Below are 284,259 nucleotides of genomic sequence, written 5' to 3' on the forward strand. Positions count from 1 at the left end.
TTTGTACGTGGCCCTCGCCCTCAGCGTGGACGTTTGAACCCTCAGTTTTGCTACATATTTGAAGCGAGGGTCAGTTTCACACCTCGGAGCACGTCAGGCATCCTTGGCAGTTAACCCCTGTCAGTCAGCTGTCAATCCCAGCCCCTCTGAGACTATAGGCTCATATCTCATTTCACACAGATCCATCTCGGGGTCATTGATTTCTCATTCTCCGAGTGAGAAATGGATTCTCTTTCCTTCCGCGCTGTGAGGAGCAGATCCTGGCAGACAGTCGCCAGAAGCCTGATGGAGGCATCAGTTTAATACAATCTGTTTCAGGACCCCTCAGTTATTTTGTTCACCTTCAACTGAATCGCTGCCTTTTGTCTCTGCTCATCAAAGGCTGATAACAGGAGATAGGGCACTGATGTGTACGCCTCAGTTCAGACTTTGCTTCGATATGCAAATGAGCTCGATCCTTACTCCAATAACAATCATCGTCTGGTGGAGCTCTCCTGTTGACACCTTCATTAGCTCGCCTTTTCTTTCACTCCTCTTCCTCACACACCACAGAGGTATGTTAGGGTGCAAATCAATGTCTTAGATAATTAGCAGGGAAGCCTCGGGTGAGCATGATGTTGGCTCGTTGTTCTGCTCTAGCTTTCCAGAAAGAAACTACTGATCTTGAGGGAAAAACACTTCACTGTGAAATAAAACAACAGCATACACACAAACACGCATAAAGACATACTGTTTTCACTGTACTGTCAGTGTTTAGGCGTTGAAGCATTAGTTTCCTCAGGCTGCGCTCATTCTAATGACAGGTCAGAAGGTAAAGCTCCGGGAGTTCTTCATTTTTACTGTCAGTTATGATTAAAGAAGCTCTTTTTAACAGTTTATTCGGTCATTTTCCTGTATCTAAAACTGACACTAATGAGTATCGATTTTGAAGATCCTATCAGGAAATAAACACGGAAAGATGGCAAATTAAAAATCCTGTTTTTATTTTTCACATCAAAGAATTTCCTCTGCTTTGTGTGATAAAATATCACCAGAAATATTAATTATTCATCTGTTTTGTAATTCCAAGTGTTTCAAGTGTTCAAGAAGATAAATTAAAAGCTGCTAAACCAACAAAATGCAGTAAGTGATACATATTGAATATAGTGTAATGTAATACATGCATGCAATACGATGGTCCAATGTCAACATTATCGGAAATCTATTTATCGAGAACCTATTTCCGTTCATCGAACAGGACGTTGCATCCTATACTCAAATGTGATAGAAATTGTAGAAATAGTGTGTACGTTCAATATTCTTGCGTTGATTTTTATTAGTTAAGACATAAAGAGGTCATATTTTGCTAAACCCACTTTTATTAGTCTTTGGTACATTTATTTGTGTACTTGGACCCTAATAGTTCATAAAATTTGAATTTTCCAGGTACTGCAAAGCTATCTTTATGTTCAATTTAGGCAAAAATCAAGTGGATTTCTACAACCTGTTTCAATTCCTTTTTAATTTGTTACGTTTTATAACTAGTTACATCATGACATTTGCACATATAAGGTCAAGACTTTCAATGAACATTTCTCTGAGTATGGCGTATTTGTTTATCAGCAGCAGCAGTTGTAGTCCATTCTGAAAATATGTCCAAATTTCGAGCCGATTACCTAAAATGTTCAGTTGTTTGTATTAACTGTGTCTGTGTTCCCAAAGTCAGAACTAAACATGGAGAATCAGCGTTCAGTTTCTATGCTCCGTGTATGTGGAACAAACTACCAGAAAATATCAGGTCTACTGAGAGTCTGAGTTCTTTTAAGTCAAGGTTAAAGAGTCACCTGTTCACTGCTGCCTTTGACTAAAAGGCTTTTGACTTTTTAAATTTTATATTCTCTTTCGAAACTCTGCACTGCAATTCTTACTTTAATGTGTGTGTTTTTATTTTATTTTATTTTATTTATTTATTTTTTGATTTAATGTCTTGTTTTCTTGATGTTTTTAATCACCTTTTACATGTTTCTTTTATAATGTTTTAAATGTGTTTCTTTTTCCCTGTTGTTGTATTTCAATGTCCTGTGTGAAGCACCTTGAATTGCCTTGTTGCTGAAATGTGCTATACAAATAAACTTGCCTTGCCTTGCCTTAACAAACACATGGTTAAATGGGATAGAAAGCACGGACAACCTGGAAGGGGGTGGAGTCATGTGCATTTAAAGGGCCGGTGTTCAAAACCCCCTTTTTCCTGTCATTACCCAGAAATAGGGTTGAAGATGGATATGTGGAGTTGAATTAATGAAGAATTCAGACCCAAGCATAGCATTTACAGTTTATGTAGGCCACAGGGAAATGTTTTAAGATGTATAATTCCATTTAAAAAAGCAAAATATTACTCCTTTTCGATAAAAATTTACCCCGATGTTATCAGAGTATATGAAATTTTAAAATGTCCTTTCTCATTTGTACAGATGTAATAACGTTTGGTCTGTAATATGAAATTCTCATTTTGTTCTGTCCAGGTGAAACTGACTCTGTTTAGAGCGTACTGCACCCCTATGTACACAGCACATCTGTGGGTGAACTACAAAAAGGCCAGCTTCCACAGACTGACAGTGGCATACAATGATGCTCTAAGGCAGGGGTGTCAAACATGCGGCCCGGGGGCCAAAACCGGCCCGCCAAAGGGTCCAATCCGGCCCCCGGGATGAATTAGTGAAATCCAAAAATTACACTGAAGATATTAACAATCAAGGATGTCAAAATAAATTTAGTTCAATTCCATCTAAAGTGTGTCAGACCAGTAAAATACTATCATAATAAAGTATAAATAACGAAAACCACATATTTTTCTCTTTTTTTTTAGCGGAAAAAAAGTAAAATTACACAAAAATTTTAACATTTACAGACAAGCCTTTCACAACAAATGTGAAAAACCTGAACAAATATGAATAACCTGATATGTCTTAAGAGATTTAAGAGTAACTTCACCAATATTCCGTCCGTTATTAAATGTTTTGTGCATTTGTAGATCCACTGTGATCTGTACGTTGTAATGAACATTTAAAAATGAGAAACTGAGGCCAAATAATGGCAAAATTGTTAAGTTGCCCTTTTTTTCTTAATAAATTTTATTTTGGTCATGGTTCACGTTTTTCCATATTTTTTTTAAAGGATAGTTTGTAGATGTAGAAATTTTGATAATATACAGGGTGGGGAAGCAAAATTTACAATATTTTGAGGCAGGGATTGAAAGACAGTGTATGACCAATTAGTTTATTGAAAGTCATGAGAATTTAAATCTTCAAATCATATTTTACTGCATTTCTAACGGTCTTGTTGTCTACCTCAAGTTCAATTGCCATTTTTCTCATGGATTTGGTTGGATCCTTTAGGATTTTGGATTTGAGAGCTTTAATAAAAGCTTTGGTACGTTTTTTGTTGCTTCCTCCACTTCCAGACTTTCTCGTAATAGTTTTGCTCATAGTCATTCTCTTCTTTCCATTATAAACAGTCTTTATGGACACTCCAACTATTTTTGAAATCTCCTTTGGTGTGACGAGTGCATTCAGCAAATCACACACTCTTTGACGTTTGCTTTCCTGATTACTCATATGGGCAAAAGTTTCTGAAAAGGTATGGATAATAGTGTTAGGTATGATTATGACATCAATATATGTTTGGTTTCAAAACAATTGATGTAGTGCCTGCTGAGAAAAAACAACTAAATTGTCATTGTAAATTTTGTTTCCCCACCCTGTAATCTTACTTTTTTCACTCTAAAACATCGAAATTAGAGAAACAAATTTTGGAAGTGATATTATTTTTGTATTATTATGTCATTATTTTAATGATCCGGCCCACTGCAGGTCATATTGGGCTTTATATGGCCCCTGAACTAACATGAGTCTGACACCCCTGCTCTAAGGCTTTTATTGAAAAGCCCAGATGGACCAGTGCCAGTGAATTGTTTATGTCTAATCATGTAAATTCATTGTGTGCTGTGTTGAGAAATCTGATGTTTAAATTTATGTGTCGCCTGAATCACTCAGAAAATACTATAATTTTATTGCTGACAAATCTTACACATAGTGCTGTACGTTACACATCTCTGTTCTGGAAACACTGGTATGACTGCCTCTTGAAAGTATAGAGCAGGGGTGTCAAACATGTGGTCCGGGGGCCAAATCCGGCCCGCCAAAGGGTTCAATCCGGCCCGTGGGATGAATTTGTGAAATACAAAAATTACACTGAAAATATTAACAATCAAGGATGTTAAAATAATTTTAGGTCAATTAATTCTAAAGTCGATCAGAACAGTAAAATACTATCATAATAAACGATCAATAATGAAAACTGCAAATTTGTCTCTTTGTTTTAGTGTAAAAAAAAAGTAAAATTGCACAAAAATGTTCACATTTACAGACTAGTCTTTTACAAAAAAAAAGTGAATATCTGAAATGTCTTAAGAGAAGTATGTGGAATTTTAGTAATATTCTCCCTGTTATTTAATGTTTGGTGTATTTGTAGATCCACTGTGATCTCTAAGTTGTGATTTACATGTATGAATGATAAACTAAGGTGTAATATTGTTAACATTGCACTTATTTTACTAAATAATTTTCAGGTTGTTCATGTTTGTTCATGTTATGTTCAAGTACAGTTCGTAGATGTAAACATTTTAATTACAGAATTTGAAGTGTATTTTTACGTGTATTGCAGGATTTTTGGCATAATTAAGTGTATTTTTGCATGTATTGTAGGATATTTAAGCATATTTAAGTGTATTTTTGCGTGTATTGTAGGATATTTAAGCATATTTAAGTGTATTTTTGCATGTATTGTAGGATGTTTAAGCATATTTAAGTATATTTTGCATGCATTGTAGGATATTTAAGTATATTTAAATGTATTTTTGCATGTATTGTAGGATTTTTGAGAATAAGTAAGTGTATTTTTGCATGTATTGTAGGATTTTTAAGCATACTTAAGTGTATTTTTGCATGTATTGTAGGATTTTTGGACATAATTAAGTGTATTTTTGTGTGTATTGTAGGATTTTTAAGCATACTTAAGTGTATTTTTGCATGTATTGTAGGATTTTTGGCATAATTAAGTGTATTTTTGCATGTATTGTAGGATATTTAAGCATATTTAAGTGCATTTTTGCGTGTATTGTAGGATATTTAAGCATATTTAAGTGTATTTTTGCATGTATTGTAGGATGTTTAAGCATATTTAAGTATATTTTGCATGCATTGTAGGATATTTAAGTATATTTAAATGTATTTTTGCATGTATTGTAGGATTTTTGAGAATAAGTAAGTGTATTTTTGCATGTATTGTAGGATTTTTAAGCATACTTAAGTGTATTTTTGCATGTATTGTAGGATTTTTAGACATAATTAAGTGTATTTTTGTGTGTATTGTAGGATTTTTAAGCATATTTAAATGTATTTTTGCATGTATTGTAGGATTTTTGAGCATAATTAAGTGTATTTTTGCATATATTGTAGGATATTTAAGCATATTTAAGTGTATTGTGCGTGTATTGTAGGACTTTTGAACATAATTAAGTGTATTTTTGTGTGTATTGTAGGATATTTAAGCATATTTAAGTGTATTTTTGCATGTATTGTAGGATATTTAAGCATATTTAAGTGTATTTTTGCGTGTATTGTAGGATTTTTGAACATAATTAAGTGTATTTTTGCGTGTATTGTAGGATATTTAAGCATATTTAAGTGTATTTTTGCATGTATTGTAGGATTTTTGAACATAATTAAGTGCATTTTTGTGTGTATTGTGGGACTTTTGAACATAATTAAGTGTATTTTTGCGTGTATTGTAGGATATTTAAGCATATTTAAGTGTATTTTTTGCATGTATTGTAAGATATTTAAGCATATTTAAGTGTATTTTTGCATGCATTGTAGGATATTTAAGCATATTTAAGTGTATTTTTGCATGTATTGTAGGATTTTTGAACATTATTAAGTGCATTTTTGCATGTATTGTAGGATATGTAGGCATATTTAAATGTATTTTTGCGTGTATTGTAGGATTTTTGAACAAAATTAAGTGTATTTTTGTGTGTATTGTATCATATTTAAGTGTATTTTTTACTTTACTGGTCCCAGATTGGGATCAATAAAGTCTATCTATCTATCTATCTATCTATCTATCTATCTATCTATCTATCTATCTATCTATCTATCTATCTATCTATCTATCTATCTATCTATCTATCTATCTATCTATCTATCTATCTATCTATCTATCTATCTATCTATCTATCTATCTATCTATCTATCTATCTATCTCAGCCTCATTTATCTCACATCTGAAACATTTGATGAAAATAGAATGACAGAATATTTATTTAAACAGTGTTACATGTTTCATTTTAGACATATTTTCTACACATACCTATTGCTGTATTCATATATTCAACTACTTTTGTTAAGCTGAGACTTTGGTAAACCTATTTTAAGCACCAAAACACTTCGTCCACATGTGTTAAAATGTTTTCATAAGAGATTCGATCATTTTCACAACCCTGACTTCACATTTTCAGGATTTGGACTGAATTATTTCAACCTGCAGTTCGCTAGGACAAAAATAGGGCTCAGGTTACATAAAGCTGAGATTATCCTGAGCATTTTGTTGTAAATCGTTTGGGTATTGTGTATCTGAAAATGGTGAATATAACAAAGTCTGTACAAATTGAGAAAATACCCTGAGACCTCTGAGAGTTAAAATATCATCAGTGTGTCTTAGTGCTCCTCTTCTCATTCTTTTAGTTGTTCGAGGTTTGTAAATGTCCATTTCAGGTCTGACCCCTCTGTAGTAGACCACCATGTGATCCCTCTTCCCACCTAAAACCCAGCCGTTGTGTTTGTTGTAGCAGCTTTCAGCCAAACAGGAGGCAACACCACTGCCAAGAATCCAGCTCAGGTCTTTGCAGTGGTGGGCGAGGGTTTTACTACCTCTTTGTCAAAGAGATTTACTGCTGGTATTTTACACCAATATTTATGCCAAGACAGATGAGAATTTTGTGTTCCTTCTCATAAATTTGATTCTTGGCAGTTGGAAAGGCACATATGAAGATCACCATGGGTAGTAGAGTTCTAGTGAAGCAATTTAGTTTTCAGCAACAAACTGTTCACATGGTTTTTATCAAATTCTTCATTCTTTTAGGTCACTAATAAGGAATGAAGTCATTTTCATATCAGTAAATGTTTTTTTATGTCTGCGGCCATAACTACCAGGGTGGTAGTGTGCTGGGTTTGTAGTGTGCCTTAAGGTTTGCAGTGATTCGTTGTAGTGGGTAATTGTAACAAAGGGTGAGTGTGTGGGATGTATGGCCAGGTTTAAATCTAAGGAGTAAGGGCTAAATAGTGTTCTATCAGGTGTGACAGCAAACTAGTAGTGACCAAGGCTGCAGCAATGATGTGTGTACAACAAAGTTTATTCCCACTAATTTAAAAGCGGTAATAAAACACTAATAATTACAATTGGGCCGCTAAAAAGTCTCTTAAAATGCCCTTTAAAATGTGGGGGAAAACTACTAAAAACAACTAAAGTAAGGGTACAAGGTTTCTTCCACACCGTCTAAAATCAGGGGAGGGGGAACGGAAGTTTATCAGCATCAAACTGTTAACATGGTTTATCAAATTCTTCATTCTTTTAGGTCAATAATAAGGAATGAAGTCATTTTCATATCAGTAAAATTTTTTTATGTCTGCAGACAACTTTTTTTTAGTAAATACAGGGTGGGGAAGCAAAATTTACAATGAACATTTAGTTGTTTTTTTCTCAGCAGGCACTATGTCAATTGTTTTGAAACCAAACATATATTGATGTCATAATCATACCTAACACTATTATCCATACCTTTTCAGAAACTTTTGCCCATATGAGTAATCAGGAAAGCAAACGTCAGAGAGTGTGTGATTTGCTGAATGCACTCGTCACACCAAAGGAGATTTCAAAAATAGTTGGAGTGTCCATAAAGACTGTTTATAATGGAAAGAAGAGAATGACTATGAGCAAAACTATTACGAGAAAGTCTGGAAGATACTATTAAAGAAGAATGGGAGAAGTTGTCACCCGAATATTTGAGGAACACTTGCGCAAGTTTCAGGAAGCGTGTGAAGGCAGTTATTGAGAAAGAAGGAGGACACATAGAATAAAAATATTTTCTATTATGTCAATTTTCTTGTTCCAAATAAATTCTCATGACTTTCAATAAACTAATTGGTCATACACTGTCTTTCAATCCCTGCCTCAAAATATTGTACATTTTGCTTCCCCACCCTGTAGTAGGGATGCACCGATATCACTTTTTTCCAGACCGAGTACGAATACTTACATTTGAGTACTTGCCAATACCGAGAACCGATACCGAGTACTTAATAATCCCATTCCAGTTCTTAGTTCCTTTTGTAAATGTGCTTTATTGTCGTTGTCTTTAGTCTGACTGGAACAAAGTGCTGCTACTGACATTTAATGTGTTGGAATGAGCGTTTCTCAATTAATCCACCAGGGGGCGCCGCTCTTAATTAACCATACTGGACAAATACCACGAAGAAGAGTAAAGTTTTTTGAGAAGAAGAAGAAGAAAGTCAGTAACAGCAAACATGGAGACGACAGAGGCAACACTAATGTGGATACTAATATTGCAGCGTTTTCACTGGTAAGGTTTAAAAGTGAAGCTTCAGCAGGTAGAGAAAAGAGAAATGAGTAATAAGTTTCGTTTTCACTTCCACTGGCAGTGATCCGCACCGCTCCATACCTCCATAGTATTATAAGTACAATGGAAACCGGCCCAGCCCTGAGTAGTTGTCATAAATCTGTCAGTAGTTTTTCTCTAACTCACACAGTCGCTCTTTGAACAGATCCTCTACCTCCACAGTTCCTGGTGGTATTCTCCGTCTGGGTACACATCCGCCAGCACCTGGAAAACGGATGGAAGGTACGCAGTGGACGGACATAACGCTGCGTCCGTATCTGTCTGTGTCTTTAATGTTACTTGCAGTCAGTGTTACTTTTATCACCGTCATTTATTTTGAAAAATCTCCACACTCTTCACACTCTTCACACATTATTCCTCCTCCTCGTACCTGCTGCACTGAACTGTGAATGTCACACAGCTGTAAGTGGTATCGGTGCATTTGTATCGGATTACTTTTACGAGTACGAATACGGGTACACACACTGAGTATCGGAGCCGATGCCACATACTGGTATCGGAATCGGTGCATCCCTAGTAAATAGCCATAGAACAGGCATCCGTTTACAGCCCCAAAATGTGGGATGCTTCAACTTTTCTTTTCTTAAAACTGTACAAGTTAAAACAAACCTCCACTATGTAGCATTCAAATAAACAAAACATCGACCAAAAGTGATTTAAAAGTGCTTAATTTTTCTGCTCTTTTTTGTCAGAGTAGAGACTGTACTTTTATTGGAATATTTTCATTTTGTTATTAACACTTTTTAAGAGCTGCTCATTTCAGTTTTGTTTGAGCATGACCTAAAAAAGACTTTGGTGGTGTTTGTCAACGGGGGATGGTGTAACAATAAAACTATTTTTGCAGATCTATTGTTGAATCCAACTACATAAATATATATCTACCATCCTTCCATGCTAACCCCTGATGCAAAACATGCAAAACTGTCTAAATGCACTATTGGATAATGGAATGAGCAAATCACTGCATTCTGTTTTGATGTACATTTTATATACACTGTAAAAAAAATCTGTAATTTAACAGAATTTTTACCAGTTATTTTACTGACTTTTTCCCTGTATTTTCAAGATACAGGAAAATATCAATGAAATTACAAAAATAGACTGTGATTTTACATGTCAAATGTAAAATAACATGAAAAAACTGTAACTGTGAATAAACATAAAATTTCCATTTTTTTTTTAAAGATTTTTTTTTTTTTCACAGAAAAATACAGTTAAAATACATTTGCAAATATACCGTAATTTCACAAATATTTATTTTTTATTTATGAGATAAAACTGTTAATTTAACGTTTAATACTTTAAAAAATAATAAAAATGAGATAAAATTACTGACAATTAACCGTAAAAGAAGTATTTGTTCTGTACGTTTAACAAGGCTTGTTTGTCAATTGACAAATATCTTGTGTAATTACAGGAGGTTTCACAACAAAAATGTTAAATGTGTTTTTGTGAATGTATAACACGTAGAAGCACTGATAAACTGTCCAAATACAGTTTTTATCAGTGGATTGTACAGCTGAGTCTCACTGAAAAGTATATGTCATTCAACCACAACACTTCACATATTCTTAAATTAGCAGTAGAATATTGTACATATAAATGGTTGGTTATCTGTATTATGACAGTTTTTAAAAGTAAAGATAATGTTGCGGTATGTTTGCTGCATTGCATTGTGGGTATTGGCATGTTTCTGTGCTCTTTTTCTGTGCAGGGGTTCAGCAGGGTTGTGGTGTTAGTGTAAATGTGGGGTTAATACTTGTATGGTAATGGTTATTGGCTCTTTTGTGTTTGTTTAGCGAAGTTAAAATCAGCGCTAAGCATAGAATTTATCAAAATAAAAACACATTATGTGCTACTAAAGATGTGCTTTGGCTGACACCCTATAGTTTTATAATCTGTGTGACTTGATGTCAAAATTTTACTTCTGTCATAAGAAGTAATCTAAGTAAGCCACATGAATGAATGCAAAGTAACCCATAAACATAATGTTTATAATAATGGTAAATTGCTGGAATAAAAAATCCAGACAACTAGTTTATTAACAGGTAAGTGACAGGTTTTGAAAGATAAATCAGATGTTTTTATGTGTGGTATATCATTTTATTACATTAAATATAAATTGATATACAAGTTTTTAACAAAATTATGTGATAAACACCAACTAATAACTGAACTTTTCTGCAATTTTAAGCCCTATTATTTGTTTTATAACAATGTTCATCCATATTTATAGGTAATTTGATTGTTTTAATACATGTAAATATTCTTTACTAAACATTAAAAAGTAAAAAAAAAAAAAAAAAAAGCAAAATCTCATGTAAATTTAGGGCAAAAAACAGTATTTTAATTATGGAAAATTACTTATTTTTATGAGATGGTTATTTTCCGTTATTTAATTTATTCGGCACCCCTGCTGCCGGAATAATACAGTTTTTTTACGGGTTTTTTTTTTATAGTGTACCATCCCAACATTTTGGAATTAACAGCTGCCAAAGACATCTGAATGACCCCTGCAAAATTTAACAGGACACCGTACAACTGCCAAAAGTATGATTTACAACTTTTTATTCAGCTTAGTAGGACAAGGAAACAATGTTCAGATATTTCCCCCCTCTGTTACCATGGCAACACCACATTTGAAGACCAAATTAAGGCTAAATATCAAACATCTCAAAAACTAGAGGATGATTTCTAGGAACTGAACCTCAAATCAAGATGGATCTTCTTCCCTATCTCCTCCAATGTGTTGTTTTCACCCTCTCCCCTTTCTATTTCCCTCTGCTGTGAAAGAGCAGTTTCCATTATGCCACAGGTTCACATTAAGGAGATGGGAACAGGCTGGTACCTGCAATTATCCTTGCTCACCCAGCCGTGGGCCTGTAGGTTCTGAGCAACAGCTGGCTCTCTCTATCCCTTTGCTACTCACTCACACACACACACACACACACACACACACACACACACATGCACCTGTACACTCCCCTCCTCTTCCACTTCCTCCTCCTCCTCCTCCTTCAGACACTTACCCACCCATTCCTCACATTCACCTGCCAAGCAGCTTGATTAATAAGGCCAATGTTCACAGGCAGGGGAGGGCACCGAGGCAGAGTGGGGAAGGAGACCGAAAAGAGAAAGAACAAGTACAAAGAAGCCTACAGTATGTGACCGTGTACTATGTAATACATTCATGCAGAGCAAAAAAGTAATCAGTCATCCTGTAAGAGGAGAAACAAGAAATGTGTGCAAACATGTTAAGTATGGTCAGAGGGGCAATCGTAAAAACATAAAAAAAAAAAAAAAAAAAAGAACCCCGGCTGTAATTTATCTTGATGTCCCTCATGGCGCCTCTCCCTCTCCCCATCCCATAACATCAGCAGACAAGTATTAGCTTCTGTCAGGAGCAATGGATCCTCTAAAGGTAAAGAGGTTCTGTTCTCTGTTGTGCTCTCATTTACACAAACACACAAAAGTACACTATCATCATAAACACCACAGGTGTCAAACATGCGGCCCAGGGGCCAAATCTGGCCCACCAAAGGATCCAATCTGGCCTGTGGGATAAACTGTGAAATACAAAAATTACACTGAAGAAATTAACAGTCAAGGATGTCAAAATAATTTTAATTCAGATTCCACATACAGACCAATTAGATCTCAAGTGGGTCAGAACCAGTAAAATACTATCATATTAAACCTATAAATAATGAAAACAGCCAATTTTATCTTTGTTTTAGTGTAAAAAAGTAAAAATACATGAAAATGCTTATATTAAAAAAACTGTTATTTACAAGAAAAAAGTGAAAAACTATGTCTTAAGATAAGTAAATGCAATTTTACCAATATTCTGCCTGTTATTTAATGTTTCATTCATTTGTAATTGTAATGTAAGTTGTAATGCACATGTGTAAATGATAAACTGATAATCGGAGGCAGAATATTGGTAAAATTGGACTTGTTTTTCTTAAGATGTTTTCAGTTCGTGTTTTTCAGATTTTTGAAGATGTTACAAAAAAAAAATAAATCTTGAATTAAGCTAAAAAAAAAAAAAAAGATCTTGAATTAAACAAAAAAAAATCTTGAATTAATCCAAAAAAATCTTGAATAAAGCAAAAAAAAAAAAAAAAGTTGAATTAAGCAAAAAAAAAAAAAAAAATCTTGAATTGAGCAAAAAATATCTTGAATAAAGCAAAAAAAAAATAAAAATCTTGAATTAAGTTTAAAAAAAAAATCTTGAGTTAAACCAAAAAATCTTGAACTAAGCAAAAAAAATCTTCTAATAATTATATATTGTTAAAATTGGACTTGTTTTTCTTAAGATGTTTCCAGTTGTTCATGTTACTCAGATTTTTGTAGATGCTAACATTATCATAATTTAATTTTACTTTTTTCCACTGTTATTATTTTAGTGGTCCGGCCCACTGGAGATCATATTGGGCTAAATGTGGCCCCTGAACTAAAATGAGTTTGACACCCCTGATATACACAGTTCAACTTATCATGCTCTATCAGTATGAGCATCATGGTCAGCATTGTTTTAGATAAATATAAATAGTTTAATTTTAATAATTTTGTAAATTTTAAAAATACGTGCCTGTTAGTTAAAGTCTTGCATGGACTTGCCCCTCCTCCCTTGACAGATGTTATCAAATCCCACTCTGTCAGTGGGATGGTCACCAGGGCCACAGCTCGAATAGACTGTGAGGGGTCACGCAGGTGCACTACTTTTGGACAAACTACACTTTCAGTCACTGGAACTGAATATTGGAACAGTTTACCACTCAACATAACAGACTCAGTCATATGCCTCCTTCAAATCACAACTTAAACATTAGATGAAGGAAAACCAAGTCTGTGACCGTCAGTCGATTGTCCTCATTGTGTTCTTCTGTGTGTTTTTATGACGTTTACCTTTTTGTCAGCTGTCTTTCTTGTCACCTGCCTTGGGACTACAGATGGAAATTAGCACTGTGGTAGAACTCCTTGACATATGAAAATGGTGGACTCAAATGCACAACTCACAAAAACTGAAGATTTAACAAAAGTATTTTAATAATGAAAAAGTGATTAACAAAAGGTGCTCACAAGGAGGATATAAAAGAAAAAACTACAAACAAATCTCTATGATGAACAAAACAGAAAACCTGAAGCAGAAAACTTGACAAACATGGAAAAACCTGGTAGACAGGTTGACGCGAACACTATGACAGAGTCAGACGAACTGGCACAAGACAAAGGGAGACAGGGACTATTTATACATGAGGCAGGGGAACACAGGTGACAACATTCAAGGGTGGGGCTAACAGTCACACTGGCAGGAAAACACACAAAGGGAGGAAGTCAGTAGTGATGTGACGTTCACGAACGAATCGAATCTTTTGAACGGCTCTTTGAAATGAACGATGGGAACCGAGTCTTTGTCAAGAGCTGTTCTTTTTTTTTTTTTTTTTTTTTTAGATTAATAACAGTGATTAATCACTGTTGTGTTTTGTGCAATTTTTTCCGTATGTTTACACACATTTATTGTTTTTTTTCTGAGGGAAAATGCACTACAGTTGTTAAGGTATTTAAGTAATTGCAATGATAAATCGCTTTTGTGTTTTGTGCATTTTTTCCCGTATGTTTACACACATTTATTTTTTTTTTCTGAGGGAAAATGTACTACAGTTGTTAAGGTATTTAAGTAATTGCAATGATAAATCGCTTTTGTGTTTTGTGCATTTTTTCTATATGTTTACCAACATACTGATCTTGTTCTGAGAATTGCACTATAGTTCAGGTATTTAAATAATTGCAGTGATTAATCACTGTTGTGTTTTGTGCAATTTTTTCCGTATATTTACCCACATTTATTGTTCTTGTTTTGAGGAGAATAAAATGTTATTTCATAAGAAAATGTTTTATTTTCTTCTTCATTTTTAGGCTACAGACTAGTCCACATAATGTACCGGGATGTTTTTTGTCAAATTCCAGCATTTGCCTAATGTCACCTCTCATGTCATGGATTTAGCCCACACATTTTTACTAACTTTTCTTTTTTATGGTAGGATAATATTTACTGCCGTGCCAATTGAACACCTTTAAAATGTAATGTCAATCATCACATGTAGCCTAGTTAGTCATTAAAACATTGGTGTTTCAAAATAATGCAAAAAACTTGAAAGAGCCAGTCTTTTGAACGACTCTTTTCAGTGAACGGCTCCTGATTGAACGGCTCCCTTCAAAGAGCCAAAAGTCCCAACATTAGAAGTCAGGGTCTGAAACAAGAGGGAAGAGATGTGTATAAAATAAAACAGGAAGTGCAAGACAGGACCAAACGTGAACAATTCTAACATAACATAAAGTGATTAATCAAACAAAGACAAAACACTGAACACCAAAGATGAGACATGAAACACTAAACATTAACATGATTAACAGATCTGACGAGCCATAACACACTGCTGCTACAATCTGGTATATTTACAGCTGCAGCTGTTGTAGATGTTCATTAATATGCACTGTCCCTAATAAATAAATAAATAAATAAATAAATACAGGGTGTCCATAAAGTCTTTTTACAACTTAACACATTTATTACAAAAGTAGCCCTGTGATGGACTGGCGACATGTCCAAGGTGTACCCCGCCTTCACCCATGACCCAGCCAACATGTCCATGTGGGCCCCAGAAGGGTTACAATTGGGCTGCATATAAGGGTCCCATGTGGGTTTGTCCGCAGTTTCCATGGTGGCCCCACACGTGTTTGCCCATATCAGAATCAGAATCAAAATTAGAATCAGAATCTCTTTATTGTCATTGTACCATGTACACCGAAACTGAGGTAAAGTTCTCCATTTCAGTGCAAGAATTTACAGACAGACAAAAAATATCAGTAAAACAACAACAAATATCAGTAAAAGGCACTATTTACATTAAAAAATAAAAAGTATTGCAAACTAAGATATTTGTAAAACAGAATTTAAGTAGTGCAAATAACATGAGAAGTAGTGCAAATGACATGAAAGATAAATATCGTGGGATAAAATAGTGTGAAGATTAAATAATATGAGATATTCAGGTCTCTGATTCTGATTCTGATATGGGCAAACACATGTGGGGCCGCCATGGAAACTGTCGACAAACCCACATGGGACCCTTATATGCAGCCCAAATGTAACCCTTCTTGGGCCCATATGGACATGCTGGCTGGGGAGTAGTTGGGATAAGCTCCAGTGACCCCCATGACCCTAGTGAGGATAAAGCGGGTTCAGAAAATGAATGAATGAATAAATGAATGAATGTTACAAAAGAAAATTAATAGATAAATCTGTGGAAATTGTTACAAAATGAGAAGTAGATAATGAACTTTTTTGCACCTCTATAAGGACACCATTAGTTGCACGAAGCACATCCAGACAGTACTGGATTTGTTTCCACATTGGCTGTAGCAGAACCTCATCAATGGTGTCAATAGCATCATGTGATCTTCTACTTCAGGTCGCTAATGTCCTGTATCTTTGTTCGATACATGATATTTTTAACCCTTTCATGCATGACGCTCACATTTATGGACGCATAGTTTAAGTTCACTTCCCAAAGGGTTATAAAAGCAATATTCTCCAAACTATATGGGGGCAGTCTCTATAGACCTGAAGCAATACAATGAAAAAAAGTATCATCTTAGTTTTAGAATTTGGACTGCTCTGTGATCTCATAAAGTTAACCGCCTAAGACCCAGCTATGTGGGCAAGTTTCACAGCTTGAAAAAAAAAAACAAAAAAAAAAAAACCTGTTCACCTTAAAGGACATTCCATAACAATAATTTTCAAAAAGAATGCATCTGAAAAAAGTCTTGTATCATGATGTTTCCAATATGGACAATTATTTAATTAACTAAAGTCAAAACATGTACTTTCCTGGGTCTCAGGAGGTTAAATATCTTCTAAATAAAACCATATTAAAAAAAATAAATAAATAAATTCAAAATGCATTTCAACTTTAGCCTAATTTTGAGTAATAAGAAAAAAAAACTCTAGATATTTTTTTTTTTTATTATTCATGCATGGAAGGGTTAACATAACCCCATAGAAAGAGATCTAGGGGAGTGATATCTGATGAACGAGGTGTCCAGGGAATTGAACCATCCCTTCCAATCCACCAGTGTGTAAATGTTGGATTTAAGAACTCACTCACATGCAGTCCCCAGTGTGGTGGTGCACCATCTACCTGGAAAATGATGGTTGGTTGAAGGTCATCCAGTTGTGGTGACACATATTCAGTCAAAAGGTCAAGGTGAACATTTGCAGTAATTGATCTGTTGTTGAAGAAAAATGGACCAATGATTCTATTGCACATGATTCCACTATGTGATTCAAAACTTTCATAACCACTGAGTACAAAAAACAAATCTGATTAACACATCTCATCAACTGCTTTAATAATATAATATTTTCATTTTAAATTGTAAAGAAACTTCGTGGACATTCTGTACTTTTATATCCTCAATATACACAGATTGGGCAAAAGAAAAGTCCCACACTGATATTTCATTCAACAATAGCTCTGATTACACTGGTCTACAATTTTTTAGAAATGATTTGCTTCAGACATTAAATGTGCTAAATGTTACGTATTTTAATAAGATTAATTGGAAAATAAATGACAAAAGTGCCGGTTTGCTAATGTTTTCAAAGTATATGATTAAGTGTTATTACACATATATTTTGGTTTATGTACATTTATATAATAGTTTTATAAATCTTCCACTAAATAGAACCTGTAAAGTGAATGTATTCTAATGTGCAGACAGTGTTTTGAAGTAGATCTTGTAGCTCTGAGACAAATATTCCTTTTGAGTCAAACCCATTCTCTAGTTAATTCTTGAGTTTCACATTTTGACCCAAGGCTGTATCTTGGAAAGTTCAGCCAACCAGCATTTTTGACTTAATTTTTCTTTATCAGTGACTCTCATGTGGTAAAATTTCATTACTTTTATTCTGGAAGCATTTTCCTTGTAGACCAGTGTTATGGCACATGCTCCACAGGTCATCATTTTGATAAAACTGTGTAATAGACCGGACCAACCAAAGCAGCCCTACATCACAACACTGCCCCCACAGGCTTATACTGTAGGTACTAGGCATGATGGGTAAATACTCCACCCGTCACTCTAGAACAGGGTCAGTCTGGACTCATCAGGCCACATGACTGTTTTCCATTGAAATACAGTCCAATCACTTTATCTTCACTCTAGCAAAGAGCGTAAAGTGATGACTTATAGACTTTCAACTTAAACCCATAAAGACCCAAACATCCACTGGTGACCAAATCCTCTACTGATCTAAAATGTTTAACAGCTGTTCATCCACTAATCCTATCAACACATGTAAATAATTGGTGTAAAATTGGAGTTTATCATCTTTTCATTGTCATCAGATATGACCCATTTGGACGTTCAGAGGCTCCCAAATAAATGTGGAAGCACCGTCATCTTCTACAACATTGATTCACCAGTAAAACCCATGGAGTTGGATCAATGACAGTGGATGGAGACACTTAGTCTATCTTCAGTTAATAATATATTTTACCAAAAAAAGTCAAGTTTTCTTCAGTTTTCTCCATTTTTGATATAATAACCCTCAACTTTGATCTGACGTTTGTGAATATCTACTTGATCAGTGAATTAAATATAGGAAAATACCTGATTTATACTTAAAGATGCAGAATACAGAGGTTATGTTAGAATAAATGGTGATAAATCAGTTAAGAAAGGTTAAAAACTGAGAAAAATTTATTTGGGAAATGCCACAAAAGTAGTACTGGGTTTTTATGGGTTAATTCAAGGGGTTTAAAAAAAATATTGCATTAACCATATAGAAATTAAAACCATTTTTAATGTAACTGGACATCAGTTGTTCAATTAGGTCAGTCATAACTGGACAACTAACTCACAAACATGCCTCCTGTCCAGATGAGGCCTATTCCCTGGTTATTCAATGACAAATGGAGCAGATAAAAGGTCTGGAGTTGATTCCAAATGATGAATTTGCATTTGGTAGCTGTTCACTGGAATTGTCAATATGAGATGTCAGTGCCAGTGAAGGAGGTTGTCATTCAGCTGTTTTCCATAACTGGGGCCTGGAGTCTTTCCAAGTTGACGCTGAGCAAAGATGTGGTTCGCACCGGACGTGTTGCCAGTTCATCCTTTTTGAGCAATACATATTGAATTCATTTTGTTATTGCTAGCGTACATGGCAATTGCTATTTTGTCTTGATCACCTTTGTTACCTCTGCCAAGCGTAACAGTAGAGGTTACATTTTCATCTTCTGTTTGTTTGTTTGTTTGTCTGTTAGCAAGATAACTCAAAAAGTTATGGACAGATTTTCATGAAATTTTCAAGAAGTGTTGAAACTGGCACAAGGAAAAACTGAATACATTTTGGTGGTGATGGGGGGGGATTTTTTGTTTGTTCATCTGTCTGTTAACAAGATAACTCAAAAAGTTAAGGATGGATTTGGATGTAATTTTCAGGAAATGTTGATACTGGCATAAGGAACAAATGATTAAATTTTGGTGGTGATGGGGGTGGGGGGACTGATCTGCCTTGGCGGAGGTTTGCGCTCTCCGAGTGCTTTTCTAGTTTATTAATTTATTTGTTCTGCCATTAGTTTCTTGTACACAAAGGATGTTTGATTTTTTTCTTCTGCTCAAAACAAATGAATAAATGAATGAATGATCGCGTAGATGACATACAGATGAACGGTTTACTTTCACATTCACTCTACTGGCAAATTACAGCAACCAATTAACCCATTAAGGTGCATTTTACATTTAATAACTGATATCAAAATGCCCATTGCACGATTCCACAGCTGTCAGTTGTACCTTTTGCACTCACTGCTGTATGACACACTGAGTGTTTCTGTATATAGAATGAAGTGAATGAGTGAATAAGGAAATTATTTCAGGCGAAAAGCTCTATCTCAGCATCTTGTTTCATACATGGGATGGTATGTTGTTGTGGCAATTTGGCAGTCTTAATGGAAATCTGCACTCTGGGGAGTTTCTAGTTATGATGTAGGTTACAACATTTTCATCTATTTTCACTTCAAACTGCCTTTTCTGCAGCCATTCCCATGAAAACTAAATATAAATTCATATAGTTTCGCTTTCAACTTTGTTTACTCTTTCTTTTGCTCCACATTGATGCTGGCAAAATAGTAATAGGGCAAGAAAAACTGAACGTTCATGCTTTATGCTGCTGCTTTTCTGTTTGCATATACATAGTGTGCTTTATCTGTACAGCAGGTGCTCATATACAGTCAGCGTGACTCCTGGGTTCAGTCTATTTTAAGAAGCAGCATTGTGTGAATGACACATTCATTCACACAGTTTCATGCACTAATAATCTGAGACCAAGGTAAAGTAATCCACAGTGTTTAATACATGTTACTCATACAGTCATCTTATAGCATATGTTACAGAGGAGTATATTCAGTTATTTAGTGCAATCTAGTGAATCAACATGCATCTGTTAAAGCGGAAGGAGACTGTGGTGGGTACACACAGCTTGAAACAGGAGTCAGACAGGGGTAATTAGTTTGTTATAATGATATTTAAAGGATTGGAGAAGGAAAGATGGTTTCGTGCTGGAGGATTCAATGTCACAATATAGACAATAACAAGTTGAACTAGAAAAGCACTCGGAGAGCACAGACCTCCGCCAAGGCAGATCACCCCCCCCCCATCCCCCCAATTACCACCAAAATTTAATCATGTGTTCCTTGTGCCAGTATCAGCATTTCCTGAAAATTTCATCAAAATCCTTCCATAACTTTTTGAGTTATCTTGCTAACAGACAAACCCCAATGAAAACATAACCTCCTTGGCAGAAGTAATAAGTGTAGGACATGCAGAAACTAAAATTTTTAACCCATAAAGTGCAAGAAGACAAAATGTTTAGTATTTTATAAGATGAATCTGAGACATTCTCTGACAGTGGAAGGTAAACCATCCAACAACTTTCCTCCTTCAGTTAAGGATTCCAGATGTGAGGGGAACATTAAAAGAGGGATCATCTTCACAAAATCTGTTTTCTGAATTGGATGACATTTTGACAAATGAGCATGAGAGCCAGGTTACATGTACTGAACTGGAATATCTACCCTGTGTTCATTTAGGTCTTTAACATCAAAAACTATCTGGAAAGCTGTGAAGCACAGTTTCCAAGGAGAATGATAAGAATTTCCTGGGTAAAGACAACAACAAGGATGTGCTTAGGAGAGCTACTTTGTGAGCCAAGAATCAAGCAGAGGAGGGTTTTAGATCATGTGATGTGGAAGGAGGAGTTGGAGAGTTTGCTGCTGGTAATAAAGAAAAAGGGGAGGAGGAGCAGAGGAAGGAGAAGAAGAGTATGTCTAGTCTGAATGAATGATGTGAGTAAAAGGGGCGGAAAACATTTAGAGTTTGACATATTGGAAAAAGCTGAAAACAGAGAACTGTAGTGTAACATGACCCCCCCCAGTCAAACAATATGTCACAGTGAAATGTATTTAACTTGACATGTCCTTTGACCTGGGAAATCCTGCCTTGAACATCTAGTGGTGCAACCCTTCATGATATGTTCAGTAACTCTGAACCCCCAAATATCCTTCCATGGGATAATTACTGCAGTGATTAATATGTTTCATCTACAGGTTCTTTAACCCTTTAACTAGCTGGGTTATTGACCCTTTGCACGTTACGTCACGCTCTCTTCGCGCCGCAAGCGAGCACCATGACAGACGGCGGAAGTGCCGGACTGCACACTGGACGGCAAACAGGTTAATATTGAATTTGATCTGAACTTTCTCCCTTTTGTTTGTTTTTAACCCTGCTTTACACGTACAGTGGTCGCACACAACAGTTCCATCCTTCTTCACAGACACCCATGGTTTCAGCTGGTTCCAGACAGAGCCTGGATATGATGGACCATATATTACAGATAGAACCGGCTCTGTTTGTGTCCATAGCACATTAGCTCCACCAAAACGCTAGCTAGGAGACTAGACTGGGTTAACTACTATGAGCCACTATGTTCCAGTGGCTGTCATAAGTAGCCTTCAATATTAGCTCTGTTGTAGTGTCTGCCTTTGTACCAGCTACTCTACGTTATATGTCCTACTGTTATTGTCATTATGCTGTTCCATATGTTCTAGTGGTGGAACTGTGCATATGACTGTGTGTAGATAGTAGAAAGGCAGACACTTCAACAACAGAGCTAATACTGTAGGCTACTTATGACAAACACTAACATTGTTGCACAATGTTAGTTCATTAGAGCTGCTTTTGGTTACAGTCTATTTGAGTTTTGATGGCATGCTGGGGGAAACATGCTAAAAACATACACAGCTAACATTAGCTGCATCTTTCCTTCCATTATAAGATACATTCCTCGGACGTGAGCGCAGTACAGCGACTCTGTAATCTAACCTGAGACTAAGAACTGGTATCATCCAGACTTTTGTATGCTTTTAGATCAGCACCTGTGTATGGGGACACTCCATTTAGAACCAAATAGGACAGATCGTGTGCTTTAAACTCCGGTAGACTGGAGGATTTTGCTAGATCCATAAACACATCAGGAGGCAGAAGGTATGTGTCGGTAGCTAGCTAGTGATACTAGCTTCTCCAAGTAGCGCTCTTTGTGCCGTCCAGTAAGGCGAGTCACTTCACAGGACAACTCCAAAACATTATTTTCAGTGCTGGTAGACATAATCTGTTGCTCATTCGTTTGTTTGTTGTGTTGCTTTTGCCGTCCACTGCACTCCTAGTCACGTGATAACTATGGCATTGGTGCAAAGGGTCAATAGCGCAAAAGTGTAATGGAAACACATTTTGCACATTTTCACACATTTGTGGTTTTGCTTAGGCCAAACGTCTCACCTATGACCCTGTGCTCAGAACAGGTGGTTCTAGTTTGTACAAGGCAATACACTCGCTTTTCTCAAGGTCATGACCAATCTGGTGCCATGAGAGGATCAAAAACATCATACAGTTCATTAAACATTGCCCGGGTCATTTGGAAATTCTGGATCCACAATTTGTTGGTGAATTCCTACAATTCTCTCCCAGAAATCCATTCTGCGTGGCCGCTGCCATAACTAAGGACTTTGCCTTGGGACGACGATATGTTCCCTTCTTCTTTTGTTTAAGACAGTCACTGGAATAGCAGTAGATATAACTGATACTACAGCACCAACACCATGGAGGTTTGTCATTAACTTCAGTGTGTCCATCTTCCTTAAACAAGTGTCTTTTGAGAACTATACAGTATTTCACAAGAATTAAAACATGTCAGACTTTATTAGAAACACACATCAGAAGCCAAACACTCTTCAATGAAAACACCTACTTTGTTGAAATTATAGAAATATCCCTTTTATTTTGTGGAAAACTGTAATGGAAACCCAACTAATGATGCAGTGAGCAGTGTCTTGTGTTTCAATGGAAAAAGGTCATGTGGTCTGATGAGTCCAGATTGATCCTGTTCCATAGTTAGATGAGAAGCAGATGAATTGATTACCCATCATGCCTAGTGCCCACAGTACAAGCCTGTGTGATCAGATGAATGCATCTCATGATCAAAGCTAAAAGTGAGCCAATGAAAAATTGTACTACATTAGTTGACCAAGCTGTTTATTGATGGATAGAATGTTTTAGTTTCTATTTGTTCCCAATGTTCTACACACATTGTAGCCATTTATCGTTAGATGTTTATCCTGTTTATGGATCTTGTAAACAGCGACAGATGTTATTCAATTGAGTACAACCACATAAAATGTTGCAACAAAATAACATTCAACATTAAGAAATATCTTAACAGAAATTCTTTCAACTGCACTGGAATGATTCAACTCATTTTTAGCTAGAGCTTTAGTATATCTAAAATTAATTTACAAGTAAATCTAAGAACTTTTGATAGGTATTCATGTGGAATTAATGTAATTATATTGAATATTTCAGTTGCATAAAGTTCATTTGATTAACTTTTTGGTTTTTTGTTCATATTTTCATTTTAAATCTACTCAAAAATGTGCACAATTTGTTTTTTTTTTTGTGGTTTTTTTTATTCTTTCAAACTGTCTGGTGTATTTTCATTGTTGGTTTTTGTTGTGACTTTCTTCCATTATTTTTTACTCAACAGAAGTATATTTGAAAGAGGAATAAATAATCTGAAGAAGATAAGAACAGGTTCCTTCTCACAACCTTGTGTAAATTAGGAGATAATAAAAACACTAATGTTAATCATGTCTATAATTCTACTTTTTTGCATCTGTTACAACAAGCGTCACCACATACACAGCAGGACTGAAGTTTGCTCTAGGGTAATATTCCATCCCTCCACGTCATACCATCCACAACAGAAGTCCAGAGATGAATCCTGTCTCTGTGACCATCAGTCGAGTCATTTAAATCCAGGTGCTGCCTCAGCAGCTGTGGTGAAGAGGAGGTAAGAAGATAAGTTTCATAGATCTCCAGGATTGCTTATGACTGCAGTTGTTAAAATAGATGGAAAGTCAGGCTCGATTTGACAAAGCACTCTGCTAGCATGCCCTCTGATCTGGATCACTGTCTGTCTGTCTTTGCCAGAACTGAACGCTGAGACTTTGCTTTACTTTTTGGTTGTGTGAAAAACTCTGACATGTTACATATCGTTTTCCTGTGCATAAAGTAAGATCCAAATAGATTTTTACCAGTTTGATATAGAAAATATGGACTGACAGCACAGAGCCCAGCCTAAACAATCCAAACAAAACTGCTAACATGGTCTTTTTGCAATTCTTATTAAAAAAAATTATTCTGTATATGTTTTACAACTGGGTTAAATCTTAAAGTTAACCCATAAAGACCGTTGCAGACTGTTCTGCAAGTTGAATTTTTTTTCGATCCATTTAACCTTTCTTGAGCAATTTATCACCATTTATTATAATATTATCCTCTGTATTTTGCATTTCTTCAATAAAATCAGGTATTTTCCTATATTTAACTCACTGATCATGTAGATGTTGATAAAAACTCAGATTAAAGTTAAATGTCATAATATCAAAAACAGAGAAAAAGGAAGAAAATGTCAAATTTTCAACAAAATGTATTATTAACTGAACATAAACCCAGTGTCTCCATCCACTGTCATTGATCTAACTCCATGGGTTTTACTAGTGAATCAGTGTTGTAGAAGATGACGGTGTTTCCACGTTCACTACGAAGCCTCCGAACATCCAAATGGGTCATATCTGATGACCATGAAAAGATGACAAACTGTATTTTACACCAATTATTTACATGGGTTTATAGGATTAGTGGATCAGAGTTTTTAAAAATTTTTATATTGGTAGATGATTTTGGTCACCAGTGGATGTTTGGGCCTTTATGGGTTAATATATGCTATCTTATTTTCTGAGATGGAATGAGTAAAAATTAGTTTGCTAGTTATATTAACCTGTTTAACCCTGACCATATTTTCAAAGGAAAAACACCAAAAAAGACATACCCAAAGTAAATGAAGAATTACTCCACAATAATAAGGTTCATATGGATATTCTTGGTGTCTATGGGCATTTAGAGACCTCACAGAATCTATTCCCATTGTCTAAAATATTGTATCTATTCCTATGCCTGAGTAAACTGTAACAAACTAAAAGAGAAATTAGAATTTTTTTATCCTCACCTGTTTTTTTCCGGCTGGATTGACGATGATATGCATAAATTAATTGTTCGTGTCAGAGATTTTTAATAGCATATATTTCACCCCACAAAGATTAAAAATCATGTTTGAACATTAAAGTTTGCACTAAAATACACTTTTGATGTACTTTTATTAACATTAGGGTCTAAACTTTGAGCAAAAGTTGAAAAAAACATCCATTGTCCTGATTTATTATATTTTTATAGTAGATGAATATTAATATAATTTTTTCGGCCCACGGGTGGGCTGATCGGGCTAAAGAGTCGATGTTCTTGATGATGCCTGTAATTGATGCAGTTTTTTGCACAAGTTTGAAGTTCAGGACCAGTTAAAAATGTAGAAATATGAGATTGATTTTCAGGTTGTATTTCCAACCGAATACACCAGGTCATTACATTAACCCAGTCTTTGGTTGAATCTGTCTAAACCAGGTATAATCCAGCTTCGACCTTGGCCTTGAACCCAGAGTTTGACTTATAAAGTGATGATATACTTTTCTTTCTTTCTCATTAAAAAGACCAGCCATAAAGATATCTAATACAGATTTTTTTTTATTAGATATCTTATAATTAGAAATCTTATTTCTTATTAGAATAACGTCTGACCCCAGCATGATTACGTCAAAAAAGTAAAAAAAAAAAAAAGTCAAAAGTTAATCCATATCAGAAATGCCTCTGTTTCAGGTAATAAAGATAAGTCTCACTCTACCGTAATCCTATGACTTTAGCAGGGAATTCAAACATGTCACAAAGCTTTATTAACACAATGGTATTTAAGTTTTCAACAGTGATAGTAGTGACACTATAACCCAAATAATCAATAAAAAGAGAAAATATCAATCCAAGTCATTCATACTGGGAGATTTTTCTTAATACCACCATTCAAGAGAGAAAGAGAGAGAGAGAGAGAGAGAGAGAGGGAGGATGGGAGCCGTTTTTGACAGAGCAGTTTTAAATGTGAGCTGTACGATGGTGAAAAAGGCCATGAACGGTGTGACTCAGACAGCTTTCTACCTTACTGAAGCCTAGTTAATGAGTCATTGGACACTGACAGGAGGATTGTGAGAGCTACTCCAACTTCACCTGGTAATTACTGGCCTGAAAACCTCACACAGATCTCTTCATTCACTGGATTTTAATGTCAAGCTTGGAACTCCAGTGGTTACAATTATTATTCATTTAATGTATTTATTGATCCTCGTGTCTTTATGGAATTGCTGTGGACCTGAAGTGATATTCATGAAATAAACACTGCATACATGCCCTGTTACAGTACAGTACAGTATCTCACTGCAGATATTGACTGTATCGCACTTTACACTAGTTCATTTAACCTTCTGATTGAGCCGGTAATTAATAAGACCATATACTGTTTCTGAAATGCTGGCACCAGTGTTTCCATATGGCAACGTCCAAGAGGTAGACATCACCATCTAGTGGACCACGGCTCTATATAAAATGATGCAAAGAACTGTTCCATAATGAAGGCTTCTTAAAGGTACAGTGTGTGGGATTTTCTTAGTGTTCTTTCCAATAACCAATTTACTTATTGATTAAAATAAAAAAAAAATAGTATCCAATCAGTCAAAAAAAACAATTTATTCAATTACATTCAACCTAGAAAAACCCTTTTAAATATACATAGTGCGGGTACTGCTTGCTGGACGCCGCTGTGATAGACACCATTTTTTTCCCTACATGAGCCGACAGAGGACAAAATTCGAAGTAGGCGCCTGCAGAATGGGGTGAACTTCTCCATTGGTTGTCATGGCAGCTGGCGGTAGAAAAGGGTGGCGATGTAACCCCTATGTAACATTTCGAGGAGAAGAAGGAGAAGAAGACTGAATAAAAGTGAAGTCTGAATGAAAGTAGTGATGGGAATTTCAGCTCTTCTCAGTGATCCGGTACATTTGGCTCAGTTCACCTAGAAGAGCCGGCTCTCAAACGGCTCTTCATTTTACCACTTTCCCCCTTTGTAATTTAGTCAAATTTTGCGCTGTTTTGACTTGTGATATGTGTACACATAACTTAACCCAGTGTTTTTCAACCTTGGGTTCAGGACCCCTCATGGGGTCACCTGAAATTTCTAGTAATTGATAAAAAGAAAAATTTACTAACAAAAAATACACTGAACAAAAATATAAACACACCACTTTTGTTTTTGCTCCCATTTTTCATGAGCTGAACTCAAAGATCTAAAACTTTTTCTGTGTACACACAAGGTTTATTTCTCTCAAATATTGTTCACAAATCTGTCTAAATTTGTGTTAGTGAACACTTCTTCTTTGCTGAGATAATCCATCCACCTCACAGGTGTGGCATATCAAGATGCTGATTAGACAGCATGATTTTTGCACAGGTGTGCCTTAGGCTGGCCACAATAAAAGGCCACTCCAAAATGTGCAGTTTTATCACACAGCACAATACCACAGATGTCACAAGTTTTGATGGAATATGCAATTGGCATGCTGACTTCAGGAATCTCCACCAGAGCTTTTGCCTGTGAATTGAATGTTCATTTCTCTACCATAAGCCATCTCCAAAGCTGTTTCAGAGAATTCATGTAGAAGACTGTGCGAGGAAAATGGGGGTCACACCAAATACTGACTGGCTTTCTGACCCCCCTGGACCACCCAATAAAGTAAAACTGCACATTTTAGAGTGGCCTTTTATTGTGGCCAGCCTAAGTCACACCTGTGCAATAATCCTACTGTCTAATCAGCATCTTGATATGCCACACCTGTGAGGTGGATGGATTATCTCAGCAAAGGACAAAGGAGAAGTGCTCACTAACACAGATTTAGACAAATTTATGAACAATACTTGAGAGAAATAGGCCTTTTGTGTACATAGAAAAAGTTTTAGATCTTTGAGTTCAGCTCATGAAAAATGGGAGCAAAAACAAAAGTGGTGCGTTTATATTTTTGTTCAGTGTATATGGTGAGTTGAGAGAGACAATCCCAATACATAAAAGACATGACAAACTGAAGCACTGTGGTACTGTTTATCTTTCAAATGTTCATTGTGGTCAGTTTCAGATGCTGCAGCTCTTTCATAATTCATAGTTTGAGTTATTGTTTGTTCAGTATTGATTGTCAGCCTTGTAAATCCAAGTTGGACTGACTGTACATATCCTGACCAAGGAAAATAAAATTCTCACTTTGTGCAGTAATCTACACCTGGCTTTTCTGCCTCCATCCATAATAATATACAGGGTGACCCAAAAAAACGGGAATTTTTGAAGTGCGTATTGGCAGACATGAGCAAGTGGCAGCACTGCGAGACAGTGACCTTGAGCAAGTAAACACACCCCCATTTTAGTAACCATGGATCAGTGGAACGGGCAACAGCGTGCGTTAGCCATAAAAATGTTTTATAAAAATGGTGATAGTTTGACAGCTGCGCAGAGGGAGTTCCGACGTTTTTACAACTTAGGAACTTAGGACGTCATGGTGCTGTTCCATCAAAACACACGATAAAATGTTGGATTAATAACTTTGAAGAGACTGGATCTGCCCTAAAGAAGAAACCAACAGGACGACCAAGAAGTGCTCGTACTCCACAGAACACTGATGTTGTACGCGAGACTGTCTTACGGAGCCCACAGCGTTCAATTTGTGTACACGACTCGACCAAGAACTCTGGATGAGTTGAAACAGAGAATTCAGGATGAAATTCATAGTATCCCAGCTGAGATGTTGCTGCGGTCAATGAGGAATCTCAACAGCAGATTTCAAGAATGCATTCGTACAGGAGGACGCCATCTACAGGAAGTAATTTTTTTAAAAATGAAAATTCCATCATTGTTTCTTAAATGGCATGTTTTAAGGTTTCAATTACTATGAATAAAATATTTTTCTTCCATCACTCTTGGTTTTATTGGATTGTTAAAAAGTTCCTGTTTTTTTGTGTCACCCTGTACATTATATAGACTAAATGCTGTCTAAAAGTAACATATTTGCAACATAGTATAGCAAACTATTACAAAATTAAAAACAAATTAATTTTATCAAAAAAAAAAAAAAAAAAAAGTCTCCGTTTGGAATGTCTGGGGTCACCAGAAATCTGTGATGTTAAAATGGGGTCACGAGCCAAAAAATGTTGGGAACCACTGACTTAGCCCGTTTCATAAATTCATTGTACTGAAGTAAAATTACATGTTCCAATATTAAACTACTGCAGCCAATTGTCTTACTGCGTTTACATACTTAACACTATGAAACCAACCAATTAACCCACCAACTTGCTTGATAAACTACTCTGTCACAAAGTAAACAGACATTTAAGAACAGTGGAGGAGCCCCACCACCTGACATCCACACACACAATGTTATTGGACTATTCAGTTCAGTATAAAGTTGTTATGAATTACTAAAATATGATAATATGTTAATATAATGTGTCATCTGTGTTTTAACATTAAAGTTAATTTGATTGTTTTATCTACAATTATTGTGCTTTGCAACTTCAGTGTCTCATTTTAGGTGAACACGACCCATTTTACCTGAAGACAGCTCATCTGAAAAATGTGGGACAGCTGATGTTTCAAAGAACCTGAACAATTATTTTTGTTTTCATCAGTTCTACACAAAAATATTTAATATCTTCCTTATTTCCTACAAAAAAACAACAATTCAGTGAAATACATTGCTTTTTGAAATTTTCCTAAGCGATTAACCAAAAAGTGGCCCAATTTAGCTGGTGTCACCCTATTCAATACCCGATATCGATACTTTAAGTGATTTTTTAAAAATTAAAATGTTACACTTAAAAAACACCACACATGACAAATATTGTACATTTAACTGATTTATTGAGCATAAACTTTGGTGGCCATTGTTTTTACCTAAGTCATTCTGACTCCAGGAAGATCGTGCCGGGTGATATGGCCAGAAATGTTACCATGATTTTCATATTTTCAGTCCATATCAATAATTATCACAATAAATGTCAAATCAATATTCTTTTTCATGAGTGAAAGTTAAAGTTCAAGAAATCTGTCTCCCTGTCTTCAATGTTGGGGTTTTTCTGCACTAAAAACAGTATTCTGGTTTGAATCTCATGTTGAAATCTCACCAGGCAGTGGAAAATGTGATGAATATAACGGTAGAGTGGTCAAACAAAATTACCATTATTATATGCTTGAGTAAAATTAATGAAAAAACAACATATCACTGAAAGATTTTGTAGTTTTTTAACGGGCCCAAGTCTACAGTGAAAACCACCAAAACTGAAATCCAAGTCCTGACCAGTGCCAGTGTGTATTGACACCCAGAAAAAATGTTGGGGCGTTGAGACCAAGACCAAAACCAGTCCAGAAACACAGAGAGGGTAGTGTAGTCTGCCTGCCTCATTTTGTTTCATACAGCTACCACTGCATTAGCATTAACATTAACTGCATTGCTACTAGCTAAATTATATGGGTTGTGTACCTAGTTGAAAACAACATAAACTAGTGCCCTGAGACATACGGTATACCCTGGTGGTTACTATGTTCAGTTAATATTCACTGAATGTCTTTGAGTGAAGGCTGAAGAGATTTCTGAAGACTTTTGTTCGAAACAGAAGGCTAATGTTAGCCAATTAGCTTAATTAGCATCACCCAACCCTCTTGGTCTTTTTGCTAAATACAGATAAAAGCTAGACTAGACCTCAGCGCTTTCAGGGACCACTGCATATTTTATACACTTTGACAGACACAGCTTCGTCTTCATAAATAGTACATTACAAACATGTAATCATCAGATTTGACAGTTATATGCTGGACTGGTCTTGAAATAATGTCCTGAGTCAAAATTTTAGTTTTTAGTTTTTATGTTTTTAGTTTTTATGTTTTATTGTGATTGATTTTACATCTGTACAGCACTTTGATTGAAAGCGCTTTACAAATAAATTATTATTATTATTATTATTATTAAAATCAGCACCCTAAAAAAGTGGTTTTAAATCCGGTCTCATAACTAAGACCAATCTCGAGTACTAGGTTACAAGACTAGTTACCAATGTTAATGAAAATAATTTATAAAACATGTATATTATGCTAGTGACAATCACTGCAAGATAAAATTGTGTTGCAAAATTATTTCTTTTTGAAGCGTTTAATAATGTTAGTTATTTATTCATAAATTTTGATTGACATTAGCAAAATCCTACAGAACCTTTAAGAAAGAGTCCTGTATCATACTCTCCACCTGTTCCACCATCACACTGTAATCTGCCTCACAAACATTGTGTCCCTTTGTGCTGTTTGCCTCCAGACATTTCATCAGGTCCCTGTGCATTTCTGGTCTGGATGCAGCAGATTCCAGCTTCTTCAGCTGCTCAAGTGGATCCTCTGGAATACTGTGGATTTGTAGAGCTTTGAACACAGCGGGGGTAAATTTCCCATAGTGCGCAGTGGAACAAACCACCAACGGACATGAACCGTCCTGCAGGCTGTCAGCCACGACTTTAGCCACGGCAGTGTGTGTGTCCATGACGTAGCCGGTCTCTGTGTAAATGGTCTGGATGGCGGCCAAACAGTCATCCTCAGAGCACCAGCCAGCCAGCACATCCTGCTGGATCTTGCCAAGAAGAGGCTGGGGAACCTGAAAGTGCTGCCGGCTGTCTAAGCTTGTGAATAGGTCCTTGACAAGATGACTGTCTCCATTTGATACATGGTAGATAAACCTCTCCAGGTTGGAGGATTTCAGGATATCTATGGCCGGGGAGTGGGAGAGCATCAGAGGCCGTCCTCGGAGATCGTACATACCGGTATTGATAAAGTCTGTGATGATGCGGTTGTGATTAGAGGCACAGATGATTTTTCTTATTGGGATGCCCATTTGCTTGGCATACACAGCTGACATGGCATTGCCAAAGTTACCAGTAGGGATGCAAACATCAATGGGTTCACCAAACCTGATAACACCACCTCTGCACAGATCCAGATAGGAGGAAGTATGGTACACCACCTGCAAGAGGACGGAGGGTTAAAAACAAAAGGCTAAGTTCATTCAGATGCATCCATTATCCCTGACATCCCTAACATGTTCTCTCTGTTACTAGCGACCCACAATTAGTGAATGATTTTGAGTAAGTGACACCTGATTCAGATTCATTAAATAAACCCAGATTCAGAATACTTTATTAATCCAAGAAGTCCCAGAGGAAATAGTGTGTTGTTGCTCCATACTAGTATAAGAAAAAGTAGCAGCATACCTGAGTGTAGAATGCAGTGGCTATTATTTGTTTGAGTTTTTGATCATGTAAAATTTAGTTGTGCAGACAGAAATGACATCCTACACAGTAAAATGGTAAGAAGAAAAAAGGATCTGCACAACACAGTGATTTCACACATAACACATAGGAAACATGCTTTCTGAGCTTACAGAGTGTTTTCAGAGGATGATGAGGGTGAATGGACTTGAGTTTTTTTTCTACCTTAATTAATCTACACACATTCAGACAACAGTAGCAATTTGGAGTTCAGTGTCTTGTCCATGGACACTTTAACACACAGATAGGAGCTGGGGATCAAAACACCAACCTTTCAGTTTGAGTGATTGACATGTTCTACCTCCTGAACCACAGCTGTCCCTTTGTTCTACAGGGTATTTATACAATACTTTGACATGACAGAGAACACCATTTTGTGGTTAACCATCCTGTTATTATATTATATTATATTATATTATATTATATTATATTATATTATATTATATTATATTATATTATATTATATTATACTATATTATATTATATCTTCCTGACACCCAGGAAAGTGAAAGTTTTAGCTTTTTTACATTAAACAATTGTCTTAATTGGAAACTGCATAATGCAACAATTTTTTCAGATACATTTTTAAAAATATTTTTATTTATTTTAGAATATAATGGAATGTCTGTTGCAATGGACGGCATTTTTTAAGTAAAACTGTCAAACTTTTGTCCCCTTCATAGGACAAAAATGCATTACTGGGTCTCAGGAGGATATTATATTATATTATATTATATTATATTATATTATATTATATTATATTATGTGAAATATAGAGTTATGGCTAAAACTGTGTTCTGTGAGCTCACAGTGACCCTGACCTTTGACCTTAGGCCACCAAACTCTATTCAGTTCATCCTTGAGTTTCAGTGAATGTTCCCATTTCAGCTAACAAGAACTTTTATTTTACTTAACATATAAAACAGAAAAAATTGGGTTTATTTTCTTAACTACATGGCCAAAAAAATCACAATGAAAACACTGAACACAAATAAGATGAAACTAAAATGTTTTGTATTCAGTGCCATTATAATAAGCCACAAACCAACAGTATGTAAAGGCTATGTAATGCAATATAACATAATAAAATTGTTTTTTTTAAACGAGTACTGCTTGCTCTATCAAGAGTACAGTTTTCTTTTCAGAATGTAAAGAATCAGTCAGTCATGTGTAGGAGATAATCTTGTGTTGTTTTTACTGAGTGATCGCCTCACCTGTGGTAACAGCCGTGCCCAGTTGATGGAGTTGGCGGTGCTGAGGACGGTGCCGTACTCCACAGCCAGGTGTCCAGTCAGTCCAGACTCTCCAAACATCCTCTTTATACTTCTCTGACAGAAGTCAAAGTCTGAGTGGATGCTGACGGCCCTGGCATTGCCTTCCCATGAGCTCGTCATCTGGAGCTTCTGGATATCGCTCACACCATCTTCAGGGAAAAACACCAGCACGCCGGTCCTGTGTGTGTCTGCACCGCTGAGCCTGCTGAAGCCGCTGAGCACAGCGCTGCCGGTGTCTCCAGATGTGGCGACCAGGATGAGGTAGTTGCACATGGGAGGGAGGCAGTACGCAAAGAGCTGGGGCATCAGCTGCAATGCCAGGTCCTTAAATGAGGCTGTGGGGCCATGGAAAAGCTCCTGAATGTACTGATTGTGGATCAGGTGTTTTACAGGTGCAATTGCCTCACTGGAGAAGTTTGACCCATAAGCCTTGAATATCATTGACCTGAGATCCAAAGTACAGACATCCGCTGAGTGGATGCATTTTTCTAATAGAACTAAAGCTCGCTCTTGGTATGACATGTCTACTAGTCTGAGCCATTCTCCAGCATCAACCTTTGGGAAGCCATTTTTAGGCACATAAAGGCCTCCATCTGGGGCCAAACCTTCAACTACCACATCACTAAAGTACGTGCTCTGACTGGACGATCCTGTGGTGTCACTCCTTGTTGAAGTGAAGGTTTCTCTGTCATGGTTCTGATATCTTTCCAAAGCCTTTAACACCTTTTCAGCAACTTCCTCCACTGTGTCCCCCATTCCACACAGAACCCGGACATCCAGCCACTTCTCATAAAACTGTTTCCTATAACACAGTATGTCCCTCATGGGCACCCCCGCCTCCTGGCCCACTATCCTGTTCACCTTCATCCTGGTGAGTCTCTCAATGATGTCCTCACTGTCCACATCCAGGTAAATAACCAGTCCACTCTGTCTGACATGCTGCATTGCAGTGGTGTGAAGAGGGTTGGAGCCAGTCAGGGAGATGACGCACCCAGAAGTGGAGAAGTTACACAAAGCTTCACCTTCCTCCTCCAGGAAACGCTGTCCTCCGAGCGCTGCTAGTTTTGCAGCAACAGGCATCTTCCATGTAGGCTCCAAAACATCATCATCAACGTCAATGGCAGGCAGTCCCAGTCTCTGAGCCACTATCCTCCCCACTGTTGTCTTCCTGCTCCTGGGGGACCCATGAGCACAATGTTCCTGTCCCCCAACAGGGACACTCTGGTGGACAGACATAGTTTTGATGATGAAGCGAGACTCAGGTGGAGCCTGACAGCTCTGAGTCCAAGGTGGCGCAGAGTCAGCAGAGCCATGTGGGAATGAAGGGACAGTTGTTTATTCTCCTGCAAAACAGAGACAGTGGTTGCAGAAAGTATGCAGTGCAAGGTTACTATCATAATGAAAACAAATGAACAAAAAAATAGACGTGAAAAAAATAATTACAAACAAATAAAGAAAAAGCAACAGAGAGAAATAGAGAAAATGTCTTTTTTCATGTTTGCCAATATATTTAATACAAATTTCTGATATTTTGCCTAGGTATGAAAAATATGTTACAATTACAGCAACAGCCAAGATATTTATTGCAATATGATTTCATATAATGATAAATATCATTACCATAATATTATTTCTGTCTTTAATTTCATTAAATTCTCAGCTAAAACAAATGTTTCAAAAATTTTGCTTTATATATTTTAGACATGTTGATAATTGACCTCTAACTCTTTAACAACCCACTGCTTGGTAAGCATTTGTCATGTTCTGATCAAAAAGAACAGTTAAAAATCACAGACGCTTGTTGTTTTCATCTGGTTGTGTCATTTCCATTTGATGAATAAGAATTCAGTTACAGAGTACAAATGAACATGAAAAATCTGAGAATAGTTAATATGTATTTCCTACATCCTGTATAAGATTTTACACCTTTCATAAATAGTTGACCCACCCCCATCTTCATCAATGGTAACTGTGTGGAAGTAGTGCACAGTTATAAATTTCTCAGCACACACATCACGGATCACCTCTCCTGGACTACAAACACCACAGCCATCATTAAAAAAGGCCCAGCAACGCCTCCACTTCCTACAGATCCTTAAAAGAAACAACCTCTGCAAGAGACTACTGGTGACCTTTTACCGCTCTGCTGTTGAAAGCATTTTAACTTACTGTATCAAAGCATGGTATGCAGGCTGCTCTGTAGCAGACAAAACAGAGGATTATAAGATCTGCAGAAAAAATCATTGGCTGCCCTCTTCCCCCACTTCAGGACATTGCAAACTCCCGTTACTACACAAGAGCCAGGAACATCAGCGCAGACACTTCCCACCCCGGTCATCACCACTTCACTCTTCTGCCGTCAGGGAACGATACAGGTCAATCAGATCACATACCACCAGACTCATTAACAGTTTTTTCCCAAAAGCCATCCACTCTCTAAACCACCAACACACAACATAGTCACCAGCATTTTAAAATCCAAGCAAGAGGACTTTTATACGGATGCACTTTTATAAAGTATTTTAATTTATATAGTTGCACTTTTATATAGAACTATTTTAATACTGATGTGTTTGTTGTGCTTGATGAATGTATTTATGAGTGGGAAGAGTGTAGTTTGAATGTTATTTGTGTTTTTTATATGGGGGGGCACGTGCAATTTCATTGTATTCACTATGCAATGATAATAAAGCTTCTATTCTATTCTAGTTTCATAAGCAAATAACATCAGGCTTTTTCAGGTTTCACTCAGGACCGAAAATCAGCATCTAAACTGGAAATAAAAAATGATTTCACATTTACAATAACAACAAAACAGAAACAAATGAAACTTGAAACACTTTAACCCTTGCAGACCTTGAATCATTTTTCTGGTATCTTCCAAATTATTTGTTTTTACATTTACATCTTTGTGATTTATGACTGATTTATAATATAACCAGCTACATTTTGGCATTTTTCAATAAAAAGCAGGTATTTTCCTATATTTTATTTCTCGATCATCTAGATGTTAATAGAAAGTCGCAGTAAATCAACCAAATACTCAAAACTGAAAACTAATTGATTGATATTATCAACATAAAAACAAGTATCTACAACCACTGTCATGTTATACTATGGAGTCAGTGTTGCAGATGATGGAGCCTCTGAACGTCCACATAAAACATATCCTACATCACTGAAAAGCTGAGAGACTGCAATTTAATTGAATCATTTCAATGCATTAATAGGGTTCAAAAGTTATTATATATTGCAGCAACTGCTTTTGGTTGGCTGTTCAGGTCTTTGGTTGTTATACATGTGTACTAGTAAAACTCCTTCAATAGCTTTGCATGTGTTTTACTGCTACCGCGTTACATTTGGTCAAAGTGACAGCTTTAAATGTATTTACACTCACGATAGGACTGTAGGACTGTGTTGTCTTCCCTTTACGCCTGATGATAAAAATAACGTCTGTGAAAACCTTACTGTTTCAATCCAAACACTTTACGGGGTTACTCTGTGCACTCTGCTCCATAGTCCATGTGTTACGCACAAACAACTATGGCACGGCTGGAGGGACAAATTAATACTTCGTTAATCGAGAATTTAAATATTTTATCTGTGAATAAACCTATCTGTACGTATGAGGTGGTCACCTAACATTCTGTCTCACAATAGTTCTTAAAAATTACTGATGTGTGAAAGCAACTAAACTATGAACAAGCGTTTATGTATGAAATAACTATGCTGCATTCACGTGATACCGTGATTTAAAGTTTTAATTTAAAAAAAAAATAAAATCATGTGAAACATATGAAAACAGTAATAGAATAAGCTATTTTAGCTCTAAATCTCTGGGAAAAGTAAAAATAAATAAATAAATAATTTGTATTCCCTGATAATAAATACTAAATCGGCATGGTGCTGGTACTGCAGCATAATGTAGAATAAATATGGCAAAAGGTATAAAGAAAGTAGTTTTCTTGTTAAACGTAGTAAGTAATTTAGGGGAAATGAGGCTGTAATATGACACTCCACTAATTTTACACGAATCGAATTCAGTCAGATATTACACGGAAATATAAAATTCAGAAAAAACTTCTTTACGACTGTATGTGAATGTATCATTAGACCTCCGCAGTTGCTAGGTAACGAGGCGACAGCGTGGTAGTAAACAAATCCAGGAGTTTTTCGGTCACACAAGCTCGGCCAGTTTTCATCGTTTACCAGCTAAACTTTGAGAATTGTTCCTTGGAAAGTTTAACATGAGTTCATTCAACACGTTTGAAGTTGTACATCCACAAGAACGCATCTACAATCTCATACCGAGGGAAGAAGTACACATAGAAAAGTCGCAAAGGTATTGTAATGTAGCTAACATAATGCTAAATTACATGCTAATTCAATAGCCGAATAAGTAAAGAGTTTTAAGCTAGTCTATTATGTTTTATAACATAATGCTAAACTACATGCTAATTCAATAGCCGAATAAGTAAAGACTTTTAAAGCTAGTCTATTATGTTTTATAACATAATGCTAAACTACATGCTAATTCAATAGTCGAATAAGTAAAGACTTTTAAGCTAGTCTATTATGTTTTATAACATAATGGTAAACTACATGCTAATTCAATAGCTAAATAAGTAAAGACTTTTAAAGCTAGTCTATTATGTTTTATTCAATGTGGAAATGTTGGTCGTTGCTGTTTCTAAAGGTGAGCTTTGTCCAAATTTAGGCCAACAGTTGTTCGTGAGAAAAAAATAACAAATCCTACAATGAAGACCATGGGCCCAGCGAAAGTGGAGGTGCCATCTCCAGACAAATACCTCAAGAAACATTCCAAAGAGCCGAAACTCCCTGAAAGTGAGTTGCTTTCCTGTACCAGTATCTTACACTGGTCTACAAGTACAATGCTTCCAGAATAAAAGTAGTTAAACTTACCAAACTGAGTAACAAATAAAGAAAAATAAGTCAAAAGTGCTAGTTGGTTGTCGTTTGTGAGACACAGTCTTGAGCCAAAATGTGAATTCTGAGATGAATGAGAGAATGGGGTTTTTGTCAAAAGGAATGTTTGTCTCAGAGCTACCAGATCTACCTCAAAACAGTGTCTGCACATGGCAGTACATTCACTTTTCAGGTTCTCTTAGTAGAACATTTACAAATTCATTGTAAAATGTACATAACCAACATATATGTGTAATAACACACCATCATACTTATTGAAAACATGAGCTAACCAGCACTTTTGTCATTTGTTTTCTGATTCATTTATTAGAGTATGTAGTGTGACACACAATGTATGGTCACATTTATGTTTTGTTTACTTTTGGGATGTTATTCTTCAAAGAAATGTTTTACATAGATTAAAATGGTTGAATTATATGTTGTGGGTTACAAAGACTATAAAAACAATGTTAAAATTGTGTGGTCGTTATTCTCAGCCCTGTCGCTAGGGGGCAGCTCTTCTCCAAAGGACCCCTATTGTTGCATGGACTTTCTTGATTTTGTCATTCTGCTGAGTGGGGCTGAACTGAGAACAAGCAAAACGTCACCACCTCATTATTTGTTATTATTAGTATTTGTTAACAGGTTGGTGAAAAAATCAAGTTGGAGGGGAGAAAAAGTCATGAAAAGTATATTTCACTTGATGTTAAAATCTATTTACATTTCATCGATAAGGTTATTATTAGATATTTTATTCTTTGTTCAAGCACTTTTAAAATATTAACTCAAGCCACCCACTGAAGCACTATTATTTTACCTTGTCAACTGTAGCATTATGCTAGTTTATGGATATGATAAATTTCTTAGGAATGAGGATTTATTATTATTTTGGCTTATGATGAAAACAAATGTGGAAAAACTAAAAGTGATTTTAATAACATGTTGACTGACTTGAAGAAAAGATAACAGATAAGATACAGAGTCAAAGAAAATAACACTTCTTAATAAGATTCTGCTGAGTGAAGCTGAACTGAGAACAAGCTAAGCATCACCATCTCATTACTTCTCCTGTGTTAACAGGTTGGTGGACTCTTAAGGTCATGAAGAGAACTATTATCTGATTACCGGTCATCATCGTGAGACCTGTAACATAAGATTTAGCACATTTAATATCTGTAGCAGATATTTCTAAGAAATTATAGATAGTGTTATTGGACTTTTAACCAGTTTTAACCTGTTATTTATACACTGACTTTCTTTTGTACTTGTCATCTTGCAGATAAAAGAGAGGGTCGTATCCACGTTTTGAGAAGCCACCTGTTCCCACGAGAACAGATCATCCAACAATGGGCATTCACACCAAGAGAGACTTTATAAGGACAACCACAGTGGTCCCAAAGAAGCCTCAACCTATCAGCGTAGACACTAACAGAGGACACAAGCAGCCCCTAGAAAACTCTGGTCTTGTCCCTAAGTACATAAAGAAGAAGGTATTTTCCCATAATACATAAAAAAATATCTTAGTAACAGTTTTTAAGGTAGTTACAATTTAGACTAGAAAATGAGACAAAACATGATAATAGCTTGTACAAAAATCTGCACCCTTCCATGAGTGGAATAAGTGTGTTGTGTAATGCCCTTTGTCTGTCTCTGTAGGATTATGGAGAAGTGCCTGTGTATTTGCAACAGCGCAATGAAGAACAGCAGCGAGCTCAGGAGGCGTATGACAGCTATGTGAGAGAACAGAAGGAGCAGGGAGCCATGAAACAACTGTCTGATGAGGAACGGCAATCCATCCTGGAGGTACACAAACATGACCAAACACAATGGCAGCTTCCTATAAAATGGGAAAAGAAATACTTGGTTAACACAGGATTAATTTGATCATTTCCTTGTCTGAATATCTGACTCTGAATCCTAACATTTACAGTGTTAAGATGACTTTATTGTCACATGAATTTTCTGTTGACTCCACAGAGACTGAAGGCAAACTGGGATAAGCTGCATCACGAGTACCAGAGTCTATCGCTTGTCACAGACATGTTGTCAAAGAAGGCTCACAAAGAGCGACTCGAAGCGGCAATGAAGCAGCTGGAGACTGACATCGAGTTCTTCGAGAGGTTCAAAATACTCTACGTTCCCAATAAATAGGTCATGAAACCTCCTGGACCTTGGTCAAGTGGTGTGACGACGACTATACTGTACTATACTGTACAAAGTGGAAGGACATTGAGAAGGCAGTGGCAGATATTCCAACCCAGGCCTTGATTAGCAACATTAAATTAATGAAGTCACTACAAAACATGATTGACCCGATAAGTTTGCACACATTGAATATGGTTTGATTGATCAAGCAACACAAATTAGAGAGAAATTTAAAATGGCTAAGTTGGTTGTATATGATGATAGATTTAAACCCAAACTTTAGTGACCATAATCAGGGACTGGGATAGGAAAGGGCTCCAGTCATGTGTAAATTAACAACAGAATGGGAGGGTAATGAACTTCTAAGAGTTAAAAATGAGATACGGACAGGGTTGTGATTTGTCAAAAAAACAGAGGGGGATGTTTTGTTTTTTTTGTCGGGGGGGGGGGGGCAGCACTTCTATACATGTGGGTATGGTCCATAACTAACATGGCGTGGAAACAAAAGTGGAACTTTTACATACTTTCAACATCCAACTTCCTGGGTCCTACTCCTGTTATGGACAAAATTTTCACAACTTCTAACCTGTATCGACTGGGACCCCCTCCATGCTCTGTGGGCCCCCACAAATGCTGGGCCCCATGAATTTGTCACGTTCACCTCCCTCCCTTATGCACCCCCGTGCCATGAGGAAATTTTGTGAATTCTGAGACTGCCGATACTTCGGTTCCGGTGAACGTTAGTGCCAGTAATGTAGATAAGGAGTAAGAAAAGTGTCCACAACCTGCTGTTATTTCAGTTTGTTGGTTTTCCCCCTGAGGAAGAAATTCCGTGAGCAGAAGTAGGGATGTGAAACCAGAGGGGGGGTTGATCCCCCCAACAAATCACACCCTGGATATGGATTAGAAAACGGGGACCATTTTAGATACTTACAGTTAAGAGACTATTTTATAAAGGAAATACAAACTGTGGAAACTGTGAATGGTGTACTTGATGTAATGATCAGGACATACAATGGAACTAAACTCAAGGCAGTCTCAGTACTGAACCGACATCTGAGAGACTCAGAAGCTGCTTCTACTCTGTACATTAAAGAGAAATGAGAAAGGGAACTGAATGTAAATATTACTCTGAAAGAATGGCATGATATGTGTGCAACACAACACACAACTACAAATTCAAGAACATGGAGGGAATTTGGAGGGAAAAACCTGACCTGTTACTTTATTACACCTAAACTGAAGAGAAGATATGTGATACCCAGGGAATGTAAAGTTATGTACCTAAGTAAGAAAGTTTGAACTAAGAAAAGCCCTTGGAGAGCGCAGACCTCCGCCCAAGGCAAATCAGTGCCCCCCCCCATCACCACCAAAATTTATCATTTGTTCCTTGTGCCAGTATCAACATTTCCTGAAATTTTCCTCCAAATCCGTTCATAACTTTTTGAGTTATCTTGCACATGGACCAGACAGACAAACAAACCAACGCCGGCAAAAACATAACCTCCTTGGCGAGGTAATGAGGAACTGGTGCCAGGCTAAACCACCCACTACAATTCAGTGGCTAGAGATCATAAGAGAAGGTCTACACCATGGAGAAAAGAAACCATCGCTTAGAATTGAAGAAGTGTTCCTGTCTCTAAGTGGGAGAAAATAGTATGACACAGTTGACGATGGCTTCCAGGATTGACAGACTCGAATGTATGTATCTTATTTGGTAATATCAGTTAACCATGACTGTTATTTCCTCTGTTTTGTTTCTTTAATTAACACAACTGTTTTATTCCTCTAACTCTACAAGGAATACATGATTTGAATATGTATCTCTTTTGTTAAAATGTGAAAAAACCTCAATAAAATGTGATTATCAAAAAAAAAAAAACACCGTCTTGGACCTGATTAGATCGACTTCACTAGGATCTGTCTCACTGATCCCTGAAACAAAGCTAAAAGTCGAATCTGCAGCCATTGTTTCTTTTGTTTTCATGGTTTAGAAATGTCCAATTAAAATAAAAATAAATAAATAAATTTAAACTGAGAAACATTAATTTGTACAAAATGCGATCGTTACTTTAAAAAGGTGATGACAATTAAGTAATATTACTGAGCAAATGTAATGTTCTGAAACAATGCAAATGCATTTTCAAAATATCTGAATCAAATATGGTTTCAGACTAAAAATGAATTTAAATTTTTTGAGTCCATGCATATTTCTGCTGTTTAGGTCAAATTTACTTAGATTTCCTGTTATAGTGTTATTCATTTGTCAAGAACAATTAATCATCAACTTTTTTTGCTTTAAAAAATATTGTAAAACGAAGCCAAATGTAGAGCAACAACGACACGCAAAACACAAAATTGGGTTCAAATGAGTTAAATAAACACATTGGGCTTCATGCAACATTTCTCTAACATTTTCACTTTTTTTGTTAAGAGAAAAAAATAAGAGGAATCAACTCTGGATGCACCAAACATTCTTACCATCTGTGACGAATGTTGAATCTCACTTGATTGTTAATGGAATGGGCGTGACCAATTAGCATATGTGACCACGCCCACTGATGGAAACATGTGATCTTTCAGTGTCAGTACTGGTGTTATAGGAACAGCAGAAACACAACAGTGGAAACACACATGTGACCAACAGAGGGACGACCAGTTACAGAGACCAAAAATAATCTGACAGGTTGTTAAGGGTTAGTGATATTCTGCTGTATTTTTGCAGTTGTTCTTTTCTTTTCTCTTCTGTGTATGGGTGTGTCTTTCTCTTTTCCTCTGTCTCTTTGCAGATTGTGTTTTGAGTAAGGATGAGTTGCAGGTGTGGTGCTGGAGTCCTCTGTGCTGATTGGTTCCTGAGCAGTGGGCGGGAAAATATAAATCTGAATCACCCTACTTCCTGTGGAATCCTTTCTTCCTATCCCCATCATTTGACCAGCAACCTGTCATTTTATTTGGAGAGCTTCTTTGTGATCAGACTCAAAAAGTGGGAATCTTTTCTTTAAGTTTTCTTCTGTTTCTTGTTTAGGAGTTTAGGTAAGATGAATGTAATTTGGTTTTTCTTGGTTTATGTTGATAAGTAAGCATAGGGGCTTAAACTATTATTCTTTTTTTATTCATCTATTTATCTATTTGTGTTATTTTCATTACTTTGATTCCCTTCCTGATTTCACTTCTTTTTATGTACTTGTACGAATAAATATCTCAAATTGCAGTTTTGTTGATCATTTCTTTCGTAACTTGCTCCTTTTTGTTAAGAGACATGGAAGGAGGGGAGTCTCACATCATGTCTGTGCCTCGGTAACCCCTAGTCTGAGTGCAACACAGGTGCTCTGGTACGTCAGGTGAACATGCTACTAAAGGTGGGATCCAGTAAATCCTGTCAGATCGTCTAGGAGAGGAAAAACTATGGTACTCCATCCTGCAGGGAAAAAAAAAAGGAATGTAGGCTGTAGGCAAACAAACAGACTAACGCATATGAATGATGTATTCATCATGGTCTGAATAAAGACTGTTGGACTGATTATTATGCTCAGATTTTTTATTTCTTTTTAAATTATTTTAAATTATACATTTACATAAACACGTACTTAGACATAAGGAACCACACAGACACAACACAAAAAAATAAACAAATTATACAACAAACTGACAAACCTATTTAACCCCTGAGAAAAGAGAAAAAAAAAAAAAACACGGCAAAAAACAACAAGATAAATAATATTATCATCTCCTCTTTACAGTGCTCAGGGCTGATTAAGAGTTAATATAATGTATACTAACAACAAATTTCTCTGTCAAAAGGACATAGGTGACAGCAGGACACTTGTTGACAGTAGAGAAAAAAGGATTCTATTGTTGATAAAACAAATTAATTTGTCCACGAACAGAAAACTTTATGCTCAGAATTTTTTAAAGAAGTACATACATTTTTTTGTCCTTTCCAAGATCTTATTGTAGCCCCCCCCCTCCCCTGTTTTTTTTTAAATTTATGGGACAAAAACAGATCTAGAGATAACAAATTAGACTGAAAAAAAAATATATATATTATATATATATATATGTGTGTGTGTGTGTGTGTGTGTGTGTGTGTGTGTGTGTGTGTGTGTGTGTATACTGTGCTCCAATGAGGTTCTTTTGATAAGTAATTTATTTTTATTTTTAATTTTTGATACAAAGGTGTTGGGTCAGACACTCCACATGACACAACGCTATGGTTCAATTCATGAATAAAACATTTTTCAACTACAAATTTAAGAATCAATCATAGAAATTCCTCTAAGGCAGGAGTGTCAAACTCATTTTAGTTCAGGGGCTACATTCAGCTAAATTTGATCTGAAGTGGGCCGAACCAGTCAAATGATAACATACATAAATAATGTCAACTCCAAAATTTTCTCTCTGTTTTAGGGCGAAAAAAGTAAATTTACATTATGAAAAGGTTTACATCTATAAACTATCCTTTCAAAAGATGTGAATAATATGAACAAATTGAAAAAATAATTGTAATTCTAACAATATTAAGCCTCAGTTTATCATTTCCACATGTACGTTATAACTTACAGATCACAGTGGATCTACAAATACACAAAACATTTAGTAACAGGCAGAATCTTGTTAAAATTGTACTTTTCTTAAGACATTTCAGGTTATTTATATTTGTTCAGGTTATTCACATTTTTTGCAAAATTATACTTTGTTTTAGTGTAAATACATGAAAATATTTATATCTACAAAGAGAAAGAATTTGGATTTGTCATTATTTCTGTTATTATGTTAGTATTTTACTGAATCCTGCCCACTTGAGATTGAATAAGTTTGAATGTGGAACCTGAACTAAAAGGCTTGTTAATATCTTGGCTTTTGGTTTCCACAAATTCATCCCAAGGGCTGGACTGGACCCTTTGGTGGGCCGGATTTGGCCCCCGTGCTCTAAGGCATAAAATGATCTGAATTAAGATTGCGTTATGTGTTTCAGTGTTCCTGAAATTCAAAACATGTGTTTCATTGAACAAATACTTCCTGGGCTGGGATGTTTTTCTCTTATCTTGGTAAGAGTGTATTTGGCCACTCATGAAATTTTATGTTACCTGGAGCAAGAACAAAAATAAGAAACTATTGGTGAATTCCACAAATCTATGGGTACTAACAAAATGATAAAAAAAAAAAAAAAAAAAAAAAAGAGAAAATGTGTTCGTTTATGTCTTCTTGCATGAAGCCTATTGTCTTTTTTACTTTACACATTATTATGTTAGATTTTTTTGGCTGAAAATATCCAATTTAACTGTTGAATTCAATGTAATAGTGCATTTGTCAAAACTATGTTCTACCACTTTGCCAAATTTAGTAAGAAAATTATGTTTTAATTTTAATAAAAACTAAAAGTATTAATTCACCATCTCACTCAAAGCTCCAGACTTATTTAAAATAAGTTTAAACAACCATCACCACCACACTAACTTCAGGTTTTATCCTCTTGAGCCTTAAATATATGTGCTTTTACCTTTTTGAGAAACATTTTAGAGCCCCAGATAATGACAAAACAAGTTTTTCCTTTCTTTCTTCTGATTTTTGTGGTCACTACTATTTGAGAACTATTTCAAACTGGCTACAAAATCTGTACTGCCTCAAATCTGGCCCAAACATTTGTTTTTTATGTCTTTTTTATTCATTTCTTTCCCTATGCAGTGACCTGTGATGCGGCCACAAGCCAGCAATAGCATCACATGAAGCTGATTATCCCTGTAATTCTCCGTGACTAAAACAACGCTGTCCTTTTATACAAATGACTCAGGCGTGATCCCGCAGCGCATGTGGCTCGTCTGGACTTGCGGATATGTTTTTTGAGTTTCTGCTTTTTCCTTTTTGTTATGTAAAAGATTGATTTTTTAAAAAGGCGACAAAACGGTAAGCAGAAATGTTGCACAGCAGAGTTCACACGCATGGAGAAGGAAATGCTCAGATGTGAGTGAATAATTGTGCTTCCAAGCTGCAGGAGATTTCCTGGTGAATTCCGTCTGTAGAGCTGGTGTTTTTTAGAGAAATGATCCTCTCAGTTTAAGACATTACACTTGTTTGCATGGATATAGTGTTGACAATGTAACTATTTAAGCTTAAGCTGGTCTGGTGTGTGTTATTTGTGTAATTCCACTCACTGTTATTTGCATCTTATTTCCATGACTGCTACAGATGGACAACTCAGGAATCAAAAGAGGCATTGTGGTATGTTCAATTTAAAGTCTCAAAAATATATTACTACTATTAAAATTCTGTACTACTGTGATGTATATGCGGTGCTGATACAGTCTTAACCCATAAAGACCCAAACAGCCACTGGTAACCAAAACCATCTACTGATCTGAAATAGGTGCTTCTCTGAAACTGGTCCTTAAAACAGGACATGGGGGCTAGAAATTCAAACCAGATGTAGACTAATGTTATGAAGAAAGTTTGGGTCTATTTTAAAAATAGATATTTAGAGATAAAAGAGAAACTTTTTCATAAAACACATTTTTATATTGTTTTACATTATATTTAATACAAAAATCTGCATGTAACACGGTCAAAAGGACACAAAAATTACACTCTACTATTTTTTTTTAATATCTCTGTATTCTCTCACAGGTACATTTTGGGAATTGAACTAATTAGTGTTTTACAAAAATGACCGCTGTTGCAAAATCATTTGAGATTTATATGTGTTTAACTGGGCAGGTTCTTTATGTAACGCAAGTGGACACGATGGGTTACACACAAAACCTGGAATGAGACTGACATTCCTTGAAAAACCCCACGTCTGAATTAGAAAAACCACAAGGATTGTCAAATTTAACACAGTGTCTTTATTTATAATGCTATAAAAGCATTTTGAGCAATGTTTTTAAAATAAAATGCACTGACACTTAGGTAGTTTTTCATGTCCCAATTTTTGGTCCTATTTGTAGGCCCCAATATTTTATTAAAAATTCATTAATTTTAGGATGGCTCAGAGTAAGTATGCAATTTTTTTTTTGTATTCATCTGAGGTCATTATTAGGTACATCCTAGGATAAATATTTCTAAATTTCTCTTTTATTATTGGGTCTAAAAAAGCTGGCAAAGTGCCAGGTACCAAAATGAACCCAGTTTCATAGAAGCACCCAAATGTTTCATAACTTCTGAGCCATTAAACCTATTAATATGTTGAAATAATTGGTGTAAAATACAGTTTGTCATCTTTTCATGGTCATCATATATGACCCATTTGGACGTTCAGAGGCTCCGTGGTTACCCTGGAAACATCGTCCTCTTCTACAACATTGATTCACTAGTAAAACCAATGGGAGTTGGATCAGTGACAGTGGATGGAGACACTTAGTTTTACATTCAGTTTTTGATATCTTGGCTAAAAATATAGTCAGTTCTTCATCAGTTTTCTCTGTTTTTAATATAATAAGCCTAGACTTTAAACTGAGTGTTTATGAACAGCTACACGATCAGTAAATTAAATATAGGAAAATAGAGGATTTTCACAGAAAAATGCAAAATACAAAGGATAACACATAATGAATGATGATAAATCACTTAAGAAAGGTTATATATATGGAGAAAAATTAATGTGGAAAGTGCCACAAAAGTAGCAAATTAAAAATAACTTAGATTTTTACTTGAACAATACAAATAAACTCAACCAGACTGCTCCCTGAGACAATATTTTTCCAAATAAAAATAGGAAATGTGCAAATATCTTACAACTATGACAATAAAGTTACTTTTTTTAGAACAACAAACACATTTTGGCAACAAAAATGAACATTTTAACAATATCAGTGGCTGCAATGAGCCCGTTTCCACTGCACATCTCAGAATATTAGTGCAAACTGTACAAACTGTGCAAAAACAGAAACATTGCACATTTTTATGTTCCAGTCCAATCCTTGTCCATTCTCCAAACCTAAACTCTTTGTCTGGTCTAGTGACAGATCACCATGGCATTAAATTTGTTTGTGGTACGTCCCTAAAATGAGTCCAGGGTGCTCCACGGCTAAAACATTAGTTCCACCTGCTACATGTTCTAATTTGAAGAAAAAAAAAACACCCAAGAGTGATCCCATGCCCCCTCTGGCAAGCATTCAAGCCTCCCCAAGGAAGCCTGCCCCACAGTTTGAGAAACACCATTTTACACCAATTATTTCAACACAATATTAGGTTTAATGGCTCAGAAGTTATTAAACATTTTAGATCAGTAGATTATTTTGGTTTCCAGTGGCAGTTTGGGTCTTTATGGGTTAATAATGAAATGTGAATAACCTGAACAAATATGAACAACCTGAAATGTGTAAAGAAAATTAAGCACAATGTGAACAATATAGTGGCTGTTACTAAATGTTTTATGCTTATGTTGATCAGATCTGTCATGCACATGTATAAATGATAAGTTAAGGCATAATATGTCATTATTTATACACTGTAAGACCAGATAAGTTGAGTTTACTTTAAAAATTTGAGTAAACCGGTTACCTTAAAAAATTTAAGTAATGAGTAACGAAAACTTGAGTGTATTAAACTTAAATGCTTGATTTGAATGGAATTGCTATTTTAAGTACAACACACTAAATGCCAAGTTAATTTAACTCAAAATTTGTTGCAATGTCAGTTGCGTCAGATAATCACTAACTTAATATCATCAGTGCATTGGACTCATTCCGAGTTGATTTAAATCTTCTGCAATATAAATTGCTTTATGAAATCATTCATCTTAATATACTGCAGCATGGATGGCATTTAAGCAGGAAGATAGCACAGTGTAATTTACCAGGACAGGAAGTGCTACTATTTTGGCATGGTATAAAGATTTGTAATAAACAAGTTCTAATCTAGATGAACAGTAAAGCCATTGTTCTTCCTATGGCTCTGACTCACGGTGCAGCTCTACAAAAATACAAAAACAAACACAAAAAGGCCAATAAACATTGGCATACACACATTAAGTCTAAATTAACACTAACACCACAACCCCACTGAACCCCTACACAGAAAAATAACACATTTTCAACAACATGCCTAATACCCACAATGCAATGCGGAGATGAAAAGGCGCTGTCATGACTAAAACTTAGTGATTTAAATCCATTCAACTTAAACTCTTTCGTACTTTCGACTATGTCTACAAATTAGTAGAATATACTTAACATTTTATAGTAATGGAATAAAACTTAAATCATTTAAGTACATTGTAATTAAAGCATTTTAGCAAATACAAAGTCCGGGCTTACAGTGTTGGCTATTTATGCTATTATTTTGCTGGTTTGGCCCACTTGAGATCAAATTAGGCTATATAGCTGGGATAGGCACCAACCGACCCCCGTGACCCTAGTGAGGATAAAGCGGGTTCAGAAAATGAAAAATAAATGTGACTCCTGAAAGATAATGAGTTGGACACCTCTGTTTTAAGGGATACTTTTGAATTTTGAGTCCATTTTCGAGTCTGCGTTTTGTCCCTTTTACTGCATTAAACAAGTTGAATCAGTATCTGTATTTCAATTGTCTCTGTACGTTTTCCATCTTCGACCATCGGTGGAAAAAGTATGCACCAGACCCTTGAAACCCCCCCTATTATTGGCTGTTACTTATCAAATTCATCTGTACAGATGATGCCTAACAGTTCCATGTGTGTCCCAGATAAAAGATGACTGGCCAGGGTACAGTCTGGACCTGTTCACCTACCCCGAACACTACCACCAGGACATCGATAGTGTCTACATCCCACATGGGGTCATCATGAACAGGTAAACCTTCACCTGCACAGAATCAGGCGGTCTAACTGTTTCCAGGGCGTCACTTTGGATTGATGATGGGATGTTTCTCCTGCAGGATAGAGCGTCTGGCCCACTACATCATGGAGGATTTCAGAGACAACAACATAATGGTTCTGTGTGTCCTGAAGGGGGGATACAAGTTCTGTGCAGACCTGGTGGAGTTCATCAAGATCCTGGGTCGCAACACCAACAACTACCTGGAGACACGGGTGGAGTTCATCCGCCTGAAGAGCTACCTGGTAGGTCGGCGATATGCAAAAACACAACAATATGAATACACGTTGTGAATTAATACATCTTTTGAGAACACATTGGTTTGTTTTTTTATTTGTTTTTTCTGCAAATATCAGATATCAAACCCTTCACCTGTGCTAAAATGTCACAATTCATCATCAGACTGATTTTAATAGAGTCTCAAGAAAAAGGAGAAGGTTCTTTTTCAGATATAATGCATTTGGATCATGAAAAACATATCACTTTCATGCATCTGCAGTAATTGTGGAAAGTAGGTATGCACAAATTGCAGAATTTTTGGCTGATGCTGATACTTTAAATGACATTTGGGCCAGTTGCCACTGCTGATACACATGTTTTTTTATTTTTTTGTTTTTGCTTTTGTTGTTATTCATGCCTCCTTCACAAAGAAATCTTTGTTAAAAAGTTTTTCAGCCCCTCAGCATTTTATCTTTGATTCAAACTTGCAAATTTATGAAAAAAAAAAAAAAGAAAAAAACATTAAGAATATAACATAACAGACAAACATCTGTCGCTGTGAAAAGTTATTTTATATATAATGACATGACTGATATCAGGAAATATCAGCCAATACTGATGATCTGGCCCATATATTGGTGCATTGTCCTGAACAATAACTTGTATTTTACTTGACTCTTACCTTTTTGTGCTATATCGTAGTTCAATTCCAACTCTTTTCACAGGCAAATACCAGGCTATTTGTTCCCATTTTAACCTTTTTTTTTAAATGAGGATTTTACACTTTATACGATATAACAAGCTTTTAACAAATAACACACTGTAAAAGTTTAAAACAGTGGTTTCCAACCCTTTTGTCTTCTAATGTACAAAAAGTTGTGATCACACTATGCCAAAACTCCACTAAACTGTGATGTTCACCTGTTTCCCCTCCATCAGTGTCTCTCCAGCCCTGATTCAAAGTCATTAAGTGCTTCCAGGTAGCAAGTCACAGTATCAAACACATCATTTCTAGTGTATTACCTTAAAAAAAAAGTGGTAATTTAGACCATAGGAGGACATGCATTTCAACACTGCAACAACAAACACCATTTTTTATTATAATGATGTTGATGTGTTATTGCATTGTTTATTACATGGTAATTACATGGTATTATTACATTACTACCTGCACATTACCAAACTGTTACCAAAAGGTAGAATGTAAAAGGCTACCAAAATTGTCTTTAGTCTGTAAAGTAGCATAACATAACATGCTGTAGCCAGTGAAGTTTCAGGTCCTGGATACCTTTTGGCCAATGCCGTATCCTAAGGCAACAAGCACATGTGTGGATTTTTAGTGCAAGTCACACTCTGCAAGATGGAGCACACAAAATTGAGTTTGCTATCTGTGTTAGGTCTCATTAACATCTATTTATACAAAAATGGTTAGAATACCAGTTAAGCATCATTTTGCATAATTTGTTCTATTTTTTTTTTCTAAGTTTTTACAATTGTTAAAGATTAAATTGGTGGTTAACAAAATTGTTTTCACCTGACAAAGTTGTGTATATTCAGTGCACATTTCACATGTGTTGATGAGTTGAGTTGTTAATTCCTTTATCAAATAATGATTTGTTTTTTTCTCTAAACGTCTCACATTTCATTTCAACAAATGATCATATTATTTAATGTATACCCAAAAATCAAAAGATTTGAGAAATAATCCAAAAACTGAGAACATTTTTGCGCAACATATCTTTGTTTTGTTGTTGTTGCTGTTGTTGTTGTTGTTGTTGTTTTCCTCACCCATCAATCATATGAAATCTCCTCACATTTATCTGATGTTGATGTTTATAAAACTGAATATAAAATACCTAAAACAGCAGAAACAGTGGTCACATTCTCCAACAACACAATATGTCATATTAACGATGATCATATATGTGCATCACTGTGACCAAACCAGTATTTTAACAATATTTTGCTACTAATGAACAATAATGTGGAACTTTTATTTGTCTGTGCATATGTTTTGGTATTTAATTTAAAAAAACGCATCAAGAATCTGAATATTTCTACTAGCCCATGAGACAGATTCCTCTTTAAAGAATCCCTTCCAGACACTGGCAGCAGTGCTTCAGTGTTGCCTTGGCCCCCAGATGTCACTGTTGTCCCTAATAAGTGAGGAGGGTGCAGTTAGGACGCCTCAAGGACAATTGATTCTGGAGCAGCTGCAGAGCTGAGGTTAGGAAAATACCAGTCTGATAATTGCTCCAAGACAAGGAGATAATGTCTAGCACCTGGAATGAATAAAAAGAGAGATGGTATAGAAATGTTTACAGTGATATGAATTAGTCACTTGATTTATACTGTGGTGTATTTGTCCAAAAAGATTTGCTCATGTCTATATGTGGCCACATTCCTTCTAGTAAAAAGGAGGACTCTTTATATTTCTATAAAAACAACGACAGTCTTTTTGCTCTACTGAACCAATTAAACTCTACTCAGGTCAAACTGTAAGTTCACATGGTTTCCTCAAATATAAATAAATTAAGCCTTTTATATCCCCCTCAGGGAAAATTCACCAAAATTACGTTTTTAGGGAGTTGACAGCACCATTGATCAATATAAATGGTTCTGGAAAGGAATTCAAATAACATCCCGTGTAAATATCATTACGTTTTGATGGCAGCAGTTGGTCTCCCTGCTCTGGAGGACAGTGTGAGTGAGTGATGGTGCTGTAAGTCAGTCTCATCATTCATGATGGAGTCATATGACCTGCCCCCAGGGCCAGGATTTCATCCATGTCACTGCTCCTCTTATCCAAGTGATGCATCTGCAGTTCAATCCAACTTCAAAGCAGTCATTCTGCTTCAAAGGTGTGATGCTCTGACCTCCAACTGAAAAAGAATCTGGTTTTGTCCACGTTTAGGTTTACGTCAGTGCCGCTCCATACAAGTGAGTCCTGAAGATGATGTAAGAGAGTCAATGTTTGAGGAAAACTAAATTATATGTCCTGGCAAAAACACTGTATATCAAATTTTTTCCTAATTATCAATGTCAAATTCATATTATGATGCCTGTTTTTGATCAGTAAAATAACAGCGCTATAGGCACACACAGCCATGTATTTGTATATCTTAGTGGTTGCATTGTCATGTTAATGTGTCTCTTAGTTTGTGAGTAATATATTACTGGCTAACTAACATTAGGTCACATGATTTGCCCATTTCCAGCTAAGATCATCATCATCTTAGCCACTGTCACTACCCACTTCATACATGAAACCAAACTTGTTCTACACATGCAAAAATCAAAATAAAATGTGTTTTTGACAAAGAAAATGAACCCATCAAGACCCAGTGCTACTTTTATGTCAGTTCCCAAATTAATTTTCCCCCCATTTAACCTTTCTAAGTGATTTATCACCATTTGTTAAAATATTATCCATCCATCCACGAATTTTTAACTGTAAATCATATATCTTACTATATTTAATTTCCTGTATTTCATTTAGATGTTCATTAAAACTCAGTAGATTTAAAGGCTATTATATCAAAACAGAGAAAACCGAAGAAAAAGTGTCTTTTTTAGTCAAATCTATCAATAACTGAACATAAAACAAGTGTCTCCATCCACAATCATTGATCCAACTCCATGGGTTTTACTGGTGAATCAATGTTGTAGAAGATGACAGTGTTTCCACGGTAACTACAGAGCCTCTGAACGTCCAAATGGGTCATATCTGATGACCATGAAAAGATGACAAACTGTATTTTACACCAATTATTTACATGTATTGATCATATTGGTGGATCAGCAGGTATTAAACGTTTTACATCAGTAGATGGTTTTGGTCAGTGGTGGATGTTTGGGTCTTTATAGGTTAAAGTAATATGTTTAATTTTATGGGTTTTACTTATAATAAATGGAGGATTACATAAATGAAATATTAAATTTAAGTAACTCTTTCTTTTCTATATGATTTATAGTAATAAAAGGTTAACCTTTCCTTGACATTTAAGTAGATGAAGCTCCAGACATTAAGGTTTTTTAAAAAAGTCAAATTTTACAAGTCAGGCTGTCTAATGTTAGCTGCTGTCAGCTCACTAGGTAAGGTTGACTGATTTTTACTAAATAAATAAATAAAGCTGCAAATGTTTGTTTTTTTTGTATAAAAATAATGTAATCTTGTATATCCTTTTCCTTTAACCCTTTCATGCATAATGGTCACTACAGTGGACAGCTACTCAAAGCTGTTCTCTTGTATATTCATGTATTTTGTTGTTTTACTTGCATATCAGCCAACACAGTGGACGCTTATGTGTCATCCCATACACTGCAATTCATACCATGACTATAACTTTTCAGTTTTTTATAAACCTGATTTGCCGTAAGACATTTAAGTGTAAATCAATTGCTATATTGTTATTAGACTGTAATTAGCAGGTTGGGTTTTTTTCCGTGTTATCTGAATGAGTAATAACTAGTATTGTAGTGTTTAAAAATGTAAGACAACATCAGATTAGCAGCATTAAAAATGTTTTATTTCATAGTTTTCACACAGTATGTCAGTAAATGCATGTTTCTTTGCTTCAAAAATTAAACGCATCATGTCCTACTGAGTTGACCTTTTTGTAACTCTGTGAAAAATACGTTCATAAAAAAATTTCAGTCACATTGTTTTTTTCATGCCTAATGAGGAATAAAACACTCAGAAAAAAAAAAAAAATCTTGATTAAAGTTCTCATAATTCATGCATGAAATGGTTAATTCCCAGAGACATTGTAAATTATAAATATCAGTGACAGGAAGAAGTTTTTTCACACATGCACATCAGGTTTCCACTACAGATATGGTCCTGACAGCTGCTGTGATTTGAAATGGTTTTGTTTGTGAAAGAATCAGTAAAACAATGCACACGCTATGGCAATGGATGCTTTATTTGTGTAAGTTTGGGTCCTGGTGGAGACACCAAATTTGGGTCTTGTGCTGTAAAATAACTTTAAGATCAAATAAATTCTTGTCTCATGTTTCCAGAATGATCAGTCAACAGAGGACCTGCACATCATTGGAAGCAGGGACCTGTCATTTCTGAGAGGAAAGGTATGTGAATGTTGATGAACTGAATCCTGTATTGTGATATAATGTGCACAGAGGGCAGTGTTTACTAGCATACCTTTGAATTATGGCCTCAAGAGGGAGCTGTCAGATTAGCGTCCAGCAGGTAAACACATTTGAACAGGTGTACAGTGGAGATCCGTGGAGGTTTCTTTTGAGAATAAACAGATTTTTTTTAGTAACAAAGTAAATTGAAATGATCTGTTTCACTCATTCTAATGCACAAGTAAAACAAGAAAGATACAATAAGATGAAAACAACAAACGATCAAACAAGATTAATAAAAACTATGTTGTAACCAGATTTGGTGAGTTAGTGCTTCAGTTTTCCACTTCTCCTGTAGCAAGAATAATCTTTTTAGCTCACATATCTATTCCTCTGCTCTTCAAGAGAGGCACAATACAGAAACTCAGCAGAACTTTGCAAAAATATTACACACATGAGTCAAAATCTGACTGATGTGAAATGACTGTATGAATAAACAGACTGCAAGGCACAGTGAGTATGAATCACTCCACTTTGTCTGCATCAGGAAGTTCGACGCTCTTATTACAATCTGTCACCTTGTTGAAATGATTAAACTCAAATTTCCAGCTGAGTCTCTTATATTATCACAAAACAAATATGTTAGTCATCGGCCTTGATAAGCCTTATACAAGAGCTCTGTTGAGTTTGCTGTTTTGGACGCTCCTTCTTTTATCCTGCTTGCATAATACAGAAGGGCAGTTTTCAGCTGCTCTTTAGAATTTCAATGCATTTGGGAATGAGCAATTATTTTATTATTCAGTTTTATTGTGTCATCCCATCATCAAGACTGACTTCAACCAGAAAGATAGAATAATAACATAGAAAAGAGTGTGTGTCATAAATGACAAATGTAAGAAGACAAAACCAAAGAGATGGAAAGATATGGAAATGATGTAGAAGATGAAACAAGATGAAATAAAACAAAAATAGTGTAAAGGATGTAACTAGACAAAAACAGCATAGGTGATAAAACCAGAAGAAACAATGCAAAACACGAAAAATGAAATGAAATGATTTGAATCAAGATGAAACCAGGTTAAACTAGATGGAAACTATATAACAAAAATGAAACAGACATGAAAGAAAACCTGGACTAGGACTGGAGAAAAATACATCATAATATTATAAAGAGACAATACATTAATTACATCAAAGGCAAAATTTCAGAATCTATGGGAATCCTTTATAAAACTAGGGAAGTTTTAAATTATAACGCACTCCGTACCATTTATTGTTAAATTTTTCAGCCTTACCTGTCCTATTGTGTGGAGCTATGGGGATCCACCTTCAAAACAATAACTAATCCCATAACAGCAGCAGAAACGAGCCGTACAAACCACCCATAAAGCTGATCGTTATACACACAGAACTCCACTGTTTCTAAATTCCCATGTTATGATATTCAATGACTTGTTTTATTACAAAACTGTTCAAATAATGCTCCAATCCAAACAAAGGTCATTCCCAGACTCTGTTCAAAAGTTATTTTTGGTACAGGAAAGCAGGTATGATTTCAGAGGTGTCTGTATGTTTACTGTAGAAAAAGCCGTTAAATGTATAAAAAGATGTATTTTTGTTATTGGAGTTAAATTATGGAATGACATAAATATATATTTTAAGATTTTTAATTCATTAACTGTTTTCAAAACATTGGTTTGTAAAGATATTTTTGAAGGATAGAAGCAAAAATGATTTTTGATGCATTGATTGGTTACATATCGATTGGTATCCTAAAACTGATTTGAATGTAGGCGAGGTGTATATAAGCATTTAGCTTCTGCCTAAGCCTGTTCAGTCTCAGCAGAATTCACTTAAAATCACCCTCATAGACTGTATGTTCTGTATTATGGAAGATGACTAAATAAACTTAAACCTATGTATTCTGTTTGTCAGTTGTGTTTTATAGAATATTTCAGAGTCTGTACTTTTAAGTTGAACCAGAGCTTGCACTTCTTTACATAAGTGTCTGTACTTACGACAGGATAGACAGCATTACCTTTTGTGCCACTTGTGATAAAATGACAAAATAAAAACAACATAGTTACATCATGTTATATTGAGGAGTGAAAAAGCATGAGCTGCTTCCATCAAAACTGTTGCAAATTACTAGTTCTGGTGTCTCATATCAAATGTTGCACATTAATTTAATCTGTTTGTAAAAAGAAATGCTTTAGTTCATATTCAAAATTTAATTAATAACTTTTAATTTTGTTTGCAACATATTCTGTTTTGTTTTTGTTTTTTCTAAAATACAGTGATTTATTGCTCAACTAGTTTTACTTACTCTATCTTATCCTTTTGGAATGTGCTTATAGTATGATACTTGCCAGTGCACTGTTGGCTCTACAGTGTGTTTAGTGTTCAGCATGCAGCATAACGGGTTGGTTATGTTTGCGTTTTCTTTGCATGTCCTCATCTGCTTTCTTCCAGTGTTATGTAACAGTGTTCAGGTGTAGACTGAGAGCATTGGCCGGGCGCCTGCATTCTCTCCAATCACTCTCCCCAAACCATAGATACTCTGGGCCGGCCTCACAAAGAGCCCCATACACCCCGGCCGAGGGAACAAGGAGTCATTTGAAACCCTGCAGCAGGGAAAGTGTGCAACACCCAGACACTTAGCACTGACTTTTGCTCACTGTAGACACAGATGTTCATTACTAGCGAGAATTGAAAGAGTCGTCTGTGTTTTTGTTAAAGGCCCTGAAGATACTGCCAACACAGTTGCTATAGACACCATCCCTAACAAATGTAAATTTCGCAGAGACAATCAAGTCTTTATTTTTGTTTTAGCAGTGAATATTTTAAAGGTGTTGTTTTACTAATGTGTTTCTCCCTTTTTTTCCCCTCATGTTATCAAGTGTGTGCTGATTGTGGAGGTGAGTGTCACATTTTATTAACATTGTGTATCTATTTTAAGTTACATTTTTAGCAGCTTTAAGAACATATGAAAAATTTAAGAATAGTGTCCTATCATGACAACAAAAATGCATGAGTGCAAAAATAAATAAATAAAAAATAATCCCATTCATTTCATGATCAAACCAAGATAGATGTTTCTGTTTTTTGCTTCTTTTCAGGGTGTTTTTATATTATTTTTTCTCCTGCTTTGCTGTCGCATTAGTATTACATCAATGAACCCCATGTGTACTTGTATGTTGTGGGTATATGTATAAGCATATGTATGTGTGTATGGATGAATGAGTTTGTGTGTGTGTTTGTATGTGTGTGTGTGTGTGTGTGTCTGAATAGACACATAAATATAAAACAGTAACAGAAAAGGAAGAGTGACATATATATTATTAATATTTTAGGGAGAGGGGAGGGGATGGGATTAAATAAGTTGCACTTTTTCCCACCCCTTTGCGGGCATGTAAATGGAACTATTGTGCTGTTCTTCTGTCTAAGATTGTTGATATTTGTATCATTATGGATGTTTTGCTGATTCGCATATGTGTTAAATTTCATTGCATGTTTGGAATAAATCACTAAATCACATATCACAAACCCTGCCCTGTACTGACTCTTGTTTCACGACCAAAATAAACTAACTAACTAACTAACTAACTAACTAACTAACTAACTAACTAACTAACTAACTAACTAACTAACTAACTAACTAACTAACTAACTAACTAACTAACTAACTAACTAACCCATGCTTTCTTTTCGGCCACATTACTGCATCATACTTTAATACAGAAACATGATTGAAACTTCTAACATGTCACAACACCTCAGGCTTTATTGGGCTCGATCTGTTTCCTGGTATCTAATGTGGTATTAATGTAATTGAAGTTTTAGTGTCACATTTTTTCAATGGATAAAGTTTAACTTGGAAAACAACTGTGCCATATTTATTACAAATACAGCCACATTTATCCTCTTTCACACAATATGACTTTAAAACCCCAGTGACTTATAGAATATGAACCATGAGCCTCAAAATAACAGTAATCCATCCAACTGTTCCATTAAACTAAAATAAAAAAAAAAACTAGAGAAGATCTTACCACTCTATTCCTGAAAATACTCACTTTTTTACATCACTAAACCTGTCTAAAATTTATATCATCTTGTCCCCTTTTTCACACGGTAAAAAGGTTTTGGTGATGTGAGGTACCACCTGTGACTGACAGGTCACATGAGCCAAACTTCAGTCACAGTCAGACTTGGGTGGTTGATTGTTATAGTTTATTCATGAAGCTCAGGAAAACCATTAAACTGAATGAAATTATAAATCAATGAAAGGAGTGCTGTGCAAATCTGCAGTAAGTAATTAATTTTTTGCTTTTTTTTTCTGTTTGTGACCTGGTTTTATACCTTTGTCATGTGCTGTTGCTCTTTTCATTGTTTTAGAGATCACTGTGTTTTGACAAGCCAAATATTTGTAGCTTCACAAATGTGCAGTATAAATTAACCCTTTATCGGGCAAGTGACTATTTTAGGTAATTTCTGCACACATTACAGGACAGTGACAGTAACAGTTACAGTGAGGACAGTGAGTCAACAATCTCAGGTCCAATGTGGTCTACAGGGTCTGTAAGGTCCACCTCTGCATGAACAGTGAGTGGACCTGCTTTGTTAGGTACCATGAAGTAATGGTACTAATGTAAGGAATGATGCTCAAAGAGATAATATGAATGTGGACAGGTGTCTGGGTCAGCACTTATGTAGGTCTAATGTTCTAAAAGTCATGTGCTGAAGTTCTAAAACACATGTTCCTTTCACTTTACATGTGTTTTTGTTGTATTTTTACCTCTGCCAAGTGTAACGGCGAAGGTTATGTTTCATCGGGGTTTGTCTGTTTGTTTGTTTGTCTGTTAGCGAGATAACTCAAAAAGTTATGGATGGATTTCCATAAAATTTTCAGGAAATGTTGATACTGGCACAAGGAACAAAATAATTACATTTTGGTGGTAATCCGGGGAGGGGGCTGATCTGCCTTGGTGCAGGTCTGCGCTCCTAGTGCTTTTCTAGTTGTAATTTTTTTTTTTTTTTTTTGCCACTTACAGAAAAGGAACCAAATATGGTAACTTCATTGACCTTGATTTTCTACATAACAATGAGAATTTTTGAAAAATTTCACAAAATTTTTCCAGGGCTGTCCACCTCCTCAACTCTGCACTTTACAAATACATCCACCAAGCACTTTACTTATGTGTGTTTTCTTGTCCTTGTGTGTGGCGACCCTGTACTGTCTCTTTTTAATGTCTTTTTTTAAGCTACTTTCATGCCCTTTTTAAATTGCCCCTTGGGGATAAATAAACTGTACTGAATTGAATTGAATTGAATTGAATTGAATTGAATTGAACTGAACTGAACTGAATTGAATTGAATTGAATTGAATTGAACTGAATTGAATTGAACTGAATTGGAAAATTAATAAAGTCTTGTACTGCCCAGTAACACATTCAGGTTGAATTTTGAATTTCAGAATATTTCTACAAGTGCCTTATAAAGGGTTAAACAATTTTCTTTGTATATTTTAGTTTGTTTCAGTTTTAATCTGTCTTGGAGTGAAGCAGAAATGTGTAAATATAATATCACAAGGGCTGTTTATTCTGAGAATATACAAACACTCATCCACAAACATTAGTTGAGTTATTCATTTAAAATATTTATAGTTTGTAAGAATTGCCCAGAGCCATAACAGCTCTGAGAGTGAACCAACAAGACTCACATACTTGATTTGTTAAAGTCATGCCACAGAAAACATCTACTTGTGTCTGTTATAGAAACTGATTTTTTTTAGTGTTTATGGGAAACAAAACCACTTTTCAAGATGAAAAAATGTGCATTGTTCATTATATTTGTACACCAAAACAAGAAAATGACATCTGCAGGGTTAGATTTGTGATTTGTCTCCTCTGTTATTCTATTTTTTTTTGTCTCACATCCCTCCCTCTTCATGCCTCCCTCTTCCTTTGCTCTTCCCTCCCCTTAGGCCATCGTCGACACAGGAAAGACCATGAAGGCACTTCTGAAGCATGTGGAGACCTTTGAACCCAAGATGGTCAAGGTCGCAGGGTGAGCCCGTTTTTTTTCTATTTTTTCTGGGTGTCGCTGTTTCATTCCACACAGCGGGGGGAAATGCCAAGCGTGTGACGAATACGAGAAGAAGATATCGCTTGTCTCTTAGTCCCTATCTCAAACCCATGGGCTGTTCCTGTGCGCTCAAAGATCACAGACACAAGATAAGCATCTCCTGTCACACATGGTTCATGTCCAAAGTTTATTTCCTTTTTTATGTCACATTTAAAAATAAAGATGTGGAAGAAGAGAAAAATCCTTGAGTATGGCAGGTTAGTGTAATATTGTAGAATAGAAACAAATAAAAACAAATAGAAACAAATAGAAACAAATAGAAACGAAACGAAACGAAACGAAACGAATAGAATAGAATAGAATAGAATAGAATTCGCTGTTGCCACTTTAGTTCACTGTTGCTGCTTATCCACCACCACTTTAACTGTTATTGTTGCTGCGTACTGTGAAATATTGTACATACTAAGAATTTTTTTTTAGCTTAATTTTTTTTTTTTTTCATATTTTGTATGGTAGTTTTATTCTACCCTACTTACTCTTTATATATTCTATTTTAGATTGTATTCTTTATCTTCTTATGCCACAAACTGAGACCTGGGTGACTACATTTCATTCTATCTTGTACCATTGATCGAATGACAAAAAAATTGAGTCAGAATAGAATAGAATAGAATAGAATAGAATAGAATAGAATAGAATAGAATAGAATAGAATAGAATAGAATAGATATTTATTGTCACTGTCACAGGAACAATGAAAATCAGTTTAGCAGCTCTGTTCTGTTTAGCAGCTAAAAAAGACTATAAAAACATCACACAAAATAGTGAAAAATGTAAGTATGTGCAAAAAGCTACAGGATAAAATATTAAATATATATATCCTTCTAAAGTACTACTAAAACTACTGAAATATACATAAGCTAACTCACACTACAGGTGAAAATATGTACAATAAATAAGGATATATACAGACAATATACGATGTATACAAGGTAAGATTTGGAAAACAAGGTGCATGTGTTGTGACTATTGCACTGTCCATTAGACTGTACTGTAACATTTCAGTAATAAACGTATCATTTCCTGTGTTTCAGTCTTCTGGTGAAAAGAGTCCCTAACATGGCTGAAAGTCTGACAGACTGTGAGTACTGATATTAAATCCAAAGCAAAGTTACTTCAGTCTGAAAAACAATTGTATTTTTTTTTATCCGTCAGTATTTTGCACACATCATGTTTCTCTACGTGTGCTTTTATAGATGTTGGATTTGAAATCCCCAACCGCTTCGTTGTTGGATATGCCTTGGACTACAATGAATACTTTCGTGACCTGAACGTAAGTCGTGAGTCTACCCCCACTGGCGCACAGCACATGACCTTTTGAAGAGCTAAAAGAAAGGGATGAAAGAGACACGAGGGAAGAGTAAACACATTAAATCAAAGAGATGCACTTCTCTCCCTGAAACCTAAACCCGACTAACAGGTATCCTCCCTGCCCGCGGACACAAAATTATGTACATCTCTGAGAACACGTGCGGCTTATGTCCTTAGTGTCAACATGCAACCATTTAGAGCGGTGTCTATTAAGAGCATTTCAACAGTTGTAAAGCCTTTATGTTCTTGTCACTTTTACTGTTAGTCAGAGAACAGAGTCACATTTCATTATATCAACAGAGAAATTCCCCAAAAGCACAAAGGTTTTGTTCACCTCCTTTGCCACTGGCAACCTTGTCACTAAGAAAAAATGTTGCCATTGTATATTTCTGCAAACCACAGATATGTATATGAACATAGATAAGTTTGTCATTTAATATTCACAACCTTTTGCCTTTATTCAATGGGCAGAATCTCTTTGGGTATACAATATACATACACGAAATCCAGGACTTTTCCACCAGAGATCCAATTTCCATAAAGCTCTTTCTTCAGCTTTAGGAAAAGGTTGTTTTTTGTCTGTTTTTAAGCCATGGGTCCTTTGTTTCCAGTTGGAATCATTTCAGTGTAATGCAAAACAAAATCAACTGATAGGAGAAGCTTCATTCATTTAAACCAACTTGTGATCAGAAAACAGTAAAGGCAAGCAGAGTCCTGCACCGGGTTGGGTACGCGCGGGTGCCCAACGGGTAACCCACAAAAACATGCAGGGACAGGTTAAAAAAAAAGAAAAAAAGAATTTTAACGAGTACGGACACTGGTAAAATTAAATGTAATGTAGGGGGTAGCGGGCAAGGAAGTGAAAAAATAACAGAAGATTTGTGGATGAAAATAATTTGCAGGACATTTAATGATGATGATTGTCTAATTTCCCCGTGGGTGATTCACAGCCATTTTTTTTTTTTTTTTTGTGAGGTGAGCTTCACCTCTGTTTACATCTGGCCACAGACGTCATTGAGCAGCACATATTAGAGATTTACTGATGGCGTGCATTTTAGCCAAAAATAAAGCCCTTAAAAGTAAATTGCTGTGTCAACAATGTGTTTAATCATGGGTCAGGTTGGCTTGTGGGTCTAATGTATGTGGGTACGAGTGGGTATGGATTGGACTCGAAAAAAAAAAATGTGGGTAGCGGGTTGGGTTTGTGTACTCAGCATTGAGGGCACAGCTTTGCAAAAGTGGACCAGTGCAGGACTCTGAAGCCAAGACATAATTTATGATCATAGCATCACAATGTGCCCTTTAGTTTTTGCTCTTCTGTGTCTCCTTCAGTGAGTTTTAGCAGTAGAGAAATCCTACTTGTACTGTTATATCTGCTTAGTTTTTATCTCACTGGTCTTTTGTTTTATTAAATTACTCATGACATAAGCTTTGCTCATTTTCAACATTAACTTATTTAAGTGCTTGTTGTTTGGATCGTCTTCTGTTGTCCAAAAATTGGTTTCATTAAGCTTTTAGCTGATATTCTGGTTAGATTGATGTATAGGATTTACATATTACTTAAAAGTATGCATTGCACAGCATTACCATGGCAACACAGACCAAATTGCGACTGCTGGGTTTAACTTCACCAAACCCAACTAACCCTAAATAAAGCAAATGACACCATGGATATTCCTGGAAAAATGGTGAATTTGGTGTCTTATTTTAGAGATAAATGTGATGCTAGTCTACAGGCACCAGAGCTTCGTGGAACCAGGATCTAGTGGCCGTCACTGGTATTACACTTAGTGATATTTACACATTGGCTTCACTTTGGGGCCTAATTTTTTACTCCTTGTTTTATCCAGATTGTGAAAGACTGTGCTTTGATATGATCTTAATGGGTGAAAAAGCTGACACATAGTTCATATTTTACATTTCCCCCACCTCCTTTTTTTTTTTGGGTATCACAAAATCCTGTGTGGATCTTAAATGTCTTTTTTCTGATACTTATATCATTATTTATTATGTATTATTTCCTCTGTACTCTTTCATTGCACTCCTGACAGTGTGTTTCAATCCAGGTTTTTTCTGTCTAAAATTAGTAGGTGCAAAGTTATGTGAGCTTCGTCATTTTTAAATGTGTATCTCTATGACCTTAAATTCACCCCTGACTCATGCAAAACACTAAGACTCCCATAAGCAGGGGGTGTATTCGCACCAGAGTGTATGCCGCATGCGCTGTAAATTTGTACTGTATGTCCTGAGTGCATTTTAAGGGGGGGGTCGGTATTCATTCCAAAACTTTGACGGGGGGTGACCTGTGGAATGTAAGGGGTTAAGATCTCATTATCAGCCAGACTTAAAGCTTCCCCTCTTATCTGTCCTTATCCTGCAGGAGAAATATGAGCTGAACCCCTGGGATGTTAAAACTGAGATTAATGAATGTGTCATATCTTTGTAGATTACCTTCCATGGTTTCAAATTATAACAAGCTCCATCTCCTCATATTGTACATGACAACTGAGGCGTTCAGAACATACCGGGATTCCCCAAAGTGGAGGATGTTAAATCATAGTAATCTTGCACAAATATTTTTGCCATCATAGAGATGCAAAGCAGGACTGCTTTTTTATTTTTAAAGTTGAAATATACCGCACTGGCTTTATTTATTTAACATTTACATGACCTAATCGTATTTTTTTTACATTGACCTTTCTTTTTTTCAGCATATCTGTGTCATCAGCAAGACTGGAAAGATGAAGTACAAGGTTTGAGAAGAACCAAAACCAGACATTCTCATCAGAAGCACAACATTTTCTACCAGAACTTTTTGTTGATAAGTGAAATAAGTCTGGGTTTAGTTTTGTATTAACAAAAACTAGATGATCTCACATTTTTCTGAATAACCGATAGGAAGTTTTGCAAGTGTTTAAACCTTTTCTCTAAACCAACAGTCACATATTCTGTAAAGTTTTCATCCAATTAAAATGTATTTCATGCACGTGTTGTCTCATCCTGCCTCTTTGTGTATGCGAGTGATGCACACTGGAACAAAGAAAAGGACACATGAAAGGAAGAATGACTGCCCACCAGGAGCAGACTTTAGTGACAGATGGAGAGAGTTTATGAACGTTGGCATCCCTTTGCCCAGATGACGCCCACTCTGACTCATGGAAAACACACAGTGGGCACACAGCAGGCCGGCTGAGCGTCTCCTCACCACACTGTATCTATTTGTTTCCAGCTTTAATCAGGCCTTAGTGGAAATTAGGGGGGAAAGCACATAACTATTCAACTACTGACCTAACAAAACCGTCATTTATTAGGTATTTGGCATGCATCATGGTGTAACATATGGAATTCAGTCAATGTGACAGTCACTTAAACTTGGTACATTTACAGGTACGTGTAACATTTATACATCAAAATATTTCAAATCAAACAGCTTATGTTGGCTTCTGTGCTTACATGATGCCAAATTATTTTAAAAAATGTTTGGATTTGTCAGGAACCATATTTCCATTTCCCTTCCGTTGCATGTTTGGTCATTCATGGCAAACAGCAGATGTGAGTTATGTCAGTTTACAACTATGACGTTAGAATGAAATAAACTGAGTTATCAAATATGGGCCAAAACACAGAAATGTCCCATCAGAGAGCAAACTTTAATTGATTACCATTCCAACATTTATTTCAATATAAAGTAGCTACTTGTTTTGGATAATCACTTATGGTCCAAGTAAAGTAAAAATGAATTTAAAAGTTAAAATGTGGGTCATTTAGGAACACTAATCTGTCAAATTATCTCTAAAATGTCCCGTCAGAGATATTTTGAATACCGTGTTTTGACCCATTAACAAGTAAACGAATGAAAACAACTTTAATACATGACCTCATCTGTAAACAATCATCATGTTATAGATTTTCATTCGTCAAAACATCATCATCATCCCCCCATACACTTTCATAGCATCATCACAATCAAGGTAATGGTTATTGTCTTAATCAAATGATTGTGTCAGTACCCAGTCCATACCAGTGCTTTGAACTAAAATTTGATTTAATGTTATCTTTCATATTGCTAGTGGTGACAAATTAAAATATGTCATATTAGATAAATAAACCTTTTTATGTAATGAATGTTTAATATGTGGTGCTAATGAAATAGCAAAATCTCAAAATCTTTTAGGTTTCTGACACACATTTCAACTTCAACTAAAAAAGCACTCAGAGAGCGCAGACATCTGCTAAAGCAGATTAGAGCCCCCCCCCAATCATCACTAAAATGTAATCATTTATTCCTTGTGCCAGTATCAATGTTTCCTGAAAATTTCACTTCCCCCCCCGCTCACCACCAAAATGTAATCATTTGTTCGTTGTGCCAGTGTGAACATTTCCTGAAAAAGCATCACCATTTCATCAAAATCCTTCCATAACTTTTTGAGTTATTCTGCTAACAGACAGACAAACAAACAAAAAATTCCCCCCACCCCCGATCACTACCAAAATGTATTTATTTGTTCCTTGTGCCAGTATCAACATTTCCTGAAAATTTCAGCAAAATCTGTCTATAACTTTTTGAGTTATCTTGCTGAAAGACAAACAAACAAACAGACAGACAAACCCAATGAATACATAACCTAATTGGTGGAGGTAATTAATGTCCTTCAAATCAGACTGAACTGTAAAGTTGTGGTTGGCTCACTGGTTATCACTAACTAAATTTAGTAGTTCAGTAGCTAATTGAATTGTGCATTTTGCTGTTGTTACATAGCTACCATAAGTCACTTCTGTGCTACATATGTAACAGAACAATGTTTGAGTCATTTAAAATATATGGAAACCGTACTGGTTCATTCATCAAAAGTTTATCAGTTGTGTTCTGTTCAATAAAAACGTCTTTCTTCCACTGAACAAAGACCAACAGTGGGGCCGTTGTGTTTTTAAAGACCTCTGGGGTGTAAAGTCTAGACATCAAAATACCTTCAGGATCTGTGCTCTGAACTCCAAACAGACATACATGCAACACATACAGAAGCATTTTGTAGGTTTTGTTGGCATTGTCAGGGTGACTAAAGGAGTCAATTGTGCATGTCGACAGACCAGAACATGCCTCACTTCACACGCCGCACTTGGGAGTGTTATCATGTGGCTATGCACTCTTGATTCTTAATCACCTGTAACTCCAAACAGCTGCCACATCACATAACAGACATACATAAACACACAGGCGTTATTTCAAGAGTGTAAGGATTTCACACGATTTCACTAACCAGGAAACCGCTGACATCTTGACTGAAAGATGGTAAAATAATTAGGGTGTCTTTTGTTGACCTTGCCATCCTTGTAACCATTAACTCTTCCATCTGCAAAGACCACCAACATCTGCAGGGACTGATGCCTAAGATAAACAAAACACATTATGGCTCTTATCGTTATTCCATTAGCTTTGTGTAATTCAAAAATAAAATTATAGTGTTTTTCTCCCAGTTCTCAAACAAGTTTCTGAGCCAAATGTAATGGTTCTGCTCCAGCTACAAGGCTTTTCCAAGTTAAATGACCTGAAAAATGAGTTTCTGTTTGGATAATATGAAAGACTGCAAATAAAGAAAGAGAGTTCTGAGAAGTTGAAGGGCTTTCAGAGTCCATGTTTCTCTCACGTATGCAGTGGTAAACAAAATCTTCATTAACCCAGTCAGAAAAGTCATAAATCAGGCTTTATCGCTTGCTCATGACCTGTAACATGCAGAGGAGTGGGATGAAAACGAGGCAAAAGCTCACACTCTACAAATTGCACAGCTTTTTAGTTGTGTGCTGTCTGTGCAGAGTAACACACAAAGAGCTCCATTGTACCTCCTGCTGCAGCTCCATGTGTTCTTATCATAAAACATCAGCATTTGGCAAGACTGGTTAACTTATCCCAGCGCTGATGCCCCCCCCCTGCCCTGGGAACCCAAAGGCCATTGTCTTTCACCTTGATGTGAGGTTTGGTGAAAGCAAGAAGGCACAAAAAGCCTTACAGGTTTCACATGCAGTGTCTTTGTAGTGCTCCATCGAGGGAACAGAGGATGGGGCTGACCACAGAAAGTAGGCTACAGGTAAACTGCACGACACACAAAAGGAACAAAACCGGAATTGTACAACTGAATGGCCCCGCATCCTTGCATTTGACATATGAAGCCTGTGGTTTGAGACAGAGCAAGAGGATTTCATTTCACATTACCAACACACCTGATATATGAAACGGACTCGTGAAAAATGTTATTTAATTGTAATAACTTTGTTTACAGCACCAGGAAATCTACAATGGACCATAAGTTTCTGACTATGTAGTTTAGGGTTTTACATACATAATAGGAAACATCAAAAAGTAGAAGAAACTAAGTTTGGACCTAAATTCAAAATGTTGTTTAAGTTTATACACTTTGCAATATGTAGTTTAAATTTGATATGGCTAAATTTACCACACAATAAATTCTGTAAGCCAATCTTAAACAAAAAATAATTTTTCCACCCAAATGAACTAGGTGAGTGCTAGGAGATTAACTGCTAACTAATTATCTATCTAGCTTTGTGTCCACTAATGTAATATAATGTTAAGCTATATGACACATGTAGCATATGAGGACCTCAGTTGAAATATGAAAACACATGGAAGTATCTTAATTTACAGTCCAAATAGAAAATCTCGGTCTGCATTTTACCCATCTTAATAAACACATAGTACCTAGCATTAGTTAATAGCATTAGCACATATTAGGAGTGACAGATATATAACAAAGCACTTTGTTATACAATGCTTGATGAAATTCATCATTTTTCTGAGTCAGCAAGCTAGCATTTAGCATTAGCTCATCTCTAACCTGTCCTACTCCCATAGCTCCACCTCTTTGTCCAAATATGGTCACTTCTTGCTCCAAGAAGCTACTGTGGTGATGACCAAATCACAAACTACTGGCTTCAAAATGGCAGTTCAGAAGCCAATGGGAGATATTATAGTTTGTCTGTCCAATGATTATACACAGTCTGTGGTTATAAAATTATGTTTAAAGTAATCTAACTACCAAACACATTTAGCCTTGTTTATTATGTAGCTACAACTGCTTGCTGCTGATGGCAGAATAAGCTGTTTTTGTTTGTAATACTCATGAATGTTTATATTCCTTTGTCACTTCTGTGCTTAGACACTCTACTTAACACATGTATTTTTACTATTTCCAAAGGATTTAAATAGTTTCTGTGTTTGTATGTATTTTAATAGACTTTAGTGAATAGTCCAGCAAGATTATAGTCTTCATTCCTGGTTTGGGAAATGCTTCTTCACTGACGCATCTCAGTTACACAAATAGAAAGAACATCTTCTCTAGTCTTCATTGTGTTCCAATTTGGGATTGGCTGGCTGGAGGCCTGCGTAGATCGACTAGTGCTGTGTTTCATCCAGTCATCACACTTGGTGCCAGATCCACTTGTGCAACCTGTGTTAAGTAGTGAACCTGATCCATTTAAACTCCCCTCATCTGCCTGCGTTTATAAGTTAATCAATGAATGAAGTCTTGCTTAATTACATTTAATGCACGCAGTGGTGCACAAAAACTTAAAACACACACACATTATGTGTGGTGTGTTGCAGACTCATATCCACCTGTTCCTATCCTGACGTTGCAGGGCTTTGAACTTGGACTTCATGTGATGTCCTAATCCAGCCAAACATTTTGCTGCCACGAGAGAGGGAGAGGGAGCTGGTAATCTCTCTTCTCTTGGATGTTTGAGTCACTGTGACTCTGCATCAACACCTAATATAAAACAATGATCGCACTTGCTGGTAAAATTAACTTGTAGGAAAACTGAAATCCACGTGATTATGTGACATGAATGCCATTATAAGTGCAGCCAGCAGCTTGACTGTATCTGTCTACTATGCTTTATTCAGCATTGATCCGAAATACTCTGTCTTTACTTTACCATTCATAAAAGCAACACTACCCTGCCTGTGTGCCTGTAGTAACTGAAGTGAGCCAAGTGGTTCTTTGGGGTTGTGGAAGTACTACAGAAATAATCTGCCACTGCTGGCTCTTACTTGGTGAGCCATTTTTATAGAGGATTTTCTGCACTGATTCCAGAGATAAAGGGTAGTTTTTCTCAGGGAGCAGAAAACACAAAGTTGGATAGTTTCAGTCTGGTTTAGTCCACTTTAAATTACGTGGTTTGGGTTGAATAATTGCATTAAATGAATATGAACCTCATGATTATGGCGACATAATGCATAGCAGCACTTACATCAGTTTAAGTTCCCCATTGTCTAAATGAGGGTGCAGCAGTTCTTATAGACAATAGCTCCTCACTGAAGCCAGGGAAACCTCGACACAGTATAGGTCAAAAAGAGTCCTATTGTCCTATCTTCTATTGTGCTGTTGGAGAAGCCTGCAAACAGAACACTGTCAGCCTTTGTCTTGGTCTAGATCAGCTGTGCAGCCTCTTTTTTTCATGCTCTGAGGAGTCCCATGTGGCCACCATGCCCTACATGTCACCATAATAAAGTTAAGGACACTGCTGTTACAGTTGATAATGGATAGGCAAATATGCTTCACCAGTTGAACGTTAAGAGATTGAAGAGCTGAGCATATGTTTGGGCCTCAGGGCTTTTCCCTGCCAGTCGTAATGCTGTCCCTGTGATTACTCACTTTAAAATACTAACTGACTTAATGACTGAGTGTGGGAACTGTGTCCATTGGCCCATGACTAGCTGTTTATTTGATGTATTGTATGAAAAAGTAAAAGTAGCAATACCACAAGGTGAATTACACTGTATTATACTTCATGCCTCTTCGGCTTCTCCTTCAATTTGAATATTTCACTTTAATAGTATCAGCCTCTTCACCATCTCCTTCACTTTGGCAAACTTTACCACTTGAAACTAATGTAACTTCTTTGACTTTTTTTCATCTTTTCTTGGTTTTGACAGTGATCTTCAAAGTAACCTATTTTGCCAACTTAATTTCTTCATTTTAACAGTATTTTTTATGTATGTAAGCTATATCAACCAAAAATCAGATGCCATTTAGCTGCATGTTAAAGCTTCCACTATTAGCAATTCTATCCCATCTCTTCTGAAATTACAATTTATCTAGTTCTATTTTACACCTCCTCAGTTTCTCCTACAACTTTTTTCACTTTGACAAACTTCTCTACAGTAAACAATTTCAGCTTCTTGAACAACTTTTTTTTTGCTATGACAATGACCTCTGAAATAAGCAATTATGCAACTGTATTTCCTCATTTTAACAATATTTTGTCATTTAAGCTATTTCAGCAAAATTCAGTCACCATTCAGTAGCAGTTCATTTATGTTCCAGCAAAGCTTCACCTATCAGTAATTACATCTTATCTCTTCAGAGACTGCAATTCATCTAGTTAAGATTAAACAACTGTCTGCTGGCTTATTAATTTATTGGACTTTATTGGTTTATTTGACAGGGACATTAGATGAGATTAGATAGAACTTTATTGATCCCATGGGCAAAACCACCGGGAAAATAAGATTCCAGTCGCAGCATAACACCGAAAGTACACTGTAAGAATTACAAGACAAAAAGGAAGAAAAAAAATGATAACAGTAATTACAAAACGGTAGTGAAAACTGGCAATTGCAGATTAGAAGTACTAATAGTGATAAATAATAAAATAATATGTGAACACCATAACCTACACATAAATCTGCTGTAAATGTGCTGTAATTAGCCAAAATGTTACTTTTCATCTGTTGTTCCTACACAGGCTGTACTGTGTCACCCTAAACACAAAAAAGGATTAAAGTTTCAGTTATATAGGTCATTTATAAGCATGCACAAGTAATAATAAAATAACAATGAAATACCCTTATGCCATATTGTGTGCTATTTACATATGTACCATTAATACATGCAACACAAACACATAAAATATGTGTAAGAAAAAGTTGAAAACTAACTGAATAAAAAAATATTGTTAATATTGATGCACTGACAATTGTAATAAACATATAAATCTTAGTTGAGTAAAATTCTGTTTAATTCTTTAACAGGAACCCTTTCAGTTAAAAACTACATTAACCCCTTCGTGCATACTGGTCACTACAGTGGACAGTTATTCTACAGCTGTTCTCTTCTATATTCATGGGTTTTGTTGTTTTAGTTCCATATCAGCCAACACAGTGGACGCTTGTGCATCATCCCATACACTGCAATTCATACCCTTACTGTAACTTTGCTGTTCTAGATAAACTTGATCTGCATTAAAAAGTTTTAATGTAAATAGAATAGAACAGAAGAGAATAGATCTTTATTGTCACTGTCACAGGAACAAATTGAAAATCAGTTTAGCAGCTCAGTTCAATTTAGCAGCAAAACACTTAGTGCCAAAGGGACTGTATAAGAAAAAATTAAATTAAAAAAATATAACAGTGTTAAGAAAAGTGAACTTTGCAAGGGGTTCAGAATAAAATATTATTACACTTGTGCTACTAAAGTAATGCTAGAACTCCTGAAATGAAGTTAAATCAATCATTAGTTGTTATTAGACTGTAATTAAGTAAGTTATGTTTTATTTATTTATTTTGTTTGTTGCATATTATCTCCATGAAGTGAGTAATAACTAATATTAGATTAAGTTAAAATGTGAGAAACATCAGATTAGCCGCATCAAAAATGTTCTTATTTCATAGTTTTCACACAGTAGATGAGTTTTCTGACATTGCGTTTTAAACACACGTTTCTTTGCTTCAAAAATTAAATGCATGCTGTCCAGCTGAGTGGACATTTTTGTAACTCCATAAAAAATAGGTTTATTTAAAAAAAAATTAAATCGCATTGTTTTTTTCATGCCTAAAGAGGAATAAAAACACTCAGGAAAAAAATCTTGACTAATGTTCTCATAAATCATGCATCAAAGGGTTAAAATATTGGAAAGCTAAAATTAACTCTTTCGTGCATAGTGGTCACTACAGTGGACAGCTATTTTACAGCTTTTCTTTCGTATTTTCATGGATTTTGTTATTTTAGTTCCATATCAGCGAACACAGTGGACGCCTATGCATCAGCACCACAGCAATTCATACCATTACTGTAACTTTGCTGTTCTAGATAAACATGATCTGCACTAACATGTTTGAGTGTAAAAAACAAAGTTAATTGTGATTAGACTGTAATTGACATTTTTTTTGTTTTTTTTTGTTTTAAGTTTTTGGGGTTTTTTGCATATCATTTCCATTAAATGACTAATAACTAGTATTAGAGTATGTTAAAATGTGAGAAAACACCAGATTAGCAGCATTAAAAATATTTTTATTTCATAGTTCTCACACAGTATATAAATAAATTCATGTTTCTTTGCTTATAAAATCAAATGCATGATATCCAGCTGAGTGGACATTTTTGTAACTCCATGAAAAATAAGTTAACCCTTTCATGCATACTGGTCACTACAGTGGACAGTTATTCTCCAGCTGTTCTCTTGTATATTCATGGATTTTGTTCTTTTTTTTTTGTTTGTTTGTTTTTCCACACATATCTTTATTAAAGTTTTAAGACACTACATATCTTTTCTGACATGAATTGGTAACATTATGTAGATCTCTCCTGAGCATAAACCCCCAGAATCACAAGCCCTCCCCATAGTTTTCACACAATTTATCAGTAAATACATGTTTCTGTGCATCAAAAATTAAACATGTGGTGTCCAGCTGAGTGGACATTTTTGCAGCTTCATGAAAAATAGGTTCATAATTTTTTTTTTTTTCATTGTTATTTTTTTAATGTATTTTTGAATTTAAAAAAAAAATATTTTTATTTATTTATTTATTTTTAAAATTTAGTTTTCAGAAGAAATTTTTCAATTGCATTGTTTTTTTCATGCCTAAAGAGGAATAAAAATACTCATGAAAAAAAATTTGATTAAGGTTCTCATAATTTGTGCATGAAAGGGTTAATAAAACAATTCAATCACTTTTTTTTCCATGCCTAAAGAGGAATAAAAACACTCAGGGGAAAAAAAAATCTTGATTATGGTTCTCATAATTCATACATGACAGGGTTAAAAATACAATATTACGTTGCAGAATAAATTACTATTGTGATGTTTTCCAGCCAAGGACCAGAATGGACCAGCTTCCACTCTTTATTGGGAATGTTATGTAACGTCAATTCCAATTGGCTGACTTTGAAATCCAAATTTAAACTGACTCTGTGATTGGATGACGCTCAACGAGGAGGCAAGCGGAGGGGCGTGGCTTGAGTGGAGTCGGGAGGTTCGTCAAAACTATATACAGATTGTCGCGCCGCCAATCGGGACCACGTAGGAGTACACGCTACTTTTTTTTTGTTTCTATTCCCACTCATTTAGCATCGAAGTGAGGCTCTCAAATGAAGGGAAATGAATGAAGACGAGATGTTTAATTGTCGTCGGTTCAGCCCGGCGAAGAAATGCACGCTGAAGGGCGGTTACCGTGTTTTTTTTTCCCTTGTGTTTTTCCTAACAGGTAGTGAGCGCGAGCGGTCAGTGAGTGTGGCTCTGAACGGGGACTGAAGATCCCGCTTTGTAATCTGTTGACAGCTTTTTCCACGCACCTTTGGACCCACCGAGACATTCAACGACCCCTCTCCTCTTCTAGCAAATATGGACAATGTGTTTGTTGTGTCGTATCGGGCTAGTTTTGTGAATTTGTAACAGGTAGGTTATGGTGTTCACATTACGGCAACAACCTGTCGTCCTCCTTAACTGCTATTTGTGAGTAGGAGCTGCTAGCCGGTGTTCTAGCTTGAGGGGGGAAAAATATAGAATAACGAGTCTGTTTTTGTGTTTTCCCATATGGATGTGCCTTGTCGTTGCTGGTATTCTATCTTGGCTGTTTATATTTGGCATATGGTTGGTTTCATGATGGCTGGTGTGGCGCTTTTACACCGCAGTCCCCTCCATGTCTTGTACCCCCCCCCCCCCCCCCCCCCCCTTCATAGACTGTAATTAATTCCACATTTATTTAACATTCATGTCACGTTTTTTGTGTGACAATAATACAGGAGTGTCACTTAATTATCTGATGCTTGTTATTGCTCAATACTGACAAGAATTGTTAATTTTGATATAATTCAATGACATCCAGTGTAATATTTGTCTTTTGTTTTTATACTAACATTTGTGTAAATATGGTATTATATTCTCAAATTTTAAAGGGTCGAATAAGGTTCTTTGGAGCCTGTATTTTGTTGTAGAGCCTTAGGATGTTTGGCTATAATGATTTCTGGTAATGCATCTAAGAGTATTTTTGCAGGTTTTGTTCATCTTGTGCTTGCTAATGTGATTATTTTGTGTAAAATCAGCAAAGTTTATCTTCACTTCTCTATGCTGACTTGTTCTGTTTGTGTCCAGATTTCAGCAGCTGGTGGACATGAAGAAGGAGGACGGTGTGGATTAAGACTTTTTTCTTTTTCCTTTTTTTTTTGTTTTTGTTTTTGTTTTTGGGCTTCATCCCCCTCACCTCAATGTGGGCTGCAAAGGACTTCTTCCCCTTCTGCGGTATTGATATGAAATGATGGCAGCAGCACGTTGGAGTGATTCACCGCAGGACAATGAGGAGAGCAAACACAGAGCCATAACTCCATCTTGTGAGGTAGGACCTTGGGACCAGATATGTGTGGGTGACAAGCTGTTAATGTTGGCTGTGCAGTCTGTTAAACCATTCGGTTATAAGTACATGATTGTACAGCTCCAGCATTGTGGCTTTCATGAGTATTCACAAGTTGCTCCTGACCTAAGAAAATAGAGTCAGAACAGATCTGAAGTGGTGCACAGTTTGGAAGTTTCCTTTTGGAACGTCTATTTCTGACACAATATGAGCTTTGTACTCCTTGACTGGAGTGCAGTAGGCTTATGTGCGTTTATAACTGTCACCTGGATACATAAAAAGCCTTCATGAAAACCCTTAGGTTACTTAGCAATTGTAACTTCATCAGCACTGTTTCAAAGGTGTTCTCTCTTGCAGGAAACTTGTGCACTGGTGCAAAAGTTAAAGAATGTTTGTTATGTATTCTGATTGAAAAACAGAGTGAGTGCCAGCTCTGTTGCAGTCCACAGCACATCATGTCTACCAGTGTGAGGGGTGACAGGGTTCATTTTTTCCCCACTCTGACAACTGTTTAAGTGCAAACACTGCACAAAGAGAGTTTTATTTTCGCACTGCTAATCATACTGGGCCTTTTGTGGCTGTGCATGCCAGCAGCTCAGATAAATGGCACATTGTAGAGCTCATCCTTTTCCTCTTACCGTGCGGTAGCTTCGTCTGTTACATCATTGTAATCATCATCAAAAGTCAGCCCGGCTTGATGTATGTCATAACAGCATTGCAGCAGTGGCATGTTTTGGATTAATCCATCATCAGAAAATGGCAACAGTGCTGCGTGTGCTGTAATCCTCTTACAGTGGCAGAACTAACTGAGGGTGTATGGCATAAATCTTTTGGAATAAGGTAAGGCAGAGTCATGACAGCGCTGAAGTTTCTCTAATAGTTGATGGAAGTAAAGGGTGCATAAGCAGAGGTGATGCAAAGGATAAAAAAACAAAAACAAATGAAAGTTAGTGTTTTCACTGCTCTGTTGTTCTGGCATCATTTAGTTCTTAGGGTGCTGCTGCTGTGCACTCTTCCTCACACCACTTTCTGTAGTCTAATAAATGCTGCCCCTAACATCACTGCACTCCTCCACATGCTGAGGAAACTACAACCACTACAGCCTTCAGAATTCCCAGCTGTTGAGCCGAAGCATTAAAATACATTTCCCAACACAAGCTTCTTCTCTGGTGAGATGTTAGATGCACTTTCACATGTTGTCCAGGCCTTCTGCCTTTTCAGTTTGATCCAAAACAGTGATGCAGACCAAAAAGAGGGGTTGTGGTCCGAATCAAAATGAACAAGATTTCCCATCCTAAGTTACCTGCTGAATTGACAATAGGCGAAAATGAGACACCTCTACCTAAGTGCAGTTGCAAAACTGCAATGTGGTTTGGGTTTTCAGGTGTAAAAATTGAATCAGACTTTTAAACCGAAGTTACTTATGAAATTGCCAACAAGTCAAAATAAGACACATCTGTACTTACATAGGCCATACAAGCTCTTAAAGTCAGTCCCAAACATGACTGGAATGTATATACGAATATGATGTAGCCACAAAACATGAAATTAAGACATGTAGGTGTGGAAAGGCCCTGGTACTATAGTGAACTTTAAACTAATAAGTCTTACCGCTGAGAGAAAAGAACATGCTTGGTTTTTTTTTCAGTACGTTTCTGGGTGCCTTGTCAGCATTATATGTCAAAACTTTGGCACAGGGAAGATGAGGATAGTGTATGCAGAAAGGATGTTGCAGGTGCACAGTTGCCTGCTGATTCATCGGCACACCCTGGAATGGTGAAATTTGATGCCATCAGTTTTTTAATGACCTGAAAAAAACAAACAAATTTTGACACACATCTCTGCTTTGCTGCAGAGTATGTGAATCACCTGTGAGTCAGTGCTGGAGTTTAGCCTGAGCGTTTTTCAGCCTGAAGCTTGACATGAGACTGAGGCAGGTCTTTTTTATCTACCTGATGCCGCCTAGAAAACACAAACACCCCCTTGCCCCCCACCCCCAACTTTCAAGCTTCAGCAGTTATGAACTGCTCTCCCCCTGGGGTCTAATGAGAGTCGGGACCCCAGGCGGGACGAAGCTCCCCTTTCCCTCCACTTCACTGCCCCACCTCCTCCCACTCCCTGCATCATCTTGCCTCGCTAATGAGGAAGATTGGAGTGTCTACTCTACCCCCCCCGACCCTGCTACCGACAGTAGATGGTAGCAATGTTGGGGTAATTTAGGCGCAGCTGCCCTGGTCATTAAGAGAAAAACACCCCACATACAACGTCTGTGTGTCTTTCTCTGTTGGCCTCATTCATTCTGTCCTGCTGTCACTGACATTGGCGGTGGGACTGTGAAGCAGATGAGACCCTGAGCACCAGGAAAAACACAGGCATGGAAAAGATCAATGAACCTGGCATTTCCTGTTGTTTCTTTGGTTGTTCTGATGGTTGTTGTATAATTTTCAACACCTGCTCATTTATTATGATCAATAATGGCTTTTATGAGCTTATGCTGTGTGTGCTTTAAGAATAGGTTTTTCTCTACGGCTGTGTGATATGGCAACAATATCAAACTGTCTGAGAAAAACCAGAGCAGTACAGTCAAACAGGAAAACACAACAGTGTAAAACTCCACCATATTATTGATCACATCCGTCCTCGTGGTGGGAGGGCATGGACCAATAGGGATGCTCTGAGTGTGGATGATGCTCTCTGCTTTGCTCTAAATATAGCTGCTCCCAACACCATAGAATCCCAGCTTTCGCTTTTCCTCCCCCGTCCGCATGCTTGTCTTTCACCCGTCCTTTATTCCCGTGTGTTTTTACTGATGCTATATTTAAACCATGGAAAGATGAATGTTGTGAGCATTCAGAGAGGGGAAAAATGGAATCACTGTACTGGAATCACTTTCTCTGAATACTAATAGGGATTATGTGAGCCCTGGCCGGGACAATATAATTTTTAAGGGTGGGGAAATGGGACCGTGGTCAGTTAGTGGCATGTGGAAAATATAAAAACCTATCTTAGTCCTTGTTTTTCCACATCCTTACCCAGCTGGACACACTTAGTGTCAACAGACGCCTTGGATTTCCAGTGTCACATCCCAGCCTTAATTATGCTCACTATGATCTCACTATTTAAACTTCTTTTGGTTAATTTGAATCACTGCGTGCAAATCTTACCAAAAAGATGGCAGTGTCTCCAAAACGAAACAACCTGCACGTTTACCAGCGTTTAGAGCCACAGCAGTTCATCAATCAAAGCAGTGACAAAACGATTTCGATTTGCATATATTTGAAAAGCAAATGTGGCTTGTGCAGCACTTCAGGGTTCTTTCATATTCAGCAAACAAGACACTGACCTGGACTTGACCTGGCTCCTGTGTTTAGCTCATACACACAGAGTGAAGGCGCCTTGGGAGAACAAGCACTCTCTCTGAAGGGTTTCCCCTGGTTGGAGAACTACTGTGCAATTTATCGCTATTAGAGTATTGTCTTGCCGAAAAAGGAGTATGTGTATTTTGGCATCTCTTATCGGAACCAAACTTCCCAGCTATTGTTGCTATTTGTTCCTGGAAAAGACAAAAAAGGAAGTATGAACACGTGCTGCATCGGATTCAAGGTCACCTAGAATATGTGTGCCGGCCGGTGTCCTTATCTTCTCCTGTTGTAGGGGAGTGCTCAGAATGGCTCTTCATCCTTTAGTGGGCTAAAAGACCAGGCTAGCTGCATAGTCCAGCCATTATTCTTTGGCTACAAACATGGATGGATGATTGATGGATGGGTGTGTAAATGGAGGAAGGGAGGGAGCAGGAAGAGGGCAGAGAAGTTGGAAAAAACTGCCAGGCTTTTTTTTTCGTTTTCTCATCTTTTTTTTTTTTTTTTCTTATTTACGCCTTTTGACAGTTGACTCAGTGTCACAGTCCCTTCTGCCTGGATGCCCCCAACCCTGCTTAAGAGAAAGGGCGGGCAGAGAGATGATGGTGAGAGGTAGGAGTTTTGGGGGGAAGGGTTGCAGATGCAGGCAGACAAGCAGAGCAGAACCAGTTTAATGCTCAGTGAGGCTGAGACACTATCCATTACACATGCCCAAGGCATCTCTGTCAACATTTGCTCGCTATCTGCCTCTATCTTTGGCTTCAAGTCATGACAAACACTAGTTGGGGGTGTGTGGGGCATAAAGTGCTCTGTGTATTGGGTTGTAGGGCTGCACGATATTGGAAAAAACTGACATTGTGATTTTTGTTTAACCCTGCAACATATATTGTGATATGAAAAAATACTCTGGAGGATATAATATCTGTGTGGTGCTGGCATAAATAGTCAAACAAATTAGTTGTATTACCTCTTGTTGTGGGGACAGGTGCAAGGCACTGTTGACACAGAACACGTGTTTCAGTATTGTCCTTCTTGTAGCTGAAATAATTCCAGATAACTCACATTGCTTTTTTTTTTTTTTGGCACCAAGTCTTCATTAATGGTGATTTTCTCTTGTTTGTTGCTCATTTTTCAATGTTGTTACCAGCGACTCACTCCAAACTGATTAAGAACGTTCGTGATTGGTGGATCGCTGCATGCAGTGTGTGTCACATACTCTTGAACTTAGTTGAGAACATGTTGAGTTCATTTGCCTCCTACATTGCAGGACCTGTGATGTGACTACTGCGCACACGTACATCGCGATGAAAATGCTCAAACAATATATTGTGCAGCTCTATTGGGTTGGCTCATTTCATACAGCAGAACTGAAACTCCTTTTTCTTCTTCCTGTCGTATTTACACCCAACAGCCTTTATAAGGCAAAGATTATATAATGCAGAGTGTGACAGAGAATGAATATATGGACAGTAGTGATGTATCAGTGGCTCATCTATACTATCTGGTTTCCATCCTGTTCAGAATAGATGCACTGATCAATTGACCAATTTTCAGCTTGATTGGTTGTGACCAGATACATCAGACTGTGCTGGTCATATTTACATGCATGAACTGCACAACGGCTCTGCATCAATAGCTTGGAATCATTTCATGTGGCTGTGATGACACAACCCTGCATTAACATGTCATTGGTGTGGAAGTTCTTCACCATTATTGAAGACAAAAAAAACCAAAACGCTGTTATTAAAGATGACTTGCCAAGCAGTCGTAGTATCACTTTTTTGTGATGCTGCTCCAGAATTTAATGGGGTCGTCCTTGGCCCATGCCCTACTCTTCCATCAAGTTTAGAAGAAATCCGCATACTAGTTTAGGCATAATGCTGATCTAAGACTGATAGACTAATGTGATTCCTTGGGAAAGGTAATGTGGGATATACTGTCAAATCAAAATCGTTCATTGTCGTCTGCACAGTTAAAAATAGTTTTCCTCTACAATTAAATTTGTCCTTTTCTGCCCACTTTTAATGCCAGGATATCAACATATAAGCAGTAATGCGCGATGGGGCACTTAATTTTGACATTTGTTGGAGTAAGTGTGAGAAGATCCTTTAACCTTTGACCTTTCGTCATGTATAAAAACTTGCGTGACTTGTGACTTTGTAAATACAGTGCTCATTTTTAAATGAGCCTTACGCAACAGGGTGTTATCAGCACATATCTTAACCAGCAGTGTTTGTTTCGGCTTTGAGGTCTTGACAGGAAACCACTTTATTTCCTGTCAACCTCAGCAATGGAAATGAACAAGGGCACCATGATGAAGGACTGATTTCATGAATGAGTTGCATAGAAACCGCTGAATGACAGAAACGCAGGGTTTGAGACGCCACTGCTCGTCATTGGATGTGGAAAACTTTTGAATGAAGAATCTGACTATTGCAAGTGGTCTCTGACAGTAAACACAATACTGCTAAATTGACCACAACCGCTTAATTGTGTTTTGGCTGTTAGTAGTAGAAGAACCACTGGATTTAAGTAATTAAGGAAAGGCCAGAACACGGTCAGTCAAAACTGATATATAGATTTAACATGATTCTTATTTTATACCCAATTTGCAGAGACAAAAATGTAAATAAGTAGCTTACTAAGTGTAGAATTTTATTGTAATTTAAATAAAGGTTTGGACAGCAGAAATACCACACTTGCTAGATCCAGTCTTTCAGATATTAAGATTTCTCCTTTGTTTCAGTTTTATATCATGGCAAAATTTGTTTTTGAGTTTTCTTACATCAAAACACAACAAAATATTATCAACAAAGGTTTGATCATAAATGTACTGCTGTACTGTAACTGTCAACTACAGTCTCAAACTGGAGTGCATAAAGCTTATGCAGTAACTTCTCATCTTCAGTGAATTTAATAACCAGACCTGTCTGTCGATAAGCTTCAGGTCCCATGAGAGCCATCTTGGGACCTGAAGCTGTGGAGGGGCATTACTCTGCGTGATGTTCTCATTTGTTGACTGTCAGTGAAATGAGGTAACCACTGCGTCCTTTGGAAACGCATGCGCTCTGAGTGTCGAAGTGGGTGTGTGGCATTGATGTGTGTCCAGAGAGCTCCACGAGATCCATAACTCACAATTGATTGGATTATATTGGCTTCAGTGTGGGGGCTGGGCACATGCTTTTACTGTTTACTGGTCTATTCCTGGGCTGTGACAAGGGGAGTTATGCGGCCGCTGCTTATACACATGTTGCTGCATGATGTCACAGCGATTTAGTGTGGAGTTGTTTTTCACTGACAGTCAAATCTTATTAATTCAACACTTGAAATAAGGAATTTTCCAACATGAGATAATTTGGACTACAGTGGGGTCTATAATTTTTAAAAGGTTGCACAAATTTAAAACAAAGTGAAGTCATTTTCATGAATAGTTAGCAAGTGGTTGCAGTTTGCACACTGCCAATACGTATTTTATAGATTTAACGATAACATTTACGTAATGTTTTGAATCACATTGTCAAGGTAGTTTGTCCTTATGAAACATTGCTGAGCAGTTAAATGATTTGTTTTTATATTTGCCTGGTCTAGATTTATTGGGAACAGTACAGTACTTTTGCCCAGCTCTGCAGAAGATTTGCTCGTATTAATGCCTTTGACTTTTTAAGCATTTGTCATGCTTTGTTTGACGTGTAAGATGACAAAACAAGGATTTTGAAGTTTTTCATTTTGCTAAGAGAGATCTGGCAACTGGGAGACAGTTGGGTGGTTCAGATTGGAATGTTGTATTTCAGAGTCATGGTCAAGTTGTTCATGTTTTTACCCACTGGTGCTATTGCTGGCATACCATTTCAACAGTGAAGGAATAAAGAAATCGTTGCACTGGATCTTTACCCTTTAATTTTTTAGTTGGTTTGCTAAGGTAGTCTTGTAGCCCAGAATAATTCAAATTCTAATCTATCCAAAAATTTTTTAACAGAATAAACACCTTTTTCCAGGCAGTATTTGTTGATGTATTGCAGGCTTACACACTCATACTTGTTGTTGCACTTATGCACTTCCCAGTTCTTTCATATTTCACAGTGTTTAAGATTGTCTGGTCACTTGACATGTGAGGGGAATCCCTGTGAATCAAACAAAGAGAGAAAGAGCAGACAGAAGTGACATGTAGCCTTAAAGACTTATAAAACATTTATGAATATCTTAAATCCTACCTCAGGCTAGTCTTTACTCCTAATTGGTTATGGCATTTCTCATTTGAAGTGAGCTCTGAGCAACTCATTGATGAAGCCGCCTTACAGCTATTGTCGCAATCGCAACCATCTGGTCGTCACAGCATCAAAGTGGTGGAAATAGCATAAACAAACCCAGACAGCTATTTACTGGCATCCAGTTGTTTCCTAACTCTCACGTCTCCGACATAGTTTACTCTCTCGGAAGCATGATTTCTTTGACATCCCACAGTGAGGTGGAGACACAAAGGAAGTCTTTAACTGATGCTCATTTACTTAACAGAGCTGACTTCCGACACGGTTTCTGCTCTGTGAACGAAGGAGGGGGCTGCGGTACTGCTCTACTCATGCATTTGTCAGAAAGTCTATAAAGTGGAGCAAAGGTGTTTTTTTTGCAGAGTAATGAAATGCAGTAAATAACGCAGGCAAGACGGAGTCCAGCATTACCGGCAAAGTGCAGACTCAGTCAGATAATGCACAGTCCTTGTCTTCTCCAGAGCTTCGCCCTGGAACACACAGAACTACAAACCTCTGAAGGAGATACAGTCCTTAGGTGTATTTTCACTTTTATGACATGTTTGGAGGAGGCGCGTCACAGAATCGGTTTAGGGGATCTTTTTTAACAATCTGAAAACCACCCATGTCCTGCAATGCGGCCTGGTGTGCTAAGATTTAGAGACATTGCTGTTGCGACTTTCAGCCTGCCTCAGCCTGGCACTGCTGCAGAGACGAGCGCAGGCAGGCACAGCCAGTCGGGACGAGACACCGTCACTGAAAGAGAGAGAGAGGGAGAAAGGAGAGAGACACTACACAAGAGGTACGCTTTCCAAAATGCAGAGGCAGATCTGCACCATCACACTGCAGGTTACTCCTGTACCGGACAACCTGCATTCTGCTGCGTAACCATGGTGATGCATCCCCTGCACTTCAATGATCAGGTGGATGTTTTTGCTCCGGACTGCTGACAACTCTTTCCAGCTGCTTCTCTCTCAAATAAACTCTAATTTGAATGTTATTTTTAGGATAATCCTCTGTTTTTGTGCAGCAGGAATCATTAACATATTAACATATAGTTAATGAGGCGCGGCGGGGTTGACGGCCACAGCTGACAGGATGCCTGCTGGGCTTGCAGATGGGCACGGAGATACGCCCTTCGCCTACTGCTGATGACTCCCTGCCGCCTCCTCGCACCCTCCTCTCTTTGAAGGTGGCATCGAAGAGCGCCAGTGCCAGCAGGGTGCCACTGGGCTCACAGCAGGGTTTGGTACACACAGCTGACGGGCAGGTGTCTGGACAGTGTGTATATCTTTTGTGCAAAACAACATGGCTCATCTTAAAGTTCTTGACTGTATGATCAACAACAACTGGAGCCTGATCTGCGACCTGTACTGCGCCTGGAGCAATCAGGTCAGTTTTCTTTCATTGTAAGATTGGATTCTGCAGTTGATTAGCTAACCAGTTTACGACAACCCATTTAGGGGCTAAGGTAGAAGTGATGTTCCTTTTCAAACGAAGTCTGATTCATGCATTTTGGCCTTTAGCTTCTCCTGTTATAACCCCAACCCTAAATGAACAACCTCCATGAACTTGTGCTTAGGGTTTTGGAATCCATGACATGAAAACGTTGGATCTTACTACTCCATACCCGCAGTGTTCTGGTTATAGGGCGGCCTTGCTAAACATCAGTCTACCTGTAGCATTCGTCACCCTTACTCACCCTTTATCGGGCTCCCATTCCTCTCTGTCAATTATTGCTCTCTGGAGTTTTCCAGGAAAGGCATCCCTGACATCTGGGGTATTAATAGCCAGCATTCATTCACTAGTACAGAGTGGAACTGGAGACTGGAGTGCTTGGCATGCTGACCTCTGAGTGTCCCTGCCTAGCCCCGGGTGGCTCACCCTCTCTTCACTTTACTTAGTAGTTAGAAGTAGTAAGATAATGTTGTTTTAAATGGATTCTTTTTTTTTTTTCTTCTTTTTTTACTCCTCTCTTGGTTTAGAGTGTAATATTTTCTGAAATCTAGAGGTGAAGTTGCAGATCCTTCCATACTGACCTCACCTCACCCTCCACTATGGTAGCTGCAGTTTTTGTTTTTCTCTGTTGTGAACTTTCAGTTTAAAACTACATGAACTCTTATCCACATGCAAACCTGGTAGGTGATGGTAAAGTGCCCTGTATTCTACACTAGATTCTACCCGCTATAAAATAGAAAAAAATTAGAAGAGGTCAGTTCTGAGCTACTGTAGAAATGTGGTAAAGTAACATGGTGGATTCTGTGGAGGACATCTGCACCCTTTGTAGATATAAATGGCTCATTTTTTTTCCTGACTATATACTAGTGAAAAAACACTTATGAATATTATATTCCATTTCTGCTGCTAGATCCTTCTAAATCCCCCAAAATCATACAGACTGGAACCCTACCCTATCTGGGATCAAAAGCTGTCTACTGACACCCAGTAGAAGATCTGCCCTTTTATCTTGGATTTGATGTTCAGGGTTGCAAAGGTCGATGTCTCTCCATGTTCAGAGAGTGACGTTATTGCATGTGCCTCTGAGTTTATGAATATGGACATCCTCTCTCCACAGTGTTCTTTGTGGCTGTATGTTGTATGCATCCATTTGTCTCTATAGACACAGTCGACTTGGCGTCCACTTGGACTCTCATATCTAACATGCTTTTTTTTTTTTGGTAGAAACTCTTACAGACAACCCATTGTTTCTAGTATTTTTCTCTCCTCTCCCCTTTTTCATTTTGCCATGGAATGCCTGATGTGAAAAGTAAAGAAACCTTCCCGTGTCAAGCAATGTGGCAGCGCTGCTGCTCTCTGGCCTGCCTCTTTCCCTAATTTAATTTTAGCAGTCCTGAAAATTGTTCGCATTGCAAGTTGAACTGACAGGCCTCTGTTTCCAGAGAGCTTGTGCTGTCAGAGGCGCTGAAAACGGCCTTTGTGCGCCAGTAGCTCAGCACTGAGGCCTCATGAAATATTTACAGGCCAACACCTGGTGTGAGACTGTGAGAGAGGTGCCAGAGAATCAACAACACTAGCACTAATAACTACAAGGCCGCAGCTCTATTAATATGTTGGACTCCCAAAAGTATTTGGTCTATTATTGTTTGATGTTCAGTTTTGTCATGAGTAACTGCATTCATTCAAGTATGCAACATCCAAAAACTCTCAGAACTTGTAAACTCTTACAAACATCTAATAATAAGAGCTTTGTCTCATTCTGTGCAAACATATGTAAATAAAAAAAAATAGCTAATTGCCTTGTTTTCCCTAATGATACATCCTCAGAACAAAGATTATAACATCAGTTCACTTCAGTTTGGTGATCTTGTTCATGGATATGTCTGATTCCCTCCACTTTGTTGTGAGCAGTTTTAACATGACACTGGGGGGTTAAACAGGAGAGCGTGTGTGTCAGGGGTTGCATTGTCATGACCCCACCCTGTCAAAAACCTCAAAGAACGACCTGGATTAATAATTCATAGATGAGGAAACCAATTATACAGGGTTTCACTCGCAACTGGGGGGGAGACCCTGGGGACTCTAATTGGCCCACCTGCTCTCTGTCTCTGAAGGGTTGGTTGAGGTGGCTGGGTGTACAGCTCGGTGTCCTCTCTTTGTCTGGATGCTTCTACTTTTTTTCCATGTGGGGGATGGATGTGTACATTAGTAGCTGCCTCATCTGAGAGTAACGGACCACACCCAACACAACAGGGGTCTCATAATATGTAGTTGTGGCTTAAACGGGGACAGGAATTCAAGTTTCAAGTTTCTCTCTTCCAATATAGACTTGTGTCTTGTTTTCAGTGTGGGTAAATCTTGTAGAACTGTCAGCTGTCACTTTCTGCATCACAAATATGCCAGAAAACAGTAGAAAGCATCATGGAGGAAAGTGACAATAAAATGGTTACTACAACTTTATATGCTCTGTTTGAGTCCTTCTTTCAGAGTCATTGCTGACTAAACAAAATGCATGAACAACTACAACACTGTTGCACAAAGCTCCCAACTTAAAAACTTAACAAAACAATAAATAGTATTTCTATGCACCAGTGCATAGAACTTGAGCAGGGATCATTGCACAGCCTCGTAAAAGGGTTGAAAAATAGCCTGTACATGGGTGTTGTATGTGGTGTATCACTGCAGACTGGAGCTGAAGCCAATTAATATCTGTGACTAATTTGACCAGGGAATGAATGCCGATTTAGCACTGAGGACAAAAGCAAGATTTTAGTGGGCCTTTTGTTGGGCGTTGAAGGTATGTAAGTTTCAGACTGTCATGGTCAGGTCATTTTTGGCTCTAGGAATTTCTTTCACTACTTCCAAATCAATCCATAGGCTGGACAAATGAATACGATTAAAAGCTGCAGATCGATCAATAATGAAAATGTTACTTGCAGCTTAAAGAAAGCTTCACTTGTATACTGTCAACTGGATGGCCTCAGCCACCTTTACGCTTCTTTGCTTTTCTTACTAACGTCTCTTTGCTCAGTGCTTTGGGCCTCTAATGTGCATCAGCCCAGTGTTGTCTCGTCTCTTTCTCTGTCTGTCTGTCCCTTTCTCTCTTCTCTCCTTCCACCTTTTGTGAAGAGGAATTCCAGACTGTTGGCCGTACAATTGGCGGTCCATTAGCATATGAAAGCGGCCAAGGGGCAGTGAGCGAGGCGGGAAAAAGGGAGGAAAAAGGAGAGTCATAAAACTTTCAAATCCTCAAAAGACATCAGTGCTTTAATGAGTCTCATACTTGCATATATGCTTATTTTGCACATTTCACCCAAAAGAAAGTTTTATTTCTATTTAACAAAATTACAGATTCAGTCTCCTTTTTGTTTTAGTGCTACGATTTTACTCGTGGATGGAGCTCTGTGTTCAACTTTTACGCCTGACAATTCAAGCACGTTACAGATAACTGACAAGCTTATCTTCTGACTTGAGGACTATAACGCCTGTGTCAAGATCTTTGTCTGCTCTCTTTATCAGGCATAAAATCAGTCAAAATAAAAGGATTATGGTGAGAACTTAATGCAGTCCATTTCCGTGTAACATTCTACGGTAGATAAACAGTTGAAAACAAAGTATCTAAGCAAGTACTTTATCGTATTCTGTTCATTCTTTTTTTCATGTCAACAATTAGTATTTGTCATGGAAAGTGAGCAGCCAGATTCAGGGGGTTCGTGAAGACACACACCATGGTGATTTTTTTTTTTTTTTTTTAGCCTCTTTTTTTAAACTGTAATCTGTTGTGGAGACAGTTTTTCTTTTTCACGTGGAATAAGTGAACATGTTAAGATGTACCCAGGCGTTAAACCATGAAGTAACACTGTGCCCCCCACTGTGACAGGTTAATGTTTACACACAGAGGGCAGGTTTAAACTCTATGGAATGGATTATCACCAGGTCCCCCATCATAATCTGCAACAAGTATTTTATTTCAACAGGATCTTATTTCAAGCAGCAGCCACCACTTGTATTAAGACATGAAATTTCATTTAGTTCAAATTTACAAAACAATTTTTCAGTTGCTGCAGAGGGCATCTAAATGTTCACTGTGTAATAAATAAACACGGTAATACATAAAAAGAATCTAATTTGATAATAGCCAAAGCAACTCAAAATGCCAGAATCATGTCAGACTGTAGAGTAAGTTTTTGCTCGCCTACATAATTAGGTCACATTTGATATCCTAATACTAAGAAATGTAATATATCCCTCCTTCAGGTACTACATGTTTGTCATTGTCCCTCCGTTCTGCATCTCTGTTGCAAACAACGAGGTTTCATTTCCTCCCCGACTGCCCGTGGTTGTAAATTTGAGCCGCTCTGTAGCCCTCATCGTTTCAGCTGAGTGTGTAGCAAAAAGCAGTGTGAACAGAATGCTGATTCACCTCATGCTGCCACAGTAACCCCCCTCCTCCCCTCCCCCCTCCCCATGCATCTCACACAGCCCCATAATCCCTCTGACATATGTGTATAGTGCCGCAGTAAACGTACAGTGTTTTCTGTTTTGTAAAGGTCACTCTGTGAGGCAGACAAGCAGTTAGAAAAGGCTTGTCTGAGCAAAACACAAACACGTCTCGTCCTTGGAGTGTGACCTTTGTAACTCAGAGGAGGAGGATATGGAAAGATGCCGCTTTTTATGTACAATTTTCCGAATATGACAGAGAAAGACCGAGAAAGTGGAGGATGTGTCTGCATGCGGTTGACTCTCCTCAGGATGGTTTAAAAAAAAAAAAACTGCCACAGAAAAGATGCAGCTCTCTTTGGTGCAATGCAGACAGGGCTGGGAGGAGTCTGGCCAGTGGGTGGAGCTGTAAACGTGTATGTATGTGTGCACAAGTCAGCGTGTGTCTGTTTTTGTTTTCGTCTATATGAGTGTTTACACATTGAGTCTTTCACGGCCCAAACCCAAACCCCCCCACCCCCCTTGAGGCTCTTTTGAGGTGAGGTTGTAAATATTTCTGGCACGCTGGAAGAGAACGGTGTTGCTATGGTGATCTTTGCATATGTTTGTTTCTCTCATGGCGTGGATGCCAGAAAACACTGGTCACTCGTCTGCATGGTGCATCCAAACTCAATCAACCAACTAAGAGTAGTTACGTCTTTCAAGACAGTCAGAGGGTAGACACGAGGAGGAGAAGGAGGGGGATAATCTCCTTGCAGAGCCCTGACGGAGAATCTATAGATCACTGGTGTGTGTCGGTCACCCTCCTTGCTGTTGTCCGCTCTCAGAATAAAACACTTGTCCCACATAATGACAGTTTGATCGTAATGGATCAGAGACTTTGAAGTCAATGTAAAGCAGCAATAAATACATGTTGTTGGTTCATTAGTGTTATTAAGTACTTTTAAATAATCTTACATAGATGAGTGTCTAAAGAAAACACAGTCTCTAGTTTTACACATTTACATGTGGACATTAGCAAAAAATACTCATTGATGAGGTGAGCACCATGTCAGGTAATTCATCTCATTTTGGAGTTCCATACACATGAAAATGAATGTGCATTACTGACATAAACTTGATGGTATTGGTAATGCATAAGTCATCACATCACAGAAGACTACCTCAGTTGTGATTTATTTTTGATATTGTTGTATGTACAGGAGCTGTGCATTCACATTCAGCAGTGTGAACATTTGACCAATCAGATGAAGATGCTAGCTGTCGGCTCCCCACAGATTAATTGGCTGTGAGGTTAGATTGTGGTCATTACAATATTGAACACTGTTATCGCACTTTGCAGATTTTCACATGTTGTGCAAGCCTGCTAGTCATATACACTAAGACTATCAACAATAAGATGCGTGTAAGTGCAAAACATTCAGTCACAGCTCAAACGTGTGATTACCCTCTGCATGTCTGATCAAGCTGCTCCAAATGTGGTCTTGTTTGTATGATGTTATAGTGTTAGGGGAGGGGGTATGTACTATATTTCACAGTTCATAGTCTTTCATCAACTGTTTTCTTTACATATGTACTATAATGTATAGAGATACATTAATTGACACAAATAAGACATTTTATCAACTGTTTGTACTGGATCATGGCTAATGGCCAATATTACATTTCTATAAAGGGAAACAAGATGATAAACAAAACAAACAAAATGTAAAAAAAAAAAATTGCACCTACTTTGATGATGTCTCAGTACTGTAACATTCAGTTCCAAAGATCCCCATTCACCCTCAGTTCAACAGTCATCCAGTTTTTAATCAAGTGAAACTGTTCATGTCAAACATGACTTTGTAGTTTTTTTTGGGATAGAGGTGGTGATGATACTAGCTGATGAATCATTTATCTGCTTTTTCAAGCATATTGTTATTATTGACCTTTAAAAATCCACCACCGGTCCATCTCTAATGTGTTTTAAACAAATCGCTGATTCGTTTCAGATTTTAAGAAAAGTGGTAAGGTGTGACAAATCAGGTTTAGGATTAAAGTAAAACATTAAAATTCTACTATTTTCCTTCCAGCTTCTTTCAAAAGTTGAGCCTGGCATATTTGACTGTTTTCCTCACACAGCCCGAGGTGTCCCAGTAAAAGAAGCATTAATAAGCTGCTCTGACAATGCCGATGCATGTGATTGTCTAGGTAGTAGAGGCTTCACCGCTAATGATAATGATGCCCTGTGTCCTGTGCCAGTCATGCAAACCTGCTGCTTTGTCCCGATGCTGATGAGACGATGTCACATGACAACAACCTACATTAGTATTCAGAGCACCTCGACAATGTGACAGAGATGGGCAAAGCACTGATTTATTAATCAGAGGTGACGAATTGAAAATAAAACCAATCTGACAGTGTTAGAGAAAGGTCACTAAGGATGAGGGTGTCAAATTAGCTATTTTTGCGAATTTGTATGACTCCGCCCACTCCAAGAAATCTGTTAAGTTGCCATCATCTGTCTCTATAAACCAAATGACATCCATGTGTTTCTCACTTGCTGTTTTTTTTTTTTTTTTAGGGAGCCTGTGTGTGCATGCCAGAGATAATGGCTCACTAGTTGACTAGAGTGTTTACTGTGGTGATGGAGAATGCAATGGACACTCCCTCTCTGTTATATGAGGCCCAGGGATGATTAGAAAACAGTCTGATGGGGCAGACAAAAGGAGGAGGGAGCAGTGCGAAAGGACAGATGGAAAGAAAAGATGTCTTTATAGGTGGTAAACGATGTGAGGTGCAGTGAGACAGGTTAACAATAAGCGGCAGCAGTGAAGGAGAAGGAAGAAGGGATGAGGGGTATGAGGATTTTAGTGTATCCAGCTGGGTGCGGGTGTGGTCACCGTGGCCTGGAGACCTGCTGGGTTCAGTTCTGCTCAGAGTCCTCCTTCAGAGTCTCTGAGCCATCTGCCAAATGGCTTCTCTGCATGTTGTTTTGTTTCTGCATATGGTCATGCAGAAACCTCAATGTTGCTGTTAATGGTGATTAAATCGAATTTGGTGTTATTATTGTTTGACGCTGAAATATTTACATTTCAGGGTTATCGGTGCAGATTGTGAACAATCACTAGAGGAAAGATATACACTGGCTGCTGCAGGAAGGTGATTTGTTAAAATACGTATGAGGAAAACCCAATATGAAAGTATGTGTTTCCTGGGTTCTTGACTTTTTATTGTTTGCTACAACCCTCATCAGTACTGTTTTTTCTTATATGTGTTATTCTCTTAGAGGCAGCATTAATATTGTGACAGAAAAACTTCCTATACACACTAGTGTAACTTTATACTCTCTCTTTGACAGGAAGACAAATTGTTCTCAATTACAAGGCACTTCATATAGAGATGTCTACATGAAGAAGAGTTTCTAAAAAGTGTCTGACACCTGCAAATTATTCTGTGCTGAAGTTCATTCACAAACACTGAATGTTGTTGTGTTGTGTTAATTCAACACAGTGTATGAACAGGATGAAAAGAAGCAACAGAGACGCCCAAAGCGGCCAAAGATCTAAACGGTTACGGGAAACAAACAGGAGGCCAGATGGACTGTGAAAAGGCCCCATTAGTGAAAACACCAGTTAACATGTCTGGAATTGGCTTAAATTAGCCAAACTAAATTATGAGGCATGGATTCAATTACATAACATGATGCTACACTTAAAAGTGCTTCTTCTCTGATAACTTTGATGGATAGAGTGTAACAATAGGAGAATATGTGGTCGGTGTTTTTACTCTTGTGGGATTGTCTTTTGGCATGTCTGAAAGATAATGAAACCATCACTGACAGACTCGTAGCCACAGTACTTAAAAAAAAAAGAAAAAGCCAGCTTTAAAACCAAAGTATTTTGGCTTTCACCGCATGAGCCGCCGCTGGCAGCCTTTTGGTGCAATCCTAGGCCGTGTGGTTTTTCCTTGTCTCTCATCGCTTCATTATTCAATTAAGGAGTAAAACACATGTTACGCTTAACATTAACCGCACTGAGGATCCCCTAATGGGGAGAGAGCAGTAAAGCTCATGCTCCATCAGCAGCGATGAGGCTCATGGCCTGGTTTCTGTTTGGGCCGTTGATGGGTGAGGGTGATGCCACTCCACGGGGGAAAATAGTAAATACCTTCTGGTTTAGAGGGTGTAAGTGCACTGAGCCTAGGTTTCCAGGTCTGGAAGCATAAATTAAAGATGAAGCCAAAAACATAAAACATCCTAGAACACAATGTTATTGTCATTCATGATAAAAAAAGAAGAGGAGAAATCTTTTTCTTATATATATTTTAGGGATGCATCAATTAGATGAATATGATCAGAATATAAGCTGTTTTCGTCTGTTTGACTGCCATCATCTTATCTGCAAATGAGATGGAAGCGGCCATTTTTTTTATGTTGTCATATGAGATCCATGTCTGATTACAACTCAGTCATGACATTTCACCAAGGCTACACTCTAGCCACTTGTGTTTCAAAAATGCTGCATTGAATTCATGCATTTTCTGAACCACTTAGTCCTCAAGAGAACCATTGATATCCCAGCTACCAGTGGTCATGTTTTATCATCAAACACACGACCTTCCTGTTGTGAGGTGACAGTGCTAACCACTTCACCACTGTGCTTCCCTATATGAAATGCAGTATTCCATCAAGTAGTAGTTGAGGTGTCTTGTCAAAGATGTTGACGCTGCAGATTCCTTCATCAAGTTTGGTGGTTTCTCCCCTGCTACATGGCAAGATGAAGGTGAGAAATGTCCACTGATCCACACTGTATCCACTTTAAATATTCACCTTTATTTGACTGTTTTGAGTTCCGTATTCGGATAACATAGTGGTTCAGTGGTCAACACTGTTGCCTCACAGTAAGAAGGTTCTGGGTTCGATTCCAACACCAGCCAACATGGGCAGACCTTTTTGCATGTTCTCTATGTGTTTGTGTCGGTTCTCTTCGCGTACTCCAGCTTCCTCCCACCATCCAAAGACATGGTGTTAGGTTAATTGGCTAACCTAAATTGTCCGTAGGTGTGAACGTGGGAGTGATTAGTTATTTGTTTCTATATTTCAACACTGCGATGAACTGGCAACACATCCAGGGTGTACCCTGCCTTCACCCAGTGGTAGCTGGGAAAGGCTCCAGCAGCCCCACAACCCTCTCAAGGACAAAGTGGTTCAGAAGATGAATGAATGAGTGCCATATCTGGGGCCTTAATATGGACAGTATTTTGCCATAATTACCAGAGTGAATACATCATGTGAGTTTGGATTGCTAACATTTAGCGTCCTGTCAGTTTGCAACAGTACAGAAAAAAGTAAACAAATGAATAAAAATATTTGTATTAGCATCTGCTGTTTGCATCACTATTTTGTATTTCAATTAAAAACTTGAATGTTGAGTATCAGTGTTGGGCATAAATATCAGAGTATAAATAAATAAAGTCAAAATATTGAGAAAGAGGTTGAAATACCATGGTAGTAATGGTTAAAGTGCACCATTATTCTTGATATTTTGTCTTAATTTTTCACATTTAAAATTGATCTTCAAACTAGAGAAAAACACTTTATATCTTTATATTTTTTATGCCTGGCCATAATACTGAACATTCAGCTTTATTCTCAACATTTTGAATTCATTCTCAAAATTTGAAATGCAAAATAATTCTGGCTTTTTGTGTGTATGTGTTTGTGTAGAGGCTAATGGGGTCAAAGAAATGCATGATCTATAGCTGTGAGTCAGGTGCAGAGATGCTCCCATCCAGTCATCCCATCCGCCCCATTGGAGACATCCATCAACTGGGCTTTTTCTTTGGATTTGATTGATTGCCGCTGATTGGCACTAATGGACATGTGGCTTCTTACTCTGAGCCACATGAGGTGCAGATACACGCATGCACGGAGATCAGCGTACAGGATATCACACACCTCTTAGACACACTTATTCTGGGCCTTTCCACAGTCTCCACATTCCACCGGCCATATCTCACCGAAGGCTCCAACTGCTTTTAATCAGCTGGGTCACGAGGCGCTCCAGATGGGCCTCAGCATTGGGTGGGACCCGCCGCGGACAAGCTGGAAGAGGAGGGGGCTCGAGCTCTTAATAGTCAACATATTTGTGCTCCCTCTCCTCTATCCTCAGACTCCCCTCCCGTCCTGTATTGCGTCACCCTCCTCAGAGACCCATGCTGGACAGCTCACTCTCCACTGGCCCTGCCGTGTTCGGCACATGCATTTCGAAGGCTCTAGCTTCTCCTGCGTTTTACTAGCTAACATTTTCCATCGTCAAACAAAATGTTTTGAAAGAGCACTGTGTGCTTTTTTGGAATGCGTCATTACAGGATGTGCTTTTTACAGTCTGAAGAAAAGTGTGGGTGTTCGTTGTAACTGAACAGAATGAGAGCATATTTTTCTCAGGTTTTTGTGTCTTTGAGTTCACTGGGTACAAGTTGTCTGTTGTTGAATGTATTGCAAAAGACATTCAGAAGTTGAGCTTTTCAGCAGAGTATTTATCAAACAGACTTCATGTGCGTACAAACACCAGTGTGGTCAACATTCCCACTCATCCTGTCAACATAAAATTAAGACAGAAAGTAGGAGGAAGAAGATGGGATGTCATCGAAGAATCTCCTGATGTTAAAGTACAAAATACCAGTGGTTTTTTGCTGAACTATTATGGTAAGGATCCTTTTGGCAGGTGCATGGGTCAGATGTTTTTTCTTACAAAGAGTAGACAAAACAAGGCAGTGTGCATACAAACATGTAGCGTAATTTCATCCCCCAAATACCACAATAGCTGGCCTTTGTCAGCATATCATTATAGGGTCTTGTGCTTTGATTCTCTTCATGTCCAGTCTTGCTTTGACAGTGTTTATGGCCGTTACCTGGATATTGTAGTACTAATCTCTCCTTTCCTCTCTTTCTCCCCTTGTCACCTCTCCACCTCCCTCTTGCCGCTGCAGTCTCTCATTACAGAGGCTGACGTTGCGTCATTCTTAGTGCAAGCCTGGTGGGTTAATACTAGCGGGCCGCACGCCTCGGGTGAAGGTCACAAACCATCCGCACTGCAGGAAACGTCTGGGATACTCTCGAATATTTTAAGCAGGATGGGATGTAATGTGGCCCTCATTTGTTCCTCAAAGCTCTTCCCAGCAGTGTGTCCCCGCTGAGATTGTGGTTTTGAGTTTCCAATAATGTCCTGGAAGCCAAAGGACAGAAGAAGTAATGCGGTAACCAGCACATGGGCATCTTAAGTCTGATTCCTCACCCCCTTAAGATTTTCCATCTATATCACAGCAGTACAGTCGACAAGACTGAGTCCAGACAGTGTGCTTGAACCTTCCTGTCAGTAGGATTGACTGACTGAAGTTTGCTCAGTTTAGCTGCTGATCTTAGCTCCCTTAAAAGGATTAAGAGCGCTTGTACATGAGAGGTAGACGCCTGGCCTTACCTTGATGGTTTATTGAAAGTTCAAAGTTGTCTGACTGTACATCTGCCAAGAGACCTGCTCTTACCTGCATCCTCTGCCACATTTAACACTGGCAAATTGCTAAAGTAATGAGCTCTGGATTAACACCCCTGCTACTTTCACTCAGCATGTCCTTATAAGTCCTTCAGGTTAGCCTTTTTGTCATGACTTGTTGCACTGTCAGCAGTTCCTAGTCCTCTTACTTGTCTCCAGTTGGTTGATGACCACTTGAGTTTAAAGTCCACACCATGATGAGACTGGAGCCATAGGGATATGTTAATCAGCATATATTTAAATACTTAATCCATTTTATAATAGTCATTTTATAAAGAAAAATGCTAACAGTTCATCAAGTTCAGTACCAAAATTTCTTGACAAAATGACCCTGTGTCACGTTCTCACTCCATGTCCATGCAGTGATGCAAGTTTTTTCTTGGATGCAAATATGCTGTCATAAAGAATGTGACTTGTGCCCCGTGGTATATACAGAGGAGCGTAAGTTGTACCGATTAACATTTTTTTCTGATTAACATTTTTTGTCATCACATGATTCATATCGCTCTATCACACGTGCTTTCAAAGTTTGCAGTTTCTTAGATGTGAAGATTTATGCATGTCTTTGGTAAAGCACAATTTTGTTTTGTTCATCCAATGAAAAATCACAATTTTTTATCTGCAGGCTGAAGGAAACTGGAATTTATAACATTTCTTCAAAGTTATTAATCGATTTATTATCAAGATGATTAGCATATTAATAGATGCAAAATGTTAGTTGCTCCATAGCATATAAACAGACTTTTTCAGCTATCATCACTGTTGTTGGGTAGAGAAGCTGTGATATATGTTCATGGAAGGATGCATTTATATCTGAGAAGGGGAAAAAAAGGATCTTGTCTTTTTGATGTTCAGAGGGATAATATAAAGAGCACTTGTTGTAGTCTCCTGTGGATTTATGACATGCAGTTTTCTCATTTTTGCCAAGTTGTCGGAACAGAAGCAGAAGACACACATGTTTTCTGATCTGAAAGGGCAGCTGCAGAGCCAGTACACTCAACAGACACATTTCCCACCTGGTCAGAGTCAGAACAGCATGACACAAGGAGCCAATAGCTCATCTTTCCCAGTCTCCCATTAAGTGTTGTCTCTGGTGCTACTCACATGTAACCCTCGACCTTTGGCTCTAACCTTGAAACCTAAATCCACTTTACTTGCCTGCAAAATCCCAGTATGTTTGTCTATCCTTTTTTAATTTTTTTTTTTAAACTTACGTTTGTAGAAATCCTCTCTGTCCTCAGTGCTATTCATCTCCCTACGACAGATTAGAAACAGATTTAATGCTTAATCAGTTGCTCCAGCTCAGCCTCATCACTGACTTCTTCGCCTGCATGACACACAAACAAACAAACACACACACTCGCTGCTCCTCCTCCCACCCTCATGAGCCAGTGACAGTCGATGCAGTTTGCCGGTAGAGCCATCTGGCCCCTCAATCTGTGTTGCTTACCACCAACAGGCCTTTCTTTCCCTCTTAGAATCACACTTAAGCTCACACGTGTGCCACATCTGAGCACAATCGGCACCAAGTCACAGTTTTTGGGAAAATTTTAGGCAGCTGCTGCATGTTCACAGTTTTCATGAATACTCACCAGCAATATTTTTTGTTTTGAAAGTGCACTTGAGTGATGGCCAATAAAAGAGCATCATGTCTTCTCCAGTGTGTATGAACGTTTATCATCCCTCTGTCATTTATTTGAAAATGACAGAATTGGTTACCGTGCTTTGACAAATTGAATTTAACACATTGAAGGCACACCAGTTGTGTTGGGTTAAGAATCGGTGATCAGAACACATATAAACTACTTCACCACCCAAATGTATTACTTTTCCAGTAGCAATATTAACCTTTAGTAACAGATACTTGGCAAGTACAATTTGACAGTACAAGTACAAGCTGGAGGACACTAAGAACAGTTGACATTTGGTGGATATTTTGAACTAGAGTGTCGTGATGTGCTTGGTGTCCTTTATTTTTCGTGGTACTTTTGCTGCTTTAAGCCCAAGTAGAATGTTGGGCCACAACTTGACCCATTTTAAAGGTTCATGGACAAGAAGAAAAACTTACAGCAGGTCAAGGACTCCACCATGTTCCCATAAAAGTTTTGAAGAAATTCAGCCAATTTTTCATTCAGTCAAAATGTGGTGTTTTTTTTTTTTTTTCCAAGTTTATCCAACAAGATCCATGGCAGCCAATTTTTCATGCAGGACCACATCACTGGTAAATATGACAGAAGTATGGTACTAGGCTAAATAGAATCAAAGTTTGACTGAAAGGAAAAAAAAATGGGAATAGAGCATTTATCTTTCCATGCATACATGTTAGAAATGACCTATTGAGTCTCCTGAATGTTCAGCACAGCTCTCACCCTGTCAAATGAAAAATAAACCATTGGTGAGATGTAGATTACACCTACTAATGCTGAGCAAACTTCAAAAACTCATGACTAAAGCAGTAAATCTTTGGATTCTCTTACAGTCATGTGAACACACATTCATTCTTCAGGGGTCTCTGCCTCCCCAGGACAAACACAGGAGAAAACATTCCCATAAAAAATGGCTGAGCTGCTTCATGCTTAAGGTGGAGAGGTAGAGTGCTAAGTAGGCTTTTCTTCAGCTCATCTGGCCCAGGTTCTTATTACATAACTGGGTTGTGTTGGACAGACACATGGGGAATGAAACAGGGGCCTAAGAAAAGCGAGGGCTCCTGTAGCTGTAAAACCCCTCAAATGTCAGCCCTTAGGTGAAGGTGCTTTGGTAAACGGTGACCAGTGAAAGAATGTTTTGATCCAGTCTGATATTTGTATGTCTGGCTCTTTGAATGAAACGAGACTAGTGAAAGATGCCCCTGAATATTTCATTGCATTTGCATGATCCTGGCATCTTGTCAATGCTCAGGCAGATGTGAAATAGTCTTGACTGTAAGCAGCAGCCGTAGAACCATACTCCACAAAGTGACGTTAGGGTTCTGTTCAAAGATGACATTCTTCTTGGTTCCACTAATACAGGACATTACTGTTCAGTCACACCTGCCCCACCCTGCAGAAACCCCACATCTGTCTGTCTCAATATATGTATGTCTGCCTCAGGTCACATAAACTCTCCTGAACACCGCCTTAAATGGGCGTCCTGGCTGACATCAGCAGTGGCTACAAACCCTCCACTCGATTTTCCTGCTCACTCCATCATCTCTCAGGCCTCCTCAGTTTATCTACATTCCCCTATTCCACCCAGAATTCATGTCCTTATCATACTTACCACTCCTGACTCCCCTTTTCCTCTGAGGACACTGACCCTTAGTGTCTAGCTTTCTCATTGTCTGATCCCAGCTGCTTATGTCATGTTCTTATCCCCACCCTTTAAACCAGTAGACCCAGTCCCATAACCCTGGGCTCCAGACCCTCTGGTGACTCTTTACTTTGGTGAGGAGCTCCAGCTGACTAAGACAGCAGCTCAGACATGATGTAAAATAACTGTGATTACAGTTGGGCTTATCCACAGAATTACTCTGGCTGTAAATCAGACCTGAATCCTCCACATGATGCTGCCAAATGGATTCAGAAGAAATGTTTTTTTCCCGTAGTAACACGAAAGCATCTGACCTGCCAGTAAATTTGTTCCCATTCAGCTGAGATTAAACTCTGAAACCATTTCTTGGGAATTTTGTTGGGTTTTCTTTAGCCAGTTTTATATTTTTTATTCTTTTTTTACTTCTTCAGGCTCTACAGACTGACTTGAGTGCAATGTGTATGTTGACTCTGCAATGATAACATTTACAGAAACTCGGGTAAATATACACAAACAGAACATCATCAGCACACATCCTCTATCTTCACTGCAATTGTTGTAGCAGTGAAGCCAAAAGAATGTATAGTTACATGTGCAACAAAACCTCTGAAGTCAAGGGGGGGGGGATCAATACCTTGTGACTTTGGAAAGCAGGCCAACTTTGGATGACCTTTTTAAAGGGCAATGACTAAACTGTTTTTAGCTACATAAATCCAGCATCATTTCATGTTTATTCCTATTGGTTGCCAAGTAGACACAGGTTGTTGCAACTTCACACTGAGATGATGAAACATGATTATTTCTGACACTATCAGAAATTTGTCCTTGGCTATCTTTGTTTACCAGACTGGATCCACCCCAAAATTGCATTGTTAATACTGATCTATAGAAGTTAATAGTTTTGACATTTGCAGCTTGTAACAGTCTTATTGTTAGTGTCATGATTAATTCATAATACAATTTTTTTTAATGAGTATGACATGAACGTATGACATAATTCTGAATATTTTTCCTTAGCTAAACTATATGAGCCCAAATGCTCATTTCCAACATAAGATAAAACACCACTACAGGCACACTGAAGGCACACAAATGAATCACACTTAAATAGGCTGCATTTTGAACTTTTATGAAACAAGAAAAGTCTCTAGTGGAAGTACTCGATTTTGCATTGTTTTCCCTCACCGTGTTGATCAACAATAACTCAACTAAAGAAATTGATTCGCTACATTGCTCAGTCCCAGACTGAAGAAATGATTAAGGGTTTTCTCTTGGTTGTCTAAGGGGTTAAGTGCTGTTTGGATTCTAGCACTTAAGTGTATGGTGGTGAAGTCTGGAGGTTCTTTGACAAGAAAAATCAATAATTTAACATAGGCTTATATTGGACCCTTGTAGTTATCATATATGTTAATGCATCTAAACTATCTAGAAAGCACATTGGGGGTTGTTAGATCCTGGAAAAGCTGTTAGAATCACAAACAGCCAACATCGTTGTCTGAGAGATGAAATGGGGAGAAAGCACAGCTGGAACCAGTGTGTCAAAAGAAAGAAACTTTCAAAGATTCAGAATTTTCAGTGACACATTGGTTTATCTGTAAAATAGGGATCTTGACCATACAGCGACTGTGGGTTTGCTGTGTCTTTTAACCAAACATCACTGTGGTCGTTCTGATGAGATGCAGCATGATGTAATGAAATGAGTTTCTGGGCGTGCATGTCAACGTCTTAATTGATGAAGCCGCAGCGGCTCGACTCGGAGGGCTGATGAAGTGCAGTGCAGGGCGCCTGGAAAAGGGGGGGGCTTAGAAGACACACCCATTGGCAGTAAAGTGAGGGCTGAAGGGGAGGAGAGGAGCCAGATCTGCACTATGCTCAGGCCTCACAGGGAAAGCACCATGGTGTTTTCCAAGGACCATCATTCCTTTCTGAGACACTTCAGGCATCCACAATGACTCAGAGTGCTTTTTTCCTGAACTCTTCCCCTCACATTGTCTGTTTCTCTCATTCCGTCCTCTTTCTCTCCATCTCTCTCCTCTTGCTGGGTCATAATAGCAGAGTAATTTACAGTTCTTGGTCAGCCTGAGGCTGTGTATGTGTGTGTTGTTTAAAGGGTGTGTCCCATAGTCCTCATCAGTGTTGGCTCCAATGCAGAGTGTCTCTCTTCATAACCAAGACCAGATCTATCCCATACCAAATCAGTCTGCAGTCTTCTGAATGCCTTCACAATTACGCAATAGCATTAGTATTGCACATATCTTTTCATGTATATGTGAGTATCTAATGTAATGTCACATTTAAGACTTTAAGATATCATAAATCCTCTGAAATCCTGGGGCTTTGCTACTTTTTTATGGAGAAGCATGTCAGTGGTGTGCAGGTGGATGTGTTTGGATGTTGGATGTTAGAACAAATTGGTAATTTAATCCCAAAATGTACCACAAGAGTCAGAGTTAACTCATCTCTTTTGCTCAAGGTGAAATCTTTCAGTTTTTGTAAAGAAATATATGTTCAGATACTTTTATTAATATTTAGAACATAACTTAAAAAGAATTGCATGTTGATTCAATATATTGAAGTGATGGATTTTTACCTGAAAATGGTTTAAACATATCATAGAATGACTTGGAGCAAGAGCGTAAAGCAGAAAATCCTCACATTTTAGAGCAGTAGATAATGTATTGATCATTTTCCTGGAGATTGATGATTTTAATTTGCAATCAAGAAGAATGCAGAACATCCTGATTAAAGATCCCCAAAAAGCCTGAAAAATGAGGCCAAATAGAAGCTGCGTGCCAAGCCTCAGTGAGGTGGAAGTGACTTTCAATAGTAGTAATTTCACGCAGGAGATTAACTGCTGTTCAGGCTGTAATGTGGACGGAACAGCTGCGACACATGCTTCCAGCCAGTGCACGTGAGAGAGGTAAACAAGAGCGCACCAGACATGGCCAACAGGCTCATATCAGGATGAATATTTCATATTCCATTTTGATGTAAAATGTATTTTTAGAGTTTGAGAACATCTCTGCAGTCGTTAATGAATTTTGCATAGATGTTGTGAATATTTCACCAGTTGAGGCTGAATGCAAGAGATGACATGCTCTGGCCTTTTCCTGAGTGGATGCAGTGAGGGAGTCCTCTGCTCTTTCTGCAACAGCCTCTCCGTTGACATGCCTGTGGGAACAACTGCTTATTGTCATTTTCTATTATATTTTCAGTCATTTTCCTATGGGATTAGTTGTTTACCCTGTTAAACAAGTAAATCATATTTTACATATAGGCAATTTTTTTTTTTATTTATTTATTTTTTTTTACAAAGATCAAGTTCACATTGATTACATCTCAGTACAAACGCTTTATCAACAGGGTTTAAGCTTAATAAAGGACCTTGCTGTGGTTTAGCTTTGTTTATTCTAAATGCTGGTTGCGTTAATTTGTTATTAAGCTTCTTATTGACCATATTAATCCGTATCAACCTAGTATTTAAGACAGATCTGTTAGCATCAGCTGCATTAATCAGGGTTTTTGTTAAGTTCCTGAGGGTTGTGGATGCTGTGGTCGTGGTATTAGGAGGGGGGTATGCGATGTTATTGGGCTAAATATTCATTATACATGTAAATTTACAGTGCTTCCATTAAGTTTAGTTAGCTTCAACTAAGACTTAAAAACACAGGTATGGGGTTTTAGAGTTTCAACAATGTCACATAATTCTGGATCATCAATCTAACCATAAGCTTGAGCAGATAATAAATCAAAAGCATACAGCCCTGAAACCATACAACCAAAGTATTACAACCATCTGGGAAAAGTCATTTAGTTAGCTTTGACACTTTCCACATTGACTGTACAAGAAAATTACAACAGTGCTGCACCTAAACCTTAAAATGGTAAGGAAAACCTAGTTGCCAAGTATTTTACTCCAGTTTTAATGAATCAGCATTTTAATGATTGAGCTGTCATTGAAGGTCTAGGTCTAGAACCATATGTATCTGCATCTGTCTGTGGCTTGGTGCTGCTCTTTCTCCCTGTGTGTTGTCACCCGTTACAGTATAATTATGCATCCATCAGGTATGTGTCTGGAATGATTGGACCCTCCACCCCTGCCCTCCCTCTGAGCCCACATACAGCTAGTCCAACCCCACAAACCCAGCCAAAGGAATTCCAAGATCAGCTTACACTGCTGTTATATGGGCTCTTTATGAAGCGCAGGTTGGACTCGCACTTTCTTAAAGAAGCCTTTCAGAGAGCTGAAAAGCCTGAGCGACTTAGTTTACATTTAGGGTGGACAGGTTGGTCTATACATCCTATTCTGGTGTTTTAAAAGCTGAGCTTCTTGAATCAGGTGTTTGTTTATGTGTGTCAGTGTCTGATTGATGATGTCTATGCTGAATTTCCAGACGTGGGCAGTTTCTGATGTTGGATAGCTGTAGGATGAACAGTGGTTTCTTATTTGAGGTGAATCTTAGCTAAACTTCATTTTTTTAATTTTATTTTTGCCCTGTAAGGATTTTGGCACTCTTTTAGAACCACCTTCACTTACATTTTGTATGATACTTTATAGGTGTCTCTGACCCATTCATAAACACCTTTTGAAGAGGTTAATCTCTGGCCATTCACCCACAGCATCTGCTGCCGATACTGCACCGCTAGACCATACCATCACATTAGATCTTATATAAGTGAAATTGTTTAAGAGTTGTCAACTTCAACTTTTATGCTAATCTAGGAACAGTATAATCTAGGAACAGTATATTTTTACCTAAACTCACAGTATGTAGCCTAGCACTTAAAATTAAAATGTATAAAAATAAGCATATGCTATATCCTGTCTAGAATTGTCTGCTTGCATTATATCAAATGTTTCCAACAGAGGTTTTCGGGACGAGGTATTTCTAATGTCAGTTCCACAATGTGCATTTTTAGAAATTCTTATTATTCTTAATGATAGAAGTGGTGGCATTGTCAGCTATTGTTGTAATTGAAGAACATGTAGTTGCAGAAAATACGTACACATTTAATAGTTGTTAATACTGTATTACAAATTTGGTCATTTTTCATATATTGATCCGCTGTGTCTATTGTCTTCCTTGGCCACTGTGGCATTGTGTAAAAGCATTTGTCCTCTGTAACTCCTGTACTGCTAACAAATTAGCATAATGGATTTGTTTTGAAGGGCTGTGGTTTGTACAGGACCTGCAAAGCTGCAGCTGGATATATTTGATGGTGGTAAAACGTGTTTCTGGGTGACAGTAGTTATGGATTTTAGAATGCAAAATTGGAAACGTAAGATAAGGAAAGTGCAGATAACGTGTTTAACTCTTCAAAAATGAAGTGAAAGGATACCAAATACCAATAACAAACGTCACATGCGCCACATGCTGCTGGCCCCCTACAGACTTTACTGGAGCAAATTTGAAGGGAGCTGGACCAATGTGGATTGACTTACAGTTGGACACAAACAAATAGATACACACAAATTGCTCTCTGGTTATAGTGGGAAGATATTGCAAAATTGTTAATAGGGCTGGGTAGGGCTGCTCGATTATAGGGAAAAAAAATAATCACGATTATTTTAGCAATAATTGAAATCACGATTATTAAAAACGATTATTTGTTAACCTTAAAGTTGTTTATTTTTTTTCTTGCAAAACAATGTAAAATATACCCTTTAAACATAAATAAAGCTTTTAACCACTAAAACAAAGTATGTTCACTTTTGTACGAAACAAAAAAATCTTTGAATGCAAATAAGTGTACTGTAAATTCAAGTATGTTTCCTTTTGTAAATAGTGCACTGTAATTAAACTGCTATAGACTTGCCATAGAACTGTAGCAATAAAAAAAACCTCACGTAAAGTGCAAATTATAAATTCAAGTATGTTCAATGTAGTATGAAACAGTAAATTCAGTGGCGTGCCGTGAGGTTTCAGTTAAGGCCTTCTGTATACATCAGCCATCTAGAATACACACGTTAGGGTTATACGGGTTAGGTCAGGTTAGGTTAATACGGGAGTTGCAGCGTAAAGAGATTCGGAGACTGAAGATTGCATTGCGGGCGAAGTTGTAAACGGAGTTGTTTTTATGTGTTTTAGTTTTTCATAAGATTATGATAACGGTGGCGGTGGTTAAACTTTAGATGGTTTAAAGCAGGGGCCTCAAACTCAGATCCTCGAGGGCCGGTATCCTGCATGTTTTAGATGTTTCCCTCTTCCAGCACACCTGACGGTCGTTATCAGGCTTCTGCAGAGCTTGATGGTAGGCTTATCATTTGAATCAGGTGTGTTGGAAGAGGAATACATCTAAAACATGCAGGATAGTGGCCCTCGAGGACCGGAGTTTGAGACCCCTGGTTTAAAGGTTTGTTGTGTTAGCGGTCAGTGTGGACACAACTACGAAACACTTTTTGCACGTGATGTGTTTTTGCTCTTCGTCTTCTTCATCAAACCCAAAGTGATTCCATACAATTGAATTTGACTTGCCTTTTTTGTTTACCAAGCACTTCTGCTGTGATTCTCCTGCCGTTTTTCCAGACCGCTAGGTACAACTTTCCTCTTGGGGTGGACCTGCCGGCTAGCAGGCAGCAGTAGCTTAGAGGGGGGCGGGGCAGAGCAGCTCATGGGAGCTTGCGTGCGCGTGAATTAAAACAACTCAAAATTAATAATCGTTTTTTCTCGATTACATAATTTTTGTAATCGTTGCGTGTAATAATCGAAATCGTAATCGAATTTTGATTAATTGCACAGCCCTAGGGCTGGGTGATCAAACTTAATTTGACATCTGAGCTACCTTTCAGAAGGATAGTGCAGAATGTGTCATTTCTACTAAACTGTAGGTTTGTAGCATTAATAATGCAAAGCTAGTAAGTTTATTTCAGTACATTTAGAATAATACTTTACATCTGTCTGCACTTAAGTGTTTGGTTACAGTTCACATTAACTAGAACGTTTGCATAATGTGTTGTTTCGCTGCTGTGGAAGAAATAATGCTAAAGAATTACCGTAAGGCTTTGATTGTCGGGTCCAGCTTCTAAGCACTGATTTGCAGTTAGTCTGACTTTCACAGATGCTTCAGAGTTTGGCCTATGCGTGAAACTTTTTTTGATTATTATGGCCTAAGAGTGGCTGGACAAATCAGGCCCCAGTCTAGGTAAATTAATGGAAAGCCAGCAGTTGTATGTAGAGGAAAATATTGTGTTTACTTCATCGTGGTATTGTCAATACTGAATTAAAGTCAGTTCAAAATGATGCAAAAATGCAGGGTTTCTAGTCAACAAAAAATGTCACACACAGGAAAAATTAAGTTTGGCTCTAACTCGCATTTTGTAAGAAAATAATGTTTTAGATCATGGATTGTGATTCAGTGTCAGAAGTTCATTTTAATTTCCACTGGCTAGATAACCCATCCCTAAATATTAGAAATCATAATTTGCAACGGAAGGAAATTTGTCTTGAAGTTTTTAGTTTTGGCTGATCAGCGGTCAAATATCTGAACACGTCAAACTGACATAATGTGCAAAAGGAAAATACACACATGTTTGACAGAATTCAGCTTTATTCTTTTCTACATACTTCAACCCAGTGGTGTTGCACATTTATTGGACAGGAGCCGGGTAGTAAAGCAGGGTCAGATGGTGCCTGATGACCCATTGAGACTGACCACAATCTTATCTCACATCACCATGTTGGGCTGAAAGGAGTGTAACTCTGTCTTTATTCGTGTTACAGACTGATAATTGGACAAACTGAGAAGCTGTGGTTCTCTTTTTTTCATTTGACCTTTCCCCTTCTTCAGCATGTTATCTTCTTAAAGGATACTGTCAAAGTGAGGGGCAGAAATACAATAATTAAACATCTTTATTTTGTGTTCAAGAAGAAACATATTTGCCTCATTCTTCTGTCTGATAGCAGCTGCTGAGGACTGAATGAGCCGGCTACTGAATGCTTGATTGGCAGAGGCATTTGTCTGGAGGTGTCAAGGGACCTCTGGAGACAATTGTCCAGATCAAGCCAGGCTCCTTCACTGGGGAGCTCACTAATACTCCAAGCTCTCGCAAACCCACCCCCTCTCCTCCCTTTGTCTTGCCTTGTTAGTTTTTGGGTGAGTGTCCAACCCACAACCTCTCCTGGCTTTAGCCACAGCTTTGGTTTGGAGGAAATCCCCTATTTTTTCCTCCTGCTGGAAGTTTGATGCTGTCGTGCAGTCAGTCCGTCCTCCTTGGTGCTACACAGATGGTCTCCATAGCAAACTGTGAATTTTGATTGTTGTTTTTGCCAGTGGAATAGAAGAGATGCACTGGCATATAAATATGTCGTGAGCATGAGTCACAGGGTGTTAAAGCTTTTGAAGGCCTTGCATCAGGACTTGTGCTTGGGTTGGACTCTATTTAACATGAGGAGAAAGTTCAGAATATATTTGTAAGAAAGGCTACTAATTGTTTTATCAATGTGGTTTTTTGCTGTTAGGTCAAGCTTTTTCTTTCATGAAATGAACAATCTAAGTGATTGTATTGTACATATACTCATTCTGTGTCCTTTATATTTACTGAAATGACTTAGAAAATACGATACGAAATTTGTTTAGACTGGTAGTGGTTTGATCCATGGTACCCTTGTGTTTACTAAGTTCATTTGTAAAGTGGCTCCGCACTGTGTTCATTAGTTTTCCCATTGTTGAAAATTATATAGAAATGTTCACCGTATTTTTTGGGGATTTTTTTCATGCTCTCATCCCAACCCCCGAAAACAACAATGAACTGAATTGTGGATTTGTAGTATTGTTAGACCACTAATAGAAGAGGATTGGACTTTGACTAGAGCTACCTGCCCAACATGTTCCAAAACAGACCAATTCTGAACTAGCTGTTTATGTGGCTAATGAAAATAAATATTCCACTATGCAGCCATGCATACTAAAAATAGGGTTTTTTTCCCCAGCGTTTCCACAGATCAGGTCAAGGTCAGTTTTTCAATATTAGCACAAACCGAAAAATCTGATAAACCTACTTTCATAATTAAAAGTTGGTGTGCTTAGCATCCATCCATCTGTACCTGATGGGATCATTGTCTCCATCCTAGTTGACCATAAACCATGTGTCACTACCTGTATGAAAACCTCCAAATGAGGCATTTTCTGAATGTACCACGTGTCCAACGAATCCTCTTAAAACAGCAATAATACCAGCTTATCCCACATTCCTTAACCCCTATTTGGACAGGACTAGTGTAACTTGGGGACCCCTGGTTTATTAGAAATTAACCTCCCCAGAATCTGTTTGATGCAGCATATTCAGATAGGATAAATTCTGTTTTTTATGCAGATTTATCGTAGCTATCATACATGTCATTCATCTCATTATCTTTTGAGATATTGCTTAATGAATATCCATACATTATCACAACATGAGCATCATGAATTTCACCAACAGTACACTTAAAACTTTGATTTGTCATCACCTGTTCAGCCTCCATGATCTGATCTGATCTGATCTGATCTTATCTTATGTTATCTTATTATACATTTATTTATCAAGGACAATTCAGTGAAACCTAGTGGACATTATAGAACACCTGATATTCTGCACAAAGAGTACATAGCAGTTAGCTAATTTGCAGCTCCTGTCCCTAGACAAACAAATCCAAGCAAAATGTGCCACATAATAGTGTGGATGCAGTGTTTCCTGTGGAACTGATATCTTGGTGTGGTGATGTGTAATGGTGGGGATGGGTCGGCCAGTTTCTGTCCTATAATTCCGTCCTTATAATGAAGGGGTGCGGACCGGCGCAACCGAGGAAGTAAAAGGGAAACTTGAGGCTCATTTATCTTTTCCCTACCTCCTGAATCTTCACAAGCTTTCATTTGAGGGGGCAGAACATTTGTCCAGGCTTATTATATGGTACACATATGTATAATAAGTCTAATGTGATGATGATGATTTTTTGCCATGGCAAACCTTACCAGCGGATACGCCATGATGTATTCATACATGTTAAGCGGCTGTTTTCAATTGTGTCTGTTTTATTTTATTTTATTTTTTTTTACAAATGAAGTCTAAATCTAATGTTATTCAATGATTTAATTATTCATTCATTTTCCGAACAGCTTAGTCCATGAGAAGGTTGTGGGAGTGCCAGAGTCTATCCTGGCTACCGATGGGGGAAGGCGGGGTACACTCTGGACATTGCCTGATTGATATACATTTATACACTTGGGCTGTGCTGTTGTATACTGAAAGCAGGGTTGTAGTATCTCAATATCGAAGATGCATTTAAAACAAAGTCTAATTTGAAAAGAAGTGTGAACACTATTTAAACACCCATTTTCACTAAACTGATCATTAATTGCATTTATTAATTTGATTTAATATTAAAGTATCTAAACACCAGCCCTGTGAAATCCCATTAGAATGTGTTCAGTCTAAAGTCATGCGGGTTTATTTATTTTTTTGAGAAATTAATCAAAGGTCCTCCCTTGCTTTAAGCATATTGTGTAAAATATTCTCAAACCTGACCATTATTTCTTTATTTACCGTCTTGTTTTTTTTCTCCCCTGCAGGGAAACAAGGTCTGGTTTTTTATGTGTACACCCAAATCATCCTCCCTCGTGAGTGTATTGGCAGGAGAGAGTGCAGTAAAATGATATTAAGGGCTTTTATGTACTGTACCTGACTCCACTATTGCCTGTTATGCTGGGAGCGACGCACTTATTGGTGTCTGAAACCAGAACAGTCTGCCCCAGTGTCTCTTTGAGCCCCTGGGTTGTTGATTGTGGGGTTCATACCCTTCTGTGCCCCCTGAGGGCTCTATGAAAAAGGGCATTATGGGTGTGCATTGGTGTGGGCGCACAGTGCGAGCAGTCTGTTCCCTGGCCCTCATTAGCCAGCCCTTTGTTACAGTAAGCCATACCTCGCGGAGCCCAGATGCAGCATGTCCAGATTAGATCTTACACCCGCCAGGAGTCCTGAAAAGCCACCCCTGAATCGAGCCTAATCCCCCTGCAAGACTTTCTCTTTTCTTCTGGTGCCACACACAGACACACACACAGCAACATGCAGCCGTAGATACATAAACTAAGTCACACACAAGCACCATTTGGAGACTTCAGAATTACTTGTGCCTTGTGTTTTTAATCCCCAAACAGAGATCCTGTCAGCTGGTTACAGACTCTGGGCCTTTTCTTTCATTGTTACACAAATCAGAGCTGTAGATAATCATCTAATAAATTTGAGACTCCAAGACTTGAGTGGATTAAAATGGAACCGCATCATGAAACAACCTGTTTTGAATTGTGCTGTGTTCTCCAAAAACATAAACATCTGAAATGAGTTTAACAACTTGGGGAACACAACTTTGGCTGTTACATGTTGGATTTTGGGTTTTCATCTGTGGTGAGTTTTGGACTACTGCTCACCAGGCCAGAAAGCAAATTACCCTCCAACCATTCCTCCTTTATCTTTTCCAAATCCACAAACTGGACTAGTGTCTTGTTCTGGTGTTTCAGCACACCACTAATGTGATTTCGGCTTAAAAACTAATGTATGTGTGGACTTAAAAATCTCCATTCTCATCTTTTATTTCACCACAGTCGTGGCTTGGATGTTGTCTTTGGCCCTGCATGTGATGTTGCGTGAAGCCACAAGGCCATTTGCTGAATTATCAGCAGGGGGACTCCAAGACCAGTGTGTGCTGTTTCTGGTCCAAACCCTAGTGGTAATAGTGTACAGAGAGGCAACAACAAGAGTCAGTTCCTCAGAGAACCACCCTCCACACCTGCTGGTAGAATTTCACAAATGTCTGTCCTCGCACTTAAGTTGGGCTTATCAACTACCCTTCACTGCTATTATTTATTTGTGCTTTTGTGTGGCATGGACAGCAACACGCATTATTAGATCCCATAAATGCCTTCAAAGCCTGCTCTCGGGCAGTGTTAAAGAGCTGTGGCCATTTTTAATGTGTTTGAACACCATGTAATTAACCTGTTGCTTCTTTGTTCTGTTTTATATGAAAGGATGTTTAAAAACAGAACTTTTTAAAGGACCAGATCCAGTCTTTTATAGAGGATGAGTAGAGCTTGAGGTTTATCTCTTATAGGTCAGTTCAATTCTTAATTTAAATATTAATATTTTTAATAATGCATCAGCATCTAGGTTTTCCATGTAGAATTCACAAAGCATTATTTCTGTGAAGGTCTTCCCATATCTAACCAAAATTGGTTACTGAAGTATCCTTAATCAACCTAGATCTTTGGTGGAGATCTACTTGGATTAAGACATTGTGAATAAGAACTGAATCCATCCAGGAAATCAGTGGCAAGATCTGTCTGAATGATCATTCAACATGACATTAAGGCACACAGTTGCTTTCTTTGCATCTCTTTAAACCTATCACGATCATCTTGATGGTGCCTTTGAAAAGAGGGCAGGAGGGAGCTTTCTTTGGTGAAACAGAATAAGAAAAAGAAAAACGCCACATTGGACCAAGGAGACCTGTCTCAGGGCACTATCCAAATTTTGCTCCCTTTGAAGGTTGTTTTATCATTTAGCAAAGGGGGACTAATCTGCTGAAGGGGAGTGGAGAGCCAACATTAATAGTTGCCAACGGTAGGTCTTTTCCAAGAGATTAATCTAAGCAGGTTAATTGATTATGGAAATTCCCACCTTGGTGTTTGGTTTTCAGGTAGCCCCTCAGGTGGTTTTGGCCAAAACTCATCTTTGTGAACAGACAACGCCCATGCAGTCAGTATTTTCAGTAATTTTTGTAATATGTCAGGACATGACTCCTCTACTAACACAATACCTGAGATGACCCAAATGATTCTTTAAGCTGTAACTCTCAACTCTGCCAGACATTAAAACATGACCTAGTTTCTCCTGCTAGTAAAACAAACAGAGCACAGCTAAATCCAGAACACACACATAACAAATCCCTCTTTGACTTTTTCCTCTGTATTTGCACATCAAGCCGTTGCAGGCATATCGGTCACTAACTCCAGTGTTTGGCAAGTGTGCTGCATTTCTGTCCACTCTGGCGTGCAGTCACATCAAAGTGTGTCAGGTGAAGTGAGATGGATGGTCAGTTTTAAGCCTCTTTATCTGTAATATTCTGGCACCCCCCCCCCCCCCCCTCCCCCCCCCACACACACACACACACACACACACTCATCTATCTGCTCATAAACATTAAACCAGAAACGCATAAACTGATATCACTCGAGTGCCTATAGAGAAAACCCCGGTCCGGTGGCCAACATTGTTGTGGTCCCGTTTGTTACCATGACAACAGCATAATATTTCTGGGCAGCATGTCTGGTTTTTTGTCTGCATGGCACCAAATTCACTTCCTTTACCAACAGGAATTCCAAGTTTCCTGCCTCAGGATTGAATATTCTTATCATGTGTTTTATATTTACAGGAATTTTGAGACATATATGATGTGGTTTGAAACCCTGTAACTGCCTGAAACCTATTAGTGGAGGTAAAGAGTATTGTTTGGCTGGAAATTGTACCTCGAGCTATAATATGGGCTTGTAATGCTTTGCAAAGATGGAAACAACACATATGATATTTTCCCAAATTCACTTATATGTGCAGTGGACTGTATGGTTCTCATCTACTGTATAACCATTCCTGTGAGACTCGATCCTTGTTTTGGCTTCCACAAGTCAAGTGTCTCAACTGACTGTGTTTGGCTACTTCTATTTCTGCTGTCTTTTCCATACGGAATACCACATGCTATATTGAGCTGAGTGAATGTGGTAACAAGATGCTCATAACTAAATGCTGAGAGGGGGAACATTCCACAAGCGGGTTCCTGATGTTGTTTTCACGGTTGCTGCTGTCTCGGATGGCAAATATTCCTCCGAATCAAAATAGACTGGTATTTACATTTTCGCTATTTAGCAGACGCTCCCATCCAGAGCGACTTACAAACCACACAGCCTGTTGATGGACATGCATTAGCTGTTGTTGGAAGTCAACCAGTAAACTTCCATTTGTGGTATAGTCTGTGCTACTATAACTTGCGCAGTTGAAATACTGAAGTAGTGAAACACAAAATGACCCAAAAGATAGATGTATTGTTCTGTAATGTTCCCTTAGACCTACTTAGAATTGAATAACTGACCATATAACAGCATCATCGTTCTGTTGGAGCAGCACAAATACTCCAAAGAGCCCTGAGATAAAAAAGTGATTAAATATTAAATCGATGTTTTGGCCCTACTCTCTACTTGAAAGACATGTTAAAAAAAAAAAAAAAGGCCATCCTGCCCCAACCATCTCGCTGGTCTTAAAATAAAACAGTTGCCATGCCTCTCTGGATTGTTGCCCTAAAAACATTCAAGAGGTATTCCCTCGTGCTTTGGCTAAAGTCTTATGTAATAAACCAAGTGTGAAGTGTGGAGACAATAGGTTATCTCACACTTGCACTTTAAAAAAAAATTTTTTTGCCCATTTTCTTTGAAAATTACAAATGACCTGACGTATGTATGAGAATAGAGTGTGAGTTTCATCCACAAACTACTACATTATGCTACTTTCACTTTCACTTTTGCTTCTTCAACCATATTTTAAGCATCTGTAGACATAAACATCATGAGTTATGGCTGGAGCTCTGCTAGGGCTCCACTTTTGTTATAGGCCTAATTAGAGTTTGTTTACAAAGATTAAAAGACAAACACAAATACATTTTTTGCTATATGTTTCAACAGTCATGGCAATGCAAATGGCTTTCTTTTTCTTACGGTAATAATTATTAGATTTATACTCTGGTTGCAGTGTTTTCCTCTTCATTATAAGACTGAGCATCACAAAAACACTTGGATGTTGAAAAAAACAGGAAAACTCTGAGGTTTTTTTTTTATCTGTAGGGAAAAGATTCTGCATTAGACCAAATCTGGAAAAAAGTATTTTAAATGACCAGATTGAACATGCCCAATGCAGTTTTTACCTGTCCCATTACACATTTTATTATTTATTATAGGGCATCAAATATAGACAAAGGCTAAAGTCATTCATCATCTTTCATCTGCATGTGCAACTCTCACAGGAGTTGGAACCAATATGGCCCTCTCCTGAGTTCCAGAAAAAAATGTTTGTTTCTTTTTCTACATTTGTAGATTTACTTGCCAAAAGTAGCATTTTACTTGCTCTGGACAGGCACACAAACCTTATTCTTGAGCCTTTGGGTGTTGTTTATTATAGGCAATTAGCATTGTGTGTTAACTTTGTAACTGAACAGATGTGTTTGGCATTTCTTTGTTCTATTTTCTAAATACTGGAATAGAATGGGTTCAAAATAATAAAAAAAATGCACAACTTTTAGTTGAATAGCAGCATAACTGCACCTGACCCATCCACAGTCATAAAGAAGTTGTGTAATAATGGCATAAAATGAGTAGAAAAACCACATTCAATATGTTATTTGCAATTGTTGTATGACAGTTAATCATCAGCTCAAATGTCATGGTCCTGACAGTATTTTATATGCTGTATATGTTTCTGGTATTCTCTCTACCCACTTCGTCAGCCTTTATAGCTGCCAGATGAGCTGCAGGCATGCAGAAGTGGGTGGATTGGCTGTATATTTCTTGTACCTTATAGATTTCACAGAGCCCATATACTTCCTTATCTGACTTAGTCCCACTTCACTCCTTCAGTGGCTGTGAAAACAGTCCAAGGTATTTCAGTCTCTGAACAACAGCGAATTTGTAACTGTGTCCTATTCTGAAAACATTCAGAAGATTTCTTCTAGTTAACTTTGACTTGTGTGTGTGTGTGTGTGTGTGTGTGTGCACGTCTCGTGTTCTCCTTTCATTTGTTCCTATGATTTATTGATCAGCCCCGACACGTGAGTTTGTTAGTGCATGTGCCTGTGGGCCAGCGCACATCAGGCTGGCAGCAGAAGAGGTGAGTGAGGGAGAGAGAGAGAAAGAGAGAGGGATAGTAGAGACAGGAAAGGAAGAGAATTTACTTCAGTCTGCCTGGTGTGTGTGTGCATACTTCAGAGAGTTTTGTGTGGTGAGTGGGTGGGTGCGTCAGTCGGCCGGGCTCTCTGCAGAGCACTCAGCCGCTCTGCTCTCTCCTCTCGGCTGAGTGGAAACATCATGTGTCTGTGGGACGCCCAGAGGAACAACCCTGTTTCTTCGAGCTGAAGCTCAGAGCGGACCACGGAGAACCGAGAGGACGTAAATGCAGTCCACCACAAACTTGGAATAGACAGAGGAAAAAGAAAACCAAAAGTGGAGAATTTGTGAGATTTATTTCATCTGCTCCTGTCCTACCACCCTGGTCTCGGATATGCCATGCTGGCCCAGAGGAACGGGCTCCCTCCGGGCTGTAAGCCTGTTCCTCTGAAGGATCACCCGGACCTGCGGGATGTGGACGTGAACGCTGAAGGGTGCTGCTCTCTCTCCCCTTCCCCATCATCTGGAGGTTGTCCCTGGGCTCGCCTGGCGGGGGTGGATGGCTGTTTGTCTGAGCCCTACTGTCTTTGGTTCCAGCTGTTAGCCAGAGCCTACTGGGGTGAAGTGGAGCTAGGGCTCACCAGCCCCAACCGCAGCATCTCTTGGGCTCGGCTACGAGAAGCCTCCATAAAGAACTGTGTCCGGTCGAGGGTAAGGGCAGTTACTGTATGAGTGCAACACATAGAAAGCATCTATTGAAGATGATGTGTGAGGTTTCCTTTCCTGGACAGCTTTATGGCATTCATTTCACCCCGACTGATTTGAAATTTTAGTCGATATCAGTGTTTGGCAGCAGCATATAGCTTTACATAGGAATCATTTGTGATGGGAGGAGAGGTTAAGGGTGGCCACACTTTGTTGTGCTGTCTGAGGAATTTTGTGTGCGTCATCCTGGTCTCCAGAGTAGTCCTGTTTCACTGACCGATATCTGTTGTAATATGAGTGTCTGTGTGTGTGTGAAGGGGTCTCAGGTTTCGTTTATTGTTGGTCCCTATAGTGGTACAAAATGACACTGCTGTATGCTGTCACAGCCCGAAAGGCCTGATGGAATATTGGTGTCAGTTGGCTTAAGTACGTCTGTCGTCTGTAAACAATTTGTCAAGAATTTTTTTCTCTGAAACAGTCAGTCATAATGACTTGATATTTGTTGTGGAACATCTGTGGGGTACGGTCTACCAATTTTGTTCAAAGAATTGAGAAATATTTATTTTTGAATTTTATATGAATTTTTGAAATTTTAAAAATCCTTATTGGTTTATAATGGGAAAAAATTGGAAGTGATATAACTTCAAAACAGTTGAAGATATTGATATCATTAATATTGGCAATAGATAGGAAGTCACATATTGACTTTCATTTGGTGCCATGACCTTTGACCTTGCGTGACTTTGAAAGGTCAAACAAATGTCAATTAATGTCTTTAAATATGCCGTTGGACTACAGGACTCTTAGTCCTATTTTTTTTTTTTTTACAGTTGTGTTCAGGTAGAAGTTCATCTGACATTGCGTCATCATTACAGAATTTCTTCAAAGGCAACAGCCCCTCTTGTATTTTTTGTGTATCGTGAATCCTGATGAATGCATAATGTAAGCCATTGTTAAGTGATGCAAAGCATTTTCCTAAGATAAAGTGAGCAAGAAGGATGACTAATAGTAAGGCTTGTGGTCAGACAGGGAGAGAGGCTTGGAAAGAAAAAGTGAGAGGGAGTGAAAGAGGTAGATCCATGAGGTCAGCCACCCAGCATGGCTTATGAGTCATGCACTAAAACAAAAAAAAAGCATTTTCTATGGCGTAGAAAAGCTAAAACTCTTTCAATTTCACCCAAACTACACATCTCATGTACATACAGAAGCAGGAATCGGCATGCTAATGTATCATCCTGCAGGCTACAGCACCATATGGCAGTATACAGATGAAACCCTCATTGTGCACATCAGCGAGTGTTTTGATGTACAGACTGCATGCATAATAAAGCAGTATTTATCAGGTAAGTTTGTATAGATCACGTTCACAGAACCTTTTATTGTGAAAGAGGGAGAGAGAATGTGTGTGTGTGTACCTCAGCTATAGAGCATTTGTGCCAAATGGCTTAGCAGTTGCATAATAGGACATTAAATTTTAACCATGAAATCAAAACAAACAGCTGAGTTGCAGTGTGTCAGCTCCCCCCTTCTCTTTTCCCTGCTACTTTGTGGACTGTGGCTTCCTTCCAGACCCACACCACTGGGTATTGCTGGTGATTTCACCAGTCATACCATTATAAGTCCACACCCATCCCGCTCTCCGGAGGCTTTTACATCTGCTGCTCCCAGACAGGCATAGAAGAGAGGTGTGGATAGAAAGGCTGTGAGGAGAAAAGGGCGAGGGGCGGCGGTGGGGAGAATGTCTTTGTTTTGGATCTTTAGCTGAAATGTATTTTGGTAGGACAAGAGCCTGTGGAGAGATCTGGGTTGAGGCTCCAACTCTTGGCAGGCTCTCATAGCCTGAAGTCACGATGGTAGTGTTAGCAATAACCGCTAACGCACGCCCTGTGGTGCAGCGGTTCGACTCCATCATTGCACTGATGATGGATGTGACAGAGGTCTCACTGCTCTGACAGCTCGCAGCAGCAGGGACACATCTAAGCTACTTTCTCGTTACAGTCATATGATGTTTGTGAGATGAAATGCTGAATAAAGCATTCTGATTGTAGTGTTCTAATCATGTTTGTTTTCTTACTGTGCTTGGACTCTTTCTGAACATCACTTGACGTTTTTAGGCCAAATTAGCCTATATAATGGCTTGTTCTGAGGCATTTGCAGTAAATGTTTTAACATTTACATTCACTTCCTCTTGCACATTTGTTTCTGTGTCTTCAGGGGTCTCGTGAAATCACCTCTTGTAAAGAGACTGCAGGATTCACTTCCAGTATGTCACTATATTTTGTACTCATTTGCCTTGTGAGGCCAAGTCAGTGTAAAAACATTAAATATCCACATGCTTTCTGGCTGATGTGGAGCGTGTGTCGTGTTATGAAGGCATAATGTAATGTTGTGCAACTACCGGCATTTAAGGGTTGTTTTTATCCTGCGTTAGTCACAGTAGGCACAAAAGAATGTAGATGATAAGTCTGTCATCATGCAAACACGCCATATAACCCTGCAAAAGCCCCAAATGTGCAATAACTAAAGCCATGTGTAAGGTTGTGTGGAACGTAGGATTGGACAAATGTGGATTAAATGACAGTCTGATTGTTCTGGCAGATACCGCTGACATTAAGTTGCATTTCAGGGGCGTAACTATTTGGCTCCATTTTTTCTTGTCACTAACAAGTGAAAAGAAAAGTGAAATGAAAGACTAGCTCAACAGAGTGAAGCACAGTGTATGCTGAGACTCGTCTGATGTCTTAATCAACAGCTTCTTGTGAATGTGATATATTTCTCACAGTTCCTGACACATCATTGTAGCAGGGGAAATCAGTTTTTCAGGGTTTTGTAGTGGCATTTGAAATTAAATCAGGAAACATTATGCATTATTTATTACAGATGTTTTGGTGGTTATAGAGTTGCGGGAGGGTAAATATTTTACAGTTCAGCTGCACTTTATAGTAATGTCACAGCTTACACTGTGGCAATACTGATACAACAATCTGCTATATTCGGAGGAAAAAAAAGAAACAAAAACTAACTACAGAAGAGAGCTCAGACAATAGGCGCCCTCACCATGTTAAAAAGATTCAAAACATTTATAGATGTTTCATTTTTCTGCAAGTTACAAAGCAAAACCAATATAACCAGTATTACTTAATACAGAAAATTTGAGCAGCTTCCTCTCATACTGGCGTCCTTGTCTTATTCCCGAAAGCACAAACCTTGACCACAAAATGACACTTTGTTATGCAGCAGAACCAACTCACCCGTCTGTGATAACTGTGAAGAATCACTGGCTGGGGATTTCATATGTTTTTATATGAAGTTGATTAATAAGATCTACGTTTAGACCCTTGGGCTGTTTTCATCTGTGAAAACACAACTTTGTCTTTGTTTTAGTAAAACCACTTTGCTTTACACAGTTACACAGGGGTAAAGTTAGAGGAGTGACTGTACTCTGATGTGGCTCTGAGTCTGTTCTCAGCTGCCTCCACATGAAAATAATAGTTTCACTCTCGTTATTGTTACAACCATTTCTTCATTTCAGTGTAGAGCTCTTCCCTCATTTATTGCAGTGGCTTGAACCATGGCTTGAAACTGAAGCCAGTGCAGATGACTACATACTGACCTACTGAACTTCTCTAAAGAAAAAGTCAATATAAGTCCATTTTTAAGACTCATTTTCATCTCATTTGCTGTATTTGGACCCTCTAATGTAGTTTGTTACACAAATATTTAATGAAGTTTAGGTTACTTATTTGCAATACCCAGCCTGTTAGCATAACTGCAGTAGCAAATGTTAGCATTAATTTAGTATTTGCTTATGTGGTCCATCAAGTGGCCTGCTAATTTATGTTTATATACACTGTTATGTGAAGTGGTCATTGTTTAGAATATAATATTTCCTTATTTACATTGTGGTTAGTGGTTTTATTAAGTTTGTCTTACCCTTAGCTAGGAGAATTTTAGCCCTCATGCTTCCTCTGCGTCATCCTGTTGTCCTAATATAGTCATTTCTGTCTGCAAAAATCCAATATGATGATTGCCATAGACACATAAGTTAATAAAACCTTTAGTGTTAATGAAACTAAGATACTGTATTGTCTCAAAGTAAAACGTTGGAGTCAGTGACATGTTGGGTCTCTATTCATTTGTGTAGCCATGCCTCCCGGGTATTATTAAAGGCTGGTTCTCAAATATAGGCTAGGTAAAAATAAATAAATAAATAAACTGTTCTCTGTCATATTATGTGTTCACAATTAAGCACAAAGTTCATAGAGTTCTTACATACATTCAACAGTACAAGGCTGCTATCTTCAGGTTTGTTGATGATTACTTCTCTGAAATGTTAGCCTACTCCCTGGTTTTGGTCACTGCAGGTGTGTGAATTCTCAGCCGAACTGTCATTTGTAGAACCTTGCATGCGCCACAGGAAAGCAATGTTCATTTAATAAACGCTCTGTTAATCAATATTCCTAGAAAAGTGCATCACAGTACGTTTTACATTGCAAACGGCACCTCATTTAGACAGAGTTTTACACTAATTATGACAATTTCTCTGTTTAACGGGAAATTAAAAATTCTTGCTTTTTCATGTTAATGTCTTTAACTTGTTGAACTGGTTTGTTGTCAGGTCAGTAAAATGAATATACTGTGAAAAATAAGCTAAAAGAAAGTAAATGGAGTGGTTTCTCTGTTTGTTTCTGTTTTTTAGAAGGTGAATTGGATAGGATTAGTAGATTAAATTGTTTTTAGAAGTAATATGACTTGTCTGTGGATTTAGTGAATTAATCAAGACAATTCTGTCTCGTATTATATTTTGTGTCAAAGATAAATGGCTGTACATTTTTTCCTCACTCCTTTGAATATTCCCACTGCAATACTAAATACTTTGCAAGGTGGTTTAGCGGCACATATTATACATCTAATAAAGGGTCACAAGTGCATATTGCTTAATTTTAAGGGTTTGCAAGCCAATCATAACTTTATGTATGTAGCAATATGTTATATAATAAGTCTGGCACACCTTTTCCTTAAACTGTTTCTCACCTTTTCTATATCCCACAGTGTCGAATAAAACCATGTATGTACACTACATATTGTACAATTTTCAGCTAACATTTCTTTCCTTTTCGTTTGTCCCTCTCAGGCCAAGCAGAAGGATGGGCGCGATCAGAGCGAAGCAACAGCCACCGCTTCTCCTGGGGCAGAGGAGGAGCCTTTTTCGTGGCCGGGGCCCAAAACACTTCACCTGCGCCGGACATCTCAGGGTTTCGGCTTCACGCTCAGACACTTCATTGTGTACCCGCCTGAGTCTGCCGTCCACAATTCTCTAAAGGTGACAGAACATCATGGGACCACATTGGGGGGAGACACTCAAATGAAGAACACAAAGCCATTACAATTTGATGCATTTCAGAGCTGAATACATTTTAAAGTACGCAAAAGAAAAATCTGACAGTTGGACAAGGAGAAATGTGCTCATATGTCCAAAGTAAATAAGGCTTTGTTGAGTGAGGTGATGTAAGCTCCAGGCTGGTTGGGTGATCTGCCTTTATTTAAGATGGAAATTCTATTCAAAAAGGCACAAAGTATTAGAACCAGATGAAACAGAACACTGACAGTTCTCCATTAGGTAAATTGATTTTTCTTTTTAGTTTTAGACAAGTTTTTGGTACTAAACTACTTTACAGAATAGGTCACTGACAGCTGTGCAACACTGCAGCTGTTCTACATGATAGGACAAAGTAAATCAGTATCACGCACTGCAAATCTTTTCTGATAAACCTGTTTTTTATCGTTGTCATACGAAGTAGAAAGTGTTTGATCCTTGTAATTACCTTGTTGTGTAGAAACTCTTTTCCCTCATTGACTCTTGTCCTCCGGGCTAACTTTGACCTTGCTGTCAGGGTTCCGAAAGTTATAACTACTGTTCCCGCTTGTAATCATAAAATGTGACTCTGTTTAGTTTTTTACTGTCCATAATGATTAGAAAACATCAGATTTGTGTGACACGGGGGGAAAAACATAATTAGAATTATGACTTTCAGCTGCTGTTTGAACAAGAGCCTAGACAAACCCTGGTATGTTCATTCAGCTGAGTTATCTCTTGAAGCTGTGTGGTGATTAATTGTTGCTTTGTAGAAAATGAGCGGGTAGCTGTTTAAAGAATAGTATGCCATATATTTGATGGGTAAGTGAATATTTGATGTTGTAAAATAAGCAGGTTGTTGACTTCGGCTGTGAGGAGTTGTAGAGGGAAAACGGATTCACTTATTCCCTGAACATAATCTACACATCAGCTGATAAGGAAAAGCACTTACAAGTTGCAGCCCTGTTCACGTCTAGTTGTACAAAGTTACAGTCAAACGTGACATTTTATACAGCGAGGGCTTTTCAGAGTCTCTCTGCTTTGGATCATCCCGAAGCCCAGGCAGTCTGCCAGCTGGGCTTCGGATAACATCAGCACCAATCTGCCCTTTGGTTTTAATCCTGACATTACAGCACTTCCGTTTGCTAATGGGCAGAGACAAACACAGGTTAAAGGGTTAAGGTAAAAAGGGCAGAACTTCTTTAATAGAAAAATGCGCTAGTGTTTCAAGTCAGCTTTCTAAAAGCTTATCACGGCCTCCCTCATATTAGTTTGTGTAAGTGATAATTCAGGATAAGTAGGATTGACTTTCCTCTGAAGTGTATTTTGACAGCCTCCTAAGTTTGCACAGAAGGATTTCCTACAAAGTTAGTGCAGTACTTTGTGTTTATAGTTTTTGGCTTTGGTTCTGCATGTTGAGAGAGGAACTGTGTCAGGACAGTAAGGATTTACAGACATTTATGTAACTGAGGAGATAGACAGGTTCTCCCAGAAGGCCTTCTTGGGTATCACAGTTTTGTTTTGGACACTTTTAAGTCTAGTCTGGGCCCCTTGGAACTTCCTACTATGCACTAAAGCATTTTTTTTAGCTGAAAACTGATTTGTTCAACTCCAAGGTTTGGTGCGTAGTATTTAGTGACATCTAGTGGTGAAAATGCGAGTTGAACCAAATGAAATACCCTTCTCTCCCTCCTCTACAGTGGCTGTTAAATAACAGCTGAACAATACCATTTACACATGTACTTCCAATTGTTAACTCTTAAATTTTACATACTGGACTGTAGTTTTTTACCAAGATGAACATGTCAATGTTAGTGTAAGTATAGAAGTTGATTGTCATACTCTGGTGGTTTTGAAGAATCTGTCCAGGTTCAGTTCCCCCTAGAAACGACTGTCTTTGGATATAAAGTAAAAATCTAAAAAACATACCTCATGCTCCAACTGATTCCTTTTTAATTAATGTAGTGTAATGCCATAGTATAAAAAACCTATACAAACCCTTTCAGACCCCCTCATGGCTCAGCACAGGGGCTTTGTTCTCAGTTTTTCTCTGACCCATGGTTGTCATTAAACTGCTCTTGTCTTAAACATTACTGTATTCATTCTACAACTTGAGACAGCAGCTTGCCTCCTTTAGTGGTTTTCCGCATGCTCATTCATTGATGTCATTCTGTCATGGATGTTAATGCACATAATTACATAACTTAAACATGTGGTTACTTAGCAGAATCTCTCTTTGAGCTCTAGAATGCACTGTGGTCTTCTTATCACAAGATGTAATTCTGGGAAATATTAAAGCTGAAACCTTCTTTTCAGTCACTCGTCTTACTTTTGACCTTAACCAGTCCACTTGTTACGTAACAGACAAGGGGAGTGAAAAATCCTCATGCTTTTACATTCATCACATTTCATTGTAATTACTTTTAGGGTCTTGGATTGGACCTCATGACTAATCATGGTTTGAGGATATTGGGGTTAGCTGGAAGAGGGTCAGAGGTTCTTAAGAGAATCCTTGGGAGAGCACTCAGTCTTTAAGGGAACATGGAGAACATATGTGTCGCTGAGGGGAGGTGGATTAAAGTTGAAGTGTGGATTTTAACTGCGGCTCTGAGGGAAATTAGGGCCTTGTATGTTGAGGAAATGGAAAACACACAAACACAGCTATCAAGTGGCTTTTTCTGTAAACTGTCACAGAGATTAGTTTGGACCACGATGGGTCCAAATGGGTCCCTGTGTGTTTTAGTTGTGCTGAGTGATGTCAAAACCTTTTATGGATCATTCTGTTTAGTGCTGGGAGAATCTCTCCTAGAGCAGCAGCTAATGAGTTATTTATCAGTTAATATGACAGTTACTGTTCATCTTTTAGCCTATAAAATATTTGAAAATGTATTAATAAAACACCACCACATGTTCCCAGAGGCTGAGTTTGTTTTATTGGAAGAGACTTCAGAGCAGAGAATGCTCTGTATGTAATGCTGCTGTGTCTTACAGGCACTATCATTGTCTATTGAATATTTACAAAGGATGACAATCTTTAAATGTGCTGAGGATAAAATGTAAGTTGCATTTCCTTCCATCCTTTTTTTTTTTTTTTTTTTACAGTTTCATTTTGCTTACTTGCAATATGGTTTTCATGCTGGGGAGAGGTGGAAAAGTTGGTGTATCAGTAAAAGGTAAATGCAAATAGATGTAATGCAAACAGATTTTGGGAATAATTAGTGTGTGCGAACCAATAAAGAGAGTGCAGTGTTCTAACAATTGATACAAGGAAAGCAAGTTGAGCCAGGCACAACAAACCCTGCCCCTCATGTATTGCAGCTTATTTTGGCATCGATCCAACTAATGTCATCATGTCTTTGCATGTGCTGATGTCAGCATAGACATAAACAGCATAGACAAATTTCAGCCATTATACGTAAATGGAAAAAAAAAGTTTTAAAAATTTATTAAAAATTTGACCTTTGACCTACTTTTCCCAAAATGTAATCACATCTATTCTGGGTCACTGGCAATCTAGAAACCCAATTTGGTATGAATTCAACCAATAGTTTTTCTGCTAAAGGGTTAACAATCCAACAAACAAACCAAACTAAAACAATACCCCTTGCCTCCCCTTCAGGGTGACGGGGTAACAAATGCCATATTTCCATATGATGGAAATTGCAAATGCACACCAACATGTATGAACAGCTGCAGGAATGTCAGACAGAGGCATTTTTTAACCTCTTATGTCTCTTAGCTTCTCATGTAACAGGTCAGCTATATTGCTCTACAAAAACTTACAGCCAAACTTCAAAATTTTGATAATAAAGAACTGAGTCTTAACATTTATGTAACAGTAGTGGAGGGAAACATGCTCAAGTTTGGTTTTTTTTTGCTTATATACACTTGATATTTGTGATAAATTTCAATGGACACCCATTTAATTTCCCTTCACATTTTCTCCTAGATTGTTCTGTGATTATGAACTGTTTTTTTGTTGTTCTGTTATGACTAATTCTTTTTCCTCTGCCTTGATTGGGATAGTTTTATGGACAGGAGGAGAAAAGCTGTCATAGATTTAAGTGACCTATGGGTTGACAGAATTTGGTACTCGAACACTGGCAACTCCCTTGGCAACATTAGCTGATAAACCTATTGTCCTATCATAACTTGCAACAAATCAAAAATGATTGTAATTGTTTGCTTGATGGAGTGCTGTGACAATATATTGAATTATTTTGATTAATTGAAGTTTGCTGTGGGAGAAACGTGATGTAGAAGAGCAAGCTTTTTTCATTTTTATTCTGTGTGCTGTTTCAGCCACATTCAATTAGGGCTATGTTATATGACATAGGAAAAATCTCTGTTGTTTATTGTATTATCGTCTAAAGTGCAGATTTGGCTTTGTAATTCTGAATAAAAGGACTCGGATTATGTCAAAACAAGAGACTTTTCTCTAAAGCAGCTGCTTCTGACCCATGAGCATGGTGTAGCTATAGGGCTGGACAATACATCTAATTAATTCAAATAATTCAGGTTTTGCTTTCTCAAAAATTGCAAAATCAAGATTATTTTTCTTGGGACATTTTTCGCTCAACAAAAATTCCAAATGCAACCTGTTTACTTCTTGTAATATATCGTATTATGTTGTGTTTGGAATAAAGATTTAATAAAGACTAGTATTTCTCAGTCATGTTTTGTCTTCTGTTCATGTATCCAGAACACAGTCTATTAAAATTGTAGGTTGTCGAAAGCGTTGACAATTTTTTATATCGCCCAGCTCTAGTTTGATTCCTCAGTTATTGACTATGAATAACACTGAGTAATGTTGAAACATTTGTTTGCATCATTAAAAGGCTCTGAATTGATTGGTGTACTCCAGCCTTTTCTTTATCCTCCTTGTTACCTGCTACATTTGTTTTCCTGTTTTAACACCTTCTGTTTACATTTTTATGTCTCTTGTCATTTTGTTTTATTGTAACTATAGCTTTTATTTTGTCTTTCATGTGCCTTTTACTTGTTTGACTTTGTGTTATACTATCTTCTGAGCATTTTTTGTGTGTGTGCATATTTCTCAAAATAAAAAAAAAAAAAACAACTTTCTTTTGAGTCTCAATGACAGTATGATTTTATTACATTCAGAATCTGTGCATCTAATGCAAACTTAAATAAGGGAACTCCTGAAAGTAAATGTAAAACTAGTCATTTGAAACTGATTTTTCTGTTTTTCTCTTTTTTCTTCTAGGATGAAGAGAATGCCAGCAGAGGTGAGTGTTTTGGCTTCATTTTTACATTGCTGCATACATTAGAGATGTGTACTGTGGGCCCCAGGTGTTACTGTGAGAATCACAAAAGAGTGTTTCAAAAAGCCATTAACGCTCAACTATTCTCTAAAATAGAATAAAATAGGGACCTAATTAGAATTGACAGGTCATTATTGTAATGTATTCTCTCTCCTTACAGAATGAAATAAATACGTTTTAGTCGCTCTTTCTTTGTGATGTGATTTGAACGTCTCATTAGCCTTGGGAATTCAGTCTCATTAGTGCATCATTTTTGGCAACAGATCAGTACGAAGGCCCGTGTCATAGGTGAAGTTGTTTTTTTCCTGCAGTCCATCAGGCAGGCGTTGGGTGTGTTTGCGCTTGATGCTTTTTGAGTCTTTGCTCCTCACATTGGCAGTCGTGGCTGTAGCTGTTAGCTTGGCACAGGCCTCAGCATTCCTCAGAGCATCCGGCTCGTCGCTCCAGTCCCTCAGTATTCTGCTCACGTCTGCAGCCTGGCTTGAATGCAGGAGGATGTAGCTCTGCAGCCCTGCATGTCTACAATAGAAAACACATGAACATGAGCATCTCAGGACTTGTCTGTTGGACCGTATTGAAACAGAAAGGCAACCATGCAGTCTCACCTTGATCAGCAGTTTCTCTTTGTTTAATCAGTTCAGATATGTTATTGTGATTCATCATGTGTGTCAGTTTTACAAACCTTTTATCTCTGCTCATCTAAACTCTTCTGCACTCATATTTTACCAGAAAAGCAGCATTTCTGGCAGGCACACCAAATGTTTGCCTGAAATAAAGAGGAGGGGGAAAAAAGGGAGAAAATAATCAACGTTAGCTGTTTGTTTGCCTTTTCCTGGATCCAAAGCCCCCACCAGGTGTGATTCAGTGAATTGTTATGGCATAAGCTGACTGTAAAAGCGAAGAATTTAGGGTTAGAGGAGGGTGAGCGCAACTGTTTTGTGATAAATCCGACTCTTAAACAGCTCTCAACGGGAAATTGAGAGATTCCTGTAAGTGTCCCTCATCATCCTTCTTGGCCCTTGGTGTCACATTCCTCAGACTACCCCCTCCTTTCCACCCAATTCAACTCCTCCATGTCCACTCGCTTCATTCACCACACAGGCCTTGCAACAAGCAAAGCAACACACACTCGTACACACTCTGGGCCCTGCTGCGGCAAGAGGAAACCCTTCAGGGAGTTTGTACGACTACACATTCCTGCATGGCAGTGATACTGTGACTCTGCCTTTAGCATGTGTGTGTCTATGCTAAGTGCATGAGAACCAGTAATCGCTGAGCTCAATAGATGGTGAATAATGATCATCTGTTGCCCCCCCCCACCCCGCAGCCATAGGAAGTCACTTGGCTCACTTCCAGCATCTCGTAAATCCTCGCTTTTGCTTCTCAGCAGGCTTACCCATCCGGCAGCCATGGTGGTGGTGATGATGATAGGTAGTAAGGTGTCAGAAAAGGATATGAGGAAGGTGAGAAATTCTTGTGCAAGGCCCCAAATTAATCAAGCCTCATAATAACCATCAGAGATTAACAGCTCTAACAGTTTAATATATACTGCTTCTCATCATCAAATCATAATATTTACTGATATTCATAGAGTTGTGACAGGTGAAAGAATGAGCCAAGTTTCCATTGAGAAACATATCCAGTATTTTACTCTGGTATTGGGAGAAGCAGATTAAATTTTATTTTTATGACTTGATGTGAGTGCATTTCTCTTGCTCCATTTTTCTTCCAAAGAGTCACTCAGCAGATGAACAACAGCCCTTTTAAAGGAATAATAACTTGCCGTAAGAGTGTTGCTGACATCATAAGTTTGCCAGGCAGTCAGCAGAGACCATAGGAAGTTACTGGATCCACAATTAAGTTAAAAGTAGTGATGAACTGTTTAGTTGTTCACCTGATGAAATGATATTTTAAGACTAAAGATGTAAGCAGATATATGTACAGGGCAGGCAGCCTTGTCAGTCTATTTGCAGAGATCTTCTTATGCAAATAGTGCTACTATAAGTATTAAATTTGCAATTTGGTGTCTTATTTTCTTATTAAAACATGATATTTTAATCAGATGCAAAATCGACAACAACAGCAACATGCATGCAGCAACATTAGTGTTATTACACGGCCTGTCCTGCACTCTAACATTTTGTTGGACTGTCTTATAATCAATTATGTCACAGAATCACTGTCTCATTGTTTGTCACAACAATTATTTCTGTCATTTTTTGAACACATCATGTTGAACCTAGACCTCACCAACTGAAGCAACCCCACTTCATAATACTGTCACAGCAAACTCAGATTCTGAATACTTTATTAATTCCAGAGGAAACTGTTTAAAATGATGGTTGTTTTTAGAAATGAGAAGCTACTCACTACATCACTTAGGATTAAAGAACCTGAAACAGTAATTATCCAGTGGGTGGATCTGAACCTTTGGCTTAGTTAAACAGGTGGGGTCTTTTTTTAGACCAAGCTGTGCATATTGGCCATTGGTCACCCTACTCTAAATAGTCATCATTATAGTTCCAAAATGCGTTGCTAAACTGCACTGCAATTGTATTTATACCCAAATGACCTGAAACATTTAATCTGGAAACTCCCCTAGTTCCACATATTAAAAGTTCCTTATACCAGTTGTTGTCTGAAAATGAGGTAATTTAGACTCCCAGCATGTAGGTTTATCATTATCCCTTGGTAGGGATTCACTCCACTGAAGGTAAAATAAAGTCCCTATATGTGAATGACATAAATTAAGACCCTGTTCTACCAAACGTTCCTAGTTACCTGGAAAAGTTTCTGTTGCGGAAACATGGCTTCAGCAAACTCAAGGGGTGTCGGGCGGAGGACTCTATCCAAGCTAACATTTGTGGAATGGAGAAGAGGTTAGCAACATTGCTATGCTTGGGGTATTTCCTACGTGCAAGTTATACGTCACACTGTACGCTATGCTGCGCCACCACCCCTTTGATTCCGGAAGGCAGATCCGCTGTGTAAAAGTCCAGCCTGTCTCACCTTTGTTACTCATTTGGCTTAGCTGTGGAAATCGGTCAATGGTGTCAAAAAGGTGGGATCACCATCTCACCTTTATTCTGGGATCCCTGTGTAGAGGTGGCTACTGTATTTAGTTTTAAACACTAGTCAAGATGAACTAAGATAGTGGGAGCTAGTTATAACTTCAAAATATCCTTATTCACAGGATTCAAGCCTATAAAAAAGTTTATCTCATAAAATTTATGCACACATTATGTGTGCTTATGTGAAGTTTGCCTAGAGCTGCACATTAGCTAACAATATCTGGTTTTGAATACTGTTGCCCCTTTAGAGGAGCAGAAGAGAAGCACCAAAGAACCTGAGAGCGAGGTTAAAGATTCTAGGATTTAGGGAACAGAGATAGTTGTTAGCACAAAACAGACTCAAAGGCAAACTTCACAAAAGCAAACCATCCTGTGAGAATCTTGCAAATTGGACATTTAACAAGAAATGACCATGTTTCTTCAAATCACAATTTCTGCTGCAAAATGTAAAATTCACCATGCAGAGGACACACAGCTGTACACTGTACACTTCAGCCTGCACAGTTTTAAGAAAACAAAATGTGGGCAAAAAAGGTGAGTCAAAGTCACATTAATACAGTTGGTATTAACTTTTGCAAAAAGTCTCTTTGACTCTGACTTTAGGGGAGACAATCTATGCTGTCAATCAAACACATGCTTTAATATCAGCTTGTGCTTTAACCTCCTGACACGGCTTTGGTGTCATTTTTTACAAACAGCTTTGTCCCAAAACTCACACATAACAACTTTGAACACCCATTCTATAAACTGCATCACCTGCAGGCCCAGACAGATGATACTGTAATTGGGTGTTTTAAAGTTAAAAAAGCCTCCAGCGTTTTCAGGTTTTCTGTGCTCGAGTCAGGTCCACAGTGTTCGATGTTCAGCCTTCCACCTCCCCAGCTCGCTGCAGTGCAGTTTATTTGCTTGACTCCAGGCCAGTATGTGATGAGGCTGTTGGTATTTGGAGAGAGAGTGAGGGAGGGGCAGTGGTAGTGGTGGGGGGGTTGCTGACCGCATGTTGACTAGCTGGGTGTTGCCGCTGGAAACACTTCAAACCTCCAGAAAACACACACAGACTGACGTAGATACACAGATAAACATATATAAACACTGATATATACAGTACTGCATAGCGGAAAACTGAGGAATGTTGTGCGCTGTAGCCTGCCTATGTGTATCCAGTGTGGATGTGTTTATTTCCTTTCACAGCGGTTGTGTACATACCGAGCGGCTGATATCCCAAATCGTCCTCGCTCCTTCCCTCCCTTTTATTTCTGTCCCTCTTCTCCCTCTCTACTATGTGTTTTAGCAAGTTGTTGAAGGGTAAAATCCGAATGAGGCATTTTGTGCTCTGCTTATGAAGCTGTGGTACCTTGGCTCAGCAAGAGGAACAACATAAAAATGTCTCCATCTGTTCAAATATTTGTTTTTCATTCAACGTGAAAGTCTTTTTCTCTGCAGATACCAGCTTTTAGTTCCTCTTCCAGTCACATTTTTCGCTTCGTTCCCATAAAGTCTGCAGAGGGAAGGCAGCACAAGCAAACAGAATTCCCCAGTATTCTCCAGTGGGCTTTTTTTGATGCCCCACCTTCTTTCACAAAGCTGTGTCCAAGCTTAGTTGTCTTCACTCCTTTCTGTGTTATTTTCTTCTGGTCTTTCACAGCCTCATTTTTCCCCCACTGTGTTTGTTTTCTGTATCATTTCTTATGCGTTCCAGCTTTACTTTTCATTATTTTTGCTCTATTCACATATTTTTTTTTTTTTTTTAATCTGGCTTCAAGTTGAATCCCTGAATGACAAAGAAAAACAAAAAGTATGTAAATGTGACTTGCTGTTTATTGAGTAGGATGTGCACCCACCCTTCTAGAGGTTGCTTAAGAAGACTTTAAACAAATATCCAAAACCATTTCAACATTATTTTAAATCAGGGCACATTTTTGAGGATACATTCAGTCCATCTGTTTCCAAATGTTTGTCACTTGTTCTCAGATGAACTTGAGCTCCCTTGGTAGGTTACTTGGCCTGTTTTACCAAAAGGAAACAGAACAGTGAATCAGAACTATATTTTTTCATCAGAATGTCTGTAGATATCCTTTTTCTCCTGGGTGGATTTAGATATTTGGACTTCTTAGAAAAACAGTGATGGAAATTACTCAATTGCCTTTCTGACCGTGGTGGGAAAAAAAACACCAGGTGTGTGTGAATCTGTGTGCTATTGACTAAAGTCATGATGAGCAGATGAACGGACATGTTGTCTCTGAATTGACATGCTTCTCCTAGGTCAGGGACATCACAGTCATGGATGTGATGCATAGCTTTTTAGGACCAGGTTTAGTTAGGCTTAGTTTTTTTTGTGTGTTTTTTACCCCTGTTGTCTGTGTTTTAATGTCTCTCTCTTATTCCTTTCTAAACTAGTATAAAATATGAATCAATATTAATGTAATTACTATACAAATTATACATAGAATTGGACAATTCTGAACAATAGCTGTTCTAAAATGTGAAAAATATGTTTTCATATTATTTTCTGAAAAGTGCAAAATATCATAGAAATCTGAGAAAGAAACACAACTTTGTACTGAAATTGTTTTTTTTTTTTGTTTGTGTTTTTCTAGTTATGTTCATTTCATCTGAAGCATTGATGATTTGATACAAGTTCACTGAAAGAAAATAGATCTGCAGGATGTTGCAGCTTGTCCAATATCAAAACTGTCCTCTCTGTCCCTTTAAATGCCCCCTTTGCTGTGTTACAGAATGATAATATTAATATCTGGACTGTAACGACACAAACAGAAAGACATGACTTTTTAAATGCTCTTTTTTTTTTTTTTTTTAATAGGAATTTAGTCATATTAATAGCACAACGCACACATCCTCATGCGTAGAGGTTGCACCATAAAAACTTCTCATCTGTCACTATTTTGCAAATGCATCCTGTACTCAGTGTTACCCAAGAACTAGCCAAACAATCTGGTTAATGTTTACCCCAATTCCAGATTGATAGTGGATAGTGCTAACAAAGTGAGATCAGTCTGACTACGTGAGACCACTCTACATCCAACAGATTAGTTTGGTGTTTCTCCATGACCAAAACTTAGGATAAGAATAATACATGAATTCCTTAAAAACCCTTCCATTATCAAAACAATTATGTATAAATGCACTTTTCTGCTGAACCTTAATTCGAAACTAAGTAGTAATGTTAACTAGCTAGCGACAAATTACCTCTGCCGTGATTTTGCAAACTAACAAAACAGTCTGTTATATTCTACTCTGTTACGCTACGAAACATTTTTGTATAGACAGACTCAAAATAACCACAAACTGTCTTAAAAACATTTGCGAGTGTAGTAACATTAATGCTAATAGCTCATAATGGAATGCCCTCTGTATTCACAATGATTATTACCTCCGCCAAGGAGGTTATGTTTTTGCCAGGGTATGTTTGTTTGTTTGTTTGTCTGTCTGTTTGTTTGTTTGTCTGTCCGTTAGTGTGCAACATAACTCAAAAAGTTATGGACAGATTTGGATGAAATTTTCAGGGTTTGTTGGAAATGGGATAAGGAAGAAATGATTAAATTTTGGTGGTGATCGGGGGTGGGGGGGCCCACGGGGGGGGGCACTGATCGTTAGTGTGCAACATAACTCAAAAAGTTATGGACAGATTTGGATGAAATTTTCAGGGTTTGTTGGAAATGGGATGAGGAAGAAATGATTAAATTTTGGTGGTGATCAGGGGTGGGGGGGCCCACGGGGGGGGGGGGGGGGGGGCACTGATCAGCCTTGGCGGAGGTCTGCGCTCTCCGAGTGCTTCTAGTTATTAATGGATTTGGAAAGTATGAAAAGTGCTTTTTTTATTTGCTCATTTATTTATTTGCACAATCTCTACAGTTTTTCTGAAAAGCACATCAGTTGTCAAATAGAACAATTCTTGCTTGTGTAGCTCTGTGACAGTCCCACGACTTTGGGAAAAGCAGTTATAGATTATAACAGATCAATAACCATCAGATTAAAAAGGGATGAACATTTTTGGTGATTTAGTTATAGCACTGAATGTGTTTCCAAATTTGGAACCAATAAAGGTTGAAACCAAAGCAGGTCTTTTATTAGACTTATGAATCCAGAGTCTGGTGTCTTGGTTTGTTCTACCCCCTCCATTCTCTTAAAACACATTGTAACTACTGTTTAGAAAGGTGCCACCAACAGTTTACTAAGTTTACTCACTTAGTTACTTACATTCAAGGACATACCCCCACCTCTCCCTCTTCTGACACTGTGGCTGTTGACAGGAGCTTTAAGGCGTATTGACAAACCCTCCTCCAGTGTGTGCTTTGGTTCCTGACATAAAGCTGTGGCTGCTCGCAAAGTGCAGTGATTAGTGAAATGAGACCTGTCCATCTGAGACTGGCACCTACAGACCATTTCACCCTTTGACGAGGTCTGTTGACACACTCTGCAAGGATGTGGGTTTGTCAAGCTTTTCAAGGAGGTCAGGACTTGAGTGCCCAGCCAGGTGTTCTGGGAGAGTTTAGGTTTTCAAAGTGGAGTTGTGTTTGGACTGGTCGGTATGTGAACTGTACCAGAATGTGTCTTCATGGGAACAAACACAGCAAAGGCAGAGTTACAGTATTTATTTCCACAATGGCTTCATCTGCTGCCTTCAAGCAATCTTGTGTTTTTGAGCTGAAGTTTGACAAAACACGTTGTGCTTTTAGAGGAAGTTCGAGTTTATGGATTTATGGGAAGTGTGCTTGTGCTCTGACCCTCTCTCACTATGGGGGGACCTCCTTGTGCCAGGATCATGTGCCTTCCATTTTCATATTTCTCAGCTGGAACAGACCTGACATACAGTAGATAACCATCTAAACAACACACAGTCCCCCTCCTCCTCCTCAGTGTTTGAAGTGATGGAAAGTTTTGAGAAAAAACTCCCAGTGAAGATCAGAGTTGCCTCTTCCTTTCTCTCCCCAGCAGAGCAGAGAGCAAACAACCCATCAGCATACGTTTTTGTATATTTTTGTATACTTGCACATTTGTATTTGGGTGTGGCATTTGTAAATTGTGGGAGCGATGCAAACTGTAAAGAGCAGCAAGTCGGATTGAGAGGTATTACGGCAGGGTTAATGCAGTGAGCGGGCAGCGGGCCCAGCCCTCTGTAGAATAACATTATCTAACCCAAAACAACAGGGGAGCGCAGAGCTGGCCCACACAACTGGGCCCAGCTGTGCAACCAGGGACCACAGCCAAACCAGAGCCTGTTCAGGCTGTTCAGAGAGCTGCGCTGAGGCCCGGTCAGGACATGGACGTTCACCTCTAGACTGGACTTGACAGGGTTTTGCCAAACTTACAGTAAGAAAGTCAATACCTATGTTTTTTACAGGTGGAGAAAGTTGCGCTCCCTGTATATCTTTAAGGTTTTAGTGTGTTGACTGGACATAAGAATAGGATGTAAGCAGGATGATAATTGTTGGTAACGATGCGCTGGCTATGTTTTGTAACCCTGAAATGGTCATTGTAACTGCTAGATGCTGTCTATGTTCAAAGTTGTGCAGGGTTTAAATAATTTAAAGAAATTGCAGTTTATTATATGCTTTTGATCATTATCCTCATCTGTTGAGTTTATAGTCGATGTGTAGGCTATTCATTTCATGAAATTATATTTTTGAGATTTAATAAAAATATATGTGAATAACCTTAACTTGTTGGAAGATCATGTTGAAACCAGGTTATGGTAACAAAGGATGCCCTCAACAACCTTTTGGACCATTTTACTTTTTTTTTTTTCCAATAAAAAACGCTTTGAATGGCAGTTTTAATCAAAAAATGTGTGAGCACATCCTAATGTTATTTAACTACAAGGCTACATTAGATGCTAACCTCAGTTCAGTCAATGTATCAGCTACTAGGTAGCGAGATTCATTAGATATTCAAATTAGATCATTCGGTGCAAGAATAACTTCATGTAAGTTATGCAACTTAGCAATCTCTTGAGTTCTGAGCACTGACTGAGCCTTTCTGTCAAAAGGAAACTCTGACCACAATAAAGTAAGAGTAAAATTTAGTTTCAGTTTTTATTTTACTGCTTTCTTCCTTACTGATAATCTCTATTGTACTGGTTTTGTAAATAACAATATTTAACACATAAAACTGCTTCAAGCAGCAGGTCATCCATTACTTTTTCCTTTATTGTAAAGTCTATAAACACTGACACTGTATTGAAGGCTTTGTACATAGTGGAAAACATGCCCTCAGTACCATTTAAGACTAGCTGTGTTTACTCAATGCTCAGGGTGTCTTTTGTAACGGCCACTGGCAGCCTGCTGTATTTCATTAATCCACACAGTAGTTTATGCTTTCCTAAGACAGTTGGGAGCATTAAAAAATATCCAAAGCTTTAGATTTCCACATTTAATCCTGTTCATCCAGCTGTAGGCCATGGAAACTTCCACAATCCAATTTGTGCTGCAGAGTTGGAGCATTGCGAGATTGGCTCTAGATTGGGAATCTGCCTCGTGCTCACAGAGGAAGAAGAGGAGGGGGGGGTGGGGGGGTGGATGGGGGCATTTGTAGACATGTGCACCCACACCAGTGCTCAGTGATGTCCTGAGCAAAAGGCTTCAAATAGCAGTTTTCAGTTGTGATGTTGTGGAAATGCTTCCATTGCCGGCCATTTATTTTGTCACACAATCATCCATCAGGTCACGTAGTAATATCACAACCAAAAAGAGCATGTACAAACATACAAAAGGCATCCTTTATTTTTACTCATTATTTTACGCCAGACCTTATTGAGTCATTTTGTGTGCTGTGCTGCCGTCTACTGGCTTAAATCAAACTTACAACTCTTGTCAGACTCAGTTGTGGATTTAACACTGAATACACAGTGAGAGGAATATAAGACCACTTCAGATTGTTGGTAGTTTTGGAGGATATTGATTAATCTGTTAATTATTTTCTTAATTAACTGATTGGTAGGCATGTGAAATGTTAGATAATTGTCCAATATACTGATGTGTCTCTTAAAGCCCAGGATGACAAATGTGCTGTTTGATCCACAACCATGTTCAGTTTATTAAACAAACTATTCTTTTATTCTTTTCAGTCAGACTGAACATTTATTGATGGTCCATGTTTTATTTATTAGGAGAAATATCAGAAATGTCTGTGATTCCTGAGACAAAAAGCTTGACATGTGAAATACTTGTTAGTGGCAGATATGTTCATTACTATGAGAGCATTTATTACATCCGCCAAGGAACGGTGGAGGTTATGTTTTCATCGGGGGCTGTCTGTTTGTCTGTTTGTTTGTTAGCAAGATAACTCAAAAAAGTTATGGGCGGATTTTGATGAAATTTTTAGGAATTGTTGATAGTGGGACAAGGAACAAATGATTAAATTTTGGCGGTGATCGGGGGCGGGGACTGATCTACTTTGGCGGAGGTCTGTGCTCTCCAAATGCTATTCTAGTTATTGTTGTAGTCTTTGGTGTGTGGTGATTAAAACATTCCCTTCTGTTTGTGCTTTAGTCCTAACATCAGCCACGTGAGGGCAGTATCATTGTACATCACTAAAAAGGAGGATACATGAATTTAAACCTAATTGAGCCAAAAGAGAATTGATTGTGTTTCCTGCTTGGAAGTGTGTCATAACTTTACTGATTTTCAGTTGCTGGCATTAATCTAGATCTTAGAGAAAGTGCTCCAAGACTAAATAAATAATCCTGGTTTGTGTTTCTGGACCAATTTCATGATTAAAAGACTCTTCCCTCCCTCCTCATTTTCAGAGTTTTGCTCAAGTAGCACACTGAAGCCCCATCTAATCCAACACTGATTACAGTGGGCACCTCTGGGTCGTGATGCTTGTATCTGCCATGTGAAGTGGAGCATTTGTGAAAAGAGCAATCTGTACTGAGTCAGCGTTCCCTGAGGAAAGAACAGTGCAGTGTTTGGATGTTGCTCTCCCTCAAAGCCCCGGGCTCTAAGAGGCAGCTGAGGCCAGCTGAGATTGTGGCTTATAGCTCAGGGAAAGACGATTTCACTCTCTTTTGCACATACACACATACATACATTCATGTTAAAGTAATTTTACATGCATTATAAATCTATTTATGCTCATCTCTAAGCGCTAGTTTGCCTTATGTTGTTCACATGGCATGGCATGCTGATTTTTACGCCGCCATATGATACCAAACCCCCGTGTGGTTTGTCCTCTTGTTGCCATGTCAGCACAGTCTGACCTTTCCTCACTGTCCTGCTCTTCAGCTCAGGACACATCTGATCACAGAAAACCGAGGGACAGGATGCGAAGGCAAAAGCAATGTTCAGTGCTCGTCTATTTTAAGAAAAGGATTGGATTTGCAGTGTGTTGCTTTGTGTTTTTTAAATAGGGCTGAGTGCTGAATGTCAATACTTGTAAGGCACTGATGGAATTGCTTAGATACTATCGAGTGCTGAAAAAAAATGCCTTGTTTGTTTGATACCACATGCCAGCGCCTGAGGACTAGATTCCATCAGTGTCAACATAAGTCACTTCTTCCTTTCAGTATGTACGCCCAACTTTTGTACATTTTTCTTAGTTATAAGTTAACAAGCACCTTAAATTTAGTGGCAAACAGGTTTATTTTTCATGGTGTAAAGCTGGTTTGAGTAGAATGCATTGTACTGATGAACGGGATTAAAAGTTAAACCACATTATGGTAAGAATCATGTGATTTTCTCATTTCGAATTCAACCATATTTCTACTGTGTCTTTTTTTCTGAGAGGCCTGGAAAGTTTATTTTTCACATAGATTTTAACATAATTACTGTGATTTGATGTAAAACTTCTGCCAAAAGTCAGATCTTATAAGGTGATTTGTTGTGAGGTATATTTAACTTTCACTGATTGAAAACATTTGGCACATCATGAAAAAAAAAAATATGACAAAGACCATCATGGGCTGTTGAGCAGCTAGAATCCTACATTAGACAAGAATGGAACAACATTCCTCTCCCAAAACTCCAGCAACAGACATAAAAGAAATGAGGGTGCTGCACAGTGATCAATATTGCCCTGTCCTGTCTTTTGTATTGCTCTCATGAAATTCAATATTACCTTAATTTTCTCTTAGATTGGTCCATATTTCTAGTTTAAACACTTCATATGTTTTTGATTATTCTGTATTTAATGAAGTAGGGGTTTATGAGATTTCCAACTCATTGCATTCAGTTATTATGTACACAGTGTCCCAACTTTTTTGGATTTGGAAGTTGAAGTGTAAACTTTGCATGACATTGAAGTGATGGAAGATGTGGTGACAGATTGTTCCAAAGTTACATTTTTATTCATGATGAACATAGAGGAAGCCAGTCCTTCATTGCTGTGTATCTGTTCTGTTTTTGGTCTTAACCACTGGTCATGTCTCAGTACACTCTGGTCTCAGTAAAGTCTTGACCTCAGTTTACATGGTCCTGACTGCAATACTCACGCAACTCAGAATGTAATTTAGTTTTTATAAAAATGGAAACTTGGTTTTTAAAAAAGTGCCATTTGAGATCCAGTATTACCAAAATATCTGCACTGTTATCAGAAAGTTTTGAATGATACCCAGGCCTAGTTTGTACCTTATCACTCATCTTAAACAGCTACTGCCAATGTGGAAGAGTGATCCTCATTTTATTCAGAGAAGCCAAGACGAAACAGCAGCGGGAAAGAGAAATCAAATTGAAGGACTGTAGAAGATATGAGCACTAAGGCTCCAGTGTTGCTTTAATAAGCTCTTAATATTTTCCCTGTGCTATATGGCCTAGTTCTGACTCTGCTGCTGCTCTTCCTCACTGTGTGACCAATTGCCTGGGTGCATGTGCTCTCTCTCTCGTTGCCAGGGAGACAGAGAAACCGTCTGGAGCCAATGGACACCATTTTCGTCAAGCAAGTGAAGGAGGGAGGCCCCGCCCACGGAGCTGGACTCTGTACAGGTACACACACACACACACACACACACACACACACACACACACACAGAGTCTCTATGGACGGATTACACTCCTACCGATAACCACCAGATCTTATGATTAACTCTGTCTCCCACTTGACCTCAAAGTGCTGTTTGATGCCAAGATTTTTCCACATCTGTAGGTAATTCCGCTTCCTTGTAACCTGCCAATCCAAACAGATATGAGTTACAAAATAACAGATGGCTCCTTCGTGGGAGGCTGTACAAAGTGTAATAAGCACACTGTTATTCCAACCTGCCTTGATTTTGTTTTTCCTACATCTCCCACTTTCTTTCTTCTTATATTAATCTGTGAACCATTTCTTTTTTTATGCACCAGGTTAAAAATACTCCTTGCTTCAGTTTTCTGATGAGGAAAAAAAAACTGAATATGAAACAGCTCCTTCAATTTTCCTTGACACAGAGGAGACGACTGAAGCGCTGTACACTTCTCCTGTCAGCGTTACTGCCAGGTTCACACTCTATTACAGGAAATGCTAAGTGGCTGATCGCTTTTGTCTGTCCAGTCTCCTCTCCTGAGACACAGGAGAGCAGTGTTTTCCCACAGTTATCTAGTTTCTCTCCTAAACTTACCTCGCCTCTCCTTCCTGTAAAGATGGCCATCTTCAAAAAAGGTAAATGGAGATGGATCCTGACATGAAGGTCCTTCAAATAAACAAGTTTCATGCACCCAGGATGCTATTGCTATTCTGCTTTGATCCATATACAGAGATGTGTTTGTGCTGGAAGAGAGTTTCTCCAAAGTGGTTTCCTTGGTCGATAACTGATTGGAGATCCTTTTTCTGTGTGGTTGAGCGCAGAAACACAATTTGTCGTCTTGCTGTTTGAGGTGTACAGCAGGCTTTGAATGTGTGCTCTGATTATGTCCAGGGGATCGGATAGTGAAGGTGAATGGCGAAAGCATCATTGGGAAGACCTACTCACAAGTTATAGCCTTGATCCAGAACAGGTAAGTTTATCAGCTCTTATCATTTAATTTCATCTTTTATGTTGAGAAAATGGTCTCATGGAGATTCCATGTAATCCCATCATTCAAATACTGAATATTTGGGGATAAATAGTGCAGAGATGGTCGTCAGAAAAGTACAGTAAAGTTCAATTCAGTATTTCTAAGAAGCATTTCCTGATCATTTCTAGAGAATTGCTGTGATTTCACAGTCTGAATCATGTGTTCTAACATGTTGTCTCTCTTTCTCTGACTCTCCTTCTCATCCTTCTCATCCTTGCGGCAATCAGTGATGCTTCACTGGAACTCTGTGTGATGCCAAAGGATGAGGACATTTTGCAGCTGGTAAGCATTCATTCGTTCATTCATTTTAATCAGAAACAATGCATGTGCCCTTGAAAGAATGTATATTAGGTCAACTGTACACAAAATTCCACACAGATCTTGTTGTTTAGTTTCAGATCAGAAGGGGGCATATTGTAGCAATTTAATTCAATAAATCCAATCCATTAATCCACGTGGGTAGAAGTGTAAAACTGACAGTTTGTGGTGTTGGAGGGAGTTACATGATGGAACTGTGTCCTGATAGGCATCCGTTTATTTATCTGCTCCATACGCATACTTGTACGCATGACTACAGACTAAAGCACAGGCAAGATGGATGGATGAGCAACAGCTTTAATTTTAGTCTCTGTACCAAAACATCACTGTAATAACAAAAGCATGAACTTATCCACTCTTATCTACTACATTTGTGGTGAGATGCAGTTGAAACATGCACAGCTGTTTGAAAATGTTAAATTTCATTTTAATTTTGGAAAGAAAACATCCTATAAGGAAGACAAAGGACTGAGGAAACATCTGCAATGGCCCCACAGTCTGCTCAATGAAGCAAACCCATTATAAATAAGAGGTTTCACTCCATGTGTTTGACCTGCTCCAGAATTTAATTTCTCATGTCTTAGACTTCCATCAAGTTTAAGGGGGACCTTTGCAATAGTCTTTGCATATTTCTGTGTCTGTCACAGACACACAAATCAACAAATGGTAACCAACTCATAAAACTGGACTGACCCACCACTGCGACTATTTTCTGTTGTCAAACGAAACTTTTTAGTTTTTGTGGAAAGTAAAATGACAACGTGAATAATCCACACCAGACTAGAGGTGCATAATTGTCATGTGGAGAAATTGTAATTTTGGGGTACATTTTTGGTTTATCTACACCACATTACATGGCATTACATGGGTGTAGAACATTTTGAACAGCAATAGAACTGTTCATATACACTAGGCATGTGTACTAGTATTTATTTATTTACTAGATATTGTAGTAATAATGATGAAAAATGTTCATATTACTGCTACATTATTACTATATTACTACATTATTACTGCATTTAATGCAGAATTGAACTGCACAGACAGGGACCCCTCTAATTCACTCCTTCCTCACCATTAATTGCAATACAGTTTCTTTCCAAAATAAGGTTCTATGGGGCACAACTGAAAGGAGCAAGATTTTCTGTCTCAATTACTCTATTACCATCAAGTCATCAAGGCTATTGTTTTGTTTTATTTAGAAACGGTCATGTGACAAATGCAACAAATCAGGGAAGGACATGTAATGACAAGACCCAGTCAGGCAGTGATGTCCATATCATCTTTTCCAATACGACAAACCAAACAGGGTCAGCAACATTCCCAAAAGTCTCTGTTCTAGGGATCTAAAACACTAGAGTATGGTGTACAGTTAAGCACTAGTCTGGCCATAGCCTTAGATAAACTCCTGCTGTTTATTGTCTTTACTTACTCATCTCACTAACTCATTGCTAATAACAAAACGGAGCCAGGTTCCATACCGCAGCGCCACACTGCCTCAGTGAGGTCAGTGATGCAGAGAACCAGCCAACACCATAAGTCAGGGTTCACAGCCCAACAGACGATAAAACAGTGCCAGGCGGCGTCAACCCAGTTGCCACATGTTAGTCACCTCTGTTTGGAAATCTCTCCCAGAGCAGAAAACTGAGTCAGATCCCACTGTGTTGCTAAATTCCACACATAACTTGTTAGCTCGGCCACAGCTCACCAAAAGCCACAGAGACTCCCTTTTGGTCTTTTGGAATGAGTTTGAATGCTCATGAGGCCGAAGGCTTTGAAAGACACAATTAGTTTCTCCTGTTGATGAAACACCAGTCAAAATTAATTTCAGTCAGTGTTTGTTTTTCACTTTACATTTCTGGGAATGTGTCTGCCGTGTGTGGGCTCAAACCAGTTGAGAAGATGCTGTATCTCTATAGCAGAGTGAACGTCAGGATAGTAGAAGGTTAAATGGAACTCTAAATGTGAATCATCACTTTTTCCTCAATACAATATGTTAAATATGTGGCATATACACAAAGATCATAAAAAGTTGTACTCTTAAATTGCCTGAAAATGAGTCATCCTAATTTATCACAATCCTCATGCTTTCTCTGCTTGACCTTTTATGATTGAGCACTTTGGTTCACAATATGGGTGTTCAGAAAGATGATCCAGTAATTTGTATGATAAGGGTCACTGAATAAAGATGGTCTGTGTTTTCAGTGTGTTTGTTTGTTTTGTGTATCAGGAGATATTGAACTCCCTCCTGTCTAGGGGGAAGTGCGGCTGCAGTCAGCTGACTTCTCTCAGTACGCTGTTTACATGAGCGAGTGAGGAAAGAAGCCAGTGTGGATCAGGCAGGCAGGCAGGCGTGCTGTCATGCTCAACCGAAAGTGAACATCTGATCCAGCGGCCTTGAACGGGTGAGAGCCAGGCAAGGGACGAGAGACGAGGGAAAAAGAAGCCGATAGTGTGTGAGCAAGTACAAAGTGAAAATGCTTGAGAAGCCAGAGAGGGAGGGAGGGAGGGGGAGGTACCATGGCGAGCAGGTGAGACTGACAGAAAAGAGAAGAAATGCTGAGTATGTGGAGGCAGGGAAAGCCAGCTGAATATATTTGCCACCGTGTACTGTCAGCGGCCATGGTGCTGAGACAAAAAACAAACTGGGAGATTTTCAGGCTTGAGATGAGCAGAACCGCAGCTGAAGTTCTCTCCTCCATCTCCTGTCTTATTCCTCTGCTCTGACTCCTTTGATGCTCCTGTTCACCGTTCCCACAGCAGGAATATATTTTTAGCCTTTGCCGAAGAAGTTGTCTCACCTACATCTGTGGCCTCTCATTTCTCTATGCTCACCTGTTTACAGCTTTTTATTCTTTTTTTCTCTTTGCTTGCCTTTCTCTAACCTGTGGACTGCAGTTTTCCAGGGATATCACTGCTCTGGTAAGAGGGGAAACTAAAACTAATCACTCCTTCAATCAGTCCTTTTCTTTTATTTTCTCTTTCCTTATTTAGAGCTTTTGTGTTGTACCACCTTTATAACTCATATTTACTTATGCACAAGTTGTCAAATACCTAAAACACCCATTTCCCTGAATAGCATGTGATAGATACTTTAAACCACAAACATTTTCCTCTGTATTTTCCATGTATGCAAATCAGTTTCTGTGCTTTTGTATGAGATATTCAAATCCAGAGGGTGGCACCCAGCAGCAGATATGCCGCTCTTAGCACAGTTGTAACCTGATACATCAGGTAGAGTGCAATCGATTAAAGTCCAACACCACAACGCTCTCCTTGTCATTTTCTCAAGAGTGTATGCACTGCAGAGGTGAGGAAATATCTCGTGTTCGCTCATTTTTTTCTGAAGCTGGCGATTCTTACCCAAGCAGGGAGATGTAGATCACAAAATCAGGTATTTTTTAATGAATGTAACCAAGGAAAGTACCGTAGTTTTAGCGGAGCCATGCTGACAGAAGTAGCATTAGTTGCCAGTGGCAGGCAGAGGCGCCCCCCGTTCACCCTCTCCTCCTGCCTCAGGGCTCATTCTCCAGGACGAAAGGTGGGTAAAATGCATACTAACCGTAATCCTCAATCCTGGCTTGTTTCTCCTGGACTTTCCAGCTTTTCCCTCTTTGCCTGTCCCTTTCATTTTCTCCCCCTTATGTTTCTAAACCTGCTGTTTTTCAGGGCAGCTATTCATATCATGGCACTGTAACATTTTGGCTTCATTTTTTCTCCAAAGGGGAAAAGATTGAGAAACTAATTAACAGACCGGTAGTCGTTTTTGGCTTTTTATAGCATGCTGGTGTTGTATTTTTATAGATGGATTGTATCCAGCTGTCCATATGCCACTGACAGCGCTTCTAAGGGAATGCAGTGATAGCGCCTGTAAGCTTAAACAGAGCTAGTAGTTTACCATTCTTTCCCTCCTTTAACAAAGGGAGCAGGAGGGCTGAACATTTAATAAAAATACAATCAAAACTAAAGGTGGATGTACTGATCAAGATATATTATAATAGGACATAATACTTCACATTAAGTCATTCTAAATCAAGCATTGTGGTGCTAAACAGATGCTCAGGCCTAAAAATATCATACCATACCATGGTCACGATGCTTATTTGAAGTTTGCCAGAAAAAATTAAATGATATTTACAGTTAAAATTGTAGAAATATGTATCAGAATAATGATTGCTAATACAATTATTAATGCGTAGCGTTCAGCTCTACCTCTGGTGCACACGAGGTGTTTTCAGGTAATAGGGTTTACATGATGTCAGAGGAAGGTGGAGTTACAGGTGATCTGTTACAGTACGTTTATTGACAGGTGATGGCAGACATTGCCTAAAGCGCAGATGTAGTTTCCAAATGGGAACACGCAGAAATAAAATGTCAGTGTTAATTGTAAATAAAACTGTTTCCTTTGCTATTATTAGTGTTGCTTTTCTAGCCGGTTTGTAACATCTGTTTCACAACAGCTCCTCAGCACTCCCTGTTCTGTATATGTCTGTTAGAAAAGTCTAATGTATCCTGTCCCTGGTGGAGTGTGATAATCTCCAGAGGTTAAATGTGATGTATTTTAGCGTTCCAACATCTCAGCAGCAGAAGTGACATCATGTCCTGTAATCTGTTACAGGCATATTCCCAGGATGCATACCTCAAAGGAAATGAGGCATACAGCGGAAATGCCCAGAACATCCCCGAGCCTCCTCCCATTTGCTACCCACGAATAGAAGTTAAGGCTGCGGGCATGTCCCAGCCATCAGAGCCCTCCGCTGTCAGTGAGACCCCTCGAGGGCCAGCTCAGGGACCTGGAAGACCCGTAGGAGGTGGGCCAATGGAAAAGAGCTACAGAGTAGAAATCCCTGTTCCGCCATCTCCTCCTCCGCCTCAGCAGCAGACGTCAAAATCTCAGACAGTGGTTTGTGTCTGTAACGAGAACGTGAGGACAGTGGCAATGTCCCCTGACCCAGCTGACAGGGGGGCTCGGGGGACTCGTACTGTACCTAGCCACAGGACAGAAGAGAACCGGTATGGTCCTTCAACAGATACATCAGCCAAACCCAGACCCCTAGTTCCCTCAATATCCGGGGGAGCACAGTTGCAGTACCCCTCTTCTCGTCCGACAGACACACCAGTCTACTCCCCTTCTGTGACTTCTAGACCTAGCCCTGTATATCCTGACACCTTATCCCCTCCTGTACGAGCCCCTCTCACTGCTGCCTCCCCAGACTCTTTCTCCACTGCCATCTCACCCAGTGCCAACCACTACTCCCCCTCCCCCACAGCCCCTTCCTCCTCTCCACACCAGAACATTGACTGGAGAACCTACACCACCTACAAGGACTATATTGACGCTAAGAGGCTGCACACTTACGGTTGCCGCACCATCCAGGAGCGCTTGGATAGCCTGCGTGCAGCTGCCAATTCCAGCTCTGCCTACACCCAGCAGCGCACACCACCTCCTAGTACCAGTCAAAGAGGGGTGCTGGGGTCCCAGGTCAGACGAAGGAGCGCCTCCAATGACCGTGGGATGGACGTAAGGCACCAGGGTCCAGCAGCAATAACTCCTTTGCGTAGTGCCTCTCAGGAGAGGCTTGGAACTGGAGCAGAGAGGATGATACCAGCCAGGAACTGGCCACGGAGTGCTTCCCAGGATGCACTTCCTTTCTCAACCCCCACAGGGGTCTCCAAACCAAGGGCGCGATCTTGTGACTACCTGGGCCAGCGACCTGGAGAGTCAACTGGAGACAGTAGAGCAGGGCTGGATGACAGGCTGATGCTGTGCCGTGGAGAGGAAGCCAGAGCTAACAGGCAGGGAACAGGCCTGAGAGCTTTACCTCATCTGAACAGGACTCTCACTGGACAGGAGGACGAAGGTCGAGGAGGTGGATTATCAAATGCAGCTGTAGCTGCCCCTGTGTTTACTAAAGGTAGTACAGATTCTGTACTAACATCAAGGACAGATGGTGTTATAATGAGACCGTCACGTCTGCCTGTCAAAAACTCTGTTTCAGAGTCGTCACCTGCCTTATCCTCCACTAAAGCCACAGACCCTCTTAAAGACCAAAGAGCTAACATCATGGGGAACCACATCGGGTACCCGTCCCCACTGCACCTGCAACTCAGGGGCAGAGCTGACAGTCTGAAAATAGAGAGCAGGTCTGAGGCAGGCCTGGCAGCCAGGTCCTCCTCTTGCTCTGGTACTTCCTCTAAACTCCCTACACAGCGACTGTTACAAAGTGGCGTTGTTGTCTCCTCCTCTGGTTCCTCCACCACCAATGGAGCTGTTACTCAAAGGCCAAATGTCAGTTCCATTTCCACCACTGTTCCTGTACGAACTAATGGAGGGCTAACAGAGGGGGTAGAAGGACTTGATGCAACAGTTGTGGTCGTTAGGAGAGAGAAAAACTCTGGACCTCATCCCAATCGTCCTCCGTCCTACATCCTAGCTGTCAATGATAACGAGAGAGGAGTGACTCACAAGTCACCGCCATTGGTGAAGGCGGGCTCTGCAGACGGAGCCATGTGCTGGACACCTAACGACACCTACAGGGACATGCACCTAAGGAGGCTGGGAGACACACGGCAAAAGTCTGGCTCTAACAACCTGGATGACTCCCTCGATTCCATCCCCTTCATAGGTAAGGACTGCATTTATCTATATATACCGCCTGTCTTTCAACCTCCTCTGTTTCTATGGCAACAATGAAAGCATGGGAGTCTTGTGAAAAGAAATGACACAGCGTGTGGTCGTATGAGTGAGGATGTTTTGGTTTCTGCCGGTGGGAATTCCAAGATGTAAATTTATACCAAATTTAAAATTTACAATTTTACATTTTTTATTCAAATTAAAGTGCATCAGAAGCGTCTGGAATTGAAAACTGTGAAGATTTAAAGTTTGGCAGAGTTGAGGTGGTCTGATACTTATGTCATGTTACTAATTTAAAAGTTACATATTTACTGAAGCAAAGTACTGGTATAGCTGCTAATGAAAAAGTAGGGTGCTGAGTTTTTCAAACAATATCAAGCTCTACTAACACAATGTAAATACGACAGGTGGATATTATTTCCAAAGCAGGATAGCATTTCCAGTGTGAAATTCTACCATAGTTTATGTTCTCAAATAGCTGTAACACCCACATAAGAAAAGAACTGGGCTACAATGTCAGCACAGAAGTGGTGTATACATATAGTATGTTGCAGGCAGTTAAAAGACCATGCAGTGTGCCATTTTCTGCAGGCAAGGTCAAATTGTTATAGTGGGACAGGGAGGGTTGGTTTACAGTTTGCGGTGCATAGTAGTAGTGGTTTTGTGTTTTTCAGTAGTGTTTATTTCAAATGGTTTTAAAAGAAGATGTTTGTCAGTTAATATGAGTTCCTGGGCTTATGCATTAAAGAGTACAAATATTTTCTATATAATTTTGTTTTAAACATTTCATGAACATGCTTTTCTACACAGTTTTTAATATTTTGTTAACATCAGTAACTAAGCCACATGGAAAACCTACTTTACAACATGCCATTTAATGTGGCTTGGCTGCCTTTCCCTCTGTCTCTGCTATTATTATTCATGTAGAATGTTCTGTGGACAAAAAATTGTGTTGGTACAGTGTGAAGTTGTGGGTTTATCGCCAGTGCATTGCATACACACACATTGGTGCCCTAGTTATCATTCAACAAGGAAATCAGTTGTGTTAAATGTCATCATGAATATTATGTGGATCATCACAAGTTATCTCTTGCTGGAAATTCCCAGGAAATTTTATCTAAAACACTTGATAGAATAGTTTTTTGACTGAGTAACGAAGAACTTACAAACAACCATGTCTGAAATGACCCTGCTTTCATCTGTCAGTTATGGTTCATTTGGTGTTCATAATATCATGGAAGTCAGAGCTACAGGTTATACAGATTAAGTAGTGACAGTGATATAAAATACTCTGTTTCCAGAAGGATGTCACTATCCAAGTGCTCTTGGCGTTTTGAACTCAGGGTGACATTGTCAGTTGTGTGATTATGTGACAGCATGACACTGTTCTGCAGGCAAGCATGACATACCCAAACCAGCCCTTGGTATCTGAGTAGGGTAACTCGGAGACATACAGTTAGTAGACACACACATACATAGCTGCTCTCCGATTTAATACACCCCCTCCCACTTCCTGAAATGTCTCATATATCCCCCAGTGTTGTACAGCAAGAGAAACCTAAGAACATCTGCCCTAATGGACTGTGACATAACAGAAAAATAGGAGCATTCGTGCAGCAATCCGCTTCAATTAGATTTCATAGTGCACTTCAAAACAATGAGAGCAACTGCTGTACATTAGGTATCTGCCAAATGTTTTGTGCTGGAAGCGGAACACAACTGGCAATACTTTAGTACATGCAAAATGTCACGTTGTTTAGCTTGCATTTTCACTGTCTATCTCCAGTCGCATAACCCGACAAGCTCGAACTTGACAGCATGTACCCGAGTTCTGTCTCCATTCTGTGACTCATCAGCGACCAATGAGAGCAGCTGTAATGTCCCAGAAGCTGCAGGGTTAATCATCCTCTTCCAGCATAATTTACCCATTGGTACATAAACATACCTCAGCTCTCACTTTTTTGGATTTAAATCAGATTAGATTAAGTTTTTAACACTTCACACCTCAAAAGCATATTTCATCATTGTGGGAATTTGTGTCACTGCAGAGATTAAATGTCAGGTTTTGAGACAAAATAGTGTATCTATCAAGTCATGTTAGGGCAATATATCAAATTAATTTGATTAATTGTGTTTTTTTTTTTAATTGTCATGAAAAATGCTTAAATTTTAAAATTGAGGCACGTGCTTCCTTTGGAGAACTTTCTCGCTCTGCAAATATTCTGATGGCAACTTGTTGGTTTGAGAATGCTTTTCTATTCAGTCATTACCTACCAGCAGTGCTTTATTTTATTTTACATTATTTTTATATTATAGCTTTTTGTTACTGTTATTGATAGTGTGCATATATGTGAGCATATAGACTGTCAAGAAGTTATTTTGGGTCATGTTTTGTCTTAAATTTATCCTGAGTGTGGACATAATGCAAAGCATCCACTTACCAGAACCCTGCTGATAAAACATCCAAAGTTTTACCCTTATCCCACTTACTGTAATACTGTCTTATAATGTATGCGTCTGCATTATTGAGTTATTCAAAATCACCGTATGAAATGAACCATGCAGTGTTACATAAGTATCTGTGTTGGAATGATGTTGAGCATGTTAGTTCTTATGCAAATATAACTACCTGCTTGCTATACTGTGGCTTCATATTCATATTAACCCAGATAACATGACAGAATCTTTCTCTGTTTTCTGCATTATCCAAACTTTTACATCTGCTCTGCACTGTGTCTTTTTGTTTGAAGGTCAGTCAATTTTCAACTGACATCCTGTTACAAATCAAATGTAATTTGTACGTGTCACACATCACTAGTTGATGCTGTTTTCCCAGAAGCGTTGTTGTCGCCATGTAAATAAGTGATTCAATGATACAGGCATATCTGTCTTGGTAGGAATGAAGTTTGCAGTGTTTTTGGAGTTGTCTGGGGCTGAATGACCTGTACACAACTGCACATGTTTTGGATGAAGCTATGCTGTTGAAAGTAAATGTTTTGCATTAGTGAATTGGCAGTTAAAGGAATTAAATCATTTGGAGTTATTCAGTTGTCCAACATTTGCAACAATGAAGTACAGGGGTTAACAGTTTTTTTTTTTTTTTAATTATTATTTAGGTTTGTTTTTTGTTTTTGTTTTTTTGTTTTTTTTACTATTCTATAAACTATTTTTCAAGATAACTGTGTTAGGACCTCTACATTTGGTCTCACCCACATGCCTACATCATCACTATCGCATACATTGTGTGATTCACTGGTGAAAGTATTTGTTCTTGTGATGCATTGTCTAATTTGTTTTTAGGGCTTGCCCTGTTGCTGATTATTTCATATCAGACACTATGGCACAGATGTGTCTTTGATGATGTAATGTTAGCCTGTTACTTTACCTTCATGTATATGGATTTAAGAGAAGGTGTGCGCTGGCTTATCAGAGCAGAGATACCTATCAGCTGGATGACTGTGCGTCTGTCTGCATTTCCATGAGCCTAATGAGTGCTTATCAGTGTTGTACTGCTGTCTGCTCCAGTGTTTATTCAAGATAATATGGTAGGTATTAACTGGACGTTTTTGTGTATTTGTTGTACATCATGTATCCTAAAGCTTACTTAGATTCTTGTTCGTCCTCTCATCGTATAGTTCATTCTGACACAAACTATTCACTGTTCTCATGTGTTTGTCTCCTCAGATGAACCATCTAGTCCGAGCATCGACCAGGACAGCGAACACATTCTCGCCTCTGCTGTGATCTCTGTCGCTCCCATCATCACCACCATCCCGCCTAGCCCCACGTCTCCATCCCCTCTCATTCGACGTCAGCTGTCGCACGACCAAGGTATGTGTTCACCTTGAGGCAGTCAGTCATCCCTGAATAAAAGACTCATTGTGATTCTACAAATAATCATTTGACCCTCTCTTAATAGATTCTCTTCGTCTCACAATTATTGAGTCAGATTCTGGTACGAAAACCGAGAGGTCCAAGTCATACGATGAAGGCCTTGATAACTACCGGGAGGAAAGCAGAGGGTAAGGAAATAACTCAAAATTAATCAGTATCTCATTATGGCACAAAACCATTGTTTTCGCCTTGTATTATGTCTCTGGTATTTAGCTCATAATAATATGTTGTCTTTTTTCAATTTAGGAGGTCCTTAATACCTGGTCTGAAAAGTCTCAGGAAGGTGAGTTCAGTGCACATTTTATCTAACATGATTTAGTTTGCCACCTCAGCAGTAGCTGGGCTCACCTGCCACATGACTGGTTTATCTGCATTTCCTGTTTGAAAGTTTATCAGATCAGTAGTTCACACCCACAAGACAAAAGTTTGCATAAGTAAAACAGGGACTAAAGGCACATCCAACTTTTGGAAAAATACTTAATTTAAATTGTGCATGACTTTTTCCCCCGTGTACTTGCATTTCTTCTGTGCTTTTATACAAACCTATTTGGTATTGTTATATATTTAACAGATGTTTGTTTTAGAAATGGACTGATGGTGGATTTTCATAGATAAATATAGTAACTTTAGTTTCTGTTGGAAAAAAAGAAAGTAGCCCCTTAATTTGCCAATAGATCCTGTTGACAGTTCACTATAGACTTTACTAGAAACTAGAGAACTGTTAAACAGAATCCCTGAGTCAAAGTAAAAACATATCTAAACAATAATCAACCAGTCGAATAAATCTGGATCAATCAATATCAAAGTCATTATTAACAAACCAGTAAATCTGAACTAATATCAAACTAAATGCCAAACATCAACACTGATGTATGTACAAGTTTAATTTTTGTTAACGATCCTTTTCCTTCAAAGTCAGCACCTCCAGTTGATAAACCTCCTTTAAGCCACTGGTCATTATGAAACTCATATTCTGCCAATTTATTTTATTCTTTTTTTTTTTTAACCCTTGAGATAAAATCTCTTTTACGAGGGAGACCTGATCAAGAAGCCCATCAGTACAATACAAATGAACAAACAATATTAATATACTGTAAACAACTGTAATTTGTTTATTTACTCAGACATATAAAATGAGGAGAGACACAAATTTATATTTTTATTTATTTATTATTATTTATTTTTAAGGGTTCTGCAGGAGAGCTTAAAAGCCAAGATAAATTGTGCATGGGGATAACCTCCTCTTGTATAAACACAAGTAGATGATAATGATAGAGTTAGACTGTTTCACACAGATGATCTCTGATTCTTTTACTGTTGATTATGGTAAGTACAACAATGCGGAAAGAGTGAATGAATGAGGAAGAGTTAAAAAAAATTTTGGAAACTGAAAAGCATACCTGAGTAAACAAGTCTTGTCCAGATCCACATTTATATGGTAGCAGTTTGTTTGTGCCTTCACGAACATGTGCTTGAGGGCTGGCAGGTATGAACCTGTGCTGACCCACATTGTGAATCGTGGTGTTGGAGATTTACTCTTTTCCAGAACTGCACAGTGTCTCATTTAGTGGGTTTTTATTTTATTTTTATGTGTTCTAAAGTTGTGTGCTGTTGTCTTTCTTCCATTGCAGGCTGTTGACCGGTCATCAGAAGATTCAGGGTCCAGGAGGGATTCATCATCAGACGTCTTCAGTGATGCCACCAAGGAGGGGTCGCTGCATTTTAAGCAGCTGAATACAGAGAAGGGCAAGGTGTGAACTCCCTCTTCAGAGCTGCACTTCATATCACATATTGTCACAGCAGATATGCATACAGTAGATAGCATGTGTTTAGAGTCAGGTTCTTAAGTATTGTGGATTTGCAATGAAGGATTCAAGATGTTCCTGAAGGGGCTTTCATGTTTAATCCAAGGGGTTTAACAGAAATATTACATATATTACCAGTTAGGAAGTTCAATCATTCTCCAAATACCTATGGACCTCACTGTGTATAAGTAGTCCAAGCATTACATAAACCGCAGCCAGGCTTGTAAACCGTAGTAGTGTTGCCCTGGTTTACAGTATATGTCCACCTCTACTTACACCTGACCTTTTTATGGTCTGTTTGTGTCACTTGTTTGACCAGTTTGACTCACAGCTACTTGTCATTGTGTTATATAAGGTATCATATTGTCCCCCTAGGCAGTAATTATAGGTCATAAAGGCAACAAAAGGACCATATTTAACATGACTGAATATAAAGATTACACTTTAATTCCTCCCATTTTGCTCATCTCCTCTTCATGACCTACTTCTGCAGCGTGTTGGAGGGGGGATGCGTCCATGGAAACAGATGTACGCCGTGTTGAGAGGCCATTACCTCTGCCTATATAAAGATAAAAAGGAGGGGCAGGCTCATGCTAACTGCCAAGCAGTTGACGAGCCGCTGCCAATCAGCATCAAGGCCTGCCTGATTGACATCTCCTACAGCGACACAAAACGGAAGAACGTGCTGAGGCTGACCACATCCGACTGCGAGTACCTGTTCCAGGCTGAGGACCGAGAGGACATGCTGGCCTGGATCAGAGTCATACAAGAGAACAGCAACCTGGATGAGGAGGTAAGAGCCATGTGATTTATACGGGTAATGTAATGGTCACCTGGCACGAAAAAAATGACACTGCAGTATTGAGGAAACTATATAAAGGTTTTTTTCTTTTTTTGGGGGGGGGTTGAGTGACTTTTTTACGGCTTATTTCATTGTCTGGTTGCACTGATGGCAGATATTGTTTCGGCTTTTAGTATTCTGACTGGAATGCCTCCAAGTTCCTTCTTGTTAACTTGGCACATGGTCCATTGAATGTCATTGTCATTGTTTTCTACAGGCTTTAACCCGTAAAGACCCAGGGCTATTTCAGTGGCAGTTCCCAAATGGTTTTTTCTCTATTTTTAACTTTTCTTAAGTTATTTATCATCATTTATAATATTGTGCTCATTATTTTGCATTCTTAAGTGAAAATCAGGTATTTTCTTATATTTAATTTACAGACCATGATGGGTGTCCATAAAAGCTCAAATTAAAATTGAATGTTATTGTATCAAAAACTGAGAAAATGGAGGAAAAAGGGACTTTTTCAGTAAAATATATCAACTAAACGTGAAAACAAGCATCTCCATCCACTGTCATTCATCCAACTCCATGGGTTTTACTGATGAATCAATGTTATAGAAGATGAGGGTGTTTCCACGTTCACTATGGAGCCTCTGAACATCCAAATGGGTCATTTCTGATGACCATGAAAAGATAAAAGACTACATTTTATACCAATTATTTACATGGATTGATGGGATTATTGGATCAACAGTTTTTAACTTTTTATATCAGTAAAAGGTTTTGGTTGCCAGTGGATGTTTGGGTCTTTATGGGTTAAACAAATTTCCATTTTTAAAAGCTGCCAAAGTCAAATTAAGATGTTTTTAGACTCTGGATTGTAGACTTTTTCAGGACTTGTGGAAACCTTGTAGTTTGAGCCAAGAATACACCATTTTAATTACGCTCTGTCTGAAATTAAAGTGAACAAAATGTGCCAATATCGTCAGTTGTAGTTCCAAACTAGTGATCTTGGGTGAGAAGAATCAAAGACAGTCTGAGGCCAAAAAACTGGCTCTATCAGGGTCTCATATAGACTGCTACTATGACCTACGTCTGTTAAAGAGCTTACAAGATTTCAGCATGAAATGATGCACTGATCAGCTCAACACTGGCAGTTAAAAATAATTGGCTCAAACTCACCTTCCACTAAAGGCATCCGAAGTTGGCATCCTTCCCCAAGCCACAACCAGACCCACATTCTCTTCCTCTTCCCTTTTTTCAGGTTTTTCTTTCCTCATACACATGGATGCCAATATTGCAACAGTACTATTCTTACCTTAGTTTCACTGTTTAGCATTATAACATTGCAAATGGACAACACACACTGACGATGTTTTCTTATTATACATTGATCAGTTATCAGTTTACGATCTACATGCATCAAAGCTGATCTCATATTTAAGTGTATTAATTCCATGTTGAACAGTGTAAATCACAGCAAATTTATAAGACTGTTGGGTTTTAACGCTTACATACAGTTTAGTGTGGTCCAAGTTCAATATCTACCAGCTCAAGAATCCCTTCAGAAGTTGGAAATATTGAACAGCTGATCGATTTAGAATGTTTAAATAACCCAATAAGTGATTATTTAAAAAAAAAAAAAAAAAAAATGTTATGTAACAGAGAGTTAGAATTAGTCACACAATATCTATCAACATTTAACTATGTTTTGTTATCCTTCACATTTTAGATCACTTTAAAAAGTCATCAAGTATCAGTCCAAAAAAGATAGTGATGTTTTTACTGCTGTTTAATGTCAAACCAGGTCAAATTGAACTCTAACAGTACCTAAGATTTAGTCCTTTTTCCTTACGTTTTATTCACTTGTGTTTATATTGTGTCCTAAAATAGACAGCCCCCGGTCAGAAATTAAAGCCTGTCTTTCCTTTCCTCTGAAGGCCTAACCACACTGTCTATACCGTGACATTCCAATAGTCTTACCTGTGTCATCTGATAGCAGTGGAGTTATATAAAGATGTGTTGCAACCTGTTACATGCACGAAGGGAGCTTCTACTGCATCATATACCTTAACCAATATCTATTGTGTCCTCTGTCCATTCTCTTGTGTTCCTCTGTCCTTCCTTTACTTCTTTTTTTTTTCTTTAGAACGCAGCCTTCACCAGCCATGACCTCATCAGCCGAAAGATCAAGGAGTACAACACCTTGATGAGGTGAGTGGAAGGGGGAGGGCAAGAGGACAGTGAGGCTGGAGCGGAGGGAGGTTTTAACACTTTGGAGAAGTTGATTCAGAATGTGACACACTGCTCTTTAATAGTTCGATCGAATTAGCTGTATTTTAATTTATGTCTGTGTTTCATTCAGTCCGACAGGCAGTAAGACTGAGCCATCGCCCAGACCCTCGCGCCAATCACTGAGCATCAGGCAGACGCTGCTGGGAGGAAAAGGAGAGACCAAATCACCAAGTCAACACTCGCCAAAACCAGAGCAAGAGAGGAAGAACATGCACAAAGGTACAAAAGGAATTAGATTTGTCTTTTAAATATCTTAAACTAGGACCCATATCCAACTACTCGCACATTCTGTATATGCAGATGACACCAGCCCTCCCAAGGATAAAGGGACATGGAGGAAGGGCATCCCAGGACTGATGAGGAAACCCTTTGAGAAGAAACCAGCCCCTGGAGTCACATTTGGAGTGAGGCTGGATGACTGTCCTCCTGCACAGACCAACAAGGTTTGGTTTTATTTAAGTTTTGAACCAAAAAAAAATGCTCTCATATTTGAACCTTCGTGTGTTGATTAATCTAAACAATTTTGCATTTTTGTATCATCTATCCAGTTTGTGCCTCTGATTGTGGAGGTTTGTTGTAAGCTGGTGGAAGACCGAGGTCTGGAGTACACAGGCATCTACCGAGTTCCTGGGAACAACGCTGCCATTTCCAACATGCAGGAGGAGCTCAATAACAAGGGCATGAACGATATCGATATCCAGGATGATGTGAGTGCCACTCGATCGATCCACTGTTGCTTTAATTAAACTGTTAATGGAGTCTCAAGTTTTTAAGTGCTGCCCTTGGTGCGTACTTTGGACAGTAATACTGTAGCTGTATTCAAGACTGAGCTGTTTTGTTAAGATGGATGGGTGCACAGAACAGTAATAAGATGTCTGATGGTGCCAGAGGTTTGTGGCACTGAATACTTGTCAGTGATGTGTCATTGCGCAATGTTAAACCTTTATACAGATATGGTTTTTTTTGGCCTAGAGAAGTGCAATGTGACAGTTATGACAACAGAACAAGCTTACATTTCTAGATCAAATTTAGAAGCCATTCACATTAAGTGCATAAAACTGTCACTCTACTAATAATGTTTGTCACCCCTCTAGATAATCTGTGTGGCTTCATAACACGTTATAACCTAATCTCATGTTTTACAGAAATGGAGGGATCTCAATGTAATCAGCAGTTTACTCAAGTCCTTCTTCCGCAAGCTTCCAGAGCCCTTGTTTACAAACGGTGGGTTGCCTTTTAAAGATACCGCATGCCATCTAGTGGTCAAAAGCCAAAACTACAACCTACAGGGTTCCAGCAGGGTCTTAAAAAGTCTTAAACGTGTTGAATTTACAAATTTGCATTTAATACCTTAAAAAAAGTGTTTTTATAGGTAATAAGTTTGATATGGTAGGTTAAGTTTTGTTGCCATAAACTTGTTCGCTGTGCTGTGTTTAAATGTGTCTGTTAAATGTCCAAGTTGCAAAGAAAGTAGCATTGTTCTACTCAGTTCCACCCGTTCTAACCCCACAATTTATTTTGAAATTAGGAACCAATTATTGCTAACTTTGCAGCTCTCGGTGAGAAATGACTCAGAACGGTGGGAATCAAGGCGTTGGAGTAAATAAATACATTTTCCCAAATTCTAGGAGTGATACATTTTTGTCAGTATGGCATTGAAATGGCCATTAAATTCTGTTCTAAGCAGTCTCAAAAAGTCTTAAAAAGGTCTTAAATTTAACTTGTAGAAACCTGTTGGAACCCTGAACCTGAAACATCGTCAGCCCACCTTAAAACATGTGCTTTTCTATGTGTAGATAAGTATGCAGATTTCATAGAGGCCAACAGAATTGAAGACCCAGTGGACAGACTCAAAGTGATCAAGAGGCTGGTGAGTTGGTTTTCTAGTTTCATTTTGCATTTCTCATCCCTTGTGTCTCCTACTCTCCACTAATCTTAGTGATTTTTCACTCTCTCAGCTCCATGAGCTACCCGATCATCATTATGAGACCCTTAAGTTCCTGTCGGCTCATCTGAAAACCGTGGCTGAAAACTCTGAGAAGAACAAGGTACGACTTTGCTGTTATCGGAAACAGCCTGTATGGTCTGACAGGAGGGGTTGTTCTGGTTAAAACATACTTTCTCTTTGAGTCAGATGGAGCCAAGAAACCTGGCCATCGTGTTCGGTCCCACTCTGGTGCGCACAACAGAGGACAACATGACCCACATGGTGACACACATGCCAGACCAGTACAAGATTGTGGAGACCCTCATTCAAAATGTGAGCACCAGTGTTTCCATTATGTCTGAATAATTAACTAGTCTTAAAAAGAACAAAGTATTCATTACTAAAACTCTGTTTCAGTATGACTGGTTCTTTACTGAAGATGGCAATGGAGATCCAGTGGTAAGTACAAAATTGTTTTGTGGTTTTTAAATGCTAACTGAGAATAGCTTTGCTCTTGTGGACTTTCTCATGATGACGCATCCTGTTTTCTTCTCATAGCAAGTAAATTTACCCTGCTATCTTGAAAATAAGCTGTGTTATTATAACAAGAGCAGGACAACGCAATGTTTCTGTGTGGTGTTTAATGTTTATTTTTATCTTATTTATTAGTTTATTTGATCACATTAATTAAACACCTGTATTGAAATAACAGCATATGTAAATGTGCAGGATTATAACTAAACTCCTTATGGCTCTGCATAGTCCCCTAGGCAGGTAACCATTAAACATCACAATTCAAACATACAACGGAACAACAAAAAAAGTATAACAAAGTTAAAAAATTACCACAAGACTGCTTTGCTTTCAGCCACTGTTGAACTGATTAGTTAATGTTATATATATATCTATAATATATTACTATATTTGTTATTTTGACACCATGAATATTTCTTCTGTTACTTAACAGCGTTAATCAGGTTAGGGGCGTTATTCAAGCTGAAAAACTGAACATCAAGACGACCACTTTGTTGATTATCATCAGTCTTGCCTCCATCAAAGCTTTTTGGCTAATTCTGCCTTATTTACATTGATGTGTTCATCTATATGTACTGTCCCCTGTTAAATAAATGCTTTTTTTTTTCTTTCAAACTAAAAACCCCACAAATCTTAAGAAATCAAAAATTTCATTTCTTGATAATAGCACAACAAATAACACATTATTACAAGAAAAGAAGCTTTGGTTTATTAAAATAGTGCAATGACTTGAGAGTTTGAGAACTTAAAAACTTAATGTTTTTTCCAGAAGTAGTAGGATTTGAAAAACGCCCTTTTAGCTTTACATAGACTCCACATCCAGTCTTGGTGAGTCTGGTCCTCACTATGCTACCGCTGTGCTTCCTGCAGACTGTGTCCCAGGAGGAGAGTGCGGTGGAGTCTCAGCCCGTCCCAAACATCGACCACCTGCTCACCAACATCGGCCGCACGGGCACGTCGCAGGGTGAAGTATCAGGTAACGCGCTGCCCCTGGCAGACCAGCTCTGTGGTGGGTTCACCTTTCTCTACCCTTTCACTGCTGAACCCTGTGTTTCAAAGAGGGACCGGTGTGTAATTGAGTAACAACTGCTGATGATGTTGCTGCTTCTTCCCTTTGCTTCTCTGGCTGTTGCCACTAGATAGAAATGTCTATGGCTAACCATGACTCCTAATGCCTGTGTGGGTTTCAGTGGGCAATTTATTTGCATCACTTTTCTGTGAAATATCTGAGTTTTATAAAGTAGATGCAATAAATTGTCATGCTTCTTCATTTGCTTTAAAGAGATTTATTACCCCAGTTTGGTATTTTTTAGTCTTATGAAAAGACGTTTAATAGATTAGATGTCCTTTGTTTTTTAATCATCCCTCTGCCCCTTAATACCCTGTTTGGTCACACCCCACTAGTGGGCTGTGTATTTCTCCCCCTGTTATCCTGCCTACTGTTGCACTAATACGGCATGTTCTTTCCCACATGAGAAATAGATGTTTTTACAGTGAAAGGCGACCTCTGATTCCTCTGTCTCTAGTGAGGCTCTGTCGGGTGTCCTAAAGGCTTTCCCAGCATTCACACATACTGATCTTGACACAGGCCAAGTGGGAGGAGTCTATCACACCATGATGTCACTGATGGACTCTATAATGTCCGTGATGGACAGCTGGAACTGTAGGAAGAAGGAGGATTGTTGCCCCCAGTGTAGCTGCCTAGTCTGCAGGAACCCGCAGTTCTTTTAGGTGAAAGAAGTACCAAAGAGAAACCCCCCAAAAAATCATTAAACAGAGAAACCGGGACGAAAAGGGGAAGCGAAGCGGCTACACGGTACTGTACAGTGTCCGGTGTTGTGGGTTTTCTGTCAGAATATACCTTACACAGGCCGGTGCTGCTGTCTGAAAGGCTCTCCGCTGTCTCTCCTCACTGTCTCACAAGCTTTCCAAATGGAGAGATAGTATGGTATGGTCTCTACACCAGGCTTCTACGTCACCAGTCAGTGTGCACTTGCATATTGTGCCATCATCTGTATTGAAAGGGGTGTATAGGGGGGCTTGGCTATGTCACACAAACACAGCAAATTTTAATTAGACACCAAGGTACACGTGGCTCAAGGGCAGGTGAGAACTGATTATAGGTTTTTCTCACCGACACTCTCTTTCTCATGCAGTGTCCTCTCTTCTCATATAGCTAGCCCCTCTGTGACTCCCCTGTCACATCCTTTGTGTTTTGGTTTCTGCCACATCCGTCTGTCATCGTGTCACATGTCATCGCAGCTCATGTCACTACATATCGTAACGTTGCTGTCACCTTGTCAAGTTAACAGTGAACAAGTCTGTTCATGATAATTAAATCAGATATTGGATCAAATAGAATCTCACTCTAATTTAAAATGTTTCAGACTACAATGTTGCCCATAAAATTGGAATAATTGCTTTCAGACACATTCCTCTTTTTATTCCTAATATTTACACATCTGTAATCACCTTTGACCAGGTATAATGATCACATACTGAGTCCCAGTTACACTTAATCTATCAACAATAAATCACATTATTACAATCATTTCATTAGAGGAGACAAAAACATTTAATTCAAACTTTATGGGCAGCACTGTATTTTAACAACTATAATTATCAGTAGTGTAACTTGTGTGTTAAAGGTACTACTAGACAGGATTTCTGCAGGTGCTTTCCAAGATACAAAAATAATCCAATTTAAAGCTGTAGTGAAAAGCAACCGGGAAAAGGGTGTTGTAAAAAAATCAATGATCCCAGTTCAAAAAGTAAGTACTGCAAAAATACAACAGCAAGAAACATGTCTGAGACACTTGGACACAAAAATAGAAGTCCTTTATTACAGATTTTCTATGGTTAGAATTTCTACAGTTACAGAAGATCTACCGCGGGACAGGATGTTTTTGGCCAATCAATGGGTGTTTTTTTTTTTTTTTTTTTTTTTCCCCCAGCAGGCTACATATGTTATCGATTGTTGTCTTAGTCTTTTGTGCTGCATAAAGGTGTGTATTTTCAAATCCTGGAATTTTCTTTATCTGATTTTAGCTCTTTTATTTGGGTAATATTTGCATTCAGAGTAGATTTAGAGTGTGATTATAAAAATTTGGAAAATCTCTTTTAAATTGCACCTTGTGCTATAAAACACTCAAGTTAGGAATTTGGGAATAGATGCAGTAGAACCATCATTAAGACCCCTGCTGTCAACCAGTATCATTCTAACATTGGCAGAATCATCTGAGTCAGACCTCGGTTTTCCTTCTCTTAAAATGCATTCATAATATATATATATATTTTTTAAGTAACTTTGTAAAACCGCAGAAACCCTGCTTTCAGATACACTGTAAGAACACAGGATAAAACCAGATGTGTTTATATGAGAAAACATGAAACATTTAATGTAGGGATCAGGTTTATTGATTTATTGCAGGATTTCATCTTTGCTAAACTAACTCCATAGCCATCACCGTCCTGCATGACAACACTGTCCACTCTGTTGCTGTTAATTGTACTTGTATTGTGAACTGAATTGATATTGCCAAAGTTGCACTCAGTATCACTTAAAATGACTGGAAGTTATTGACATCCTTTGTGTTAACCAGGATTAAGAAACACCTTCTCTGTAGTTTTTTTGACTGCAAAGGTTATGTGTATAATCAAACCATGCGTGACGTCTGAGCGTGTCCGATGGGAAAGAACACTTCATGCCATGTAGATGTGGACCTGAGTGTAACGTAGAGCTCATCACGTGTCCCTGTGTGCAGCATGGCCTGTTGTCTGCTCATGTATGTGCTCACGTCTCATCAGCCTTTGTGTCGTCACTCTCCACATGCTTCCTCTCATCAACATGATTCTCTCCCTTCCTTAATTTTTCCCTGAGCCATTTCCTATGTCACACTTCCTACATGCGCTCTTGTCTTTTCAGATCATCTAATTTGTGTCTCTTCTCTCTGTTTTACCTGCAGATTCACCGACTAGTGACTCAGCTAAATCCAAGGTGAGTATGTGTGTGAGCCCTTAGACCTGTGGTAGTGTAGGATGACAGGAGGTAGGTGACTCCACCTCCAGGCCAGAGTAGCACCACATGAGCTTATCACTGCATATGTTTGTTGACTGTTTGACATAAAATGTGATCAAAAGAGACTTCAGTGGTATGCTTGAAGGCTGAAATAGTGATAAGAATCTCCATTTACTAACCTTAATAAAAACCACAAGCCCTTTTCCACCCATATGGACCAGATGCCAGTCCAGTTTGCATACTGAAATTTGAAGTAGCAAAAGTATAATGTGGTTATTAAGCAAAAAGTTCAGAAGTAATTGGTGTTATTCACTATCTTGCTGCTACTGTCTACTTCTATTGTATTGTATGTTCTATACACCCTTCATTGTTGACATATTTTAGATTACAATGGTTCCTCTAAAAATTGGTGGAAATGAGGGCTGGTTTGCTCCATGGCTGCAAGGCTCCACAGTGGAAGTAGTTCTAGAACCAGACCTAATCTGCTGTAGATTAACCACAGAATAATTTATAGACGAGAACCTTCTGTTAAGTGTTATGTATAAGAGCGTAATTCCATTCAAATCCTTTATGAGGCAGAATTCAGGGGAAATAAAAGCAAACCATCTGCATGGGTAGATACCGCAGAGGGCAACTAAGATATTTTTAGTCTTTGGATGAACCGACTCCTTTTGTTTCTGTTTGTTTAGTCTGTCTTTACTGTCAGAACAAAGCCTGTTGTGCCTCTAGGGAGCCACAGTCTGTGTTGAAGGTTACCAGTGTTTGCAGAGCGGTAAAATCTGGTCCTAACTGACTCCAAACTCCTGCTGAATGATGTGTTCAGCAGGAGTTTGGAGTCAAATGCATCATTCAAATAAGCTAGTCCAGATCTTGAGGACAGATTTTACAGTATATACTACGAATCAGGTGCTGCTCACCATTGCACTGCTGTTCTGCTGCTTTCCTTCCACTGGAATGGCAGAACCTACAGCTCCATCAGATCATGCTTTGCCACTGCTCTGCTACTGTCTTGCATCTGCTCCAAGGCTGGCATGGAAAACATGTGCTCCCTGTTGATCACTGTTAATGTTCCTCTCTCTGTCCACTTCTCTGGTTTGTGGCGCTTCATGGGAGCAGGTGGAGTACAGATCTGAGTTTTGAGGCAGGGGTGAAGGGTTTCAATTATCTTTGGTGTGCTCCTTGGGATTCTCAACATCACAAATATTTACTTAGTGTTTTTTCTTCCCTTTCTGCAGGGTTCCTGGGGCTCAGGGAAGGACCAGTACAGCCGAGAGCTCCTGGTCTCCTCAATCTTTGCTGCAGCCAGCCGCAAAAGAAAGAAGTCCAAGGAGAAAGCGCAGCCTAGCAGCTCAGATGATGATTTAGATTCAGTGTTCCCCAAGAAGGAAATCCCTGGCCAGAAGCCAAACCACCATGGCCTTCAGTCTGAGACGCAGAGCGAGACACGTCCAAGCCCAAATGCAAAACCCAGCGCAAAGCAGCAGATACACGCAGAGGAAAGGAAGGAGAACGGGAGTACTCTGGAGCTCACACCAAAGGCCAAGAGAGAGCACAGGAATTCATTCTTCCTAAAGGAGAAGACTCCGACCAGACGCCCCTCACCTTCCCCCTCCCCATCCCCAAACATGTCTGGATCTCCTAACATCAGCTACCAAACCGCTCCTGCAGGGAAGTCGTCCTTGTCCGATCCGCCATCCCTGGATGAAAACACCTCTGACCTCGGCACTATGAGTTCTGGAGCTTCGGTGCCACGGTCCCGACCCAAGAAGTGGACCTTAGGACTGTCCACAGATCAGTCTGCTGGACCAGGAACTGGACTGGGAGTAAACGCAGGAGCCTCTGCTGGTGCTGAGGTGAGCTCCATAACCTCTGATTACTCCACTACTTCTTCTATCACTTTCCTGACTGGAGCCGAGTCCAGTGCGCTCAGTCCAGAGCTGCAAGGAGGGGAAGAGGCCGATGATGAACGCAGCGAGCTCATCAGTGAGGGACGGCCCATGGAGACGGACAGTGAAAGTGATTTCCCTGTTTTTGCCCCGGGTGGGGGCAGCAGCCAGTCTACCCCCTGCCCAGAGCAACCTCAGACTGAGCATGGGGGTCAGGGAAAAACTGAAGCGAGAGGCGGGGCAGGTGAGGGGAGCACCACGCCGAAAATGGAGTCGCGGCGTCTTTTCCCCTCGCATCGACTAATAGAGTCCGACACCCTGTCCAGGAGGTGGTCCTTAAGACACAAAACAGACAGTGAGTCATCAGTGGAAGGGGTAACTAGCAGTGGGGAGCGTGGCGAGGGCAGGTCGGAGTCTTCCACGCGTTTGTCTCGGGTGCTGGAGGTGATGAAGAAGGGGCGGTCCACCAGCAGCCTCAGCTCGTCCTCACGCAGTGAATCTGAGCGCGCCGAACCGGCCTGGCACCTTAAGATCACAGAACGCCTCAAGTTCAGGTTACGCACGTCGGCTGACGACATGTTCAGCGTCAGTACACAGAAGAACCGCCCCCCCGACGGCCGCGGGAAGAAGAAGAACATCCGCAGGAGGCACACCATGGGCGGGCAGAGAGACTTCGCCGAGCTGGCGGTCATCAACAACTGGAGGGAGCAGGGCGGAGTGGAGCAGGTGGCCGAACTGTCCGCCGTGGACCGCCTCAAGCCCCGGTGCTCCTCTCAGGACTTCTCCATCAGGGACTGGATTGCAAGGGAGCGCTGTGGGGGTGCAGGCTCCGAGTCCAGCACGGAGGTGGCACCCAAAGCTGAACCTGAGGACGACCATCCTGAAGCCCAGGATGCGCCTCCGGAGAAACCCACCATGTCCGCCTCCCCTGGCGCTCAGCCGGCAGCGGGGGAGCACGTCAACGGTAGCGGTGCACTACAAGGAAAGTCCAAGGCCGCACTCGGAGCCGACCCACACCCACACAAACTCTCTGGAGCACAGGTCGTCCGCTCACGGTTCTACCAGTATCTGTGAAACGGCAAGAGTCGTCTTGTCTAGTGTGTATGAGGGGAAAAAGGAGAATGGAAGTGTGTTTGTGTGTGTGTTGGTATTTTAGCGAAGGTTACTGCACAATATTTTTTCTACAAGTATCCCTTCTGTATCTACTGTACATACTGTGTATAGGCTTCCATGATTGTTACTGGAATAATGCTGAAGATGTCTATGTGTGTAATTCCACTGATTCGTTGGCCATACTGGAACAGACATGGAAATAAAACACAACCTTCCTCCTGTAAGATCAAATAATGAACGAATGTGACTTAGCTGATGATATGTGAGACAAATGAACTGTGTGGAATGTTACAGAGCTCTATTGAAACCTACAGGGGTCGACTTGACTAAAACTATTACTGAAGAACCCCAGACGACTCTGCAGGAGGAGGCCTTTTTTCTAAAGAATCACGGTTCAGTTCTTCCTATTGTAAGCGGTATGAAGAATGTATTACTCCTATATTTGGACTAACACTATTTGCTTGTGACAATACTGTCATTTTCAAAACAATATGTATTTTTTTGCCTGTACTTGAAGTATGTGGGTTTAATCGAGGGCTGCTTTCTGAGCTGGGTGCTGTGGGAAGTTCTTGTTTCTTTTTTTTTTTTTTCACAGTACTGTCACAACAGCCAGATATTAGCTTGAGGGACTGGAGGATTATTATAGTTTTATCAAATAAAGACTGAAAAAATGTAATGAAATGCTGATACTATGGTATGTAATGCTTGGTACAGTAGTTTTTATTTCCAAACTTGTTCAGTTATAGTCCAAAAAGTACATTTTTACATATGTGTGATTATTTTTATCTAAAAAAAAAATAATAAAAGTGCCTCTTTTGTTTTTCTGTTTTGTTTTGTTTTTTTAAACTGTTTTTACCAACAGTTGTCGAAACGAGACAGATTTTAAATACATTTGTAGGAAACCATAATCTACCAGGCATTCCAGAGATCTTGTTTTCATTCGGGGTTTTCCTTTTTTAGTTTCTGACATCGGAGCATCTACATTTCTGTCAGTGTATGTTTCCTTTTCCCCCTGTGTATAATTTAAATGCAGTAAAATGCATGGGCGTTAAACCTTGGGAGATCAACCTACAGACCTATCTTGGAAACTGCATGAGACAATGTTTTGTAAACAGTAACGTCTCGCCTGTGTACAGCATCACATGGCTGCAAAGCCCTTCCTCAACAAACACTGGAAATAAATAATCTTTATTAGACTGCGTTGTCTGTCTGGTCTTATTGCTTTGGAAGTTACTGTCATCAGGAAGAATTAGAGTATTTTAGCACATCTGTTTCCTGTTTCTACTACAGTGTACACCCTGAACTGTGCAGTTAAATCCTATAATAGCTGGAATAAGACATGATCCTGCATCAGTTACAGAACTACAGAGGAGAAGCAAGTTGAGCTTTAAGTTTTTTTTTTGTTTTTGTTTTTTTCACTTTACAGTTATGTTGAAATTAATATAAAGCACCAGGAAACTGACTCAGGGAAACCTACAACTGTCAGATTAACTAAGTAAAATTTATTTAAATAGCACTTATCACACAGAAAACGTCACAAAGTGCTTTACAGATTAGATGTTCATGAGATTAGGTACGGATGTGTGTGGAGCGAATATTTACGGCAGTGTTTCTGAAGTAATATTTTGGTTTGTGTGGAGGGAACATGATAACTTGCTATAAAAAAGAAAAAAATCAATTTAAATTGTTTTCATGTTTGATCTTAAGTTAAAATGCACCTTACTATTGCAAAAAAATTTAATTAAGGATTGAAAGATAAGTGATGGTTTTCTAAAGTAAAATCTCATTTTTTTTTGTGCACTCTAAGAAATAAAATGTTGGAATGAATTAAAAATTTAATGCAACTTGTTCCACAAAACATGGTTATTTAAACGTAAAAAGATGTTGCAGTTGCAGTTTGCACACATAAATCCAAACCAATACTGTTGATTAGAAAATGTAATTAAGTTGTAGCATTAAAACAACACCTTACTTTAGATTTATTGACACAATTGCTTTGGATTTATTAGTAGTAGTTTTTATCTTTGCGATGAACTGCAACATATTTTTACATTTAAATAACCATGTTTTGTGGAACAAGTTGCACAACACTTTTAATTAATTTCAACATTTTATAGAGTGCATGTTTTAGAAGTCACAGAAATAAAGCATCAATACAAACCACACGAGCATCTGAATGTGACGGTCTGTAGTGTCCTCTGAGTGTGTGTGTTTGTCAGTACACAGTAACTCAACATGTTAAAAAGAAAAAATGAAAAATCACAACAATAATATCAATAATTAGTAATATCAATAATTTTAAAATTCATTTCTCATTAGTAACAGTCAACCCACATGGTTTTTTCAAGGCCGGTACTGATTATAAGCAATCAAGGAGACTGATTTGGAATTTGGAAAAAAAAAAAAAAAAAAAGGGGAAGTCAAATTTAACCATAAGTAACAAGAACAAGAAATGTTCAAATGTATTTAACCCTTTCATGCACGAATTATGAGAACCTTAATCAAATTTTTTTCCTGAGTGTTATTATTCCTATTTAGGCATGAAAAAAACAATGTGATAGAAAATTTTCTTCTGAATAATAAATTAAAAAATAAATAAAATAAAAATAATTTTTAAAAAAATTAAAAAAAAAAAAAAACATTTAAAAAAGTAATAATGACAAAAAATTCTTATGAATCTATTTTTCATGAAGTTGCAAAAATGTCCACTCAGCTGGACACCACACTTTTAATTTTTGACACACAGAAACATGTATTTACTGATAAATTGTGTGAAAACTATGGGGAGGGCTTGTGATTCTTGGGGTTTATCCTCAGGAGAGATCTACAGAATGTTACCAATTCATGTCAGAAAAGACATGTAGTGTCTTAAAACTTTAATAAAGATATGTGTAAAGAAAAAACAAAAAAACAACGAAAAGAACAACAAAATCCATGAATATATAAGAGAACAGCTGTAGAATAGCTGTCCACTGTAGTGACCACTATGCACGAAAGGGTTAAGATAAATAATGTGTAATATTTCAGCCATATTCAGTCGGTTTTCAGACTTTAATTATTGACGACATGGAGCCAATGATTCAAGATTTATTAATTTATTTCACCACTTGTCCACAAACAAACAGTGCAGGGATATGGAAATTCTTGTGCAGGGTTTAAAACAATTAAAAGCCAAAGAAAAACACGCCTAGTCTTAAATAGGAAGCGCTTAAAAACACTGTACAAGAACAATAAAAAATAAAACAGAAAAAATATAATAAATCAATTATGAATGCTGCAACTGAGGTGTGAAAACTATAAGCGAGGAACTAGCAACATCCTGTTACTACAAACACAGACATGTTCCACTGATGAAACATGTACATAATAAATAATGGGATGTGAACAGATGTTATTCCAGATCACACTATGGGGAATAGAGTCAAAGTAACACATTTTACAAAAATAAGCTCTTAAACACCCAACTCCTCAGACATTCCATTTTGAACGCATTATTATATTTATTCTATTGTTTTACTTGGTATTTTTATTTCACTGTTTTTAATTGTACAGCTGTTTAATATCTTTAATCTATTCTTGTATTTTATTCTTGTATTTTGTTTTTTATTTATTCTTCTGTACAGCACTGTGGTTATTTTAAAGTGCTTTACAAAAGAAGTAGAGAGAGTGTAGGTGTTAATCTTCCCCTGTCAGTTGCTTTGAAAAAAAGCGTCTGCCAACTGCATAAATGTAAATGTAATGTAAATTCAGTCATTTAATTGGAACAATTAACAACACTGACCTAAATGTAAAAAACATACATGAAAATAAGGTAAGATTGCCTTTAATATGATGCTAAAATGTCTGAAACACTATACAGCACAGGTGTCAAACATGCAGTCCGGGGGCCAAATCCGGCCCGCCAAAGGGTCCAGTCCAACCCTTTGGATGAATTTGTGAAATGCAAAAATTACACTGAAAATATTAACGATCAAGGATGTTCAATCTACAGAGGGTCAGACTAGTAAAATACTATCATAATAACTTATAGATAATGAAAAAAGCTAACTTTTTCTTTTTGTTTTAGTGTCAAAAAAGTAAAATTACACAAAAATGTTTACATGTTTACATAACTTGAAATGTCTTAAGAGAAGTATGTAGTATTTTAACAATATTCTGCCTGTTATCAAATGTTTTTCAATTGTATTTGTAGATCCACTGTGATCTGTAAGTTGTGATGCATATGTATAAATGATAAACTAAGGTGTAATATTGTTAAAATTACACTTATTTTTCTTAAGAATTTTCATATTTGTTCATGTTGCGTTCAAGTACGGTTCGTAGATGTAAACATTTTAACTACGGAATTTTACTTTTTTCACTCAAAAACATAGAGAAAACTTAGGAGTTGATATTCTTTCTAAGTTCTTATCCTATTATTTACATTATTTTATTGGTCTGGCCCACTTTAGATCATATTAGGCTGTGTGTGGCCCCTGAAATAAAATGAGTTTGCCACCCCTGCTATACAGTGCTTTGGGTTGGAACCATAATAACAACATTTTGTTCATTTTCAGGCTGGTTCTGCAAACACTATATGAACCAAAGTATTCTGCACTGAATTCAGTTGTTTCATTCATAACAGATATGTGGGCTATAAAATAATAATTACACAACTGCTATAATATAGTGTGTGAAATGTGATAAACACCACTGCAGTAAGCATTTTAATTTGATCTTTAGGGTTAATTTTGCTGACTTTGTCACAACACACTTACACAATGCTTCAGTTTATTTTTTACTTATTTTCAGTCAATGCTATAAACTATAAATAATCATTCTCATTCATTATTAACCATCTAGTTTCTTCAACTCGCACTCAAGGAGAAAAATCAGCCTTAAACTTAAAAGAAATATTAATTTAACATCAATCGTGATGACTGACATGAACATTTTCATTATGATACTATTTCAAACCATATAGTGAATGTTTAAGCTGTAAGTGTGATGTGTCCCAATAGTTTTGTCCATATACAGTAGTGCAGGGGTGTCGAACTCATTTTTGTTCAGGGGCCATATTTAGCCCAATTTGATCTCAAGTGGGCCAGACCAGTTAAAAAATGACTTAATAACCTATAAATAATGAGAAATCCAAGTTTTTCTTTTTGTTTTAGTACAAAAAAACCCCCAATTAAATTATGAAAATATTTACATTTTACAAAAAAGATGTGAATAACCTGAAAAAACAGAAATTTCATTTGAAAAATTAGTGCAATTTGAGGAATATTAGGCCTTGACTTATTATTTATACATGTACATTTACACACAATGTTACATAAACATTTGGTAACAGGCAGAATATTGTTAAAATTTTCGGGTTTGGAACTAAAATTTGAACAATTTCTACAATATTCCATCTCTTATTATGAACACAACTACAAATCATAGTGGATCCATAAATGCACAAAACCTTTAGTAACAGACAGAATATTGTTAAAACTGCACATTTCGGGCTGTTCATCTTTGTTTTTATTTACGTATTTATTTGCATTTTCTTGTGAAAGAATAGTTTTGTAAATAGAAATATTTTCACAGTGTAATGTTATTTTTTTCACTTCAATATTTTCCACATAATTTTTCACAAAGAAAATTTGTAGTTGTCATTATTTATGGGTTATTGTGGTTTTTTTTTTGTTTTTTTTTTACTTGAGATCACATTGGTCTGTATGTGGAACCTGAACCAAAATTATTTTTACAACCTTGGCTGTTCAGGTTAATTTTTGCACTTTCATCCTGCGGGCCGGAATGGAACCTTTGGCGGGCCAGGTTTGGCCCACGGGCCCCATGTTTGACACCTGTGATATAGTGTATGCATGGCTGTTTTATAGATAAAAATTAAATGTCTATCTCTAAAATATTGTTTTTAGAATCCAGGTGTTAACATTAACCCTTTCATGCATGAATTATGAGAACCTTAGTTGAGTTTTTTTTTTTTTTTTTTGAGTGTTTTTATTCCTCCTTAGGCATGAAAAAAACAATGAGATTGAGGTTTTTTTTTTCATAGATTTACAAAAATGTCCACTCAGCTACACCATGAATTTTATTCTTGAAGCACAGAAACATGTATTTAAAACCCAGTATCATAAAGTGATATGAAAACAGTGAAATGAAACCATGTTTAATGCAGCTAATCTGATGTTTTCTCACATTTTAACATATTCTAATACTAGTTATTACTCCCTTCATGGAGATAATATGCAAAAAATAAATATTAACAATGGATTTCCACTTAAGAACCAATCAAGACCGGCAAAGTTACAATAATGGTATGAATTGCAGTTTATGAGATGATGCATAAGTGTCCACTGTGTTGGCTGATATGAAACTAAAACAACAAAACCCATGAATATACAAGAGAACAGCTGGAGAACAACTGTCCACTGTAGTGACCACTATGCATGAAAGGGTTAAATTTCCATCAGGAATATAAATGACTGAACAGATAAATGTCTTGTAATGTATAACTGGAAATATGGATGATATTGTTACTTTGGCGCCATCTGGTGTTCATATTAGGAACAACTGACTGGGTTCATTTTAAAGTCAATAACATATATGACTTCACACACTGTCAGCCTTGTTAAACAATGTAAGAAATATCTTTAATGAGGAAACGAGCAGCAGAAGGAGCACAGTGACGATTACTGTGGACGCTGAATGAATGAAACATTTAAGCCTTGAGAATGTGCACATGATGACAATTATGGACAATGAGCTGCTTCGTGTTGAGGAACGACGTAAGGTGAATACACTCCCATATGGTGGAGAACCAGAGAGTCAGCCCATTCTTTTTTTTTTTTTTTTTTTTTTTTTTTTGCTAGCAGCTAGTACATCAGATTGAACACTGAAGCCGTGAACCTCCACCCCTCACACAACAGAGGTAAGAACCACATTTTACATTCAAGTTAAAAGGGATTCACATTCAAATAATACACATATTTATAGTGCAAGGGCCTTTTCCAGGATTGGGCATTATTTTTGATTTTATTCCAATACTGTTACAATAATTCTACATGCAAACATATTTTTACTCTTGTGTTTATGCTTTTAAACTATTTATTTAACCCTTTCCTGCATGGTCTCATCCAAACTTCACTTAAAATCATAATATTAGCAACATTTACTCATAATTTCTGCGTTTTTGATCTGGATATAATACAAGAAAACTAAAATTACTGCATGGTTTGTCTGATTATTAATAAATATCAACTACAGTTAGATTTCACATGAAGTTTATCTAAATTAATTACATGGTAGCCTTATGGTAAGAGGCTTTTGGATACTATGATAGAAAAAAAAAATATGATTAAAGCTGTGTTGAAGCTACAAACTGTTAACTGTAATATGTACAGTCACAAAAAAAAAAAAAAAAAATTAAACCACCCTTGTTTTTTTCAGGTTCTTGTTCATTTTAATGCCTGGTACAACTAAAGGTACATTTGTTTGGACAAATATAATGATAACAACAAAAATAGCTCATAAGAGTCTAATTTTTTCAGATCTGATATCTAGACATTTTCCATGTTTTCTTCATAAAAACCAAAATTACTTCAGTTCTTACATCAATATCTATGGCATTGTTCTGCCAAAAACAGTGCTTTTAGACATTCCATGTTTTCTTTTCTGTCTGTTTTAGTCACATGGTACACACAGGAGTTAGTACTGGATTGCATAACCATTGTTGTTGATGACTTTTGATGGTCTAATAATTTTTTCTCACTAGAAAGAATCAGTTTTATAATCATTCATGCATGAAAGGGTTGATGAAACTTGGTCTATAATTGCTTATACATTTACAATATGAAGGTGGAGGTCTATGTGAACTGAGATATGTTTTGCTTTGTTACATCAACACAAAGGTAAGAAGCCAGTTGGATGTGAAGTGTTATGTGAAACCTGAAGAACAGGTGGAGCAGCTACTAGTGTTGTGTAAAGTCACAAAAGCACCACGTGAGAAGATGTGAGTCAGGCTCTGTTTTTATTACTGTTGTGCTTCTCAAACAAAAAACACAAAGTCAGTGATTTCCATCTGACTGAGGCTGCGATGTGAACGATGTAAGGTATGTACATAGGAATCACACGACCTTTGGACTTAATGTGACTTCTCCTCCTGTAGAAACATGTCAGCCACCGCCGTCCTGCTCCTGCTGCTGCCCCTGGTGTCGGCCCAGACCTACCACTGGGGCTCCTGTCCCACCCCCAAGGTCCAACCTGGGTTCGACCTGGAGAAGGTAACCCACGGGCAGAGGCTCCCACTCATGTGTTCAATGTCACACAGTGGTTTTCCACAGAGTTAATGGGATCTCTGCTCTCTGTTACAGTATCTTGGTCGGTGGTATGAGATATGGAAGCTCCCTGCGTCGTTTGAGAGAGGAAAGTGCATTGAGGCCAACTACGCTTTGAGGAAAGATGGGACCATCCAAGTGCTCAACTCCCAGTTTTAGTGAGTACAGAGGACGTTTTAGATCAGCATCATCACTATCATTATTATTATTGACCTGACAGGTTTTTTATGTGTCCCAGATTCTCCCTAAGAATCAAAGATGACACTTGGTTTGATTTCATATTACATCCCTAAATATGTTGTCAGAAAGATTTTGTTAAGGTGTAGTGTTTAGGATTTATTGAGTGAACATAATATTCATAAGTACCCGGGCTTTCCTTAAGTTTTTAGAGCAGTGTTTTTCAACTTTGGGGTCAGGACCCGATGTGGGGTCACCTGGAATTCAAATGGGGTCGCCTGAAATTTCTAGTAATTGATTAAAAAAAAAAATTACTAATAAAAAATATTTGGTGAGTTGACAGAGACAATCCCTATACATCAAAGACATGACAAACTGTGAAGCTGAAACTGAAGCACTGTGGTTCTGTTCATCTTTCAAATGTTCATTGTGGTCGGTTTCAGATGCTGCAGCTCTTTCATAATTCATAGTTTGAGTTCTTGTTTTTTCAGTATTAATTGTCAGCCATGTAAATCCAAGCTGGACTGACTGTACATATCCTGACCAAGGAAGACAAAAATCTCACTTTGTGCAGTAATCTGCACCTGGCTTTTCTGCCTCTGTCCATAATAATATACATTATATAGACTAAATATCGTCTAAAATTAACATGTATTTGTAACGTAGTATAGCAAACTATTACATGATCAAAAACAAATTAAGTTTAGCAAAAAAAAAAAAAAAAGTCTAATTTTGAATGTCTGGGGTCGCCAGGTATCTGTGATGTTAAAATGGGGTCACAAGCCAAAAAAGGCTGGGAACCACTGTTTTAGAGGATTAATTAGTTTGGGCAATTGGAAGAAGATATTTTTGCAACATTTCCAACATTAATCTTTAATATTCTGTGAGAGGAAAACAATCACACTAATTGTACTCAAAAGTCTATTCAACCCTAAATTTGGGGACTCAACAATATATAATATTTTTGATAATAAACTGCATATATACATTGACATATTTATGTATTTATGTATTATGTATTTCTACCCATACTGTACTTTAACTACTCTTTGTTCCCTTCCATTTAGATTTGTATATGTTAATATATGAGACTGATTTTGCATGTATTGGGCTTTGGCGAAAAATAGCAGCAAATAAAACCTTGAACCATGAACAGAGTTTCATTTGTACATAGTACCTGAAAATAACAATAGTTGTTTTTGTTGTTCTTGTTGTTGTTGTTTACCTTAGAATAAGCCCTTTATGTCTATATTTATCTATTGCTGTTATTTTTCTACAGTAACCCAAAGGGGACAAACTAGGTACTGGCAGTAGTGTGTATTTGTCATATAGTTTTCAACCTATAAAGAAGTGTACAGATGAACGTGAACATGGAAGGGGAGGATAAAGCCTAGCGTAAACTGTCCCAGACAAAAAATGAGAAAGTGCAGCAATATCTTTGTTTGTAGCAAAAATTGTCCTAGACAGAGGGGTTAATGTCAATTCACATAAATTCTCTTCATTTTCTGCTCCATCTTGTCACTGTGTCTCAGTAAAGACAAGACGAGGAAAGTAGAAGGCACTGCTATAGTTCCAGACGCCAGAGACGCAGCCAGACTCGGAGTGAGCTTCTCCTATTGTAAGTCCACTTTCACTGAGTTCTCCTCTGTCTAGAATGTACCTGTGTCTGCACCTGCATCTGTACCTGTATTTATATCTGAGTCTGTATCTGTATCTGTGTCTGTGTCTGTGTCTGTATCTATATCTATATCTATATCTATATCTATATCTATATCTATATCTATATCTATATCTATATCTATATCTATCTGGGTGGGGATTCAGGGTTCGGCTCTGGACTGGTTCAGGTCTTATTTGACTGGGAGATCCTTCTGTGTTCACTTTGGTGAATTTATTTCCTCTTCTGCCCCCCTGTCATGTGGGGTACCACAAGGATCCATCCTTGGACCTTTGTTATTTTCTCTTTATATGCTCCCTTTAGGGTCCATCCTGAGGAAACATGGCATTGCGTTCCATTTTTATGCAGACAACAGTCAAATCTATTTACCTTTTAAGAAGGATGACCCGCAAGCTATTAAACCCCTCTTGGACTGTAATGATGATATTAAATCTTGGATGTCATTGAATTTTCTGAATCTAAACCAGGATAAATCAGAAGTGATGGTTTTTGGCCCCAGTGTTTCAAATCACACAGCTCTTGTTGACCTGGGTTCCTTATCTCATTTGGTTAAACCGGTCATGTCAAACTTGGGTGTTAAAATGGACCCCAATCTTAAACTCGACCAACAAGTTAGTGGTATGGTCAAGTCTAGTTTCTTTCATTTAAGACAGCTTGCAAAAGTAAAGTCTGTTCTGCCCAGGGATCTATATGAAACCGTGATCCATGCTTTTGTAACCACTAGACTTGACTATTGTAATGCACTTTATGCAGGGTTGAGTGAAAATGCACTCTCCCGACTGCAGCTGGTCCAAATTGCTGCAGCTCGGCTTTGAACAGGGACACGCAAACATCAACATATTTCACCGGTTTTAGCTTCACTCCATTGGTTACCAATGCGTTTTAGAGTTGATTTTAAAATTCTTCTATTTGTTTTTAAATGTTTGAATGGCCTTGCCCCCTCCTACCTGTCCGACCTGATCCACCCCTACGCCCCCTCTCGTGCTCTCAGGTCAGCAGATCAGCTGCAGCTTGTGGTTCCTAAAACTAAAAAGAAGCTTCGTGGGGACCGTGCCTTTTCTGTTGTCGCCCCAAAGTTGTGGAACCAGTTGCCCCTAGATATTAGACAGGCTCAGTCTCTACCTGTCTTTAAATCACATTTAAAAACACACTTTTTCTCATTAGCTTTTAATCAGTGAGTGACATGTCTGTTTTTCTTTTTTTATGCTGTTTTTAACAGACTTTAACTTGTCTTTGTTTTTTATGATGTTTGTATTGTGTTGTTCTTAGCCCACTTAACACCCTGTGTTTTCACTAGTTTTATTTACTTATTTAATTCCTTGTTTAATGTTTGGTGTACGGCACTTTGGCCAGCTGTAAAGTTCTTAAAGTGCTTTATAAATAAAGTTGGTATGGTATGGTATGGTATGGTATGGTATATCTATATCTATATCTATATCTGTAACTGTATCTGTGTCAGTATCTGTATCAGTATCTGTGTCTGTATCTGTATCTATATCTATATCTATATCTATATCTATATCTATATCTATATCTATATCTATATCTATATCTATGTCTGTATCTGTATTTGTGTCTGTGTCTGTATCTATATCTATATCTATATCTATATCTATATCTATATCTATATCTATGTCTGTATCAGTATCTGTATCTGTGTCTGTATCTATATCTATATCTATATCTATATCTATATCTATATCTATATCTATATCTATATCTGTATCTGTAACTGTATCTGTAACTGTATCTGTGTCTGTATCAGTATCTGTATCTGTATCTATATCTATATCTGTAACTGTATCTGTATCTATATCTATATCTATATCTGTTCTTGTTCTTATGCTGAATTACCCAGCAGCCTCGGTGCATTCAGGACACCAGTGACCAAAAGTCCCACTCAGATGATGTTCTACTCCATCCATCCACCCTCAGTAGATGTTTATATTGTTCTTCACTGACTCAGATGTTACGTCACTGGAAACTGCAGAATAGTTTGGGTCTGACGTTTCAAACAGGACATCTAATCTGACTCATGTTGTGGATGATGCTCCTTATTCACATTCACAAGTGAAACTGTTTCTTTTTCTCTCCACATAAAACACAGAATCAAGTGTTATTTTCGAAGATTCCGTCCTCAGTCTTATTTCCCTTTTTTTTCCCTCCATATCGAAAATAGACAGTAATGAAATATGTCACACATACTTTCTAACCGAACTAAGTAGAGTTTGAACATTGCTGTACTTTTAACACAAATATCCTTACATTTTCAAAACATTCTTCTTACTTTTTCCACTTGATTGGATTTATGTTTTTTTTTTTTTTTTTTCATTGCCAGCTTCCCAATATCTACACCAATGTCAACTCAGTTAGATGAAACAAAAACACAGAACAGAAGAATAGAAAAGAAAAAGAAAAGGTGATCGATGGATTCCTCAGTTAATATCACACAAGAAATGAGACAAAGATGTCGTAAAATGGCATAAAATATAGACAACATTAAATAATTCAACAAGAAAAATAATAAAGATGACGCAACAGGATGGAAGATACATAAAATATTAAAGACAATGAACAAAACCAGATGAAAGTGTTGTTACAATGTAACAAGATAAAAACAACCTGAAAAGACGATGCTATAAAAGACATAAACTAAGTAAAAGACACAGTGAGACAAAAAAAATATGTGAAAGATGAAAATGACATGAAAGAATAACCAAGACAAAAACGATATAAAAGACAGAAATAATGTAAAAGACAAAACACTGGATGGAAATGAATATTCTTTTTTATTTTTCAGTATATTATTTTGATTTTATTTGATGTTAATTGGTTAAATCTGTTCCTTATTTCCATTTATTCCTCTGTCATGTGTCCTTGAGTTCATAAAACACATCCAGTTGTCATTCTACCAATTTATTACAGATGATGAAAAAAACAAAGGATGTGAATGGAAGTGATGGGTAAAGTTCCAGTTCTTAATCATGTAAAAGAGTAAGGAAAAACGACATCTGACACAGGCTAATGTTAGCATGTTAGCTGACTAGCATTAGCTTCTACTGCATCTGTTAAACTAGGTCTGTATGGACTCAACTGAAAAAGAATATGACTTTTATAAAGTGTTTCACATCTGAACTTGTTGCATTTTGTTCATCAGTTATTTTTTTGTGCTTTGAAGCTCAGGAAAAAAGTAAATAATGTAATGATTTTTTTCAATAAACACAGCTGAGCAATATGTGAAGTAATGCCCTGATGTAAAGACACCAATTCAAGCACTATTTAGGACACTTAATTACTAAATACATAAATAAGTAAGTAAGCAAGTAAGTAAGTAAGTAAATAAATAAATAAATTAGCAAGCAAGTAAGTAAGTATCTAAGTAAGTAAATAAGTAAGTAAATAAATAAATAAATAAATAAATAAATAAATAAATAAATAAATACAAGAATAAATTAGCAAGCAAGTAAGTATCTAAGTAAGTAAGTAAGTAAGTAAGTAAATAAATAAATAAATAAATTAGAAAGCAAGTAAGTAAATATCTAAGTAAGTAAGTATCTAAGTAAGTAAGTAAGTAAGTAAGTAAATAAATAAATAAATTAGCAAGCAAATAAGTATCTAAGTAAGTAAGTAAATAAATAAATAAATAAATGAATAAATTAGCAAGCAAGTAAGTATCTAAGTAAGTAAGTAAGTAAGTAAGTAAGTAAGTAAGTAAATAAATAAATAAATAAATAAGCAAGTAAGTATCTAAGTAAGTAAGTAAGTAAGTAAATAAATAAATAAATAAGCAAGTAAGTATCTAAGTAAGTAAGTAAATAAATAAATTAGCAAGGAAGTAAGTAAGTATCAAAGTAAGTAAGTAAGTAAGTAAGTAAGTATATAAATAAATAAATAAATAAATAAATAAATAGGCAAGTAAGTATCTAAGTAAGTAAGTAAATAAATAAATAAATAAATAAATAAATAAATAAATAAATAGGCAAGTAAGTAAGTATCTAAGTAAATAAATAAATAAATAGGCAAGTAAGTAAGTATCAAAGTAAGTGAGTAAATAAATAAATAAATAAATAAATAGGCAAGTAAGTATCTAAGTAAGTAAGTAAGTAAATAAATAAATAAATAGGCAAGTAAGTGTTTAAGGAGACTTCACTGTCAGAGCTTCTCTGTGAATGACTTCTCAAATAAATGATCATTTATTTTAACTCTAACTTTCTCTCCTCTTCTTTGAGTGAGTGGTCAGTTGAACATTTCCACAACAGTATAAAAGTAAGTAAGTAAGTAAATAAATAAGGAAATAAATAAATAAAAATGTACTCATGTGCTATATTCACATTATTTTCTTTCAGTAGAAAGCCTACAGTGTCTGCCTCCTAAATGTGCACCGCAATCTACTGCAGATTATTTGTCATTGTACATAGGATACAACGAAATGTCGCTTGGCAACACACAGGTTGGATCAGCAGTATAAAAAAAGCAGTAAAAAATTAGATAAAATAAGATAAAACAGATAGAGATCATCGGATCATCAGTATGATACAGTAAAGTGCAGGTCAGCAAGGAAAGGTGCAGGGGTAACAGTGGGGTGCAAGTCAGTGTGTGTGTGTTTGTGTGTGTGTGTGTGTGTGTACTAATCATTGTATTTCAGCTAAATAAATTGAGTGTCTCACGAAAGAAACATGTTACAGTAAACAAGTACATACACACACACACACACACACACACACACACACACACACACACACACACACACACACACACACACACACATTTAGTGTTTAGACCCATGACAGTTGACGTTAGTTTTCGTCAGTACAGCTCAGCTCTCTCCTTTACTTTACCTTCAGTAACAGAACTGAATCACTCCTTCATCTGTGTGAACCCTGCGGACTAAAGTGTGTGTGTGTACTTTTCCACCTCCTGTCCCAGTTACTCCCTACAGCCCATACTGGGTTCTGTCCACTGACTACACCAGCGTGGCCGTGGTCTACTCCTGCACCGACATCCTGCGCATCTTCCACGTGGAATACGCCTGGATCCTGGGTCGTTCCCGCTTCCTGCCTCGGGAAACCGTGGTTTACGCCCAAGACCTGCTGGTGGAAGAAGGCATCGATCTGACCAGGATGACGGCCACGGATCAGACGGGCTGCAAGGACGATTAGGACACACACCACAGACAGGGCTGCACACGCTGATATAAACCCCCTGATGGAATCATGATTAATACTAATGTGATGACGCAGCTCTTTGTCGGACACTGAGCTGGTTCCTTTAGTTTATGTGCATGTGCAGCCGTTAATAACACCTCACCTGGTGGCCAGTGTGTATTAGAATCCACCATATCCCACTCATCTGCAGCTCACTCTTTGGTTTGTTTTGGGATAAATTGTAAAACGTAATAATTGACCTCATATGATTCATTCATTCATTTTCTGAACCTGCTTTATCCTCACTAGGCTCATGGGGGTCGCTTGGAGCCTATCCCAGCTACTTACAGTACATCATATGATGTACACTTCAATTTGATCTTTTGATCCAAAGTCATCTGTGTGCATGTCAAACTCCATAATAAAGCAGTAATATTTAAACTATTTATCAGTCTCACAGTGTGAGCTTGTTATTATTTCTCTTGTCCATTTCATCAAACTTATGTTGTTTGTTTGTTTGTTTTTTTTTAACATAATGGCAGAATGGTAGTGTGGCTGCCTTTTGGTGCTGAACAAATTTGCTTTACCAAGGAAAACTTCATAAAGTATATGAGGCTCCCTTTGATATTCTACTGTCTTTAATTTGAGTTTCGTTGAGCCACATTTCGATGCCGGACCTCACATGAACGGGGGGGAGGAGAAGAAAGGGGAGAAGAGAAGGAAAGAATGAAGGGGGGAGAAAAAGGAGGAAGAAGATGGTGAAGACCCTCACAAGAAAATATCAACAATACAAACAAAAACAACCATAGTGATAATTATAATGGTAACAATAACTAGAACCAGAACTGAGTAAACTGGGCGGAAAAAAAGGAAGAAATTACAATGAAATAAAATAAATAAGACCTATTAAGTGAGAGATTTAAGACAGGAAAACGTGAACAAAACATCATAAATAAATAACGACAGCACAAATAATACCAGTAGAGTCAAAACACGAAATTCGAAATCTCTCTGTCGGGACGTTTTAGAGACAATTTGACAGATTAGTGTTGCTAAATGATCCATGTTTTTACTTTTAAAGTAATTTTTGCTTTAGTTGGACCATAAGGAATTATCCAAAAAAAGGAGGTACTTTAAATTGAAATAAATGTTGGAATGGCAATCAATTGAAGTTCGCTCTCTGACGGGACATTACTGTGTTTTGACCCAGCAACAAATCTTGACAAATCCAAATTTATGTTTTTAACTTTGTTTTCTTAAGCTGACAGAATAATATCATTATCTACCCGAATAGTTTTTGGCCTTTAGTTCATTACAGATATAGTAGAGGGAAACAAAACAAAAAAAAGAATAAATAAAACATTCTCCAAGTAGTCATACAGTATAATTACATGAGAATGTGAGACTTTCTAACAATAAAACAAAATAACGCATTAAAAACAATAAAGACACTTAATGCTGCAATATGTACTACAATTTTTTTTTTTTTTAATTGTGGGTTTTTTTTTATTATCTTTTTTGTCCTCCTGAGACATAGCAATGCATTTTGTTGTATATAGTGGATAAGAGTAGTTTTACAGTTTTACTTGAACAACAAAAAACAACACAAAAAAAACAAAGGACATTCCATTAAATTTTTAAAAAAAAAAATCATTTTTTAATGCTGTTTTTATCAGATTTTAATTTGTCTTTGTTTTTATGATGGTTGTATTTTGTTGTTCTTAGCCTGCTTTACACCCTGTGTTATCACGAGTTTTATTTACTTATTTAATCCCTTGTTTTATGTTTGGTGTACGGCACTTTGGCCAGCTGTAAAGTTCTTAAAGTGCATTATAAATAAAGTTGTGGTATGTTATGGTATGGTATGGTAAAAAAATGATCTGAAAAAGGCGTTGCATCAAGCTGTTTCTAGTCAAGGCAATTATTTAATACAAAAAAGCTAAAAACTTTTACTTTACTTGGGTCTCAGGAGGTTAAAGCTTTATTTTTCTGTAATTCTTCTTCATCTTCTTACAGTTTTACCTGTTCTGAAGATAGATTCTGTTTTTTTTTGTTTGTTTTTTTAGCTTCATTTATAAAAACATCATCATGGAAAAACGTCAGATTCAACACCAACTGGATCAGTTACCAAAGGGCTTCTCTGTGTGTAATCTGGGCCTGCCTGTGTGTGTGTGTGTGTGTGTGTGTGTGTGTGTGTGTGTGTGTGTGTGTGTGTGTGTGTGTGTGTGTGTGTGTGTGTGTATGTGTGTGCCGTGGGTCCACTAGGTCTTCCTCCACTGAGTCTCCGTCACCACAGACCACAGTGCCCCATCAGATGAACAGCAGCATCTCTCTGAGCACCTCCGCTGGCATTTTACAGGTAAACACTTACAAAATTTTCATCTTCTCTCATTTAGTTTTGTCCTTAGAAAATCACAAAAAGCTCCAAAAAGTTTGCATATACCTTAATTCAAAGTTTTGTTTTAACTTCATGCAGATATTTCAGTAGGTTTCTGTAGTGAATAAGCTGTAGAGTGTGAAAACTGAAGTGTAGTATGTTTTCTTTTCTACATTTAATCGATCTCAGGTCAACATGAAGTGGCTGCTGTGGCTCAGTCTTCTCCTTTGTGTTTTTTTCTGTCATCTAGGTGAGTTTGTCTTTTAATTTTCTGTAAATCTTGCTGCAATTGTAAAACTCTCTTGACACGACTCTGACTTTAGACTGGACTTTAACTTGTTGATGCATGAGTAGAGGTGAAGTTCTATAAACCCAGACTGACGATATGAGTGAATGTTTATCAGAAAAGCTGTGAATCAGGTACGACAGTGACAGTCCATCCACAGGAGAGCATTTGTTTTTGACTACTGCATGTGTACAAAGAGGTCTCTGTCTACGCTACCATGATGAATTCCTTCTGCGTCAGTCTGTGTGTGTGTGTGTGTGTGTGTGTGTGTCTGCCTTTGCAAATGGTCAGTAATAATATTTGAGGAGGGAACAGGTATCCTGCAGACCTCTGGGTAAAAGCTCGGTTTTCAGTTTTCCGGACCTGAATCCTGTCTTTGTGCTTAAAAAGCCTTGGAATGTTTGGGAATGTTAATTTTTCTCCCTTTCTCTCTCTCCTCTTCCTCACAGAGGCCAGAGTTATCGTCCCAGAAGGAGGTACTCAATGAATAACACACCTTTCATTATCATTTTTAACCAACCTGAAGATCCTTACATGCATATGACTTTCCTCCTCCTCAGTTTATGATCATTTTTACTCGTATCATTCAGACTGAACATGTTTCCTTTTAGAATATGCGTGAATCAAGGTTATTATCGTTAACGAAAACTGACGAAATGACGAAAACTAGAATTGTAAGAATATTTTCATTAACTGAAATAAATAAAAACTATAATTAAAAGAAAAAAGATAATAAACTGAAACTGTATTATGCGTTTACAAAACTAACTAAAACGTGTAAAAACTATGGATGAAATTCCCTTCGTTTTCATCTTTGTCAATGTCGGATTGATATGAAATCGATTTATTTCCCTCAAGCAATTTTAGCTGCTGGCACCATATGATAGTTAATGGTCCGTCACTTCTTGTCATTTGTCGTTTAGTTGTCTTCTCGTCCCCACTCTACCTGGAAACATGGAGACTAAAATTGGGAGAAAGTACCAGAGTCCTGTCTGGGATTTATTTGAATTCGACGGCGAAGAAGATAAAAGATATAAAGAAACTAAAACCAAGCATTTAGAAAATAACGAAAACTAATAAAAACAAGCAAACCTGCTCTAAAAACTAATTAAAAGTAACTGAATTGGAGAAAAAAAGTTAAAACTAAATGAAACTAAACTATAATGAAAAATCCAAAACTATTATAACCTTGGTGTGAATGTCTTAAATGAACCCTATTAAGCCTGAACCATTAAATCACTGACAGAAAATTCCAGTTGTTTAAAACTGGAGCCTTTATTGCTCCTTCTGAACAACCTTTTTTTTTTTTTTTAAATATCAATTTCCATGTATGAGTTTCAGTTTTGTATCATATTTGATACATCAAGTCTCAATGCTCAAATACTATTTTTTAAACAAACACAAACGTAATATAGCACAACCCCCCCCCCCCCCCCGGTGGATTATCCACATATTGCATGTATCTAATTGTATGCATCAGGTTATTCAAGAAAAGACATATTACACTGATCATGTAGAGGGCGTCAAAACTCATGTATCAAATATGGTACATTTGGCATTATAGGGTTAAAACACAAGCAACAGCCATAAATGATACAACAGCTGTATCTTGGTAATGATCTCATTAACCTTTTCATGCATAGTGGTCAGGACATTGGACAGCTATTTAAAGCTGTTCTCTGTATGTTCATGGATTTGGATGTTTTAGTTGCATATCAGCCAACACAGTGGACATCTGTACATCATCCCATATACTGCCACCTTTTGGCCAGACATGGGACGTGCATTTTTTTTTACTCATAACCAGGATGGCCGACTAAAAGTCAGAAAAGCTGAACAACTTTGCTGTTCTTGACAAACTTGATCTGCAGTAACCAACTGCTAATTGTTCTTAGAGTGTAATTAACATTTTTTTAAACAAAAAGTTTGTTTTGCATAATATCTCCATTGAAGTGAGTAACAACTAGTTAGAATGTGTTAAAATGTGAAAAAAAACCCCATCAGATTAGGAGCATTAAAAATGTTTTTATTGCATAGTTTTCTCACAGTATACCATTTTCTGATATTGTTAAATACACATTTCTTTGTATTGAAAGTTAAACACATGGTGTCCAGCTGAGTGGACATTTTTATAACTATAAAAAATAGGTTCATAACAAGAAATAGAAAAAAAGAGAATAAATTACATTGTTTTTTTTAATGGCTAAAGAGAAATAAAAACACTCAGGAAAAAAACTTGACAAAGGTTCTCATAATTCATCCATGAAAGGGTTAATACAGTGACTTTGTCAGGGTAAACAAATTTAAATCTGCATAGATTTTATTTCACACATATTCAACATTTACAATACTTACATAAAACTTTTACATTTGCCTCTCCTCCCATGTTTGTGAAGGAGTAGGTAGAAGTATAAACGTAGATGTTCCTACCTCCTTCCCATTACACATAACTCAAATGATTTTACTTGAACAGACCAGCACAAAGGTTGATTCCTGTCTTTAAACACCACCATTACCGTCCTGGAAATGTATTCTGAACAGCTGTCCACAAAAACAAACAAACAAAACACACCAAAAACTTAATAACTGAATTGTTGTGTGGAACTCATTTTAAAGTTAAATAAATACAAAAATAAAAATGCTAATTTTTGCAGAACTGTTTTGACAGGGAGTCATTTGGCTCTTATGTAATACTGTGCTCATTAGTGCACATTCATTATCTCAGCAGAAACAACATTTGTGGTGCAGATGCAGCAATGTTGTGACAATGACTGGAAAGCTAAAAATGTAAATAAAAACCAACAGAGGAAACTATCTGCAACAGAAGTAAAGTTAGAGGAGATGTATAAAACACACTGGCTTATAGATTTACACTTCACATGCTGCTCCAAATATAATAATAATAATAATAATAATAATAATAATCATAATCATAATCATAATCATAATCATAATCATAATCATAATCATAATCATAATAATAATGAGAGCAACTTGGAGCGTGAAAGAGACAAAACCTTAATATCAGAGGAGGCGGGGTTAACCCTGTTGGTTGGTGTGACACATTCTTTTGAAAGGTGTGATATGTCGATTACACCTGACAATGGAAACATCGCCATGAGCAAAGAATGACCCAGTGTGAGTCTCCACCCTAAACCCTGTTCACAAAACCCTCATAGATGTTGTTGACGTGAGCTGTTCAGGGTCTGAGTCTGTAAGGTGTAACAGAAATAAAACTGTACTTTCCTGCATGTCATGTGACGTTACCTTAGCGCAGTGATTTCCGACCTTTTTTGGTTTGTGACCCCAGTTTAACATCACAAATTTCTGGCAACCTCAAACATTCAAAACAGAGACATTTTTTTTGGCTAAAATTAATTTGTTTTTGATCATGTAGTAGTTTGCTATACTATGTTGCAAATAAATGTTAATTTTAGACACATTTAGTCTATATAATGTACATTATTGTGGACGGAGGCAGAAAAGCCAGGTGTAGATTACTGCACAAAGTGAGAATTTTGTTTTCTTTGGTCAGGATATGTACAGTCAGTCCCGCTTGGATTTACAAGGCTGACAATTAATACTGAACAAACAAGAACTCAAACTATGAATTATGAAAGAGCTGCAGCTTTTATGTATTGTGATTGTCTGTGTCAACTCACCATATGTTTTTTATTAGTAAGTTGTTTTTTTTTTGTTGTTGTTATCATTACTAGAAATTTCAGGCGACCCCATTTGAATTCCAGGTGACCCCACGTGGGGTCCCGACCCCAAGGTTGAAAAACTCTGCCTTAACAACACAAATCCACAATTTTGTTAATCTCATTAGGGAAATGCAACGTACGAAGGCTACAGCTCAGAATAAATAACTGTAAAAATCAAATTAAAAATATTTAAATTCTAAATTAATCCCAGGAGTAAATGTCTGTGGGTTTGGAAATAATGAGTTTTGTCATTTTTGTTGTTGATTGTTTTATTATAGTTTCAATTTCTCTGATTAGATGTTTCTATGTACCATTTAAAATAGTAATTAATTAAATGTTTTTTCGTTGTTGTATTTTGTATATTTTATCATATCAGCACATCACAGGTTTATCCTGTTATTAATGCTTTGGGGCTTTCACCGGTAACCCTGAGTTTGACATCATAACACAATGAATTATGGGTAATGCCTCAAGTACAGTCTTATAGAAAACTATCGATTGCATGGGATTAGCGGACACTAAAACCAACAGGTCTGCTCCCAGAATTAAAACATCACACGGTCACTGTGTATGTAATAAATATTTCTTGTGAGTATACTGTAAATCATACTTTGATAAAAACCTACAACTTAAAAAAATAAAAATCCAGACCTAAGTGTCAGAGTAATTTTAAAATGTTGATTATCTCCAAATGTCTTTCAGTTTGGTTTAGGTTTCCTCCTGAGCTGAATTAACAAGAGTAGTATTCATTTTTATTTTGAGAAATTTGCTTATTTTACTGAGGTTTTCTTTAATTTTAGCATCAGTGGGTTCTTCAGTCATTATAAGTACATTTATAGAAGGTGAAAAAAGTACAAAGAAAAAATACTTTACGCTCACTAAAATACTCATACTGTATTGTGTGAAACTATTTTATTCTTTTTTACTATTAACCATTGAGGAGAAAAACTGAAAATTGAGTTTTCCTACAATTCTGTCCTGATTTGCATTGTTTGTTGTTGAAACTATCTTTTTCAGTTGACAAAATGACCTTTTCCCTGTTAGTTCATTAACTGTAAAAACTCGGCCTATTTTTCTTTCCTCTGTTTTCTTTGCTGCTTAGAAAATTCTTACAGTTTTCTTTACAAAAACAGTTGTTTAGCTTTTGAAGAAAAACTCTTAACTTTTCTAAAAACTACTTTAAACTTCAAGGGGAAATTGTAGGGCCACGTCTGTATTCTTAGAACTCTCTAAAAATATTGTCAGTAGGAACAACTCTTTGCAAAAGGAATCTTTATTTATACAACCACTGAAGCTTCATTCTAGAACTTAACCCATAGAAACCCAAACATCCTCTGGAGACCAAAAGCATCTACTGATCTAAACTGTTTAATACCTGTTGATCCACTAATCCTATCAATACATGAAAATAATTGGTGTAAAATACAGTTTGTCATCTTTTCATGGTCATCAGATATGACTCATTTGGTCATTCAGAGGCTACGTAGCGAACGTAATTAAGTCAATGATATCTGTGCTGAAAAAGTCACTTTTTCCACTTTGAATATACTCTGAGTTTTCATGAACTAAACCACGTATGGGAAATGAAATATAGGAAAATACCTGATTTACAGTGAAAATGGCAAAATACAGAGGATAATATAATAATAAATGGTGATAAATCACTTAGGAAAGGTTAAATAGACAGAAAAATTCATTTGGGAACTGCCACAAAATTAGCACTGGATCTTTATGGGTTAATCCATCCAACATTTTCCAATATTACAACGTGATAAGGCTATATAGTAGAGGCTGGGTGTCTCCTTTCAGTTGTTTTGTGTCCTTCTGTTATGTCCTGTTTTCAGTGCCATATGATGAACCACCAGCCGTTCCCTACTGGCCCTACTCCACCTCTGACTTCTGGAACTACATCGAATACTTCAGATCCATCGGAGCCTACAACCACATTAACGAGATGGCCCGGGCCTTCTTCGCTCATCAGCACCTCGGAGACACCCTCGGATATGAGACCAATGCTGGACATGAACACTGAGATGGGCTGAAAGGAATCAGAAAAGGAAAAAAGAACAGGAAGGGACTCATCATAGGGATCAATCATTATAAAGGAATCTGTTTATTACCATGATATAAAGAGGAGAAACCATGGAAATAATAAAAATATAAGAAATGCAGTGAATGAAAGAGGGAGCATACACCCCCCCACACACCCATTATTTTCTTTTTTCATGTAATGTGTGTGTGGGTGTGTGTTTCATAGCATAATCATACATTTAGACTTAGAGGAAGTAGCTCTTATATAGGTTTGTACGATATTTTCATGTAATGAGTCACAAATAAATCAAACATGTTTAACCTTTCTATATTTCTTATTGTCTTTATTATTATTATTATTATTATTATTATTATTATTATTATTATTATTATTATTATTATTATTATTATTATTATTATTATTTCTAAGCGGTACCATGTGTGGGTGGTGGCAGTTCACACAGCCGGACACATTTAAGTGTTGCACATACTTGCTTTGTTTACGAGTACCGAGCTGCTAGCTTGCCAGACAGCAAACTCAAGCTCCAGCACTGTATTAATCTTTATTTAAGGGAAAATAACGACTTGAAAAATATGAAACCTGCTGTCGACGAGATGTTTCCAGAAGGAGCTGGTCCGTACGTGGATCTAGATGAGGTTGGTTAAAAGATTTGTTGTGAAATACAAACGTTGGCTAATGCTAACAAGCTAAATGATGTATTTTTGTACTGTGTTTTGTAACAGTAGCAACTCTTTTATACGAGTCCTGCCGAAGATTTAAGACTAGTAAATGTAATATATTTTTTGTCCTGATGCCATTTTAGGTAATATTTTTGCTTTATGACATTGTGCTTAGATCAGCAACTGCGTCTTTATTTTTGCCAACCTCACACTTTTCCCTAGTGGATGAGATGAATGTATCCCAGTAGTTTTTTCGTCTATTAATAAATCTCATGTTGTGTATTATGGCTGGATTGTGTAATACTGAGTGTATGAACTTTGCTGATGCCTTGCTGTGTGTTAACAGGCAGGAGGCAGCAGCGGCCTGTTAATGGACCTGGCAGCCAACGAAAAGGCAGTGCACTCGGATTTCTTTAACGGTGAGGCCAGTTTTCCACGGTTACATTTATGTACCTGTTAAGAATCATCATTTCAGACCTTCTACTTTGTTTTGTACATAAGCCATAGCTGATCTTTATGTTTGATTGAATGTATGAAAAAAGATTTGTGGAGGAAGCTTCCATCATTACTGACTCAAATTAGTGAAGTCACATGATGGTACAATGGTTTTCAATCTCAGCTTTCACAAAAAGACAAAGTATAAAATATGTACAAAAAAAACAAAAAACCTTACAGCCACAGGGAAATTATATAGGGGAGAATTTGATCATTAATTCTTCTTGATCATTAATTGTATTTAATAAAAAGTTCAGTGGTAATTAATAGTTATGTAGATACTAATTCAACAATCTGATCTGAATCTGATCTCATGCATGTACATCATAATCTTATTCCTGCCAACTCACCGAAACGAGTTTGAGTTCATATCTAGAAATTTCTTGTAAATAAGTAACAATTAAATTCAATCCCGTAGTCCTGCCCAAAATAATGTAGTTAATAAATTGTCATAATTTATTCATGTCTCTGTATGTTTGCGCTCAGCCTCACTTGCTGCATGTTTTTCACAAAATTAAGGTGAAGCTGAAAACTTTGCATTTAACATCCAAGAAAACTGAAGCAGAATGTACAACTTACATGATTGTTTTTCTTTATACCCAAAAGGCAAAAAAGTAAACTTTCATTTTTACTTTCTTGCAACGAACATTCAGTTCTGTGAGTTATTGTTGCACTTTTGTCATCAGTAGAAGTTATTATGGTTTGTGGTGCTCCATGTGCAGGATTAAAGAAGGTCTACATTGGGTACAACTGTACTTATAATACATAGAGACAAATTACATTTTTCAGAACATTTGAACTAGTGCAGACCTTCATTCATTCATCATCTGAACCCGCTTTATCCTCACTAGGGTCACAGAGGTTGCTGGAGCCTACCCCAGCTACTTATGGATGAAGGCGGGGGGCACCCTGGACGAGTTGCTAGTTCACATTAAACCTAGTACAGACATTAATTTTTGGAAATTAAATTTCTTTTATGTGGTCAAGAAAAGTTATACATATATCATTCATATCTATATTTTTGGGGGATGTTCATGACAAATTTAGACTCAGTCCAGTGAAAAATAAACAATTGGTGAGACTTGGAGACACATACAGAGAATCACAATACGTAACTGACCAGACTTCAAAAGCACAGCTAAAATATTCATTAGTTGTCTATTTATCTATATTTTATTAGTTGGGTGTTTTGAGTAGAGTGGTAGGATTTTGCAAGGTCCCATTAAATTCAAAAGCGGTTTTCCCATGATTTTTCTTTTTCTGATGCAAAGTGAATCCTAATTGTTTCTGCAATGCTACATTGCCTCTGAAAAATTTCATTAATTACTGTCAAAATGTTTATATAATATAAAGTGGAAAACTGGAACAGTAACCATCTTCTTAGAAAGTTGTTTAAACCTGTTTCAGGGTCTTGACTTTAAAACACTGCCCTCTGCTCACATTAATCTTCAGATATCTCACTCATTCCCCTGTAAACACAGGTTTATGTGCTGAGAAGCGCTCACACGCAAACGCGTAAAGAAAAGACGTACGAAAAATACTAAGCTAATGTATTTTCCGTCTTGCAGCGTTTGCTGCTGGCAAAACAAGTTTGGCTCAGCTGCACATGACCTAGAAAGAAAAGAGCTGATTGTTAAAAAGCCGGGAATGAAAGAAAAAAGGAGAGAAGGGAAAAGTGTAAAGAAGAGGAGGATGGTAAAGGGAGTTTATAGCTGCTGTCAGACTGAAGCTCAGCAGGGCATCTCGCCAGTAGGCTGCGTTAAACACATAACCACAGATCTCTTGGGTTGTTAACAGAGCTAATACAGACATCCAGCGAATTCCCTCTAACTTCAGCACAATTACTTAATATCTTGTGCATGGTACATAGCTCATGGCATTCAGTGATCCCATTCTCATAGGGTCCTTTTATTAAGCTGCTAATTTCTGCACTTTTACACCAGGCGTAACTTGCAAATGGGCACACGTGTTCAGTGTGACATGCCGTACGCACTTAGAGTGATGCTCTTTAATGAGTTCTAACGCGACCTCAGGCTTTCACTCCTCACATTTTAATATCTGCATAGTGAAATTCACACCAACGTGCTGCACTAATCAGGATGAGGGCCCTTTAACCCTCTGGGAGTCGGTGTCGTTAAAGGGGAAGAGGCTTCCCTCCTCATCAGCTGAGAAGCCTGATAAGACTAGAGCAGAAGGGCATGATGGGGGTTTTCAGTTGGAGAATGTTAATTGAACTCTATTGATTGATTTCAAAGAGACCGTTTAATGGGACTCGGTGGATTTTGCATTGAACTCTTTCTATGCACTGACATGAATATGAACAGTTTTAATGTAGCCAGGATGGTGGGATGCTGCGTATTTACATTTAATATTTCACATTTTGTTCTGTTTCATTGAGTCTCAAATCCCATTCTTTGCTGCAGTATTTTTCATCATTTGGAAAATGCATCCCCCCATAAGGTGTAGAAGCATGCTGTGTTTTGCTTACTTTTTTAGTTATTTCCACTTATTTAGTCTTATTTTGCTGCTGTAGCATAAACTTGCAAGTGTTCCATGCTTACATTTGGTATTTTATGCATTAGTATTTATTTTTAGCCTGTATTCTGTATGTTACTCTTAAAGATGATATAGATTTATTTATTTAGTTAACACAGCCAGAGATTTCAGGGACAAATGTAGAGGATATGACCCATTTAATATTCAGAATATGTGCTTTTTTTTGCCAAAATGTTTATGATGAAAAATCACTGTTACTCATAGTCACAATGATCTTAAAATGGTGAGTCTTTTTTCATTTCCAAAACATTAGTAAGTATAATTATTATGATTATTATTTTATCACACAAATGCTGAATCTTTTGTGGCAACATAGTTTCCCATAACAGAGTCTTTAACTCTTTCCCCGCCAGAGCATTTTCCAGTGAGTTGGTAGCCAGCGCCAGCCGTTTTGGTCATTTTCACTAATCTTTGGAGGCTCACTGAAAATGTTGTGTTAGGAGTATGTGAACATTGAATACATCAAAAGAAAGAACAGAACTTCAACTTTTAAACACAAAAAACTATTTTATTCTATCTTTATTCGTTCGTGAGATATAAACATTTGAATATTGGTCATTTTCAGGAAAAAACTGAATTTTGAGCAAAAAGCTGAGAAAATTGCATTTTTTTCAAAGATATTGATTTTCAAGAGAAAACTGATTTCCTATTTACATTTTTGACTCTTTCTTATTTACCAACAGTAACACTGTCTTCAAAATCACAAAATAAAATAATAATAACAGCAATAATAGTAACAAACAGCTCTAAGATATCCCATCATTCCACAAAATGTTAGTGGAATCCACACCAAACTTTAGACCGAACATCTTGTAAAGCACCAGGTTCCTTCTAAACTTTGCACATTTACATACATCAGTTATAAGTCTAACACATAGTAGTTTAGCTTTTGGATATAAACACCTCAATATTCCTCATTTTCAAGAAAAAAAGAAACAAATGCACTAAATACTGTAGATTTCTGGCCTTTGGCTGCACCAGGTCCTCCTGTTGGACCAGCTGCTGTGTTTGATCTGTAAATAATTCTATGGACATCTAGTTATTTATCTCTGTATGAATATATGTATTTATTTATTTCATACAAAAGCCAAATCCAAAAGTGTCTTCCATGTGTCCTGCTGACATTCTACAGCTGAATATGTTCTGTGTCCTCAGTCTGAATCTGAACTCACTCTAACAGATGCAGACTAGCTTTCCTTTGTCTTGTCCCATGTCTGTATGTCTGTCTTCTCCTTGAATGTCCTCTACAAATGTCTCTTTTCTCTTCCTCCTGTCTGTCATTTTCTCCGTGTTGCTCTGTGCCCCCGCCCCCCCCCCCCCACCCGCACCTCCGTGTCGGACCTGAGCCGCTCCTTGTTTCCCGTGTTCCGTGTCCGTCTCCCTCACCTTCTGTTTCTCCGTTCCTGTCTCTAAATGGTTCTTCTGTAGCTCCATCATATATTGAATTGTCAGACTCTGTCTCCATAATCATCTTTAAGGCTTTTGAAACTGCGCGCGGTTCCTGCACAGTCTGCACTTCCTCATTCAGTGACTGCCGCTGGATGCGTTGCCATGGGATACGGAGACTCCAGTGCAAAAACGTTAAACCCGGCCCGTCATTTTTCCGAAAAAGCTGCTTAATTGTTTGTTTTTGGACTAAGGAAAGTAATTCACATGATCCACAACACCTCCAACTACAGTATAACAGTGAAAACACGGATTGACGGAAAATCTCGTCATTGGCGGGGAAGCGTTGGGAAGCAATTGACGGAATATCTCGTCAATGGCGGGGAAAGAGTTAATATAGGATTATTCAGGCTGAATCAGTTTTCATCAGTTCTTATCCAAGTGTTTTGTAATTCTGTTCTAGTTTCCCTTTCGCCTCAACAACCCTAATATCATGGTGGAACAAATGTGCAAAAGGTATTGAACGTGAATGGAAATCTTGCTGTAAAACAAGAGCTGAGATTTAGATTTAGATTCATTCAGTCCTAAGCAGAAGTCTCAGTGTTGTGATTAGCGTACATATTTATATGTCTTGTAAAGGAACAACAAAAATATATATAAAGAAATATGTACACAGAATTAAATACTTGTGGAAAAAAAAATCATCATTAAATGTCTTCTACAGGCTAAAATCAGTATGTGTGACCTCTGTTCACATGATTAAAAGTCCCTCAAACAATAAGAAATGTGTGACAAGAAGACTGTTGCAGTTAATCTTATATTATCTGAACATAAAAGACATGTTAAGTACAAAGAGAGGTCACATTAAACACAGAAGTTTCAGAAAGTTTCAGTGATGTTTACATACTTCTTGTATATTCTTGGTTTTGACACATCTATTGACAAATGCATATGATGGCCCTTATCCCCTCACAGAAACAACACAACTTTTGCACCGTACTGTAAATTAACCCTAAATGATTGTTAACTGGGCTCGAACCCAGTGTCATCCCCCTGGACTTAATACAGTCATGGAAAAAAATTATTAGACCATCAAAAGTTATCAAAAACAATGGTTATTCAGTCAAGTACTAACTCCTGTGTATATCATGTGACTAAAATAGACAGAAAAGAAAACAAGGAATGCCTAAAAGCACTGTTTTTAGCAGTACAATGCCATAGATATTGATGTAAGAACTGAAGTGATTTTGGTTATTATCAAGAAAACATGGAAAATGAATAGATATCAGCTCTGAAATTAAACTCTTATGAAGTATTTCTGTTGTTATCATTATATTTGTCCAAATAAATGTACCTTTAGTTGTACCAGGCATTAAAATGAACAAGAAATTGAAAAAAAAACAAGGGTGGGTCTAATAATTTTTTTCCGCGACTGTATGTTCTTGTGTGTGGGTTCTCTTCAGTATCCCGCTTCCTTCCACCATCCAAGTACATGAACCATAACAGGTTAAGTGGTTCAGAAAATGCATAATTACTGTTGTACACAGCTAACATTTGTTATTAAACCTCCTGTCATGTTCTCTGTCTGATTGACCCATTTTAAAATTTAAAGATCTAGGAAAACTAAAGTATTTTTCAGAATGAAACTTCTTCTGCTTGCCTCATTTAGTGTAATCAACACATAAAATAAAAATAGTTTACCTTACCCCCCCTGCCGCATTGTTTATATTACATTATTATGAATTTGACCCTGCAGTCAAAGTGGAGGTTAAAGACGATCAGAAATGTAAATTGTTTTGCAGCTGCGAGACCTATTTCACTCAATCACAGACACACATAGACACACACACACACACACACGGTTAAATATTGTTAAGCTCTTGTTATTTTGGTCATTTCTGGTTCAAAAACAGTGAATGTTTATTGGAAAAAAAACTATAATTATTGCCCTTTTATGTTTTAGTGACTTATTTATTGTTCTGTAAGCTGTTCCCACATATGTTAGGCTGCCAAAGTGTTTTTTATATTGTGTTTATGCAGAAAAGCTGATGAAACGTAATTTCGTTCAGCACTGTATCCGCGGTGGTATTGTGGTTGAATGACAATAAAGAGAATCTTGAATCTTGAATAATATCAATGTTCTGTAAAACAATTGTGTTTTATATATTTTACATTTCAATATAATTAAGAGGTGAGACATTAAGAAAACAGTTTGAACATGTGTTAGAATAGTGCTAGAATGGGTTGTAATGGGGTTAGTAGTTAAATAATAGCAGTGATTATTAGGATTTTTATGGTTTCAGACACCTTTAGGCATGTGTAAAAATGCAGCCCGTCACATTGACCCAGGAGCATCGTCGCTGTTCTTAGCGAGTGAACAAAACAGGAGGATCAATGACCTTTTTATCAGTTGCCTTAAAAACCCTTTTGTTTGTAGTGTTACTGTTGTTGGCTCATGTTGTTATGTGTTTATTTCAGTGTCTTCACAGTGACATTTGAGCATCTGCCACACTTAAGTGTTTGCTGTCAGTCCGCATTAATTCGCAGTCATTGTGTGACATATTTTGCCATTGTTGAAGAAACAATGGCTGAGATTTACACGGAGGATTAGGATGTACGCTAGTTTGAAAACATTATTGATCCATTATAAACCACTGATGGGCGAAAACGGGCTGTCTAGGCACTTCAGGAAATTAATGGAAACACTGCAGCTCTATGTACATTTTAATGTGAAGGGAAGAAGAAGAAGAAGCTTTAGTCGGTGTATGTTACACATGTGGACATGAAACACTCACAGACACTGACCCATCACTGCCTGAACATGTAGGAACAGAACACACACTGCAGACTGGACACACTCCAACCTTCTACAACCTTCCAGGCCAGGGTTGTCCACCTCATTTTATTTCAGCGGCCACATTCAGCCGGATATGAGCTCAAGTGGATCAGACTAGTAAAATAATAACGGTGAAAAAAGTCAAATTAGAAAGTAAAATTAGATTATGAAAACATTTACATCTACAAACCATTTCAGGTTATTCATATTTTTTGTTAAAGGATAGATTGTAAATGTAAACATTTTCATGCAGTTTGTCTTTTTTTACATTAAAACAAAGAGAAAAGTTTGGAGTTGTCATTATTGATAGGTTATTATGATTGTATTTCACTGGTCCGACCCACTTGAGATCAAATCGGTCTGAATGTGCCCCCTGAACTAAAATGATTTTGACACCATTTACTGTTTCTATCATCAGTGTAATTTTTGCATTTCACAAATTCATCCCACAGGCCAGACTGGACCCCCTGGGGGGCCGGTTTTGGCCCTCAGGCCGCATATTTATCACCCCTGTTGTAGGGCATAACTGCCTTAGTAACAGAGTAATATCAGCCCAAAAATGATGCAAAACTACAGAGATTCTAGTCAGAGAAAAATGACTCAGAGACTCAAAGACTTGTTCAGTTGGGCTGTTTTCAAGAGCTGAAAAATAATTGTCAAGTGTCCCTTTGGCTAGATTGCCCTGACCTAAAACGGAACACGAACAGGTTGTTTATTAAAAAGGAATCAATGAACAATGTACAGAAGGTACTATGAGGTCAGAAACAGCTATCAAATAAGGACGATTATACGGGAAGTGAAATATGCCTTCAGGTCTGGAAGAATCTGCAAATAATGGATCATGTTGATAGAGGTTTTGTGTGTGTGTGTGTGTTGTTTTCCATAGCAGTAACTGCATAACTTTTGAGAAAATCACAAACAAAATGTCCAAAAGTGCCCATATGTCTTTATGGTGGGGAATTCTTAACCCTTTAATGCCTGAGACATTATTGCAGTAAAACGTGTTGCTGTGAATTTACGTCTGTTTCAGGTTCATAAAAGCTGCTGTGACTATGTGCTTGTGTTTTTTTCTTCAGTGGTTTTACTTTACTGTGTGTTTTAGGGTCAAAACAGAGGGAATAACAGAAAAAGACAAAGAGAGGAATTGAAGTTTGACATGTTTTTACTAAATAAGGCACTAAGAATGTACATCAATAAGAGATTTAGGATGTTGAACATGAACTGTGAACTGGAACACACTGAACAACAAGCATTTAAATTTGGGCCCAGTAGTTTTTGGTTTGGGGCTCTTGTTTTTTTAATCAGTCCAGCTGCTTTTTGACACCTAGTTGAACTCCAAAAAGCAGTTACAAGGTTAAAACTCTGTAAAAACACAGCCAAAAAAAAAAAAAAGAAAATCAAGTCAACACTGCAAACAACAGTAAAAACAAAAAAACGACAAGGAAAACCGTTAAAAAAAAAAAAAAAAAAGTCCAAACCGTCTTTTTTTATAGTGAGTCGGCGGTCTCACTCACTGCTGTGTTTTGCCCCCCATTCCACAGGTGGTGGGGGGTGCACTGAGCATGCTCAGATGTCTATGGAAAGCACAAGGTCTATTTTATCAGCAGTTTTTCCTACTGAGAAAATGATTGCATTTTTATACATATTTAAAAAATAAGTCATGCATACAGAACGCTCATCACAGACATGACAGGGGCTAAAGGATTAATCAACAAAATCCTGTAATCCAGATCAGGGTCCAGACCATCACCCAGATATGGACCAGACCTACCTTTTTCCAGATGAAATGCACTGTGGTTTCAGTTCCAGTTCAGTACCCTTGTGTGAGCCGGGGTAATAAAAAGTATAAAGGAGTTTTCAGCTGATACAGCCACTGCACCAGCGCTTTAAACCTGAGACAAATGCTTCCCACATTCACAAAGGTCACAGTGGAAATCCTATCTGCAAAAAAAACTGTCATTCTGTGGTAGAAATGTTTAAAATGGTCAAACACAGTAAAATACCAGACAAAGGATCATACACAGGCATAAAACAAAATGTCATGGCCTTCTGTGAGGTATAAGGTCGATAGAAGTACCTACTAGAGGGAGAAGGGGACCTTATTTAGATAAAAAGAAAAGAATAGAAGGATTTTAACACTTTACGTAACAGTGAGAATGTAGGAGTAGCAGGCAGGCCTATTGTGATCTAGCCTTTACATAATCTTCTACTTGTGTTTCTCTTTTCTTCCTGCAGACTTTGAGGATCTTTTCGATGATGACGACCTACAGTGACGACAGCGACCGCACACCTGCATCATCCAGGACTGTGTGTACATATATATATATATATATATATATATATATTAAAACCGACAAAACTGGGATTATCTCAATTTTAGCTCGTCTCTAACTTGTACAGTCCCCTCCTACATGTCAATGCTGAAATAAAAGCTTTTTGTTTTTCCAAAAAAAAGAAAAGCTGTTGTGGTGAACCAGGTGTCTGTGAATTCTGAGAATCCCTCACATTCCATCTTGGGAGTAAATTATGAGTATGGTTTTGGCGTCGTCGTGTTCCAATCTGCTCCCTGGGCTGGATTGTAGGTTTGCGGGTGCTGCAAAACACCTGTTAGCGTAACGTAATTACATATGAGATAGGGTGCTAACATGGCCACTTAATGCTCAGTTGGGGCACGATGGGACAGGAAAGAGGCGGCAAAAATGTGGAAATGCTTAAAAATAAAAATAAAACGTCTAGGTTCAGGTGGAGACTCCGGCTGTAAAACACTTTGTCGGCAGGTAATTGAGCTGGTACCCACTGGAGATGCACTGGCATAAAGGGAAAACCTAGATGAGCACCGGTTTGATTTAACTTGGCTTGTTCCCGCTCTTCAAATATCTGAACAGGCTAATGAACTGTGCAGGTTTTCTATCAGAACAAATAAAAGTTTAATGTAGTCATTTCTTACTGTCCCTGAGGTGACGCTATATGTGGAGGCCGAAGATGAGATCCAAGGGTTTGTCGAGCTTCAGTTTTACACCAAATACGAGCAGTAGAAATGCATATAAATTTGATTATAAATTACACATTTAGAATAAAGCAGTAGTGTGTCCTATACGAGGCACAACACGCATAAATTATACTTAATATAAATAAATGATCAGGTATTATAAAGTGTCGGTGACTTTTACACACGTACGTGGGTAGCCGTTATTGCAAAATTAATATCAATTTGTTCACTGCTGCAACATCCTGTGGTGGTTTGAGACTGTTGCAGAAAGATGATATAATGGTATGGATGGTTATGGGGTTGATGGGTATTAGTCGCTCCATTCAAATATAATAAAAAGTAGCAAGAAAGAAATTATCAATACAACAGAAAAAAAAAAACAAAATAAATAAATAAATATATATATATATAAAGCTCTAAATATACAAAATCAATCTATCTATCTATCTATCTATCTATCTATCTATCTATCTATCTATCTATCTATCTATCTATCTATCTATCTATCTATCTATCTATCTATCTATCTATCTATCTATCTATCTGTATATATGTATATATGTATATATGTATATATGTATATGTATACCAAGCACAAATATTAAGACAAAAAATTACAACAGCAATTTGTACAATATGTACCAGACAATATATTATCAATATGATAATTAAAGAAATATACACAACTAGAAGCACTCGGAGAGCGCAGACCTCCGCCAAGGCTGATCAGTGGCCCCCCCACCCCCGATCACCACCAAAATTTAATCATTTCTTCCTTATCCCATTTCCAACAAACCCTGAAAATTTCATCCAAATCTGTCCATAACTTTTTAAGTTATGTTGCACACTAACGGACAGACAAACAAACAAACAAACAAACCCTGGCAAAAACATAACCTCCTTGGCGGAGGTAATAATTGTCCAAAAATATCATTTGATCTGAATTACCAGGTTTTTAACTGTGATGCTCATTTAAAACACTGTTTAGTGTTTTGCCTACTAAGTCCTATTTACACAGCAAATTTAACTAAAGATTTTAAAGTACATTTGCATGAGTCTGATTTCCCTTAAATGTTATTATGGGACCTCAGACCTATTGTCTGTGCTTATGACTTTAACAGAATCCAAAACAGCAAATGATCTGCATTATTTTTTCAACAGTTCATCAGTCTACATCAAGGGTTAAACACCATCTGATTCAGAAGTTGCAACTTTACATCTTTTTTTGGCTGACAATGTATAAGTTAACGTAAAAAAAAAAAAAAAAAATCTACATGCGGCCCAAAATTTTAGGAATGACAAATGGATTCTTTGCATAAATGTGATTTATTACCTCCGCCAAGGTGGTTATGTTTTTGCCAGTGTTGGTTTGTCTGTCCGTGTGCAAGATAACTCAAAAAGTTATGGACGGATTTGGATGAAAATTTCAGGAAATGTTGATCCTAGCACGATGAACAAATGATTACATTTTGGTGGTGATCGGGAGGGGGGAGCGGGGGGGGGTTACTGATCTGCCTTGGTGGAGGTCTGCGCTCTCCAAGTGCTTCTAGTTTGTCATTAAATCGCTTTGAAACCTACCTAATTTTTTCGAATTGATCTTCAGTATAACACAGAAACATGAAATTAAAAAAAAAAGCAATCAAATTTTGCAAAACCTTTGGTCTCGAGTGAAGTAATGTAAATTTACTTGTTGTTACTTGAAGTACTTTACTTAAAATTACTTAAAGTAAAGTAACTGCACATCAGATGGAAGCTTTGAGACATTTAGTCTTTCTTACTTTAAAAGCTGAAGATAGATATTTTAGACTTCCACATTATTAGTTTTTGTGTCTACATTGAACCTTTTCTAATCAACCATGAGCCATTTACTGCCTCAAATGAAGAAGTAGTGATGAATAAATGCTGCATAATGTTAGGGCCATTTCAGTTTTTATGAAGCATGGGACAATGTCTATAAAGTGTGTTCACAGTTTTGATATATTTAGATTTTTGAATTTTTGACAAATTTTTTAAATTTGGAAAATGTCTTTACTCGTAATGGTTTCTAACATGGAAATGGTTACAGATATGAGTATAGTTACTATTGAACACTGATAGGAGGTCATATATGGACTTCTGATTTGGGTCTGTGACCTTTGACCTTGAGTGACCTTGAAGGGTCAAACTCAAGGTCACCACTGTCTACATTTCAACAATTTCTTAAACTACTGGTTGGATTAATTTAAAATTTTATATGTAACTTTTTGAAAAATTTGGTTGTTTGTCTTTTAAAGGAATTTTTTAAATATGGAAAATTTGCCTTTACATATAATGGTCCATATTTTGATGGCTTCTAACATGTAAATGGTTAGAGATATCAATAGGTCCTATTGATCACTGATCATATATGGACTTCAGAGGTGTCAAAAGTTTTCACATTACTCAGGTAGAAGTATAGATACTTGGGCTTAAAAAGAGTTCTGTAGATGTTGAAGTATCAACTCAAGCTTTTTACTCCAGTGAAAGTGTAGAAGTACTGGTTTCAAAACTACTTAAAGTATAAAAGTAAATGTAAGAGGACAAAAGTGCCATTAGGACAAAAGCTTAGGAGGTGCCACAGGGGCCTATAGTGCACTACCCCACCTCCTCAAAAAACATTTTTTAAAGGCCATAATGACTTATATTAAAATGTTAATGTTGAAAACTTTGGGATGCACTAGTCTACCTGTTTCATATATGCCCATTAAAAATGAAGGCATTTTAGTCCAATGCAAATGTAGTAAAGAACCACATATGTGCACTACTGAGCATTAACGTGTTTCACAGAGTGGAGGATATAATGACTAGTTGAATATAAGTATTGGAATGGTACAAAAAGTCAGGGGCAATGGATCACATTCAAACCAATAGAATGTTGGAATAGTATATGTTTATACTTCTAATCCAGCCACAACCAAATTCACTCTGGATGGTTCGATTTATCTGGATTTTTTTTTTTTTTTTATTTGAATGATGACAAGGAATGAAAACAAGCCAAAATGAAATAGGAGTAACGAGGCTATTTTTAAAATGTAAGGAGTAGAAAGTACAGATAATTACATGAAAACGTAAGGAGTAGAAAGAAAAAGTCATCTGAAAACAACTCCAGTAAAGTATAGATAACCAACATTTCTACTCAAGTAAGGTAACAAAGTATTTGTACTTGGTTACTTGACACCTCTGATGGACTTTCATTTAATTCGTTTAGTTCTCCTTCAGTGAAAGTATCACCCACTTCTATTGGGAGGCTGATCTCCTGCATCAACACTATAGCAGAACCTGACAACCTCACAAATTCAACTTTGTATTAATTCTTGATAGAACATGCCGGTGAGATATAGCGACATTGGTCCTATATTTTTCTGATAACATGGCAAAGTAAACAGTATTGTACCATGACACTAAACAGACACTTGATGTCTCCCAGATGACTGCGAATGACCCCAGTTTGGAAGATACAGCGTTAATGTCCTTCAGGAGCAGCAGAAGAATCAGGACGTCACATTTATCTACAGAAGAGTCTAATTCCGACAGGCCTATCTGAGCTCTGAGGTCCGACTGTACTCATGGATCAGGATACAGACTCAAACGGCTGCACCGACGTCATTATGACAATAATTCTGCAGCAAAAAGTTGACTTCAACTGTTTTTGAGTTTACATCGATGCCAAATAAGAAAGTTAGGAAGTGTATATTTTCTAAAACTTTAAAGCTTAATGTGAGTAATGGATTTGATGAAGTGTTTAGTTTTTAATTAAATGAAAAATCACAAATTTGGAAAGTTGTGCTTCCTCTGGTTACCTCTAGTATTCAACACAAATTAAAATGTAAATGTGTCTTTGTTCTAATTGTTCCAGTGAATTATGTCCCTTGAGTCGTTGCCCAACAGTGGCGCTTTATTTTAACAAACATTTATTTTTTATTTTCCAGCAAATGAGTCACCTTGACACTTTTGCGTTTGTTGTTGGTTGCAATTGCACCATAGTGTGTAGATCATGGGTTGGCAACCTTTACTATCTAAAGAGTCATTTTAGAACTAAAATCGAAAAAAACAAAAAACAAAACACTGTCTGGAGCCAGAAGATATCCCCATATGTTTTACCTCAAAGGAGTGACTGTTTAGGATTAGTTTGTACGGAATATGTCAAGGATCAATCAGTGTTTGTGTGCATTTACAGAACTACACTAAAGAAAACTGACATTTGTTGTTATTGTGTTTGTGCAGCAAAAACTGACTGGTATATGAAGCAAATGGAGTAAACAGATGAATTAAAACCGTCTACTTTTACTACTACTAGTACTTTTTTTGAAATTCAGAATTACTTTATGGTTGCAGCATTAACAAAATATGAAAAAAAAAAAAGTGCTATATACAGTCAGCCAAAATAATAAGAATAAAAGGAAAACTTGCATAAATACTTAATTTGTATAAGTGCTTCTATACATATAGATACCTCTTTCTAAGTTTGATCAAATTACAATAACACTGTGTACTGTTGTACGATGTGTTCCCAACAGATGACATTACCTTCATGAATGTAGCATCAACATGTGACATCTACAACATGGCGGTGGTACGGTTGTGATTGAGGAACATAAGATCCTTTTAAAGTGTCACTTCAAATTTGAGAATGTTGTTGAAGTCCAAAGACAGTGGAGGCGTGAGTTTGGTTCAGAACCTCCTACACATCAAACAGTTTCAGATTCATGATAAGTTAGAACACATGGTATCGATATGTTACCCAAGCAGTAGTTCGCCGTACTCATAAATGTCTGGAAGCCGATGGCCACCACTTTGAACACCTCTTGTAATTGTAGAGGCCAAAGGTAACTTCTATTAATCTTGTGACGTCTGAATAAATTTGGTGTTGCTCAGATGGTAGAGTGTCCTTGGGCAAGACACTTCACCCTCCTTGCCTCCAATGCTGCTACTCACACTGGTGAATGAATGTGTATGAATGATTGGTGCTGGTCATAGGTGCAAATTGGTAGCCACACTTCTGTCAGTCTGCCCCAGGGCAGCTGTGGATACAGATGTAGTTTACCACCACCAGAGTGAGAATGTGTCAGTGAATGAATAATGGCTCCACTGTGTGCACTCTGGGCCAGATCTATCAAAGGTTTGCGTGTATTAAAACATGTGCAAACGCATTGCACACGCAAAAAAATGTACAAAACTGATTTACTAACAGTGCGCAACAAGGGTTACGTCTTTCAAAGGTGCAAAATAGTGCGTCCGATCCAGTTAGTACATTTGGCACAATGTATATGCCATTTGGGGCGTTTACATGCAGTTGTGCGTATGGTGGGAGGAGAAAATGTAAATACATTAATTTGGCACACGCAAAGTGATTTATCAAACTCAAAAGTGATTTTGCTTATTGAAACTGCGTCTATATTTAACACGTCTCAAAAAGGAGGTGGAAACGGTTTGGATGTGTAACTGCGCACACATGGCTGTGGTTAGGAGATTAAGAAATGATGAAATGAGATTTAGAAAATGCATTTTTCACCCTCGTGTAAACATTTTTGGAGTGACAGAAGAAAAAATAATTGAGACATATGCCGCCCCCCCCCCCCCCACACACACACACACACTTTACGGCTCCTGATGATCGTGATTAAAAATACGCACCGACATTCAGCTACAGTGTGACAAAATTATGTGCGCATGACAGTCATTCAATCCAACTCCCCCCCCCCCCCACGCCCACAGACCGCGCATGCACACACACACACACACACACACCTTTAAAATGAAAAATAATTGAATGCATGAATGAGTCACGCAATACCTTCTATGACAAAACTCCTCCAACGTTACATTTCCTTGCGTCTGGATCATTCAGTCACTGTTCCCACTAGTGCTGCTGTATCCCACAGCAGTTTATACAGCGTAGTTTCTCCAGTAGTGCACGCAAAATCCTCGTTTAAATAGGGCGGTCTCCAAGACTTTGCACCTGTTGTAATTTGCGCAAGCAATCTGAGTAAATCACCTGCAAACCGTGGTCACACCCCATACGCAAAATTCTAGATTGTGCAAGCAAATTACCACACGCAAATTGGGATCTTAGTAGATCTGGCCCTTTGAGTATGCGTTCATAGAAAAGCACTATATAAAGCTAATCCATTATTATTATTATTATTATTATTATTATTATTATTTATGCAAGTTTTTCTTTTCCTGATGTGTGTATACATTATTTTGGCTGACTCTGTATTTCCATATATTTTTTGACAAAGCCACATGGAGCCATTTGAAAAGGGCCCCAGAGCCATATGTTGTCTACCCCTGGTCTGGATTTATTTTTTAAAACTATTTGGATCCTGTGTTGTCTCAACTTCATATATACAGACACACAAAACCTATTAAACTGATGAACTGTCTAGTACACTAAAACAGAAGTACATTCAGCCCTAGTTTGAACCACAATGAAATAAGTTTTTAATGTAACATCATAAAACAACCTTATTCTTAAAGTAAAATGTAGCTTTCCTCATAAACTAATAAAAAACTTTGCAGACCAGCTTGGAAAAAGAATCTTCATGAAAATACTGAATGTCATAAAGGAATTACTGTCTAATCCACTCAGATGTACTGGCATTGCATCATACATTACGTTTAAATGGCCTCTTTTCTTCCATAAAACCACAAAAAAAGTCGCTGTGTATGTGTCTTAAAAGGCCTACATGCCTGAACACAGCTGGACCCGGGAGGAAACTGTAGATTATCAGATTCCTCATGTGTGGACCAGCTGTCCCTGTGTGTGTGTGTGTGTGTGTGTGCATTTAGACAGAAGCTGTGGTTTGGCCCTTGTTGAAGGCTCTTAGAAGTGCTTATGTGGCACCTCAGCTCCCCTTCATTATTTCCTGATGTTTTCTGTCACTGACTCATTGTTTTTTTCTTACTTGGGATTAATTGATTCTCTCAAGATCTCACATTTTTACTCTCATTTATGACCACAAATCTTGCTAACTGACTTATTCACCTATAATAAAGAACCGCAAACAAAAAACAAACAATACAAGGTAGCTTTTTTATTTTCTTTTTCTTTGTTTTTTTTTTTTTTTACTTATATTCTCCACGTCTCCACGTACTCAAACCCTCCCACCTTCTCCTTTTTTCCTCTCTTTAATTACGGTGCTTCTCATTGGTTAGTCTGTCCTCAAAGTTTCAACCAATCAGGCGCGTTGTAGCGTCGGCCCTCGACCCCTTCAGGTGGTCCCCTGTGTGCGTTTGTTTGTGTGAGTGTTAATGAATACCTGTTGTGTGTGTGTTTTGTGCGTGTCGGAGATGACGGGCTCTGTTTAAAACCGTGGCCCATCCCTCCGTCCGGGTCAGTCTCTCAGAAGGGGCCACAGGGGACAGGGTCTTTCTTTTTTTGTTCACCCCCCGCCCCCTTTACCACTTCCACTTAGTGTTAGAGCCCAAGTGGGTCGAGTCATCTGGGTCAGGCGGCTTGTCTGGGTTCCACTTTTGGACTAACCACAGGTAAGAAACTGAACAAACAAATCCAGACTGTTTGGTCTGTGCTGGTTTTTTGCACAGACTCAGGTACTTTCCAAGGATTCAAGTTCAGGTTGAAGTCAAGTTTGGCTCCTGAAAACACCTGGTTCTACTTTATGATGACAAACCGGTAGCTTCAACCCACACAGGAGCCTTCCAGCAACACATTTACTTAAAGCCTCCAAATCAGAGCTGAACCTACAGAGGTCACTTAAAGCTCTGCAGGAAGGAAACGCTCAGGTCTGGAGAGAAAAGTGATTTAGAAGCTACTCAACACTATCTGTGAAACAGTGAAAATAGCTCAGTAAGTGGATTAAAATGTAATTTCTCTTACAAAATAAGTGGGTAATGGATGTGAGATGCAATCAAATTTTAACTTTTTTGTTATAGCGGGGACAAAATCAAACATGACGGGAAGGGATATTACTTTTACGGAGCATAATTGAAAGTAATGGTGTCTGGATTTTTAGATTACATCAGGAGAAAGGTGTAATCATGGCAGGAGGAAGGAGGTTCTCCGGTGTGTTCGTTACCGCTCTTCTGGCTGTGATGCTGCTGCCTGGTGAGTACACAGTGGTCCAGATCATTTCACATCCACTCTTTTTTGAATTAGGGTCGTAACATGCAAAGCTGTAAAAGGCCAAAGTGCATGTATTTGACTTCATGTGAAAGGGAACATTAACATTTGATGGAACGTAACCTAAACTACATCATTTTAGATCAGAATAAAAAATAAAATTAAATAAAAAATTAAAAAAAATTGATAGTTGCAGTTCTAATATAAATATTTTAATGTAAATTGTGCCATATTTAGAATGTGGTGAAAAAAATCTGTCAATAAGGAGCTCAAAAGACAGAAAAAAACAAAAAACTGTCAGGTCAAAGTGGATGTATGAATGATGTACTGTGTGAACGGGAACATCTTCTGATCTCTATGACCAGAAAATAAACCAAAACTACATCATTTTAAACACAGCTTCAAATTAACCACAGAGGATTAAAGTTGCATTAAATGTCAAAGATAAATGTAACGCTAAAATGCTTGTTTTAGATTCCATTACAAATAGCGATGTTCAATATTGACTTTTTGCCTATATCCGATTTGCTGATATTGTCCAAACACTTAATTTCCGATTCTGATATCAACCAATACCGATATATACAGGTGTTTTTACCCCAAACTAGTTTTAGGTGACATCACATATCGCCTGTTATGTTTGTAATTTACAACTGAACATCTTCTAGTTTCACATGTGGCTCAAAAAAAAACGAAATTCCATTTGTTGAAACATGGTTCTGAAGTAGCCCTGACCATCAGCAAGGTTTAGGGTTAGAAACAGAAAAACTGTCAAACCAAAGTACATGTACTAGATATTGTATGAAAGTAAACTTCTCCTAGTTCATATATTTAGTATGGAGCTGAAATAAAACCTGAACTACATGAATTTCTTAGATTCATAATAGAAAAAAAAAACTGTCCAAATGTAGGTATTAGACTAGGAATGTATTTAACATGTAACTGAAACACAACCCAAACTACATCAACTTCAACGTGGATCAAAAGAGGTTAAATATGATGTGTTTAGAGAAGAACTGCTGCATAAAATAGTATCTAAATACACTGATGATGGACCACTAAACCTATATTATGAACTGTTTTACATTTAAACTCCTAAATCTTATACAATGAGATCAAGTGGAGCAAAAAGTTTGTTTATTTTTGTCATTTAAGTTTTTTTTTTTTTTTAAATTACCTCCACCAAGTAAGGGCGGAAGGTTAAGTTTTCATCGGGGTTTGTTTGTCTGTCTGTTCAACTCAAAAAGTTATGAATGGATTTTCAGGAATTTTTCAGGAAATGCTTATACTGGCACAAGGAACAGATGATTATTATTTTTTTTTTTTTGGGGGGGGGGTGATCTGCCTTGGTGGAGGTCTGTGCTCTCTGAATGCTTTTCTAGTTTTCTCATATTTTCAGTCCTTTACAAAAAGGAAAACCGAAGTGGAAAAAAAGAAATACTAAAAGAAAAACAAAACAACCCATACCTTAAAAAAGCAGCCCCTCCCAGCACCCCCACAATTCTTGTACACATATATACACACACTTACAGCGTGTACATAAACACATACACATACCGTCCACCAGCCCCCCCCCTCCATCACCTTCTTTCAGATGTTGCCCTCGTAATATGAGCCATAAACATTTGCCATATTTGACTACTTTTATTTGAAACCTTATTCACCCTGGCAAACATATTTTCAAAGGCAGCAGTCTCTGTCATGAGTCTAAGCCAGCAAAATTTTTTTTTTTTATATAATTTTAATGATAATACTAACATTATTGAACTAATGCTCGAGGCCTCTGTCATTTATGAAACATTCAAGTGTTTTAGGGGAGATTCCACCTATTTACTGTTACAGTGTTACAATAGTGACAAGACCAGACCACACTGTACTTTTTTTTAAACCTTCACTTTATGTCATACTGATGATGATGATGATGATGATGGTGGTGGGATTATGTAATGCTCCATTTACACACAGTATATTCAGCGAGACAAAAAAGGGAAATTACATACACAACCATTATGTCATTTTAAACTATTCAAAGCAATCATGGCATTGAAAAAGCTATTCAATAAGTACTGTATGTATTCTGTCTTTTTTCATAATTGCTTGAATATAGGAATCAGAGGAAACCCCAGAACAATTTAACACAACACAACTGCATTATGTGTTCCACACATGTACATTAAAGTGGTTCTTTTCCTTCCTCATTTCCGACAAAACTCTGTTCCTACTGTGAGTCTATATTTGTAAAAAAAAAAAAAAAAAAAAAAAATGTTCGCAAGACAAATTTATGCTTCGAAAATGATGTGTCTTGGTCCCTCAGCAGTTCATGGACATGTAGTCACCTCTGAGCTCCACTTAAGATCGACTGTAACTCAGTAGAAACACGATAACGCAGTTGGATGTTCATACATCATCCCTGTGTGTGGACGTGGAGACAGGTAGCTCCGCCACCGCCACCTGTTTCCACTTTGGTACTGAAATAATTGGTATATTTAGAGTCTGAGCCTCTTCTCAAGTCTCATCTTTCCCCTTAAAATATATTTATTTTTTTTGTTTAAGGGGAAAAAAGCATTTCATCGTTTCTGGTCCTGTAAAAAATGAGTACCTGTCAGCATCACCTCCTCCTCCTCCTCCTCTACCTTGTTAAAGCTCTGCTGTTTCCAGATGTGCCGACCAGCTTTTTACAAGCTCATAAAAAACAATACAGCGGATACTGAGACAGCATCACCCCCACCACCGCCACCACCCCTCCCATCCCCTCCTCCTCCTCTTCACCACTGCATCACCTTGAGTCACCTTCATTTCTTCTATTATTCTGTCTTTCTCAGCAAGTTCACACCTTTGCCTCTGTGACCTTACCTTCCATGATGCACGCCGCATCTCCCTGATCACTCCATCAAAGCTGATCAAAACTCTTTTTCTCCCCCCTTTTTTAATCAAGAGATTGATGTTTTTCCACTTCCGACACGCATCGAGTAACCCTGAATTATCCCCCCTGGATCTTCGTTTTAAGCCTGTCGTCTGTTCCTCCTTTTTATTCTTCCTCCCATGTTTTCCCCTCCTTTTCCTCTCCTTCTGTAAGGCATTAAACACCTTTTCCCTGTGGAGATGAAAGAAACCCGGCGCAGAGCTGAATCCGCTGTTCCTCGAGCTGCTTATGAACACACACAAGTGCACACACAGCTCTTAGAAAACACAGCATGGGGTGTTATGTTACAGGCTCACCTATAAAATCTACAAAGAGCTGCAGACCCCAGCCCTTCAGGCACAGCCAATTACCCCTACCTCACTTTGTGAATAAGACCTACCTGTAAATGTTTGAGGATTAATGTAATTTACTGTCACCTATGTATTGAAAACATGGGTAAAAATAACACAGACTAGACAAAGTGAGCACTTTTTGGAAATAAATGATGTGTGGATTTGTTGTTGGTATTATTTGGGCTGTCGTTGCTTGTGATATTCTGTTCATGCTGTCTTTTCTTATATTTCTCATTGTATGTGTATGTATATGTTGTATGTATATGTATGTATAGGTGTGTGTATATATATATATATATGTATATATGTACGTGTGTGTGTATGTATGTATGTATGTATGTATACAGGGTGGGGAAGCAAAATTTACAATGAACATTTAGTTGTTTTTTCTCAGCAGGCACTACGTCAGTTGTTTTGAAACCAAACATATATTGATGTCATAATCATACCTAACACTATTATCCATACCTTTTCAGAAACTTTCGCCCATATGAGTAATCAGGAAAGCAAACATCAAAGAGTGTGTGATTTGCTGAATGCACTCGTCACACCAAAGGAGATTTCAAAAATAGTTGGAGTGTCCATAAAGACTGTTTATAATGGAAAGAAGAGAATGACTATGAGCAAAACTATTACGAGAAAGTCTGGAAGATACTATTAAAGAAGAATGGGAGAAGTTGTCACCCCAATATTTGAGGAACACTTGCGCAAGTTTCAGGAAGCGTGTGAAGGCAGTTATTGAGAAAGAAGGAGGACACATAGAATAAAAACATTTTCTATAATGTACATTTTCTTGTGGCAAATAAATTCTCATGACTTTTAATAAACTAATTGGTCATACACTGTCTTTCAATCCCTGCTTCAAAATATTGTAAATTTTGCTTCCCCACCCTGAATGTGTAATATGTATATATGTACATGTGTGTGTATGTATGTATATGTGTGTCTGTGCATATACACACACACACACACACACACACACATATACATATACATATGTAGGTATATGTGTATGTATGTGTGTATAGATCTGTGTATGAATATGTATTTACATATATGTGTTATTGCACAGGTGTCAAACATGCGGCCCGGGGGCCAAATCCGGCTCGCCAAAGGGTCCAGTCCAGCCCCTAGGATGAATTTGTGAAATACAAAAATTACACTGAAGATATTAACAATCAAGGATGTTGAAATCATTTTAAGTCAGTTCAATCTAAAATGGATCAGACTAGTAAAATACTATCATAATAACCTATAAATAATGAAAACTGCAAATTTTCCGCTTTGTTTTAGTATTAAAAAAAAAGTTAAATTAGGAAAAAAAAAGTTATATTTACAGTATATCCTTTAACAAAAAATATGAATAACCTGAACAAATATGAACAATCTGAAATGTCTTAAGAGAAGTATGTGGAATTTTAACAATATTCTGCCTGTTACTAAATCTTTAAGTTGTGATGCGCATGTATAAATGATAAACTGAGGTGTAATATTGTTAACGTTGCACTTTTTTTCTTTAGAATTTTCAGGTTGTTCATATTTGTTCATGTTTTGTTAAAGTACAGTTCATAGGTGTAAACATTTTCATAATGGAATTTTACTTTTTCCACTCAAAAACACAGAGAAAACTTTGGGGTTGACATTACTTATAAGTTCTTATCTTATTATTTATATTATTTTACTGGCCCGGCCCACTTTAGATCATATTGGTTTGAATGTGGCCCCTGAACTGAAATGAGTTTGACACTCCTGTGTTATTGTATTATGTGTTTATGTAAATTATATTATATTTGTTCATAATAATATAAAGCCAGAAACCAAATTATTTAATAATAAGTATCAGTCATATTATAGTATATAGTATAGATATACTTAGACTAGGAAGGTTATTATTGTTATTAATTATATAAGGAGAAGGGGTGGGAGTTTATAAGTTATACTTCTTCTCACTCCTTTTCGAATATGTATTATATCTCTTATGTCTTATGTTTAAGTGTTATGCTTATTTTTTTTCTTCTGTTTTTACATTCATATTCAAAATAAATACATCAATCAATCAAAAAAAAAAAAATCAATTTAATAGGTCTTATTTTATTTTACTGTCATTGTTTTTTTCTCTTCATCTTCCTGCCCAGTTTACACAGTTCTTGTCTAAGTTATTGTTTCATTATAATTATCAGCGTGGTCATTATTGTTAGTATTGGAATTCTGGGTTTAACATCTGCTTCTGCTTTCCTTTTATAGCGTTCTTATCTGCTGGACCCGTTTTGAAAAAGGCCAAAGGAGATGGTAAATGTGATTTCTACCTGTTTGTTATTCCATTGAAAACTGTAGAAAAATGACCAGGATGCTACTCTCTGACTAGTCCGTGACGCCCAAATTCATCATCACCTGGCATCACTGTAGCGTTATTTTTCCAATCTAAAACCTTAAAACTCACTGACCTTGTGGAGTTCAAAACTATTCAAATAATGTATAAAGCAAAGAATAAGTTACCGCTGGGCAATATTCAAGAAATGTTTTGTGAAAGAGAAGGAGGCTATGATTTACGGGGGAAAATTAAATTTAAAGATCTATAAAGTTACGTTAAAAAGTTTCTGTATTACCATCTGTGGAGTAAAATTGTGGAACAAATTATGTGTGGAGATAAAACAAATATCAAACATAATTCAATTTAAAAAAAAGACATAAAGACTTGATTCTTGAGAGGTACAGTATTTAATAATGACAACAGTCGCTTTTCCATTGACCCTTAAATTGCTCAAAAATAACTTGCGCATAAAAATTTACCTAATGGAAAAACGATAATTTCGCCAAAAGTCTCATTTTTCGATTAAAAGTTTTTTTTCTGGTGTAGCGCAAATGGTATATCACGCAAAACTGCAATGGAAAGACTTTTTTTTCGCAACTAGAGTCAGGTGAATAAAAAAAAAAAAAACAGAAGTTGACGTACATTACAACAAGCAAAGAAGAAAAAGAAACATGTCGCGGTATGTGTGGACACGCCAGGAAACCCAATCATTTTTTAATTTAGTACGAGATAGATGGGTAATATATAATAATAATGAATATATCTGTAAATCAACACCATATTTACGTTCGTCGCCATGATTATGGAATGACTTCTCGTGTCATCTCGCGATAATAAATAAACAAATTTGAGATTTAATGGAAAAACCGACATTATGCACTTCTACTTTTTCGACATTTAGTAAATATCGGTAAAGTTTTATGGAGATGTCCAATGGAAAAGCGACTAATGAGGGCTGCTTGTTGATGGATAATGTTGTATTGATAAATATGCTGTAATTATTGAAGAAAATTGTTGAATTGTTGAGTCTATTTGTATGACTGTACTGCATGATCATATTGTTGTGTATAATTCAGTTACTGCATCATGTATTAGTTGTGGTTGAATTCTAAAATTAGGTAAAATGTATTGTTTGATTGTTGTATTAAGTTAGTGATAAAGGTGTAAAAGCACTTGAGGGGAAGGATTAAATAAGTTTATACATGCAAAATTCAGTGACGTGCAGTGGGGTTCATGGCTGGGGAGGCACTGACTCTTTCAGAGCCAGATCTACAAATATATGGTGGCCTGAGAAACCGGAATAGAGAGAGTGAGCAAAAGGAATAGCCTGGGTATATGGGCTGTGCATCAAGTCAGCATAGGTAGACTGGCAGGAACTCAACAGGAAACCTTCAAAAAGAGCCATTTCAAACTAAAAATAATAAAAGTTTATGGTCTTACCTTTATTTGTACATGAAATCCATGCGCCGATCCTGGTGAATTAAAGTGTATAAAAAAGAATGAAGAAGATTATAAGCGCATGAATCTACGGACTCACAGGCGCCATCTATCATGAGGCAGGGGTACTGTTTGCCTCCCCTAGTGACTTTTTCACTGCGGTTTTCTGATTAATCTGCGAGCCTAAACACATTACAGAAATAGATTCAATACGTTATGCAGATTATGGAAGGATAGAACATATAATCAGAGTGTTTGAAAGCATTTTAACTGCGATATACAGAGGGACAGCGACACAATATTTTCATCGGGTACCAGCAGAGTTCATGAGGGGAGGAGACAGTTCTCCTGGAGGCACAGCACAGCGCTGCCTCACGGCGCATCTCCTCCCTGTATTTGAACGGAGCATGCGGAAATTCTGCTGTTCTAATTAACAAAAAAAATAAATAAATAAAAATATTGGATTCGAACGGAAAATGAGTTTACAGGACATACCAGCTGACAACTATCAACATTTATTATATTTTATAGTCAAGTTTTTTTTCTTTTCAAGATTGACAAAGGAGGCTCTGCCTCCCCTGCCTCCTCTGACTGCACGTCACTGGCAAAATTCAGACTTGCACACACTTGAAGATAGATTCTGTTCATTTAAATGTTATTTTGTTTTTGTCTTAATTTACTTCGTTTTGTTTTATTCATTTTCTTTGCATGTTCAAAATAAATAAATAAATAAATAAAATAATAAATAAATCACATGATGATGGATCTTAGTTTTGAACAGAGGTGATTCTCTTGACATAAATTAGACTTTAATAGAGTTCAGGTCCAAATAAAAGCTGAATGTGAGGTTGTGAATTTTAGAAGTCCCTCCAAAGTCCTTCAGTTTGACATTTGAGTGAGTTTGGAAACTGTGGGCTCATCAGCACCTTCTCTTTTCTTTCCTGGCCACAGCAGGAAAGAGTATCCAGGAGAGGGCGATGGCGGCGGCAAATCACAGGAAGCTGATCCGCAACCGCAGGAACATCAGCTGGTACAAGCAGCACTCTGACTTCTGGAGCTGGTATAAATTCTTCACTGACAACGGCAACCAGGAGGCAGTGAGTAAAACCACACGAGAAAGAAAAACAAAACTATTATCTGGGGTTTGATCCACCTTCTAGCACTTCCATGCTTTTAACAAAGGTCACACCAGCGGAGGTGTAGAAAATCACAGAACATCCTCAAGCTGAACAGTTCCATCTTTTCTGTGTTTTAGTTATTGCACTGATGAACATTTACTTCATTTTAAAATATTTGGTAGACTAAAAAAAACTGAAAAAAAGACAGAAAAACCTTTATATTTGTAAGAAAAGTGGTTAAAAGTATAAGTAGAGCTAAATATTGAACTTGCTGCTCCACACTTTGTTTGCTGTTATTACTTTGCACTTCTAGGATGAAGATTCTCCACACTACATAATACATTTTACAAAATAATTACAGTGTTGGTTTTTCCACTTTCTTCTTCTTTTTTTTTTTTTTTTTTAAGATTTTCCACTGAAGGTAAAAAGGCGGAACTTGTCCACAACATTCATCGTACCATCAAAATAAATGATCCCCCCTACTTAAGAGGATATCTGTTGGTTCAGAGAATCCATGTCTGAAATATTTAATGATAGAATATAAAGGTCATGGTCTAAGACGCTGCTGCATTGAATGATTGAAATGATGAAATTCAGGACTTCATCACCAAAAGTGGGTTTTTGCCTCTAAATGTCTCAGTTTGTTTTCAATAATTCTTCATATCAGCCAATATATCACCGAAAAAACTTTACAAATACTGAAAACAGTATGAGCATTAGGGATGGGAAATGATAAGAATGTAACCTTTACGATTACATTAGCAATTTTGCTTATCGATCCAATTTCTTATCAATTCTCATTGGGTGAGGGAATAAAAGAGTACAAATGGGTTTGTTTGCATTAACTGTCCTTTATATTTCCATCTCTGCACAGAAAATATAACATATACAGTATGCACAAATAATAATAACAGATGATGCAGGGCTCGGTTTGCGGGGTGGTGGTGGTCACACCATATGGTCGTAGAAAGTGAAACTTAAGACGTTTTACTCATTTCTCTTTGTCTCTCGCTGTTGTTGTGCACCTCATTTTCCTTCTCCCTACCTTTGGAAACTTTTATTTGAGGGGGCAGGATGTTTGTTGCCCCCCCCCAGAACTGGGCCCAGATGACGTCCTGGTGTTTGCTCTGTCACTAATAATAATAATAATAATAATAATAATAATAATAATAATAATAATAATAATAACTAGAAGCACTTGGAGAGTGCAGACCTCCGCCAAGGCAGATCAGTGCCCCCACCCCCGATCACCACCAAAATTTAATCATTTGTTCCTTGTCCCAGTATCAACATTTCCTCAAATTTCCATCCAAATCCATCCATAACTTTTTGAGTTATCCTGCACACAAACAGACAAACCAACGCCGACGAAAACATAACCTCTTGGCGGAGGTAATAATAATAATAGCTTTATTTATATAGCACCTTTAAAAACTGACTTTACAAAGTGCTTTGACAGACAAAGCAAAAGTGCACAACAGCAGAATAAAAATGTAGAAAACAATACAATAAAAGAGATAAGTACAGCAAACACGAAATCATAACTAACTTTGAATGTATCGTAGTGAAGAGGGCAGAAATAACATAACATGATGCTTTCAGATCAACGCAAAATGAAGAAATGGAACAAAACGACATCATGTATGTCAATATAAATGAATAACCAAAACAGGGTCAAATTAAATATTCAACACTGAAAACATTAAAAAGAGATAACATCACATAAAGGCAAGTATATAAAAAGGCCTTTTAAGAAGTGAATTAAAAGATGACACTGATTCTGCGAGCCTCATGTCCTCAGGCAGGCCGTTCCAAAGTTGAGGAGCCCTGATTTATGAGATTCACAAGTGTCGCTAAGTAGCGTATCAAACACATGACATTGCTACAAATAAATTACATGTTGTGCGGACTAATGTTTGAGCATATTGGAGGTATTTCCCCCTTTTGAAGAAAAGAAAGCTTTGCAAGTGTTACAGGTGGCTCTGGTGTCATCTTTTTGCGTAAAATATAGCCATACTTTGGAACGTTTCTGCCTCGAAGCCATGTTAGCTGTATTCTAAACTAGGGGTGTCAAACTCATTTTAGTTCAGGGGCCACATTCAGCTAAATTTGATCTGAAGTGGGCCAAACCAGTAAAATAATAGCATAATAATATATAGATAATGTCAACTGCAAACTTTTCTCTATGTTTTAGAGCAAAAAAAATACATTTACATTATGAGAAGGTTTACATCTACAAACTATCCTTTCAAACAATGTGAATAACATGAACAAACTGAAAAAAATAAGTGTAATTTTAACAATATTATGCCTCAGTTTATCATTTACATAAGTACGTTATAACTTACAGATCACAGTGGGTCTACAAATACACAAAACATTTAGTAACAGGCAGAATATTGTTAAAATTCTACTTACTCCTCTTAAGACATTTCAGGTTGTTCATATTTGTTCAGTTTATTCACATTTTTTGTGAAATTATACTTTGTTTTAATGTAAATACATGAAAATATTTACATTTACAATGAGAAAAATTTGGATTTATCATTATTTATATGTTATTATGATAATATTTTACTGGTCCTGCCCACTTGATATTGAATTGGTCTGAATGTGGAACCTGAACTAAAAGGATTGTTAATATCTCAGTGTAATTTTTGCATTTCACAAATTCATCCCAAGGGCCAGACTGGACCCTTTGCCGGGCCGGATTTGGCCCATGGGCCGCATGTTTGACACCTGTGTTCCAAATCAAAACAATGCAGCGTGTGTGTGACATCATTACACATGCGCAACAAAGGCAAAATCAGTAAGTAGAATCGTTTGGCGGGCAGGCAAACGATTCCAAGGAACTGAGCTACTGGGAACCGGTTCTCGAAAGTAACTGGTTCTCGATTCCCATCCCTAATGAACATGTATGAGTATGAACAGTTTTTCCTCTTTCCTCTCCCATGACCCTTCGTATTTGTCTGTTGTTCTTGTTTATATTATATAATACAACAACGAGGCTTCAATCCTAAGAATCACATGACTCGATTCCCATCACTAATGAACCTGTTTGAGTATGAACAGTTTTTCCTCTTTCCTTTACCAATCCTAAAAATCACATGCCGCTCAAATGAACTCTTGTCCCTTTGTTTGCTCATAAATAATATAATTAAACCCTTTTGGGGAAGTTACATTTCAAAGGCAATGTGTTTTAGGTCTGCACTAACTCATAGTTTTATTTCCACAAAAGGTCAAATGACTGTGTGTCACGTCATGGGGTAGCTTGTACTAAAATATTAACAGAACAGTTTTTACCCCACAGCCATATCTACACTGAACTATGAACTTTTTAATTGCACTCTTTTGTACATTGCACTGTATACACTGGCACTGAAGGGATGTGTGTGTGATGTATTGCTGCGTGATAAAGAAAGAGGTGGATATGTGAGGGAATGAATGTATGGATGTTGATATGTGAGTGATGCATATTATGTTTTTATTATATTTTTTATAGTTATTATTACTATTACTATTTATGAGTCCGTATCCTGATAGTGCACCTAAATTTCGTTGTACGTTCTGTATAATGACAATAAAGCACAGGTGTCAAACATGCGGCCCGGGGGCCAAATCCAGCCCGCCAAAGGGTCCAGTCCGGCCCCTGGGATGAATTTGTAAAATGCAAAAATTGCACTAAGACATTAACGATCAGTCCTTTTACTTTAAGGCCCAAATAAAGCCCTACTTTAGTCTCAAGTGGGTCTGATCAGTAAAATACTGTCATAAAAACCTACAAATAATGACAATTCCAAATTTTTCCTTTTTGTTTTAGTGTAAAAAAAAAAAAAGTGAAATTACATGAAATTGTGCAAATTTACAAAACTAGCCTTTCACAAAAAATATGAAAAACTAGAAATGTGTTAAAAGAAGTAAGTGCAATTTTACTAATAATCCATTGTGATCTGTAAGTTGTAATGCACATTTACAAATGATAAACAGAGGCAAAATATAGTTAAAATTGCACCTATTTTTCTTAATAATTTTCAGTTTGTTTGTTTTTTTTTGGTTGTTCGTGTTATTCACATTTTTAAAAGGACAGTTTATAGATGTAAACATTTCCATAATGTAATTTGATTGTTTTCACTATAAAACACATTGAAATGTTTGGAGTTGGTACTATTTATATATTATTATGTTATTAATTTACTGGTGCGGCCCACTGCAGATCATATTGGGAGGATATGGCCCCTGAACTAAAATTAGTTTGACACCCCTGCAATAAAGTATCTTATCTTATCTTATCTTATCTTATCTTATCTTATCTTATCTTATCTTATCTTATCTTATCTTATCTTATCTTATCTTATCTAAATATTACACATTTTTCTAATAGTTGACGGGTGTTTTTACTTTTCAACACACCATCTGAGTATACAAATGTGCAAATCTTTGTGCAATCATTAGCTATCTATCTGCTGTGAAAATCAATTGCTGGAGTTCAACTTTTACAATTCAAGCTCGGAGCAGCTGCTGTACTCCCTCGAGCGGGAGTTTAATTATCACCTGGATCAATAAGCCGATAAAACCTGTGCTCCTCTCTTAGGTTCAGGAGATGGACCGCATCTACCTGGCCTACCTCCAGAACAAGAACCGAGCCGAGGGCCGCCGCTCCTACAAGGCCTACCTGCGCCACCTGGGGGAAATCTACAAATCCTGCTCTGACTCTGAGGACCCCAACTGCGTGGCGACCTACATGACCAGGCCCAAACCGGAGCCTCCAAAGCCTGCACCATTAAAAACCTGTGACCCCACCAAGGACCCCTACTGTCTGTACATGGCTTTAATCCAAGGCAAGAGCCCCTACCTGCCCCTGGTGCTCCCAGTCGCCACCCCTGCCCCGGCCGCGGCCCCAGCCAAGGCCCCGGCCCCCCTGTACGTCCGCTCTGCTGCTCCAGCTAAGGACCCAGAGTCAGGCTACTACTACTACGCTCCATCTGCTGTGCCTTTCCTTTCTAAGGTACGACATGAGACGATGAAAACAACAGACTGAAGAATTTAGCACTGACTATAACTGTGTATAATTAAAATTCTTTAATATTATTAACCCTTTCATGCATGAATTACACTGGTCTACAATTTTTTAGAAATGATTTGCTTCAGACATTAAATGTGCTAAATGTTACATATTTTAATAAGATTAATTGGAAAATAAATGACAAAAGTGCCGGTTTGCTGATGTTTTCAAGGTATATGATTAAGTGTTATTACACATATATACTGGTTTATGTAAATTTATATAATAGTTTTATAAATCTTCCACTAAATAGAACCTGTAAAGTGAATGTATTCTAATGTGCAGACAGTGTTTTGAAGTAGATCTGTAGCTCTGAGACAAATATTCCTTTTGAGTCAAACCCATTGTCTCGTTAATTCTTGAATTTCATATTTTGACCCAAGGCTGTATCTTGGAAAGTTCAGCCAACCAGCATTTTTACTTGATTTTTCTTTATCAGTGACTCTCATGTGGTAAAATTTCATTACTTTTATTCTGGAAGCATTTTCCATGTAGACCAGTCTTATGAGAGGCTGAATCAAGATTTTTTTTCTGTGTTTTTATTCCTCTAAGCATTAAAAAAAAATAATGCGATTAAATTTTTTTTAATGAACCTATTTTTCATGGAGTTGCAAAAATATCCACTCAGCTGGACACCATGCATTTAATTTTTGAAGCAAAGAAATGTATTTACTGATACACTGTGTGAAAACTATGAAAGAAAAACATTTGTAATGCAGCTAATCTGATGTTTTCTCACATTTTAGCATACACTAGTACTAGTCATTACTCACTTCATGGAGATAATATGCAAAAAAACAAAACAAAACACTTTTTGTTTAAAAAAAGAATGTTAATTACAGTCTAATAACAATAGCAAGCAATCGATTTACCCTCAAACATGTTATTGCAGATCAGGTTTATGAAGAACAGCAAAGTTACACTAATGGTCTGAATTGCAGAGTATGGCTGATATGGAACTAAAACTGATATGAAACTAAAATAACAAATCCATGAATATGCAAGAGAACAGCTGTAGAATAACTGTCCACTGTAGTGACCACTATGCATGAAAGGGTTAATTAAAAAAATTAAAATTAAAATTAAAAAAAAAATATTTCGAACATGCAAAGAAACAAAATAAAACAAAACAAAGCAAATTAAGACCAAAAAATAAATAAATAAATAAATGAACAAAATCTATCTTCAAGTACGTGCAAGTCTGAATTTTGCATGATCGAAAAGGAGTAGGAAGAAGTATAAACGTATTTAATCCTACCCCTCAAGTGCTTTTATACCTTTATCGCTAACTTAATACAAGAATCAAACAATACATTTTTCCTTATTTTAGCATTCAACCACAACAAATACATAATGCAGTAATTGAATTATACACAACAATATGTTCATGGCAGTACAGTCATACAGACTCAACAATTCAACCATTTTCTTCAATAATTACAGCAGATTTATCAATACAACATTATCCATAAACAAACAGCCCTCATTGTCATTATTAAATACTGTACCTCTCAAGAATCAATTCTTTATGTCTTTTTTTTAAAAAATTGAATTATGTGTGATATTTGTTTTATCTCCACACACAATTTGACTCCACAGAAACGTTTTAACGAAGTACGTACGTTATGAATCTTTAAATTTAATTTTCCCTGTAAACCATAGCCTCCTTTTCTTTCACAAAACATTTTTTGAATATTACCTGGCAGTAAGTAATTCTTTGCTTTATATATTATTTGAATAGTTTTGAACTCCACAAGGTCAATGAGTTTTAAAAGTTTTAGATTGGAAAAATAGTGGATTCCTGTGATCATGAAAACCAACAGTAATATTATTTGTTTATGAAGCAAGGACAATAAACTTCTGAAGGTAATCCTCAATATTTCTGTGTGTGTATATATATATATATATATATATATATATATATATATATATGAGGATAGAACCTGAAGTGTGGAGATGAGTGGCTCGGTAAATGATGTTTGTATTTATTCAAAGTGTTGCAGAGTTTAAGGTTATAATAGTTGTACTTTTTTTTCATTACTTTTATTTGTTTTCACTCGTGTTTCATTTCAGTTTATTTTCACTTTATTAGTATCAACAGGGTTCCTACAGGTTTCTACAAGTTAAAGTTAAGACTTTTTAAGACCTTTTTAAGACTATTTGAAATAGAATTTAATGCCTATTTTATGTGACTCCTCGAATTTAGGAAAATCTATTTATTTACTCCAATGCCTTGATTCCCATTGGGTCATTTCTTACTGGGGTCTGCAAAGTTAGCGATAACTGGTTCCTAATTTCAGTGTAAGTTGTTGGGTCGGAACAGAGTCGACTAATGTTACTTTCTTTGCAGCTTGGACATTTAACAGACACATTTAAACACAACACAGCAAACAACTTTATGAGAATATTACTTAAGACCTACCATATCAAATTTAATACCTTTTAAAGACTACAATTTTACTTGGTATATTCAAGACTTTTAAGACTTTTTAAGACCCTGCAGGAACCCTGATCAGTGTTATTTTGGGTCTTGTTGTATTAAGGGGTTTTTGATATATCCTTGGTTCAGTGGCGATTTCTCATAGACTGCAAGGGAAGCCTGGCTTCCTCTAAAATTATGAAAATTAAATGGTTAAATATGTACGGGTGTGTTGACATTTTATTGACAACAAATGTGTTAGAACACGTTCATCTCAAAAATGAGTTCGTTCAGAATCAGCTTTATCACAAATCAACGGACGTGATGTTGTTCACTTCTCATACATTCCCGTTGTGCTGTTTTCTCATTCGATCTCTGCTCAGTGCATTTGTCCGTAGACGCTCAGCGTCCATGCACTTCAATGGGACTGAGTGGAACAGTTTTTTTCATTGCCTCAAAACTGGACGGTAATTGGATAAATGCCATGATGTTGTCCCGCCCCCGGACGCCGGGCATCTCTGGGGGTGAATGGAGCTGTGGGCGGAGCTCGGCCAGGCTGGACGCCAGAATCCCACGTGTTGATTGGATGATCAGTCGAAAGGCTGAATCCCGTTTGATTGACAGCTGTTTTCAGATCTACTCCTTCACTGACAGAGTTCAGTTCATTCCATCGCGCATTCTGCTGTGAAATGGAGAGAGAAATCACTACGAAATTACTCGTTCATTTCTTGCACTGTAAATAAAACACACTCATTGTACTTCCTTGTTTCAATTTAACATAATTTCAACGTTTTCTTGTTTCAGTTCCATAATTTAATCATTTCTTGTTTGAGTTCAATATCGTTTTGTAGATAGTTAAATCAATCAAACTGTCGGCTAGGTCGGAGTGAAAGGAGCATCTCTAGTTTAAAAAGGCTGAAGTCTTACACCCACAACACAATGGGCCAAGGCAATCTAAGCAGCCTAGCTCTGCTGGACATTCAGAGGACACTGGTCCAGTCCCTGGAAAAGATGCTTACTTGGTACGATAAGGTCACTGACCGACACTGAACGACAATTTTTTTTTTATGTAAGCCGACAATGAGCTTCCCCTGTCTGAAAGACGAGCAGCCGCCACTGCCTTGGTTGTAATATGGAACATCATGGTTAAATATTACACACTAAATCTGTAAAGCTACTATGTGTGAGACTGAAAAGCCCCTGTATTTTTTCTTCATGCTTCAGGAGCAGAAGGCTGAGCTGCTTCGTATCTGCTCTTCTGATGATGTGGAGTGTCTGCAGTACCATCTGAGAGCCGCCTACGGGTACGCACCGTCAGCCGGACAGCTGCCTTCCTACGCCCACCTCGGCTGTGACCCCAAGAAAGACCCCGAATGCAAACCCAAACTGGTGCAGAAAGCCCCCTCGGGTCTCTATCTTCAGTACCCGTCCTGTGACCCGCTCAGGGATCCCTTCTGTGCCTATGCTGCCTCTCTAGTGGTATGTATATGTCTTATATTCAATGATTTACGTTGATTGAAATTTTTCATTCTGCTTTTTTTAATGTGTACTCATATGTGAATCCCTGGATTAATTTAACAATGAACAGAGTTTGGATGAGGGATGCACCAATTGCACAATTTTTGGCCAATATTGAAATCTAAAATAACATTCTGGCAGATAACTGATGCTCATATCAATTTTTGTTTCTATATTTTATCTTTGACATTATAGTTTCTCACCTATAACAATAACAACAACAAAAACAACTATTATTTTATCATTATTAATCATTTTATACATTTTTAAAAAGTTATTATTTTAAAGTCTGTCAATCCTTCATCACATTATCTTTGAGTGAACACAGATTAAAACAGACAAATTATGAAAACACCTTTAATATAACTCATCTACCCACCACTTCCATTGATAAAATTCTTCTGTATTCTGGTATTGGTATCGATACCGATATCCTGTGGATCTGTACTTTGGAGTTGAGTGACTAGAGTTTCCAATTCTGATGACTTTCACATAACATGAAAAACCTCCAGACTCAACTCAGACCTCACCACCAGTAAACATCACATGGACTTTTGTCTCTTGACTTTAAATAACACCATATTTTCCCCAAAGCAAAGAATGCAAATTGTGGCAAAATGTTCATTGCAGCAACTTTTAAATGCCCTGACCATAGACTTATTATGACTTACTCATGAAGTAACCAGTCACCTTTGACTTGCATGTGGAAAAGTGCATTTATCGGTGCACCTCACATTATCATGTTCAAAGAAAATGCTTGGGGAAATAACACAACAGGCAAAACATGTCTTTAAAACAACAGACAAACAGTGGCTGAACCAGCTTTTATAGGGATAGTCAGGCTGAAACCATTACTCACTATGTGGCACTGGAGTATAGTACTTTACTATAGAGTACTATAAAGTACTATAGTATAGTATTTTATGTACATTTTCTGCATGGGTTATCACTGTTAACTTTATTGAGTCTTCAATTGCTTCATAAAATTGGATATAACTGTAGTTCTGAGTGTGGGAACAACTTTTTAACACTCAGCTTTGAAGGCTCAACAAACACTAAAGGTTAACGAAAATTAATAAAAAGCATCTGTTCATTTTGTAAGTTTACTTGATTGAATTAAAGGCATTTATCATTGCATTCATTTCTAGAGTATTCCTTTAGGGCAGGGGTGTCAAACTCATTTTCTTTCAGGGGCCCAATTTGATCTCCAGTGGGCCGGACCAGTAAAATAACAGCATAATAGCCTATAAATAATGACAACTCCAAATTTTTTAAGTGCAAAAAATGACATTAAATGATGAAACTATTTCTATCCAAAACAAAAAAGATGTGAATAACTGGAAAAAACTAAAATTTCTGAAGAAAAATAAGTACAGTTTTATCAATATTATGCCTCAACTTCTGATTTCTATATGTGCATTACAGATGAGATCTACCAAGGCACAAAACAGGCAGAATATTGTAAAAATTGCACTTATTTTTCTTTAGACATTTCAGGTTGTTCATATTTGTTCATGTTATTGACATTTTATTGTTAAAGGATATCAGAATTTAATGTTCTTTGCAATAAATTAAAGAGAAAAAATTGGGGTTGCCATTATTTACAGGCATAATATCACATTATTTTTCTCACATTAAACCAAGAAGAAAATTTGGAGTCACTATTTCTCGGTCATTATGCTGTTATTTTTTAGTTTGATGCCCTTGACTGTTAATATCTTCAGGGTAATTTTTTGCATTTTGCACTTTGTAAATTCATCTTGCGGGCCAGATTGGAACCTTTGGTGGGCCGGTTTTGGCCCCCGGGCCGCATGTTTGACTCCTGTGCTTTAGAGAGTTGAACTCTTTAGGTCTTTAGTTTGACACTTACTTGAGACGTGATGAACCCCATCTCTGATAACTTACACTGTAATCTGTCCCCTCAGGCTCCCCGTGCCCCCAACCCTCCTGCCCCAGCTGGTCCTGGATCATGCAACCCCCTGTATGAGGACGGCTGCAACCCTCTTACCGCCACTAAATTTGCATCCCCACCAGAGTCATACAAAGCAGAAGAGAAAGACGAGGCTGCTGCTATCCGCGCTCCTCCACCTCCTGCTGAGCAGCACCACGACCCATATGCCATGTTTAGGGATGCTTATGCTAATGCTAACAGAATCACTGATCCCTACGCCATGTACCGCCAGCCTAGCGCTGCAGCTCCTCCTTCAGCGTCTGATCCCTACGCCATGTACCGCCAACCTAGTGCTGCAACTTCTCCTCCGGCGTCTGATCCTTACGCCATGCTGCGCCGATACATGGCTCAGGCTCAGATGACTGACCCCAATGCCCCACGCATGGGGGCCGCTCCAGAGCCCAACAGCAATGATCCTTTCGCTGCGATCCGTGAGGCGGCAGCTGCCATGCATCGTCACGGCCATCACCCTCCCAGACAGCACCACCCTTTTGCCAATCCCAGTTATGAGGAGCCAGCCCAGGAGGAGCGCCACCCTCTGGGCCCCCCGGGTAAAACTAAGGAGGGCTACGACTGCTTTATCGGCTATGACCGTGAATGCTACCCATTGAAGCCCAGCGAGCCTCGCTTTCACCATCGCACTCCTTTCCCTTCTGAGACCTATGAGCCTCGCCAGAATACTGACAGAACCCAACCCAGGTACCTAGAACCTGAAAACCCCCACTGCGACCCTGAGTACGACCGCGACTGCCGCATGCGTCGCATCGACCCAGAGCCGGCCCACCCCGAGCCCCAGCCCGACCATCATGAGGAGCAGATTCAGGGCGTTGCAGAAAGCGAGCACCAGCCCGAGCCAGAACAGGATCAGTACGAGGCGGAGCCGTACCAGAGCGGCCAGGAGGAACCTCATATGTCCTACCCACAGGGTATGCCCAGCCTCCAAGACATACTGAGGCACTACGGAGACCAGTTCCCTGAGCAGGATGATCACAGAGCATATGCAGATGACTACCGCAAGAAGTAAACACGCTGATAGACGCATGCATGCAGATGGACATGAATACAAAGTCCCATGAGTTCTATTGCCATTGGCCGCCTCATGCAGCTCACATGCAGTCCTAACTGGACCACATATGGGACACTATGGACCCAATTAGTGAGTGAGAGGATATCTAAACGTCCTCTACATTCACTACACATAGCTTCCAGAAGCAGAGTGTTTTCTGCCAATGTTTTCATCCCTTTAGCTGTTTTAGATCTGTTGCTTTGGCCTGTTTTCCAGCTTCAATGTCAAACCACTCCAGTTCCTCCTGATTTCTCATTGCTCAGCTTTGCTTCTGCCCCTTTGCAGCTCACATCTTTAATTGTTTATTGCTTTTTGTCATGTGATGGATTATGTAAAGATTTTTTTTTTCATTTTGAATGTTCAAATAAAAAGCTCCCGAAAAGTGTTTCTGTGTTTTATTCATGGACATCCTATATAATAAAAAGGAAGTGGACTCGGTGTGTCTCGGACATCACACAAAATCTGGAAAGAGCCAACGGCTGCAGTTTGGTATATCTATGTATTTTTGGTCAAGGAAGAGACGAGCATAAACGGCATTTTGATAAGACCAATATTTTGGGAGATATTAGTAATTTTGGAATACAATGGCCTCCCAATGGCCAATCACGTTGCTATGCTCAGCATCATAGAATCATCACTGAAGTGGGTTACCTACCAACAGATAAACAATAGGGCCATGTTGCCATGGTGTCAAATTTCATGTGCAGAAACAGACATGCCAGCTAAGATCTTATTAAACTGAAAATGCCAGTGGAATTTACCAAGAGAGTAAAGACAGTAAAGGAATGGACTGTATCAGAGGATCTAGAACCTACGGTTCCCCACAGGTCAACGCGCTAGTTACCTCCGCCAACTGTAATGGCAGAGGTTATGTTTTCATCGGGGTTTGTCTGTCTGTGCGTTTGCTTGTCTGTTAGCAAGATAACTCAAAAAGTTATGGACAGATTTTCATGAAATTGAGCTGAGCCATAGCCTCCTGTTTTCAGACACATCACTCTCTTTATTCCTACTTATACATTTCAGTAATCAACACAGTCCCAGTCCTAGTTACACTTTATATATCAAGAATAAACCACACTGTCACAATCATTTCATGAGAAGAAGTCAACTACACTGTTGCCCAACTTCATGGGCAACAGTGTCGTTGACATTTCAGAAAACAACTCTTAAAAGTTTGCCCAGTGCACATGCAGGAAAATCACATCCAGTTCTACCTATAGTCTACCTCCACAGACAGGCCTGCACTTTTTTATTTTTATTTTTTCTTAAGTGTTTTCCTTACAGTTTTCTGACCTCTTCCTCCATCATGCTGGCTCTTTGACTCTTTGAGCTTCAACATGACAGAGTTCAAAAAAGAATAGGGGTTTGACTTTATTGATCCAGGAGCTCTCAGACACATTAGCAGCAGCAGCCGCCAATTCACAAAGTCTGAAGGGAAGCTTCCATTGTATATAGCACAGACAGTTACAGAAAACTTCATACTTCAGATACTGGAAAAGGAATTCACCAACAGCCATCACCACTTCAGAAAAGTTATAAGTTGAAAACTGACTTGACAGCCAGGATTTGAGGTTAATAGAATTTGAGGATCTACTTTTCCTTTTCTGGGTAAAATCCCTCTGAGTTTCACTGGACTGCCGGATCTTTGTGCTGTTAAGATTACAGGAGAAAGAGAGAGAGATGTAAAAGAAAGCAAAAGAAACCCAGCTGAAGTTCAGTTTTAAAAAGTTACATGTTGTAATTGGGTTGTTGCTGACAAACTTTAACAAATAGGGCGATAAATAGGGGAAGACAGGACTGCTGAGTGTTCATTATCTGAAACGCATTTGGCGCCGTTGCAGAAATGCCAGCTCAACCTTTAAGGATGTCACAACGTAGGCGATCCAAAAGTCAAAACTGACAAAAAACAGACTTAAGATATAAAGTTTGATAATAAGTCAAGTTATAAAAAACTATAAGGTGCAACTTTCCAGTGGTGTTTTATAGAAGTTGACAGTAGTTTTAACGATTGGATCGCAGCTGAAACATCTCAGAGGAATGTTTGGGAACAATAATGAATGTGGAAATTTTACCTCCTTTGGGAGCATTAGAGAGAGTGGGGTTTAAAGGAGCTTAATGCAGCTGAGTGGAGTTATTGGTGATGTGGTTGTACAGTATACCCTGTCATCTTGCGCTGCACACCTGCAGAAACACTCACCAAAACAGCCCTGGCTCGCAGGTTAAACTCATGCCTTGTAATTATGCCTTCCAGTATTTTCACTCTAAATAAATGCATTATCCTGTTTGATTTGTGCTGTTCTTCTGTGCCTTCAGGGAAACTCACTGGATGGTCACGCCAAAGAGTTACTGTAAATTTCATAGAAAATTTCATAGAAAAACAAAATCAAACTTCCATCCTTAAGTGAACTCATGAATGCAGTTTATTGATTCTTTCTTTCTTTCGACAGGGCTGGTTACTGTCTGTTCTCTTTCACTTCCTTTATCAAATTTTTACTCCAAAGGATGTTGCGTCTTCATAAAATTAACTTAGCAATATTGTCTGAAAAAAAAAAAAAAAACATAAAAAATAAAAAATCAAATGCCTGCAGTTTATCTTGACAAAGTAAGGAAGTATCCACTGACAAAAATAAAGCAATATCTGCAAGTTTTGAACTTCTAAGAACTGGACAGTTTGAGTAGTAAATCTATGTCTACCTGTAAAGACATTTATGTGGAAAACCGTCTGCAGATCTTCAACATCAAGCATTTTTTAATAATTCATTTCCAGATCATTAGGGTTATGTATGAGCCATCTATGAACTTATGTACTTAAGGCTTTAGCTACACTACATGTTTGTTTTTATACTTGCATGTAGATGTAGACTTACAGATGGATATAGGGTGATCTATCCACCCTCAATATTTAGATCATTTCCTTCAACCTCCAATAAAACACCTTTTCACCAAAACTGTTTGTAAAACATGGACAACAGATTTTATCAGTTTTAATTATTATTTTTAAAATAATAATAATAATAATAATAATAATAATAATAATAATAATAATAATAATAATAATAATAATAATTATATATATATATATCAGGGAGGTCATACATAGTCCTGAATTCAATCATGTTGTAAACATCACTCTAATAAATACAAAAAAAAACATGTTTCAGCAGCACTGATCTTTCATCTACTACTCTCCCTTTCATTTTCCATTACATTTCAAACAGGTTTATACATTTCTGAACAAATTAACCAGGGCTGTCATTCCTACTCATCCATCCCTAAAATCCACTGACAACACAATCTGCATGATAATCCAGTAAAGAGAGTAATTAAAGCAAATCTGGTCTCCTGAGGCTAATGTATCTGATCCATTTTTGCCCACAGTTTCAAAAATCTTTCTTCTTTCTATTTGCATTTTTTATAGAGAATGTCGGTCTTTCCATAATATAGATAGATAGATAGATAGATAGATAGATAGATAGATAGATAGATAGATAGATAGATAGATAGATAGATAGATAGATAGATAGATACTTTATTAATCCAGAGGGAAATTCAAGTTAAACTCTAACACGGACAGAGCTACTGAAGTGGCCATTAGATGATTTAAACCAATCATCATGATTAAACCAATCATCTAATGTTGGAGTATGTGGTTGTAATCATTTCTTAGTTTCATTTTCATTTTATTTATTTATTTAAACAGGGACAATGCACAATGTACATTAACCTTAAAAAGCAGTGATGTAGTGTGCCAGGTTGTAGCACTAGTGATAATTTCCACCTGCAGTTCCTGGCCAGGCTGATGTTATCATTGAAAAAAACAAAACATAAAACAGACATTAATAAAAACTAAAACATTAAAAAATAGTAAAAAATGCATTTCTATAACTCAGTCTATGTAAAATATTCATGCCCATCCAACCATTCACTCTTATTCGCCCCACTGCAGTCCGTCACACACCCTCTAAGCATGCTTACATCACATTACATTATGGCTACAGGTTTCATTAGAGCACAGGTGTCAAACATGCGGCCCGGGGGCCAAATCCGGCCCACCAAAGGGTCCAGTCCGGCCCTTGGGATGAATGTGTGAAATGCAAAAATTACACTAAGCTATTAACAATCCTTTTAGTTTAGGTTTCGCAGTCAGACCAATTCAATCTCAAGTGGGTCAGACCAGTAAAATATTATCATAATAACATAGAAATAATTACAACTCCAAATTTTTCTCTTTGTAAATGTAAATATTTTCATATAATTACACTAAAACAAAGATTAATTTTGCAAAAAATATGAATAACCTGAAAAAATCTGAACAACCTGACATATCTTAAGAGAAATAAGTACAATTTTAACAAGATTCCACCTGTAACTAAATGTTTTGTGTATTTGTAGATCCACTGTGATCTGTAAGTTATAACGTACATGTGTAAATGATAAGCTGAGGCAGAATATTGTTGAAATTACACTTATTTTTTTCAGTTTGTTCATATTATTCACATCTTTTGAAAGGATAGGTTGTAGATGTAAACCTTTTCATCATGTAAATTTACTTTTTTCACTCTAAAACATAGAGAGAAGTTTGGAGTTGACATATAATAACATAATAATATCTAAATTTTACTGGTTCGGCCCACTTCAGATCAAATTTAGTTGAATGTGGCCCCTGAACCAAAATGAGTTTGACACCCCTGCATTAGAGAGTAGCTGTTTTTTCACCATGTGGGAGAACGTGTGATAGTTTGTAATTGTTAGTAGTTCTGTTGGTAATGTATTCCACTGTTGCATGGCCACATATGAAAACGCTGAATTTGCAAATGCCGTTTTGTGCCTCGGAATCCTACACTTGCTGTGTGCTGTTGATCAAATAGTTTGAGATGTTTTTCCAGAACTCCAAGAGATAAACCTTTTCAAGGGAGGAATCAGGACCTTCTTCTCTCCAACAAGTATTACTCTCATTAGATATTCATCTGCTTTAGACTGAATATTCATTCCAACCCCAAGTACATTGTCAGAGCATCAAATGGGGCAGAGATTTGAAAAAGTTTCCAAACACTTATGAATTTTTCCCCAAAAAGATATGAGTTTCAGTCAGCTCCAGAACATATGATAATGATTGGCTACAGTTGAACCGCATAACATCCAACAATTCACCATAACACCTTGATGTCTCTTTTGAGCTGGGGTAATTAAGAATCTCATGACACTTTTCCACCCAAATTCCCTCCAGCTATGTGATTATGTAGTTTTCCACTGTATCATATTGTTGCACTCTGTCAGATATTACCATTCCTCCTTCTCTTTCCCATTTATTTTTAACATGCAGAGTGTTTGAATTTACGGAGTCTTGGAAACTTTTATATAACCTATTTATTATTCCACGTCCACTTCCAGATTTGTAGGCTGTCATAAAGACCTTCGGTATATCACTGCTCTGTTTTCCCAATCCCTCAGCCATATTCTCATTCAATCAGTGTCGTACCTTTAAGTATCTAAAGACATCTTGATTCTCCAATCCATATTCTCTCTTGAAAATTTCAAAGCTCTTTAGAATTCCATTGTGTATAAAGCAACAGTATACCATTATCCCTTTACTCTTTGATGATTTAAAGGGGTCATATTTTGCTAAACCCACTTTTATTAGTCTTTGGTACATTTATTTGTGTATTTGGACCCAAAAAGTTCAAAAAGTTTGAATTTTAACCCCTTCCAGGTGCTGCAAAGCTGTCATTATATTCATTTTGGTAAAAAATCAAGTGGATTTCTACAGCCCGTTTTAATTCCTGCTTAATTTGTTGCGTCTATAATTAATTATGTCAAGACATTTGCACAAATAAGGTCAAGACTTCCAATGAACATTTTTCTAAGTATGCCATAATTGTTTGTCAGCAGCAGCAGTTGTAGTCCATACTGAAAATATGTCCAAACTTCGAGCCGATTACCTAAAATGTTTAGTTGTTGGTTGAATGGGACAGAGCAGCACAGCCAACAACCAGGAGGGGTGGGGCATGAAGTGGTTCATGTGCATTTAAAGGGCCAGTGCACACCTTTCTGGTGTCATTACTCAGAAATCGGGTTGAAGATGGACCTGTGGAGTTGAATTAACCTTCCGGTATCCCATCCAGCAAGGCCCTTACTAAGCACCAAGTGTGCCTTTTTGGCACACTTGTGGAATAATGTAAAAAAAAAATTTCATACAGTTTGTTTTTAATTCTTTTACACTTTTTTCTATTTCATCAACTTGAGCTGTAAATAAAAATACCAAATACTCAATAATTGTCACATTTTTTAACCCTTTAAATGCCGTGTTTGTAATGTCAACAAACCATTTTTTTGGATGCAAAAAACACCAAAAAATTATTTTTTTCAATATACTACAGAAAAAGTGGATCACATATTATTTGATTTTTGCAGCCTGGCATATGCCAATGATTAACTCCAAGATTGGTTAATTTGCATTGTTATTTTTGGCGCTAGGTCAAATGTTAAAAAATACTAGCATATGTCACCAAGTGTGCGTAAAATGCACACCTATAAATCAAACTATTAAATATTATGTATCGATTTATTTTTCTGCTCTAATGTGATTTTATTTTTGTAAATCAAGGTCAGCCCTAATCATACATATCAAATAGAAGAAATAGTGCGTTTTAGGCACACTTGGGAGACAGATGCTAGTCTTGTAATTTTCTTTTGTTTACAATGTGCAAATTTTAGTTGGTGGCCAGAATTGTAAAGATCATGCACAAATTAAAAACTTTTGAATTCTAACCTTATTTAAATTGTGAAAAATAATATGAAGTTTTTTAAAATAAAGTGCAAAGTTTGCCTAAAAGGCGGACCCGGATACCGGAGGGTTAATGAAGAATTCAGACCCAAGCATTTACAGTTTATGCAGACCACAGGGAAATGTTTAAAAATGCAGAATTCCATAAAAAAAATAAAAAGCAAAATATCACTCCTTTAAATCTAGAATCTGTCCTATTTGGAAAAAAATCTACATCATATGCACACATATGTGCATATGCACACTTATCCACAGAATCCTCCAGGAGCAAACACTTGTGAGTGGTGACAGTGGTGAGGAAAAACTTCCTTTTAACAGCAGAAACCTGGAGCAGACCCTGACCCCTGGAGGATGGACATCTGCCTTCACCAGTTGGGGTTAAAGAGAGAGAGTAAAGGAGGAGAAAAAGAGAGAGAGAGAAAGATAGACAGACTGGGGGAGAGGGGGAGAAAGGGGGGAAGTAGGGGGAGACACATGGATGGAATTGATGCACAGATAACTGAACTAGAACCATGAACAGTAGATCAGCTGGTGTTAGTAAAATTACCAATAACCAGAATAAAAGTCCATGACTGTTAATACTACTACTACATGAGAAGTATTAACAGTGTATATACTACTATTGGAACAGTTAGTACAAATAATAGAAACCTTTACCATCTATGGAACTATATGATAAACACTATCACAACTATATGGATAAGTGAGTGATGACGATGAAGGCAGGAAAAAAGCAGGACCACAGCAGCAGGTCCAGAGATGATCCACGGGAAACCTGTGAGGTGATAAAGCACAGAGACTCCGAGAAAAAAGTCGAGTCAGTAACATGTATTCGCTGGGGTGTAAATAGAGGAGAAAATGAGGAGACAAAAGGTCAGAGAAGAGGAGAAGCAGAGAGGAAGAGGAGCAGAGAGGAGGTCAGTGTATCCAGATGAGTCTCCAGCAGTCTAAGCCTATAGCAGCAGAACTAAGAGCAGCCTGAGCCGCCCTAACTATAGGATTCATCAAAAAGGAACATTTTGAACCTACTCTTAAACATAAAGAAGGTGTCTGCCTCCTGGATCTAGGCAGGGAGGTGGTCCACAATTGTAGAACTTGATAGCTGAAGGCTCTGGCCCCCGTCCTACTTTTGGAGATTCTGGGGACCACCAGTAAGCCTGCATGTTGAGAGCGTAGTGCTCTAGATGGACTGTATGGAACTAGGGCTGAAAGATATATTGTTATCGTATCTATATCTAGATATGAACATTCAAGATATTAATATCGAAAAAGCAACGATTTAAATGATATAGATTTCCCCCGCGCTTGCCCTGCATGTACAGCTCTGGAAGTCGCAACAAATTTCATTTTTACGATTGCCCTTGAATGCACCGCTAAGGCCAGCCAACCACAAACCTTATTTCATGCTCGCTGTGGATCGACAGCTGAAGCCAACCAATGACAAACATATGAGGGCAGAGCAGAGCTGCAGTAAAATGTTTGATTTGTAATTTATTTATTCATATTTTATGTTAATGTTGATGACTGGCAGTGAGTTCTTATAAATAAAACTGGACTTTCCACATTCTTTTGTATTACGATGTTTGTATTTTTCTGAAAAATGCTTGGTTTTCACCGAACCCGTAGTCATATCGTATTGTATCGATATCGAGATATCTGGCATGAATATCGAGATGTGAAATTTTGTCCATATCGTTCAGCCCTATATGGAACTAAAAGCTCTTTCAGGTAAGTGGGTGCCTGGCCATGAAGAGCTTTGGAAGTGAGGAGGAGTATTTTAAAGTCTATCCTAGCTTTTACAGGGAGCCAGTGCAGAGAAGCCGACACAGGAGAAATATGGACTCTGATACTGGGTCTGGTCAGTACCCGAGCAGCAGCATTCTGGATTAGCTGAAGGGTCTGTAAGGACTTTTTGGGACAGCCTGAAAGAAGTGCGTTACAATACCACTCTAATCCACACTCTAATCCAGTGTTTTTCAACCTTGGGGCCGAGACCCCATGTAGGGTCGCCTGGAATTTGTAGTAATTGATAAAAAATAAAAACTTACTAATAAAAGATATATGGTGAGTTGACAGAGACAATCCCAATACATCAAAGACATGACAAACTGTGAAGCTGAAACTGAAGCACTGTGGTTCTGTTTATCTTTCAAATGTTCATTGTGGTCGGTTTCAGATGCTGCAGCTCTTTCATAATTCATAGTTTGAGTTCTTGTTTGTTCAGTATTAATTGTCAGCCTTGTAAATCCAAGCTGGACTGACTGTACATATCCTGACCAAGGAAAATAAAATTCTCACTGTGCAGTAATCTACACCTGGCTTTGCTGCCTCTGTCCATAATAATGTACATTATATAGACTAAATGTTGTCTAAAAGTAATGTTTATTTGCAACATAGCATAGCAAACTATTGTACTACTATGTACTACTATAACATGATCAAGAAATTGATTTTAGCAAAAAAAAAAAAAAAAAAAGTCTTAGTTTTGAATATCTGGGGTCGCTAGAAAATTGTGATGTTAAAATGGAGTCACAAGCCAAAAAAGGTTGGGAACCACTGCTCTAATCAGTGGCATGAGCAAATAACTTAACAGCGGTGACCTCGACTGATCTCGTCTTTAAATCCTGAGTCCGCACAGTTTTAATAATAATAATAATAATAATAATAATAATAATAATAATAATAATAATAATAGATTTCTATAGCGCTTTTCAGGGCACCCAAAGTGCTTCACATTATTGATCCATTATTCATTCACTCTCACATTCACACTCTGGTGGTTTTACCATGATGAACAGCTTGCAGAGTCTATAATTGAACTAGAATTAGTTAATCATTAATGTGAATCGGCATCACATGCAAATGTACATTGTCTTGTACGTTTTCTTTATTTAAACAAGACATTTAAGACATTTACACCTTAAACTGAAAACAATCAGCTGAATGCCTGAAATGAAATGTTTCATCTGGGAAATTTTCAGAAGGAAGCCGAAACCCTTGCTTAATGTATCCCTCCAAAATTCCACTGAAACCTACACCCATGTTGTCAAATAAAGTCTAACACCTGCATTTTGGCCTCACACCAACTTCTAACTGCAGTGAAAGTTCCATGAATGCTTAGTTATTGTGGATATAAAAGGCTCATTTCAGACATTTAATTTAATGTTCCCTTTAACACTTGGCAGTTTTTTAGTACCCGCCGGCCTTGTGAATAGCACCTATTTTGTCTAGTGGAGAATTAATCAGGAATACAAGCAAAAACACTGTCTTGCAAGAAGCATGATAACCTTAAAGTCGTATGAAATGAACAGAACATTTGACCCTTTTTACATCTAATTCAAGACTCTATTTCGTGATAATCTTGTAATAAGCCTGCCATAAAAAACAAAATTACAGAACACCAATTAAAACTGACCTTGTGATGAGATTATTTACGTCAAATCCTTTTTTGTGTGTTTAATAGTTTATTATATAAGAGTGATTATTGCAGCTGAAAGCAAATTAAAGCTTGACTCCAAGGTTGCAATAGTCAATTCCAATTGAAAGCCATTTCTGCAAATTCAATATTTAATTCAACAAAGCTTATTCAATACGTTGGTGAGAACACAAAGATACTAAAGATATTACACTTGAATGAAATGAGAAAGTCTTCGTTTGTATGTTTAAGATACAGAACACGTGCTAATAGAGGGCACTAGAGTGGAGAGTGAAACTGAGATGAATGTTTCTGCAATTAGACCAGGCCACTGAGAATACTCTGCAGACGTGGATATAATGTAAACGTACGTTCTGTAACTCTAATTGTGTTAGTATGGCTGCTGAGTACTAATGAGTGTGGAGAATGTGTCACTTAAAACGGTATAGAAACAAACAGATGAAATACAGGCGAAACCTTGAGAGGTAAAAGTCAATAAAAAAAAAGGAAAAGCAAAGAGAAGAGACAAACTTCATCACAGTGAATGATGGTATGTGTCTCATCTGCTTGTGTATGTGACACAGAAAAGAGACTTCACGCCTAAATTTATCTGAGTGACTGCGCCTCGAGCTGCTGACAAAGTCAAACCCCCTGCACGGCCTGAGATGACACACACGCAATAATGTACACACACACACACACACACACACACACACACACACACACACACACGCTCCCTCTTGTGGTTGCTGATGCAGAGGGAAAGACGCTGTGGATGTCCATCACTGCTCCTGCAGTCAAACCTAATTTTTTGTTGAAGACTAATAATATATCACTCTGTCAGAGTAATTACTGTCTGTACGTTTCCACTGATTCCCTCAAATCAGCTGTTGCTTGAAAATGAGTCACACACAGCAAGACTAGTTCAAGTGATCACATTTTCTTTTTAACAATTTTCTATCTTTAACTGCTTTTATTGCACATCTATATGTAACAGAGGTTAGATATATAGTGTAGGATTCCACTTGCCATTGCTGACTTTTGTTGTGTTAATTCCAATTTTATTTTGGGGACATGAACCCCACACCCCTTCAAACTGGGGTAGTGCACCCCAGGAGATAGCAGCAGTTTTGTCGTTCTCTCCTGCGTCAAGACGGACTGCAGGGTTTTCATTTAACGTATGTTTTTTTTTTTTTGTATGTGTGCCAGTGTGCCAGAATAAACTGGTGAACAAGAAAAAAAAGGGTTGTGTGGAAAAAACTCTTTGGCAACGTATCTGTACAGCCGCTACATATACACTTAGAATCAATAAAAACTTTACACTTGATTTGTTTTACTGTGGAAGCTTAATAATTATATTTTTCAAATCAATTCTGCTTTGATTTATTGATTTAGTTCCACACATGAAATTTAATTAATATTCTGTATTTGTTACACAATCAAGGCCAATAAATTTGTTGAAAACAAAACACAAAAAATACAAAATTGAAAATCACAGCAGTCAATATCTGGTATGACCACCATTACAACGCCCTTTCATCGAGCCCACCAGACATCTGATAAGGTCTTAGGGGATGTTCTGCCACTCCCCGGCACTTGGTTGGACCAGGGGTGCGTCTGGATATATGTCATCCTAACTGATCCCAGAGAAGCTCAATGGGTGAAAGATGAAGCGAAAAGGCTGGTCATGGCAAAACATCGGTGTTGTTTTGCTCCAGGAAGGCTGTAGTGACCCCAGCAGTGTGGGGATGTGCATTATCCTGGTGCAGGATCTGGATTTCTGGGTGGACATTGTGGGCCCAAGGTATGGTGATGGTGATTCTCGGATAATCTTGGCATAGCGTCATTCTTGAGATCTGGTTATTTTTCACTTTTAGGGGCATTTTATAGACAATATCAGTCCCAGGATTATAAGTACAGAATTGACACTGACCACTGGGGAAAATCAGCTTATCTGTTTTTCAGCCAATCACATAGCAGCATACAGTGGAGGTCAAAAATGGTCACAATTAAGTGGTCATCAACATGTCTTGAGCTGTTACAATTAACTGCTCAAATAAGTATTTATAGAAAACAAAAATAAATAAGGATAAAAATTTCATTGATGCAACATATAGATACGTTTCAAGTAGTTTGATGATCTAATTTTACACAAATATGCTAAGAATAACAAATTTTCAACGTTCAGTGTAAGATCAGTTTGTAAGTGAGCAGTCATATGCAGTAAAATTAGAGGCTAAAGAAATACATAATGTGTGGACTGGCACTTTGAAGCCTTGAGTGTGGTATCACCATCTTGTTTTTTTGTGGGTTTAAGTCAGAAGTGACTATATTTGTGTAAGAGCGTGGATGTGAGGAAGAATGTAGGATCAAACTCAGTCAGCAAATGTTACCTTAGGGAAAACACCCGACTCACTGCTAATGCAATGAAGATATGATATCTACTTGCTTAATATTAACACTTCCAGCAACAACTATTTATAATGCATGAACACACATGGGTAGTTGATACATAATATAGTGCAATATGAAATGACTGCTATCATTAATATGCAGCTAATGTAACAAAAGAGTCTTGTCACTCGTGGGTCACTCCCTGTTTCACTGTTCCATGGTTGCTTCACTGTCCTATCAGATCCCATCCCATTTATTAAAGGTGAACACAATTTATTTTGGATTTAGACATAGATTTTCTTTGGTCTGAAAGTCATCCAAGTAAATGTTGGACTGAATTTCTAAAGTCAACATTTCATACCATTCTAGCATTAAAATTACATTTTAAGACACACATCAGAATTTTGTTTGAGGGCTGTTTCTATCTTGGTAACAAACTTTTGCAAAATTTATCTGGAGGTGATAAAAACAAGTGGAAACATAAAATAAGTGATGATTATTCTAAAACAATGCACATTAACAAGAAAAGTTTGTGATAAGTGAATTATCTTTGCATACAGAAATTATTCCTCATCTCAAACCCTTTGAAAACAATAAGGTAGAAGACAGGAGGTGAACCAGAGGATGCTTAATAATATGAGAAGTTTGGGTCTTAAGGTCTTAATAAAAGTCAATTTATCAGTCAAAATACCCGAACCACTCTCCCCTTTCCTCCAGCTCCCCCTCACCTCTCCCCTATTCGTTCAATCCCAGGATGACCAAATTAATAAATGCCGGTCTTACTATAGTAGCGAGCCCACAGCTACTGTGCCCAGAACCATCACACCCCCAACACACTCCCTTGGCCAGTCCCAAACTGAAGCCCAAATCACCAAAGACCAAACCCCCCCCACCACCCCCAGTTCCCCCACGGACTATGTGGAAGAAGAAGAACAACTGTGGGACTTCAGATCTGCACAGACCTGCCCCGGTCACCAGGTAACTTCTATTAGAAGACTCTGTGCTTCTCCTGAACAGCTGTGGGACCCTAGACCCGCACTGCCCCCCCCCCTCCGGTCAGTGGAACAACTATGGGACCTCGGACCCGTTCTGCCCCCCCCCCGGTCAGCGGGCTAACTCAGCCGAACGACTACGGGACTCTAGAATCATACCTGCCCCCACCGGTCAGCGGGCTGCCTCCATTCGAAGATCCTATGCTGTCCCTGTTTTAAATACTAACAGACCAAGAAAACACTACTCTGGTTATAGACACCTTAGAGTCATCAACACCCATCATAGACCAGATCCACAGCCCATCTCAGAGCACCTACAGTTAAATGTAGGGTTGCTAAATGTCAGATCACTGACTAATAAATCCTTCATAATTAATGATCTGATAATGGAAAAAAATCTACACTGTATGTTTCTAGTGGAGACATGGTTAAACAGTGTCACTGGAGTAGCAACGCTGATAGAGACGTGTCCTCCAAACTACAAACATTATCAGTCAGTCAGACATAATAGAAAGGGGGGTGGACTAGCTGCCATTCTGTCCACGTCACTTATATGCAGTGACATTGACTTAGGTGAATTCGCATCTTTTGAATATCTGGCTGTTGAATTCAAAACACAATTATCTCTGTTTATAATCACAGTATACAGACCACCTAAACATTCTTCACTGTTTTTTCAGGAATTCTCAGAGCTGATCTCACTAAGTATCACTAGATGTGAAAGACTAATAATACATGGGGACTTAAATATTCATATTAATAAAAAAAATGACCCCAAGGCTTTGGAGCTTATGAACTTAGTGGACAGCTTTGGACTAGAACAGCATGTAAAGGATCCCACACACCAACTTGGTAACACCCTTGACTTACTGATAACAGCAAGAGTTAAAATCGACAAGGTTACAGTAACGGAAGTGCCCATATCTGACCATCACTGTGTGTACTTTGACACCAGCCTGATGTTAACAGAGACCAGAAAACAGGCTGTAATCAAAAAACGGGCATTAGATGACAGAGCTGAAGAAAAGTTTATGAACATAATGCGAAAAGTGGCACCTAACAACCTAGACTGCTCTTTAAATTCCATGGTGGACAATTTTAACAATGCACTATCATCTGCTTTGGATGCTGTTGCTCCGTTAAGGGTTTAAAGGAAGTCGAAGGTCAGAATTTCCCCATGGCTAGGCAGCAGCACTGTTAGTCAAAACACACAAACCTGTCGGAGAGCTGAGAGAAAATGGAGAAAAACCAAACTTACAGTTCACTATGATGCATATAAACTTGCAATTACCACCTATAATCAATCCATTCGAGTTGCAAGAAAAGATTACTTCTCCAAAATTATCCCAGAGAATGCTGGAAATTCCAAAATATTATTCTCCACTTTCGACAAGCTGCTCAACACACCCCCCACCCCACTACAGCCCTCCACATCCAAGTGCGAAGAGCTTTCAGTGTTCTTCAAGGACAAAATAAGTTCAATCAGATCCAGCATTAATTCCACCACATTAACAGATGCTGTCTGCAGTCCCTGTACTGTGACCATGGGAAAATTCACCTGCATTACATCAGCAGAACTCTACCGAACTGTCAGGGAATGTAACTCCTCAACCTCATGTGTCGATCCAATTCCCACTGCATTCTTTAAGAGAATATTTGACAGCGTCTCAGATCATTTACTCCAAATCATAAACAAATCTCTTCATACTGGTATCTTTCCAGATGCCTTCAAAACAGCTGTTATCAAACCCTTACTAAAGAAACCTAACCTTGACAGTAACGCTATGACCAGTTTTCGTCCTATATCTAATGTCCCGTTCATAGGCAAAGTACTGGAAAAGATAGTCTCTGCTCAAATAAATCACTATCTCAAAGAGAATAACATCTTAGAGGAATTCCAATCAGGCTTCAGGGCTGGTCATAGCACTGAGACCGCCCTCACCAAAATAATCAGTGACCTCAGGCTCAACTCTGATGCCAACAAGGTCTCAATCCTGGTCCTCCTTGACCTAAGTGCTGCATTTGATACAACTGATCATGACATCCTGATTAATCGGCTAGAAAAACTTGTAGGTCTCTCTGACAGTGTACTACAGTGGTTCAAAACGTATATTAAGGGAAGACAGTACTACGTCAGGCTTGGAGATCACGTGTCAAACACACATGATACATGCTATGGGGTTCCACAAGGGAGCTGCCTGGGTCCACTACTATTCTCCTTATATATGCTATCACTTGGAGATATCATCAGAAAACATAATGATAGGTTCCATAGCTACGCGGATGACACACAAATATACATCTCCGCAGAACCCAATGACGTGACAGCCATCCATTCCATTACAAACTACCTCACAGCAATGAATCAATGGATGTGCAGGAACTTTGTGAAACTGAATGAGGAAAAAACTGAAATCCTGCTTGTTGGCCCAAAATCAAAAAGGGAAATGCTGATGAATAGGATGGGCAAACTCACTTCCTGGATCAAACCAGAAGTGACAAGTCTGGGAGTCATTATAGACTCAGACTTAAACTTTAAGTCCCACATAAAGAAAGTCACTAAAACGTCATTCTTCCACCTCAGAAACATAGCCAAAGTAATGCCGGTTATAAATCGAAAGGATGCTGAAAAACTGGTCCATGCTTTTATCTCCAGCAGACTGGACTACTGTAATGCACTCCTTACAGGTCTCCCAAAAAGCACCACAGACAGACTTCAGCTGATTCAGAACTCTGCAGCTAGGTTATTAACCAAAACCAAGAAGAGAGAGCACATTACTCCAGTGTTGGTTTCCCTGCACTGGCTACCGGTAACCTACAGAATTGATTTTAAGATACTACTCCTCACGTATAAAGCTCTAAATGGAACCGGACCAAGTTACATTGCAAACTCACTGATCAATTATGTACAAACTAGAACACTGAGGTCATCAAACGCAGGGTTACTAGCGACTCCCAGAAATATTACAAAGAAAATGGGGGACGCAGCCTTTACTAACTATGCACCAAAGTTATGGAATACAATTCCAAAAGACATTAGAGAGGCCAGTTCACTGAATATATTTAAAACCAAATTAAAAACATTTTTATTCTCATTAGCCTTTGAAAGGAGATAAAAATGGGGTCACAATTCAGGAACCAGAAATGTGTGGTTTTTATTTTTATTTTATTTCATTGTATTTCTGTTTTTATTTTTTATTTTATTGTATTTCAAATTTCATCTTATTTCTTGCACTTCAAAAATTCTATGCATAATCAAATATTTTAATGTGCACTGTTTTTATATTTATTTTTATTTTATTGTATTTCTCTCAAATTTCATTTTATTTCTTGATGTATAATCAAATCTTAATGTATTTTAATATTGTATTTTTTCAATCAATGTGAAGCACTTTGGGCTACAATTTCTGTATGAAAGGTGCTATACAAATAAAGTTTATTATTATTATTATTATTATTATTATTATTATTATTATTATTAATTTCATTGAACATATGGATGAAAAAAGGCTTAAGGTGAAGACATACCAACCTGATTGCCGACCATCGCCAGAAAAGGTAGCCCGACTGAACAGTTGGCGCCAGTCTCCCCGACGCGGTCAAAAAAATGTGAAGAACACACCAAATCGACTACTGACTCGAACGTACGTTCTGCGCTTGTGTGAGATGTAAACCCGGAAATGACAGAACATCCCTATAGATCAAAACCCAGAGCTCAATGTCGTCAGTTGTCAGCAGAGAATTTTGAGTAGTTAAGAAGGGTTATTGTTGTTGTACTTGTTGAACGGATGGATAGTAATAAGAAGATACTGGTGTTGTCAGCTCTCAGGCTTCTTCCTGTGGAAGAAGAAAGATGTCGCAGGCGAAAACTGAGGAGAAATCACACGATGCTAACAATGCTAACAGTGCTGACTTCATGGAATGAATAAAGTCCATAGTCAACACTGACTGGCACTCATTCAGATACGATATGAGCAGTTCATGGCCTATTATAAAACACAGTAATAGTGTGAAGTACCTTGGCATAGCTGTAGTCACATGGAAACATCTCGTTCACTGATTCACTAGTCAAGGGCTATCCCTCCACCAATCAGACTGGTCCGACTGAACGATGGGTAGTGGCTAATTACACATGTTGAATCGGCTGAAAAGACTGGCGACGTCTTTAACAATGGCCGATTGAACGGAACACACCAAACAGACTCATGTCACCAACCTCACCAGACTGCCTGACGATGTCTGATCGCCAAAAACCAGGATGGTGTGTCTTCATCTTTAGATGAAGTTAACCACAGCTACAGCAAAGCAGTCTTTCAAGAACATTTTACTCAAAAAATGGGAGCTCAGAAAGTCCGACTCAGATCAGAGTAAGTTGTCAATCAAACTTGTCAATCAGCAGTGACGTGGCCAACAGGGGCACAAAGGAAATATGAATACAGAGAGTGTGTGTGCAGAGCCAAAATTCGAATGTGTCAGTCAGCTGAAAGTGTGTGTTGATGTGTCTAAGGCCTCTGATTTTTATGTTTGACTAAACCATGCCAGCATTTTAATGTTTTCTGCCACTGCCACTGAAAATCATCCTCTGCAACAGTTCTGCAACAGAACTATTGGCCCATCTGTTATGATTGTGATGCCTCATGTTACTTCTGACAGCTGAATAGTTGTGTGGCTCTTTGTAACACAATCACAGAGAGGTTTAGGAGACACAACATAGGTGCAGTGAGCTGAAAGAGATCAAACTATTTACCTGTGACATTTGAAGCAGCATAATGACCTGAATTATGTTCATACTGCAGTTTTGAAAGTGTGAGAATTAGGGCTGCACGATATTGGAAAAAAACTGACATTGCAATATGAAAAACTACTCAGGAGGATGTAATATCTGTGTGGTGCCGACGAAAATGGTCGAACAAATTAGTTGTGTTTCCTCTTGTTGTAGTGACAGGTGGAAGCCACTGTCGACACAGAACACGTGTTTCAGTATCATCCTAATTGAAGCCGAAATAATTCCAGATACTGACGTTGCTTTTCTTTTTGGTACCAAGTCTTCATTTTCTGTGATTTTCTCTTATTTGTTGCTCATTTTTCAATGTTGTTACCAGCGACTCACTTCATGTGCAGGGGCGTGGTCTGCTTCGGCAAACTGATTAACAACGGTTGTGATTGGTGGCTCACTGTGCAGTGTGTGTCAGGTACGAAGGTTGAAATTAATTGAGAACATGTTGAGTTCATTTGCCTCCTACATTGCAGGACCTGAGATGTGACTATTGCACACACATACATTGCGATGACGATGCTCAAATAATATATTGTGAAGCTCTAGTGAGAATCACTTCAGTCAATGCTGACATAATTACAAGGCACAGAGAAAGTATTTTTATTTAGTTGTATAAAACATTTCATTCATTTATTTATTTATTTATGTGCAAACATTTGTGTACAAGCACCACCTACAAGAGTAAAGTCACATCCTGAAAAGAATGAAGCAAATTGGTCACCTAAAAAATCAGTTCAACAACTGCAGCTCACTCAGAACTCTACTGCTGGAGTCCTCACTAAGACCAAAAAAGCGGACCGCATTAGTCCACCTCTGAGGTCCTTACACTGGCTGCCTGTCCGTCACAGGATAGACTTTAAAGTTCTGTTGCTGGTCTATAAAACTCTGAGTGGTTTAGGACCAAACTACATCAGTGACCTCCTGACCCAGTATGAACCCACCAGACCCCTCAGGTCATCTGGATCCAGTCTTTTGTCAGTTCCCAGAGTCAGAACCAGACACGGAGAAGCTGCGTTCAGCTTCTATGCTCCACATGTCTGGAACAAACTTCCAGAAAACCTCAGATCAGCTGAAACACTCAGTTTATTTAAATCCAGGATAAAGACCCACCTGTTCTCAGCTGCATTTGAATAGAGTTTTGATTCATCAACTCAGATCTGCACTGTGTCTTTTAAGCTTAAAGTTTCTTATCTGTTTATCTGTTTTATCTATTTATCTGGGGTTTTTTTTTTTTCTTTTTTTTTTCCTCATGCCTATACTTTTTATTGCTTCCCTGCTCTAATGCTTAATGTTTTATGTGAAGCACTTTGAATTGTCTTGTGCATGAAATGTGCTATAGAAATAAACCTGCCTTGCATTGCCTTACCTGACAGCTCAGTGGATGACGCATTGGACTCAAATGCCAAAAACCAGGGCTCAGGTCCTGGTTTAAGTGTTTGTTTTTATCTTCACATTTACAAATAGGGGGGAGTGGCACCAAGGACAAAGTAGGTAAATCCACCATTGTTATATAGTTACACAGTTGGTAGAGGTTTCTATTATTGGTACTAACAATTGTAGTAGTAGTATATCCACTGTTAATACTTGTATTTGGAGTAGTAGTATTAACAGTTATGGACATTTGTTCTAGTTATTGGTAGTTAAACTGGAAACAGCAGATCTATTTCTTAACAGTTTTAGTTCTGTTTGATGTGCTTCTATGTGTCTATCCCTTTCCCCCCCTCCCCCAATCTCTCTCTCTCTCTCAACCATCCTCCAAGCGGATGCTCGAGGCTTCTGCCTGTTAAAAGGAAGTTTTTCCTCACCACTGTCACCAAGTGTTTGCTCCTGGAGGCTTCTGTTGGGTTCTGTAAATTGGCTTAAGGGTCTGGTGTAGACCAGCTCTAAATGTAAAGTGTCATGAGACGATGATTTTGTTATGATGTGGTGCTATATAAATTACATTTGATTGATTGAATTTGGTTGATTGATATCTCAGAGGCAAATTCTATACTTTTTACTAGTCCTGACCAGTGAAAACCATGCATTTCTGTGTCGTGACTCTCAATATTTGTGTAAAATGAAAGGATGAGGTGTTTGCATTATGAGTTAAGTGTTAAATTCTCATCTTTCTTTAGCTAAATAAAATCTGTGAAACCTAATTGGATTTACTGGAAAATACAGTATTACAAAACTGATCTGATCAAATCTTCATGAAAAGATGAATTGTAGATGTGTGGTTCTTATAGGACAGTGACGTTACAAACATATGATGATCTTATAGAACATGATTAATTGCTGTAGATGAAACTAACAACAGTTTACAGAGTAGTTTTAATGAGCTCAACCTTAAACACACACAGCAGTAAAATGAATTCAAAACTTTAAACCACCTATAGTTATAATGAACAGAAAACATTGCTGTGTAGTAGACATAGCCAATGACATGACAAATGAACCGACAAAAAATAAATAAGGGCAGTGCTTTCAATTTCATGAGACAAGCTGAACTCTGAATGACGTTTTTCATTTACCTAGAGCCAAGGGGAGATGAGCCCAGAGTGGGGTCTCATCTTTGGTGTCAGTGCTGCTCTAACTAAATCTATCAAAAGGCAGGTGTCCTAAGACGACCTCACAAAACAGAGACCTCCGTGGACCAGAACACCTCTAAATCAGAATCCCTCCCAATACCAGAGCCATGTGGATCTGAATTTAGTTCAGGTATCCTTTATTCAAGATTTATTAAGGACACAAAAACTAGGTTCATAGGATAAGATAAAAAATTTAAAAAAACACACAATAAAAAAATAAAAGAAATAGCATAAATCCATATGTCACTGGTTTATAATCTTAAATGTGCTACATCTTACAAACCTTAATAAGATGAATTGGATAACAAATGACAAAAGTACTGGTTAGCTGATGGCCTCAGTGTATGTGTTAAAGTCTTATTACACATATACTGGTTTATATATATTTATACATAGATTTACAATTCTTCCACTAGAAAGAACCTGTAAAAGTGAAGGTTTTGTAATGTGCAGCAGATGGGAAGTAGATCTGGTAACTCTGACATAAACATTCCTTTTGAGTGAAACCCATTTTGTCGTTAACTCTCAAAATTTCACATTTTGACCCAAGACTGCATCTTGGAAACTACAGCCAAACAGCATTTTTAACTTAATTTTTCTTTATTATTGACTTAAACTTCGTATTTTACTTGTAGACCAGTGATTTGGTCCTAAATGCAGCTTTTTCTGTAATATACAGCTTTGTTTGTCTTTGATATTTAAAAAACAAAAGAAATAACTCTTGTGATTGAAATTCTACCCATGGATTTTCAGATTTTATGCCACATACTAAAAAAAAAAAAAAATATATAATAATATATATAAATATATATATATATATATATATATATATATATATATATATATATATATATATATTATGTATAAATGAATCGGTATGAATAGTCAGTTTCATAATAAACAGACAAATCTGATTTAGCCAACACAATACTCAGTGGGCTACAACTCTAATGAAGAGGTCCATTTGTCTTGTTCAGTGCTTATTTCTATCCTGTATTCAGTTCAGTTCATCATGCCATGTGTTATTTATTTTTATGAAGTGGCTATTGCCACAGTACTGTGTGACTACCTTTTCCTGTGTCTATTACCACAGAGCTAATCAGCACCCTTATTATATCAGGTGCAGACTGGTACCCTGCTGCCACAGCACTGTAGCAATAAGCACCACACACGCCATGTGCCTATACGGTTACAGGAAAAGGCTAGGGCTCTAGTTACTGGAGGCTATGTCCGGATGACAACGCTCGTGGTATTTTTCTTTTGTGGATTCTAAAAGTTTTGTGTCCATACATGTATTGTTTCAAGAAATATTTGCATCCAGGTGAAAATGGGAAAACTGGGGTAAAACGGTGTAATATGTATGCCACACCTATATGTGGCACTGTACACAAACACAGACAGAGCCGCAGGATACACTAAAAACACAGGAGAATGCAGTGAGCATGGAAATGAGGTTCCGCACAACCTGTGAGCTCCCAAAGCATTTATTCAGCCTCAGTCTGATGAAGGGCCTCGGCCCGAAACGTCATGTTTTTCCTTTATTTTTTCATGGTTAATTTTGGGGATCCTGCACACCTCCTATTTTTTGGATGTGGGTGTCGTTTACCTATTTTCATGATTAAACTGATATTTCGTGCCACAGTACTGTGGCAGAAGCCATTGCCTAATTTTTAGGCCACACTTGAGAAGCATGAACAAAGTTTGTGCCGAGCCCAAGACAAGTTCCATGTTAATCACTGGAAAAGAAAAGCTGCATATAAAAGAGTCTCTGTTAAGAGTAAGTCATCTTATCACAATATTTACAGCTCCAGCAGGACAAATTACACTATGACACGCTACCACAGTCTGTGTAACTAATGTTAAACACTGGAGAGACAGTGACAACAACCACTGCTTACGTATGCTATAGCTAAAAGTCTGACATGGTCCATCTGTCTCAGCAATTGTTGCACGACTGCTGTGTGTTTTCTTTTGGATGTTAGAACGCATACAGTATGGCCTGTGGTTCAGGTTGATAAGAATGAATAAAAACAACAAAAAAAAAGTGATGTATTTGAGGGAGGAGGTTTCAAGATCAAATTGCAGTAGTGATGTGCATGAGTAAATCAAACAATGCTCAGGCAATCTACCAACATCCTTGCAGTTGTGGCGCCTTTTCTGAGACTAAAACACGGTGTAAGAACATAGTTGATTCTGAGACGAGACTGAAACCTTCACTTAAAGCTCTTGAGAATGGTCTCAGGACCAAGACCGACCTCGAGTGCTACAGCACTAATTATAATATAATGAAGTGAAAATGATGGCTATTATCTGTCCTTTTGTTGAGTTATTACATAATGGGATCTTTTTACATAATGAGTTATACAAGGTCAGAGGGAAAAAAAAAAAAGTAAAACAACTGAACCAGAAAGAAATAAACAGAAAGCATTGTATAAATATGATGGGATTCATTTAGTTTATTAATCATGCCGTTAACTAAAAATGTGAGGACAAGGGTTCACTTCACATCCTCACATTTACACGATAAAGCCCATCAGTAGACAAATAGATGTCTCTGATGGCCAAGTGTTTCTGTTCAGTAAACTTGTGAAAAAACATTCATTTCACAAACAAGACCCTGTGTGTTCCTGACAGTGAGCACCGACTCCCCAGCTTTTATGATGCGTCACTGGGTTGCTAACATCTAAAAAGGTGTTGCTGTGCATCCATCCCCTGTATTCAGTGGTAGTGGTGCATGGTACGAGTGAAGCCTCAGGGAGTCTACCTCTGGACTTGTTTGCAGTTACAAAATTCCCCCAAAAAAGAGAACAGAGAAGGAAAGTGAGAGAAAAAGGGTGACCTGATTACAGGAAAGGTGAAACGCTGTAGGTGTTTTTTTTTTTGGCAAAAGGCCAAAAAAACAGTCTTGCTGCACTAGTGGAATTATTCTAGCTCACGTCACTGATTATTAGATGTCAGGATGTGAAGGTGAAAGAAGACAAGGTTCCATATTGAAGAATCAATCATTCCTTTTTTTTTCTCCTTTTCTCCATCAACCCTTTTCAATCTTTCTCCATTGTATCAGTGAGTTGTCTGTGTGTTAACGGAACAGACAGTACCATCATCATTTTAATCAGAAAACTATTAAAGACTAATGGTCACACACATGTATTACCTGCATTTTTTTTTTTCAGAGATGCCAAATGAAATAATTTTGCATTCACTTTATGAAACTCAGTCCTGATGGAACAAACCTAAGGCCACATTTACTCCAACACGTTTTCATTACAATACAGAAGAGAAAATCATCTCTGTTCACATGAGAATTTTATCAAAGTTTCAGGAATAATCTGTGAGCATTTTAACACGTCTGTAACACATATCACCAGGGGACTGATAACGCCACTGGACGTGGAAATTCTTGCAAATTGCTTAAAACTCAGCGTTTGTGATGTTAAAGGACTATGATGATAAGAAGTAGAATTTAACTGCAGTATCCAAGTTGAATTAAAAGCTGGTACTCAAGAACAAAAGCAAATCAGTGGAGGTTATGTAGTGACTGTCTAATGTTAGAAAGCAAAAATGTGTTATTGTGGACACTGCATAAATCTCAGTGGTGTGGTGGTCCCTGGAGAAGTAGGTATACTCTCAATTTTTGGGTTCTTTATACCTCCGCCAAGGAGGTTATGTTTTTGCCAGGGTTTGTTTGTTTGTTTGTTTGTCTGTCCGTTAGTGTGCAACATAACTCAAAAAGTTATGGACAGATTTGGATGAAATTTTCAGGGTTTGTTGGAAATGGGATGAGGAAGAAATGATTAAATTTTGGTGGTGATTGGGGGTGGGGGGGCCCACGGGGGGGGGCACTGATCGTTAGTGTGCAACATAACTCAAAAAGTTATGGACAGATTTGGATGAAATTTTCAGGGTTTGTTGGAAATGGGAGAAAGGAAGAAATGATTACATTTTGGTGGTGATCGGGGGTGGGGGGGCCCACAGGGGGGGGCCACTGATCAGCCTTGGCGGAGGTCTGCGATCTCTGAGTGCTTCTAGTTCAAAAAGTTATGGACGGATTTGGATGAAAATTTCAGGAAATGTTGACACTGGCACAAGGAACAAATGATTAAGTTTTGGTGGTGATCGGCGGCGGGGGAGGTGGGGGGGGTCGCATGGGTGGGCCCACTGATCTGCCTTGGTGGAGGTCTGCACTGTGCAGATCAGTGCCCCCCCCCCCCCCCCCCGATCACCACCAAAATGTAATCATTTGTTCCTTGTGCCAGTATCAACATTTCCTGAAATTTTCATCCAAATCCGTCCATAACTTTTTGAGTTATCTTGCACACAGACAGACAGACAAACCAACGGCAAAAAGCGGCAAAAAATATAACCTCCTTGGGAGAGGTAATAAAGACTACTCTATTTAGTTTACCCAAAAATCTATCAGTAGTACTTGCACACTATTATAAAATGATCATGACTTGATCAGGAGCAGTTTGTAGGTATTACTGGTCACAGAAGCAGCTGCATGAATGTAAATGGATTCAACATGAGGCAAACATAGGATAACGTTAACCTTTCATAACGTTAGCCTATTCACACAGTTGAACTATTGGTGACAAAATCTCTTCTCTAATGCAGTCATATGACCAGTAGTTTAAAACAGTGACTCATTTGGAAACCACCATAAAACTTACCTCAGATAGTAGGTTCTCTTGATATGTGTCACTCATTTGAAAGACGTTTATTCTGCCTTTCTCGTTTGCATTTCCAATAATCACGCATCTTTCAAAGAGATGGGCAGTGACCTGTCAATCAACTGGGGTGGCACTGCCACCTGAGGTGTCCAATCAGGTTCCAGAGGCCACTAATTAGCAATAGTATCCTCAGCATGACCTACCCTACTCTGCCTCTGATTGGCTCATCTGTCCACATGACTAAAGTTAACCAATCTAATCAGTGAAGGCAACGAGTACTAGCCAATTAGAGGCAGAGTAGGGCGGGTCATGGCTTCACCATCCTAGGGGAAATATGGGCAATTTGGCTCAGATACTTCTGAATGGTGCACATCAGGGGGATTTAGAAGTGGGTATACCCAGTGCTGACTGAAAAATAAGTCGGTATACTCCGTATACCCCCGTATACCCTGGACTACACTTCTGAAAAATCTGAAACAATCCCACCTATAAGTGTGAGAAACATGAAGCTGAACATCAGCATCTCACCAGGTTCTGTGCATCACCACTGTAAATTCATCTGCACTCGAGGGAATCAGAGGACAGAAGAGTCACAGAGTCAGCACTGGCTCTATATCAGCATTATCACACTCAAGAAGAGTAAATATGGGGGGATTGGAGAGATTTTTTTAAAAACATATTTATGTATTTTTTAAAATTAATTTCTTATTCATCCTGTGCCTTAACAGTTTGAATTTGCACCAGCGACCTACATTCTTTTACCAGTTCACTTTAACTTTTTAAAAGTTTCTAACTTTTTACCCTCTGCAGTTGTTCTTCTGTTGCACTGTGGAGTATATAATCTATTTTAGATAGTTCACTGATAAATATAATGAACATTAGATTCCAAAATGTACTGCAGTATTCCTGGCTATAGTTGCTCACAGCAGCAGGTGTATAAACTTCAGCATCATGGGAGACCTTCACCATCAAGTAGATAAGAACTAGTGTTTGCTGCATAAATATAGCTAGGGATGTGCAGAGGAGCCAGTTTTTTCTATTTGCTTGTATTTCCATAAGCCTAGCAATAACCATAAACACTGATGATGATATCAGCCCAGCATGAAGCTTGCGCCTGCTTTGCCGTGGGTAATGTAGGTTAATCTATGGAAATCCCACTCTCTCTTTATGATGAAAAGAGTCCTGTAGCTAAAACAATGAGGCTATAACACTAAAATGGATTCAGGATACATTTGATAATACTTATAAATAAAAAGTATTGAATATGCACTTTAAATTTTCTAGTAAAGCGTCTTGAAGGACTACATAGTACATTCAGTTAACCTTCAAAAACTGTAATAGCTGACAATAGTGAAGACCATCCATGGCTCTTAATTGTTTAGTAACTTTTGAACCATCAATGCTACCATTAAGCCTATATAACTCATGCAAAACGCACTGTCTGAGCTTGTTGTCAGCATGAAATGTGTCTTTGGATGTTCAGAGGCTTAATAGTGGATGTGAAAACACCTCCATGTTCTGCAACACTGGTGCATCAGTGACACCTATGCAGTTTGACAGATGGTAGTGGTTGTAGATGCTTATTTTTCTATTTAGTTAGAGATGTATTTTGCAGAAAAAGTAACCTCTGCATAATTTTGTCTTGCAAAAATGCTGATGCTTTGATGGTCTTGCCGTGTATCTGGTCTGGTCTTGGCCAGGACCACTTACAGCAATGAGTCATAATATTACGTATAACCACTGACAGGTAAAATGTAAAGGTTTTTGTTCCACTGGTTCCATTCACTGAAGGGGATACTGTATCTTAGGCAGTATGTGAACACTTAGTTCTTGAAGTTGACACGTTATAGAAGCAACAAAATCAGGAGCATAAAGATCTGAGTGACTTTGACAAGGACCATGATGTGAAGGCCAAATGACAGGGTTAGGACCTTTGAAAAACTGCAGGTCTAGTGGCGTGTTCCACGTCTGCAATCATGAGTACCTAGCAAAAGTAACCTAAGAAAGAAAACCTCAGTCCAATGGAGCATCTTTTGGAGGTGCAGTGCAAACAAATCTGATCCATCAAGGTCCCATGGTGCAACTTGGTCTTAAATCATCTGCTGGTAGCATCTTGGTCCTGGAAACCACTGGACAACTTCAGAGGTCTAGTGGAGTCCAGACCTCATATCAGAGCTGTTTTAGCACAATATTGACCAGGTGGTGATAACATTATGTTCCCACAGATTATTCAATGGGTAGAAATATGGTCTTTCTATCTTAGATCATTTTTGGTCAGTACCAACCACTACAGAGCAGGAACACCCAACTAGACCTGCAGTTGTGGGGTCATCACAGTTTGGCCTCTATCAATAATAGTCACAAAGAACTTTAGGTTGCTCATTTTACAGCTTCCAACACATCACCTTCAAGGACTAAATATTCACTTTCTACTTAATGTAACAAACTACTCAACATTACCGTTTCACTTATCAGTGGACATAATGTTATGGCTGGTTTATATTTTTACCTCCAAGGACAGCAGAGGTTATGTTTTCATCAGGGTTTGTCTGTCTGTTGGCAAGGTAACTCAAAAAGTTATGGAAGGATTTTGATGAAATTTTCATGTTGATACTGGCACAAGGAACAAATAATTACATTTTAGTGATGGTGGTGGTGGTGGTAGTGGGGGGTGATCTGCCTTGGCGGAGGTCTGCGCTCTCTGAGTGCTTTTCTAGTTGTATTTGTATTCAGGCCAAATACACTACTGGTGCTTTCTCATATGCTGCATTCCATACAGCTCCATACTACATGTGGTGTAATTAGTCTTTTGAACATCACAACATTTCTTCAGATGTTATAATATTTTTCCTGGTACTGTATGGAATGGGAGATGCTTTACAGTGTGAGCTTTTCTTTATAAAATATGGCCCTCTTCTCTTTCTCGTTCAGTCATTGCAGATCTTCTTATTCCTTCAGGAAACTCACAAACTGTTCTGACAAGGACAAGGAAGAGAAAACTGAAGAGTGAGAGAGAGAGAGAGAGAGAGAGAGAGAGAGAGAGAGAGAGAGAGAGAGAGAGATGTAGTGTCGTCTTGTCTTATCATTGTGGAGCAGGGTCGCTTAGAGACAAAACCCATGAACTAATTTCATACCAAATTTACATGAAAATTATTATTAATTACTAAGATATATTAGGTATATTGGAAACAATTATGAGTCACATGCGAACATTATTATGTAAATGTAATTTAATTTCTGTTTCATTTTAGGAATGAATGGATGGCTCATCCTGTTGTTGGGACTTAAAAACAAAATCAGGATAAACACAGTTGAGAGTGTGTTCAAGGCCAAAAGTCATCCTCTCTCCTCTGTGTGTGTGTATTTTCTTGTGTCCCCATTCAAAAGTTTCCATTTTGTTAGCTCTTCGTTGCCGTTGCATAACTTGGTGATTAGTTGGATCCTCTGCTGTGTGTCGCTTGAGGGCCAAGGCTCTTGAAAGCGAGCGGCACAGAGCGGTAGCCTGGCAACAAACCAGCGACAAGTTGTCGTGGCAACCTTGGTGTGATAGATTTCCCCACCTCCCGCTGTCGTCCTGGCGATGCTCTGGTGTTTATCTTGCCATCCTTCGCTGTAAGCACTCATTCATCACCCTGCCGCTCAAAGGGGCACATCCCCAGCTGTGATTAAATATTAATCACTTTCAAAACTTTACACTGCCAGGACGTTTTGCCTATCGACAAATATGTGTGTTTTATTTTTAATTTTTCCCAAAAGTCTATTTTGGTAATGATTTGTGTCCAAACTTGCCTTCATTTTGCACTTACCATAACTTACATTTGTTCTGCTTCCCCCTGTGTGTCTCCGTTTCCACATTTAATTAGAGCAAAGTAATGGAACATTCTGCAAATGGAATCTGAATGGCCATGAAAGTGGGGCCGTCTTTTACCCAGTGTGACAAAATCCATTCTAATAAAATTTTTCAGTACATGTAAGTGTGTGCATCTGCAAACTATGTTGCTGTGTCTCTTTCTGTGTACATTTCCTGAAACTTCCCATGTTTGGTCATGGAGCGGTGCCATCTGGAGCTGCGATATGTCAGGTTTCGTGTGTGTGTGTGTGTATGTGTGTGTGTATGTGCACATCTGAAGTGGAGAGCAGCTGTTTAAAACAGTTGGCTTCTCCTCTTTTGTCCTAGGGCTCCTCATATTTAACCCTTTATGGAAGAAAATGGAGAAAAAAAGGAAACTCCTCATTCAGCCATGAATATGATAATTAGACTGACAGTCATTTTCTATAGAAATTAGATACAATGGTCCTTCAAATAACCATGTGACATTCATATTCTTAATTTACTGTGTGTTATTTATTACTGGGAAAATTGGGCTTTTGTTGTCAGTATTTTAAGCACAGCCTATTTCTTTATTCTGTTAAAATGAAAAAAAATTGAAGTGCCTTTTACTTGATTTTTCATGCACACACAAAAATCCCTGTTGTCAACGTGATCTGACACTTATTTCCAAAGCTGCGTAAATTTCACTCACACTAGTTAAAACAATATACTAAAGTGTAGTGATATGCTAATATAGGCAAAGCTGTATTTTATATCAGTTCATTTGAAGAAATGCAATGTAAATGAAAAGGTATTTCTGTGCAAAAAAGTTACACCTGAACATTTCTCAGTGTTTGGAATAAAACTTGTGATGGAGTGTGCGCTAACACTGGGTAAGTTCATAAAAACTATCTTTGTACAACTGTGCACAGCAGTGTATGCATCAGGTTAGGAGTGTCTCCCCTGTGCTCCCTCACCTCTAGGCTTCTCAAAATATTCATATCAAAGTTTATTGATATGAATTCCTATTCCATGGTTTCATCTTGTTTTAGCGCTGCTGTAGGTTGTTTTGGAACAGGTTTGTCAGTCAGCGCTGCAGGAGAATCATACCAAAAGCACGATCCCATCAGCAGCAGGCTTCTCAAGGGATGGCATTAGACGGGAGATAAGAGGGAGCTGTTTTTTGTCAGAGAGAGCATTTGGCATTCAGGACTGTATATTCAATTATTTTTTTTTTAAGTTTCATTACATCACAGGACCATTTGGATTATTGGTTCAGTGTCATACAGTGTTTTGGGAAAGGCTTAAAGGAGCTGTCACTGTTGTTTATTCCGAAGTGCCACAGAGCTGGTTTTGATCCGATCTTTAAGAGAGGAAATCTGAAGTCCACTTTAGCCCTTCTCAGACATGCAGCCAGGTTTACAGATAAGTATTGTCTCATTTCTGAGTGGCAGCCATAACAGGTCAGATCTATTAACATTTATGTGACTCTTCCATTACCATAGCAGATGTGCTCAAATGCACCTTTTTATTTTTTTCATGCACAACCAATTGAACTGACATGAAGGAAAAAGTAGTGGGGGTGTAGGATGGATGCACAGAAAGGAGATGAATGTAAGACTGAACACCACACAAGGTTCTTCCTGTTCCCGTTTTATTAACGAACAAAACGACACAAACTTTTTATCATTTGACAAGATATGTGCTTTTGTTTTTCTTACAGTTTGAAAAGGGATGATAAAATATTAATGATAATATAATATATTATTTGTAACAAAAATAATAATAGATTTTCACTGGTTGCCGGTTGCTGATTTTAAGGTTGAGGTTATGTAAGTCATATTTGGGTTATGTATCAACCACAAATTAAAGATAGAAAATAGAAGATGGTCCCTTTTAAATGGAGTCTAATACATGACATTTTGGCCTCACATTTCATTTGTTCCAAGTCCAAACCTTCCATGAAACGAGAGTAAAAGGTTAAGTTAAGTAAAAGCACCATTATTTAAAAGCACAGGGTACATGGCTCAATCCCATAAATAACCAGACAACACTACCTCCCTCCGCCTCTCAAATTAGGCAGAATCTTCTACAACACACAATTAGTCTTCCATTTCCCCAGATCCATCACAATCCAGCTGAGCGCAGCTTGCCGTGTCCTTATGATTGTTGTTTTGTTTCAGAAAATGGCCACAAACATCCAGGCAGCCGTAAAATCATTATAAATTATTTTTGTAAAATGAAACATTTCTGGAGTAGCACTGTTAGTGGTCATTCATAATGCACACTACAAACATTTGGCGCAATGTTAAGAACATCTATGAGGGTGCACAGGACAAACCGGCACAGAGGCTTCCAGGTAGCACCAATTATATGTTCGTCTTATGTTGAATTCCTAGAGGCTCTTTTGCATTTTTGCTTCCACACATCTTCTGTGCGATCAAACCAAAGTGACACTCACACAAGGTTAATGAACAAGAGAGAGAAGCAAAGGGGAACGAGAAGGTACAACCCCATTCAGGAAGGGCCCGGAAGGTCAAGGATAGCAGTAAGGATGTTTTTATGAGGTGAGGATGAGCTGCGTTGTCCCTCTTCATCTGCCGCAGAACAGAGGGAAGGACAAAGGTGAGATATGATGGATGAAGTGAACGGTAACATAATAAACAACCCCTACATACACAGCTTTGTTCTGGTGATGTGTGTGGGCACAGGAGAAGATGACTGTGAATGAGTGTGTGCACATGCAACCAAATTTGAAGAGATAAATACTCCCATTATGCAACATGCCCTTTAACATTTCCCCCAGGACTTTGCGCAGAAACGCAAATGAGTAAATGAAAAGTCAATGAATATGCATGTGCGTTAGTGTGTGTGTGTGTGTGTGTTCAAAGCCACATATTATTCACAGCTGTGACAAAAGAACACAGACGCTACAACAAAGAGAAAGATAATAACAAAAAAATGACTGACCCACAGTGAAACACGAGACAAAACTCATCTGTACTGTTTTGGCTTCTGTTACGGGGGGGTGGGGGTGGGGGGTTGCTACATTGTTTTTAATCTTGTGAGAGATTAATGTGAAAGCTTATGTAAATAACATAAGCCTCTACGACACTTGGGAAGTATTTGCCAGTTCAGTTTGGAAAAATATTTTTTGTCGCACTAAACACTTGAGACTATTATTAATGCAAATATATGGGCTATTATCTTGTGTTTGTGTTTATTTTGTCTGTCATAATGCTATAATTGTAAGAGGTTTCTTATAAACTTCAGAGCAGCAGTTTATGACTTAACACGCTCTAGTAAACAGATTCTATTAAAGAGCCACAGTCACTGATTCACTTCTTTGACTAAACAAATAGAATGTGTCACTGAGGGTAACTTCTGTACTCAGGGACTCAAAGTGTATCTGAAAGGCTGATACGGTTTCCATCTTCCACTCAGCTCAGTCTGCGTCAGGGTCTGATCCCAGATCCTTCCCAGGTCATTGAAAATGAGGCCATTCATTCATTCATTCATTCATTCATTTTCTGAACCAGCTTTATCCTCACTAGGGTCATGGGGGTTGCTGGAGCCTATCCCAGCTACTTATGGGTGAAGGCGTTGTACACCCTGGACATGTCACCAGGGCTGACATATATGGACAAACAATCACTATCACATTCACACCCATGGACAATTTAGATTAACCGGTTAACCTATCAGTGCATGTCTTTGGATGGTGGAAGGAAGACGGAGTACCTTGAGAGAACCCACGCAGACATAATGAGAACATGCAAACTCCACACAGTGAGGGTCCACCCCCATCGACTGGTGTTGGAATCAAACCCAGGACCTTCTTGCTGTGAGGCTATCTACTACACCACCGTGTCGCCGTGAGGCCAACTATGCAGGATTATCATAAAGTGTAATACCTCTGATAGCCACTAGAGGGTGGCTCCAAAAGATACTGGCTCAAACTGCTAAAACAAAACAGCAACTTTTCTCCAAGCTACCTGCCGAGGCTTAGAGGAGAAGCTAATGTCCAGGTGTCCAAATCTGCAGTAAAGTGAATGTCCACAGGGGGACCCTCATGGACCCCATGTTCCAATGGCTAACGGAACTGCAGTTAAATATTTTTTACAACTGGATACTTCGACAACTGTGAATTTTCAGATAACTCACCACTTAGATAATCCAAAGTCAAAACTAATGCATCATTAAAGGAGAGGCTGTTATGACTGACAGGTGCCTGTCTGTACCACATTGTGTGTGCTTTGACTGACAGCTAGCATTAGCTTAGCTGCCAAGTTGGACATTCAAAGCTTTTGTTTATTTAATAAATGTGTGGGTTCTCATTTGCCCACAGTCATCGTTCTTCTTGGTAGATCTTCTCAGAGGATTTAATGAATTATATCCATTTAATAGCAAAGTAAGAGATGTGGTTTATCATGTTAGCTGATTTAGCAACACTTTGTATTGAATGATTGAATGATCTATTAGCTAGCCTACTGAATAATACACCTTTCACAGCTTTGGCATTACTGTTATCAAATGCAACTGTATGAGCCAGATCCATAAAGAATGGATTATGCCTCCTAGTTATAATTTTACAGTTTGTGTTTTTTTATGTGCAAGTTCAAACACAGCCTTTAAGTTTTGTACCTGATGCAGTGTGTCTTTGTTTTTCAGTGGAGTTCACTGTTTCTCTGCATTTCAGCCACTGGTGGGTCTATAATAAAAGCAGTAAAAAGCCACAGGTTGTACGAGGTTGTAGAGACACAAACACACATAGCGATCAAACCAACATTTATGCTTCTGTTGCATTTAATGTCTATAACACAATCTACTGAAATGTTCATCAAAATAGGCTCCAAGTAAAATAATTCAGACATGTCTGATTAATGTCTGGCACTTAAAATGACATTATTTTTCACTGAATATATCTACAGAAACATTAGTCCTGATGTTCTGTTTGGTGTCACAGCTGGATGTGTGGCACTGCGTCTCCAAACCCCAGAAGAGGTTGTGTGTATTTATGCACAGCAGCTGAAACTTCATTCTTCAACAAGAGATCAGTCAGGATATGGCAGTAAGGGTCAAAACACAGTATTTGAAACCTCTCTGACAGGACATTTTAGAGACAATTTGACAGATTAGTGTTGCTAAATGACCCACATTTTTACTTTTAAATTAATTTTTGTTTTAGTTGGACCATAAGGGATTATCCAAAACAAGGAGTTACTTTATATTGAAATAAATGTTGGAATGGCAGTCAATTAAAGTTTGGTCTCAAACAGGACGTTACTGTGTTTTGACCCGTAATTCAAGGTTTATATTCTACAACTGTTACTTGCATTGTGGTGTAACAAGCCAAAGTGTTCCCCCAACTAGATGACACTTGGCTTTAAAGTGGCCAGATTATGCCCCCATGATACCGGTCGTGTTAAATGATATACACTCAGTGCCAATGAAAACGCAACACTTGAAGATTCTTATATTTTTTTAAATCAATGAGGAATTTTATTCCATAAGCTCTTTGGAATTAATCATAGGCCATTTCTATACAGTCAAAATAAAAAAAATCACATCCAAATTTGTTGACAAAAAATAAGGATAAAGAAAGAAACTCAAGGACCCCCAAAACCAAAAGTCACAAAGTGGTCCCGGAGGTGCTGCAGCTCAATGTAGCGATCCTGCTGTGGCGTGGTCACACGTGCTCATCCAGGGTGAGGTCTGTCTGCAGTTGAGCCAGTTTCTTCATGCCTCTGTTGCATCTTGACTATGGTGGAAACATTGCATCCAAAACGGCGCGCCACCTGCCGAGCAGAGATTCCAGCCTCCAGGAGCCCCATAGCATGGCATCTTTGGTCACGTGTCAGTCTAGGCATCGCTGAGTTATTGCAAATGATTTTGGTGCTTTTCAGCTCGTCTTTATATACAGAACATGACCACTCCTTAACTGACCATGATTCCTTAAGTTGAGCAGTTCATTGCTGAGCCATGAGAAAAACAAGTCTTATGAATGCAGACAAGTTCATTCAAGCGTGACAATAGCTCAACCCATCTCAGGTTGTTAAGAAATTGTCTGGGATTATCTTATACAGGTGAAACTTGAACATATTGATGCAGCTCAGGAACTATAAAACACATTCAAGTGTTGTGTTTTCATTGGCACTGAGTATACATGAGAATAACTTCTTTTTTTTCTTTTTTAAACTTTGATCATTTATATTGTAGGGAGGACTAGCTTGTATTAGAACTTGAAGTTTTAGGACATTATGATTTTTATTATATTATGAACAGTCAAATTAACTGAGCATTATGTTCCAACTGCATTATCATGTTTTATTTTTAATGTGCTTTTATTCAAATGTGTAAACACTATGGAGAAGTGTAGTCAAAACCTTCGATCTTTGTGGAAGTCGAATATTTTTACTGATTGAAGTTTGTCTGGCTGAAGTAATATTAGGAGACAGGTGATGGGCGGAGCACCAGGCCAAAACACAGAACGACAACATGAACATTACTTGCTTTTGGTCGCTGGTGTATATTTGGGTCTTTATGGGTTAATGTCTGCTGTCTTGGAATACATTCTTACATACAGCTCCTTTAATATTTAACAAGTAGCTGAGATTTTTGGTGATGGTTAACATAGCAGTAGCTGTTTCCATACAATGTCAAACAAATCTGAAGCAAACCCCAAACAGGTGTGGAGTGAATAAACTAGGCTACATGATAAGATTTCACTGCTTGCATTTTGTGTCTCTGTTCAGTGACTTTCTCATTAAAAAATACCAGAACTCTATATTATTTTCATACAAATGACATTTCAAGATCTGGGTCTGAGATGTAAGACAGACAAAGCAATGGTGACAGTTGAAAAAAAGACGTCTATGGGATGAATATGAGATGCATATGCACAGAAGAGCAGGTAGAAGCATGAATAGCAGTGAAGCGCGGTATGTGCTAATGATCACACAGGGACGTGAGAAATAAACAGTGAAGTTAAGCTCTGATGGGAGGTTATGTGAGGTGAGAAAAAAAAACTTCACTGCCCATTTTACCTCTTCATGCCAGGAACATGATGGACATCAGACTGCAAAGAACATGATGAACAACTAATCTCTTGAGTATCTTAGCGGTCACGTAAAGCCTGCTTTTATTCAAATGAATGTTTTTTAGACCATCAGTTATGGCACTTTCCTTATGATTCACGAGGCATTTGCAAGAAAAACACAGCAGTTGATATACACATGAATCAAAACCAATAAAGCTGCAACACCAGCTGCAACACCTCACAACAGCCACTAACTATCACTCAGAAAAGAGCAATACAGATCTTTCACATCATTCACAGGAGCACACAAACTCATTATTCTTACAGTCAAAAATATTCAAATTCACAGACACTGCGGTCTATCAAACAGCTCAAATAATGTACAAAGCCAAAAATAATCTTTTACCAACAAATGTACAGAAATTTTTCAGTAGTCATGAGGGGGGTTATGATTTAAGGGGGAAAATTAACTTTAAAATTCACTTAATACACACGACTAGGAAGGGTTTTTGTCAGCGGGGTGACACTATGAAACAGATTCAATATAGAGTAAAAGAGATGTCCAAGCATAAAAGAATTTAAAAGGAGGTACAGAGACACAACTTTTCAGAGGTACAGGGATGAGGGAGGTGTTGGGGATCACAGGGTGTTATAAAGATGTACAAGTATGTGGCATGTGTATGTATATGTATATGTATGTACAGGTGTGTGTGTCTATATATGTGTGTGTGTATGTGCGTATGTATAGATCTGTGTATGAATATATATTTACATATATGTGTTATTGTATTATGTGTTTATGTAAATCATACTATATTTGTTTGTAAGTATCAGTCATATTAAAGTATATAGTATAGATATGATTAGACTAGGAAGGGTATTATTGTTATTAATTATATAAGGAGAAGGGGTGGGAGTTTATAAGTTATACTTCTTCGCACTCCTTTTCAAATATGTATTATATGTCTTATGCTTAAGTGTTTTTTTTTTAAATTTATTTTCTTCTGTTTTGACATTCATATTCAAAACAAATGCTTCAATCAATTAATCAATCAATCAGTCAATCAATCAATCAATCAATCAAACACTGGCTGTTGTTTTAGGCTGGGCTTCAAGTAAAAAACCAAACAGAGAAGTAATGTCTGTTTTCTGTTTTCAGTCTGTCTTCCATGATCTAAGTTCCCCTTATCTCCTCTTTTCTCTCATCATACAACAGTTTTATGTGCAAAATTTCTTAATGTGTTTTCAATTATTTGCCTGCCATGAATAAAGCAGGGTACACACATAAGGATTTTCTAAATCTGAAGACATTTTTTATGTGTTACACACCTCACATATGAAGACAAAAAATCAGGCATTGAAGAGTTTTGATCGTACTGTGTGTGGTGTGCTCCAATAATCTCATCACAGCACACCACACACATAAGGATTCTGTTCCACTACCAATCTAGAATCTAGTCCTCCAAGAAAGAAATCTCGCATGATCAAATGTGACCTAACAAAAACAAAGAAGAAACATAGCATGACTAGGGAGCAGAGTCCTGCATCAGGTCAGGTAACCCACAAAAACATGTGGGGACAGGTAAAAAAAAGAAAGATTTTTTGTCATAAATATTGAACAAGTTTAATATTTATGATTGTTGGCCCCCACCTGTTTTGGAGCCAATTATTGATTCACTCTTAACACACAGCAGACCACAGGATAATCTAATAGGATAAGTCTTATAAAACATAAAATAATCTGGCATTTGCCATCTTTGGTCGGGAAGGGGGAAAATCAGGACAAAAACAGCCCAGTTATCTTTGAGTGTGTACCTCACTTTACAAGGGAGTAGGTTTGATTCTGACATTGGTGGGGACACAAAAGTGCTCCAAGGCAGCACTCCTGAAAGTTGATGCGTTTTTGCATTTGCGATCATAATTTCATGTCATGTAGAGCTGATCAAACAAGCAAACAATCATGATGAGTCGGTTCTAGCCATTTTGGCACCCTAGGCAAGATATGAATTTGGTGCCCCCCCCAAAAAAAAACACACACACATGCACACAAACACACACACACACACATACAAATGGGGGGGGGGGGCATGAAGAGGAGATACATGAAGCATGAGAGGAGATGCACAAAGCAGCCAGCAGTAAACCACATAGAAACATATATAAACCAGCCAACCTGCAGTAAACCACACAGAAACATATATAACCCAGTTCATCAGCAGTAAACCACACCTTAGCAGATATCTCATATCTTATTCATCTACAGTTCCATTATTAGCCAACTTTGCTTCCTTTCAGTTCAGCTAGCTGTAGCTAGTAACATTAAACTTTTTTTAACATTATAAAAGGTTACATCCCTCTATAATTGGATTATTTTCTGCCTCCTCTTCTAAACTATGCAGCTAAGGCCTTGGGAGGCCTTTTCATGGTGATAAACTCGCCATCCTTTACCTGGATGCTTAGTTCTACACCTGTCTGACTGTCATTCAGCTCCACTCTGTCTCTGTCACTCACAAACAGTGAGCATCGGTCTGGGAGAGCTCACCTGAGAAATTACAGAGGGGTTTGTTGTTTTGTTTTTGTTTTGTTTTTTCCTCTCATTTCTTTATTTTTGAGACAATTAATGAGAAATTATCATGTTATCAGTTATCAGCCTATGCCACAACCGGCCCTGAACAGACAAACACGCATAGGCACACACATGCATGCAAGCAAACAGACACATGTACAAATGTACATGTAAATGACACCTCTGATATTCAAATCCATCTAGCTGACGTGACCCAGACAGAACAAATGCATACTTGTTGACAACTTACATTAAGTGGTTGGAGATACAACTACCTCCTGTCCTGTCCAACTAGCAGATAACTGTAGCTTTTACAAGTAGATGGAGTAACAGCGGGGACAGCCAATCACGTGTATGATAGCAAAACTGCAGAGCCAATTGGAGAGAGATAATTAAGTTAGAGGAGGGACTTCTAGCAGAGACCGACTATTAACCCTTTGTGTGCCATAATCATTAACTAAACACTACGGACAGCAGTTATATTGATAGGAACAACACAGTAGTGGCTGGATATTGGTAGGGATGTGTCCCTAGTGTCCCTGCCGCTTTATGCAATTAATTGTTTACTTCTGGTAGATTCGGATCAGCCATATCCCATACTGATGTAAGTGTTAATGCCTTCATGTTTAAGGGCTCAATCTTCTACTGTGACAACATAAACTATGATTTTTAACAGCAGTTCTGTCCATTTCAGGATGCCAAAACAGTGACTTAGAAACACACAACTCTCAATCAGTAAATGCAAGTAAATTCTATCTTGTTCATGTTTCAGATACTGCAAACAAACTTGATATGTTTAAAAGCTACATTATGTAGCATTTCTTCATCATCACCAGGACTCCCCTGCCCCTCTGCAGAGTGTCTACCAGCGCACAGTCCACAGGAGGGCTGCACCCATCACCCCCCCCACACACACACACACACACACACACACACACACACACTCAACATGGACTGTTCACACTCCTCCCCTCAGACCAGAGGTGCAGGAGTCTGAAATGCAGAACATCCAGACTGAGGAACTCTTTCCTTCACTCCACCATCAGACTCCTTATCAGCTGATGAGTCTACAACAATAGTCATACTGACTGTTTACAGCGTTTATATTTATATTTTCAACTGTAATATTGTTTTGGCACCGCATGCTCAATAATTGCATATTTAAAATATGATTTATTTCTAACAGTTTGAACAACTACTCATACATTGCACATTTATATAAATATATATTTACTTAGAAATAGTAGTTTGTATTTTATGCTCATTCTCTTTTGCACACCATTCGTAAATACCACTTTAATTTGTTTGTTTTAATTTCCTGGTTAAATTATTCAAAAATTTTTTATACATCTTAAATTCTCTTGGCATTCAGTGTGGACGGCAAAATAAGATTTTCATTGTACAGGGAAACCTGTTTCTTTAAAACACTTTGAATCTTGAATTTAAAGATCCAACAAAAACTAGAGCTATGTTGATTGGTTGATTGATTTTTAAAATGGGACAGTTCGTATTAATGAACATTTACACATAAATACAAGAGATTATAGCCATACAGCTAATTTCCATCTTGAGTCCCATTGGCAGGTAAAAAAAAAAAAAAAAAGAAAAAAGAAAGGAGAAAAAAAAACCCAACTTGTTACTATATGTGTTTTACTTATAAAACATTTCCAAGAACGTTCAAATTCAGAGAAATCTGTCAGTTTTTTTTACTGTCTCTTCTATTTCGTGACATCTGAATAGTATCATTGTAAAAGGTAGATAAAAGACTAGATAAAAAGAAGTGACTATTTTGTCCAGATGCTTCAGGGTAGGTTGGAGAGATTGTGGTATTACTTCAATTCCTGCCCAGTGTAGGAAAACTACAGCTCATGTCATCTGATATGAGGGTTGATTGTAGCGTGACACAAATGTGTTAGTTAACAAACAGAGGAGTTAAATGAATAATCACATGAAAGGCGATTCATTTCTCACTTTACAGATGATACATCTATCCTAGTTTGTTTTTTTTTTTAACAAATTTAATAAACTGAAAAGCATTAGAGACACAGTATAAGTGGTAAAAAAAAACAAAAAAAAACTGTAATGCAGTACCAGGCCCATCTCCCCTTCCACTTTATCCCACTTAATAGTTTCTATGACAGCAGCTGCTTCATCATCAGCCCAATGATCATAACACACACACGCACACACGTACACACACGCACGCACACACACACACACACACACACACACACCTGGTCTGAACTAGGCCATCTAAACAGAAGCACAGGAACAGTAAGAATACACAAAATGACTTACAAATGTAAAATACGTATTATGTGAGTCCTCTTTTACTCTCAGGTGTTTAATGAATGGAAGTTTAAACTATAACTTTTCATCGACTCCCAGGCAGCGCAGCCTGGGAGGCCACTCATAATTTACACCCACAGGAACTGAGCGCCAACAGATATTATGTCACAGGTTAGGTGGGAGATGTAAAAAAAAAAAAAAAAAAAGGGAGATCGCCAGGTATATATATATATATATATATATATATATATATATATATATATATATATATATATATATATATATATACATATATATACATAAATATATATTATATATTATTGTCATTATATATGTTATTAAATATGTAAATATATACCGACATACTTGTCCCTTACCCGGACCCGTAAATCTCTCCCACTGTAGTTCCCTGAACCTATTCTTTTCATAGGTTTCTGCAAGCATTTGCACATTGCATCGGAAGCGGCACATCAGAGGGGTCAGGACAATAGGAGTCTTTAGAACAATATTGTTGAAAGGGTGATGATGCGACGGAATGTGTCTATCACCAACACAACTGTTTTTGTACAAAGCATTTTATCGAACACTGTCAGTCTCATTGATCTTGCAACTACAAATGTAACTGTATAGCTGCAAGTCATGAAAAACTATGTGTGTGCTACTGTGTGTATGAAAAACTCATCTCTGCAGGGCAAGGTTATTATCGTTAACAAAAACTAACGATATGATGAAAACTAGAATTGTAAAAACATTTTTGTCAACTGAAATAAACAAAAACTATAATTAAAAGAAAAAAATGATAACTAACTGAAACTGTATTGTGTGTTTATAAAACTAACTGAAACGTATAAAAATTCTGGATACAATTCCCTTCGTTTTCGTCTTTGTCAATATCGGATTGATATAAAATCGATTTATTTCCCTCAAGCAATTTTAGCTGCTGGCACCATGTGATATTTAATGATCTGTCACTTCTTGTCACTTGACGTTTTTTAGTCGTCTTCTCGTCCCCACTCTACCTGGAAACATGGAGACTAAAGTTGGGAGAAAGCAGAGTCCTGTCTGGAATTTATTTAAATTCGATAAGATTTAAATTTAATTTAAAAATGATTTTTTTTTAATAAATGAATTTCAAAATAATATAAAGAAACTAAAACTAAACTAAAACTAAGCATTTAGAAAATAACGGAAACTAATAAAAACTAGCAAACCTGCTCTAAAAACTAATTGAAACTAACTGAATTAGAGAAAAAAAAAAGTCAAAACTAAATAATACTAAACTGTAATGAAAAATCCAAAACTATTATAACCTTGCTGCAAGGTTAGGGTTGTTGATCGGTCAGTCAGAGTTGATTGGTCTTTAGCTGATTTGGTGCTCTTTCGTTAACTTACAGAGTTGTCTTGAGTCCTACATTTTTTTAACGATGGCTGGTTGGCCGTGCTGTAGCTTGTGATCTGGTTGGCTGAGTGCAGGCTGCAGACTGGAATTCGACAGCTGAAGGCAGTTTCACCCTGGAGCCACACACACACACACACGCACACACACACACACACACACACACACACACACACACACACCATCAGTAATTGAACATATGATTTGTTTCACTAGACTTTGCAAATAAAACGTATTTTTTCTAATTTCAGGTTGTCTCTGCAATCATGCATCAAGTTATTTTTATTATTTCCCACAAACTGTTTTACTCACTCGAACCAGCATGGACATTCATCCTGAAAATGGGACCATTACAAAACCAATCTGAAACCCCCTCTCTATATCAAACCACTAATGAGGATACATGTAGTGATTTAGCGCAGATACACCCTCACTTTTCCAAAACATCTCCTGTTGGGGTTGCTTTGGGTGTAGTTACAAATGACATCCTGATTTGATGGGAGGACATTTCCAATTACAGCCCGAGCCATCGGAGGAGGGATGTGCTAAGGACGTGTCAAACAATCAATTGTTAATAATGGAGGTGTTTTTCTGTTGTTTCTCCACTTATTGTTTTCTGGCAACAAAACAGTGCTGGAAATTAGCTCATTTATCTTTTCTGACTCATCTTCAGTTTGGGTGTAGAGCAGTGTTTATCTACATTTGCAGTAATCACTGTGCCAAATGAATAGTCCTCAGAGTCCCTCTAACTCAAAGATCAGCCCATCTCATTTAAAATCACTCACAGGGAACATGAACAGTATATCTGTGCTTATGGGTCTGACGTCTCTGGAGTGTGCTTAGAAGTGACGGACGAGTTACAGGAAAAAAAGACATTGAACACTGAATGGTTATTAGATGGGAAGTATATTTATACTATTATTTTGTGCAAGCTTATTGCACATTAAAATAATGAAGCAGCTGCTAAATTTTCATCAAAGAAGATTCAGTGGGGCAAATCATGGTTACATTACCTGTCGGGGAAGGAGGAATTGCATTTGAACTCCTATCGACCATCCCACCCTCCTCCAAATGCAATATGTATTGTATCTGTACTATAGGCTCCTATTTAGTGCATAAAGCAAACCTGACCTAATGTCCTCTGTGCATCAGTTGGGTTTGGTATAATATGCATTAAATACACAGTAAAAGTACTGCAGGACCACAGGATTATGTCATTATGATAATGATTTAGGTCTCAGCTTTGCTCAGAGAACTCTAATTTTCTTTATAGATTTGCAAACATGCAAGCTTTAATTTGACACCATGTGAGACTCTTTCCTTTGACTTGTTTTGAGTTGTTTTGACTGAGTTAAACATGCATCAAACTTGTGACCCGTGGGGGAATAAACAGAAGCAGCCTGAGGCGTTCAAATTCAGCTATAACTTGCACAACAATTTTTAAATTGAACTCCATTTGCAAAGTTCACATCAACAAATCCTGCATGTCATTGTAAAACCACTCAACTTTTACATCTCTTTGAAGTATGCATTACAGTTTAAATTGTGTAGTTCTATAGTTTAGTTTGTGGTTACAAGCAGCGATAGATTTACAGTGATGACTTTTTAATTTTTTAAAATTTTTTTTTTTACTTTTTATACGCAACTTTTTTAACATACCATAAACTTTCCAAAACTGCATTTCTTTGGGTGTTTTCACCTCATTCAGTGCTGACTTTCATACAGTTCAGTTTGAATTACCCTGAACTGCAAATGTATAGGTGTGAAATCTTGCCTGGACCAGATGTCAAATTCCAAAGGAGATGATCTTGATCACAATGAGGATTAGTGCCATAAAACCTTTTGAATACTTTGTACTTTTGGATCACTTACAAAAAGTTTATCACCAATAAACAAAGAAGTAAAATAGGGCAAGGAAGACAGAAGAAGCTAGACATAACCAAACCTGCAAACCTCTGATGTCAGAAACATGGTCTTTCATAAACCAATCTATGACTAGTACAGGGTGACGAAGGCAGAGATGTGTCACAGTCCACTCTGGCGTGGCCGCAGACCCCTCCCTCAGCAATCAGACTCACCATTTCATCCACCTGTTGTGCTGCACAGCCACAGCTCCTTATCATTAGGAGGTGCATATAAGGCTCTTTTCTACGGCTGTGGATCATTGCACCTCATTACTTACCATTTATTTATTTATTTATTTATTTATTTATTTATTTATTTAACAGGGTCAATGCAGTCAAGCATAGTTTCAAGTTTGCAGCTGATATGATGCATATAGAGTTTATAACTAGTGCTAATTCTCAACTCCAGTCCCTGCTTGGGCTTTTCCACAGCATTGCAGTACAAGTATAAAATATACATCATTTAAAACCATCATACCATACAGTTCAATAATCCAGTGTTGCATTTATATATGAGGCGTTCATTCACTCACCCACTCTCTCACACAACATACACAATATATACAATATTTACAGATGAGAACAGTTTTGTCTTTAACCAGGTTTTGGTTCTGGTACACTGTAAGACTGGATAAGTTGCGTTTACTCAAAAAATTTGTGTAAACCGGTTGCCTTAAAAAAATTATGCAATGAGTAATGAAAACTTGAGTGTATTAAACTTAAATGCTTGATTTGAATGGAATTGCTGTTTTAAGTACAACACACTAAATGCCAAGTTAATTTAACTTAAAATTTGTTGCAATGTCTTATGCTTTGTATAATCATTAGACTTAATATCATCAGTTCATTGTACTGAATTCCAAGATGGTTTAAATTAAAATCATTTGCAATATAAATTGCTCTGTATAAGTATTAAACTTAGTAGATTGTAGCATGGATGAAAGTAAGGCAGGAAGTCTGTTTATTGAAATTAGCCGGCAGCAATAGTGTTCTTAATTTAGCAAGGTTTATAAATTTTTAGTTGACAAGATAGCGCATTTATGAACGGGAAACCCATTGTTCAGCCTATGGCTCTCACTCATGGTGCTGCTCTACAAAAATACAAAAACAAACACAAAAAGGCCAATAAACATTGCCATGCACACATTAAGTCCAAATTAACACTAACGCCACAACCCCGCTGAACCCCTGCACAGAAAAATAACACATTGTCAACAACATGTCCAATACCCACAATGCGGAGATAAAAAGGTGTGGTCATGACTAAAACTTAGTGATTTTAATCCATTCAACTTAAACTGTTTTTGTACTTTCGACTGTCTACAAATTAGTAGAATATACTTAACATTTTTTTAGTAATGTAATGAAAATTAATAATTTAAGTACATTGTAATTAAAACATTTTAGTATAGACAAAGTCAGTTTACAGTGTGGTGAACATCTTATACTCTGAGATGGATTTTATTTCTGATGGCAGTGAGTTCCACATAACCCAGACTTCTCCACCATTCAGTTCACTGGACTCTGCTGTCATTCCACTCTCAGGTTTTTGTTACCCCTTGTTTGTGTTTGTTTTCTGTGTAATAAAACTCATTTCTCCCTTCAGTCTTATTATTCATACCTCATGACAAAATGTATTAATCAAAGTAGTTTTGTTCTTTTTTGAAGTTACAGAGTGAAAGTGAATGTTTAGTCTGAAAAAAAAAAAAAAAACAACTGTCATAATCAGTTGTGAAAACAGGCTTTATCTTATAGGCATCTACTGATGCATTAACCCAATCACCAGAAGGAGATACGGCTGTCGGCAAAATTATTAGAACACTTGGTATAATTAAGAGGCTTCATCTGTGTGTGTGTGTGTGTGTGTGTGTGTGTGTATTTGTTTTTGTTTTTGTTTTTTGACCATTAAAATTCTCATAAAACAAGTGAGTTATCTACAAAGTCATCACCATGCTCTAAACCATGGGCCATCAAAAGGAGATTTAGGTCAATTTCCTGACAAAAAAAACCCAAAACAACCCTGGCCTTTTTCACTGTCAGTGCTACATTATCATGTTCCTTCACAGAAGAAGTCAAATGACTGGAGTAATTATCATCAGGAATCATTGTGGTTAAGTTGTTGGTGAGTCTTATGACACAACTAGGCCTATCCTACTTATTGAGCAGTAGATAAAGGTGGATAAAAACAGAAGAACTCACATCATCTGATACTTGTGCTCACAGCAACCATCTGTATGAACCTTTTGAAATAAAATTGTTTGGAGGCAAAAAAGTTAATGTTTTCGTATCGTCAGGTGTTTTAATAAATTTGGCTGCAAGTGTAGTTTTACTGCACAGTGCAATTTACCACTGAAACCCCTTATATGGTATGTACAATGTGTACATTTCTGAACAAAAAATATGGATCTGTGTTTACTGACTGATTTATACTCAGAGACATATAAATCATTCTTATAGTGTTTTCAGCAGTCTTGGAGTTAATTGTGTTTTGGGGGAATGGAATGAGGCTGTACAGCAGCGTTTCACTGAAATTACACTTTTATGACTAGGTTTAGTCACTGGAAACATTTGTTCATGTGAAAAATGTAAGACTTTTGGTTCAATAATGACAATATCCACAAAAATGTGGTTATAACAATGCATATTAATATTTAAAACTGAACTGAGGTCTCTCACCTCCTCTAATCAAGATGTTTTTATTGCCTGAAGTGAAAAGGTGGAGGTGTTTTATTGACAAATTACACTGAGATGACACACATCTGTGGAACCTGGTTTGGTGCATACAGCAGTTCAGATATGAGTAATTTTTTTTTTTTTTTTTTTTTTTTTTTAGAAAAGGGCTGCTTTAGGTCTGTATGGTTGAATGCACATTTCCTTATTCCACTCATGTTCAGCCTAAATGCCTCAGTCACAATCATGACAGGTATGACAGAGGTGCAAATCTTGCTTTTTGTCACCACTGCTGCCTCCATGTGTTGAGGAAACAGAGATTGAGGTAAAATGGGAACAGCATGCATAAAATATCACCCTTTCTACTATGGAACAGTCTCCAGATGTGATTTTTCTGTCTAGTATAATAAAAAGTGGCAGCCTTGGGTAGCTGGTGTCACTACTGGAGAAAAAAAAAAAAGACAATTGATAATTATCCTGCTCTGAAACAATCATATTCTGTGTTACTTCATCAACTGGATCTCTCAGGCGTAAAGGGTCCAAGGATAGGTGACAAATCATTTTCTGCAAAAATTAAATTTGGCCATGCGTGGAAAAAAATGTACCTATAAACAACCATAAACCTATAAAACAAGTGAAGACACACAAACGGATCAGTTTTTGGATAAACGAGATACATTCAGTGTAGTGTTTTGGTGAGACACGGAGATGATGATACTGGAATTTATTCATTAATTCTTTTGGTTTGTTGAAACATTGTAATAATAAGTGAATCTCTTTTTAATTTCTACCAAATAGGATTCATTACATAACCAGCTGGAGCTGTGCAGCTTAATGTCAGCTACTCCAGTTGATAACATTTATTGCCTGCCACTTCCCACTTTAATTTCATTAGAACATGAGCACTGAGTCCTGACATCCCATCACAATGGAGTACCGATTTGTTTTATTATATTATATAAAGCACATTGCAGTTAATTTTGCATGTGTGGAAGTGCTAATTAGTCCATATTTTATCAGTTTGATTTGTAATTTGTGTCTCTGCACATAAAGCCACAGCTGGGACACTCCTAAGTGTTTAGAATTGCATCCAGGGCAGATCCAGGCTCATACAGACAGAAGCTCCGTTTGGGGAAGAAGGATGCAAAAACCCAGATCCAATGTTCTTTTCACAGCAGGGTGTCATCTAGTGTTCTGTGAGACGTTCAGGTACCTGCAGGCAAGAGCACCATCCTGGTAATGCAGATGGAGTGTTTCAACTTTACATTAATGTTATGGTTGATCATTTAATATTACTGGATTAGTCACTCTCAAAGGATTGGTGAAATGTCACTAAGGATGTGGATCAGTGAGCTGTGTAAGTTACAGAACCGTTTACCGTGCATGGACCAAAACACCTTAATCAGAGTCACTCATATATAAACACTTTTTAAATAATTCTCTTATTGTGATCAGTTGGTCTTTTCACACCTGAGGCTCTTTCTCTTAATGAAAAGTTACAGACAATTACCACATATGAGTGAAGCTGCTCCCAGGGGGATGGGGAAGGGTGGGGGGTGCAATCCATAAAAAACGTGTCACTTATGACACCGTTAAAACAAAAACGAAACTTAACATTTGCCCCCCAACTTGTACACCTCTCTTATACAGCAGATCTTATACGAAATTTCCACAACTTCTACATCCACTGAGCACCCCCCCCCCCCCCCCCCCCCCCCCCCCAACTACTGGGCCTCATGAATTTGTCATGTTTTCCTCCCCTTATTGGCACCCCAGGCTGCTCCTGTGAAGTAAAGTGATGCTCTCTAAAGTGTCTGTGAGGTGAAAAGTAGTGGTGTGCGATACTGCATATTTTGGTATTGATCCGATACCAAGTAAATACAGGGCCAGTATCACTGATATCGATACCAATACGACACATTTCAATAAGGTGGATGCATAATCAAACTGCTAAATCTCAATTAATTTTCATGACCTTTAAGTGTTTTGTGATGTTTCCTTTTTTATTATTAAATAGTTAAAACCCAGGAAAGAATTAATAAATACAAAATACTTTATCAATTTTTTTTTTTTTTTCAGTAACAAAACAATTTTTCGCCATACATTGTCATGTCTGGGATTTTTTTCTTAAATTAATGAAGTGCAAAAAATGAGGAGAAGCAAAGTGTGTCTGCTCCACACAAAGACAGAAGCGGCGAATCTGGCGACCTGGCTGTTGCCTCTTTGACAAAACTGTAGCAATGCGTACGAGAGAAAAACTGAAACTGAAGTATCGATCTCACCATGCTAGTATCGATCTGATAGTGATACTGACTTGGTATCGATACTATCAATATTTGGATTGATCTTCCCACCACTTGTGAAAATGATAAATAATTAGCACAATATTTAGTTCAATTCCCAAAATGTACCTGTGAGAGAATAAAAAGATATTCAAAAAATAGTAGGATGTAATTTTCATGTCCTTTTTTACTATGTTAGATGCAGATTTTTGTACAAAAAATAATATGGAAACATTTAAATACGTTTTATCTGAAAAATTGTTTCTCTTTTATCTAAGTAGATAATTTTAAAAAAAAATAGATCCAAAGTGCTTCCAAACTTGCTTCATAACATTACTCTACATCTGGTTTGAATTTTAAGCCCCTCTGTCCTATTTTTAGGGACCAGTTTCATAGAAGCACCCATGTGTTATTGTTACTGATCCAGTTTTCTGATCTGATCTGATTCCAGACCCATAAACGGCACCTTCTTTTGAATGGTAAAATTTTCATTGGTGTTTCAGACAAAAAGTTTCATGTCCACATATTACTTCTGCAAAATGAAGCCCACTACTCATGCAGACTTGGACTGCAGAGGCAACGCACAGCTTCACCTACTCTGCAGTGGGTGATCCCACTGTCCTCTATGGTCATGGACATTTTCCTTGTTGGACTGTGACACTACTTAAAACATAGGAAACCTCCATTATGAAAACAGATAATAAACCGATAATAAACAGGCAGGAGCATTTTTGAAGGTGCTGAATTTTGCATCTTGTCAGCAGTTTTAGAGGTGTGTCTTTTGCCATTGATCGATGATTTTACCTCCCTGAGGATGAGGCAAATGTTGCAAGCTAACATTCAAATATTTTTCACACCTGGAAAGACTTAAGAAAAAGTGCAGAGTGCAAAAGAAGCTGTTTCAGGATACATACTTAAAGAAACGCTTAACTTTTCTAATCCTTTATTCATGGCCTGGCCAAAAAAAAAAAAAAAAAAAAAGTCCCCACCTGGATTTAAGTAATCAAATAGGTAATTGCATAACGATCGGACTGTGGAGTAGTTAAAAATGTCACGTAGTCTGATGACTTCAGATTGACCCTGTTCTAGAGGGATGCAGGGTGAGGAGAGAGGTGGATGAAGTGATTACCCATCACGCACTGGGCCTGCAGTACAACCCTGTAGGGGCAGTGTTAGGATCTGGGACTGCTTCAGGTGGTTCAGGTCTAGGTTCAATGACATTTTGTGTCCATAAAATTGCATGTAATCAAACCCAAGGGTGATAAAGTGAAATGTTGAGTGTATGTTAGAATGTGGGTCTTTTTGGCCAAACTTCTAGGGCAGGGATGTCCAATCCTGGTACCTTCAGAGCCGGTATCCTGCATGTTTTAGATGTATCCCTCTTTCAACACCCCTGATTCAAATGATAAGCCTATCATAAAGCTCTGCAGAAGCCTGATAACGACCGTCAGGTGGATTGGAAGAAGGAAACCTATATCATCTAAATCAAAATTGAAATCTAAAACATGCAGGATACCGGCGCTCAGGGACCAGAATTGGACACCCTTGTTCTGGAGGCCTTAGCACTAAATGTACAAATAGTTGCTTCGTGAGGCGTTACTTGCAAAACCCTGTACCATGATATTTAAAGAAATTACTTTTATTTGAAGCTAAACTTTCAGACTTAAATTTTCCCTGTCTAAATATTTATGTCTGACTTAAACCTGCACACTGTTTGCCAAAAATATGGCACATTTTGTGCATTTAGATGGACATAGAAGAGGATCATGTATGAAAGATAATCGACAATATCTACAGTTTGTTCCTACTGCGCACTCTTGTCACTCTTGTAACAATGCTGAACATAAAAGACAGAGCAGCTGCCCCAGTATTGGCTGATAATATTGACTTATTTGTGTGTTTGTTCAACATCCCTTACCTCATTATTCTTTCATGGCAAATCGGTTGTAATATCATTTCTCAGTGTTGACTGTAAGTGTTTCTCACTGAGATGAAAGCTGTAATTTGGAACTATAATCCGCCTCCCTCCCTGTAAATAATGCCTGTTTTAATATTTCATGAATTAATCAACATGAGAATATGACTACGAGCAAAGTAAACAAGAGAAAGGGACACAAGCCCCAGTTTCTGAAAACAACACAGAGGCACACACTTTGTGAAGTAAATAGAAAAAAGACTTCGAAATTTGTCTGTGACATGATTTAATTTATATTACATAAGCAAAAACACATTGAGAGACAAAACCACATTGCCACTAGACAAATAAACAGCTTCAGAAAGACGAGACATGTAAATCAAACAACTTAACAGTGGAAAGTCATGACAAATCCCTTATAGCATGGTAAAATGAACCTTTAATGGCTTTTATTCCAGTTCCACCAGTGATGACAGAGGCCCCACACGCAAAGTGTAAATAAAGGCAGTTGTAAATTGCATAAAATGTTGATTTACACTGTTAACAAATCTGTAATGCTCTGTATCAAATCCTCAATATCACGCGTGGAAATGGGGTCGGGAAAAATATTTAGTTCCTTCATCAACTGAATTATAATTGAAAAACAAAAAAGAATAATCCGACTAACAGTAGCTGCACACTTTTACTGACGAAATATCTCATGACCCTGTTTACGCTAAAAAAAGAGCGAGTTTATAAAATCTCCACCACAGAACGCTGTGCTTCTTCAAAATCTTCTTGAATTATTTCTCGGATTAGAAATGACATTATTTACTTATGTAACACAGATACTTCATTAACATAAGCAAAAAAGCTCGGCCTAGTTATGTGGATTTTTTCGTAATTGAATTACTGGAGCAGAGGGAATGCAATTTCACGTCTACCTCTCAATCTGGTTCTTCTGAACCAGTAAAGTGCTTTCGTGCTTATTTCCATGTCCATTGCTAACATGCTAATACTGAGCAAATAAACATGCTAATTTCTGGCACATAGCGAACACACTCACACTCACACTCACACACTGAACATTCATGAACAAATCCTCTAAAAATATACACATCTGAGTTCACACAAACAACAGGTTTTATTCCAAAAACACTTACATTCACAAAACCTCGCAACATTGAATGTGTGTTCTTTAAAAGCAGACGATCCACATAGACATTTGTTTTGCTAGCAGGCCTCTCGTGAGTTGTCACTTCATATGTTTATGATGTGACTTACTTCCAAACATTTATTTTTCCAGACAGTGGACATCCCTGTTGTAATAACCCTGTTCATGGCCCTCATTTATCAAACAAACGCGAACGACAGTAAACTCGGCGTACAATCATTCTCACGCAATGTTGGGCGTATATCAATCAGATGGGGAGCGAGGGCTACGCTCAAATCCCATGACAGGTCTCAGCTCACATACGAAAGAGGTTCAGCGGAGTAAATCTGTCTGATATATTCTGATTGGCATGTAAACAAATTCAGTCACATATTCACCCCTTATTAAATATACCTTCACTTTGTGTCATATTCCACAGAAAAAACCCTCACCATGTTTACAGTTAACAGGATAACCAGAATTTTTGGTATTAGGATTAAAAATTTAAAATTCTCTTTTATTTTGAGTTCAACAGAGAAAGTTTGCTACATTGTGATCTGTGTTTTTATGTTGTTTTTACTCAGTGCCAGATGAACCTCACAGAGCAGACATCTGTGTCCACCACAGCACCTGACACAGAATCAGCAAAATGACCGAAAACAAAACCTCCTATTTGAAAAATGCACTTTTTC

General features: G+C 37.8%; 8 protein-coding genes and 1 long non-coding RNA gene across 17 annotated transcripts; 7 read left to right on the top strand and 2 right to left on the bottom strand.

Annotated features, from left to right (window-relative positions):
* Nucleotides 1–31,363: 31,363 nt before the first annotated feature.
* On the bottom strand, nucleotides 31,364–37,477 carry thnsl1 (threonine synthase like 1). The gene is given in 4 exon segments (XM_030122730.1): nucleotides 31,364–32,394; nucleotides 33,913–35,138; nucleotides 35,141–35,315; nucleotides 37,370–37,477. Coding segments are annotated over 3 exon segments (2,175 nt in total). The 5' UTR covers nucleotides 35,286–35,315; nucleotides 37,370–37,477; the 3' UTR covers nucleotides 31,364–31,590.
* A 643-nt stretch (nucleotides 37,478–38,120) lies between these two features.
* enkur (enkurin, TRPC channel interacting protein) lies at nucleotides 38,121–43,022 on the top strand. Of its 2 annotated transcripts, XM_030123527.1 has the most exons (6): nucleotides 38,121–38,314; nucleotides 38,690–38,817; nucleotides 40,178–40,388; nucleotides 40,555–40,701; nucleotides 40,876–41,063; nucleotides 42,934–43,022. In XM_030123527.1, the coding sequence occupies exons 3-5, from the start codon at nucleotides 40,245–40,247 to the stop codon at nucleotides 41,047–41,049; spliced, it is 465 nt and encodes a 154-aa protein (XP_029979387.1). In that variant the 5' UTR covers nucleotides 38,121–38,314; nucleotides 38,690–38,817; nucleotides 40,178–40,244; the 3' UTR covers nucleotides 41,050–41,063; nucleotides 42,934–43,022. The 2 variants fall into 2 exon arrangements, with proteins under 2 accessions (XP_029979387.1, XP_029979388.1); XM_030123528.1 differs by lacking the exon at nucleotides 42,934–43,022 and having other exon boundaries at nucleotides 38,121–38,315; nucleotides 38,685–38,838; nucleotides 40,189–40,388; nucleotides 40,876–41,424.
* A 3,790-nt stretch (nucleotides 43,023–46,812) lies between these two features.
* Nucleotides 46,813–66,581, top strand: prtfdc1a (phosphoribosyl transferase domain containing 1a). Of its 2 annotated transcripts, XM_030122875.1 has the most exons (10): nucleotides 46,813–46,947; nucleotides 47,230–47,262; nucleotides 50,701–50,807; nucleotides 50,893–51,076; nucleotides 56,073–56,138; nucleotides 59,039–59,056; nucleotides 62,125–62,207; nucleotides 63,319–63,365; nucleotides 63,481–63,557; nucleotides 66,307–66,581. In XM_030122875.1, exons 2-10 carry the CDS (start codon nucleotides 47,230–47,232, stop codon nucleotides 66,352–66,354), a joined length of 663 nt encoding a protein of 220 aa, XP_029978735.1. In that variant the 5' UTR covers nucleotides 46,813–46,947; the 3' UTR covers nucleotides 66,355–66,581. The 2 variants fall into 2 exon arrangements, with proteins under 2 accessions (XP_029978735.1, XP_029978736.1); XM_030122876.1 differs by lacking the exon at nucleotides 47,230–47,262 and having other exon boundaries at nucleotides 46,814–46,947.
* On the bottom strand, nucleotides 64,883–83,224 carry LOC115410992 (uncharacterized). Its single transcript, XR_003934162.1, has 3 exons — nucleotides 83,213–83,224; nucleotides 80,578–80,582; nucleotides 64,883–64,959 (listed from the first exon to the last, which is right to left on the bottom strand). It is a non-coding gene; the product is annotated as an uncharacterized LOC115410992 (long non-coding RNA).
* On the top strand, nucleotides 75,896–169,255 carry arhgap21a (Rho GTPase activating protein 21a). 4 transcript variants are annotated; one of them, XM_030122874.1, is made up of 26 exons: nucleotides 75,896–76,282; nucleotides 76,979–77,219; nucleotides 123,289–123,477; nucleotides 128,738–128,759; nucleotides 141,712–141,804; nucleotides 142,713–142,791; nucleotides 143,079–143,133; nucleotides 146,068–146,091; nucleotides 147,788–149,795; nucleotides 153,488–153,634; nucleotides 153,723–153,825; nucleotides 153,944–153,980; nucleotides 155,329–155,448; nucleotides 155,996–156,295; nucleotides 158,436–158,500; nucleotides 158,652–158,800; nucleotides 158,882–159,024; nucleotides 159,130–159,288; nucleotides 159,727–159,805; nucleotides 160,378–160,451; nucleotides 160,540–160,629; nucleotides 160,716–160,841; nucleotides 160,926–160,967; nucleotides 161,913–162,018; nucleotides 165,008–165,039; nucleotides 166,296–169,255. In XM_030122874.1, the coding sequence occupies exons 2-26, from the start codon at nucleotides 77,139–77,141 to the stop codon at nucleotides 168,018–168,020; spliced, it is 6,048 nt and encodes a 2,015-aa protein (XP_029978734.1). In that variant the 5' UTR covers nucleotides 75,896–76,282; nucleotides 76,979–77,138; the 3' UTR covers nucleotides 168,021–169,255. The 4 variants fall into 4 exon arrangements, with proteins under 4 accessions (XP_029978734.1, XP_029978732.1, XP_029978730.1 ...); XM_030122872.1 differs by lacking the exons at nucleotides 75,896–76,282; nucleotides 76,979–77,219 and adding an exon at nucleotides 117,585–118,160 and having other exon boundaries at nucleotides 153,753–153,825; XM_030122870.1 differs by lacking the exons at nucleotides 75,896–76,282; nucleotides 76,979–77,219 and adding an exon at nucleotides 117,586–118,160.
* Nucleotides 169,256–174,894: 5,639 nt separating this feature from the next.
* apodb (apolipoprotein Db) lies at nucleotides 174,895–183,828 on the top strand. Of its 2 annotated transcripts, none has more exons than XM_030122762.1 (5): nucleotides 174,895–174,978; nucleotides 176,215–176,329; nucleotides 176,420–176,541; nucleotides 178,093–178,178; nucleotides 183,165–183,828. In XM_030122762.1, exons 2-5 carry the CDS (start codon nucleotides 176,219–176,221, stop codon nucleotides 183,395–183,397), a joined length of 552 nt encoding a protein of 183 aa, XP_029978622.1. In that variant the 5' UTR covers nucleotides 174,895–174,978; nucleotides 176,215–176,218; the 3' UTR covers nucleotides 183,398–183,828. The 2 variants fall into 2 exon arrangements, with proteins under 2 accessions (XP_029978622.1, XP_029978623.1); XM_030122763.1 differs by lacking the exon at nucleotides 174,895–174,978 and adding an exon at nucleotides 176,017–176,058.
* Nucleotides 183,829–185,627: 1,799 nt separating this feature from the next.
* On the top strand, nucleotides 185,628–192,107 carry otos (otospiralin). The gene is made up of 4 exons (XM_030122725.1): nucleotides 185,628–185,741; nucleotides 185,949–186,009; nucleotides 186,495–186,521; nucleotides 191,594–192,107. Exons 1-4 carry the CDS (start codon nucleotides 185,697–185,699, stop codon nucleotides 191,779–191,781), a joined length of 321 nt encoding a protein of 106 aa, XP_029978585.1. The 5' UTR covers nucleotides 185,628–185,696; the 3' UTR covers nucleotides 191,782–192,107.
* A 151-nt stretch (nucleotides 192,108–192,258) lies between these two features.
* cops9 (COP9 signalosome subunit 9) lies at nucleotides 192,259–202,188 on the top strand. Its single transcript, XM_030123960.1, has 3 exons — nucleotides 192,259–192,437; nucleotides 192,808–192,880; nucleotides 201,970–202,188. Exons 1-3 carry the CDS (start codon nucleotides 192,375–192,377, stop codon nucleotides 202,005–202,007), a joined length of 174 nt encoding a protein of 57 aa, XP_029979820.1. The 5' UTR covers nucleotides 192,259–192,374; the 3' UTR covers nucleotides 202,008–202,188.
* Nucleotides 202,189–209,809: 7,621 nt separating this feature from the next.
* On the top strand, nucleotides 209,810–231,346 carry and1 (actinodin1). Of its 3 annotated transcripts, XM_030122751.1 has the most exons (7): nucleotides 209,810–210,232; nucleotides 210,718–210,809; nucleotides 216,324–216,368; nucleotides 218,779–218,924; nucleotides 223,537–223,950; nucleotides 227,651–227,905; nucleotides 229,870–231,346. In XM_030122751.1, the coding sequence occupies exons 2-7, from the start codon at nucleotides 210,743–210,745 to the stop codon at nucleotides 230,917–230,919; spliced, it is 1,977 nt and encodes a 658-aa protein (XP_029978611.1). In that variant the 5' UTR covers nucleotides 209,810–210,232; nucleotides 210,718–210,742; the 3' UTR covers nucleotides 230,920–231,346. The 3 variants fall into 3 exon arrangements, with proteins under 3 accessions (XP_029978611.1, XP_029978610.1, XP_029978612.1); XM_030122750.1 differs by having other exon boundaries at nucleotides 209,810–210,809; XM_030122752.1 differs by having other exon boundaries at nucleotides 209,810–210,809; nucleotides 218,782–218,924.
* The last annotated feature ends 52,913 nt before the right edge of the window (nucleotides 231,347–284,259 follow it).

The sequence above is a fragment of the Sphaeramia orbicularis genome, chromosome 20, assembly GCF_902148855.1.
Source record: "Sphaeramia orbicularis chromosome 20, fSphaOr1.1, whole genome shotgun sequence".
Taxonomy (NCBI): domain Eukaryota; kingdom Metazoa; phylum Chordata; class Actinopteri; order Kurtiformes; family Apogonidae; genus Sphaeramia; species Sphaeramia orbicularis.

Excerpts from the sequence above, each read along its gene's own strand:
- cops9 (XM_030123960.1), top strand. The coding sequence starts at position 192,375 with ATGAAACCTGCTGTCGACGAGATGTTTCCAGAAGGAGCTGGTCCGTAC. Across the intron at positions 192,438-192,807 it reads CGTACGTGGATCTAGATGAG|GCAGGAGGCAGCAGCGGCCT; the intron begins GTTGGTTAAAAG and ends GTGTGTTAACAG. Across the intron at positions 192,881-201,969 it reads GCACTCGGATTTCTTTAACG|ACTTTGAGGATCTTTTCGAT; the intron begins GTGAGGCCAGTT and ends TTCTTCCTGCAG.
- arhgap21a (XM_030122870.1), top strand. The coding sequence starts at position 117,849 with ATGCTGGCCCAGAGGAACGGGCTCCCTCCGGGCTGTAAGCCTGTTCCT. Across the intron at positions 128,760-141,711 it reads TGAAGAGAATGCCAGCAGAG|GGAGACAGAGAAACCGTCTG; the intron begins GTGAGTGTTTTG and ends TCTCGTTGCCAG. Across the intron at positions 146,092-147,787 it reads CCAGGGATATCACTGCTCTG|GCATATTCCCAGGATGCATA; the intron begins GTAAGAGGGGAA and ends AATCTGTTACAG.
- prtfdc1a (XM_030122875.1), top strand. The coding sequence starts at position 47,230 with ATGGACAACTCAGGAATCAAAAGAGGCATTGTG. Across the intron at positions 47,263-50,700 it reads GAATCAAAAGAGGCATTGTG|ATAAAAGATGACTGGCCAGG; the intron begins GTATGTTCAATT and ends TGTGTGTCCCAG. Across the intron at positions 50,808-50,892 it reads CATGGGGTCATCATGAACAG|GATAGAGCGTCTGGCCCACT; the intron begins GTAAACCTTCAC and ends TTTCTCCTGCAG.
- enkur (XM_030123528.1), top strand. The coding sequence starts at position 38,220 with ATGAGTTCATTCAACACGTTTGAAGTTGTACATCCACAAGAACGCATC. Across the intron at positions 38,316-38,684 it reads ACATAGAAAAGTCGCAAAGG|TTTAGGCCAACAGTTGTTCG; the intron begins TATTGTAATGTA and ends GCTTTGTCCAAA. Across the intron at positions 40,702-40,875 it reads AACGGCAATCCATCCTGGAG|AGACTGAAGGCAAACTGGGA; the intron begins GTACACAAACAT and ends TTGACTCCACAG.
- and1 (XM_030122750.1), top strand. The coding sequence starts at position 210,743 with ATGGCAGGAGGAAGGAGGTTCTCCGGTGTGTTCGTTACCGCTCTTCTG. Across the intron at positions 210,810-216,323 it reads GGCTGTGATGCTGCTGCCTG|CGTTCTTATCTGCTGGACCC; the intron begins GTGAGTACACAG and ends TTCCTTTTATAG. Across the intron at positions 223,951-227,650 it reads CTGTGCCTTTCCTTTCTAAG|GAGCAGAAGGCTGAGCTGCT; the intron begins GTACGACATGAG and ends TTCATGCTTCAG.
- apodb (XM_030122762.1), top strand. The coding sequence starts at position 176,219 with ATGTCAGCCACCGCCGTCCTGCTCCTGCTGCTGCCCCTGGTGTCGGCC. Across the intron at positions 176,330-176,419 it reads CTGGGTTCGACCTGGAGAAG|TATCTTGGTCGGTGGTATGA; the intron begins GTAACCCACGGG and ends TCTCTGTTACAG. Across the intron at positions 176,542-178,092 it reads GTGCTCAACTCCCAGTTTTA|TAAAGACAAGACGAGGAAAG; the intron begins GTGAGTACAGAG and ends ACTGTGTCTCAG.
- otos (XM_030122725.1), top strand. The coding sequence starts at position 185,697 with ATGAACAGCAGCATCTCTCTGAGCACCTCCGCTGGCATTTTACAG. Across the intron at positions 185,742-185,948 it reads CCTCCGCTGGCATTTTACAG|GTCAACATGAAGTGGCTGCT; the intron begins GTAAACACTTAC and ends AATCGATCTCAG. Across the intron at positions 186,010-186,494 it reads TGTTTTTTTCTGTCATCTAG|AGGCCAGAGTTATCGTCCCA; the intron begins GTGAGTTTGTCT and ends TCTTCCTCACAG.